We start from the raw sequence: 288,358 nt of genomic DNA, 5'->3' as shown, positions 1-288,358 counted from the left end.
CATTAGTAACATTAAGATATATTTATTGTTGAATAAAGTATGACTTTTTAAAAGAACAGTATAATAATGCATAAAGTATTAATTCTAGCTAGGGAAAACTCCCAGTTTATTTCTTAAATAGAGTGAGAAAAGCCAAGTCAGCATGAATCCTGAAAGTAGCTCAAACAGATCTCCAACATATTTATCAACATCTTCAGCGCAGAATTGCAGACCCCTTACAGAAAAGACATATTGTAGGCTTTAACACAACTTGCTTAGGAACAGTGCTTACAAATTATTATTTTGTCTCTTTAAAAAGGATAATCATTTTGTGGTTACATTCTATGCCTCATTATATGAGGTAATAAAAGATTTTTCATTTTCAGTGTCTCCCATCACAGCAATATTATTTAAAATAGTAAAACAAATTGAATATCCAGTAACAGGCCATTGATTAAAACTGTATAAAAAATGTGGAATATATGCACCAATTAAGAATTCTCCTCTGGGGGAGAAGTGTTATGGAAATCTGTTAAGTCAAAAAGATTATACAACAATGTATCACATGATTTACATTGTAAAAGAAATACAGAGAGGATGGATATTCATCATTTATATCAGTGATTCTCGGTGGTAGAAATAAAGTAGTTTTATGATAGTAATATTATATTCACATATATAAGTAAACATATTTGTATTTATCTTTTTAAGAGTGTGTGTGTGTGTGTGTGTGTGTGTAAGTAGACACACATAACAAAAAGCTTGGAAGGAAATACACCAAATTATTAAGCAAATTATCATTTGGGTGTTGGGATTATTGATGATTTTAATGTAGTCTCCAGAAACTAACAATAAAATTAATTGTTTAATCTCGTGTATACTTGATACTGTTTTCCATTTATTTTCCCATTCATCTTTGTCTTTTTACAGATGTTATTTATTTAATTTTAGAGAGAGGAGAAGGAAGGGAGAAGGAGGGAAAGAAACATCAATATGAGAGAGAAACATCAATTGGCTGCCTCTCATACATTGCCTCTTGTACATGCCCTGACCAGGGACCGAACCTACAATCCAGGCACCGAACCTACAACCCAGGCACATGCCCTGATCAAGAATCGAACTGGCAACCTTTCGCTTTGCTGGATGATATCCAACCAACTGGGCCACCTCAGTCAGAGCTCATCTTTGTCTTTAATATATGACATTATTCTCTTTAAAATGACTTCATTTTCATATATATATAAATATATATATATATATATATATTTATATATATATCGTACACATTTTCCATGTGATTGAGTCTAGTTTTGAGTATGTACTTTCTGTCTTGAAAATAGGTTTCCTGTGATTTTAATATATGAGTGTTATTTTATCGATAAAAATAAAAGCATCTCCATAGTTCTTTAGTCTGTAACCACCAATCCTGTGGCATAAGTTATCAGCTAACAAAATTTACAGATTATGAGAAGTAGTGAATGGTCAAAAGTAACACAAAGTAATGAGACAAAACTGACTTCTGACACAGAACAGAAAGCTCGTTTCACTGTGATATTTGTGAATGCCTATATCCCCTCTTTTCCTTGTCTTTTTGTCAGCAGATTTATCAGGCACACCTTAGGTAACCCCAGTGATTTATGCCCTATATCATCCTATATTTTTATTTTCTATTTTATTTTTTGGTTTTTCAATTACAGTTGTCCCATTTTTTCCACATTGTTCCCCCAACCTCTTCTCTCACAATCATATCCCTCCCTGTTGTCCATATCTATGAGTCATTTATACATGTTCTTTGACTAAAACCTTCCCTTACTTATCCTCCTCCTCTCCCTCCCTCCTCCCACATCTTCCCTCTTGACTGTTATTCTGCTCCTTGTTCTATTTGGTTCATTTGTTTATGTTGTTCTTTAGTTTCCTGTATTAGGTGATATCATATGGTATTTTACTTTCTTTGCCTGGCTTATTTCACTAAGTATAATTATCTCTAGTTCCATTGATGTTGTTGCAAATGTCAGGAGTTCCTTCTTTCTCTCTGCTGCATAGTATTCCATTGTGTAAATGTACCACAGTTTTTTAATCAACTCATCTTCCGATGGGCACTTAGGCTGTTTCCAGCACTTAGCTATTGTAAACAGGGCTGCTATGTACATAGGGGTGCATAAGTAATTTTGAATTAGGGTTTAGGATTTTTTGGGTATAATCCTAGTAGTGGAATCACTGGTTCAAAAGGCAGTTCCATTTTTAGTTTTTTGAGGTATTTCCATACTGTTTTCCATGGTGGCTGCACCAGTCTTCATTCCCACATCCTCACCAGCACTTGTTGTTTGTTGATTTGTTGATGATGGCCATTCTGACTGGTGTAAAGTGGTATCTCATTGTGGTTTTTATTTGCATCTCTCTGATGGCTAGTGATGTTGAGAATTTTTTCATGTGTCTATGGACCTTCTGTATGTCCTCTTCAGAGAAGTGTTTGTTCAGGTCCTTTGCCCATTTTTTAATTGGGTTGTCTGTTTTCTTGATGTTGAGTCATATAAGCTCTTTATATATTTTGGAGATCAGTCCCTTGTCTGAGGTATCATTAGCAAATATGTTTTCCCATATGGTTGGTTTCCTATTCATCTTGCTGATGTTTTCTTTTGATGAGCAGAAACTCTTCAGTTTGATGTAGTCCCATTTGTTTATTTTTTCCTTTATTTCTCTTGCCTTAGGAGATGTATCCGTGAAGATATTCTTAGGTGGGATATCTGAAAATTTCCTGCCTGTGTTATCCTCTAGGACTTTTATGGTTTCACGGCTTACATTTAAGTATTTGATCCAACTTGAGTTATTCTCGTGTGTGGTGTAAATTGGTGGTCTAGTTTTATTTTTTTGCACGTCCCTGTCCAGTTCTCCCAGCAACATTTGTTGAACAGGCTCTCTTCACTCCATTTTATGTTCCTTTCCCCTTTATCAAATATTAGTTGACCATATAGTTCTGGGTTTATTTCTGGACTCTCTATTCCGTTCCACTGATCTATATGTCTGTTCTTTTGCCAGTACCAGACTGTTTTGATCAGAGTGGCTTTGTAGTATAGTTTAATCTGGTATTGTGATTCCTCCTCCTGTGTTCTTCTGTCTCAAGATAGCTTTTGCTATTCAGGGTCTTTTTGGTTCCATATGAATTTTTGGAGTATTTGTTCTAGGTCTGTGAAATATGTCATTGGTATTTTAATAGGGATTGCATTGAATCTGTAAATTGCTTTGGGTAGTAGGGCCATTTTGATAATGTTGATTCTTCCCCTCCAAGAAAATGGTATTTGCTTCCATTTATTCGTATCTTCCTTAATTTCTTTCTTCAATGTTACGTATCTTTCAGAGTACAGGTCTTTTATCTCTTTGGTTAAGTTTACTCCTAGGTACTTTATTATTTTTGTTGTTGTTGTTGATAGAGTAAATGGTATTTTTTTTGTTTGTTTCTATCTCTGATATTTTATTGCTGATGTACAGAAATGCCTTATATTTCTGTATATTTATTTTGTACCCTGCTATTTTGTCAAATTCACCTATTATATTGAGTAGCTTTTTAGTGGAGTCTATATGATTTTCTACGTATACTATCATGTCATCTGCATATAACGATAGTTTTACTTCTTTCCCAATTTGGATGCCTTTTATTTCTTTTTCTTGTCTGATTGCTGTGGCTAGGACTTCCAACGCTATGTTGAATAGGAGTGGAGAGAGTGGATATCCTTGTCTTGTTCCTGATTTCAAGGGGAATGCTTTCAGTTTTTATCAGTTGAGTATGATGTTGGCTTCCGGTTTCTCGTATATAGCCTTAATTATGTTAAGGTATGCTCCCTCTATTCCCATTTTGCTGAGTGTTTTCATCATAAATGGGTGTTGTACTTTATCAAATGCTTTTTCTGCATCTATTGATATGATCATGTGATTTTTGTCTTTCATTTTGTTTAGGTGAGGTATTATATTTATTGATTTGCGAATATTAAACTATCTTTGCATCCCTGGGATGAATCCCACTTGATCATGGTGTATGATCTTTTTAATGTGTTGCTGGATCCTGTTTGCTTATATTTTGTTGAGTATTTTAGCATCTATGTTCATCAGTGATATTGGCCTGTAGTTTTCTTTCTTTTTTGTGTCTTGACCTGGTTTTGGGATTAGGGTAATACTGGCTTCATAGAAAGAGTTTCGGATTTTTCCCTCTTCTTGGATTTTTCTGAATAGTTTGAAGAGGGTAGGAGTTAGTTCTTCCCTAAATGTTTGTAAAATTCGCCTGTGAAGCCATCTGGTCCAGGGCTTTTGTGTGCAGGGAGATTTTTGATTACTGTTTTAATTTCCTTCTTTGTTATTGGTCTGTTGAGACTTTCTACTTCTTCCTGATCCAGTTTTGGAAGATTATATGTTTCTAGAAATTTGTCCATTTCATCTAGGGTTTCGAATTTCTTGCCATACAGTTGTTTGTAGTAATTTCTTACAATCCTTTGTACTTCTGTGGTATCAGTCGTGATTCCTCCTCTTTCATTTCTAATTTTGTTTATTTGGGTCTTTTCTTTCTTTTTTCTTGATGAGCCTGGCTGAAGGGTTGTCGATTTTGTTTATTTTTTTTTGAAGAACCAGATCCTAGTTTCTTTGATCTTTTGTTTATTTAGTCTGTATGTCATTTAATTCTGCTCTAATCTTGATGATGTCCTTCCTTGTACTTGCCCTAGGCTTTGTTTGTTTTTGTTGTTCCTGTTCTTGTTACTTTAGGGTTAGATTTTTTATTTGAGATTCTTCTGTCCTTTTCAGATATGCCTGTATTACTATGAACTTCCCTCTCAAGACTGCTTTTGCTGCATCCCATAGGTTTTTGGTTGTTGTGTGTTCATTATCATTAGTTTCCAGAAACTTCTTGATTTCTTCTTTGATGTCATTGTTAACCCATTCATTATTTAATAGCATGTTATTCATTCTCCATGGGTTTGGATGTCTTTAATTTTTTTCTTTGAGGTTGATTTCTAGTGTTAAGGCATTGTGGTCTGAAAAGATGCTTGATATGATTTCAATTTTCTTGAATTTGTTGAGGCTTGTTTTGTGTCCTATCATGTGGTCTGTCTTTGAAAATGTCCCATGTGCATTTGAAAAGAATGTATATTTTGCTTCTTTGGGGTGAAAAAGTTCTATATATATCAGTTAAGTCCATATGGTTTAGTATGTTGTTCAATGCCTGTATATCCTTGGTGTTTCTTTGCTTCGAAGATCTGTCTATTGTTGATAATGGAGTGTTATAGTCCCCTGCTATGAGTGTGCTGCTGTTAATATCCTTCTTGTGATCTTTTAGTATTTTCTTTATATATTTGGGTGTTCCTATGTTGGGTGCCTATACGTTTATCAGTGTTATATCTTCTTGATGGATTGTTCCCTTAAGTATTATGAAATGTCCTTCTTTGTCTCTTTTTATGGCCCTCGTTTTGAAATCCATTTTGTCTGATATGAGTATTGCTACCTCAGCTTTTTTTTTTCATATCTGTTAGCTTGAAATATTTTTTCCATCCCTTCACTCTCAGTCGGTATAAATCTTTCATTTTGAGGTGTGTTTCTTGTAAATAGCAAATATGTGGGTCCTGTTTTCATATACATTCTGCTACCCTATGTCTTTTAACTGAATCATTTAATCCATTTACATTTAACATTATTATGGACATGTATTTATTCATTTCCCTTTGTACCTGTGTTACTTTTCCTCTTTTTTTTTTTTAATGCTCCTTCTTAGATCATTCCTTTTAGCATCTCTTGCAATGCTTATTTGGTGGATTATATTCTTTTAATCTTCCTTTGACAAATTCCTTATTTCACCTTCCATTTTGAATGAGAGCCTTGCTGGGTAGAGTATTCTCAGTTGTAGGCCTTTGTTTTTCATTGCTTGAAATATTTTTGACCATTCCCTTCTGACTTGTAGTGTTTCTGTTGAGAAATCGGTCGATTGCCTTATTGGAGCTCCTTTGTATGTTATTTGCTGTTTTTCTCTTGCTGCTTTTAAGATTCTCTCTTTGTATTTGAATGTTGCCATTTTAATTATGATGTGCCTTGAAATGGGTCTTTTATGGTTCCTCTTCATTGGGACTCTCTGTGCTTCCTGGACCTGCATGACCTTTCCTCTCATCAGGGTAAGAAAATATTGTCACTATTATTCTTATCAGTCCCTCTATTCCTTGTTCTTCCTCTTCCCCCTCTTGTATTCCTATTATCCAGATATTATTTTGTCTCGTGTTGTCCTGTAATTTCCTTAGACCTTCTTCATACTTTTTCAATCTTTTTTCATTTTGTTGTATTGTCTGGGAATTTTTTTTCTACATTGTCCTCTGATTCACCGATCCGATCCTCTGCTTCGTTTAGCCTGCTTTTGGTAGATTCTACTGTGTTTTTCAGTTCAGAGATTGTATTTTTCATTTGTTCCTGGTTCTTCATAGTTTCTATGTCCTTTTTTATGCTGGTGTAGTTCTCTGCAGGTTCCCTGTAATTTTCTTGGAGCTGTTGGTAACTTCCTTGGAGGTTGTCATAGTTATTTTTGAGGTTGTCGATTCTATTGAGCTTCTAAACCACCATTATTTTGAATTCCATTTCTGACATTTGGGTTATGTCTATTCCATCTACCTCTCTTTCTGGGGATTCCTCTTTTCCTTTCATTGGGAGGTTGTTTCTGCATCTTACCATGTTGGATTCTTCTTGTTTGTTTTTGTTTTTTGGATTTGTCTGCTTTGACTTCCCCCCTTTGTGGTATGAGATTCTTTATAGGAGATCTGGGGGTTTCAGTGGTGCAGTCTCTTTCATCTCCTGAGTCTGATGTTCTTGGGATACCCTTTATGTTGTTTGTTTATGCTGTCTGGTTATATTTCCGTTACTCTTTGGTGAGACCTTTTGTCTGGCTAGTTGATTGAGAGTCACTCTGCCCACCTTGTCTTGAGTTCTTTTGTTGAGATGCTGTTAAAAACATAAACACAGAGTCCAGGCAAGAAACCCACACCCTCAGATATATCCCCCACCCTCTATCCCACTATCGGTAGCAAATAAGCCAGTATTAATATAAATGTAGAGAGGTTAGGACTATTATATTATAGGAGAAATAGGTAAGAGTTGTTTTAAATGAAGAAAAAGATGATTTTTGAGAGGGGGGATGATAGAGTAGTAATAGTAGCAGGTGGTGTCACGACTATGCAAGACAGTAAGTAATATTTACATTGTATGTAAAAAATGAAATAAAAATAAAAATATTTTTAAGAAAAGAAAGGGAAGAATGCAGGATAAAGTAAGAAAGTCGTAGTGTATAGTATTAGATTTATATAGTAGTTGTATGCTATATACTTAGTGTGAAAGGGAAGCTAAACAAAACTAACAACAATTAAAGATGAAGGATGGGAGGGAGAGATGGTATTAAACAGATTAAAAAGATAGTTTAAAGAGATAAAAAATTTTTCCTTCCTCTTCTTTCTTTCTTCTCCTTTAAAAAAGAAAACTTTTTTCCTTCCTTCTTTCAATTAAAATTAAAGTTAAAAAGAAAGATTTTACTCAGCTCAGCCTTTGTGTGCAGTCTTCTTTTTCTGTATCCACACCTGGTCAAAATTCCATGTGTTTCCATTTTTTTTCTTGGTTGGCTGGCTGTGAGGAGCTCTAGCTGGTTTCTGTGGCTGCTTTTCTCTCACTCAGGGGCCTGCTGTAACTGTCTTCTGTGAGCCTCAGCATTGGGTCTCTCCCCACTTGTCCTGCGGCACCCTCCAGCAGTCCTCAAGTTTCTCTAACAACGCTGTTCTGTTGGCAAGCCAGTGTGCATGTTCCTAGTCCCCACCCTGCCTTGGATCCTGCCTTCACTCCTCCTCCCAAGAAGTCTCTGTGTTCCAAGCTGCAGCACTGGACTCTGTCCCTGGCTGGCAGCGCCTCACCATTCGCCTGTGCGCTCTGCCCTCCCACTTTGGGCCCTGACCAAGACCGTGTTTCTAACACAGCCCTACCAGCCCAATTCCACTTTTTTCTGATCAGTGACGCCGCAATAAATGCGCGCGCCCGGTATGTGGGTATGTGGTGCTGCCAGCACCAGACTCAGTTCACACAGCTTCCCATATTCTGGGTTGCTTGAAGTCTCCCTGTTCACCTACACGCCCTGCCCGCTGGTCTGGAGCTCTGACCGAGACTGTGTTTCTAACGCAGCTCTTCCGGCCCAGTTCAGCTCCTCTCTTTTAAGTGGCGCCAGGATGTGCGCACCCAGGGCGTGGGGTCGCAGGCCCAGACCTGCCTGTCCGGGGGATCTCCACCCAGATTCAGAATCTAGAGCTTCCAACAGTTTGGGCTGCTTGCTGTCCTCCCACACCTCCGGCCACTTCACGGAAACCTTTCTATTGTTTCCCTATGGGACTCTGCTGATCCCCACACCCACAGTAGGCAGCAGTCTCCAAGCAGATTCTGGGCGGTGAGCCGGTCTGCAGCTGTCCCTCTGGGGTGCGGTCAAGTAGGAGTGTGGGGCTTGGTGGGTCCAGCGACTCCTCCCAAGAGCGCTGGACGGGCCTTCTGCCCTTTTCCACTCCGTTCTCACTCTCCCTTCCCCACTCGAGCTGTCCAAAATTTGTACTCACTCACTCGTCTCCCTGTCCGTATCCCAAGCTTTCCACAATAGGAGCAGGGAGACAACACTGCTACTTACTCCACCACCATCTTCTCTCCTCTCTCACCCTATACTCTTGAGTGTGGGCAGAGCCGATACTTACTCCTAGACAATAGATTATGGCAAAGGTGATGGGATACTACCCCAAAGACTATTACGTTCTGTGACTCCCATTATATCAGACTGGAGAGAAACTTTCTTTGCTGTCCTTGTGAAGAAAGTAACCATGTTGAGGAATTCCACATGGCAAGAAACTGCAGCTGACATCTAGGACCCAAGGGAACCTGGAGCTAAGACAGTGAGACTTGAGGGGCAAGGTTGTGGACACAAGAGAAGTGAATAGAAATAAGTCTAAGAGATTGAGCTACTTTTTCCCACAAGGAACTCACTCATATGTAGATGGTATGGGACAGATTTGGAGATGCACAGCAGCCAAGTGCCTCAGCTACTAAGCAGAGCTTTCAGCAGAGTTATGTGTCAAGGAGATCAAAGTTAAAGTTCAGATCCCACCAGTGACGATAGGCCCTTGTAAATACTACAGACTTTCAATTGGAACCTCTGAAGAAGTTTACTTAGGAATTAGGGGGAAGTAAATATTTAGAAGATTGATACCCCACTTTGAACTAGCTCATTAGCTAACTGAGTTAAGGTAATTTGCCTGTGCTATAATTGCCTGCCAGAAACTACAAGTCATCTAGAGCCTTTACAATTTCTCATGCACAATGGTATTCAATCAAAAATTACCAGGCACACCCAGAGTCAAAACTAAGGAAAAAGTGGATAGTAGAAGCAGACCCACAGGCAATTCAGATATATAAGTTAAAAGTCATGGTCTTTAAAATAACTGAATAATATGAACAACAAAATTTATAAAATGAGAAAGTTCATAATAAAGCAAATTATTCCCAAGAATTATTTACTTTTTTGCTTAGTTTTTTATTTTCCTGGAGTTTCAAATTGCCCCTTTTTTCTCATTTGTTTTTCCAGGGTCACAAATATACCATCTAGTCTATGGAATTCTCCTCTCTGGTATTAGAATTCAAGATAGTTATTAAATTTGAGGTAGAAGAGTCAGAAAAGGCAAAGGGAGGACCCTTAATTAGAGTCAACAGAAAGCTAGAAACTTTCTCCAAAGATTAGTTATCTGCAGAAGATGGTATAGCTATGCTCCAAAATCCTCATGGACTGTATACTATGATCCACAGACAGGGACCTTCCAAAGACTCCATGCATCATTTCTGTCTGCCACAAACACTCCAAGCATTATATGATATGCTAGGTCATATAGCCCCAGAGACTGTGTGTATGGTAGATCTATTTCAAAGTGTATTCTTCCTTTGGGCAAAAACCAACAATTGGCAGTTTTGTGAGCTATTCAGTAATAGATTGGAGCATCATGTCAAAATGAGGTTTATGGTGCCTAACAGAGTCCTGTAAGTCACTAGTAGTGGTTTTGTAAAAGTTGTATAATTTTCTGTTTCAGATTCCATGGTCTTATTCTCAAATCCCAGAGACCTGATTCTCACATTGCATCTTTTCCCACCACTGACACCTCGGATGCCACAGATGAGCCAGACCATATGGCCCAAGCAACAAGGCTGCTCACACAATAGTCTGGTATTGCTGCAGAGCCTTTCCTTCCCTAGGCCTCATTCAAAGCTTGTAGCCTTCTGTGTCACCCTGTATATTGGACAGAGAAGTATTTCCAGGTGTGGAATAAGTTACCCTAAGAGGCTCATGAGGTGCTGTGTTTTTCTCATGTGAACTTAAACTTTGTGTGATTGAGCTTGTGGTAATTTAAATTCATCCTCCAGGATTCAGCTGGTTTTCTGCAGGGGCCAGAATGAATTAAACAGAAATATGATGACTACCACCTCTTGTCCCTTGCATGCTTTAAGTCTTTAATGGTGGCACTTACTCCATCATCCCTAGGGTACTATTTGACTTTGATAATAGCCATCCTAGTGGGTATGAATTGGTATTCCATTTAATTTTATTTCCCTGAGGAATAATGATGTAGAGCATCTTTTCATGTGCTTATTGGACATTCCTCTATCTTCTTTGGATAAACATATATTCACATCCTTTATTCATTGCCTTTACTTTTGAAAGATAGTTTTGCTAAATATAGATTTGTTGTTGACATATTTTTTTTCTTCTGACACTGCATATATTCTTGGCTCTCCCTACTCCTATCACACTGTTTTCTGGCCTCCATTGTTTCTGACAAGAAGTCATTGTGATTCCCTTGTATATAATGTGGTTCCCTTCTACCTTGTGAGCCATTTTTCTTTCGTGTCTTTTAGTATTTTCTTTTTGGCTTTCAATAGTTTGAATATGATATGTTTAGGTATAGAGATCTTTGTGTTTATCCTAGAGGGAATCCATTGAAGTTATCATGTGTGTAGATTAATGCTCTTCATCAAGTTTGTGATTGTTTTAACCATTATTTTCAAAATACATTTTCTACCCCTTTATCTCTTTATTTCTGGTCAATAGCCAGAGTCCTAACGTGATTTTTTTTCAATATTGTCAGTTTTACCATTTCTTTTTGAGGAAGGTATTTGTGGAGCTTAAGCTCCACTAAGCCATTTTGGAAGTTCTACCTGTACAGTACCTACTTTTAATACCTAATACTTCCATATCAAGTGCTAACAGCAAACAGCTGAAAACAGGGGCAAGTGGTCCTCAGAAATACATGCTTGTTAAAACATTTTAAGAATAGTTTATCTGAATTTCCCATTGGAAAAAGCATACCTTCAAATAAAGCAGAATGGTAAATATATTTGCCTATGTGATTTGATAATTCTTTAAAAAATATTTTTAAGTATATTTTATTGATTATGTTGTTACAATAATACCAATTTTCCCCTTTGCTCCCCTCTTCCCAGTATCCACCTTCCCTCCAACAATCCCACCCCCCTTAGTTCATGTCCATGGGTCATGCATATAAGTTCTTTGGCTTCACCCTTTCCTATACTATTCTTAACATACCCCTGTCTATTTTGTACCAACTGATTATGCTTCTTAGTCCCTGAACCATATCCCCATTTCTTCCCCTTCCTCCTCCCAGCTGAAAACCCTCCAAATGATCCCCACACCTATGATTCTGTTCCTATTCTGGTTTGCTTAGATTTTATTTTTATTTTTTATTTTTTTATTTTTTTATAATGTTTTTTATTGATTATATTGTTACAACAGTTCCAATTTTCTCCCCCTTGTTCCCCTCCACCCAGCACCCCCCTCCCCCAGCAATCCCCCCCAAGTCCATACCCCTGGTTCATAAAAATTAACTATCCCCCCCCTCTCAAATATTAGGACACTTTGTAATCTTGTAAAGGACAATGGGCGAAGGTCTCAAGCTCCTCTAGCTGCTTCAAGCTGGACATGGTCATCGTCCTACCTACCCTTGGGTACAGAAAACCCTAATAAGAGTGGGGGTGTGGAGGGGAGGTTGGCCTTCCCACATAGGGAAGGATCGTGCAGACTCCAGGTCAGTTGGCTGTCTCCGGTCAACGGCGTGCTTGGTTTAACAGGCTGGTGTCCTTGTTGTGTTCTGGGGGCAACAGATTTGGCGAAAAAGGTTAAAAGACATCATTCAATCCATAACTACTAGATGACAGAAGGCAGGGATTAATTTTTCAATGTTCCATATTAGGGAAAGAAAAAAAAAAAAAAGAAAAAGGCTTCTTTGTAAGAAGGTGTGCTAGGCACATCTCGCCTGTCCAAAACCCTTTTGCCCATTATACTTAGTTTGGGCTGAGGTAAATAGTTTAGGTTTTTCCCCCTCTTAGAACTCTGGGCCTTTTCTGTCCAAGCCATTAGGATAGAAAAGAGAAACCCGTTTTAAAGTGAAGTCCACAGACCACCCCGTTCTTCCCCAACCCAGCCATTTAGTTCAGCCAAACCGTTGAATCTCAGGAGGCAGCGCTGCAGAGAGGATTAAGTGAGGCTTATGCGTACAGATAATCACTCAGGTAATGCGATCATAGGCTTATGTCCTTTGAAAACAAAAAACACGTGTTAATTTATGTAACATAACCCGCAAACAAGTCTCTAAATCTGGAGAAGAAACTTTTAAGACGGTTAGTTGCCCTGTTTTATACTCTACTACTGATCGTTGTGATTTTCCTTGAATAATAATTTTTCTCCCTAAGGTTACCCTCCTTGTCTTTAAAGGGACTACATTAAGTCCATTTTTAATTTATCCTGTTCATTTGCATAAACATAACAAGAGCAGCAAATGATCACTTATGATCTTTAGTTCTGCTTTGCTGGAACTTACCCAAGGAATATTTGGGGTGACCTTCAGTCTGTTCTTCAGGGCACAGAAGCTGTGCCACATATCTGGCATTCATCCTTGCCTGTACACACCTGTTTTTTCCAAGTCTTTCTGGTCTTTCCTTGTGCCTTAAGGTCCCTTCTAGCCATCTTTCAGGAAAACAACCTTCGTTCCTTCCCTGGAAAGATTGCTGTGGACCGTACAACCAACCATGGTACCAGGCCTTTTTATCTCACGGGCTTTTATTACCTTTGAAAGTCATTCCCAGTTCCTCAGGGCTTTCTGGTAACAATCTGAGCCCAAGTATGTTTCCTTTAGGCTTGACATTCCAGTCAAAGACTTGGTCAAAAAAAAAAAGAACCGCTGTTGACAACTGGTCTTATTAGTTCTATGCAAAGGAACTTATGTCATTACTTACTTGTTTAGAATGCCAAACTCTGGAGGGATCAAATAGGGAGAAAAATATACAACGTGAAGGAAAATCTTTGTCCTAATATTCACTGAACTGGCATTTCCATTCTTCATATTTTTATTTTTCCCCCACTAAGAAATTTTGGTTTGTTTTTCCATTACAGTTGTCTCACTTTTTTAGCCCTCTTGTTTCCCTGCACCCTGTCCCTCCCCTCCCCCACATTTAGTCCCCACTCAGTTGCACCTGTCTGTGGGTCATTCATATATATATATATTTTTTAACTTGATCCATCCCCTTACACCTTTCTTTTCCTCCCCCCCGCCCCCCTTGTTACTGTTAGTCTACTTTTTGTTTACATACCTCTGGTTCAATTTTGCTCATTTGTTTGTGTAGTTCATTAGTTTCCTGTAATAGGTGACAGCATAAGGTATTTTTCTTTTGTTGCCTGGCTTATTTCACTAAGCATAATTTTCTCTAGTTCCATCCATGTTGTTGCAAATGGTAGAAGTTCCTTCTTTCTTTCTGCTACATAGAATTCCATTGTGTAAATGTACCACAGTTTTTTGATCCACTCATCTACAGATGGGCATTTAGGTTGTTTCCAGCACTTGGCTATTGTAAATAGTGCTGCTATGAACATTGGAGTGCATAGGTTCTTTTGAATTGGTGTTTCGGGATTTTTTGGATATAATCCTAGCAATGGAATTGCTGGTTCAAAAGGCAGTTCCATTTTTAGATTTTTAAGGAAATTCCAAACTGTTTACCACAGTGGCTGCACCAATCTGCATTCCCACCAGCAATGAACCAGGGTTCCCGTTTCTCCGCATCCTCTCCAGCACAAGTTGTTTGTTGATTTGTTGATGATTGCCATTTTGACTGGTGTGAGGTGGTATCTCATTGTGGTTTTAATTTGCATCTCTCTGATGGCTAGTGATGTTGAGCATACTTTCATATGTCTATGGGCCCTCTGTATGTCTTCTTTGGAGAAGTGTTTGTTCAGGTCCTTTGCCCATTTTTTAATTGGGTTGTCTGCCTTCTTGGTGTTGAGTCGTATGAGTTCTTTATATATTTTGGAGATCAATCCCTTGTCTGAGATGTCATTGGCGAATATATTTTCCCATATGGTTGGTTTCCTTTGCATCTTGCTGATGTTTTCTTTAGCTGAGCAGAAACTTTTTAGTTTGATGTAGTCCCATTTGTTTATTCTTTCCTTTATTTCCCTTGCCTTAGGAGATATATCAGTGAAAATGTTGCTACGTGGGATATCTGAGATTTTCCTGCCTATTTTTTCCTCTAGGACTTTTATGGTGTCACGGCTTACATTTAAGTCTTTGATCCATTTTGAGTTTATTCTGGTGTATGGTGTGAGCTGGTGGTCTAGTTTCATTTTTTTGCATGTCCCTGTCCAGTTCTCCCAACACCATTTGTTGAAGAGGCTCTTTTCACTCCATTTGATGTTCTTTCCCCCTTTGTCAAATATTAGTTGACCATATGAACCTGGGCTTATTTCTGGGCTCTCTATTCTGTTCCATTGATCTATATGTCTGTTTTTATGCCAGTACCAGACTGTTTTGATTACCGTGGCCTTGTAGTATAGTTTGATATCGGGTATTGTGATTCCTCCTACTGTGTTCTGCCTCAAAATTGCTGTGGCTATTCGGGCTCTTTTTTGGTTCCATATAAATTTTTGAAGTATTTGTTCTAGGTCTGTGAGATATGTTGCTGGTATTTTAATAGGGATTGCATTGAATCTATAAATTGCTTTGGGTAGTATGGACATTTTAATGATGTTGATTCTTCCCATCCATGAGCATGGTATACGTTTCCATTTATTTGTATCTTCTTTAATTTCTTTCTTCAGTGTTATGTAGTTTTCTGTGTACAGGTCTTTTACCTCTTTGGTTAAGTTTATTCCTAGGTATTTTATTTTTCTTGTTGCTATGGTAAATGGGATTTTTCTTTCAGTTTCTATCTCTGATTTTTTATTGTTGGTGTATAAAAATGCCTTCTATTTCTTAATATTGACTTTGTATCCTGCTATTTTGCCGAATTCACTTATTAGATTGAGTAGTTTTTTTGTGGAGTCTAAAGGATTTTCTATGTACACTATCATGTCATCTGCAAATAATGACAGTTTTACTTCCTCTTTTCCAATTTGGATGCCTTTTATTTCTCTTTCTTGTCTGATTGCTGTGGCTAGAACTTCCAAGACTATGTTGAATAGGAGTGGAGAGAGCAGACATCCTTGTCTTGTTCCTGATCTCAGGGGGAATGCTCTCAGTTTTTGCCCATTGAGTATGATGTTGGCTTCAGGTTTCTCATATATGGCCTTTATTATGTTGAGGTATGCTCCCTCTATTACCATTTTGCTGAGAGTTTTTATCATAAATGGGTGTTGTACTTTATCAAATGCTTTTTCCACATCTATTGATATGATCATGTGGTTTTTGTCTTTCATTTTGTTTATGTGGTGTATCACGTTTATTGATTTGCGAATATTAAACCATCCTTGCATCCCTGGGATGAATCCTACTTGATCGTGGTGTATGATCTTTCTAATGTGTTGCTGGATCCGGTTTGCCAATATTTTGTTGAGGATTTTAGCATCTATGTTCATCAGCGATATTGGTCTGTAGTTTTCTTTCTTTGTTGTGTCTTGACCTGGTTTTGGAATTAGGGTTATACTGGCTTCATAGAACGAGTTTCGGAGTCTTCCCTCTTCTTGTATCTTTTGGAATAGTCTGAGGAGGGTAGGAGTTAGTTCTTTCCTAAATGTTTTGTAGAATTCACTTGTGAAGCCATCTGGTCCTGGGCTTTTGTGTGCTGGGAGTTTTTTGATTACTGCTTCAATTTCGCTAGCTGTTATTGGTCTATTCAGACTTTCTGCTTCTATTTGATTCAGTTTGGGCAGACTACAGTTTTCCAGGAATCTGTCCATTTCCTCTAGGTTGTCAAATTTCTTGCCATACAGTTGTTCGTAATAATTTCTTATAATTCTTTGTATTTCTGTGGTATCAGTTGTGATTTCTCCTCTTTCATTTCTGATTTTATTTATTTGGGTTCTCTCTCTTTTTTCTTGATGAGCCCGGCTAAAGGCTTGTCAATTTTGTTTATCTTTTCAAAGAACCAGCTCCTACTCTTGTTGGTCTTTTGAATTGTTACTTTAGACTCTATGTCATTTAATTCTGCTCTGATCCTGATGATTTCCTTCCTTCTACTTGATCTGGGTTTTGCTTGTTGTTCTTCCTCTAGTTCTTGTAGCTGTAGGGTTAAATTTTTTATTAGAGATTCTTCTAGCTTTTTTAGGTAGGCTTGTATTGCTATGAACTTTCCTCTTAAGACTGCTTTCGCTGTATCCCATAGGTTTTGGGTTGTTGTGTGTTCATTATCATTGGTTTCCAGGAACTTTTTGATTTCTTCCTTGATGTCATTGTTAACCCATTCATTATTTAATAGCATGTTATTCATTCTCCATGAGTTTGAATGTTTTTGAGTTTTTTCCTTGAGGTTGATTTCCAATTTTAAGGCATTGTGATCTGAGAAGATGCTTGATATAATTTCAATTTTCTTGAATTTATTGAGGCTTGTTTTGTGTCCTACCATGTGGTCTATCTTTGAAAATGTTCCATGTGCACTTGAGAAATATGTATATTTTGCTTCTTTGGGGTGTAAACTTCTATATATATCGACTAAGTCCATTTGATCTAAAGTGTTGTTCAGTGCCTCAATATCTTTGGTGTTTCTTTGCTTTGAAGATCTGTCCATTGTTGACAATGGGGTGTTAAAGTCCCCTACGATGAGTGTGTTGCTGCCTATATCTTTCTTGGAGTCTTTCAAAATTTTCCTTACATATTTGGGTGCTCCTAAGTTGGGTGCATATATATTTATAAGGGTTATATCTTCTTGATGGATTTTTCCCTTAAGTATTATGAAATGCCCTTCTTTGTCTCTTTTTATGGACTTTGCTGTGAAATCTATTTTGTCTGATATAAGTATTGCTACCCCGGCTTTTTTTTCATGTCCATTTGCTTGGAATACATTTTTCCATCCCTTTACTTTCAGTCTGTGTAGATCTTTTGTTCTAAGGTGGGTCTCTTGTAGACAGCATATATGTGGGTCATTCTTTCTAATCCATTCAGCTACCTTATGTCTTTTAATTGGAGCGTTTAATCCATTTACGTTTAAGGTTATTACTGATAAGTACTTATTCATTGTCATTTTTCCCCTTTGTACTCGTGTTCTTCTCTGTTTCTCTCTGTTTCTTTATCTTTTTAGAGCAGACCCTTTAGCATCTCTTGCATTGCTGGTTTAGTGGAGATGTATTCTTTTAGTCTTCCTTTGTCTGAGAAACTCCTTATTTCGCCTTCCATTTTGAAAGAGAGCCTTGCTGGGTAGAGTACTCTTGGTTGTAGGCCTTTGTTTTTCATTGCTTGGAATATTTTTTGCCATTCCCTTCTTGCTTGTAGTGTTTCTGCTGAGAAATCTGAGGATAGCCTTATTGGAGCTCCCTTGTATGTTATTAGTTGTTTCCCTCTTGCTGCTTTTAGGATTCTCTCTTTGTCTTTGGATGTTGCCATTTTAATTATGATGTGTCTTGAGGTGGGCCTGTTGGGGTTCATCTTCATTGGGACCCTCTGTGCCTCCTGGATTTGCGTGACTCTTTCTCTCCTCATGTGAGGGAAGTTTTCTGTCATTAGTTTTTCAAAGAGGTTTTCTATCCCTTGCTCTTCTTCTTCTCCTTCTGGAATTCCAATGATACGGATATTGTTACGTTTCATGTTGTCCTGCAGCTGTCTTAGAACCTCTTCAGTCTTGTTCAGTCTTTTTTCATTTTGTTGCATTGTCTGGGAGTTTTTGTGTACGTTGTCCTCCAGCTCGCTGATCCGATCTTCTGCTTCCTCTAGCCTGCTTTTAATTCCTTCTACTGTGTTCTTCAATTCAGAGATTGTATTCTTCATTTCCTCCTGGCTCTTATTGATAGCTTCCATGTCCTTTTTGATGCTGGTATAATTCTCAGTAAGTTCCTTATAGTTCTTCTGGAGTTCACTGTAGTTTTTCTGGAGTTCTTTGTAGTTTCCGCTGAGCTCATTTAGCTTCTCCATAATCCATGTTTTAAATTCTGTATCTGATATTTTGCTCCCCTCTATTTCATTTAGCACTCTTTCTGGGGATTCTACCTTTCCTTTTGATGGGGGGTTGTTTCTCTGTCTCCCCATTTTTGTGATTCCTTTTATTTGTTGGTGCTTCTTAGAATGATCAGTTCTTCCTGGATCTGCCTCTGGTAGCGTCAGATCATGTACCAGACTGGCCCTAGGCAGCCTGTTGGAGACTTCCAGGGATCTACTGCCTTTGTCTCTCTTCTTTAGTTGTTACTATACTCAATCTGTGATCAGCCGTCAGGCTTAATGACCGTGGGTGTGGCAACTTAATTCCTGTAGGCAGGGCTTTTATTTCCCCTTAGTATGACACCACTTGGAGGGGGATGGTCTGTCTGCTGTACTGGGGCTGAGTCAGCACTGGCTGGTCCTGGGAGGGGGTTAGTGTAGCTTCCACTTACTCCTCCGCCCTCCTGGATTTCCGTCTGTGTTGTCCTTGATGATATTTCTTTAATCTGTCTGGTTGTATTTCAGCTACTTTTTGGTGGATCTTTTTCTCTGGTTAGTTAATTGAGAGTCACTCTGCCCACCTTGTCTTGAGTTCTTTTGTGAAGGTGCTGCTAAAACATAATTATACAACCCAGGCAAGAAACCCACACCCTCCAATGTCTCCCCCAAATACAATCCCACTATAGGCTGCCAATGAGCCCGTGTTAATATACTTGTGGAGATACTGGGGCTCTTATTTCGTAGGAGAAACAGAAAGGAGTTGTTTTAAATGAAGGGAGGGTAATTTTTGAGCTGGAAGTTGATAGAGTATTAATATTAGCAATTGGGATCAAGGTTATGTAAGAGAGCAATTAACACTTACACTGTCTGTTTGAAAAGGAGGGGAGGGTTACAGTGTGGAGAGAGAAAGTGGAAGTGTATAGTATTAGGATTATATAATCGGTATATACTATATGATTAGCGTGGGAGGTAGGGTAGACACAACAGACATCCAGGTAGACAGACAGCCAGAAATTGAAAGAGAGGGCTGGGGAGGTTAGAAGGTAGGAAATAGATTGAGAGAGAATTTTTTAAGGATAAAAATACAGAGTAGAAAATAGCAAGACAGGAAGGGAGAGAGGAAAGAGAGAGAGAAAGTAGAGAAGAGAAGGGTAGGAGAGAGAACAAAAGAAGAAGGGGAGGTAGAAGAGAGGGGACTGGATTAAAATTCTTTTTAAAATTATATGTTATAAAAAAGATTAGGAGATTAAAACATGATATAAAGTTGCAAGATAGCGAGAAAAGGTGAGTATAGAGAGAGAGGGATAGGAGATAGGAAAGCAAGAGGATTTGGGAGGAAAAGAGCTCAGAGGAGGGAAGGAAATCAGGAGGAAGAGGAGATATTAGGGAGGGGAGGATTGAAATTGAAGAGTTGGCAAAAGATAGGATGAAGGAGAGAAATACAAGAGGTAGGGAAAGAAGTGGGGGGGTGGGGTAGAAAAAGAGAAGGGGTAAGAATGGGAGAGTAAAGGGAGAGGGGGATAGATTAGAATTATAATTTGAATATTAAGAGATTAGAATATAAAGTGTAATAGGGAGAGAGAGAGATTATGTATAGGGAGAGAAGGAAAATAAGGACAAGAGATGAAAGAAAAATGAATGTAGACTGAAGGGGGACAAAATAAAGAAAGAAATTTAATAAAGTTGAAGGTGTGTAGCGCAGAGAAAGGAGAGGGTGAGAAAGGGAGAGAACTTAAAATTATAAAATTAACTGAGAATAGGATGCAGGGAAGAATGCTAAGGGGAGAGAAGGGAGGGAAGGGGAGGGGAGAAAAGGAGCGAGAATAAGAAGGGACTGACGGTAGGGGTAGTTAGAGAGAGAGTGAGAGATAAAAGAATGAGGATTTTAACTCAATTCAACTTTTATGCACAGTCTCTGGGTATTTTTGGTTTGTTTGTTTTTTGGTTTTTCCTTGCTTCCTTCCTGAGTCTGCTCCTATTCAAAATTCTATGAGTTTCAAATCTTTTCTGGTTGGTTGGCTGGCTGTGGGAGGGTTCTGCTTGATTCTGGGGTTGCTAGTCTTTTTTTCGTGGGCCTACCACCGCTCTGCTGTGAGCTGCCTTTAGTAGTTCCCTCCTGAGGCACCCTCAGCCCTCCTCAGGCTTGTCCAGCTACTCCTTCCCTCTGTTGGTCCAGCCTGTGCCTGCCAGCAATCCCCGCCCTGCCTCCAGTCCTGGCTCTATTCCCAGGCTACAGCTTCTGCTGTCTTCCCTGTCTATATGCCTGCGCACCCCACCTCTCTCCCTGTCTCAAGATCGTCCTTTTGTTCTGCAGGACTCTGGCACAGTCGGTCAAAGTGCCGGGCCCAGTGGCCCTTTCCTGCCCAGGGCCTCTCCCCTAGTCTGGAGCTTTGCAGTAGCTTTCCTGCCTGTGCTCTTCTCCTTGCCCCAAAACTTTCTCTATTCCGAGCTACCGCTTCCTCTGGCTTCCCTGTCTATCGGCCTGCGCGCTCTATCTTTCTTCCCGCCACAGCACCGTCCCTTTGTTCTGTGGGACTCTAGTGTGGTCGGTCAGCGCAGCACTCTCCTTCCCCGGAGCTCTCTGCCGGTCTGGAGCTCCGCAGCAGCCCTTCCCTGCGGGCCCTTCTCCTTGCCCTAAAACCGTCTCCCCTCCAGAACCTCCGCCTCCGCTCTCTTCCCTACTTACACACCCTGCACGTCCTATTTCTCTCTTAGCCCCAAACCTGCCTTTTGTTCTGTGGGATTCTAGCGCGACTAAAGAGCAAACACTGATTTCAAGAACACAGTTCTCCCCCGGTCCGGAGTTCCGCAGCAGCTTTTCAGTGTGGCCCGTCTCCTAGCCCCAAAACTGCTCCTTTGTTCTGTAGGGCCCTAGCGCAAGTGCTGGGTGCGCCCGGGATGCCGAGCTTTCTGTCGGAGGTTGCAGCTGAGGATGTTTCTCTCTAGACTCAGATCACAGTTTCTCCCAGTCCTGGTTGTTCACTGTTCTCTCCCTCCTCTGTCTTTTTCGGCCAAATCCTCTCCCTAACTCCCTACAAGAATTCACTCCCGGCTAGTGAGCTCTCCGGCTTGATACTGCAAATGCACGGAGTCTCAGAATGACTCAGCCTGCAGTTTGTGATAAACCCCTCCACCCCCCTCCACGCTGCTCCCACGATCTCCTCCCCGTTCACGTTATCAGATATTCCCACTCACTCAGTCATTCCTCCCCGAGTTTGTTCCTCCTGGATTGTCTCCTTAACAGGAGCGAGCTGAGAACACTGCTCCTACTCCGCGGCCATCTTGGTCCCCCCACCTGGAGATTCTTATTTTTATTTTTTAGATTCAGTTGTTGATAGCTGTGAGTTTGTTGTCATTTTAGTGTTCATAGTTTTGATCTTCTTTTTCTTAAGTAAGTCCCTCTGGCACTTCATATAATAGTGGTTTGGTGATGATGAACTGCTTTAGCTTCTCCTTGTCTGGGAAGCACTTTATCTGCCCTTCCATTCTAAATGATAGCTTTGCTGGATAGAGTTATCCTGGTTGTAGGTACCTGCTTGTCATCACTTTGAATACTTCTTGCCTGCAAAGTTTCTTTTGAGAAGTCAGCTGATAGTCTTATAGTCACTTTTTTGTAGGTAACTCTCTGCTTTTCTCTGGCTACTTTTAAGATTCTCTCTTTACCTTGAACCTTTAGCATTTTAATTACGATGTGTCTTGGTGTGGTCCTCCTGTGGTCTAGCTTGTTTGGGACTCTCTGTGCTTCCTGGACTTTTATGTCTATTTTCTTCACCAAATTTTGGTGGTTTTCCTTCATTATTTCTCACATAAGCTTTCGGTTTCTTGCTCTTCCTCTTTTTCTGGTACCCCTGTCTGAATGAGTATTTCTTCTTCATATCTTTGTTTGTTGGACTTCCATGCAGCTTGATTTTCTGGAATTTCTGGTTGTCTCTAGTTTTGAGGTAGTTGTAGTTCTTCTTAGTTGTGGAGGGACATGCAGCGTGTCTGTCTAGGCCTCCAACTTGGCCGGAAGTGATCTGATAATTCTTCGCTGGATGAACTAATGTTATCATCTTGCTAAAAGAAAAGTTCTGTAGTTCTAAGTAGTTAATCATGTTGACTAGAAAAATATAACACTTCACACAACATAGTTGAATTGTATATATTTTCTTCCTCCAGCAGGTGGTGACATTTTATACAATATGGATAAATTATTCAGATGGATTGATGAGCTAAGTGACTAAAATAGAATTATCCCTAGTTATTTTATCTACAACTTTAAAAAATATTATTTATTTATTTATTTATTTATTTATTTAAGAAAGAGAAAGGAAGAAGGGGAGAGGAGAGAGAGAGAAAGAGAAAGATTGATTTGTTGCTCCACTTATTTATGCATTCCTTGGTTGATTCTTTTTTTTTTTTTTCAAGTTGTTCACCTGTTCTCTGTTACCTGTCTTCTGCCTTCACCCCGGGGGGCGTGTCTACCAGGCCGAGCAAGCTGCTCACCTGTTCTTTGTTACCTTTCTTCTCCCATTACACCGTCAGTTCTCCTGCCATCCTGAGCAAGCGGCTCTCCTGTTCTTTGTTACCTCTCTTCTGCCTTCACCCCGGGGGTCGTGTCTACCCGGCCAAGAAAGCTGCTAACCTATTCTTTTTTACCTATCTTCTGCCTTAAATCCGGGGGGGCGTGTCTATCAGGCCGAGCAAACTGCCCAACTCTATTTTGTTTCCTGTCGTCTGCCTTCACCCCGCGTGGCCTGTCTACCAGGCTGAGCAAGCTGCTCACCTGTTCTTTGTTACTTGTCTTCCGCCTTCATCCCGGGGCGCATGTCCACAATGCTGAGCAAGCTGCTCACCTGTTCTTTGTTACCTGTCTTCTGCCTTCACCCCGGGGGTCATGTTTACCTGGCCAAGAAAGCTGCTGACCTGTTCTTTGTTACCTATCTTTTGCCTTCAATCTGGGGGGCGTGTCTACCAGGCCGAGCAAGCTGCTCATCTCTTTTTTCTTACCTGTCTTCTGCCTTCAGCCCGGGGGGCGTGTCTACCTGGCCGAGCAAGCTGCTCACCTGTTCTTTGTTACCTGTCTTCTGCCTTCACCCCGGGGGGCATGTCTACCAGGCCAAGCAAGCTGCTCACCTGTCTGTAACCTGTCTTCTACCTTCACCCCGCATGGCGTGTCTACCAGGCTGAGCAAGCTGCTCACCTGTTCTTTGTTACCTGTCTTCTCCCTTCACCCCGGCGGCCCGTCTGTCAGGCCGACAAAGCGGCTCTCCTGTTCTTTGTTACCTGTCTTCTGCCTTCACCCCGGGGGTCGTTTCTACTAGGCCGAGCAAGCTGCTGACCTGTTCTTTGTTACCTGTCTTCTCTCTTCACCCCGGCGACCTGTCTGCCAGGCCGAGCAAGTGGCTCTCCTGTTCTTGGTTACCTGTCTTATGCCTTCACCCCGGGGGGTGTGTCCACCAGGCCGAGTAAGCTGCTCACCTGTTTTTTGTTACCTGTCTTCCGCCTTCACCCCGGGGGGGGGGGCGTATCTACCAGGCCGAGCAAGCTGCTCACCTGTTCTTTGTTACCTGTCTTCTCCCTTTACACCAGCGGCCCTCGTGCCAACCGGAGCCTTGGTTGATTCTTGTATATGCCCTGACCTGGGATCAAACCCGCAACGTTGCTGTATGGGGATGATGTTCTAACCAACTGAGCTACCCAGCCAGGCATCCTCTACATCTTTAGTTCATTTACAAAAGGGCATTCATTAAGAAGTTACATTTGTAAAATAAGACTAATAATAAAAATAATCATGACTAATATAGATAATTAAAAGTTTCAATTTCCTCAATGCCTAGATGCATAGTGTTTTTACCAGCTAGTCTCTCATTTGGCATTAGGTCACATCAGCCTGCCTATATACAAAAACAGAACAAGGACAAGATGCTAAAGTGGGCAAATTTGTCTTTAAAATAGTGTCCACCTCTGATATATCTTAATTTCTTTCTTCCATGCAGGCCTCTCATTCCTCTCTGTTTCCCAAATTAGTTGTTTAGAATTAATTCTCCCTTCCTTTAAGCTCAACACATTAAAGTTCGCCTCCCTCATTTCTAACCTAGAGTACAGCAGCTAATAAAATTCATTCTTAGGAGTATGTAATCAGTAGTTTGCTGTAGGGAAAAGCACTCATTCAGGGTCCCACACCTGGTTGCCCAGGCATGAGTGGCTAAGAGATAATAGTTAGAGACTCGCATGTGCAGAGAACTCGCCATTATGTAACCAATGATGTCATATTTTGGCAAGCACTGGCTTTGTCTATGCATAGTATATAAGGAAGATGGGACCCCTGCTGGCAGAAGTGAGCAAGCGTGAACACAGATTGTCCCAGTACCCGGAATAAAAGCATGTCTGATATCCCTTTGGTTCTGAATTTTTTCTTCCGTCAGCTGGGATCCAAATTGAACGTGCCTGGCCTCAAGTGTTTGCAGAACATTAGCTTAACATTCTTACTATACCAGGGGTATTAAATTCACTAGTTCAAACCAACCATCAAACATCTATTATATTTCAAGTTTTCTTGCAGAGCTCAGAGTCCATCTGGTAAGGGAAACAAATTCCAAACAGAATATAAAATTTATTTTAATGCAGGTGTGCACAAGATTTCATGGGAACCCAAGAAATAAATCATTACTTCTGTTGAAAGAACTTTATGTGTGAGTTTCAAATCCTAGTGGAATATTATAGACTGAGATGTTGGCAAAGGGCATTTCAGGCAGAAGGAACAACTTGAGCTCAGGTTTAGAAGCATGAAACTATTTGGCACTTTTGCCAGAACCAGAACAGTCTGACTAGAACACACAGCACAAAACATACAGTATGCCAACTGAGCTGGAGTGGAGGATAGATGATGAAGAGGAAGGAAGTGGTGTGAGGTGAAACTGTAGAGATAGGTTGGGGCAAGACTGTGAAACCCTTAGAAGGCATGTTAAGGACTAAGGAAAACACTATGAAAAACCTTATGAGGTGTACTAAGGAGTGTGGAGTTGACCTTGTGGGCCTCAGAGAGCTGTCTTATAAAAGTGTGAACGCAGTAAAAGATAGAAGCAGGGAGACCAATTAAAAGATGATGGATCACACAATGCTGGAGAAGAAAAATAGTATGGATTGATGAATGGTGATATTTTGCATGGAAAAGGGTTAATGATGGGGCATATTTAAGAGGCATATTTAAGGTAGACTTTATGAGCCAAGGCAAATGGCTGGATATGATTCATGAGAAAAGGGGAGGCATGCACAAGGATGATTGTGAGATTTCCAATTCTGGCATGTTGTTGTGCAAAACCAGAAATTCATGAGGAATACAAAATTCATAGAGGGTTGTAAAGAATCTGGTTTGGGATGAAATTAATTTGAGGTGCCTGGGAGGCATCCAGGTGGAGTTCCTGGGACAGAAGTGGAATTATAAAACTAATTGGAATTTAAGAGAGAAATCTGGAAATGATATTTGAGTGAATAATGTAAACTTGACGGGAAAGGCCATGGTAATTGAGTCTCAGATGGTTGAGTAAAATGAGAAGAGGGGCCCAAGGATGGAGCTTTGGGATTCCCAATATTTTAGGTTAGGTGGAGACTATGAAGGAGATTAAGAAGGAGCACCTTGAGAGGTAGTAAGGAAACCACAGGCAATGGAGTCATGTTTGAAGAAGAAAGATCGTAAGTAATCTTCCTCTCATAGTTCAGCCCTTATATTCATGGGAGATGGAGTGGTATATGGTGACATTCTAACAATCTTTCTAGAATAATCCTTGCCTCACTTTAGCCAGAGCTTGGAAGCATGTCCAGTCCTTAACATGTTGGAAAGTCAGCCTCTGGAGGTTGAGAAGTGAGAGTAGTATGAAAGATGCCCTGACCTATATCATGTAATTAATTAACTTACATGAGAAAAAAGTTAAAATGAACAAACAACTAATTTTCATTATAATTTATACTTTCCTTCTTGCAAAATAAATTATACATATTGTAACAAGGATGGAAAATATGTAAAATTCAAAAAATTCCTGTGAGAAGATACTCTGCCAAGAAAATTTGTTTGCTGATTTATGTTTCTATCAGAAAATACAAAGGGATCTGGTAATTGAGTTGTAATTGGATTTCAACAAGAAATCACCATTTCCACTCTTTGGGGAGGTAATAAAGAGGATTGAAATATCTCCTTCTTTGAAGATGTCAGAAAGTTTAGTGGATGCTGTCCAGATTCACCCTCAGGAATACAGAAAATGTCCCCCAGCTGCTGGAAGTAGTGCCCTCAGAAAGCCCTTTGCTGTCAGTCTCTTCAGGAATTGCCTTGGGTGAAGAGAAAGTCACATCTTTCTATGAGTCACCCTATATCTAATAACTGAATGACATGGAGCCTGTTCCCTCCACTTGGAACAACTTAGAATAGCCATTTCTTCTTCAAAGGTCACTATGTGCTAGACCAACAGGCAATCCATCTTCTCCCTCTGCTCAATCCTGCATCATATCCTGCATCATTTCCTTCCCTTCAACAGGTTTTGATCCCAAGAGTCCTCTCTAATAAATCTGCATTCTAATCTTCTCTTCGGAGTCTGCTTCAACAGAGAACTCAGTATAACAGGGGTGAACTCCAGAGCTTAGACATGGGTTGCAGGCAAAGCCTACAACGTTTTCATCCACCTTTTCATCCACTTGTGCTCAGGAGCTCAGGACGGCTTGGTCATTGGAAGAAAGCAAGGCCAGGAATATCTGGAATTTTTAATTTTTATTTTTTATTTAACCTACAGTAAAATTCACTCTTTTTGGTATACAGTTCTATGAGTTTTGACAAATGCACCAAGTCATGTAACTACCACCATAGTCAAGATACGGAATAGTTATAATTACTCCCCCCAACTTCCTCATTCTACCTTTATAGTGCATTCCTCTATCCTGTCCTCAATCCCTGGCAATGACTAATCTGTTCTCTGTCAATATACTTATGCACATTCCAAAGTGTCATAGAAATAGAATCAAAGATAATGTAGGCTTTGGACCCTGGTTTCTTTCACACAGAATACCTGCATTTGAGATTCCTCTGTGTTGTGTGTATCAGTAGTGTGTTCCTTTTTATTGCCGAGTAGTATTTCATTGTATAGATCACCAAAGTTTTTGTTCCATTCACCAGCTGAATGACATTTAGGTTTTCTCCAATTTTTAGCAATTATAATAAAGCTGCTACAAACATTCACATATAGGATCTTGTTTGAACATCAGTTTGCATTTCTTTTCGATAAATATGTAGGCATGGAATTGATGGATCATGCAGTAAGTGTACTTTTAACTTTATAAGAAACTGCCAAACAGTTTTTCCAAAGTGACTAAACTATTTTTACATTCTCGCCAGTAATGTATTAGTGTCCCAATTGAACTACAACCTTGCCAGCTACTGGTATTGTCAGATTTTTAAAAAGATTTTATTTATTTATATTTTTAGAGAGAGTGGAAGGGAGGGAGAAAGATAGGGGGAGAAACATCAATGTGTGGTTGCCTCTCACATGCCCCCAAATGGGGACCTGGCCCACAACCCAGGCACGTGCCCCAACTGGGAATTGAACCAGCAACCCTTTGGTTCGCAGACCAGCGCTCAATCCACTGAGCCACACCAAACAGGGCTGTCTGATTTTTTTTAAGCCATAGTTATAGGAGTTCAGTGGTATCTCATGGTTTAAATTTTCATTTCACTATTAATGTTGAGCATCTTTTCTATAGGCAATGCAGTGACATATCTTCTTTGGTGCAGTGTCTGTTCAAACCTTTTGCCCATTTTCATATTGGTTCATTTGTTTCCTTATTGTCGAATTTTGAGAGTTCTTTGTGTTCTTTGAGAGTTCTTTTATCCCAGTATATAGCTTGTATTTTTATTCTCTTAACAGCATCTTTTGCTGAACAAAACATTGACTTTCCATGAACTTCAATTTATCATTTTTTTTCTTTTATAGATAGTACCTTTGGTGTCATATGTACGAATCATTTTCTTAATCCTAGGGCACAAAGTTTTTCTTTTGTTTTCTTCCATAACTTTTACATCTTTCATTTAGGTGTATGATTGATTTTGAGGGCATTTTTTGTCAAAAGTGCCAAGTATGTGTCAAGGGTCATTTTTTATATGTGGCTGTCCAACTGTTTCAGTACCATTTGTTGAGGAAATGATATTTTCTTTATTAAATTACCTTTGTAACTTTATCAAAATTCTGTTGATAATATTTACATTGGTCAATTTCTGGACTCTATTCTACGTTTATCCTTTCACCAATACCACACTCTCTTAATTATTTTAGCATTGTAATAAGTTTCAAAATAAAGTTGTATAAATCTTCCAATTTTGTTCTTTTTGAAAAATTTTTAAAATATTATAATTATTTTTCCCCCAAATAAATTTTAGAATCACCTTGCTGATACCTACAAAGACTCCTGCTGCTACTTGGATTGGACTTGGAATGAATATATGCATAAATTTGCAGAAGATTTGCATTTTAACAATACTCAGTCATGGACGGACCTGGAGAGTATTATGCTAAGTGAAATAAGACAGTCAGAGAAAGACACGTACCATATAATTTCACGTATATGTGGAATCCAATGAACAAAATAAACAAATAAAGTGGAGATAGACTCATGGATACAGAGAACAGACTGACTGCTGACACTTGTCAGAGGGGGGGGTTGGGGGCTGGGTGAGAAGGGTGAAGGGATTAAGCAAAGGAAGAAAAAAGAAACACTTATGGCTCATAGACACAGACAAGAATATGGTGATTACCAGACAGAACAGGGATGGGGGGAGGTAGAAGAGGGTAAAGTGGGCATAAATGATGATGGAAGTAGACTTGATTGGGGGTGGTAAACATACAATACCTAAATAATTTTATTAACCTATATCATCCCAATAAATTCAATTTTAAAATTTAAAAAAATAAAAATAAATAAAATAACATGGTAATTTGGAAAATTCTGGGTTAAACAATAACACATAGATTTCTTCACTGCACAATTTCTCATTTCTCTGTCTTTTATATGTTCATATTTGTTTGAATTTTCAAGAAGGGAGTAAAATAGGCAATATTCCCCCATCCAAATAGAATATTCAGTCTTCCAGCCAATGAACACAGGCTATCTCTCCATTTACTCAGTTTTTAATTTCTTTCAGCTTTATTTTGTAGTTTACAGCATACAGATCCAGTGCATATTTGTTACATTTATACCTAAGTATTTTATATTTGGTGTTATTATAAATGGTGCTTATCGTAGCCCCTAAAAAAATTTATATCCTGATTCCTGCAACCTGTGAATGTTACTTTATATGGTAAAGTGTTTGCAGATGTAATTAAGTTTAGGATCTTGAGATGAGAAGATTATCCTGGATTATCTGGGTGGGCCCTAAATGATATCACATGAATCCTTTTAGGAACACACATGCACACACATGCACACGGGGGAGAGAGAGAGAGAGAGAGAGAGAGAGAGAGAGAGAGAGAGGGAGAGAGAGAGAGAGAGAGAGAGAGAGATGCAATCACAAACCAAGGAAGGTCAATAGCCACCCAAAGCTGGAAGAGACAAAGATTCCCCCTAGAGCCTACAGAGACAGTGTGTCTTGCCTTTGGTGGGTGGTAGCTCCACTCAGTTCAGTTTTCAAAACGTTTGCAATGCTTTTTTGGTCTGTTCCATGTGTGTGCATCTTGGGGGTGAACCTAGGACTTATGCAGTTTATAAACATCATTAGGAAATTCCTTTCTCCGGCTCTCTTCAATTTGTGAATTTCCCCACATTCTCTGGCCCTCATAGGCCCCCCAAAGGATGTGATTTTCCAGAATTTTTGCCTCCTTCATTGTCCAGAAGTTCCACATGATTGGGGTTGTGTTTTCTCTTTGGTGTAAGAAAAAAAGTAAGGGGAATTCCCTCACCATCTTCAGACAACAGGCTATGTAGGGGGGAAAAATATCTTCTGTAGACCCAAGCAAGACACAGTGCAGCCACTCTCTGCTATGGTCTTTGACAATAGTAACAGAATTTGCCTGGGACAACTGCTCCAAGGGTTAAACATTGGCTTGAGAATTTACTTTCTAAAAGTAGCGATATGGGGCCAATGCTATGATAATTCTATGCATTAGTAGTCCTTTGAGCTCTTTACTATAGACTGTCATCTGGCAGACTTGAAATGGGTATTACTCTGCAGGAGTTTTATGAAGCAGCCCTCTTCAGATCAACACCTGTGGAAGGAAAACGATGAGAAGGGAGCAGGATTGGACCATGAGACAGGTGGAGCTATGATGCAGTTTTGGTGGTGTCTCAGCTGATCCTTCAGGGAGCTACAGAGATGGTATGGTCATTTAGAGCTGTCTAAAGTTGAGATAAGAAGGCTTGGGGTGTTATAATCCTGCATTAATCTGTCACTTAATGTGGGCCACCCCTGGTGGAAACATGGCTTTAGGCAAGACCGGTCTCTTCAGTTTAGGCAATCCCAAAGGGTGCTGATAGCTATGGGCTGTTTGCCAAATATATTCTTAACAGCTGAAGTAAAAAGTGTCCTGAAGAGGATACGAACACATCCTTATTATATCCACCATACTCTTTTAAAAAGTGAGTAACCACAGCAATCCTCTTTATGAAGCAAAAATTGCAGGACATGCAAGAAAAAATTGATACAAACTCACTAATGATAGCAAGCTTTTAATATAACACTTTCAATACAGGGCAGATCAAATGGACAGAAAGTATATAAGAATATAAAACATCTGAGGTTGAAGATGGCAGCCGAGTAGGTGAAAGCTGAGTCCACTTGCTCTTGCTCCAAACTTGAATTTTCAACTGGTCTTCTGACAATTAACCCCAACAATCAATGGGATTTTAGCTACTACAAAGTTTTGAAGCCAAGGAGTACCAAAGACACTTTGTACCATCTGGTAAGGAGATGTTATAAGGTAAAGGGGAAATACCCTGTGTGTGGCACCTGCAGCAGAAGAGAAACCAGACAGAAATTGCAGCTTAGGAGCTCCCTCCCATCTCAGAGCAGGGGGCCCTAGTCCCACACAGGGATCCCCAACCCTAGCCAGGAGAGACTTAGGAGGATATACAGAGTCTGGGAGACCCTGGCCACACACACACACACACACCACCACCACCACCACCACCACCAACAACAACAACAACAACCAGCACCACCACCTGGAGAATTCTAAATAGGGACTCAATCTCCTAAACCTATCAGGTTGCCGCACCTGGGTCTATCAGAGGCACTGGAAGCCTGCAACCAGCCATGACCATGAAAACCACTTTGCTTTTTAGGAGGGGTATGCACAGAGAACTAGATAGTGACTCAGTAACTGCAGTATTGGTACCACATGGATTCTTTTTAAAAAGGAGCTGAAATGTGGCTGGGCAAAAACCTCGTATGCAGTTGCTCTTCTAGCAAAGAGACAAGATTGAGAGCACAATTCATTCCCACTGAATCCGAATGGGCAGGGAATTCAGAGTTGTGCAACAGGGGGTTTGTTGGACCTTCCCCAGCTCAGCTAGCAGGCTGGGGGCTTTGCATAACACAGAATTCTGGACTGCGTCTCCTGTAAAGGCAGTGGGCTAGGAGTTAGCGGGGAAAAAGTTGAACGCCAGAGATTTTTTTGCAGCCAGGCAGTCACCACCCCACCCCCTCAGAGCAAAAACATCTAGAAAGGGAAAGGTGTGCCCATCCTCCTTCTGTGGAACAGTCCAGCCAGGCTCAGGGACCCTGTGCTGGGTACGAATCAGCAGGGGAAAGGGGCCCTTCTGAATCTTTCTCAGCCATGACATGCTGGTTCCTCGGGCCCTATTTCACTGAAACCAGCTAGGTAGAGTGGAGAAATTGGCACAGCAAGGGGAATTCAAGGCGCCACCCAGCCTCAGCTCTTATACAGAGCTGACGTCAGCACCAGGCAGGAAAGAGCTGATCTTTTACACAGATTGGCCCCTCACACGAAACCAACAGCTAATTCATCTGGGACAGGCCAAGATGTGTGGCACAGGGGTTGGGGAACACACCCACCATTTTCCCTGAAGTCTAAACAGTGCCTCCAAGGGGAGACCCAGGGGCACCGTCCTCCCAATTACACCAGAAGCCCTCTCAAAAACAGACAGGTCTGCGGTGAGGCTAAGACTAATGGCAGGACCACAGATGGAGGTGAAGGTGGTAACTGTGGTGCTTTCAGATTTTGGATGACCGTGCCCCCCCCCCCCCAGGGACTTGTGCTAATGAAAAGCCAGCAGGGCAGAGCAGCAAGGTCCATCCCAGATGAAGCCAAGCCTGAAGGAGACAACCACAGACTGTGGATGGCTTGTAACCTTGAGCAGGCTGCCTAGAGCTAGAAACAGACAGCGTCTGACATTGCCAGAGTCATATCCAGAACGTGTGGCCTGCAAGCAACCACCGGACTCCGCTGAGACAAATTCCACCTCATTCTTTTTCATTGTTTACATATTTTTTTCTCTGGCATAGGTTTTTAACATTTTTTCTTTTTCTTCAATTTTGTTTGTATTAGTTTACTATCTTTTTTATTTCAAAATTCATATTTACTCTTCCCTTTTCTTACTCCATTTTGCCTTCTTCCTTTCTTTTCTTGTGTTATTTTAGTTTAAAATTTTATTTTTCCATTTCTTCGCTTCATTACTGTTCCTTACTCTTATTATTTCTGTTCCTCAATTTTTTCAAAATCACTTTTCTTTCCTTTAGACATCTCATTTTTTTCTCTTTCTTATAATAATCATATTATCTTTCCTTCCTTATTAATCTTTGCTCATTTGTCATTGATATTGCTGTTGTAGTTATTTTTTATATTTGTTCCTGTTTGTTCAATATATTTTTATATCAGATCTCATATTTTACTCTTCCCTTGTCTTATCCCATTTTGCCTTCTTGCTTCCCTTTCTTACTTTCATTTAAAATTTTATTTTTTCCCATTCTTCACCTTATTTCTGTTCCTTACTCTTGTTGTTTCTCTTCACTTTATCCTCTCAAAATCACTCTTCTTTCCTTTGGTCATCCATATTTTTTTCTGTCTTATAATATTCCCATTCTCTTTCCACCTTTGTTAATCTTTGCTCATTTGTCATTGATACTGCAGTGGCCATTGTATTTCCTCAATTTTGTTCCTATTTTCACAATATTCTTTCTTTTTTTTAATTATTATTTCAAACTTCATATTTTACTCTTCCCTCTTCTTGCTCCATTTTACATTCTTCCTCCCATTTCTTATTTATATTTTTATATTTTACTTTTCCCTTTCATCACCTTGTTTCTATTCCCTACTCTTATTATCTCTCCTCCTTATACTCTCTTAAAATCATTTTTCTTTCCTTTAGTCATCTCATATATTTTTTTACCTTTTTATAATATTTGTATTCACTTTCCACCTTTATTAATCTCTGCTCTGCTCATTTGTCATTGATATTGCTGTTGTTGCAGGAGGGGGAATTTTTGCTGGTGTAAGTTTTGTTTTATGTTGTTGTTTTTTCTGTCAGCACCTGTACAACAGCATAGAAGATCAAGGAGACTACACCACTGAGTCCCACAGAACTCTTACCACAGAAGGCCACTCCATGAAGACAGGAGGTCAAAGAAGATCAATCTAATAAGTAGGGGTAAAAAAAAGAGTCACCTAAAATGGGGAGACAAAGAAACAACTCCCAATCAAAAAGAAAGAAAAGACCCCTAAAAAACATCTAAATGAAACTGAGGCAAGCAATTTATCAGACATAAAGTTCAAAGTAATTGCTATAAGGATGCTCTATGAACTTAGTGAGAACTATAAGGAACTTGGAACTACAACAGCTTGAAAAAGGACATAGAAACTATGAGTAAGAACCAGGTGGAAATGAAGAAAACAATATCTGAAATAGAGAATACACTAGAAGGAATTAAAAGCAGGCTAGATGAAGCAGAGGATCGAATCAGTGAGTTGAGAGACAAGGTGGAAAAAAAGCACCCAGTCAGAGCAACAAAACAAACAAACAAAAAAAGACTCACAAAGAGCAAAGATAGTTTAAGGAAGACACAGGACAACATGAAACATAACAATACTTGCATCATAGGGATACCAGAAGGAGAAGAAAATGAGCAAGGGATAGAAAACCTGTTTGAAGAAATAATGACAGAAAACTTCCTTAACTTTGTGAGGGAAAAAGTCACACAAGTATAGGAAGCACAGAGGGTCTCAAACAAGATGAACCTAAAGAGGCCCACTACAAGACAGATCACAATAAAAATAAAAAAATTTAAAGACAAAGAGAGAATCTTAAAGACAGCAAGGGAGAAATAGCTAGTAATATACCAAGGGAACTCTGATAAGACTATCAGTTGATTTTTCAACAGAAACACTACAAGCCAGAAGGGACTGGCATGAAATAGTCTAAGTAATGAAAAGCAAGGACCTGCAACCAAGACTACTCTATCCAGCAAGGCTTTTATTCAAATAGAAAGGAGAAATAGAGCTTTCCAGATCAAAAAGAGAGAGAAAAAAAAAAAAAGGCTAAAAGAGTACATCTCCACCAAACCAGCATTGCAAGACATGCTAAAGGGATTGCTTTAACAAGATAAAGAAAGAGAGGGCAGACCACAGGCACAAAGGGGGAAAATGACAATGAACAAACATCTATCAATAATACCCTTAAGTGTAAATGGATTCAGTGATTCAATAAAAAGACATAGGGCAGTTGAATGGATAAGAAAACACAACCCGCATATATGCTGTCTACAAGAGACCCACCTCAAAGCAAAAGATCCACACAGGCTGAAAGTGAAGGGATGGAAAAGAAATTCCATGCAAATGGACATGAAAGAAGAGCTGGGGAAATATTTCTTATATTAGGCAAAACAAACTTCAAAACAAAGGCCATAACAAGAGACAAGAGGTCCCTACACAATACTTAAGGGATCAGTCCAACAGGAAGACATAGCCCTTGTAAACATGTATGCACCCAATATAGGAGCACCAAAATATATAAAGAAAATCCTGGAAGACTTTAAGAAAGAGATTGACAACAATACAGTCATTGTAGAGGATTCTAACACCCTACTGTCAACAATGGATAGCTCTTCCAAACAAAAAAATCAACAAAGATATTGTGGTATTGAATGACACTCTAGATCAAATGGGCCTAATTGATATTTACAGAACATTCATCCCAAAGAAGCAAAATATACATTCTTTTCAAATGGACATTGAACATTTTCAAAGATAGGTCACATGGTAGGACATAAAACAAACCTTCACAAATTCAAGAAAATTGAAATCATATCAAACATCTTCTTGGATCACAATGGCTTGACACTGGTAAACAACCTCAAGAAAAAAAATTCAAAAACATTAAATACATGGAGGCTGAAACATGTTATTAAATAATGAGTGGGTTACCAATGATATTAAGGAAGAAATCAAAAAGTATCTGGAAACAAATGAAAATGAACACACAACAATCCAAAGCCTATGAGACACAGAGAAGGCAGTTCTGAGAGGGAAGTTCATAGCAATACAGACCTGCCTAACTAAAGAAAGTAGAAAAATCTCAAATAAACAACCTAATCTATAAGAACTAGAGGAACAACAACAAAGCCCAGAGTGAGCAGAAAGAAGGAAAAAATCAAAACCAGAACTGAATAAAATGACATAGAGACTGAAATAGAATTATAAAGGATCAGTGAATCCAGGAGCTGATTATTTGAAAAGATAAACAAAGTAAACAAACTTGTAACCAGACTCATTAAGTAAAAAAGAGAGAGGATGCAAATAAATAAAATCAGAAATGAAAGAGAAGTAACAACTGATACCACAGAAATACAAAGGACTGTAAGAAATTACTATGAACAATTAATTATATCCCAAGAAATGGCACAACCTGGGAAAAATAGATAAATTTCTAGAAACATACAATCTTCCAAAACTGATTCAAGAAGAAACAGAAAGCCTGAATAGACCAATAACAACTAGTGAAATTAAAGCACCAATAAAAAAACTCCTGACACACAAAAACTCTGGGCCAGATGGCATCACAGGCAAATCTTACCAAACATTCCAAGAAGAACTAACACCAATCCTTCTCAAAATATTCCAAAAACTTCAAAAAGAGAGGAGACTCTCTAACACTTTTTATAAGGCCAATATTATTCTAATTCCAAAGTCGGGTAAAGACACATCAAAGAAAGAAAATTACAGGCCAATATCTCTGATGAACATAGAGGATAAAATCCTCAATAAAATATTGGCAAAACGGATCCAGCAATTGTAAAGATTATGCACCATAATCAAGTGGGTCATTCCAGGGATGTAAGGATGGTGCAAAATTCACAAATCAATAAATGTTAATACATCACTTAAACAAAACGAAGGACAAAAATTGCATGATCATATCAACAGAGACTGGAAAAGCATTTGACAAAGTACTGCATCCATTTATGATAAAAAAAAAAAACACAGCAAAGTGGGAATTGAGGGAGCATACCTCAACATAATAAAGGCCATATACAAGAAACCTCTTACTCAACCAGCAAAAACTAAAAACATACCCCCTAAGATCAGGAACAAGACAAGGATGTCTGCTTTCACCACTCTTATTCAACATAGTACAACATAGTACTGGAGTTTCTAGCCACAGTGATCAGACAAGAAAAAGAAAAAAGACATCCAAATAGGAAAGGAAACAGTAAAACTGTCATTATTTACAGACAACATGATAGTGTACATAGAAAACCTTATAGATTCCACAAAAAACCTACTTAACCTAATAAATGAATTTGGCAAATTAGCAGGATACAAAGTCAATATTCATAAATTGATCACATTTTTGTACCATAACAATGAATTATCAGAAAGAAAAACTGAAAAAAATCCCATTTACCATAGCAAAAAAATAATAATAAAGTACCTAGGAATAAATTTAACCAAGGAGGTAAAAGGCCTGTACTTGGAAAACTACAGAACACTGAAGAAACAAATTGAGTAAGATACAGACAAATGGAAGCATATACCACGTTCATGGGTTGGAAGAATAAACATCATTAAAATGTCCATACTACCCAAAGCTATTTACAGATTCAACACAATTCCTATTAAAATACCAATGGCATGTTTCACAGATCTAGAACAAATACTACAAAAATGTACATGGAACCAAAACAAACAAACAAACAAACAAACAAAAAAAACCACAAATAACCTCAGCAATCTTGAGAAAGAAGAACAAAGTTGGAGGGATCATATTACCTGATATCAAACTATATTACAAGGCCATTGTAATCAAAATAGTCGGATACTGACACATAGATGAATAGAACAGAATAGAGAGCACTGAAATAAACTCATGCCTTTATGCTCAGTTAATATTTGACAAAGGGGGCATGAGTATAAAATGGAATAAAAATAGTGTCTTCAATAAATGGTGCTGGGAGAACTGGACTGGTACATGCAAAAAAAATGAAGTAGACCACCAATTCACACCATATACCAGAATAAACTGAAAATGGATAAAAGACTTAAATATAAGTCATGATACCACAAAAAATCTAGCAGAAAATATAGGCAGTAAAATCTCAGATATCTCATGTAGCCATATTTTTGCCAACATATCTACTAGGGCAAGGGGAATAATGGAAAAAATAAACAAATGGGACTATATCGAATTAAAAAGCTCCTGCATGGCTATAGAAACCATCATCAAAATGAAAAAGGAATCGACTCTATGGGAGAACATACTAGTCAATGATACATTAAACAAGGGTTTAACCTCCAAAATACATACAGAACTCATACAACTCAATACCAGGAAGAAAAACAATCTAATTAAAATATGGGAAAAGGGCCTGAATAGACACTTCCAAGAAGGACATACAGATGGCCCATAGACATGAAAAGATGCGTAAAATCACTAGTCATCAGATATGCAAATTAAAATCACAATGAAATACTGCCTCACATGGGTCAGAATGGTCATTATTAATAAATCAACCAACAACAAGTGCTGGCGAGGATGTGGAGAAAAGAGAACCCTAGTGCACTGTTGGTAGGTGTGCAGACTGGTGCAGCCACTGTGGAAAACAGTATGGAATTTCCTCAAAAAATTAAAAATGGAACTAACCTTTGACCCAGCCATTCCACTGCTGGGAATCTACCCTAAGAATCCCAAAACACCAATTCAAAAGAACTTATGCACCCCTATATTCATAGCAGCACTATTTATAATAGCCAATAGTTGGAAACAGCCTAAGTGCCCATCAATAGATGAGTGGATTAAAAACTGTGGTACATTTACACAATGGAATACTACGCAGCAGAAAGAAAGACAAAATTACTACCTTTTGTGACAGCATGGATGAAACTGGAGACTATCATGCTAAATGAAATAAGCCAGTCAGTGAAAGACAAATGGCATATGATCTCACTTATAAGAGGAACTTAATGAATAAAATAAACTAATCGGCAAAATAGAACCAGAGGCATAGAATCACAGAATAGACTGACAGTGGTAAGGGTGTGTGTGTGGGGGGGGGCTGTTTGAAAAAAAGTGAAGGGATTAGTCAAGGAGCATATATGAAGGAACCATGGACATGGACAATAGGGTAGGGATTGACTATGGAAGTTGGGGGCAGGATGTCGGGGGGGAATAATTGGAACTGTAAAACAAAAATAAAAATTAAAAAAAAAAGAATATAGAAGACCTAAATGACAAATTAATAAGGTATATAATTATGGATATATCAAGCTTTACACCATGATAATTGTGCACATGACATATACTCATAGACATTGCTCATATATTAGGTCACAAAGGGAGTATCAGTAAGTTCCATAAGATGGAACTATTATAAACAACATTCTCTGATCACAATGCAATAAAACCAGAAATTCTACCTGGAAATTTTAAAATCTTCTATTAAATAATTCTTGGAAGAAAGAATGAAATTATGGAATTTTTGTAAACGTTGCTAATGAAAACACTACATGTCACAAATTATTGGATATAATTAAATAAGTGATCAAAGGAAATTCCATACTCTTAATGTCAACAAATGAACAACATTAATATCAGTAAAATGAAGAATAAAAATGTGTGAATTAAATTCCCAATTCAGAAAATTAGAAAAAGAACAACAAAGTAAACAAAATAAAAGCATAAGGAGGAAAGAATACAGATAAATGCAGAAAATGAGATAAAAAATAGAAAAACAGTATATTTTCACATTTAATAGTAAATTAAAATCCTATTATCTTGAAAAAATTAATAAAATACATGAACCACTATTTACTGACTAATACATCCAGTGTAATGTTAAACACTTATAGATTTAATGGGTATCCTTACTTTGTTCCTGATCTTAGTAGAAATTTCTCTAGTGTGTCAAGAAAAAAAGAGTGGTAGATTTATATAAAATTCAAAGTGACATGAGAGAAATAACCATTGAAGCAAGATATTTCTTTTAATTATAAGACCTTTTTTAGACCACTATGCAAATAAATTCAAAAACATAAATGTAATGGATAATTTCCTAAGAAAACAGATTTGTTAAAATTTACTCCATTAGAGAGACAAAGCTTAAACAAATCAATTTCTTTAAAGTTATAAAAGAAATAGCCCACAAAAATGCAGTTGGCCAAGATGGTTTCACAGGAAAATTTTGCCAAACATTCACAGACAAGATTGTCTAAATGCTACATAAATTATTCCATGGCATGGGATTTGAAGGAAAACATTTACTTACTATTTACAAAGTAAGTATAATCTTGATACCCAAACCTTATAAAGACAGCACAAAAAAGAAAATTACAAAATAAATCACTTATGAATATTGATGTAAAAATAGTAAATAAAAAGAAAACAGTATCTAACATGACCTTAAGTAAATCATACTCTATGTTTAATTGGGATTTACCCCTAAAATGGAAGGTTCATTCAATATTATGAAATTCATTAATATATAATATTAATACATCTGAGGAGAAAATCATATTATGATTTCAATTGATGCTATAAAAAGGCCTTTGGGGAGACAAGATTGGGCTCTGGTTGTTACCAAAAAGCCCTGAGGAACTAAGGGTGACCTTAGAAGGTAATAAAAGCCCAGAAGAAAAAAGGCCTGGTACTTAGGTTGAATGTGTGGTCCATAGCAATCATTCCAGGGAAGGAATGAAAGTTGCTTTCCTGAAAGATGGCTAGAAGGGACCTTAAGACACAATGGAAAACCTGAAGGACTTTGAAAAGACAGGTGTTTACAGGCAAGGCTGAATGGCAGGTGTGTGGCCCAGCTTCGGTGCCCTGGAGGGCAGACTGAAAGTCACCCTAAAAGTTCCTTGTGTAAGTTCCAGCAAAGCAGATGTAAAGATCATAAGTGATCATTTGCTGCTCTTGTTGAATTCATGCAAATGAACAGGATAAATTAAAAATGGACCTAATGCTGTCTCTTTAATGACAAGGAGGGTAACCTTAAGGAGAAAAATCGTGATCCAAGTAAAATCACAATGCTCAGTGGTGGACTATAAAGTAGTGCAGCTAACCGTCATTAAAGTTTCTTTATATTTAAAGTTTCCTTTCATTTGTAAGTTAAACTAGGTCTGTGGCATCATCAAAGATGCTTAATTTACAGGCAAGAAGAATGTCAAATGCCTTGCAACTGGATGTCTTTCCAATAAGACAGGCTTACAGGTTTAGAGACTGGAATGTGGGTTATGTTACATAAATTAACATGTTTTCTGTTTTCAAAGGGCATAAGCCTATGATCTCATCACCTGAGTGATTGTCTGTACTTATAGGCCTCACTTAATCCTGTCTGCATCACTGCCTCCTGACACTGAATGGTTTGGCTGAACTAAGTGGCTGGGTTGGTGATGAATAGCGTGGTCTGTGGGCTTCACCTTAAAACTGGTTTCTCTTTTCTATCCTAATGGCTTGGACCAAAAGGGCCGAGAGGTCTGAGAGGGGGAAAACCTAAAATATTCCCCTCAGCCCAAGCTAAGGATAGTGGACAAAAGGGTTTTGGACAGGTATGACGTGCCTGGCACATCTCCCTCCAAAGAAGCCCTTCTTTTTTCCCTAATAGAGAACATTGAAAAATTAATCCCTGCCTTTTGTCGTCTAGTGGTTATGAATTGAATGATGCCTTTTAACCCTGTTGCCAAATCTGTTGCCCCCAGAATACAACAAGGATGCCAGCTGGTTAAACCAAGCACGCCATTGTCTGAGGACAGCCAACTGACCTGGAGTCTGGAAAAACCTTCCCCATGTGGAAAGGCCACCCTCCCCTCCACACCCCCAGTATTATTAGGGAATTCTGGACCCAAGGGTAGGTAGGAAGATGACCAAACCCAGCTTCAAGCAGCTAAAAGAGCATGAGACGATCGCCCATTGTCCTTTATAAGATTATAAAGGGTCTCAAGTCTGAAAAAGGGGAATTGTCATTTTTTTATTTTTATAAAAATCAATAAATAAATTAATTAATTAAAAAAAATAATAATATAGGAAAGGGAGAAACTGGAGAGCTTGTATGTGTGACCCATGGGCATGGACTGGGGAGGGGTGGAATTGCTGGGGGAGAGGGGTGCTGGGCGGAGGGGAGCAAAGAGAAAAAAATGGAACTACTGTGACAATATAATCAATAAAATATACCTAAAAGAAAGGCCTTTGACAAAATTTAACTTTCTTTCCTAATTTTATTTATTTATTTTTATTTTTATTTTTAAATAATTTATTTATTTATTTGTTTGTTTTTAGAGAGAGGGGAAAGGACAAAGAGAGGGAGAGAAACATCACTGTGTGGTTGCCTCTCAGTCGTGCCCCCAACTGGGGACCTGATGTGCAACCTAGTCATGTGCCCTGACTGGGAATCAAACCAGCGTCACTTGGCTCGCAGGCCAATGCTCAATCCACTGAGCCACAGCAGCCAGAGCTTCTTTTCCTAATTTTAAAAACATTCGGGAAAATATAAATTGATGGATCCTTGCTTTACATGATAACATATATGTGGGTACATGTATGACTATTCCCATCTTAATCCTAAACCCAGCATCTTACTTAATGGGAAATACTGAATGAATTTCTGCTAATATCAGAAACAAGATAAGGATAATCATTATTTCCACGAGTGTTCAACATTACACTGGATGTATTAGCCAATAGAATTAGGCAAGAAAAATTAATTAGAGGCATAAGAGTTTGAAAAACAGAAGTAAAACTATTTTTCTTTGTAGATGACATGATAATAAATCTGGAGACTCCTACAGAATCAATAATAAAAACTCACATAAACAATCAAATAATTCAATAACTTAGCAGGATATAAACTTATCATATAGCAATCAACTGCTTCAAGTACACAGTAACCAGTTAGCAGATGTAATCTTAAAGAAAACATCCTTTTACAATAGCAACAAAGATGAAATACTTAAGAATAAATTGAATATGCTAATCTATGCAATGAAAAATTTAAAACACTCCTGAAAGACATAGAAGAAATCTTGGACAGATGGAAAGACATTTCTTTTTTTTTAAGTATATTTTATTAATTATATTGTTACAATAGTTACAATTTTTTCCCCTTTGCTCCCCTCTGCCCAGCACCCCCCTCCGCCAGCAATCCCACCACCCCCAGTCCATGCCCATGGGTCATACATACAAGTTCTCTGGCTTCACCCTTTCCTATATTATTCTTTATTTTTTAAAAATTAATTAATTAATTAATTTTTTATAACAATACCCACTCTTAGGCTTAAGACCCTTTATAATCTTATAAAGGACAATGGGTGAAGGTCTCAGCTTTTTTAGCTGCTTCAAGCTGGACATGGTCGTTGTCCTACCTACCCTTGGGTCCAGAAATTCCTAATAAGAGTGGGTGTGTGGAGGGGAGGGTGGCCTTCCCACATGGGGAAGGATTGTGCAGACTCCAGGTCAGTTGGCTGTACCCGGACAACGGCATGCTTGGTTTAACCGGCTGACATCCTTGTTGTATTCTGGGGGCAACAGATTTGGCAAAAGGGTTAAAAGACATCATTCAATCCATAACCACTAGATGACAAAAGGCAGGGATTAATTTTTCAATGTCCCCCATTAGGGAAAAAAAGGGCTTCTTTGGAGGAAGGTGTTCTAGGTATATCTCACCTGTCCAAAACCCTTTTGCCCATTATACTTAGTTTGGGCTGAGGGGAATATTTTAGGTTTCCCCCCCTCTCAGACCTCTGGGCCCTTTTGGTCCAAGCCATTAGGATAGAAAAGAGAAACCAGTTTTAAGGTGAAGCCCAATGACCACGCTATTCTTCACCAACCCAGCCACTTAGTTCAGCCAAACCATTCAGTGTCAGGAGGCAGTGATGCAGACAGGATTAAGTGAGGCCTATAAGTACAGACAATCACTCAGGTAATGAGATCATAGGCTTATGCCCTTTGAAAACAGAAAACACATGTTAATTTATGTAACGTAACCCACATTCCAGTCTCTAAATCGGTAAGCCTGGCTTATTGGAAAGACATCCAGTTGCAAGGCACTTGACACTCTTGCCTGTAAATTAAGCATCTTTGATGATGCCACAGACCTAGTTTAACTTACAAATGAAAGGGAACTTTAAATGTAAAGAAACTTTAATGACTGTTAGCTGCACTACTTTATAGTCTACTACTGAGCATTGTGATTTTCGCTGAATCTCGATTTTTCTCCTTAAAATTACCCTCCTTGTCATTAAAGGGACAGCATTAGGTCCATTTTTAATTTATCCTGTTCACTTGCATAAACACAACAAGAGCAGCAAATGATCACTTACGATCTTTAGTTCTGCTTTGCTGGAACTTACTACACAAGGAACCTTTAGGGTGACTTTCAGTCTGCCCTTCAGGACGCAGAAGCTGAGCCACATACCTGCCATTCAGCCTTGCCTGTAAACACCAGGGAAAGACATTTCTTTATCTTGGATAGGGCAAAACAATATCATAAGGAAAATTCTCCTGCCTAAGTTATTTTTAAAATGTACCATACTCTCAATAAAAATTCCAATGAGTTTTTATTCTGGGCTTAAACTAGTTAATACAGAAAAATTAATTTGCAAGAAAAGCTAAAGAGCCTCTCTAAATTTTTTGAGGTGGCCATGTTCTCTTATGTTATTCCATCCCCATCTCATTTAATTGGGTTCTTCTCCACCTTCAGATCTCAGCTCAAGTGTCCATTCTGGGAAGCTTTTGTCACACACACACACACACACACACACACACACACACACACACACACACACTAAGGTAGGCCTTTTGTTATACTCTCTCGGAGAACTGTGTTTCTTTCCACAGCATTTGACTCAGTTTGGAGGGGTTATTTGGTTAACGTTGGTCTTTTCTATTAGGCTGGAAAAGACATGAGAGCAGGGACCGGGACTGTTTTTCTCACCATGTACCTCCTCAGATTAGCACAATCCCAGGCCACAATGACATTTGAGAAATATTTTTTATTAAATATTTTATTGTTCTGTTACAGTTGTCCCAATTTTCCCTCCTTTGCTCTCCTCTGCCCCATCCACCACCCACTCCCACAGTTAATCCTCACCTTGTTGTCCATGTCCAGTAAATAAGTGAATCAAAAAAACTGTGGTGTATTTGACAAATATTTAAAAGTAAATATTAAGATAAAAAAATACAAAGGAAAAACTACCAGCTATTTTTCAGGAAGTTTGATCTCCAGATCCAAGGTTTTTAAAGCATTAAAGATGTGATTTTAGTACCCTTGTTTATCATGTTTGAAACCTCATGAAAAAGAGAGGATGTACCTGAATAAACGAATCAAAAGCAATATTTTTTTCTATTCCCCAGACCAAACCCTTGGTCTCATTTATTTCAGCAGCCAAGCCTTCAGATTCTGTTCTCCCAGTATCTATCCATCCCTTCAATTCCTATAGCCATTTACTTCAAATTCTCCTTTCCTTCTTTCACAGCAGGTCTTCCTGACTCAATCCCAGTCCACTGGATTATTTTTTGAAAAGTTATTACTCCCTCAATAAAATAGTCAGTAGTTTACTTTCAAAAACTAAATGTAAAAGTGCTTCCCCAACCCAGCAGTCAATCTGGCAACAGAGACTTACTGAGCCTCTATGTGCTTGACACCATGATAAGCTCTGGCATTCCAGACCCTGTTGAAAAATTCGACTGAGTAAATTTGAAGATCTAATTGGCTTTATTAGGCCATTTATTAATTGGGCAGCATCACATCTAGCAACTAGAAGCGCTCACAGAGGGGTTGTACAAAATGGAAGGTTTTCACAGGTAAAAGGGCAGAGCAAGAGAGCTATTAACAAAAGAAAAGATTATATCTAGACAAGAACATCTTTTAGTGGGAATTTATGGCAAGCAGTTTTATCATGCAGATTGCCTCTTTTTTCTATGGAGAATGGAGAGGGCCCACATGACAGATTACCTCATTGGTGTTGACTAGGAACCTACAGACTGGTTGATTAAGATTGTATTTCTGGGAAAGGTTGAAAGGGCAGTTAGATCAGGTATTAAATCTAGGTTTGGTATCATAGGCATTAGCCCAAGTGAGTCCATTTTGGATCTGCAGTTTTCTCTTTAACAACCCCTAATAACACAATTGACAAGCCTTAATGATTTGAGTCATTATCCAAAGACCAGTTAAGAGCAATGACTGATTCCAAGCAGAGGAGTAACATGACTGGAATAAACCACTGATTCAAAATCAGGGGAAGGCATAGTGGAAATAGGTTGGCTAAGCAGTTTTTACAGTGCTCTAGGAAACAGAAGGTAGTCACCTGAGCTAGGGTGGTAGTAGTGGAAATGAAGAGAATTGATGAATAAAAAGGATATGAGAAGGTAAAACCGATCTGACTTGTCGATGAATTGGATTGAGAAAGGGGGAGCTGAAGAAGAGAGAGGTGCCAAGACCAACTCCTAACTTTTTAATTGCATAATAGACTAGAGAGTTTTCCCAATCACATTAAAATTAAAATGACCTTGAGGCAACCAAGACGGAAGATCAAGTAGGCAACTGGGTTTCTAGGTCTGGAGCACCAAGGAGAAATCTGGGCTGGATATGTGGGAATGAGGTTATTGAAGAGACCGTAGAATGAGAAGAAAAAGAGCCTATGGCTGAGCATGAAGGAATTCTAACATTCCAACATTGAATGACCATGTAGAGGATGATGAGCTTCCCATAGCAACAATGACAGTAATTCATAATACTTGAAGCTTATTCCATGTCATACATTGTTGTTCTAGCTACCTATGTCTCTATATCTACCTATCTATTCATCTTATAAAGTGCAATTCTTACAATAACACTGCAAGGTAGATACTATTAGGATTACTGTTCTACAGAGCCCGGTCTCTCAAATACTGTGCTCTTGAAGGTGGAGCTCTGAAATGGAAGGAGAACCAGTGAGTGTGATGTGATAAACATTTAAAGAAGAGTTTGAAGGCAGGGGCTGTCAACAGTATTAAATGTTATTGAAAGGTCAAATAAGGAGAGACGTTATAATGTCCTCAGGAAGCTATTGATAAGCTTAGAAAGTACTGCTTATGTAGCAATATGGGTGCGGAATGCACACTGGAGTGTGCTTAGGAATAACTAGGAGATGAGATTAGAGAAAGCAAGTATAGACAACTCCACCAAGAGGCTGGACTGTGAGGAGTGGGCAGAGAAACCAGTGGCAACAGGACAAGGGAGTGGTGAGGGTGCCTGGCAGAGGGGTGCAAACACAGGCTGGAATCCAGCCAGGCTCTGCACTCAAGCTGTAAACTGTGACCTGGAGCTATGGCCTAAAGGAAGGAGTACTGTTTTTTTTTCTTTTCTTTCTTTTTTTTTAGGAGTACTGTTTTCAATGTGGTCAGTCCCCTGTCTGCATCTTATCTGTCTAGTTGTCTAGTGGGGGCACTTTCTGATTCCTATGAAAGTGTTGTATGTGTAAGCAGGAGCTGTGCCAGAGGAAGGTGTGAATCAATGGGGCTTTTTTAAAGAAAGAGAGACATACAACTATGTTTGATTCTCACACTGGTGAGGACAATCTGGTTAAAAGGGTATGGTTGGATTTACAGGAGGGAGAAGTGGTGAACAGTAGGAGCGACCGGGCCTACTCAATTGTACAAGTAAGAAAAAAGGGGGGGGGGTAGCAGGTCCACTAACTTAAAAAAAAGTGATAAAAATCACTCATAGAAAACCACATTATGTCTGATTATGCTCTCTTTCTGCTTGGGTGACAATTTACCTTGGAGATTCCTTGGGTGTCTCTACTCCCAGGGCTGTACTGTTGATCTGGAGTCTTTGGATCACTGGGTTTTGGTCCACATAGTTGACCCTGAAATGTCACCATCACTGTCTCTGTGATCCTTCTGCTGCCTCCAAGCTGTGCCTGGGGCCCAGGTTTGGGACAGTGTCTCTGCTCTGATCACCTCTGTCAAGATACATCATACAGCCACTCCCCCTTGAGTTCTGCTCTTCCCTGGTGCATTGCAAAAGAGAAGAGCTCAGGTGGTCTCTGCTGTGGAGCCCATAGAATTTTCTCTCTCCTTTCACCCACCCCCAGCCTAGGGGAGGGGCCGATGGAGAGCTGCTCCTTCCCCTGCTTCTCTAAGACATTTCATCTAAGCTCTCACACCTTGCCTACATCAGCTAGCTTTTGCTGCATAACCCTCTCCCAACTTAGTATTTTACAACCCATATCTCTTATTTCTTATAATTCTGTGGGTCAGCTAGGTGGTTCTTTTGGTTTGGATCAGCTCATTTGGGGATGGAGGGTGTAGCATCTTTCTATTCAAAGTGTGGTCCTCAGCCCAGCAGCACCCAGAAACATATTAGAAATGTAGACTCTCTGGCCCCACCCCACGCCTAATGAGCCAACTTTTGCATTTTGACAAGATCCCCAGGAGGTTTACGTATACATTAAAGTTTAATACACACTGGTCTAGGATATCCCTTCTTACTTGTCTGGTGGTTGGGAGGCTAGTTGGTCTGAGAAGCCTCAGCTGGGAATGCTTATTCTCTGATCCATGTAGCTAGCCCAGGTTTCCTCACACAGCAACTTCATGGTTCCCAAGAGCAGTAAGAGGGCAAACCCCACAGTGGAAGATTTTTTTCAAGCCTTTTCTACTGTCCCATTGGTCAGTGAAAGTCACATGGCCATCCCAGAATCAGTGTGGGTAGTTATTGCCAAAGTGGGTGAAGAGAGGAGGAAAAGACTCTGTGGTTATTTAACATTTTCAATTCTATTTTTTCCATTACCAGTTATCCCCTTTATATTCCGCCCCCCCCCGCAATCATCACACTATTGTCAATGCCCATGAGTCCTTTTTCCTTGATCTCTCCATCCCCTAATTATCCCCGCAGAGCTGTCATCTGCTCTCCATCTATGAATCTGTCTATTTTGCTTGATAGTTTAGTTTGTTCATTACATTCCACATATGAGTGAAATCACATGGTATTTGTCTTTCTCTGTCTTATTTCACTTAGCATAATGTTCTTCAGGTCCATGCATGTGGTTATTTTTTAAAACCTACCACACTCTACTGGAGCTTAGGCTTTTGGAATAAAACACTAATGATCTTCTGCATTCTGCCCAGTCATATCCCTCCACTTGGGTGAGCACAGAGGCCCCTACTTCATTAAAAAGCAGAGGGGGTGGAAGTAAAAGCATAGGGAAGCAAGTTATAGATTAATATTGGAAAACAATATTCTTGTCACAAAGGAGAAGATAGGTACAAACATAAGTGGATATATGGGTCTGGTGATGGAAAAGTGAGAGAGTGTCTAATACAGTTTCATTTTCTCTATGAAATAGAAGGTGAAGTCATCTGTGGAGATCGGGAGGGGTGGCGAAGAGCAAAGAGGGGTATCAAAAGTCTACTAAATACAGTAGAACTTTCCTCCTAGAAGGTTTGAAATGTCATAAACGAAGTTGAGACTGGAAGTTGACTTAGAAAGTATAGAACCTTAGGGACCATTTGAGGTTGATGATCATGACTTTATCTTGATGCCAATCTGTCCTGTGGGGAAACTTTTTTGCAACAGTGTTTGCAGGCACAGAGAAAGCCTAAAGCAGGATTTGGGAGATTTAGCTAAATATGTAGTGAAATGACAGAGGGCCGCGGAGTTTAGGTTATTGGCAGAAGTGTTACTAAAATAATGGTCTGGGGCCTCTTCACTGAATATGAAAACAAGAAGAAAGTGATTGTAGTGGTCAATGAGGTTGGAGAGTGAGAGAATTTGAACAATTGATTGAAAGAAGAGGGAACTGTGTACAGTAAGTGGATGTTTCAGTTGGATTTCATAAGTGGAGTAGTTTCTATGATGAAAAAGACCGGAGATGATTTTTGAAGATGTTCTGACTTTTCCAATTTGAATACCATCCCCTGATGATTATGTTTGTTTTATATCTTCCATTAACATTACAACACCTTCTCTAAAGGGGTGTTCAAATTTCCTGTTCATTATCCTGCTGAAACAGAGCAAAAATTATCCTTTTTAATTTTCTTTTGGATTTCAGTAACTGAGCTTAATCTGCCTCTTGAACTTTGTCACTTTTTTCACCCATCCTTGAGTACATGTCCCTCCTTATGGGTCCTTGTAAACACTGAGCTCCTGAGAAACTCCACCACCTTCCCACTCTGATTCTGTAAATGATTTTGCTCACGTGTGTACAAACAGACTAGGCTACACTGTGGTAACAAATGACCCCCAAATCTCACAATACCAAGAAGTAGAGGCACTAAAAATCATGGCACTTTAAAAATGAATAAACAGATCCTCAGGATGTCTGTAAAATGTGCATGATTCTCAGAGGGCAAAACCCTAAGGAACACACCACTTGAAATTTCACAAAGACTATACCTTAATAACTAAATGTGCCACGTAAATACAGTAGTGCCTCTTGATTCTTCTGAAACACCATGCAATGTACAATTGTGTTTCTTTATCTCAGTGAAGAAGTTCTCCATCTAGAACTCAGTAACACTCATCCTGGGGCTGATGGGGGCACTGAATGTAGAAAGTGACCAGGCCCCAATCTAAATAGTGTGGAAGCCAGTCTGCCCATGATAGAGATGGCCAGGCAGGGGACATGTAACAAGAGAGGCAGTGAAGATCTCCGGGTGGAGTCCACATCTTGTCGCTAAGTACATTCCGTACACATGATCCCCACCCTTGCCTCAAGTTAATTCATTTAGACTCGAATTCATTACGGAGTGGTTGGGGAAAGGTGGCGTCTGGCTTAGTGAGCCCTAGCCGGCGTCTCCACCCCGCTGCAACTCCGCCCATATCTGGCAGATTCTTCGGCGAACCCGGGTGGGTAGGGAGGCGGGGAGAAACTGAGAGGTTGAAGGCGGGGCAGGCGACTGCCAAGGCGGCCAATAAGCGACTCTCCAGCCGCTGAGCGGAGAGACTGCAGGGGCGCCACCACTATCACCACCGCCTCCCAAGTTTCCCCTGGTGGATGCACAGCCCTAGCAGCTCCGATCCTCCAGGCGCAGAGCGGCCGAAAGGGGACCGAGGAGTGGACTCCAGACGGGATATCTAAGGAAGGGGAGAAGACGGGTGCCGCATCCGCTCTAGTGGCGGTAGGTAAACGATGAAGGGCCGGCGGCGGCGGCGGCGGGAGTACTGCAAGTTCGCGCTACTCTTGGTGCTGTACACGCTGGTGCTTCTACTCGTCCCCTCCATACTGGACGGCGGCCACAACGGCGACAAGGGCGCCGGGCACTGCCCGGGCCTGCAGCGCAGCCTGGGAGTGTGGAGCCTAGAGGCGGCGGCGGCGGGAGAACGGGAGCAGGGCTCGGAGGCGCGGCCCGCAGCTGAGGGGCACGCAGGCCAGTCCCCCGGGTCCCCAGGCAACCTCAGCAGCACTGTCGGGGAGATGGTGTCTGATGAGAAGCAGCATATATATGTGCACGCCACCTGGCGCACTGGTTCATCGTTCCTGGGCGAGCTCTTTAATCAGCACCCGGACGTCTTCTACTTGTATGAGCCCATGTGGCATCTCTGGCAGGCGTTGTATCCAGGAGACGCTGAGAGCCTGCAGGGCGCGCTGCGTGACATGCTGCGCTCACTTTTCCGCTGTGACTTTTCCGTGCTGCGGCTGTACGCGCCGCCGGGAGACCCTGCTGAGCGCGCTCTGGACGCAGCCAATCTCACCACGGCCACTCTCTTTCGCTGGCGGACCAACAAGGTCATCTGCTCGCCGCCCTTGTGCCCTGGTGCGAACCGTGCCCGAGCAGAGGTTGGCCTCGTCGAGGACGCTGCCTGCGAGCGCAGCTGCCCACCGGTGGCTCTGCGCGCCCTGGAGGCCGAGTGCCGCAAGTATCCGGTGGTGGTGATCAAGGACGTGCGCCTCCTCGACCTGGGCGTGCTGGTGCCCCTGCTGCGTGACCCAGGCCTCAACCTGAAGGTCGTGCAGCTTTTCCGAGACCCGCGGGCCGTTCACAACTCGCGCCTTAAATCCAGGCAAGGGCTGCTGCGCGAAAGCATCCAGGTGCTGCGCACCCGCCAGAGGGGCGACCGTTTCCACCGTGTGCTGCTGGCGCACGGTGTAGGCGCTCGTCCTGGAGGCCAGTCCCGTGTGCTGCCGGCTGCGCCGCGCACCGACTTCTTCCTGACTGGTGCGTTGGAGGTGATTTGTGAAGCCTGGCTTCGAGACCTGCTCTTCGCGCGCGGGGCGCCCTCCTGGCTGCAGCGCCGCTACCTGAGGCTTCGCTATGAGGACCTGGTACGGCAGCCGCGCACCCAGCTGCGCCGCCTGCTGCGCTTCGCCGGGCTGCCCAGACTGGCCGCGCTCGAAACCTTCGCGCTCAACATGACGCGCGGCACGGCCTACGGTGCAGACCGGCCCTTCCACCTGTCGGCGCGCGACGCCCGCGAGGCCGTACACGCCTGGCGGGAGCGTCTGAACCAAGAGCAGGTGCACCAAGTGGAGACCGCCTGTGCTCCCGCCATGCGTCTGCTGGCCTACCCTCGCAGCGGAGAAGAGGGCGACGCAGAGCTAACCCTGGACAAGGAGACACCGCTGGAGATGGAGGCCGATGTCGCCACGTAGCCTCCCACCCGCGTGCCGGGGGCAGATCTGGGTAAGGTGGCCCGGGGCAGGGAGGGGCAGGGAAGGGTCTTCGGGGAGCTTGGACCACCCTGCAGTGGGATCGGTGGGAAAGCGCTGCTGGCAGAATTTGGGAGAGAAATCGGGATCACCAGCTTAGCCACCTGCCTCTTCAGGGGAGTACACTGAAATGAGAGGTTAAGTATGGCTGAGGCAGAACCCAGGTCTCCATATTCCCAGTCCCCTCTATGAAGTAGGAAGTAAGGTCATCTGTTGACAGTTGGGAGAGGGAAGGTAAGAGGAATATCAGAGATCTGGGGAGAGCAGAGACTGGGAATTGACATAAAAAGCATAGGATTTTAGAGACCATTTGAAGTTGATAATTATGACTTTATCTTGACGCCAATCTGTCTTATGTGGAAACTCTTTGCAACAGTGTATGCAGGCACAGAGAAAGCCAAAAGCAGGTTTTTGTGGAAAGTTGCTCTTATCATCTCCCCCAATCTGTTTCATTTCTTTCGTGCCTCTGTCCCTCTGATGTGCAGATTCCAGGGCTTTTCTAATGAGTTCCCAAGCCCACAGGCATCTCTTGCAACAGTTTCTGCACATGTGTGTGTGTCTCAGGCTCTGATACAGTGGCATAGAATGGACTTAGCCTTCCTCTGGACTCATGTGGAGTCCCCCACTCCCACCCCTATGGCTGGTGTTTGCAGGGTATTTGACCATGTCCCACTGACATCAGTTCCCAAAGCTGTCTGGTCAGCCTACAAGACCTCAGGGCTGGGCTTCCCCTGACTTTGCCCCATCTGTTTGAGAGATGGAACCTTAGATTGGCAGTAGCATCTTTGGCTGTAACAGCAGAAGGAGCTTTGTGAAAGGACAGGCCCCCGTTTTTGTTTTTTTGTTTGTTTGTTTTTGTTCTTTCTCCGTAAAGCATATATCTTGAGGTGCTAAAATGGGGTTTAAATGATCTCAAAACGTGTTCAGTGACTAGGTCGGTGTACAGCCTGTATGTTGGCCGAGGGGAAGCGTTTTGCATGATGCTAACCTTAGGAGTCTAATTAGTGGCATGGGGATGGGTTTCCCCATTGTGTCTGCCAGTTGGAAGGGTCCAAGCTTTCTGCACTATGCAGTCCACCAGAGGAGGAAAAGCAGTGCCGGGTGGGCGGAAGTGACTTGTTTCCATTCATTATTTTATAGTGTAACTCACTATTCCCCCGGGATGAAGCTCTAAGGACAAAGTTGAAGATGTTAATGAAGCTAGATTTTGTTGTTAATAGAGCCAGGGTTTCAGAGAGATTTCGGGAAGTTGGCTGATTTTTCTCCCAATGATCAAGTGGTTTTCTTGGTCAGTTTCTGTAATTGCTAGGAAGTCTGCATTCTTTCCTGATTTCCAGAGTAAAGGAAGGTAAGGCATAGGGTGATTTGTCACATTTTAACAAAAACATCCTTTCATCTCTTAATCTTGTATTTACAGATATAAGTTAAGGTGATGGTCCCTAACCCTCCTTCACAGGCCGGAGGGAACCCCTCTCTAGGGCAAATGTTGCAACATTTTACGACTTTAAGAACAGATAGTCTCCCAGAAACTTAGACATTTTTCTCATTTTTATTCATGTTTATTGAATGCTGACTGGGGTGGGGTAAGAAAGAGAACAGAGAGGAGGGTTAGAAGACAAGACTTCATCCTCTAGGAAGTTAGTCTGTGAGGGTGACTATGGGGGAGAACACTGGTTCTGCTGTTTGGAAAGCCAATAGGGCTTTCTCTGAGGGGCTGTAAGGACATCTGGTAGCCAGTGTTAGGCTCTTCCATAGTTTGTTGACTAATCTCTTCCTTCTCCATTTCTGCTGGAATTATTGGGCACTTACCAACCAGTAGATTTACTAAAATGCTGTATTCATGATTCCTAGAAAGAAAACATTATTGACCCACTGATGAGTTTCTAAAAGTCTGTCACATTCTACTCTAGGGAAGGGAAGGGAAGGGATCCTTATGTGCCATACGTTGAGTTAAGCATTGTCCACTTATCATTATTTTGACATCAGTTTTACAAATGAGGAATCTGAGACTTAGAAAAGTCATGTAATTTGCCTGAATGCACACCTGGTGACAGTGGAGCAGCTTTCGTGTTCGACCCCAGAGCTCAGAATCTCTCCAATGTGACACACTCTTACATGGCCCCTCTTGCCCCCTTATTTCCCCTGGCAGTACCTTTGGCACTCCAGCCAGGCTTAGAGACTACTCTGAGGTGGGAAAACACATTTAACTTTATTAATAATATATTCCAACCACTGAAGAAATCAATAAAATATCCCTGAGCTGCCAACAAAAACCTACACAGGAAAGCTGGTAACTCTACAGCCGCCCTCCCCATGGCTGCCCTTCTCACCGGGCATCTGAGCATGGCCTCAGCTCATCAGTGAAGAAGGGCTACACCTGAATTGACCTGAGTAACTTCTGGATGGTCCTTACCGGACAACCAGGATTTTCCAGGGAATCTGTGTGATTTTTTTTCAGGGCTGGGTGGGGACCTCAGCACCCTGAACCAGGTCACCAAGGACCCAAGTCCTTTCCACCTTTATGTCTTTTTGGATTTCATTTACCATCTTACCTTCCCACTGTCACGAAATGATAGCCTCAGCAACAAGCATCATTTCCTCATACAACTACTCAGGGTTGTTAAAATGCAGAAAGGAAGGAAACTGGTTAGCAAGTAAGGAATGGAGGAGTTTTCCCTTATGTGCCTCTTTTTCTTTCAATCTGGTTATAGAAACCTTTCCCAAAACCCCCTGCCACCAGCCTGCTTTTATGACTCACTGGGTCACATGGCCTGACCTAGCCAAAAAGGTGGTAGAAGGGACTAAGATCATCATGATTGGCTTAGACTACATTTCATTCACCTGAGGAGTTTTTGTTTTTAATGTCAATACATGAGCTCCACCCCTAAAGACACTGATGTAATTGCTCCGGGGTGGGGTCCAGGCACTGGAATGTTTTAAAAAGCTCCCCAGGTGACTACTGTACAGATAAATTGAGAACCACTGATTTGGATCAGCCATGATTCACCCCCTGACCTAAGTTGTCGCCACTTGAACAACATCAGGATGGGGGCTGTTAATGAGTAGGGAACTGACTGCTATGCTACAGTAATAGGACTGTGAAATTTCAAGGGGAAATGTCTTAAAATATTAATGGATCCATTTGTCACCCTCTCACATTCCATCATATAGTTTGTTGTCTGTATTCCTACAATCACGATTACTCTATCCGGTGAAGCTGTCATTCAGAATAGAAGGGCAGAGAAAGTGCTTCCAGGACAAAGTAAAACTGAAGGAGTTCATCAGATCCAAACCACTGTTATATAAAAATTTAAAGGCACTTGTTTAGGAGGATGATCAAAACTATGAACATTAAAATGAAAACTGTATCACAACAACCAACAACAGAAACTAGGGAATTAACACAGGCAGACTAAGTAGGCAAGAGTGAGAAAAGAATTATAGATATGGGGAAAATTTTGGGGGGAGGTCAGCAGGGAGGCGGAAGGGGGAAAGGGAGGGAGATGGTACAGGAATTAAGAAGCATAGTAGGAGGGAGTGGAGTAGTTAAGAAGATGTTGAAAAGAACTATATGCACAACCAAGGGACATGGACTAAGTGGGGCGGGGGCAACTGGAGGGAGGGAGGTCACTGGGTGGAGGGGAAGAAAGGGAAAAGAAATTGGAACAACTGTAATAGCATAAACAATAAAGGATATTTTTTTAAAAGATTGTCAACTGATTTCTTAAAAGAAACATTGCAGGTTAGAAGGGAGTAGCAAGAAATATTCCAGGTCATGAAAAGCAGGGACCTAGAGCCAAGATTGCTCTACCCAGCAAAGATAGTATTTAGAAGCAAAGGACAGATAAAGAGTTTCCCAGACAAAAAACTAAAGTTCACCATCACCAAACCATTATGATATGATATGTTAAAGAGACTTATTTAAGGAAAAGATAATCAAAACTATGAACAATAAAATGGCAATAAATACATATCTATCAATAGTTGAATATAAAAAAGTGAAGCAAACAAGAAGAACAGAGACAGAATCATGGATACAGAGAGCATTTTGATGGTTGCCAGATGGGAGGGGTATGTGTGGGAATGGATGAAGAGGTGAGGGAATTGAGATGTACCAATAGGTAGTTACAGAATGCTGTGGGGATGTAAAGTACAGTATTGGAAATGGAGTAGCCAAAGTACTTAATATGCATAACCCATGGACATGAACAATGATCAGGGGATGGCCTGAGGGAGTGGGGGATGCTGGGTGGAGGGGGACAAAGGTGGAGGATCAGGACAACTGTAATAGCATAATCAATAAAAGAGCATTTAAAAAAATGAAGGTTTTATTTGTTTTTAGAGGGAGGGGAAAGGAGAGAGAAAGGGAAAGAAACATTGATGTGAGAGAGAAACATCAATTGGTTGCCTCTCATACTTGCCCCAACTGGGCATGTGCCCTGACCAGGAATTGAACCCATGATCTTTTCGCTTTGCAGGATGATGCCCAACCAATTGAGCTACACAGGTCAGGGCCCTAAGCTTTTCTTTTTTAAATTTATTGTTTTTCTATTACAGTTGTCCCACTTTTTCCCCTACCTAGGCCTTTTTTGCTTTAGTGTTTTTACTAATAATTAGAGGAGGTTGAATTAAGAGGATTCCCAATGTTTCTTAGTGCTAAGGGGAGATGACATTTATTGAGTGCCTATCTTGTACACTGTGTTACTTCCTTAATGCATGTTGTCTGAGTTAGTCCCCATCGGCTTTAAGAAGTAGATAGTATCCCCATTTTATGGATGGTGAAACAACCTCAAAGAGGTTGGGTCCTTCTCAAGGTTAACACAGCCAGAGGATGAAAATCAGATAGGTGCTATTTTGAAATTAGTGTTTTCCAAATTTTTGAAAATAATATATGCATGTGGTGAAAAAAAGCTCAACAGTATGGAAAAATATAATATACCTACAACTCTCACTTCCTAGAAGCAACCACTACATTTCTTGCAATAAATGTCTAGAAGTGTTTTATGCAAATTCAAACAAACATATAGCCTTTTAGGTAGTTAAGATTTTTTTATTTTTATTTCCTTAAAATTTTATAAGTTGAGTTTTAAGTAAGGTGACCTTATGTAGAAAGGCTATATACTTTGTACATTTTGAAGAGTAAAGTTCTTCAAAGCTGCAGGAACTTTTGCTTCCACAAGGTGTTTTTTGGACTGTCTTGTTTCTACACTTTCAACAACATGGATTTTATCTAATTTTTTTTCATCTTGGCTAGTCTGATGGGTAGAAAATCCTTTTTCTAAACACCCCGGCTGTGACCCTACAGTTCATCTCACACAATGCATGATTGCTTCACATCTAAGGTTGTTTGTGGGAACCAGGATGCCGAGATGTCAAGTTCTTAGCCCTTCTGCAGTCCACATGTATTTTAAGTGTCATTTAAGTGATTATTTTGAAGGACTGGATACATTTTTAAATAAAAATGATCATCCCTTTTTAAATCCAAACTTTTATATATGCTATTAGCTTTTAGCAAGATTCTTGTTAAGACGGCCTTCTGATACTGTTGCACTAGATTGTACCTGTTCACTTAAACTTCAACAATCTCAGGACACTATCACTGGGGAAATTAGGCTGATTTTAAATAAGGTTTAACTCTTCATACATTTTCTATATGCGCCTGAGAGGTCTCCTTATAGTTTAGGGGAAGGCAGAAGTGCCCATTTGTAGTTGCTGAGGCAGGATTCACAGAGTTCTCAAAGATATTTTATTTTTTGTTTTTTTTAATTTTTGTTTTTAGTCTGGGCAGAGATTTTCTTCCCATGAATACAAATGTAATATAAATAGCTGGGAAAGATGCTCTTAAAAAACACTTATAAGCAGCTGGCTTAAAATTCCTCAGTACGCCTTTCTTAGTCTGCTCTCAGCATGACAAACACAGAAAAGAATGAAACTAAAAAAGCTATACTGGTCTTCCTTTTTTGTCATTCTAGTCGAACAAGGTGACTAATAAATGAACCTCTCTCTGTGTGAGGGCTCCCTGGCTCCTCATCCTCTTGCTTCGTAGTGGAACCGAAGGAACTTGCTCTATTGAAAGAAACGTTACTGCTTAGGTGCAGTATAAAGGAAAAACAATAAAGACTAAGAAACAACCCTGGCCCAAGTTCAAAAACATAGGAAAGTGAACTGTTTTGAAACTGAATAGGAAGCAGTTTCAACTGGAGAAAAGTTGCAAAGCTTGGTGATATCTTTGTGAGAATTGGGGTCTTTCAGTTTTGTTCCCTGTGCCCCTTAGCCCTCAGGCACCAAGCCAATGACCTGGTTTGACATTTTTGCAACTGACCTTGTTCACATTAAAAACTGTCATGCTGGACACTTTGAAGAAATTGGAACATCAGGTGAAAATGAATATTTTAAATTAGGGGATTAAGAGGCAGTAAACAATGACTGCCATATTTGATTTACATGCTGACCCTGTTTGGAATAAGCAGATTATCCTCCCCTGAAGAGTCATATGCCAAAAATACCCACTGAGGGAGACTTGATTTTACTCATGGAATGGAAGCCCTTTCTGTTATCACTCCTGTCATGGGAGTGTTAAAAGGAGCCTAGAAGGCACAGGGAGAGTTCTGAGGGTCCAGGGCAGTCTCTGGGCCCTGCCATCAGGAAGCTTCACATCAGGCCTGAAATCTAAATGACTAGAGGGATGGTTTGGAGAGATTAATAGTCAGTAGACTGGAAGCAGAGAAAGCAGCCTAACTGAAGGTCAGACACGATGTTACAGAAACTATTATAAGGAATGGGGAGCCGTTAGGGTTGCCAGACTGTGAGTTCTTTTGTAAAAATGAACTACAGAGAGTTATGAGAAGCCCCCAGCATGAACTGGGAAGCTAACTAAAGCAGTCCCTAAGTACATACAAATAAGGTAACCATTAGGAAAAAGTGTCTCAGAGCTTAAAAGTCACTTTCCTCATGACTGAGAGAAGACTTTACCAAAAAGGATGCATTACTGCCTTGGAGAAGTTATGGGAACAGTAAGCCAAAAATACTAAGATGAAGATAACATTTTAAAAATAGGACTTCCTTTCAAACAGCATGGAGTTTGGCATATGTTAAATAGACAGATTTTAGGAGCAATAAAAGCAGATGCTGTCTCTTGCTCTAATAAAAGATATCACCAATAGAGATGTACTAAAGAAAAACAATACATTTTTCGGGTTCTGCAAACAACAAAAAGTTACATGTTCTTGCCTCAGGACAGCTGAGGATAGCAGAGGCGGCTATTTTGCAAAAAACGAGATGGTTGGCTGAAAATAACACCCCCAAAGAACAACAAAACTCTTTACATGATTGAATGCCTTTTAAATTAAGTTTATTTTTATTTCTTAACCATCAAAGAAGAGAAATACTTTTAACTTCAGGAAAAATCCATGTCCTGCTCCTAAGTATAGCAATCTCTGGCAATCCTTCGGGCCCCAGGGAGGACTGTTTTACGTGCTCCACTGTCATGTGAGAACATAAACCTACTCTCAGCCATGGGATCATTGTATCCCCACCAGCCTGTAGGCAGGGCTAGGAAAAGGTCCAGTAGATACAATGCCTCAATCTTAAGGGAGAGCTACCTGAAGCAACTGAAGTGACTGGGCTAGACTTGGGCTGATGAACTCTGTATAGTCATCCTAAACTGTGAATCCTAAAGCTGATGAGGGCAGCAGCCTCAGTGCCCCCACCCCACCTTCAGCCACTCCTTTGGCTGGTAGCTCCAGTGGAGGCCAAAGGACTGCCTGAGTGGCAGGTGCAAGCTCTGGTCACTTCCCAGTCCCATGGTCTTGTTAGGCAGGATAGATAGTAAACTAAGGCAGGGGGGAGGAGGAAGATGTCTCACATGTTGACTCAGCAGTCCTGAGCCTGGTCCGATAAGATTGCCAGGTGTTCTGAACATCACAAGACAGGATAGTGCAGGAGGAGGGGAGTCCTTGAGACTCTGGGCTGGGAAAGGGAGCCTCTGTAGCAATTTCACTAAGACACAGAGCCTTTACCAGCTAAGAAAGAAAGCCTTTGTAGCTATACATTATTTCCAAGGTTTAGAAGGGGAAGGAGAGGGAACCTAGAAGCTGACTAAGGTATATAACCCCTGAACTCCAATAGTTAGCTAATCTGGGTGCCCACTTATAGCCTCAGCTCAAGTTTATAGAACAAACTCACAACTTTATTTCCTCTATACACTGGGCATTCAGACTAGCCCCGTGCCTGCTTGCAGCTTCATGCTTGTACACGTTGCATAAATAAACTTGCTATCTCATTTCCACAATACATGTTTCTCTCTCGCTAAAATTCATCTCTTGCAAGCGAGGCAAGAACCCAGGAACAAGCTGGGTGGAGGGCCCCGACTTTGGTCTCTCCCCAGTAACACCTTTAATAACCCCTGCCACCTCCAGTTGGTAATGACAAACAACTGCAAGTGGGTGGTCAAATATATATAAAATACTGACTCAGTTCCTTTATTTGACTTGGGAATGACCTTACAAAAGCAATTATGTATGCGAATTAAAATTACATCTCAGAGCAGTTCAATGAAAGGAAAAAACAAAAGTCAAGTAGGCAAACTCAGCTGTTTGAAAATTTTATTAATACTGGTTTGGAGCGCATTCATTTTGTTCTCAAGTAAACTCAAGAACTTGGGAAATTTTTAGTTGTGGATGGGTATGATAAAATGAAAACACTGTTTAATTCTGTTGGAGAAATACGATGGTCATTTAATTTGTACTGGCTGACCCTGGGGTTTGACTAATGACTCTCATGGATTGAGGTTTTATTCTGATTTCTGCAGCAGAAAAGTAGGTCTTTTCTTCCCACTGTGGGCAGGGAAGATGGTAGTGAGGCAGCTCAGCTCTTAACATGGGCTGCCCACATCCAAGCAAGTGATTTCTCCCCAAAGTCCTCAGGCAAGAGTTTTATTTGTGTCTATGTGTGTGTGTCTTACTTGATCCCTGTTTTTACCTGAAGCAAGAATTATTTCAGGTATTAAATACAACTGAAACTATTATTGAGTAGTGTAAGTATCCTAGCACCCTCTGCCACTTATTTTTTCAGGTTGAAAAACTGAAAATGATTTATCACATTTATGCTGTTTAAAGTGCATCTGTAAGCTACTTGGGGGGAATGCAGTTAGATGTGTTTCTTATTATGTTTTGCTTTATAGAGTCACGATGAAGGAATGCTTGCACTTCGATATTTCTGGTATTTCAAGTATTATTTTACCATCATCCCTAAGCAGCTCCTATTTTAAAAAGTCAATAACTAAATGGCCCTGTTGTAAAACATTGTCAGTCATTTCCATTTTCCTTGGCACTGCATTCCACTGACTGGAGGTGAAAACAGGAAGGTTAAGAAAGCTTAACCTGGGTTAAGAAATAAGCTTAAATGATAATATCATCCACAGAGGGTGGCTCCAGGGTCAGATGCTTGGAGAAGACACTGCAAGAACACTTTGCCATTGAAAAGGAGGCTAACAAGTCCTCAGCCCATTTGTTCTGGGGTGGGTCCAGGAGGAAGGCTGTTACAATGGGCTGGAAACTAATTCACCAGTGATAACAGGACCTGCTGAATACACGGAAATCTCAGATCCCTCAGCCCAAGTGCAAAGTCTCAGCACCAACTTTTAGCATCTGTCAAGTTGCTTTTGGTGGTAAACCCAGGACTCTGCACCTGGCACAAGCAAGTGGACAGGGACAGGTGAATACTTGGTTAGACAAAACCAAGAAAAACTTGAAGAAGGGTGGGTAAAAATCTACAGATGCAGTTTAAGGAGGGAAGTGAGGTGCCCATGTAAGTCCCCAGATCCAGTTGGGAGGCCTAGGGCTCAGTACCTGACTTGAAAGGGGACAGGAAGGTCACAAGAGAGGAAGAGCTGCAAGTTTATATACTTGAATCTTCTGTTCTCAAACTTTAAAGCAAGCAGGAAGTTGATTCTTCCTCCTCCCCCATCCCAGCTGAAAAAGTATGATTAAAATGCTAAGAGTGTGTCTTCCGGAGTTCTGCTGTAGCCCCCAGGAGGCTCAGTATAGCCAACTACTTGCAATCACAGTGCAGGCTCTTTAACCCAGAAAGGAGTTTCCCTTTGATGGCAGTGAGGCTATTAGTAGGTCAACCAGCTGTATTTAGGGCCCGGCTGGTCATTTAAATACTCAGAGGAACTGTAGCAAAGGCGACAAAATGCACCCAACTCATTGAAGTATGACCTTGAATCTTCAAGTAAATAATCCATTTTTTAAAAGTGCAAGCTAATTTGTGAATTTAGTATTAAGGAATAACTTCACATTTTAATGCCACATATTAAAAACCCTTTTATACATGCTTCACAAGACAATTTTATACAGAAATTGTTACAGAACTCAGGGTGTTCACAGCTTGGGGTAGGTACTCCATTAAAAAATAAGAGGTGATTGTTGGAAGGTGGTTTTATTCACTTGCAGCAAGTAAAGGAGACAGGAGATTCATATCCAGAGCTCTGCCTTGCTGAAGCAAGGTTTAGCCATTGCTTATATGCACTATTTGGTCAATTACATGTTGATTTCTTCTTTGCAGTTGGCTACATTCATCAGTTAAGTTCCTGTCAGCTCATCCTGTTTACAGCTGCATCTGCAAAATGCTATGCTACAATATGACACTTATTAAGAAATAACATTTAGAATTGCCTGAACCTTGAGATCGTTGTTCTAGGTAACAAAATTCCTATAAATCTGGAAATTAATTGCACTAAGACAAATTTTAAATTATCTATTTTTTTAATACAAGATACATTTTTTAATACTTTGATTTAGAAATGGCCAGAAGTGTCTACACTTCTTTCAGGTGGTTCAGGCAGTAACAAACATTTTCATTCTCCCCAAACTCTGGGTAAGTGAAAATAGTTTGCATCAAGAAGGTCAATAACTTAACAGTTAATTCTTCATTGTCAAACATTTAGTAGTTCGAAGAAAGGGCAAGGCTAGGTCCTTGGCCACTGCAGCTGGCTGAGAAACTGAGCGTTTGGTTTTTAAATATGCACCCAAAGTTGAATATTTCATAGCTAAAACTAAATAGGACCCCATAGGATTAAAGAAGAGTGGGGTCTGGAGGGAATTTCATTCTTAATCCTATGTCTAAAGCACCAGGGGCTTAAGAATTTAGGGGATCATCACACTCAAGAATTCGCAGACATGTTTTATTTTTTTTTAAATATTGAAAATCTCAGGAAATTTGCTGATAAGTTTTTAGAGTCAACCTAGGGACTACAGGCCCCATGGAGATAGAAATAACAACTGGAAGGTATGTGAACACCCCTGTCCTTGTTCAGTGACATTCATGAACTAGAGACCAAACCTGGAGGAGGAAGCCATTTCTATTGTGAAGAAAGGGCCTCGTGAGTTTGCCATCTGTACACTGGGCTGCCCAACTGGGCTTAGCAGGACTTTACAACAATACTTCAGAACAGTACTTCAAATATCCCATAGGCAGTAATAGATCTTTCAGAGCTCCTGTCCCTCCTCTCCTCTCACTTATACTGCCAATGATTTGATAAAAAATATTTAAACTTGAGTGAAAAGAAGCTTTCCAGGTAGATTTTAAAAATTTAAGGAGGACTTCCAGCCAAGATGGAGGCTTGGACAGACACGCTGTGTCTCCCTCCACAACGAAGAAGGAATACAACTACCTCAAAACTAGAGACAACCAGTTCCAGAAAATCGAGCAGCATGGAAGTCCAATAAAGATATAAAGAAGAAATATTCATCCAGACAGGAGGGGTGGAGAGGATGTGGTGTAGTGGCGGCAGTGGCAGGCTGGCGGAAAGCTCAGTTACATATTTTAAAAAGTAGGGAGGGACACCTGGGAAGCGGTCCCAGCACCAGACCAGACTGCACAGCTCACAGTTCCAGCACCGGAGAAAATAAAGTCTCATTGCTTCTAACTGTGAAAACCAGTGGGGGTTGGGGCGGAGGGATAAACTGCCGGTCTCTCAGCAGAATCCACTTGTTTAAATGGCCTCCATGGTCCTAGAACATCCTCCGACCCACATACCCAGGGAACGATGGCCAGGGAAACAGCTAGAGAGGTGCCAGCCCCATATGGAAGTTGGAGAAGTGCCTAGAAAAGGGGTGAGTGATGAGCAAGTGGCATTGTTCCCTCTCTGACCCCTCCCCCACATACAGTGCCACAACGTGATGAAATGGGTCACCTGTACCAATGAATCCCTAAGGCTCTGCCCCTTACAACGTAACAGGTGCGACAGCTCTACCAAGACACAGTGGCAAACAAACACAGGAGCCTGTCAAGATGAGGACACAGAGAAGTATGGCCCAAAAGAGGGAACGGATCAAGGTTCCAGTGGGAGAACTAAGTGACGAGGAGATAGTCAACCTAACACGCAGAATTCAAAACACTGGTGATAAAGATGCTCACAGGCTTGACAGATATGCTTGAGTACGGCAAACGCATAAGGGAAGAAGTGAAGGCTATGCTAAGTGAAACAAAGGAAAATCCACACAAACTAACAGTGAATGGAAGGGAACCGGGGTTCAAATCAATGATTTGGAACATAAGGAAGAAAAAAAGTCAATACAGAATGAGGAAACAAGAATTGAAAAAAAAAATGAGGTGAGGCTTAGGAACCTCTGGGACAACTTTAAACTTACCAACATCAGAATCATAGGGGAAGAAGAAGAAGAGGAAGAGCAAGAAATTGAAAGCTATGTGAAAAAATAATGAAGGAAAATGTCCCTAATTTGGTGAAGGAAATTAAATATACAAGTCCAGGAAGCACAGAGTCCCAAACAAGCTAGACCCAAAGAGGACCACACCAAGACACATCATCATTAAAATGCCAAAGGTTCAAGATAAAGAGAGAATCTTGAAAGCAGCAAGAGAAAAGCAGAGTTACCTACAAAGAGGTGTTTATAAGACTGTCAGCTGATTTCTCAAAAGACACGTTGCAGGCAAGAAGGGTCTGGCAAGAAGTATTCAACGTGATGAAAAACAAGGACCTACAACCAAGATTACTCTATCCAGCAAAACTATCATTTAGAATGAAAGGGCAGATGAAGTGATTCCCAGACAAGGTAAAACTAAAGGAGTTTATTGTCACCAAGCCATTATTACATTAAATGTTAAAGGGACTTATTTAAGAATAAGATCAAAACTATGCACATTAAAATGACAACAAACTCACAACTATCAACAACAGAAGCTAGGGAATGGAACAAAGGTAAATTAATCAAACCAGAATAGGAACAGAATCATAGGTACAGGGATCATTTGGAGGGTTATCGGCTGGGAGGGGGAAGGGGGATAAATAGGGAAATGGTGCAGGGAATAAGAAGCATAATTGGTACAAAATAGACAGGGGAAATTAAGAATATAGGAAAGAGTGAAACCAAAGAACTTTTATGCACGACCCTTGGACATGAATAAGGGGGGGTGGGATTGCTGGAGGTGAATGGGGTACTGGGTGGAGGGGAGCAAAGGGAAAAAAATTGAAACTACTGTAACAACATAATAAAATATACTTTAAAAATTAATATTCTTAATAAAAGGATTTAAAGAGTGGTAATAGGTCCAGAGTTTGTGCTGGTAGCACCTCTATAAATTTTTGTCGGCACTTGGTGAATCATTGACAGAAAACCATCTTGAGTTACTGCCAAGTTGTTTCCAAGTCTTGAAAACAAGCCATATGGGGAGCTGAGCACATTGCACAAAGAAACAGTGATGGAGGAAAATGTTTTATTTTAAAGTAATTATACACTCATAGGAAGTTGCAAAAACAGTAGAGGTCCAGTGTACCATTTACCCAGCTTCCATTCTCCCGATAGTAACATCTTACACGTAAATCAATAGCAACACCTGGAAATTAACATTGGTATGACCTATAGAACTTATTCAGGTTTCAGCAGTTTTTACATACATTCCTTTTGAGTATATTTGTGTGCATCAGAGAAGGAAAACTCTGACTCCAAAAAACCTCCGCTGCCTTGCGGCATACCTCTTCAGGGGAAAGGCTAAGGGAGTAAACCCCGACAGAAAATCCGGAGCCGGAGTCCCTAAGGCGGTTTGATGTTGTAGTCAACACCGGCAACTCCTGCGGCGCACCTGAAGCCAAGCTGTATTGACTCCGTCTTTCCCTTGGACCCTTCAGCTGCGAAGAGAGGGGGGGTCTGCTGCATGGGCAACAGCAGACCCTCCATATCACCCTGCCCAGGCTCTGTAGCTTCAGCTTCACTGGAGAGGACACTCCAGCGTCATCGTAAGATGTCGATTCAACATGGGAGGAGACAGATACCGTGTCACTCCCGAGTCGGACTGCACAGCCATTCTCGGCGGTGCAGATAGACTCTTAAGAAGCTACACCATCGTCTCTCGAGACGGACGGCTGCCGACGACGACGATATTTGTGTGCATAAATGTGTATAATTTTATCACACATAGATATGTGTAAACACCACCACAATCAAGATACGAAACTTTTACATCAACACAAACTCTCATGTGCTACCCCTTTATAGTCACATAATCCACCCCATCCCACCACTTTGTTTTTGTTTTTTTCTTTTTTTAACAGTTGTTTATTGTTTATGCTGTTACAGTTGTCCTAGTTTTTCTCCATTCACCCCCCCTCCACCCATCCTGCCCCCACTTCCACAGTCAATCCCCACATCTATCTATGCCTCTGGTTTTATTTTGCTCATTAGATTATTTATTTTTTAATTACAAAAATTTTTTTCGTTGCCATCTAGTCCCCTTATACCATCCTCCCCCCAGCAATCACCATACTGTTGTCCATATCCATGAGTTTTTTTCCTTTTCATTCAATCCCTCCACCCCCTATGGATCCCACTCACTAGCTGTCATCCTACTCTCTCCATATATGAGTCCGTCCCCATTTTCCTTAGTTCAGCTTGTCCATTAGATTCCATATATGAGTGAAATTGAAATCATATAGTATTTGTCTTTCTCAGACTGGCTTATTTCACTTAGCATAATGTTCTCCAGGTCCATCCATACTGTTGCAAAGGGTAAAATTTTCTTCTTCTTTTTTATGGCCAAGTAGTATTCCATTGTGTAAATGTCCAGTAGTTGTTTTATATACTCATCTGCTGATGGACACTTGGACTGCTTTCATATCTTGGCTATTGTAAATAATAATGCTGCAATGAACATAGGGGTGGTTATGATTTTTCAAATTAGTGTTTTGGGTTCCTTCAGATATATTCCCAAAGTGGGATTGCTCGGTCGAAAGGCAGATGCATTTTTAACTTTTTGAGGTATCTCCGTACTGCTTTCCACAGTGGCTGCACCAGTCTAAATTCCCATCAACAGTGCACTTAGGGTTCCCTATTCTCCACATCCTTGTTAGCACTTGTTTTTTGTTCATAGCCATTCTGACATGTGTGAGATAATATCTCATTGTAGTTTTAATTTGCATTTCTCTGATGATTAGTGACATTGAGCATCTTTTCATATGTCTGTTGGCCATGTGTAGGTCCTCTTTGGATAAGTGTCTATTCAGGTCCTTTGCCCATTTTTTAATTGGGTTGTTTGTTTGTTTGTTTCTTTTGGTGCTGAGTTTCATAAGTTCTTTATAAATTTTAGGTATTAACCCCTTATTAGATGTATCAGCAAATATGTTCTCCCATTCTGTGGGTTATCTTTATTTTGTTGATATTTTCCTTTGCTGTGCAAAAACGTTTTTAGCTTGATGTAGTCCCATTTGTTTATTTTTTCTTGTTTTCCCTGTCTGGGGAGATATATCTGATAAAATATTACTATGAGCAATGTCCAAGATTTTGCTGCCTATGTTTTGTTCTATGATTTTTGTTTTCAGTCTAACATTTAAGCCTGATCCATTTTGAATTTATTCTTCTGTGTGGCATAAGAAGGTGGTCTAGCTTCATTTTTCTTCATGTATCTAGTCTATTTCCCAATACCATTTACTGAATAAAATGTTTTTAGCCATTGTATACGCTTGCTTCCTCTGTCAAATATTAACTATAAAGGTGTAGGTTTAGTTCTGGGCTCTCTAGTCTGTTACATTGATCTGTGTATCTGTTTTTATGCCAGTGCCATGCTGTTTTGATAACCTGGTCTTATAGTGTAGATTGATATTGACACAGAGAGATCTGATTAAGATTTCTGGGAAGAAGTAGGAGGGCTGTAGGAGGAGTTTACAGAGCCAATGGAAAGGAGTCTAGGATGGAATTGGCTGAGAAGCTGAATGCCTGCAGAGCCAATGGACATAAAAAGAGGGCTGGTTCTTCGGCTCATGATATTTTCTGGCCCCTGAGCTGGCTCTTTCTCAGGCTCTGGCTTGGGCCGTCTGACTCTATGGCTCTTTTTCCTCAAGGATACCTGGATAATCATTGGGCAGCTGCCTGCATTTACCAACAGATGGTATTTTGTATGAGAGGGAACTCCAGGCACAGCCTAGGATTGGGGTGGCCTGGCAGAGGGTGGCAGGTTTGTTCTTTGAGTATTCTAGAGGAAACAGGCTCTGAGGCAGGAGCGTGCCATTCTTCCGAATTATGTAACTTTTGTGTATTATATTGTTTTGGTTTGTAAATTAACCCTATAGAAACTAACAAGGGAAAAAGAGAAGAACCCAGATGTTAGAGTTTAGCCTTTATTGATAGGCTTAAATAATTAAAGCTGTAACTTGATAGGTTTAAGTGATTGCTTTTGAATAAAGACTCCTTTCCTTTATCATCAAACCTTTGCCTCTGGAATTTTGCCTAGAGGGGGTGGCTGCTGGCAGCAGGACCCCAACTTCCTGTTCAGTAACATTAGGTAGTGATTTCTCCAACTTTGTTCTTCATTCTCAGGATCACTGTTGCTATATGGGGCCTTTTGTGGTTCCATGTATATTTTTGAAATATTTTTTCTAGTTCTATGAAATATATCATTGGAATCTTGATAGGAATTGTGTTGAATCTAGAGATTGCTTTGGGAGGTATGGACATTTTAATGACGTTAATTCTTCCTTTCCATGAACATGCTATTTCCTCTTATTTGTATTCTCTTCAATTTCTTTCTTCAGTGTCTTATAATTTTATTTTCTGAGTATAGGTCTTTTACATCCTTGGTTAGGTTTATTCTTAGGTACTTTATTTTTGACTTTTTACCAATTGTGAAGGGGATTCTTTCCTTACTTTCCCTTTCTGTAAGTTTGTTATTGGCATACAAAAATGCAACTGATTTCTGGATATTAATTTTGTTTCCTGCTACTTTGCTGAATTTGTTTATCAGTTCTAGCAGTTTCTTGGTGGAATCTTTGGGGTTCTCTACGTACAATATCATGTCATCTGCGAATAATGACAGTTTTACTTCTTCCTTTCCAATTTGGATGCTTTTTATTTCTTCTTCTTATCTGATTGCTGTGGCTCGGACTTCCAGTACTATATTTAATAAGAGAAGTGAAAGTGGACTTCCCTGTCTTGTTCCCAATCTTAAGGGGAACACTTGTAGATTTTGCCTGTTGAGTATGATGCTGGCGGTGGGTTGTCTTACATGGCCTTTATTATGTTTAGGTATGTTCCCTCTAATTCCAGTTTGCTGAGAGTTTTTATCATAAATGGGTGCTTGATTTTATCAAATGCTTTTTCTGCAGCTGATGATATATATTCATGCTGGTTTTATCCTTCATTTTTTTTATGTGGTGAATCACATTTTTTTGATTAGAGAATGTTGTACCAACCTTGCATTCCCAGAATAAATCCCACTTGATCATGGTGTATGTTTTCTTTTTAACTAATTAATTTATTTTTGGGAGGACCCACACTCTGTAACAATTCCCCCCTCTCAGACTTAAGACACTTTATATTCTTATAAAGGACAATGGGCGAAGGTCTCATGCTCCTCTAGCTGCTTCAACCTGGACATGGTCATCGTCCTACCTACCCTTGGGTTCAGAAATCCCTAATAAGAGTTGGGGTGTGGAGCGGAGGGTGGCCTTTCCACATGGGGAACGATCTTGCAGACTCTCCAGGTCACTTGGCTGTCCCCAGACAATGGCGTGCTTGGTTTAACAGGCTGGCATCCTTGTTGTATTCTGGAGGCAACAGATTTGGCAACAGGGTTAAAAGACATCATTCAATCCATAACCACTAGATGACAAAAGGCAGGGATTGATTTTTCAATATCCCACATTAGGAAAGAAAAAAAGGCTTCTTTGGAGGAAGGTGTGCCAGGCATGTAATACCTGTCCAAAACCCTTTTGCCCACTATACTTAGCTTGGGCTGAGGGAAATATTTTAGGTTTCCCCCTCTCAGACCTCTGGGTCCTTTCTGTCCAAGCCGTTATGAGAGAAAGGAGAAACCAGTTTTAAAGTGAAGCCCACAGACCACCCCATACTTCACCAACCCAGCCACTTAATTCAACCGAATCATTGAGTCCCAGGAGGACAGCAATGCAGACAGTATTAAGTGAGGCCTAAACATTCAGACAATCACTCAAGTAATGAGATCATAGGCTTATGCACTATGAAAACAGAGCACACATGTTAATTTCTGTAACATAACCCACAAACCAGTCTCTAGATCTGCAAGACTGTCTTATTGGAAAGACATCCAGATGCAAGGCATTTGACATTCTTCTTGCCTGTAAATTAAGCATCTTTGATGATGTCACAGACCTGCTTTAACTTTCAACTTTCAAATGAAAGCAAACTTTAAAGACAGTTAGCTACACTACTTTATAGTCTACCACTGAGCATTGTGACTTTCCTTGAATCACGATTTTTCTCCTTAAGATTACCCTCCTTGTCATTAAAGGGACTGCATTAAGTCCATTTTTAATTTATCCTGTTCGTTTGCATAAACACAACAAGGACAGCAAACGATCACTTATGATCTTTACATCTGCTTTGCTGGAACTTACACAAGGAACATTTAGGGTGACTTTCAGTCTGCCCTTCAGGGCACAGAAGCTGAGCCACATACCTGCCATTCAGCCTTGACTGTAAACACCTGTCTTTTCCAAATCCTTCTGGTTTTCCATTGTGCCTTAAGGTCCCTTCTAGCCATCTTTCAGGAAAGCAACCTTTGTTCCTTCCCTGGAAAGATTGCTGTGGACCGCACAACCAACCACGGTACCAGGCTTTTTATCTCGTGGGCTTTTATTACCTTTGAAAGTCAGTCCCAGTTCCTCAGGGCTTTTTGGTAACAACCAGAGCCCAAGCATGTCTCCTTTAGGCGTGACATTCCAGTCAAAGTCTTAGTCAAAAACAAAAAAAAACCCTGTATTAACAAGTGGTCTTATTAGTTTTATGCAAAGAACCTTATGTTATTACTTACTTCTTCAGTATGCCAAATTCTAGAGGGATCAGGTAGGGAGAAAAATATACAGTGAGAAGGGAAATCCTTGTCCTTCTAATATTCACTAAATAGCATTCCCATACTTTACATTTTCTTTTGTTCACTCTCCTACATGTGAGGTTTATTTGGGGGGCTGAGGGAGGATTTGCTTTCTCATTTATTAATTTATTTTGCTTTCATTTTTTTCCCCACTAAAAATTTTTGTGTTTGTTTTTCTATTACAGTTGTCCCACTTTTTTCCCTGTTGCTTCCCTGTACCCTGCCCACCTCTTCTCCCACAGTCAGTCCCCAGCCAGTTGTCTGTGTTCATGAGTCATTTATACATGTTCTTTGACTAGACCCTTCCCCTTCTTACCCCCTTCTCTCCCTCCCCCTCCCCCCTTGTCACTGTTAGTCTACTCCTTATTTACTTGCCTCTGGTTCAGTTTTGCTCGTTTGTTTGTGTTGTTCATTAGTCTCCTGTATTGGTGATAGCATATGGTATTTTCTTTTCATTGCCTGGCTTACTTCACTAAGCATAATTCTCTCTAGTTCCATCCATGTTGTTGCAAATGGTAGAAGTTCCTTCTTTCTTTCTGCTACATAGTACTCCATTGTGTAAATGTACCACAGGTTTTTTGTCCACTCATCTACAGATGGGCACTTAGGTTTTTCTAACACTTTGCTGTTGTAAATAGTGCTGCTATGAACATAGGGGTGCATAGGTTCTTTTGCATTGGTGTTTCAGAATTCTTCAGATATAATCCTAGCAATACAATTGCTGGTTCAAAAGGCAGTTGGGTTTTTAGTTTTTTGAGGAAATTCCATATTGTTTTCCATAGTGGCTGCACCAGTCTGCATTCCTACTAGCAGTGCACTAGGGTTCCCTTTCCTCTGCATCCTCGCCAGCACATGTTTGTTGACTTGTTGATGATGGCCATTGTGACTGGTGTGAGGTAGTATCTCATTGTGTTTTTTTATTTGCATCTCTCTGATGGCTAGTTGACCATATAGGCCTGTGTTTATTTCTTGGCTCTCTATTCTGTTCCATTGATCTATATGTCTGTTCTTATGCCGGTACCAGACTGTATTGATTACCATGGCCTTGTAGTATAGTTTGGTATCAGGTATTGTGATTCCTTCTACTGTGTTCTTCTTCCTCAAGATTGCTGTGGCTATTCAGGGTCTTTTTTGGTTCCATATAAATATTTGAAGTATTTGTTCTAGGTCTGTGAAATATGTCTTTGGTATTTTAATAGGGAATACATTGAATCTATAAATTGCTTTGGGTAGTATGGACATTTTAATGATGTTGATTCTTCCTATCCATGAACATGGTGTATGCTTCTATTTATTTGTATCTTCCTTAATTTCTTTCTTCAGTGTTATGTAGTTTTCTGAGTACAGGGCTTTTACCTCCTTGGTTAAGTTTATTACCAGGTACTTTATTTTTCTTCTTGCTATAGTAAGTGGAATTTTTTTCTAATTTCTATCTGTGATATTTTATTGTTGGTGTACAGAAATGCCTTCAATTTCTGAATATTGACTTTGTACCCTGCTATTTTGCCGAATTCACTTATTAGGTCGAGTAGTTTTTTTGTGGAGTCTATAGTGTTTTCTATGTACACTATCATGTCATCTGCAAATAATGACAGTTTTACTTCTTCTTTCCCAATTTGGATGCCTTTTGTTTCTCTTTCTTGTCTGATTGCTGTGGCTAGAACTTCCTGAACTATGTTGAATAGGAGTGGAGAGAGTGGACATTCTCATCTTGTTCCTGACCTCAGGGGGAATGCTCTCATTTTTTGTGCATTGAGTATGATGTTGGCTTCAGGTTTCTCGTATATGGCCTTCACTATGTTGAGGTATGTCCCTCTATTCCCATTTTGCTGAGAGTTTTCATCATAAATGGGTGTTGTACTTTATCAAATGCTTTTTCTGCATCTATTGATATGATCATGTGGTTTTTGTCTTTATTTTGTTTATGTGGTATATTACATTTATTGATTTGTGAATATTAAACCATCCTTGCATTACTGGGATGAATCCCACTTGATCGCGGTGTATGATCTTTTTCTTTTTTTTACAAAAAGGAAAAAATAGAACACTTTATTTTCCACAAGGAAGAGCAATAGGAAAAATGAAATCACTTCCCACATATTGTTTTCTTAAAACAGAGCCTACAAGGACATATTTAGCACCAAATAAAAAAGGGAAAAAGAAATTACAAACAGCCAAAGAATATAATCTATAAAGCAAACATTTAATATTGCACTTTGTTTTACTAACATTTTGGATTTTACTTTTCCTAATTTAAAAATCAGGACTCTATCTTGAATACTGGAATACAGCTGTGAACCTCTCATCTTATATCAGGAACTGACCAATATTTAGGAAAGAGTAAAGTAATGCTTGTAAATAAAAAAGTAAAGAAATACTTTCAATGGGGAAAATAAAACTTTATTTCATAAAGTTTTATATACTTAGAATTTTATATTTTATTTTGTGACTGAGTTCCAATTACCAGACTATCGGTCATTCTTGTTTTCCTGTGTTATTTATCAGTGTACAGTGGTTCATATTACAATTTATGCATATCAACAATTGTTCCCTAGAAGTTAGACGTAAGAGTAAAGAAAGGGGATTTTTCTGACATTCTCCCGTCCCAAACAAAAATAAAACCACCAAATGCCCTTTATGCCAAATATTCCATTACCTTTTTTTAGGGGGACATTCACAAAATGATTTAACAGTAAAAAAAATACTTTACCCCCATTTCCTTATTATCTAGTATTAGTTTGCTACGGGAGCCCAAACCCTTTAACTGAATCACTTAAAACGTGATTTATTTTTACACTGGGCTTTTTTCACCCTGTCAGCATTTTTCAAACATGAATTCTTCCATGTTTTCTTAAAGGCCACTTATGGAAAAGCCTATTTGTTTTGTATGAAGTTTTAAGACAGTATTTAACCAGGTCAAGCACCAAGCCAGAGTTACTATTATTTGCAGTCACTTTTATTAACTGTGGGGTGTTAAATGGCAGGACAGATGTAACACCCATTTCACATGCATGTTGTAACATCAGAGATGCCGATTTCTATTAAAAACATCAGAGCTCAATTCCTTCTAAAATAAGACAATCAGTACACTTAGTACCTTGGAAAATACCATTTTAAGTGTCATCGTGAATGCTGGTATATTTTTAAAGCCAACCATAAATTATCTTTAAACTATAATTTACTGATGTAATCATTTTTACTATCTTACCTACATATACTCAAAGTAAATGATTTCTCATGTTTAACAAAATGTTTTTTCTTTAGGTCATTGAAAAAATATTCTCATTTAAAGAAAAACCCACAAAAATATAAAACACTTATCATTCCAGCACACATTATACTAGTTATAAATTTGAAGTTATACACTTTTAGAATAAACTTGGGTTTTCAAGCTGTCAAACTTGAGGATAGGAAATGTATAAATTGAGCTCTCTAACCTGAACATGCACCAGCAAAAATGATTTCCAACATATGTGTTTGGAGGTAATTAAGTAACTCTGTATAAAAATAAATGCATTTTTTCCTCCTCTCTAATGACTGGAAAATTTCCATATTTTTAAAATAATAAAAATAATAATTTTAAAGAGCAATAGCTGGTGCCTGCCATACTGCCTTTCTTTACTCCATTCTTAGCTCTTTTAGTTTCTTCTGTAATGATAAAAAGGGAATGTGGGTGGGTTATCACTTTTGTGTATGTCCCCTTTCCAAATTTCCCTCTCCAAAAGCCAAAGAAACAAATGAAAAAAGAACTCAACAGTGCAACAAAACACAAAATAGCATTCCAACAGTTTGGCAAGTGATCCATTCACCTGAGATTAAGTGATTTTGGGCAGTCAGTAACAAAATGCTGCTTTGCTGTAATAGTAGAAAGGCAACAAATTCTTAAAAGAAACCAAGAAGGTATACAATCGTGACAAAGTCTCTTATTACCTTCCTCCTCTTACCTCTTTTCCCACATATCTGTTGCAAAACTACTACAGTAGACTGCAAAACATACAGCAAGAAGGATTGGCTTGAAGGCATTTGATGTTTGTAAATAAATCCACAATAGGATCCAAGCTGAAGAGGTGATACATGGTCAGCCTAGTAGGACAATTTTTGAGCATGTGCATACGCAGGTCAAGTCCAGGCTATATTAAATTAAAAAAAAAAAAGTCAGTGCGTTTTTTTTTTTTTTTATGTTAAAGTTTATTTCAAAGCTTTCTTTTGTTCCTTGTCATGCTGACCACAAACAAGTTTTAAAAGAGTATCAAAAGTCTGGCATAAATGGAAAAAAAAACAGCTGTAGTGACATTGAACCACACAATGTAAGCATTTAGCATGTGCAAATTTTCAAATCAAAAGAAGGAAATCATCCCTCTTTAGAATGTGGTGTCTTGACACAGATGACCATAGGCTAAGAAGACTGCTCCTGGTATGTGCCAGTTTTAAAGGAGAAAAGCTTAGATCTTCAAGCATGTTGGATCAGTCCCAGAATGTTGCTGTAGGCTTCTAAAGCATGATCACTGGTTGTTTCATGTATTTGCCATCTTTCTGGGCAAAAGCAATTCCACTTCCTCTGAAAACGTGTCTCCAAGATGCTTCTCTCTCCTCAGCTGGGAAGAAATACAGTTCGAAATCCACATCAACTTAATTTAACCCCAGTGTTCCTTCAACGAGAGGGGCAGGATGGTCTATCATCTGCTGATTGATCAGGATTTGGATCAATCTCTGAATAGAGAGGTGGAGGCAAGAACCGAAACTCCTGGATATGCTCCTGGATATATGCAAACAGTGGTCCTTGAAATGCTCTCTCAAAGTCATCACAAGCACTCAATGGAGGAAGATTGTTTCGCCTTTGTTCCTCTGTTACCACTTGTGCATAGCTGGGTGGTGCTTCAGGTCTTTCAGGTAGGGATAAACCAAGCCAGTTCATATTCATGCTACACTGACTGCTTACACTTGAGGTTCTGCTACCAAATGGCTGTAGAGGAATGGTACCGATGACAAGAGGCAAATTAAGAAATAAATCCATAGCTCCAGGAATATCCACATATACCATTAGTGAATATTCCACACGGATTATACTACAATCGAGGATAGATGGAGAAACGGGTGGAATTTTCAGCAACTTGCCATTCCATGTCTCTTTCTTCCTAGATGATAAGGATTCTCCTCGCAAGTTAGCCACAAGCTGTTTTACTTCCTTCATTCTCCCTTTGGGATAGAAGGCCTGTGTTTGGTAAATGGCTGCCTTTGGCACCACCATTCGGGAAGAGCAGTTCTCAATCTCAGCAAATATCTGAATTGATTCACCTGGGGAATAGCCCTTCCTTTCGATTTTGGCACTTAAGGATATTGGGCCTGAGGTACAGAACCAGCAACAGAGAGTCTTTTCTTTTGTGTCTGCTTGGGGTGACAGTAATGAAGGAATGTTGATATCTATATGCTCAAAGACTATAAATTCCTTCTTTAATTTTACTGGTAGAAGCCAAGGCCTGTGCAATTCGGCTTTCACCCAATAGCACATACTGCCATGTTGGCCTTCGAATGAGGTAGCAAGTGGTGTCTGTGGAAGCTCAAAGCTGAATGCATATTATGCCTTCCTGAACGAATAGTGCTGAAGCCTTCTTCGGAATTATCATCATCTCTTTCGTGTCCAATTAAGATGTCTTTATGGTTGAAATACTCTACTTGTTCAGTGTAATTCTGTATATAGGCAGTATTGGAGCCGGCGTTTCTCGATTCGGTCCAGCGTACTTTTGCATGTCCTCTGGCATGAATTTTAAGAGATTTTATTCTGATTTATCCAGTAACTTCTAAATTCACCCTTCCTGAGACTGTATCCCCACTAGAATACAGAGAGACATTGCTGTCATTAAGACAGTCAAAGCTTATTGTCAAACTCTTCACCTTTTCCAGCACCATGTTTATAACAAAAATCTATAAAAATATAATGTAAGACAAGCCAAGATCACATATAAGATGTGATCTTAACACTGATCGATGTCTTAGCCATGCAAAAAGCCTGTAGGCAAGATCAGTGATTCTTTACAAATAGTTCATTGAAATTTCTTTAAAAAGTCAGGGCAGCAAAGATGCTGCTGCTCCACGATCCTGCTAGTCTCAGTGGTCTCCTTACAAAGACCTGATCTTTTTAATGTGTTGCTGGATCTGGTTTGCCAATATTTTGTTAAGGATTTTAGCATCTATGTTCATCAGTGATATTGGCCTGTGGTTTTCTTTCCTTGTTATGTCTTGACCTGGTTTTGGAATTAGAGTAATACTAGCTCCATAGAAACAGTTTGAGAGTCTTCCCTCTTCTTGGATTTTTTGGAATAGTTTGATAGGAGTTAGTTCTTCCCTAAATGTTTTGTAAAATTCACCCGTGAAACCATCCAGTCCAGAGCTTTTGTGTGGTGGTAGTTTTTCGATTACTTCTTCAATTTTACTAGTTGTTATTGGTCTGTTCAGGCTTTCTGCTTCTTCTTGGTTCAGTTTTGGAAGATTATATGTTTCCAGAAATTTGTCCATTTCATCTGGGTTGTCGAATTTGTGATACAGTTGTTCATAATAATTTCTTACAATCCTTTGTATTTCTGTGGTATCAGTTGTGATTTCTCCTCTTTCATTTCTGATTTTATTTATTTGGGCCCTCTCTCTTTTTTTCTTGATGAACCTGGTTAAAGGCTTGTCAATTTTGTTTATCTTTTCAAAGAAGCATCTCCTGAATTTATCGATCTTTTGAATTGTTTTTTAGTCTCTATGTCATTTAATTCTGCTCTGATCTTGATGATTCCCTTCCTTCCACTCGCTCTGTGCTTTGTTTGTTGTTCCTCTAGTTCTTGGAGTTGTAGGATTAGATTTTTTGTTAGAGATTCATCTATCCTTTTTAGGTAGGCTTGTATTGCTATGAACTTTCCTGTCAGGACTGCTTTCACTGCATCCCATAGATTTTGGGCTGTTGTGTGCTCATTATCATTTGTTTCGAGATACCTTTTGATTTATTCTTTGATGTTATTGTTAACCCATTCATTGTTTAATAGCATGTTATTCATTCTCCATGAGTTTGAATGTTTTTGAGCTTTTTCCTTGAGGTTGATTTCCAGTTTCAAGCCATTGTGATCTGAGAAGATGCTTGATATAATTTCAGTTTTCTTGGATTTGTTGAGGCTTGTTTTGTGTCCTACCATGTGGTCTACTTTGAAAATGTTCCATGTGCACTTGAAAAGAATGTATATTTTGCTTTGGGGTGAAAAGTTCTATATATATCAACTAAGTCCATTTGATCCAGAGTATTGTTCAATGCCTCAATATCCTTGGTGTTTCTTTGCTTCAAAGATCTGTCCATTGTTGACAATGGAATGTTAAAGTGCCCTACTATGAGCGTGTTGCTGTCTGTATCCTTCCTGAAGTCTTTAAAAATTATCCTTATATGGACTTCCGGCCAAGATGGAGGCTTAGACGGAAACGCTAGGTCTCCCTCTACAACTAGAGAGGAATACAACTACTTCAAAACAAAGGATAACTAGAAATTCCAGAAAATAAAACTACACGGAAGCCCAACATATGAAGTTATAAACCAGCGGTGCCATTTGGGCAGGTAAGAGTTAAAGAGGGCAGTGCTGTTTGCGGTCGCACCTGAGACAGCGGCGGGGAGAACAATCCCGGCTACAGTCGAACCCCCGGCAGCTCGCGACCCCAACGCTGGGAAAAGCAGCCACCACATCGCCTTGAACAGTGAGGCCCAGGGGGGCGGGAGGACGGATCCCGGTCTCCTAGCTGAATAACTGTGTGAATCCATCTTGGACCCCCACCCCCAAAGAAAGCACCACAGGGCTGCGAAATAGGTCGCAGACAGGCGCCGGTCGCTGAATTGTGACGCGTACACAGACACTGCCCCCTACAGCCGGCCCAAGAAAACAAAACGCATCTGTCAAAATGAGGCAGACAACTATAGAAATCCTGGTAGCACAGCTCACCAGGCAACAGATAGAGAACCTGACAGATGAACAGATAAGAAACCTGTCAGAGGCTCAGTTCTGGGCCATTGTTATCAGGTGGCTTACAGAATTCACAAAAGAGCAGGAAAAAGATAAGAAAGAAGCGAAAAACATTCATAACGAAAGGAACAAAACCACATGCGAGACAGATGGTGAGGAAAAAAAATCCAGAGTTCATTTCAACAAACTGGAATATGGAGAAGGAACAAGCAGTCAACCAATGCAGAGAGAGGAAATGGGAAGCAACAATGAGAGGATTAGAAACCTCTGGAACAGCTATAAAAGGCCCAACATAAGAATCGTTGGTTTGCCAGAGAGTGAGGAAGATGAACTAGAACTTGAAAAACTGAGTGAAAATATAATAAAGGAGAACTTCCCAGACTTGGGGAAGGGAATAGACTTGCAGGTCCAAGAAGCAAGGAGAGTTCCCAAGAGACTGGACCCAGGGAGAACCACTCTAAGACACATTATAATCAAAATGTCAAAAATTAAAGATAAAGAGAGAATCTTAAAAGCAGCAAGAGAGAAGAAAAGAATTATGTACAAAGGGGTCCCAATTAGACTATCTATCAGCTGACTTCTCAAGGGAGACCCTACAGGCAAGAAGGGACTGGCAAGAAATATTCAAAGTAATGAAAATCCAAAACCTACAACCACGAATACTCTATCCAGCGAAATTGTCATTCAGAATAGAAGGACAGAGAAAGTGTTTCCAGGACAAAATAAAACTGAAAGAGTTCATTAGATCCAAACCACTGTTATATGAGAAGTTAAAGGGACTGGTTTAAAAAACAGAAGCTAGGGAGATGAAACAAAGTCAAACTAAACAGGCAACGAGAGTGGAAAAGGAACTGTGGGTACGGGAAGCATATTGGGGGGAGGTCAACAGGGAGGGGGAGTGGGGAGAGGGAGGGAGATGATATAGGAATTGGGGATCATGGTAGGAGGGAATGGAATAGACGGAGAGAGGTTGGGAGGAACTGTATGCACAACTAATGGACATAATCTAAAAGGGGGGGACAACTGGAGGGAGGGGGGCCACCGGGTGGAGGGGAGCAGAGGGAAGGGAAATTGGCACAAATGTAATATTTTAATCAATAAAACACACTAAATCTGAAAAAAAAATTATCCTTATATATTTGGGTGCTCCTCTGTTGGGTGCATATGTGCTTACAAGGGATATATCTTCTTGATGGATTTTTCCCTTAAGTATAGTGAAATGTCCTTCTTTGTCTCTTTTTATGGCCTTTTCTGTGAAATCTGTTTTGTCTGATATAAGTATTGCTACCCCAGCTTTTTTTAAATGTCCATTTGCTTGAAACTTTTTTTTCCACCCCTTCACTCAGTCTGTGTAGATCTTTTGTTCTAAGGTGGGTCTCTTATAGACAGCATATATGTGGATCATGCTTTCTAATCCATTCAGCTACCCTATGTCTTTTGATTGGTGCATTTAATCCATTTACATTTAAGGTTATTATTGATAGGTACTTATTCATTGTCATTTCCCCCCTTTGTACTTGTGTTCCTCTCTGTCTCTTTTTCTTCATCTTCCTAAAGCAGACCCTTTAGCATCTCTTCCAGTGCTTGTTTTGTGGAGATGTATTCTTCTAGCCTTCTTTTGTCTGGGAAACTCCTTATTTCACCTTCCTTTTGAATGAGAGCCTTGCTGGGTAGAGTAGTCTTGGTTGTAGGCCTTTGTTTTCCATTGCTTGGAATATTTTTTGCCATTCCCTTCTGGCTTGTAGTGTTTCCAATGAGAAATCTGATGATAGCCTTATTGAAGCTCCCTTGTATGTTATTAGCTGTTTCTCTTGCTGCTTTTATGATTCTCTCTTTGCCTTTCAATGTTGCCATTTTAATTATGATGTGTCTTGAAGTGGCCTGTTGGGGTTCATCTTCATTGGGACCCTCTGTGCTTCCTGGACTTGTGTGACTTTTTCTGTCATCAAGTTAGGGAAGTTTTCTGTCATTAATTTTTAAACAGGTTTTCTATCCCTTGTTCCTCTCCTTCTCCTTCTGGTATTCCTATGATACAGATATTACTACGTTCCATGTTGTCCTTCAGGTCTCTTAAAACCTGTTCATTCTTGTTCAGTCTTTTTTTATTTTGTTGCACTGTCTTGGAATTTTTTTCTATGTTGTCCTCCAGCTTGCTGATCCAATTTTCTGCTTCCTCTAGCCTGCTTTTAATTTCTCTACTGTGTTCTTCAATTCAGAAATTGTATTCTTTATTTCCTTCTGCTCTTACTGATAGCTTCTATGTCCTTTTTCATGCTGGTGTAATTCTCAGTAAGTTTCTTGTAGTTTCCCTGGAGTTCTTTGTAGTTTTCTTTGAGCTTGCTGAGCTCATTGAGTTTACCTGTAATCCATGTTTTGAATTCCATGTCTGATAGTTTGCAGTCCTCTGTTTCATTTAGCACTCTTTCTTGGGACTCCCCTTTTCCTTTCGATGGGGGTATGTTTCTCTCTCACTCCATTTTTGTGACTCTTCATTTTTGTTGCTTCTTCTTAGATTGATCTGGACTTCCTGGATCTGCCCCTGGTGGCATCAGATCATGTACCAGTGTGGGCCTAGGCAGCCTGTTGGAGACTACCAGAGATCTACTGCCTTTGTCTGTCTCCTTTAGTTGTTAGTCTATTCAATCTGTGATCAGCTGTCAGCCTTAAGCACCAAGGTGGGACAGATTGATTCCTGCAGGTGGGGCTTTTGCTTCCCCTCAGGCTGATGCCACTTGGAGGGGAATGGTCTGCCTGCATTAAGGGGAATGAGTCAGCACTGGGACCCATCGGGTGCTCCCTCAGTTCTCTCCTCAAAGCCACCCGCCCCAAATTCTCCCCAAGCATCTCTAGTCCTCTCTGCCCTCCTTCTGCTTGAGCCCAGGGCAAGTGGATGCCAAAATATTTTCATATGTGATCCATTTAAGAGTTCCTTGTCTCCAGCTGTTTCTTTCAGGCCAGCAAAAAAACCTGTGGCTTTTCGCTTTTCAGAGCTGGATGCTATTTCACTTTCTGCTCTGCTGCTGTAGGCTGGGAAGCCCAGCTGGAGCTTTAGACTCTTCTCTTCCCAGGGGGAATCCCCGGCTGCTGAGCTGTTTCTCAGTCCCTTCAGCTGCCACCTGTAGGAGCCCAGCCAGCCCTTTCACGTCTCTGCACTTCCTATGGGTCACATCGAGATGAAGCAGCCTTTTCTGTTTCTCCGTGGTTATAAGACTTCCTCCAGCTAGTGTTCAGTTGGTTATTCCAGATGATTTCTCCACAATTAAGTTGTAATTCCAAATTGGTCCTGGGAAGAGGTTAGTGTAGCTTCCACTTACTCCTCCGCCATCTTGGATCTCCTGATGTATGGTCTTTTTGATATATTGCTGTATTCAGTTTGCTAATATTTTGTTGGAGGTTTTAGCATCTATGTTCATCAGGGATGTTGGCCTATAATTTTTTTCTTTTTTGTAGTGTCTTCATTTGGTTTTGGAATTAGGATAATACTGGCCTCATAGAATGAGTTTGGGAGTCTTCCCTCCTATTGAATTCTCTGCAGTAATTTGAGGAGGAGAGGTGTTTGTTCTTCTCAGAATGTATGGTAAAATTCACCTGCTTCTATTTTACTAGGTGTAATCTGTCATTCAGATTTTCTGATTCTTCCTAATTCAGTTTTGGAAGATTGTATGTTTCTAGGAATTTATCCATTTCATTCAGATTGTCCAGTTTGTTGGCATATAGCTGTTCATAATATTTTCTTACAGTCCTTTGTATTTCTTTGGTATCAGTTGTTATTTCTCTTCTTTCATTTCTGATTTTATTTATCTGGGTCCTCTCTTTTCTTCTTTTTCTTTTCTTTTTTGGTTTTTCAATTATAGTTGTCCCATTTTTCCCCCATTGCTCCTCCCACCCAGCCCATCCCTTCTACCACAATCATATCCCTCCCCATTGTCCATGTCCATGAGTCATTTATACACGTTCCTTGAGTAGACCCTTCCCTTAGTTATCCACCTTCTCTCCCTCCCCCCTCCCTACTGACTACTATTCTACTCTTTGTCCTATTTAGTTCATTTGTTTGTGTTGCTCTTTAGTTTCCTGTATTAGGTGATATCATATGGTATTTTTCTTTCTTTGCCTGGCTTATTTCACTAAGCATAATTCTCTCTAGTTCCATCTATGTTGTCGCAAGTGGCAGGAGTTCCTTCTTTCTTTCTGCTACATAGTATTCCATTGTGTAAATGTACCACAGTTTTTGGATCCACTCATCTACAGATGGGCACTTAGGCTGTTTCCAGCACTTAGCTATTGTAAACAGGGCTGCTATGAACATAGGGGTGCATAAGTTTTTTGAATTAGGGTTTTAGGATTTTTCGGGTATAATCCTAGCAGTGGAATCGCTGGTTCAAAAGGCAGTTCCATTTTTAGTTTTTTGAGGTAATTCCATACTGTTTTCCATAGTGGCTGCACTAGTCTGCATTCCCACCAACAGTGCAGTAGGGTTCCCGTTTCTCCACATCCTCGCCAGCACTTGTTGTTTGTTGATTTGTTGATGATGGCCATTCTGACAGGTGTAAAGTGGTATCTCATTGAGGTTTTTATTTGCATCTCTCTGATGGCCAATGATGTTTAGCATTTTTTCATGTGCCTATGGACCTTCTGTATGTCTTCTTTGGAGAAGTGTTTGTTCAGGTCCTTTGCCCATTTTTTAATTGGGTTGTTTGTTTTCTTGATGTTGAGTCGTATAAGCTCTTTATATATTTTGGAGATCAGTCCCTTGTCTGTGATATCATTGGCAAATATGTTTTCTCATATGGTTGGTTTCCTTTTCATCTTGCTGATGTTTTCTTTTGCTGAGCAGAAACTCTTTAGTTTGATGTAGTCCCATTTGTTTATTTTTTCCTTTATTTCTCTTGCCTTAGGAGATGTATCCGTGAAGATATTGTTACATGGGATATCTGAAATTTTCCTGCCTATGTTTTCCTCTAGGACTTTTATGGTGTCACGGCTTACATTTAAGTCTTTAATCTATCTTAAGTTTATTCTCATGTATTGTGTAAGTTGGTGGTCTAGTTTCATTTTTTTGCACGTCCCTGTCCAGTTCTCCCAGCACCATTTGTTAAAGAGGCTCTTCTTATTCCATTTTATGTTCCTTCCTCCTTTATCAAATATTAGTTGACCATAGAGGCCTGGGTTTATTTCTGGGCTCTCTATTCTGTTCCACTGATCTATATGTCTGTTCTTATGCCAGTACCAGACTATTTTGATCAAGAATGGCTTTGTAGTATTGTTTGATGTCTGGTAATAGTGATTCCTCCTGCTGTGTTCTTCTGTCTCAAGATTGCTTTTGCTATTCGCGGTCTTTTTTGGTTCCATATGAATTTTTGGAGTATTTGTTCTAGGTCAGTGAAATATGTCATTGGTATTTTAATAGGGATTGCATTGAATCTGTAAATTGCTTTGGGTAGTATGGCCATTTTGATGATATTCATTCTTCCCATCCAAGAACATGTTATTTGCTTCCATTTATTTGTATCTTCCTTAATTTCTTTCTTCATTGTTGCGTAATGAGGAAGAACTAACTCTTACCCTCCTCAAACTATTCCAAAAAATCCAAGAAGAGGGAAAAATCCCAAACTCTTTCTATGAAGCCAGTATTACCCTAATCCCAAAACCAGGTCAAGACACAACAAAGAAAGAAAACTACAGGCCAATATCACTGATGAACATGGATGCTAAAATCCTCAATAAAATTTTGGGAAACAGGATCCAGCAATACATCATAAAGATCATACACCATGATCAAGTGGGATTCATCCCAGGGATGCAAGGATGGTTTAATATTCGCAAATCAATAAATATAATACATCACCTAAACAAAATGAAAGACAAAAATCACAAGATCATATCTATAGATGCAGAAAAAGCATTTGATAAAGTTCCACACCCATTTATGATGAAAACACTCCTCTCTTTTTTCCTTGCTGAGTTTGGTTAAAAGTTTGTCAATTCTTGTTTATCTTTTTTAAAAGAACCATCTCTTGAATTCATTGATCTTTTGAATCTTTTTTTAGACTATATTTCATTTATTTCTGCTCTGATCTTTATTATTTCCTTTCTTCTACTCTTTCTCTCCTTGAGTAGTGTCTGTTCTTTTTCAAGTTCCTTTAAGTGCAAAGTTAGATTGTTTATTTGAGGTTTTTTTTTCTTTCTTTTTTTTCTTTTAGATAGTCCTGTTATGCTATGAATTTCCCTCTTAGGATTGTTTTCGCTGTGTCCCACAGGTCTTGGGTTGTTGTGTCTTCATTTTCATTTGTTTCAAGGTATCTTTATTTTTTCTTTGATCTCATTGCTGACACATGCATTGTTTAATAACATATTATTTAGCTTTCATGTCTTTGTATGTTTTTCAGTGTTCTTCTTGTGATTGATTTCTACTTTCATAGCATTGTGGTCAGAGAAGATGCTTGATATAATTTCAATATTCTTAAATTTATTGAGGCTTGTTTTGTGTCCTAACATGTCATCTATTCTAGCAAGTGTTGTATGTGCGCTTGAAAAGAAATTATATTTGCTGCTTTGCAGTGAAATGGTCAAGCATCAATCAAATCCACCTGATCTAGTATGTTTTTTTTTTTTTATTGTTGTCCTATTACAGCTGTCCCAATTCCCCCCCATAGTTCTCCCCTGCCCCGCCTCCCCTCTGCTCCCACAGTCAATCCCTGCCCTGTTGTCCTTGTCCTTGCATCATTTACATTAGTTCCCTGACTAGACCCTTCCCCTTCTTTCCTCCTTTCTTCCCCTCTCCCCTCCCCTCTGGTCACTGTCAGTCTGTTCCTTGTTTCCATGACTCTGGTTCTATTTTTCTTATTTGTTTGTTTTCATTAGGTTCCACCTATAGGTGAGATCATATGGTATTTGTCTTTTGCTGCCTGGCTTATTTCACTAAGCATAATATTCTCCAGTTCTATCCATGCTGTCATGATAATCTAGTATGTTATTTAAGATCACTGTTTTCTTGTTGCTCTTCTGTCTAGAAGATCTATCCATGATGTCAATGGAATGTTACAATCCCCTATTATGACTGTATTACTGTTGACCTATCCCTTTATGTCCATCAGGATTTGCTTTATATACTTAGGTTCTCCTATATTGGGTGCATAAATGTTTACAAGGTTTATATCTCTTGTTGGATTGACCCCTTTATCATTATGTATTGTCCTTTGTCTCTTATTTGTACCCTTGGTTTTAAAGTCTATTTTGTAAGATGTAAGTATTGCTATCCCATCTTTTTTTTCAATTCCTCCTCCATGAAATATCTTTTTCTATCTATTTTAGTCTGTATCTTTTGATCTGAGGCAAGTCTCCTGTAGGTGCAATATATATGGGTTTTGTTTTCTTATCCATTTAGCTGCCCTATGTCTTTTGATTGGAGTATTAAAGCCAATTCTTCACTTGGTAAAATACTTAGTCTTTGCTTTTCATCACTTTGAATATTGTGTGCCAGTCCCTCTTGGCCTGAAATATTTCTTTTGAGAAATCGGCTGATGGTCTTATGGGAGCTCCCTATTACATAACTGTCTTCCTCTTGCCGCTTTAACAATGATCTCTTTGTATTTAACATTTCCTATTTTAATTATGATGTGTTTTGGTGTAGGTCTCTTTTAGTTCCTCTTGTTTGGGATTCTTCGTTTCCTGGACTTACATGTCTTTTACTTTCACCAAGTTAGGGAAGTTTTTGGTCACTATATCTTCAAATGGGTTCTCAATCTCTGGCTGTCCCTCTTTCTCCTTCTTGGAGTCCTATGATGTGGATGTTGTTACACTTCATATCGTCCCAAAGGTCCCTTAAACTATTCCCATTTTTTAAATTGTGTTTTCTTTTTGCTGCTCTGATTGGGTGCTTTCTGCAACCTTGTCTTCCAAATCACTGTTTTGATCCTCTGCTTCATCTAACCTACTGTTTATTCCTTCTAGTGTATTCTTCATTTCAGATATTGTATTATTCATTTCTGTTTCTTTTTGTTGTGATTTCTGTGTCATTTTTTATGCTTGTTCTTTTTTGATGATTTCTCTTTGGGCATCCTTATTACCATTTTTTTGAGCTCTATATCTGGTAGATTGCTTGCCTCGATTTCACTTATGAATACTTTGTATTTTTGAGATTTCTCTTGTTCTTTCCTTTGGGGCATGTTTCTTTGTCTCCCCATTTTGGTTACCTTCCATGTTTGTTTCTGTTTATTAGGTAAATTTGCTATGTCTCCCAGTCTTGTTAGGGTAGCCTTATGTAGTTCGTATACTGTGGAACCCAGGGGCGCAGTCTCCTTTATTACCTGAGCTGGGTGCTGCAGAAATGTCTCTTGTGTGGGTTATGTGAGCCCACCTATTGTAATTGAGTCTTGATTGCTCTTTGCCTGACAATGTGTAAGATCAACCCTCAAGCTGGCTGATTGTGAGGATCAACCCACACCCCAGTGTACAAGCTGATATATAGGTGTTGACCACCTGAAATGGAATTTGCCTCCTCAGGGTCTGGTGCCTGCCAAGATCTCCCTTTGGATGTGCCATTTGTGGAGCCAATAGGATCCTAATTTTATATTGTCTGAAGCTCTTCATTTGGTGTGTTTGTTCTGTGGCCTTGTGGGAGGGACTCAGGTACAGGCCAATATCAGACGTTGCCTGTGACTGACCCTGGGTAACCTTTTTGGAGCTACAAAGAAATCCATAGTTTGTGGCTGCCTCTGCTGGGCCTGAGTGTGTGTGACAAGGCCAAGCTTCACACCAAGGTCAGCTTTTACAAGCATCAAGCCCGGGGCAGGTCAGCAAAAGGCCCTGTCTGCCTTTGCCTGCTGGCTACCTGTTAGGCTCAGTCAGTGAAAGAGCCTCTGGTGGTATGTGAGTTGCATGAGGTAGGTTCTCAGTAAGTCTCCATGTAGGTGTGAGATATATCAATCTATATCACCAGATTTATATAGATTCAAACCCAGTGCCAGTGCTGTGTATGAGGCCACTCAGTACTCGCTGCCACCCACTAGGTGCCTGCTGACCTTTGTAGTGGGGCAGGGTCTCACGGAATCTTCAGATGGAGGCCAGCCAAGTTTTATGAGGTCCAAACAGATCACAGTTTGGCCATGTGAAGAGAGGGCTCGTACCAGTCAGGCATGCGGAGGGTGGGGTGGCAATGACCCCACACTAGAGCCACAGAACTTAGTCTGTCCCAGACTCTGCTTGGACCTCCTGGAGAGTCCAATCTTGGCAGGGTGGGGCTGCCAGGAGTCAGGAGGTTGGGTCTACTGGATATCCCATAAAGGGGAGGCACCAGTCAGCTTGGGGGCAAGTGAGAGGAATGGTCCCTGCCTCCAAGCCATACAACTCAGTCACTGATACCCTGAGTCTTCCTGGACCTCCATGCCTCAGGGCCAGGCAGCTGACTCCTCCACAGGGTATTAGCTCCACAGGGCAGGGAGACAGGGAGTTGGTGGGTTGTTCTATTGCATTCCCCAGGCTGATGTCACATGGAGGAAAGTGATTGGCACAAGAAAGGAGCAGCGGCGTGGGAGAGGGACTCAGCACAGGGACCCTGGAGGCTGTCCCTTGAACTTTCTCCCTGGACTCACAAACCCCAGTCTCTCCTCACAGGACTCTCGTCTGCTCTGCCCTCCCTCAGCTGGAGCCCAGGGTGAGTGACTGCAAAGACATTTTGTGTGCTGAACATTTAAGAGGGCTCCTGGGTCTCTAGCAGACTCTGTCTCTCCCTGGCTGTCAGAATCTCCACTGATTTTCACAGCCAGATGTTATGTGGGTGCCTCCTGCTGGATCTCGGAACCTTTGCATCTGAGATATCCCTCCGTATCCTCAGCTTCTGCATGTGTGTGCTGGGCCAGCCCTTTTCCCATCTCCACCTTTCTTACCAGTCTCGATGTGGCTTCTTCTGTTAATGCTTGATTATAAGACTTCTGTTCAGTTAGTCTTCAGTTGGTTATTCTGGTCCTACTCTACTGACATCTTAGATCTATTCCTGAGCATGTTTTAATTTCACCTTCATTCCTAAAGGATATCAAGGAATTTATGTCTGAAGTGACAGTTATTTTCTTTTAGCACTTGAAAATTTTTGTGCGTTTTCTCTGGCCTCCATGGTTTCAGATATGAAATCCACTGATATTCAGATTACTTTCGTAAGTAACATTATATCAAAATTTGTAAAACAGCTCCCATATAGTAACACAGCATTTGTCTTAATGAAAGCTGTAAGTTGGTATAGATTTCTTTGGGTTTTTGTTTGGAGTTTATTCAGCTTCTTGAACCTGTATGTTTTTGTCTTTTTCCAAATTTGGGAGATTTTCAGCCATATTTATTGAAGTACTTTTCATCCTCAGCTTGTTTTCCCTCCTTTTTCTGGGACTCTGATGAAACAAAGAGTAGATCACTTATTTTGGTTCCACAGGTCTAGGAGGCTCTTCATCTTTTTTTACTCTAATTCCTCTATGTTGCTCAGGTTAGGTAATTTCTATAGGTCTCTTTTCAGATTCACTAGTTCTTTACTCTGTCATCTCTATTTGCCATTGAGCTTATCCAGTGAGCTTTTAAAATTCTGGTTATTTTATAGTTGTAAACTTTTATAGTTCTAAAATTTCCATTTGATGCTTTTTATATTTGCCAATAAATTCCTTTTGTTTCAAGTATATTTGTAATTGCTAATTGAAACATTATTTAATTTTTATTTATCTTTAGAGAGAGGGAAAGGGAGGGAGAAAGAGATGGGGAGAGACACCAATCAGTTGCCTCTTGTATGCCTCTAACCAGAGACCTGGCCTGCAACCCAGGCATGTGCCTCCACTGGGAATCAAACTGGCCGCCTTTCAGTTCACAGGCTAGTGCTCAATCCACTGAGCCACACCAGCCAGGGCAAGCATTTTTTATAATAGTGGCTTAAAGTCATTTTTCGATATTTTCATTACGTATTTGGTGTTTGCATCTATCAGTTTGTTTCTTATTCAAGTTGAAATTTCCCTCTTGCTTAGTTTGACAAGTAATATTTTTCATTGTATTCTGAACATTTGAACATATGCATCTCTGAATTTTATTTAAATCTTCTATTTTAGCAGGCCTCCACTGATACTACATTGGTGGAGGAAGGGGTACATCACCTGGTTACTGCCAGGTGGGGATGGTAGTCCAGAAGTCCTGGCTTCCCACTAGGCCTCTGCTGACAGGAGTGGGGATAATTTCTGTGGTGCCTGATTTCTGTCTTCCTAGACTAGCCCTTTCCCTGCCTTTCAGCTGGAGAGAACAGGCTTTTTGTGAGGTTTTTTGATTTTTTACCATTGGCATTTCTGGCCTGCTGGCTTTGTGAGCACCCAGTCCAGGAGATAGAGGAGGCAAAAGGAAACTCAGGGTAACTCACAACTATGTTTTTCCTCATTACCCAAGATATCTAGTCAGTCTGCCTTCCTTTCCCCACCCTTCAGAGTTTTATCTTTGTTTTATATATTGTGTTTGGCTATTTCAGTTACATTTTGTGGGAGGAATGAGAAATGTATTTACTCCATCTTATCTGGAACCAGAGTTAGCCCATCTGGAAATATATTTTTATTAAACTGAATTACAGTATTCCCTCACTTATCACGAGTATTACATTCTAGATCCCCCCCCCCACTATAGGTGAAAATCTGCGAAGTAGGAACCTTACATTTATTTTAGTATTTATATATATATTAAGGCTTTATAAACCCTTCCCACACACTTATAAACCATTCCCAGTCACTTATTAACCTTTCCCACTCCCTTATTAACCTCTTCCACTTTTTTAAACACTACTTATGTTCTTAAACATATTCTACACTCTTAAACCTACGTAACTTTAACAACATATGTATACAGTACCGCAAAACCCGGAAATATAACAAAAAATCCATGATAAATAATTAAATATAATATTTTTTTAAAATCCCGTGATACAGTGAGGCCACGATAAGTGGACTGCAATATAGAGAAGCACTACTGTATACTGAAATTTGGCATGGTGGCTCTTTTATGCAAATAACTCATGCTAACAGTAGTAAAAGTTCATTGAAAGGCCTTTATGAAATTAGCTTTTCCTTAATGTTTGATGTGAATCTTTATTGCACCTTTTTAATCATGTTAAAAGTGCTTCCTTCCCAAACTCTACATCAGTAGTTATATTGAGGTGATGGATAGTTTCAACACATTAGAAAATAATGTCAAATTTGGCACACACCCAGGATCAGAGGAAGGATCATAAGAAACTGATAGCAGAACTAGTACAAATGTACCCAGAGTCAGCCCTCTCTCTGCTGTTCCCATACAGTCACACAAGCAATGTGTTTTAATGAAAGAAAAATGTTCAGAAGGAAGCTGGATTCATTGCTTATGTACAGCCTCGGTTGTATATAACAGCGAGTTGTTGTTAAGATTTATTTTGGACATGTGAACCAGTACACAAGTGAAGGATGGATAGTTACATGGTTGGTACCTAAAGATACAGCCTCAATCCCAGCTCTTTCCCCACTCTACCTAGCAGGTCTCAGAAAATTCCATTCTCAATAGGCATCCCACAGCAGCAGCTGCAGAAAGCAGTCATACAGGGGTGCCCCATCTTTTTCCTGCCTTCATTCTCACTAAACACCTCTTGGGTCAGTTACATTTATCTCTGATCTGTCTTCACAGAGCAGAAATGACAGATACCTGTTTGGTAATGGATTTCCAGCATTGGATAATGCAGCATAGATAAGGAAGATTATTAAAAGTTTCATATTGAAGAGGCCTTACATCACCAGGGTTCAGCAGACTTTTTCTTTGTGGATTTCTATGTTCTGAAGTTCAAACATACTTTGTTCCTTTCCTTCCAGGTCAGTCACCATGAACCGGGGCCCTCAGCATGTTGCCCCAGCACTGGAGAAGCCACACTGTGGAGACAGTCTATCATGCTGACAGAGACTGGGACTTGATTTGGTACCAACTGCTTTGCAGTTCTGCAGAGCAGGAATATCATGAGCTTATAAAATACTGACCAACACATTGGTTGAAACAGAGCTTCCAGTGCGGAAGTGACAGTGCAATGTGGATAATTAAAATAGGAAGAGCTTTAGTTCCCAGCCTGAACCTGCCTCAGCTGGAGCCATTTCAACAAGGCATTCTAACAACAAAGAAGAGACGTGACTTGGTACCATTTCCCATCAGTAGGTGTCTGGACAAAACATCAATGTAAATAAGGGCCAGGTGCAGTACTGTTTATCTTGATTAAATTACTTAATATTAAATTAAAGGTCTGGGTGATATTGTTTTAAACCTGACTCATCTAGCTCTTCTTCAAATAGCTCTCCTTGCCCCTGAAGTGATGTTTTTTTTTTAAGTAATTTCTCTCTGTAGGTTGGGAGAACGCTTAATGAATTGAAACAAATTTTTACTTTTAAATTGTTCTATCTGGTGTTTTTGTAACTGTACTATTAAAGGACTGGGGTCATGCTAATGACAGGATTTGTTTTGTTTTGCTAGGAAGCTTCAGATTTTACGATGTAGTTCAATACATGGTTCTGGGAAAAGCTAATCTACATACAAAAAAATATGAAGACTATAAAGGAAATGGGTTCAGGATTCTTAGTGCTATCCAACACTCAAAGCCTGTTAAAGACTGTTGCAGGCCACGAAAAGTACAGGCAGAGATCAAGTTTAAAGTGGTCCTTTTAACCCTAAGACACCTTTAAATTTTTTTAATCTGTTGCTATGATTTTTAGACCCTGTTTTAATAAAGCTTTTCCAGCATCTAAATCAGAAGTCAGCAAAAACATTTTCTGTAAAGAACCAGACAGATAGTTCAGGCTTTATAAGTAAATAGTTGCTCTCTTCTGTCACAACTCCTCAGTTCTCCATGAAAACAGTCACAGACAATATGCAAATGATGAGCACAGTGTATGCCAATAAAACTTTTGTAAACAGGCAGTAGGCCAGATTTGGATCATATTATACCCCTCTACTAACAGACAATACTTTTAAAATACAAAACAAGATTAGTTCAGGCAGTTAATCTTTTTATTTTGAGTTTTGTAAAAAAAAAAAAATACAGAAAAAGCTTTGAGAAAAATGTGTTAAATATCAGCAAAGGCAGGAAAACATGTGGCTAGCTTTACAATATCAATCTAAACATATACACAAAGGCAAACGTTAAGTAGGATGCAAGGGAAAGATAGAAGTTCGGGGCCTAACTTCAGTTTTCCTTATTGCACATAAAGGTTGCTGATAACTCCAAGCCTTCACTTTTTCACAGTTAAACATATTTAAACATTATTTTATATTACATGTTTATATAACATACTATAATGTTAATTTTATAAAACCACCAGTTTGACACTGTTGAATGGAAGTAGAAGACAAAATTCTCCTCAATTATAGTATGTAAGCATTCTATAAAAAGTCCCCCAGAAGGTCACATCATCCAAGTTAAATTTATCTTAGTCTATTAAAAAATTGCTTTTCAGCTATTAAATGAATATAGGTGGACTTTCCATTTAATAATTTTAATGAACATAAAATTTCTAAGTAAGAAGTACCAGATTTATTTTATGTAAAAAAGAAAGAGACAGCCTAGGAGGAAGTGACCCTACTATGAAGTCACACTTTGAATGATTTCAGTGATAAATTCCAAATCCATAGACTTAACACCCACACAACTGAAAACCACTCCTCTGTTTATGCAAAGCCCACAACTGGAATAATCACAACAAAAGTCAGCCCCAAAATGTCCATGTAGTTTAGACAGTTCCCCAGTAACACTGGGATGTTAACTTTTTTAAGTGCTTCAGACAGAGATGCGGTTCTTCATACTGTTCACATGTCCTTTTCTATCTGAGCTCCTCCAATATATACAGCCCAGATCATTTTCCACTGGCCAAGAGTTGAGCTGATCATGATATTTGGCAATTCTGTTAACCCTTTTTAAAAGGTGGCCATCAGAATGAAAAGGTGGCCTCTCCCAAGCTCTCTTTGTTTTAGACCATTTCAAAAGGCCGAACAGTCAGACCTTCCTTCTTATCTTCTCCAAGGCTCAAGTAGCAGAAAACTGACTGCTTATGTGTTCCATGTGGGCTATGGTTATAGTACACCTGCTTACAAAAATAAAACCTACATCAAAAACTTTGGTTTTTCTCTTTACAATTTCTGCTAGCACTGGGTAACAATACAAGATGTGTTTGTTAATTTTTTAAAAATTCTATTTATGAAAATTGAAACTGGAAAATGTTTATTTCTAAATCTTGTTTTGAAAGGACTGTCAAAGATCCTACTTGATTTTCCCAGTTAAACAGTTGCATTGGTTTCTGCAGTATTTCTGTGTATGTTGTTATTACTAGGTTTTAGAAAGAGGGAAGGTCTTTTCAGGTACCAAGGTATCAGTGGTGAAAGCAGCATTCAAATGGTTGCTTTTAAATTCTAACTCTTGGCCACTGGATTCCTTCAACTTACTGTGTCAGCACATAGCAAATGACACTGGCAAGCCAGATTCCCACTTTAAAAACAACAGAAGTGATCAGAACTCAATGATACCAGCCTAAAATTTCTGACAGACTAGCTACTACACTAACTCATCTACAGAATCAACACCAAAGGCAGGCATGAAACTTGTCAAGTTACCCATTTCTGAAGGGGAATAAGTCATATATTTATTGAATCAGCAAGCTAGCTTTACAGCAACACTCATTCCAGATTATGTTTGACAACAAATGATAAAATCAGCTTTCTGATTCACCTCTTAGAACTCACAATGGGTACCAAAGTAGAGTTACAAGCAGATGATTTCACCTCTGATGAATTGGTCAGCTGCCCTGCCACCAATCTCTTAAGTGTATCAGTGGTGTTTCTACATTTAGAAATAATTGTTCACATTAAATATCTGACATGATTACAGTAACTTCGACTATGGACAGAGAAAGAGAGAGATGATGGGGGTAGGGGAAGGACATGAAACAGACCTCTATTTTGGGAGGAACTATTACTTCTTTGTCCTAGACAGAAATGCTCATAGATAGCTAAGATAGCATTTTTGGTGTTTTCTAAAATTTCATTTGTCAACCAAACCACAGAGGATCACATGTGTAGAAATCACAACCTAAGGAGCTCCTTGTTGTTTATTTGGTGAAACATTTGATGTCACAGTGTGGTTTTTAGCTGCAAGGCATCAATGCTTATTTGTCTGGTCACTCCAGTAAGTATACTGGATGGTCAGTGTCCATTTAATCACATATGCTTTTCCTATACTTGCCTCCTTGGAAGAAATGCAGCCTTATTTAAATGCCAAATTTTCTTGTCTAGGAGGGAAAGTTCAGGTCTCCTGGTAGTTCCCAAACAGGATATTAAAAGAAGTGGCAGGAGTTTGTATCTTCCCTCTGTCGGTGCCACACAAAAGTTTGCATGTCCCTAATTACCAGCTACCACCAGCACTGCCACATGACAGCAAAGTGATCACAACCTTCCACTAAATATGGGGCCTATGCTCTGATAGTAAATAGACCCAGTCTTATTCTAAAGAGTCCAGCATAGATTCAGGCATGGGGACAAGGAAAGTATGAAGAGAAAGAAAGTTCACTTGAATGCTAAGGGAACTATTAATTTAATCCCAGGTTAAATTGAAAAAACAGCTTCTCAGAAATCTTCACATTAGTCAGCAGCTCAGTTAAGATAAAATCCCCCTTTTCCACAAATGGGGGCAAAGATGACAGGTTTTTAATCCTCTCCCCATACTTAGACTCGATTAACCCTTTTCTTCCTTTCACACTCTGAGGTTTTCAAATGTGACCTTTATTTCACTTGTACTTTATGGAGTACATTCTTGTGTTCTGCAAACATTAGCATGAAACTCCCTCACAGCTACTCAGTCTGTATTACTGATCAACACTCAATTTGTTGCACATGACTGACACTTTTTAAAAAACTTAATTTTCTGGGTCATTCTTTAAGGTTTGAAGTAGGGTCCACTGCAAGTTCTAGACTAAAGGCTCTCAACCCTAAATGCAGTTTAGAATCCCTGAGGATACAAAACACAGCACAGAAGCCAGGCCCCACTCTACACCTACTGAATCTGGATTTCTGAGGATAGGCCCTTATGTTGATTTTTTTTTTATGGGCCAGATAATCCTAATGTGCATCCAGGCTGAGAACCTCTGCTCTAGAACATCCAACTCTGCTGAACTGTAACCATTCCTCCCAACCCAAAACAAATACATTCATAAGATGACTGGGGATTGCCCTCTGAGAGGAACTTTGTTTAGTTGGATCTACCATTAGTCAGCAATTTCAAACTGGTTTATGCCAGAATGACAGAAGATAGTCAGTCTTGGGTTAGATAGTTTCTGGGCTTGGTGACACCCTACTTTTCACCACTTAGCATAGGCATAAAGCTTCTAGAAGTAGAAGTAGAGAGTTAGATATGTTTAGCTTTTTTCCCAAACTTACAAAGCCCATGGATGGCCATCAAATCAAAATGGACTTTAGTGTAGATAGAAAGGAAGGAAGGGAATAAAAATCATTCCATTCTATTATACTGAACCACATTAAGTCATTTGTTTCTTAAAAATGAATACCAGCAATTTCATATGACTAATAAAATTTTCTTGGTTTACACAAATTATCAACTGAAAAACAAAGTGTGAAACAATGTGTTATTTAAAATTAACCATTAGAAATACGAGTTAAACTGTGGTACATTTACACAATGGAATACTATGCAGCAGAGAGAAAGAAGGAACTCCTGCCATTTGCAACTACATGGATGGAACTAGAGAGAATTATGCTTAGTAAAATAAGCCAGGCAAAGAAAGAAAAATACCATATGATATCACCTAATACAGGAAAGTAAAGAACATAAACAAACGAACTAAATAGGACAAGGGGCAGAATAACAGTCAATAGAGGGGAGGGGGAGGGAGAGAAGGGGGATAAGTAAGGGAAGGGTTTAGTCAAGGAACGTATATGAATGACTCATGGACATGGACAACAGGGAGGAATATGATTGCAGGAGAAGGGGTGAGCTGGGGGGGGAGCAATGGGGGGAAAATGGGACAACTGTAATTGAAAAACCAAAAAATAAAATTAAAAAAAAATATGAGTTAAAAGGTTAAATGGCTGATTTCATGATCGGTGCACTAGACAGAGCCACTACTTTGTCTGCCATAGTAACAGAAATGCCCACATTTAATGAAAGCACTTTTTAGAAATTGGGTTTTCAAATATTATAGCACTGAAGCATAGAGACACAGGAAGAATCTCAAACTTGGTTTCCAAGAGTTCTCTCAGTATTTAACTTACTACAGGTGTAGGCAGGCAGAATATCTCACCCACAAAAGAACCCAAGCTAAAACCTAAATTTGAGACCATACTCACACATTAAGCTGGTGCAAGCCTCCCCAGATACCAAGCAAATGACCTTTCTCTACATGGCCCTCACTGTCAAGACATCTAGATTCTTAATGCTAGAGTAGACAGACACTTCTACTGGACTGAATAAAGCTTAACTTTCGACTGGGTCACCTCTGGTTCTTCAGGTGGCCACTGAAATCTCATGCATTTCTTAGCTTGAAGGTGGAATTCTACTCAGTCTTTAGAACACTACTCCGTATTTTCTTTGCACTTATTTTTTTTCACAGTGAGATTTCTTCCCTCTGAATACTAACCTATTGCCTTTAGGCTTCTTACTGCCCTCTCTCCCCCAGATCAAAGCACTCTAAAAATTTTGCTGTCATTTCTAAACTCACAGTAGATATTTCAGTCCTGTTCATCATTTTCCAGGCAGTCAGCTCATATAGCAGCCCTCAGGAATTGACTGATTTTTGCAGTGATATCATCATCAGTTTCTAAACAGTTTCTACTGCCTTCAGATTAATTAAAAAAACACAACTGTATAACACTATTTTGCCTTTGGCTTTAAACATTTCAGTAACTTCTTTATGGAGATTTCCAAATAAGGAATTACAATTCTTTCCCCCGTGTTGAAATGTTGGTGGATATATTTTCCAATCTTCAGTCTAGAGGAAACACAGGTAGCAAAAGAAGTCAAGAATCCTGAGATGAGGTTGGTATCACACAGCCCTTGTTGCCAGAGCTGCCACTCAAATTGCCTTCTCATATTTTGTCCCATTTAACACTAGCTTCCCCTAATCCTTGGAGGTCCAATCTCACTTGCCTTCCTTCACGATGTTTCTTCTAGCCTGTTCTCCCCTCATTTGATACTCCTACATCCAACTGGACTTGCAGTGCTGTGTGTGGGTATGAAGCCTCTCCTGGAAGGGATCCCCAGCACCTACCGCACCTGGTTCAGGTACTGCAAGTGAATGAATTAAGAGACCAGTAAAGCATGCGATTGTTTTTTGTTTAACTCTGAACAGCGCACTACTATGTGAAAAAGTGGAAATAGGTCTGCATTTGTGTTGATTTAAGAGACACTTGAGCCCCAGCATCTGTATCTTGGGTTAAATTTTAAATGTTAAGATATCTTCAGACCTTAATAAAATAGAAGCGTTAGTTCCAGTCAGTCATTGTCCCACCTCAAACAACACTGGAGCATGCAGCCAGCCCCACACCACTGGAGGGTCCACCCCATCACTTCAGAGTTTGGGGGGAAAGTCATGCATTATCCTCCAGGGGGAACACTAGGCGGGTGCCCCGGCTTGAGACATTCTGGTCTCCCATTCCCAGATCCCGTTCTAGCACCTCCTCAGAGCTGCTCTTTGTTCTTCGACTGCCTTCGAGGCTCATGGAGGCTGTGTGGGAGCCTGAGGAGCCATTGGCAGTTACTGTGCTGTCCCCGTAGGTCAAGGTGAGGTCACCTTCAGTCAGGATGAAATCAGAGTCTTCTTCTCTCAGTGGCTCTTGGTTCTAAAAAGTGCAACAGAGAACAATAACAGCACATTGAAGACTGGAATCTTCCAGAGCTCCAGCCAACCCCAACCTCAACTTCGCATCTGAAACTGGGGATCATGAAACTTGCCTGCCTTGAGCCTCTAACAACTGGATGTAAATAGTTGATTGCTATTCAGTGTATAGCATTGTTGCCTGAACTGGGACTTGGAAAATCAGAAAGCAGCTGTGATTTCTAATGCCTGACAGTTGGTGACAAAAACGGAAGAAGGAGAAACAAGCCTGGATTTTCAGCTTTCCGACCCACAAAGAAAGGAAGGACTAAGGTCACTGGGCAAACCTGCAAATAGGTTTCAGTTCCTCTCTTCCCTAGGAAGGTCTTCTGGGTGGGCCTCTTGCTCTACACAAACTATCTTAAACCCACCTGGTTTACATTTGAACTATTCTTTGCCCTACTCAGCAATGTAAGGAAGAGGGCATGTCTTTCCTGTCCCCACAGAGAAACCCTGATGGGAAGTCCTCAAGTAGATGAAGCAAGTGATACAGAGGGAGGGTACATTTTCTTGAGTGTCTATTATGTGCCTGCCAGGAATGTCACATAAGCTCTCGTTTGGTCCTTACGCCTCTCTTGTGAAGGGTGCAAATACTCGTGTCACAGAGCAGAAAATCCGAGCTAAGAGAACCTATGAAATTTGCTCAAGATTGTCCAGCTGGTAGGAAGCAGGGTTTGGATTTATGCTGCCTCCAGACTGGCTGTACCCACATAAAGGATATGAAAAGTCACCCCATCAGGAAGAGGACTGGCATGGCATCTCATACTAAGCAGCAACTGTGGCAAAACAGACCAGGCTGAGCAAGGCAGGCATCAGCCAAGTGGCAGCCACTTGAAACTAAAAGATGGCAGGGAGAGAGTGTGACAGGAAGCAGTGTGAGGTCAGGCACAACCTTTCACTGTCCAATGTGTTGAGCAAGCAAAAAAAGAAGGGGTGGTGCACTCATCCGCTCCTCCACTGCATGGCTGCCAAAGACTGTGGGCTTCTTTCTTAAATGGCAAACAGTTTTAAAACTGCTCTTTCTCTGCTATTTCCTATCCACCCTTCAAAGCACATCTGAAGTCCTGCATCCTGTCCTCTACACAACAGGGTCTCCTTGTTGCAGGACCTGAAACTGCCTCCCTGACAGCCTCTTGGCCCCTACTCATTCATGCTGCCCAAGGCCACAGGCAGATTCTCCCCTGTCCATGACTGGACTCCCCATCTAGATTAGGAATCAGCAAAGTACAGTGACCTCCCTCTCCTTCTCTGGGCACCCTTCCTTGGGGTGTTTAACTCATAGTAGTTGCTAGATGAATGCCTGTTAAATACTCCGACTTAGGGAGGAATCCTGGGTTCTGCCTACCTTGCTTCTGCTGTCTCAGCCCATCTCTGTGCCCTTACTGGTGACAAGCATATCCCTGTTTTTTGCATTGTAGCTCAGCGATGTCAATTTCTCCCAACTCCACAGTCTGACTCCACTTAACCAATGCTTTTTTTTAACAGACAAGCACGCAAACTCCTCTTGCTTGCTGCCTCACATCTTTACTGGATTGAGGCAGGATGCAAATGTGTAATTAAATAAGAGTCCTCTAGTCAAGCTGAGAGAAACTGTAAAACTCACTTCAAACTCCCCATTACTGTTTAGAACATCCTGAAACTCTGTCTGCCCTGTGATAGTTTTCTTAACAAATGACATCATGTTCCCTGTTTTAGTACATTCCATTTCTCCGATTCATGCATGTGCTAAGTATTGTTTTTGTTCATCTCTGTCAAAATACTTCTCCTGGGACTCTTAGCACCCAAATTTCAGGAGGAGACTCCTCAGCACATATTTCATTCCTTCAAAATATGGAGCCTCAGAGGGAAAGAGAGGAATCAGAGAAAACTGCATTTGAGGGTAATTCTGCAAGTATAGCCAAGCCCCCCTGCCCTATCACACACAGCAGCACAAAGGAAACATAGTTGGAGCCCTGTGTGGCCCCCTCTGACCCCTTGCAGTGGGAAGCAGGGCAAATATTCACCAACAGGAAAAAAGACAAGACTGATGGTTTCATTACAAGATTCATAAGCCCATACAAATGGTACCCAAGGAAAGGTCATTCAGAAACAAGAACATAGTAAAACCCAGTGGAGAGGGATTTTCAAGAACTTAATGAAAATTGTATGCAGATTATGAGATCAGTCCACTCCCTGGAATTCTGGATAACAGGATCAACAAAAGTTTGGTTAAGCTGATGGTTTGTATAATTATATAACTATCTGTCCACTGCAAGCTGCTATGAAAATGCAGCCTGCAAACAAGTGTATTGTGGGAACATGTGCATTTTAAATAACCAGAGGTTATTTTCGTAAGTGGATAACATTTTCTATGCAGATAACAAACCTAAGCAGTTCGCAGTTAGTGGGAATGGTGAATAATGAACAGCTTAGATATCTCCCAAGTTAACTTGATGCACAAACACCATATAGGTGATAAGTGAGAACCACACATCAGTATGTCAAACAGCCATGTCAGTGGCCCAGTCCGAGACCATCACCCAGCATTACACTCCATGGGGAGGCCCTCCACTCTCTTCCCTTTGGCTTCCTCAGTTAAGTTTTCAAAGACTTTCCTCCCATTCTCTCTCCCTCTCTCTCTGGAACTAAGACTCTTGTCAGGACTCCAGCCACAAAGCAGCAGCAGCAGTGTGGAGGGTAATTCTGGCTTGTAGCTCAAGTCACCTCATCTTAGGCTGGTTGTGGAGGGTCACAGCCCAAACAGTACCCCAGGAAGCAAACCTTGAGCAGACTCTCAAACTGGTGAGGGAGGTACTTTAAGTGTCTGGTAGTTTACTGAGTTTATGCTGAATTCAAACTAGTTCAGATGCCCCTAATCAATGAGCAAGGGAATAGCTTGTAACTTTCAGATTAGATAAGGTTTTTATAAAGTTCTAATAGTGGGTTAGTTCTCATACTATTACATAGACATGAAAAGTGACCATTATAAAACCTAATCAAGATGGAAGGCTTTAGAAACTGTTTAAAAGAGGCCAGAGCCAGGAGGCAAAGAAATATGCAAACCCAATAAAACATAAGATTGAAGGGTGTAATCATTTGGAGCTTCAATAGTGGGACAAGTGGTGATGCCAGGTAGTGCCCTTTGTTTCTGAAGATTAAAATAAAAAAACAAATGACCCACAAAGTCACCTTAGACACAGATCCAAACTGAGAAAATCATTAGCATTCAGAAAAAAACAGCTTTATTAAATAAGCTATCAGCAGGATTGGAAATAATAATACTAACTTTTCAATATACCAATCTAGTTGTTCTGATTCCAAATCCAGTGTTCTTTCTACCACATCACAGCTGCTGATGTTCAGAAGTCCCATAACCCTGGTAAAAGGTTTCTCTGTTGCTGTGCAAAATGTATTAAGCATACATAAGTTGGGCATTTGTAATAATCTTATTGGAGAAGCAACATCTGTGAATTTGGAGGCTGAACAGGAATGCGGCCCTGACATGTACTTACGTCATACACCTGAGGACTGGTCAGACATCGAGCCAGCAAGCCACACCATGCTGGGAGAGTTGTGGTTAATGGGGGGCCGCTGTGTGTAAGGATGGGCTTCAAGTAACTTTAAAAAGAGAATTAAGGAAAAATATCTGCAAAGAAAACACACCCCCAACAAAATGTTTCGAAATCCCAACAACTAAATCATCTGACATTGTACCCACAAAAAGCCTCTTTCCCCCACTTTATCAGTACAGTACTGAAAATATAAGCATACCTAGATTTATTGTTTCTCCTTATTGCACTTCACAGATGTTGCACGTTTTACAAACTGAAGGCAAGACCCTCCACCAGCAAAAATATTATGAACTGCTTTATTGCAGTGGTCTAGAACTGAACCTGCAATATCTTTGAGGTATGATAGTACTTGTAATTGGCAATAGTCTGAATCAAAGATTATTATTTTATTTTATTACTAGTTTTTTAGAGATAGGGAAACAGAGGGACAAAGAGAGGGACAGTAACATTAATGTGAGAGAGAAACATTGATCGGTTGCCTCTCATACGTTCCCCGACCGAGACAAAACCCACAATGCAGGCATGTGCCCTGACCAGGAATTGAACCTGCGACCTTTTGCTTTGTGGGCTGATGCCCAACCAACTGAGCCACATCAATTAGGGCCTGAATCACAGATTAAATTATGCTCCATCAGCCTTTAGTGTTAATTGTTAACTCTCAGGTTGGTGATTCCCAATTTTCAGTTAAAAAGAATATTTGATTAATCAGAATACCCTTCTCCCTTCTATGTCCAATGAGGATTTTGGTTTCTATTGGCATTCCAGCTTTTGACACACAACCAGCTCACACCTTAGAAACAGGAGATAGTTCACCTAGAGTGGAAGGAGATGTTACAACCCCTGTGTCCCCTCTGCCCCAGGTTCTTTGTAAGGACACTTGCTAAACCACTGCTCCGAGGTCACATGATGGAAATGGTAAAGGTAGACAGGACCTTAGATATAACCTGGAGCTACTACAAAGGAGGAAACTGGGACTTGGTAAACTGAAATGATTTCACGAAGGTCACTAGGACCTAAATGTCCCAACTTCGCATACAGGACTATTCTTCACTCTACCTGCTGCCTCTTTCCCAGACTCTCCAACACAGATTTTCCCAACCTCAACACCATTGACATGTTGGGCCAGATCATTCTTTGTTGTAAGGGGCTTTCCTGCATTGTAGGATGTCCGGCACCATCCCTGACCTCTACCCACAAGATACCAGTAGCACCATCACCTCCTCCCCAGGTGTGACAATAAAAATATCCCCTAAGAATCAAACTTGCCCTCAGTTGAGACTTCTGCTCTAACATGTAGAGAGCTCAGGGTTTGTCAGTGTGTAGATATTTGTGCTGCCAAATGCATGGCATTGCATTGGAAGTACCATGAAGCACATGTTATATTATGATAGAGCTGTGACCATTTCTGATACCCACTGCCTAAGCAATATATAGAAAAGGTGGAGACTCACATGGGCACCTCAAATACAGGAATAGCCAAGAGACTTTAAAGGAAGGCGAGAATTTGTCACAACCACCTGTACCCAAGGGACTGACTACTTCAAGCACCATCGCTTCCTGTCTTCATTTAGAATAGCACAAGAAAGAAAAAGCTTCTTTACAGGTGGAGGTAGAAAGAAACCCAGGGGCACGCTTCTAATTGGGAATTACTCAACAAAGGATGTGTGAGCTCTGGTGAAATTCTTTTTTTTTTTTTTTTAAATCCTCACCCAAGGATATATTTATTGATTTTTAGAGACAGAAGGGAGGAAGAGAAAGAGAGAAACAGTGATTAGGTGCCTTCCATACGTGACCTGACTGGAGATTGAACCCACAGACTTTTGGTGTATGGGAAGATGCTTCAACCAACTGAGCCACCCAGCCGGGGAACTGCTGAACTTCTTTACAAATAGAACAAACTCCCTTTGGCCCCTATCCTCTAACCACATTCCTGGAACAGCCTCTACAGGCCTATCAGTTCTCCTGTACCTTTAATTCAGAAGCTGACAGCATCTGGATTTCTAGAAGAACTAATACAAGAGTCACAGGGGAACTCAGAGGCTACCTTTCAGTTTCCTGCCTCAGGTGGTTCAAAGACAAGCTCTCCATTCCTCAAATACAGAAAGGCCTCTAATAACATCTTTAAAAGAGAATAAAATATTTACATATAAATTTTCAAATATTCAGATTGTTGGAAGAGCAAAAATGAAATATCAAGTCTCTCCCACTCAGTGGTTTTGGTAATTACCCTTACAACTGTATATAATACATTTTTCTCTTATTTTTGACTTATAAACTTTAGTCAGGTGCTTTTAATGGCCTCCTATGAAGAAAAGCAAATTTAATTTATTTACACTCCTGCTTCTTCTTTTCAACATTTTTCCTTTCTCATTTTTATTATAATTAATTTTATACTGCAGATATATAAAATTTGCATTCTATTTTATAACTAATAAGTAACTCTCCTATGCTTTGCCTATGGATTGAGCCTAAATGTTAAAAACCAATAAGCAGCATTTGTAATAATGTGGTTAGAACACCATTAAAGGAAGTGTAATGCATTGTCATTTGGACTTTGTTAGTCAGAAGAGAACATCTGAGTGTCTTCCTAAATAAAGGATCTTCTTTTAATTTCTATTTAATCTTGCTCACTTCTGGGTTATAACAAATCAGTGCTTCTTCAACATTGTCCCCTTAATTGGATTTTGTTTCATTTGACCCTTATGTTGTTCCCCCTCCCCTTCTTACACTGTCAGCATGGAACTAAACTTTCTGAATCCTTGCATGCCAAAAAATCACCTATTTTTTTTTTTTTTTGCTTATTTTTGATTAACAGTCCGAGTGTAATATACCAGACTCAAACTTTCTCTTTTCATCCTAGAACTCTTGATAATGCATGACAGTATTCTAACATTAAATTTTGTCATCCCAAATGGAAGAATTTCTTTTATTTCTAAGCCTGACTAATACTCCATTGTATTTATACACATTTTCTTTATCCATTCATGCATTGACTGACATTTAGGTTTTTTTTCCTATGTTGACTACTGTGAATAATGTTGCTATGAACATGCAAGTAGAGGTAACAAAAGCAATTTACCCATTTCTTCTAGGTTGTCCAATTTTAGGTGTATAATTATTTATAGCAGTCTCTTTTGACCCCTTGTATTTCTGTGGTATCAGTTGTAATGTCTCCTCTTCCATTTATTATTTATTTAATATATTTTATTGATTATGCTATTACAGTTGTCCCAATTTTCCCCCTTTGCCCCCTCCAACCAGTACCCCCATTCCCTCCAACAATCCCCCTCCCCACTTAGTTCATGTCCATGGGTTATGCATATAAGTTCTTTGGCTACTCCATTTCCTATACTGTTCTTAACATCCCCCTGTCTATTCTGTACCTACTGATTTGTACTTCTTAATCCCTGCACCTTTTCCCTTATTCTCCCCTTTCCACCTCCCAACTGATAACCCTCCAAATGATCTCCATATCTATGATTCTGTTTCTGTTCTGCTTGTCTGCTTAGTTTGTTTTTTAGATTCAATTGTTGATAGTTGTGAATTTATTGCCATTTTAATGTTCATAGTTTTGATCTTCGTTTTCTTAAACAAATCCCTTTAACATATCATATAATAATGGCTTGGTGATGATGAACTCTTTTAGCTTTACCTTGTCGGGGAAGCACTTTATCTGCCTTTTTTTAATGATAGCTTTGCTGGGTAGAGTAATCTAGGTTGTAGGTCCTTCCTTGCTTTTCATCACTCTGAATACTTCTTGTCAGTACCTTCTAGCCTGCAAAGTTTCTTTTGTGAAATCAGCTGACAGTCTTATGGGGATTCTTTGTAGGTAACTATCTGCTTTTCTCTTGCTGCTTTTAGATTCTCTCTTTATCTTTAACCTTTGGCATTTTAATCACGATGTGTCATGATGTTGTCCTCTTTGTGTTCATCTTGTTTGGGATTCTCCGTGCTTCTTGGACTTGTATGTCTTTTTTCCTCACCAAATTAGGGAAGGTTTTTTTTTTTTTTTTTTTTTTTCATTATTTTTTCAACTAAGTTTTCAAGTTTGTGCTCTTTCTCTTCTCCTTCCAGCACCCCTATGATTAGAATGTCGGTATGTTTGAAGTTGTTCCAGAAGCTCCTTAGCCTATCCTTGTCTTTTTGGATTCTTTTTCCATCTTGCTGGACCAATTGAATGTTTTTTTTCCTTCTTCCTTATGTTTCAATTCATTGGTTTGATTATTGGCTTCATCCACTCCACTGCTGGTTCACTGTAAAATTTTCTTTATTTCACTTAGTGTAAACTTCATTTCTGCCTGGGTCTTTTTTATGCTGTTGAAGTACCCAATGAGTTCCTTGAGCACCGTGGTAACCAGAATTCTGAACTCTGCATCTGATAGATTGCTTATCTCCATTTTGTTTAGTTCTTTTTCTGGAGTTTTTTCTGTTCTTTCATTTGGGCCATATTTCTTTGTCTCATTTTGGCAGCCTCCCTGTGTTTGTTTCTGTGTATTGGGTAGGGCTACTTTGACTCCCTGTCTTAGTAGTGTGGCCTATTGTAGAAAAGGTCACTGGTAGGTTGGATGGGGGCGTGGCTTAGGTAATCGCCAGGGCAGGGCAACCCGTGTGAACTAGGTTGATGGAGTCTTCAATATGGTGTCGCCACTTTGTATGAGGGACAGCTCAGAAATGGGACAATGCCACTACCTGGCCCATGGAGTTTGTTCTGGGAGGAAGCTGTCCGCCAGCACTTGCCCTGATGCCAGACATTTCTGTTTCCCCCAGTATGCCACTGGTGCTTTTCCAGCTGCTACCCTGGTACTCCTGGTGAGTCTGTGTAAGTCCTAGGTCTGTTGTGGGCCCTTTAAGAGAAGATACCTGAGAATCCCACAATTTCTTTCACCACCCCCACCTGCACTGGTTTTTACAGCCAGAAGTTATGGGGACTTATCTTCCTGGCACTGGACCCCTGGTCTGGGTGGTCTGGTGTAAGACTAGGATCCTTTGTTCCCAAGGTATCCCTCCTGATTTTTATTTACCTCATGTGGTTGTGGAACCACCTGTTCCAGGTCTTCATGTCTCCATACATCTCCACAGGTCTCTGCATCTCTGCCCCTCTTAACCATCTAGATGAATATGACTTCTTTAATTCCTTGGTTGTCAGACTTCCATACAGCTCGATTTTATGATGATCCTGGATAATAGTTGTTTTTGTGGTTTAGCTGTAATTTTTGCTGTGATTGTGCGAGGAGGCAAGCCGTGTTCACCAATGTCTCCATCTTAACTGGAACTCCTCATTTCTGATGACTGGAATCTTCCCTCTCTTTTTCTTAGTCCCACCAAAGTTTTTCAATTTCATTTATCTTTTCAAAGAAACCAACTCTTAGTATTGTTGGGTTTTTTCTATTTTTTTCTAGTATTTTTCATTTATTTCTGCTCTAATCTTTATTTCTTTCCTTCTACTAACTCGAGGCTTAGTTTGTTCTTTTTCTGGTTCCTTGAGGTATAAAGTTAGGTTCTTTATTTGAGATCCTTCTCTTTTAATGTAGTATTTGACAGCATAAACTTCCCTCTTAGAATTACTTTTTCTGGCTGGAGAAGATGGTGGAGGAGTAAGGGGAGGCTGCGCTTTTTGGCTCCGAGACTCGTTTGTAGTTTGGACTAATTGCAGACAGAACATCCCAGTGAGCAGCTAGACACTGGCAGGACTCGAGCCTTGGCACTGCTGGATTAGAGAAAACCATCTGGGATTGACCTGTTTGGTGAGGATAGCGGAGAAAAAAGGGACGAGACGGGATTTATGACTGGGTTGGCTCCCAAAGCTGCAGCTGGAAGTACACAAAGGCTTTTTGGTGACCACAGGCTTCCCTAGAGAGGAATCGGGAGGAGAACGGATCTCTGCCCGCTGGCAGAGCCAGGAGTGGGCCAGGTGGCATCTGGCCCTGAAAGACAAGAAACAGCGTACTGCTGTGCATGTGAGAACGTGATTTTCCTTTATATTTTTTTCCTGTGTACTGCAGAGAGGGGAGGAAAGGTCAGGGGTGATAGGACATTCTTGAGGAGCGCAGGAGCAGAAGTGTGCTCGCCCATTCCCCAACCCTCCCTTTGGGTCACATGGGCGCGCAAAGGAAGTGCCCTCGTTCACTGGTCCAGGTGCGCAGGGCTGGGCATCCAGTTGCCCCTTGGACACACCCCAACAGACATAAGATCAGTGCCCCAATGGGCGCAGGGAGGGCCTGCTGGGCATGCAGAAGACTGTGCGTAAACACCCCTGGCCAGCCCCAGTGGGCGCCAGGCTGGAGCACAGACCACTTGCGTGGGCTCTGCTTGTGCCCGCTCAGGCTGGTGTGGGAACGGCGGGCGGCTGCGGCGCTGGAACAGTGGGTGGCGGTGACTTACAGACACTCACTTCCACCATGCACAAGTGTCAGGGGCCCTGCCCCAAGGGGCCAGAGACCAACTCCCGGGTCACGGCTCAGCAGGCCTGAGGCTAGCACAAAGGCCACCTTGCGCGCCATGTGCACGTGTGCACAAGCACCCTGGCCAGCTCAAACAGGCACCAAATGAACGCTAGCCACTGGGGGTGTACACCGCTGCTGCAAGAAACAGGAACCCCTGGTTCGCCTCATTAGACCAGCTGTGGATCCAGAAAAAGAAGACGACATACAAAGGCTGAACTGAGCAAAAACTCTCCTTTTGTATTTTTTTAAAATTTTTTATTTCTATTTTAGTTTTTTTATTTGTATTTTATTTTAATTTTTTAAAATTTCCTATTTTTAATTTTAATTTTAATTTTTCCTTTTATTTTTCTATTTTTTAAACTCTCTTTAATTTGTTTCATACCATATCTCCTTCTCATCTTTCCTCTTTAATTTTTATTTGTTTCTCTGTCCAGTTTAGCCTCCCTTTCACACTAAATAAATAGAATATAACTACTATATAAATTGAATACTATACAATTCCACTTTCTTACTATATTCTGTGTTCTTCCCTCGTTTTCTTTTATTATTATTAACATACAATGTAAATATTACCTACTGTCTTGCATAGTCTCGACACTACTTGCTACTATTATTAATCTATAATCTCCTCTCTCAAAAATCATATTTTTGCTCCTTAAAAACAATTCTTATCTATTATTCCTATAGTATAAAAGCGCTAACATCTCTATATTTATATTAATAGTGGCTCATTGCTGACAATAGAGAAATAGAGGGTGGGGGATATTTTTGAGGGTGTGGGTTTCCTACCTGAGCTGTGTGTTTATGCTTTTAACAGCATCTCCACAAAAGAACTCAAGACAAAGTGGATACAGTGACTCTCAATCAACTTGCCAGAGGGAAGATCCCACCAAGAGCATCTGAAATATAACCAGACAGCATAAAAAAATGACATAAAGGGTACCCCAAGAACATCAGGCTCAGGAGATGAAAGAGACGGCACCACTGAACCCCCAGATTTCCTATAAAGAATCTCATACCACAAAGGCGGGAAGTCAAAGCAGAGAAACCCCAAAAACAAAAACAAAAAAGAAGAATCCAACATGGTAAGATGCAGAAACAACCTCTCAATGAAAAGAAAAGAGGAATCCTCAGAAAGAGAGGTAGATGGAACAGACATAGCCCAAATGTCAGACATGGAATTCAAACCAATGGTGGTGAAGAAGCTCAATATACTCAACAACCTCAAAAACAACTACGACAACCTCCAAGGAAGTTACCAACAGCTCCAAGAAAATTATAGGGAACTTACAGACAACTACACCAGCATAAAAAAGGACATAGAAACTATTATTAAGAACCAGGAAGAAATGAAGAATACAATCTCTGAACTGAAAAACACAGTAGAATCAATCAAAAGCAGGCTAAACGAAGCAGAGTATCGGATCAGTGAGTTACAGGACAATGAAGAAAAAAATTCCCAGGCAATATAACAAAATTAAAAAAGATTGAAAAAAAATGAACAAGATGTAAGGAAATTAGAGGATAGCATGAGAAAAAACAATATCAGGATCATCAGGATAAAAGAGGGAGAATAAGAGGAGTGAGGAATAGAAAAGCTGACAGGAGAAGTAATGACAGAAAAATTTCCCAACCTGATGAGAGAAAAAGTTATGCAAGTTCAAGAAGCACAGAGAGTCCCAATGAAGAGGAACCCCAAACAACCCACTACAAGGCACATCATGATTAAAATGGCGACATTCAAAGACAAAGAGATAATCCTAAAAGCAGCAAGAGAAAAACAGCAAATAACATACCAGGGAGCTCCAATAAAGCTATCAACTGATTTCTCAACAGAAACACTACAAGCCAGAAGGGAATGGTCAAAAATATTTCAAGCAATGAAAAACCAAGACCTGCAACCTAGAATACTCTACCCAGCAAGGCTCTCATTCAAAATGGAAGGTGAAATAAGGAGTTTCTCAGACAAAGGAAGACTAAAAGAATACATCTCCGCCAAACTAACATTTCAAGAGATGCTAAAGGGAATGTTTTAAGAAAAAGAAAAAAAAAAAAGAGGAGAGGAACACAGGTACAAAGGGAAATGGATAAATATATATCAATAATAACCTTAAATGTAAATGGATTAAATGCTCCAATTAAAAGACATAGGGTAACGAAATGAATAAGAAAACAGGACCCACATATTTGCTGTCTACAAGAAACACACCTCAAAACAAAGGATTTACACAGACTGAAAGTAAAGGGATATAAAAAACTATTCCAAGAAAATGGACATGAAAAACAAGCTGGGGTAGCAATACTTATATCAGACAAAACGGATTTCAAAGCAAGGGCAATAAAAAGAGACAAAGAAGGACATTTCATAATACTTAAGGGAACAATCCATCAAGAAGATATAACACTGATAAACATATATGCACCCAACATAGGAACACCCAAATACATAAAGAAAATACTAGAAGACCACAAGAAGGATATCAACAACAACACACTCATAGTAGGGGACTTCAACACTCCATTATCAACAATAGACAGATCATCAAAACAAAGAAACACCAAGGATATACAGGCATTGAACAACACACTAAACCACATGGACCTAACTGATATATATATATAGAATTTTCCACCCCAAAGAAGCAAGATATACATTCTTTTCAAATGCACATGGGACATTTTCAAAGATAGACCACATGATAGGACACAAAACAAGCCTCTACAAATTCAAGAAGATTGAAATCATATCAAGCACCTTTTCAGACCACACTGCCTTGAAACTAAAAATCAACCTCAGAAAAAAAAATCAAAGACATCCAAACTCATGGAGAATGAAGAACATGCTATTAAATAATGAATGTGTTAACAATGACATCAAAGAAGAAATCAAGAAATTTCTAGAAACTAATGATAATGAACACACAAAAGCCCAAAACCTATGGGACACAGTAAAAGCAGTCCTAAGAGGGAAGTTCATAGCAATACAGACATATCTGAAAAGGATAGAAAAATCTCAAATAAAAAATCTAACCCTAAAGCTACAAGAACTAGAACAACAACAAACAAAGCCTAGGGAAAGAAGAAGGAAGAAAATCATCAAGATCAGAATAGAATTAAAGGACATAGAGACCAAACAAACAATTCAAAAGATCAACAAAACTAGGAGCTGGTGCTTTTGAAAAAATAAACAAAATCAACAAGCCTTTAGCCAGGCTCATCAAGAAAAAAGAGAGAAGACCCAAATAAACAAAATCAGAAATGAAAAAGGAGAAATCACGACTGGTACCACAGAAACACAAAGGATTTTAAGAAATTACTACAAACAACTGTATGGCAAGTAATTTGACAACCTAAAAGAAATGGACAAATTTCTAGAAACATATAACCTTCCAAAACTGAATCAAGAAGAAGTGGAAAGTCTCAACAGACAAATAACAAAGAAGGAAATTGAAACAGTCATCAAAAATCTCCCTGCACACAAAAGCCCTGGACCGGATGGCTTCACAGGCGAATTTTACAAAACATTTAGGGAAGAACTAACTTCTACCCTCCTCAAACTATTCCAAAAAATCCAAGAAGAGGGAAAAATCCCAAACTCTTTCTATTAAGCCAGTATTACCCTAATCTCAAAACCAGGTCAAGACACAACAAAGAAAGAAAACTACAGGCCAATATCGCTGATGAACATAGATGCTAAAATCCTCAACAAAATACTGGCAAACCGGATCCAGCAACACATTAGAAAGATCATACACCACGATGAAGTGGGATTTATCCCAGGGATGCAAGGATGGTTTAATATTCTCAAATCAATAAACATAATACACCACATCAACAAAATGAAAGGCAAAAATCACATGATCATATCAATAGATGCAGAAAAAGCATTTGATAAAGTACAGAACCCATTTATGATGAAAACACTCAGCAAAATGAGAATAGAGGGAGCATACCTTAACATAATTAACGCTATATATGAGAAACCTGAAGCCAACAGTAGTCAATAGGGGGGAGGGGGGAGGGAGAGAAGGGGGATAAGTAAGGGAAGGGACTAGTCAAGGAACATGTATGGATGAATCATGGACATGGACAACGGGGATGGATATGATTGGGGAGAAGGGGTGGGCTGGGTAGGGGGGAGCAATGGGGGAAAAATGGGACAACTGTAATTGAAAAACCAAATAATAAAAGAAAAACAAATAAATAAATAAAATAAAAAATAATCATACTCAATCGACAAAAACTGAAAGCATTCCTCCTGAAACCAGGAACAAGACAAGGCTGTCCACTCTCTCCACTCCTATTCAACATAGTGTTGGAAGTCCTAGCCACAGCAATCAGACAAGAAAAAGAAATAAAAGGCATCCAAATTGGGAAAGAAGTAAAACTATCATTATATGCAGATGACATGATAGTATACACAGAAAACCCTATAAACTCAACTAAAAGACTGCTTGATATAATAAGTGAATTTGGCAAAATAGCAGGGTACAAAATAAATATACAGAAATCTAAGGCATTTCTGTACACCAACAATAAAATAGCAGAGACAGAGACAAAAAAGAAAATACCTTTTACTATAGCAACAAGAAAAATAAAGTACCTAGTAATAAACTTAACCAAAGAGATAAAAGACCTGTACTCTGAAAATTACATAACATTGAAGAAAGAAATTAAGGAAGATACAAATAAATAAAAGCAAATACCATGTTCTTGGATGGGAAGAATCAACATCATCAAAATGGCCCTACTAACCAAAGCAATTTACAGGTTCAATGCAATCCCTATTAAAATACCAATGACATATTTCACAGATCTAGAGCAAATACTTCAAAAATTCATATGGAACCAAAAAAGACCCTGAATAGCAAAAGCAATCTTGAGACAGAAGAACACAGCAGGAGGAATCACAATACCAGACACCAAACTATACTATAAAGGCACTGTGATCAAAACAGTCTGGTACTGGCATAAGAACAGACATATAGATCAATGGAAAAGAATAGAGAGTCCAGAAATAAACCGAGGCCTCTCGGAGGAAGGAACATAAAATGGAGTGAGAAGAGTCTCTTTAACAAATGGTGCTGGGAGAACTGGCCAGGGACGTGCAAAAAAATGAAACTAGACCACCAACTTACACCACACACCAGAATAAACTCAAGATGGATCAAAGACTTAAATGTAGGCCGTGACACCATAAAAGTCCTAGAGAGAAACATAGGAAGGAAATTTTCAGATATCCCACCGAACAATATTTTCACGGATATATCTCCTAAGGCAAGAGAAATAAAGGGAAAAATAAAGAAATGGGACTACATCAAACTAAGAAGTTTCTGCTCAGCAAAAGAAAACATCAGCAAGATGAAAAGGAAACCAACCATATGGGAAAACATATTTGCCAATGATATCTCAGACAGGGGACTGATCTCCAAATTATATAAAGAACTTATACAACTCAACATCAAGAAAACAGACAACCCAATTAAAAAATGGGCAAAGGACCTGAACAAACATTTCTCTGAAGAGGGCACACAGAAGGTCCATAGACACATGAAAAAATGCTCCACATCACTAGCGATCAGAGAGATGCAAATAAAAACCACAATGAGATGCCACTTTACACCAGTCAGAATGGCCATCATCAACAAATCAACAAACAACAAGTGTTGGCGAGGATGTGGAGAAACGGGAACCCTACTGCACTGTTGGTGGGAATGCAGACTACTGCAGCCACTATGGGAACCAGTATGGAATTACCTCAAAAAACTAAAAATGGAACTGCCTTTTGAACCAGCGATTCCACTGTTAGGATTATACCCGAAAAATCCTAAAACCCTAATTCAAAAGAACTTATGCACCCCTATGTTCATAGCAGCACTGTTTACAATAGCTAAGTGCTGCAAACAGCCTAAGTGCCCATCTGAAGATGAGTGGATTAAAAAACTGCGGTACATTTGCAGAATGGAATACTATGCAGCAGAGAGAAAGAAGGAACTCCTGCCATTTATGACAACATGGATGGAACTAGAGAGAATTATGCTTAGTGAAATAAGCCAGGCAAAGAAAGAAAAATACCATATGATATCACCTAATACAGGAAACTAAAGAACAACATAAACAAATGAACTAAATAGGACAGGGAGCAGAATACCAGTCAATAGGGGGAAGGGGAAGGGAGAGAAGGGGGATAAATAAGGGAAGGGTTGAGTCAAGGAACGTGTATAAGTGACTCATGGACAAAGACAACTTGGAGGGATATCATTGTGGTAGAAGGGGTGAGCTGGGTGGGGGGGAGCTATAGGGGAAAAATGGGACAACTGTAATTGAAAAACCAAAAAATAAAATTAAGAATAAAACCAAGAATTACTTTTTCTGTTTCACATGTTTTGATAGGTTGTGTTTCTATTTTCATTTGTCTCAAGATATTTTTTGATATCCATTCTGATTTCTTCATTGATCCATTAGTTATTGACGAGTGTATTGCTTAATGTCCACTCATTGATTGTTCTGTTCAGGAATGTGTTACTTAATGTACACATATTTGTAAAGTTTCCAGTTTTCCTGCTGTAATCAATTTCTAGTGTCATACCATTGTAGTCAGAAAAGATACTTGATATAGTTTCAATCTTCTTACATTTTCTAAGACTTTTTTTGTGATCTAACATACAGATCTATCTTGGAGAATATCCCATGAGCACTTAAGAAGAATGTACATTTTGCTGCTGTTAGATGGAATGTTCTGTGCATGCCTGTTAGGTTAATTTGATCTAAAATGTATTTCAAGTCCAATATTTCCTTATTGATATTCTGTCTGGATAATCTATCCGTTGTTGAAAGTGGAGTATTAAATGCTGACAAGAATCAATTTCTTATCACTTTAGCATTTTGTCATTCTCCTGTGAACACTCTCCAATTTTCTCTACATCCTTTCCAAGCCCAGTGAGTAACATGCATTCTGGATTCCAATGTAGATGAAGTTCATATGGCTTTAAGACATTCCCAGGGGTTCTATTTCTGTTAATAGCAAACAATAGCAAATATTAATTTAAACCACTCTTTCCACTGAGGACTAGAAAAGCTGGGAAGAATAAAACAAGAAAAAAACACAACAAAATATTAGGCTTGGAGAAACAAGATGGCGGAGGAGTAAGTGGAAGCTACACTAACTTCCTCCTAGAACTAGTCTGGATTTACAATGTAATTTTGGAGAAATCATCTGGAATAACGAACCGAACACCAGCTGGAGAGAAGTATTATAACCACGGAGAGACAGAAAAGGCCGCTACATCACAACGTGACCGGTAGGGAGTGCGGAGACGTGGAAGGGCTGGCTGGGCTCCCACGGGTGGCAGCTGAAGGGGCTGAGAAACAGCTCAGCAGCCGGGGATTCCCCCTGAGAAGGGCAGGGTCTAAACCCCCAGCTGGGCTTCCCAGCCTACAGCGACAGAGTGGAAAGTCAAATAGTATCAGCTGTGAAAAGCGAAAAGCCACAGGCTTTCTTGCTAGCCGGAGAGAAACAGCAGGAGAAAAAGAGCTCTTAAGTGGATCACATACGAAAATATTTTGGTCACCACTTACCCTGGGCTCAAGCAGAGGGAAGGCAATGAGGGCTGGAGACACTTGGGGAGAATTTGGCATGGTGGCTTTGAGGGGAGAACTGGAGGAGCAGCTGACTGGGTCCCAGTGCTGACTCATCCCCAGTACTGCGGGTAGACCATTCCCCTCCAAGTGGCGTCAGCCTGAGGGGAAGCAAAAGCCCTGCCTACAGGAATTAAGCTGCCACACCCACAGTCCTTAAGCCTGACAGCTAATCACAGATTGAATAGATTAACAATCAAAGAAGACAGACAACAGCAGTAGATCCCTGGAAGTCTCCAACAGGCTGCCTAGGGCCAGACTGGTACATGATCTGACGCCACCAGAGGCAGATCCAGGAAGTGCAGATCATTCCAAGAAGTACCAACAAACAATAGGAGTCAAAAAAATGGGGAGACAGAGAAACAACCTCCCATCAAAAGGAAAGGTAGAATCCCCAGAAAGAGTGCTAAATGAAATAGAGGGGAGCGAATTATCAGATATGGAATTCAAAACATGGATTATGGAGAAGCTGAATGAGCTCAGCGGAAACTTCAAAGAACTCCAGAAAAACTACAAGGAACTCACAGAAAATTACGTGAGCATGAAAAAGGACATAGAAGCTATCAATAAGAGCCAGGAGGAAATGAAAAATACGATCTCTGAATTGAAGAACACAGTAGAAGGAATTAAAAGCAGGCTAGAGGAAGCAGAAGATCGGATCAGCGAGCTGGAGGACAACCTACACAAAAACTCCCAGACAATGCAACAAAATGAAAAAAGACTGAACAAGACTGAAGAGGTTCTAAGACAGCTGCAGGACAACATGAAACGTAATAATATCCGTATCATAGGAATTCCAGAAGGAGAAGAAGAAGAGCAAGGGATAGAAAACCTCTTTGAAAAACTAATGACAGAAAACTTTCCTAACATGACGAGAGAAAGAGTCACGCAAGTCCAGGAAGCACAGAGGGTCCCAATGAAGATGAACCCCAACAGGCCCACTTCAAGACACATCATAATTAAAATGCCAACATTCAAAGACAAAGAGAGAATCCTAAAAGCAGCAAGAGAGAAACAACTAATAACATACAAGGGAGCTCCAATAAGGCTATCATCAGATTTCTCAGCAGAAACACTACAAGCCAGAAGGGAATGGCAAAAAATATTCCAAGCAATGAAAAACAAAGGCCTACAACCAAGAATACTCTACCCAGCAAGGCTTTCATTCAAAATGGAAGGTGAAATAAGGAGTTTCCAAGACAAAAGAAGGCTAAAAGAATACATCTCCACCAAACCAGCATTGCAAGAGATGCTAAAGGGTCTGCTTTAAGAAGATGAAGAAACAGAGAGACAGAGAGGAACACGAGTACAAAGGGGGAAAATGACAATGAATAAGTACTGAAAGAAAGAAGGAACTTCTACCATTTGCAACAACATGATTGGAACTAGAGAGAATTATGCTTAGCGAAATAAGCCAGGCAACAAAAGAAAATTACCTTATGCTGTCACCTGTTACAGGAAACTAATGAACAACACAAACAAATGAGCAAAATTGAACCAGAGGTATGTAAACAAGGAATAAACTAACAGTAACAAAGGGGGAGATGGGAGGGAGAGAAGTGGTAAGAAGGGGAAGGGTCTAGTCAAAGAACATGTATGAATGACCCATGGACATGGACAACTGGGTGGGGACTGACTGTGGGGGGGGGCAGGGTGCAGGGAAGCAAGAGGGGGAAAAAAAGTGAGACAACTGTAGTGGAAAAACAAACAAACAGAAAATTTTTTAGTGGGGGGGAATAAAAATATAAAGAATAGAAATGCAAGTTCAGTGAATATTAGAAGGACAAGGATTTTCCTTCCGATAAGACAGTCCTACAGATTTAGAGACTTGTATGTGGGTTATGTTACATAAATTAACATGTGTTTTCTGTTTTCAAAGGGCATAAGCCTACAATCTCATTACCTGAGTGATTATCTGTATGCATAGGCCTCACTTAATCCTGTCTGCATTGCTGCCTCCTGAGACTCAATGGTTTGGCTGAACTAAGTGGCTGGGTTGGTGAAGAACGGGGTGGTCTGTGGGCTTCACTTTAAAACTGGTTTCTCTTTTCTATCCTAATGGCTTGGACAGAAAAAGCCCAGAGGCCTGAGATGGGGGAAACCTAAAATATTTCCCTCAGTCCAAAATAAGTATAATGGGCAAAAGGGTTTTGGACAGGTGAGATGTACCTGGCACACCTTCCTCCAAAGAAGCCCTTCTTTTCCCTAATGTGGGACATTGAAAAATTAATACCTGTCTTTTGTCATCTAGTGGTTACGGATTAAATGATGTCCTTTAACCCTGTTGCCCCCAGAATACAACAAGGATGCCAGCCTGTCAAACCAAGCATGCCGTTGTCCAGAGACAGCCAACCAACCTGGAGTCTGCACGATCCTTCCCCTTGTGGGAAGGCCACCCTCCCCTCCACATCCCCACTCTTATTAGGGATTTCTTGACCCACGGGTAGGTAGGACGACGACCATGTCCAGCTTGAAGCAGCTAGAGGAGCTCGAGACCTTCATCCATTGTCCTTTATAAGATTGTAAAGGGTCTTAAGTCTGAGAGGGAGGAATTGTTATTTTTTATTGTTAAAATATTTAACTAATTAATTAATTAATTTTAAAAAAGAAGAAGAAGAATATATGAAAGGGTGAGGCGGGAGAGCTTGTATGTACGACCCATGGGCATGGACTTGGAGAGGGGATTGTTGGGGAAGGGGGGTGCTGGGCGGAGGGGAGCAAAGGGGAAAAAAAATTGGAACTATTGTAACAATATAATCAATAAAATATACTTAAAAAAAAAAAACAAAAAAAAAAACAAAATATTAGGCTTAATGGCTTCAGAAAGCTACCATTGCAGTGAAGAGAGCCAGAATCTGGAGGAAGAAACCCAAGAGGTAAGCCTGGTACTTGGTAAGCCACATTTTCCCCACAAGCACCACAGCAGCTGAGCAGAGCATCTGAATGACTCAAAAAAGATAGTGAATCTAACAAAGACTGGTGTCCATGGCCTTTTGAGGACAACTACGTGAACACCCTAGGCTTAGGTTAGAACCCTAGAAAAAAAGGCTAAACAGAAAACAGACTAACCCTTCCCAGGAACTGAAGCCCAGCTTCAAATCACCTTTATTCTTTTTTTTTTAATGTGTTTTATTGATTATAATATTACATTTGTGCCAATTTCCCTTCCCTCTGCTCCCCTCCACCTGGTGGCCCCCCTCCCTCCAGTTGTCCCCCCTTTTAGATCATGTCCATTAGTTGTGCATACAGTTCTTCTCAACCTCTCTGTCTATTCCATTCCCTCCTACCATGATCCTTAATTCCTACATCATCTCCCTCCCTCTCCCCATTCCCCCTCCCTGTTGACCTCCCCCCAATATGTTCCCCGTACCTATAGTTCTTTTTCCACTCTCGTTGCCTGTTTAGTTTTGCCTTTGTTTCAATTCCCTAGCTTCTGTTGTTTCTTGTGATGCAGTTTTCATTTTAGATTTCATTGTCTTGATCCTCCTTTTTCTAAACCAGTCCCTTTAACATCTCATGTAACAGTGGTTTGGATCTAATGAACTCTTTCAGTTTTATTTTGTCCTGGAAACACTTTCTCTGTCCTTCTATTCTGAATGACAATTTCGCTGGATAGAGTATTCATGGTTGTAGGTTTTGGATTTTCATTACTTTGAATATTTCTTGCCAGTCCCTTCTTGCCTGCAGGGTCTCCCTTGAGAAGTCAGCTGATAGTCTAATTGGGACCCCTTTGTACATAATTCTTTTCTTCTCTCTTGCTGCTTTTAAGATTCTCTCTTTATCTTTAATTTTTGACATTTTGATTATAATGTGTCTTGGAGTGGTTCTCCCTGGGTCCAGTTTTTTTGGAACTCTCTGTGCTTCCTGGACCTGTAAGTCTATTTCCTTCCCCAAGTCTGGGAAGTTCTCCTTTATTATATTTTCACTCAATTTTTCAAGTTCTAGTTCATCTTCCTCGCTCTCTGGGAAACCAATGATTCTTATGTTGGGCCTTTTATAGCTGTCCCAGAGGTTTCTGATCCTCTCATCATTGCTTCCCATTTCCTCTCTCTGCATTGGTTGACTGCTTGTTCCTTCTCCATATTCCAGTTTGTTGAAATGAACTCTGGATTTTTTTTCCTCACCATCTGTCTCGTATGTGGTTTTGTTCCTTTCGTTATGAGTGTTTTTCGCTTCTTTCTCATCTTTTTCCAGATCTTTTGTGAATTCTGTAAGCCACCTGATAACAATGGCCCAGAACTGAGCATCTGACAGGTTTCTTATCTGTTCATCTGTCAGGTTCTCCATCTGTTGCCTGGTGAGCTGTGCCACCGGGATTTCTATAGTTGTCTGCCTCATTTTGACAGATGCGTTTTGTTTTCTTGGGCCGGCTGTAGGGGGCAGTGCCTGTGTACTCATAATGACCCAGCGACCGGCGCCGTTCGGCAACCTTTCTTGCTGTGCCGTGGTGCTTTGTCGTCACAATCCAGCGACCGGTGCCTGTCCGCGGCCTATTTCGCAGCCCTGTGGTGCTTTCTTTGGGGGCGGGGGTCCAAGATGGATTCACACAGTTATTCCGCTAGGGGACCGGGATCCGTCCTCCCGCCCCCCTGGGCCTCACTGTTCAAGGCGATGTGGTGGCTGCTTTCCCCAGCGTTGGGGTCGCGAGCTGCCGGGGGTTCGACTGTAGCCGGGATTGTTCTCCCCGCCGCTGTCCCAGGTGCGACCGCAAACAGCGCCGCCCCCTTTCGCTCTTACCTGCCCAAAGGGCGCCGCTGGTTTATAACTTCATATGTTGGGCTTCCGTGTAGTTTTATTTTCTGGAATTTCTAGTTATCCTTTGTTTTGAAGTAGTTGTATTCCTCTCTAGTTGTAGAGGGAGACCTAGCACGTCCGTCTAAGCCTCCATCTTGGCCGGAAGTCCCAAATCACCTTTATTCTTGATTGGACTAAAGTGATCTGAATTGCTAATGCCTGTCACCTAGTCACTGACCCAATGTAAGTTAAATTATCTCTGAAGAATGATAACCTCATCTAGAGCATCTCAAACTATCTCTTTACTTTTTCATTGCCCATGTTTGTCACTCAAGAATAAAACATGCAAGGAAGAAAAAATAAGACTTCTAAAAAATAACATAGGAAATTGGCTTCACGACTTTGGTGTAGACAAAGATTTCTAAAACAGGACACAAAGAGTACTAACCAGACAGAAAGGATCAATAAATTGAATGAAGACCTTTTGTTCATTAAAAGATTCTATTTATCACTGGTTGCTGTAGCTCAGTGGATTGAGCGTCAGCCTGTGAACCAAGTGTCGCTGGTTTGATTCCCAGTCAGGTCACATGACTAGGTTGAACATCAGGTCCCCAGTTGGGGGTGCAAGTGAGAGGCAAGCACACAGTGATGTTTCTCTCCCTCTCTTTCTCCTTTCCCCTCTCTCTAAAAACAGTTAAATAAAATAAATAAATAAAAGACATTATTTTAAAAAATAAATAAAATAAATTGGTATCCCAGAAAAACTAAATATTAAAAAAAAGATTCTATTTAAAAGTGATAACGCAAGTCACAAGTAAATAATTTTTATCAAATGTAATTAGAAAAATACTAAGCCCAGAAAATATTTAAAAATATATATATACATATATACATATGTGTGTATGTATGTATATATATATATATATATATCCAGAATATATAAGGAACACTTACAAATTAGTAAGAAAAAGGCAGACAACCCAATAGAAAAATTGTTAAAGAGAGCTGAATATATGCTTCATAAAGGAACATACCAAGTGGTCAGTAAATATATGGAAAGGTGCTGAACCTCATTAGTCATCAGATAAATGCGGATTAAAACCATAATAAAACACCACTACAAATCCACTAGAATAAATAAAATGAACAAGACTTACAGTGCCAATTGTCAGTGAGGATGTGGAGCAACTAGAGCTCTCATACACTACAGGTGCTTGTGTAAAGAGGTACTATCATTTTGTAAAACTGTTTAGCACTTTTATCTAAAGTTGAACCTATTCATGTCCTATGACCCAACAATTTCACTCCTGGGTATATTTCCAACAAAAATGTATGTGAACATGCCAAAAGAAATATACAGGAATGTTCATAGCAGCATTTTTCAGCAGCTCCAAAGAAGAAGCAATCTACATCTTCACCAACAATAGATAAATTATGACATTCATACAATGAAATACCATATAGGAATGAAAATAGATGAACTAGAGGTACATGTGACAACATGGATGAACCACACAAATGATGTCAAGTAAAATAAACCAGATACAAATATATATTACACACACTATAATTCCATTCATGCAGAATTCAAAAACAGGTGAAACTAGTAAGTGTTGCTACACATCAGGAGAGTAGCTATATTTAGGGAAGAGAAAGGGGTAGTAATTGGGTTATGGCATGAAGGAGACCTGGTAATTTTGTGTTTCTTGACCTCTTTGGGGTCAAATAAGCGTGTTTATTTTGTTATAATTTACTAACTTATTATTTGTGTACTTTTCTATGTGTATATCATACTTCAATAAAAAATATTAAACATTTTCCAAGTCTCCAAAGACCATATGTAAGCTAGCTACAGGCCCATTTGATCACTATGTCAACTTAGTACAAAACAAACCAAAACAAAAAAACCCATCACAGCTCATTGGATTCATACAGAGATGACCAAGTGGAGGTGAGCAACGCGCCCGAACTGGTCTTCACCAAACCTGCTACATCTGAGTGGTCAGAGCTCTGGGGGAGCAGGAAGCCCGGACACGCCTCAAAGCTTTGGGCCACAACCAATACATCACTGTTCCATCAAAAACAGCAACCCAGCCCAGCCCAGCCCTGCCCCCGGGGGTGTTCCGGATGCCGACATCTCTACTTCCCCATTGCTCTTTCATCGAGGAATTAGGGGAGACCGGTTATGATCCTTGGTGATCAACTCAAGTACCACATTATAAACACAGCACGCTGCCAGGGTCAGACACAGGCTCTTCTCCGTAGCCCCAGGTCCCGTCAGCTCTTCACCCCTGGGGCCCACCAATGCCATCACCACATGAAAACCATGAAAGTTTAACTTTTTGGTTTTTAATTCTTACCTGGGACCAAGCAAATCTATTATAACAGAGTTTGCCCTTCATGTGGCTCAGTTAAGGCCTGTATTAGACTTGGCCAGAGTTGGTTCAGTTATTAGAAATTGGCCTCCCCATATTCCCCAAGCTCCACTTCCCTTTCTGACCACACCAATTCAACTACAAAGGCATATTCTCCTTGTACACAAAGCTCTGAGGAACAGCATGAATATACCAGGCTATAGGTCGACTAACCTACTGAGGTACAAATATTCCTCTTGGCCAGAGAGATGCTCACCAGGACTACCTGTGGCTGAATGGTCACTGCATGCATCCCAAGAGAAGACTGATTACATTGTAGCAAACACATGTCTTTCCTTATTTATCAGAAGTCATTCACTGGCAACTCAACAGAAGATTTCATCATCAATGTTTCAGGGAAACTATGTAAAAGGATACTTGTGATCAAAGCTGTACCACAGCCTGAATAGCCATGCACTCTCCTGCTTTGTTCGGTTTCCTCCGGCAGGATCAGGACCATCCTAGGAACAAACAAAAATACAGATGCTTAGTTGTACAAGAGGATTGAAATGAGGGGGGAAAGCTTTTTTTTAACCATAGTTTTTAATTATTTTCAGCTCAGACTCAAACATCCTGTATCACCCGAGTATCAAGTTAGGAGGGGGACCCAAAAACCTGGAATTTATTTATAAAAAGTTGTGTTGTTACATGTTTAAACTTCAGTCACCTTGATGCAACACACCCACTAAGATGTTTTTTCCACCGTTCAAAGCAGTTTTTGAACTCGTCAATTTTGATGCCTTGCAGTGCTTCTGCCATTTTTTAATTGTTGTTCTATTACAGGTGTCACAATTTTTCCCCATTGCTCTCCCTGCCCCACTCACCCCCACTCCCAGAGTCAATCCCCACTCTGTCCATGTTCATGGGTCATTTATACTTGTTCCTTGACTAGACTCTTTCCCTTCTTTACCCGTTATCCCCTCCCCACTCCCCTCTGGTCATTGTCAGTCTGTTCCTTGTTTCCATGCCTCTGGTTCTATTTTCCTCATTTGCATGTTTTGCTCACAAGGTTCTTCTTAAGGTAAGATAATATATATTTGTCTTTTGCCACCTGGCTTATTTCACTTAGCATAATACTCTCCAGTTCCATCCATGCTGTCAGAAAAGGTAGGAATTCCTTCTTTCTTTCTGCTGAGTAGTATTCCGTTGTGGAAATGTACCACAGTTGTTTGATCCATTCATCTACTGATAGGCACTTAGGGTGTTTCCAGCACTTGACTATTTTAAAAGAGAGCTCCTATGAACATAGGGGTGAATAGGTTCTTTTGAACTGGTGTTTCAGAATTCTTTGGACATAATCCTAGCAGTGGAACCACTGGATAAAAGGCAGTTCCATTTTTAGTTTTTTGAGGAAATTCCATACAGTTTTCCACAGTAGCTGCACCAGTCTGCATTTCCACCAACAGTGCACTAGGGTTTCCTTTTCTCCTCATACTCGCCAGCACTTGTTTGTTGATTTGTTGATGATGGCTATTCTGACTGGTGTGAGGTGGTATCTCATTGTGACTTTAATTTGCATCTCTCTGATACTAGTGATGTTGAACATTCTTTCATATGCCTATGGGCCCTCTGTATATCCTCCTTGGAGAAGTGTCTGTTCAGGTCCTTTGCCCATTTTTTAATTGGATTCTTAGTCTTCCTGGTATTGAGTCATATGAGTTCTTTATATATTTTGGATACCAAACCCTTGACCGATGTATCACTGGCAAATACAATTTCCTTTATGGTTGGTTCCCTTTTCATTTTGCTGATGTTTTATTTAGCCATAGAGAAGCTTTTTAATTTTATGTAGTCCCATTTTTTAAATTCTTTCTTTTATCCCCCTTGCCCTAGAGGATGTATTGGCAAAAATATTGCTGCATGAGATATCTGAAATTTTCCTTCCTATGTTTTCCTCTAGGATTTCTATGGTGTCACAGCTTATGTTTAAGTCTTTTATCCATTTTGAGTTTATTCTGGTGCATGGTGTAAGTTGCTGGTCTAGTTTTTCTTTCTTTCTTTCTTTTTTTTTTTTTTTTTTTTTTTGCATGTACCTCTCCAGATCTCCCAATATCATTTCTTGAAAAGGCTATTTTACTCCATTTTATGCTCCTGCCTCTTTGTCAAATATTAATTGACCATAGAGACCTGGATTTATTTCTGGGCTCTCTATTCTGTTCCATTGCTCTATGTGTCTGTTCTTATGCCAGTACCAGACTGTTTTGATTACAGTGGCCTTCTAATATAGTTTGATATCAAGTAATGTGATTCCTCCTACTTGGTTCTTTTTTCTCAAGATTTCGGAGGCTATTTGGGGTAATTTTTGGTTCCATATAAATTTTTGAAATATTTTTTCTAAGTCTGTGGAATATGTCATTGGTATTTTAATAGGGATTGCATTGACTCTATAGATTGCTTTGGGAAGTATGGACATTTTAATGATGTTTATTCTTCCAATCCACAAGCACAGTATGTGCTTCCATTTACTTGTGTATTCCTTAATTTCTTTCTTCAGTGTTCTATAGTTTTCCAAATACAGGTCTTTTACCTCCTTGGTTAATTTTATTCCTAAGTACTTTATTTTTCTTGTTGTTATACTAAATGGGACTTTTTCCTAGTTTCTGTTTATGATATTTCACTGTTGGTGTACAAAAATGCCTTCGATTTCTGATATTGACTTTGCATCCCACTGTTTCGTGAAATTCACTTATTAGGTCAAGTAGTTTTTTGGTGGAACCAATAGGGTTTTCTATGTACACTATCATGTCATCTACAAATAATGACAGGTTTACTTCCTCATTTCCAATTTGGATGCCTTTTCTTTCTTTTTATTGTCTAACCCTGTGGCTAGAACTTCCAATACTATGTTGAATAAAAGTGGTGAAAGCAGACACCTTTGTCTTGTACCTGATCTTAGGGGAAATGCTTTCAGCTTTTGTCCGTTCAGTATGATGTTGGCTGTAGGTTTCTTGTATATGGCCTTTATTATGTTGAGGTATGTTCCCTCTATTTCCACTTTGCTGAGTGTTTTTATCATTAATGGGTGCTATACTTTATCAAATGTGTTTTCAGCATCTATTGATATGACTGTGTGATTTTTCTTTCGTTTTGTTTATGTGGTGCATTTCGTTTATTGATTTGTAAATATTATACCATCCTTGCATCCTGAAATGAATCCCACTTGACCATGGTGTATGATCTTTTTAATGTATTGCTGGATCCTGTTTGCCAATGTTTTGTTGAGGATCTTAGCATCTACAGTCATCAGTAATATTGGCCTATAGTTTTATTTCTTCTTTGTGTCTTTACCTGGTTTTGGAATTAGGATAATTGTGGCCTCATAGAAAGAGTTTTGGAATCCTCCCCCTTATTAAAGTTTTTGGAATAGTTTGGGAAGGATAGGAATTAGCTCTTCTGTAAATGTTTGATAAGGTTCGCCTATGAAGCCATCCAAGCCCGGGCTTTTGTCTGCTGAGAGTCTTTTGATTACTGCTTTCACTAGTTGTTATTGGTCTATTCAGGCTTTCTGGTTCTTCTTGATTCAGTTTTGGAAGATCATGTGTTTCTAGAAATCTGTCTGTTTCTTCAAGGTTGTCCAATTTCTTGGCATATAGTTGTTCATAGTAATTTCTTATAGTCCTTTGTATTTCTGTGGTATCAGCTGTTATTTCTTTTCTTTCATTTCTGATTTTATTTGGCTCCTCTCTTTTTTTCTTGATGAGTCTTGTTAAACGCTTGTTGATTTTGTTTATCCTTTTGAAGTACCACCTCTTGGATTTATTGATCCTTTGAATTGTTCTTTTAGTCTCTATGTCATCTAATTCTGCCTGATCCTGATTATTTCCTGCCTTCTACTTGCTCTGGGCTTTGTTTGCTGTTGTTCCTGTAGTTCTTGTAGATGTAGGGTTAGGTTGTTTATTTGAGATTTTTCTGTTCTTTTTAGGTAGGCCTGTGTGCTATGGACTTCCCTGTCAGCACTGCTTTCACTGTGTCCCATAGGTTTTGGGCTGTTGTGTGTTCATTTTCATATTTTTCTAGAAACTTTTTGATTTCTTCCTTGATCTCCATGTTAACTCATCACTATTGAATAGCATGTTATTCAATCTCTATGAATTTTACTGTTTTTGAACTTTCATTTTTTCCATGAGGTTAGTTTCTAATTTCAAGCAATTGTGATTGAGAAGATGCTTGATATGATTTCAAATTTCCTGTATTTGTTGAGGCTTGTTTTATGTCCTACCATGAGGCTTATCTTTGAAAATGTTCCACGTGCATTTGAGAAGAATGTATATTTTGCTTCTTTGTGGTGAAATTTCTGTATATATCAATTAAGTCAATTTGATCTAGAATGTTGCTCAATGCCACAATATCTTTTTCAATTCTTTGCTTAAAAGATCAATCATTGTTAATAATGGGGTGTTAAAATCCCCTACAGTGAGTGTGTTTCTGTCGATATCTTTCTTGAAGTTCTCCAATGTTTTCCTTATATATTGTGGTGCTCCTATCTTGGGTGCATATATGTTTACAATGGTTTAATCTTCTTGATGAATTCCTACCTTAAGTATTATGAAGAGTCCTTCTCTGTCTCTTTTTATTGCCTTTGTTTGGAAATCTACTTTGTCTGATATAGGTATTGCTATCCTAGCTTTTTTCTTTCATGTCTGATGGTTTGGAATATTTTTTCCATCCCTCCACTTTCAGCCTATGTGGATCTTTTTGTTTTGAGATGAGTCTCTTGTAGACAGCATATATGTGGATCGTATTTTATTATCCATTCAGCTACTCTATGTCTTCTGATTGGAGCTTTTAATCCATTTACATTTAAGGTTATTATTGATAGGTACCTATTCATTGCCATTTTTCCCCTTTGTACCTGTGTCCCCACCCCCACCCCCCTTCTTAAAGCAGTCTTGTAGCATCTCTTGCAACGCTGGTTGGGTGGAGATATATTCTTTCAGGCTTTTTTTTTTTTTTTTTTGGTCTGGAAAATTCCTTATTTGCCTTCCATTTTAAATGAGAGCCTGCTGGGTAGAGTAGTCTTGGTTACAGGCCTTTGCTTTTCATTGCTTGGAATACTTCTTACCATTCCCTTCTGGGTTGTAGCGTTTCTGTTGACTATTCAGCTGATAGCCTTATCAGAGCTCTCTTGTATGTTACTATCTGTTTCTCCCTTGCTGCCTTTAAGATTCTCTCTTGTCTTAAGTTTTCCCATTTTAATTATGATGTGTCTTGGAATGGGCCTCTTTGAGTTCATCTTGATTGGGACTCTCTATGCTTCCTGGACTTGCGTGACTTTTTCTCTCATCAAGTTAGGGAAGTTTTCTGTCATTACTTTTCAAACAGGTTTTCTATCCCTTGTTCCTCTTCTTCTCCTTCTGGTGTCCCTATGATATGGGTATTTTTATGTTTCATGTTGTCCTGCAGCTCCCTTAAACACTCTTTGTTCTTTTTCAGTCCTTTTTCATTTTGTTGTACTGTCTGGGAATTTTTTCCAACTTGTCCTCCAGCTCACTGATTTGATCCTCTGCTTCATCTAGCCTGCTTTTAATTTCTTTACTATGTTTTTCATTTCATATATTGTATTCTTCATTTCCTCCTGGCTCTTATTGATAGTTTCTATGTCCTTTTTAATGCTGGTGTAGTTCTCAGTAAGTTCCTTGTAGATGCACTGGAGTTTACTGTAGTTATCACTGAGCAACTTGAGCATCCTTATAACCATTATTTTAAACTCAATATCTGATAGCTTGTTTGCCTCTATTTCATTTAGCACTCTTTCTGGGGATTCCCCCCTTCCTTTCAACTGGGGGTTGTTCCTTTGTCTCCCCATTTTAGGTGACTCTTATTTGTTTCTGCTTCTTAGATTGATCTGCTTTGACTCTCTTTGTGGTGTGATCTTATGCGGTCACAGATCTGTGGGACTCAGTGGTACAGTCTCCTTGATCTCCTAAACTTGATGAACTTGGGATGCCCTTTATGCTATTATGTGGGCTCTCTAGTTGTAACTGGGATTTGGTTGTGGTTGGGTCATTCTTTGGTGGGTCCTTCCCTCCAGCTGACTGACTGAGAGTCACTCTGCCTACCATGTCTTGTATGCTGTTGTAGAGGTGCACTGTCTTTTCTTTTTGGATTTGCCCCTGGTGATGTCAGATGGTGTTCCAGTCTGGCTCTAGGCAGCATGTTCAAGACTACAATAAATCCACCATCTGTGGGTATCTCCTTCAGTTGTTAATCTAGTCTCTTTGTAATCAGCAGTCAGGCTTAAGAACCACAAGGTGGCAGAGTAATTCCTGCTGGTGGGGCTATCGCTTCCCATCAAGCTGATGCCACTTGGAGGGGACTGCTCTGCTTGAGCAAGATGGCTCCTGCGATATGGGAAATGTTTCAGACAGGGATCCTGGCAACTGTTCCCTCAGTTCTAGCCCCAGAGCCACCAGTCCCAGACTCTCCTCAAGCATCCCTAGTCCACTCTGCCCTCCCTTTGCTGGAGCCCGGGGTAAGTGGCTACAAATGAAATTTTGTGCATTGGCCCATTAAGAAGCTCTCTGTGTCTTCAGTCATCTCTCCTTGGCAGATAGAAACCTTGCTGCTTTTCACAGCTGGATATTATCTGGGTTCCTTTCTGGCTCTGGTGCTATAGGCTGGTGATCCCAGCTTGGGGTTTAGAGACTCCACACTTCTCAGGGGGACCCCCTAGCTGCTGAAATATCCCTTCAGCTCTTCAGCTGCCAACTGTGGGAGCCCAGCCAGCCCTCTCATGTCTCCTCCAGGGTTTGTGCCCATCATGTTGTGATGAAGTGGTTTACTCTGTCTGTCCATGGTTATAAGGCTTCTTTCCAGCTACTGTTCAGTGGGTTATTCCAGATGATTACCCTACAATTTAGTTGTAATTCCAGATTGGTCCTGGGAAGAGGTTAGTGTAGCTTCCACTTACTCCTTCACCATCTTGGATCGTCCAGATGTTACTCATCTTTTAGTTACAAGTTTAAACCATTATAGATCTCCCCAATTCCCCCAGCCCCTGGTAACCACCATTCTACTCTCTGTTCTTATGAGTTACATGAGGGATTTTTAAAACTTTTTACTGTTATTATTAATGGAAAATCCCCTTCAAGAAAATAAATACCACCAACTCTGCTTATTACCATTTTTTTGAGCATATAATAATGAATATCTATTTCTTCTGCATTCATTAAGCTTTGTGTGCCTTCCCAGCACCATGCTGGGTACTAGAAACAAAGAGGAGTGAGACTCAGCACCTGCACCTTGAGCACATTTGCGGGGGGGGGGGGGGGACAGACAGATACATATATGGTGACAAATGTGATGAAGAAAAAAAAGCAGATTAAAGAACTGAGGGGTGGCAAAAAGTCCTATTTTCAAAATAATTTTTCTAGAACTAGTGAATTTCTAGGTAGAATTAAATCTTATTCTATTATTATTGTTAAAATATATATTTTTAAATTTAAGGTCATTACAATAGTGAGAATGGTTTATGTTTTTTTCAGAGATGGAGCAGAATACCCATTCCCCAAAGATTTCTATATTGTAATCACTGGAGCCTGTGAATATGTTATGTTACATGGCAAAAGGGGCTTTGTAGACGGACTGAAGGTTTTTCAGGTATGTCCAATGTAATCACATTGGCCCTTAAAAGTGAACAAGTCAGGAAAAAGAGTCAGAAAGATGTGATGGAAGAAGATTCAGGAGGGAGTCAAAGCATGACAGGGGCTTGCTTTACTATTGCTGGCTTTGAAGATGGAGGGGACCATGAGCCAGAAAATGTAGGTGCTTCTAGGAGCTGAGCTTGACCCCGCGGTCAACAGCCAGCAAAGAAATGGGGCCTCAGTCCTACAATGGCATGAAACTGAATTCTAACAACAACCTGAATGACCCTGGAAGTGGCAAAGCCCCACCCTGAAGATAACTTGATTTCAGCTTTGAGAGACCTGAAACAGAGCAATCAGTGGAGCCCACTAGACATGTGACCTACAGGACTGTAAGATTATGTTGTTTTAAGCTACTACGTTTATGGTAATTTGTTACAGCAGTAATACAGAACTAATGCAGAGCAAGAGTAAATAAATGATGCAACCAGATTTGGGTTTTTTTCATGTCCCTGGGATGATGGGCCCAAGATTTCACAAAAGGGAGTAATATAAGGGAATAAAAACAGGGAATCAAGAGCCCCCAGATGCTTACTACATAGCTTCTCAAACTGTAAAGTGTACACAATCCTCCTGGGAACCCTGTTAAAATGAAGGTTCTAATTCAGTGGGTTGAAGTGGGGCCTGAGAGTCTGCATTTCTAACAAGTGCTAGTCATGCCCAGGCTGCTGGTCTGTGGGGGAAATCGGAGCAGCAGAAGGATATATCTACAGTCCCTAGAGGAAAAGCAGATGAGGCCCTCCAGAAGCTCACCTCTGCCACTCTCTACCCTTACCCTTCCATCACACTGTCACCAAGTCCTTAAGGACAAGGATATCTGGCTTGTTTGCAGATGTATTCACAGAGCCTGAAAGAATGCCTGAAATATAACAGATGAGCAACAAATATTTGTCAAATGAATGAATAAATTAATGTTAATTTTGAACTTTAAGGAAAAAAAAGAATAGTAGATAGGGAAAACAGGGGGTGCAAGGGAGGCAATCAGAAGAACAGAAAGAAAAGTGTGGTGGGAAGAGGGTCAGAAAGTCAGCATTTGAGGAAAGGCACTTCAGCTAACTGTCTGATGTTAAAGTTATAAGGGACTGGGTATCAGATTTCAGCCTAGAGGAAAACTGGAGGAGAACCCCAAAACAAACAAATCCAACTTGCCCAGAAAGTTATATGTCAATGTAGCTATGAACAGCTGATTTTCTGCAGTCTTCACACACAGGCACTGTAAGCACAGTGGTTTCCTTTCCTCCACATTCCACTAATATCCTGCTTGTGACCTTGTCCTGCTGAGATGATAAAGCCAGGATAAATTCAGATTCAGGCTCCTAGCTAAGGCTCATCAATGAAAACTCTTCTGTAAACTTGTGGAAGGAAGTGAATGATGTGTCTGCATATCCAGCCAACACAAATCTCAGTTGGGTCTGGCATGAAAAGTCCCCACTTGAATACGGTGTGAGGCCACCTCCAGGCCTGGGCAGTTTGCCTCCAGCTGCGCTTGTTTTTGTTTTTGTTGCAAAGTCACCAAGACCTCTGAGAAACAAAGCAACTGAGTTTTTGTTTTGTTTTGTCCCAATGAGTCAAACCTGCCAGGAACATGAAGCTAATGTCTGTCCACAGTATTCTTATGCTTCCCTCTCATAAAGCCAAAAAATTTCTAGCCAACAGCTCCTTTCCTTTGCCCACACAAGCTAATATTCTGTAGCCCTGAAGCCATGACTCTGTTTATAACCTTGAACTTTTAGAAGCAGTGAAGAAAATTGTACTCTCTATAAAAAATGCTTTTCCATCAAATATCACTTTTTTGTTTGTTTTTAGAAAAATCATTTAGAAAATGAGGTAAAGAGAACTGCCCTTTCTTTTCTAATGAAGAACAAACATCTGGACTTTTTCCACCTCTGATTTCACTTTCATGACAACACTGAGTGTGTGATCTGGATCCATTTCAGGGGAAACTGCAAGAACCCAGGGTTTCACCCAAAAATGAGAAGCCCATTTATTTCTCTGTTTTACTGTTTCTCATGACCATGGAGTCACAGCACTGCTGTTAGTGGCTCACAGTACCAAAAAGGTCAGGCCAGGAAGATTTAGAGAAATAAGGCCCTTTCTGCACAAGGGCATGAGTCATTTTTAAGAAGGTGTCCTGGGGAACGAAACTTGAAGTTCATTTTTTTTTCCTTCCCAGTTTCACAGCAATCTTGAAATGCCAATGAAATTGACCTTGGGGGCCCTTCGCATGACTGTGTGAGACTTGGAAGAAGGGAAGTGAAGGGGAAGCTGTGACACAGTTCCTAACTAGGCCTGGCCAACTGGGCACCACTGGGAGAGCAGCAAAAGCGGCTGTGCCCTTTTACAATCGGCCCAAAGGGGTCCTCCAGGGAGCTGCCAGGAACACTGAGTCATTGAGTTTACCCATCCAGGAAGGTTTACCCAACTGGGGCAGGAGGCACTATCTTAGCTGTCACTGCATGGACTAAATGCACCACCAGAACCCTCAGCACTCAGGACTCACTGCTTTCTAAGACATTTCCATGGAAAAGTGACAGCAAGTGTGTTACTAAGTTTGGTTACAAGCCCACTGTCTCCATGTGCAGTTCCTATGAGATGTATAAGAAGTTCAGCTGCATGAAACCTACCAAACTATTTCCTTTTACAGATGTTTGGGTCCAAAGGCAAGAGCAATGGTAAACAGCAAAAGAGCTGGAGGTATGTGACTGGTATGAACTGTCAAGATGAAAGCTCTCTAAACCCTGACTATCCAGCTGGAATGGGCCTATTTTTCTTATAAAATTAATCTTGACTGGCAATAGGTCTGTGGAGTATACATTGGAATAGGGCTTTTATATCCTACCAGAGCCATTATTTCCTCTCAGTGAAATGAAGACTTCCATCATACTTTCACCCAGGTTTTCTTTTTTTTTTTTTAATGTATTTTATTGATTATATTGTTACAATAGTTCCAATTTTTCTCCCCTTTACTCCCCTTCACCCACCCAGGTTTTCTTTGGGGTGAGTCTCAAGACTGTTTTACTCTAAATTAGCTTCCAAGTGCACAATTCCTGAACCTTGTTTACTAAAGTCCTTAATAGAAGCTAAAGTTGAACAGCAACTTTTCAAAAACGAACTCATTGAAACCACATGTTCCCAACTGGCACAATGGCCAGTTCTAATATAATCACAAAAGTCTTCTGAAGCACCACTGAAGTGGATACTAAATCTCCAATGTATCTCATTGAAAGCTTTTCCCAAAATTCCCAGAACTTACAGGGGGCATGGCTTTGTGTCCCTTAAGAGACATCAACACCAATAATGCCTTATTAGGCTGTGAGCACCCTCAAAGAGAAAATAATCATAAAAGTACCACCTGGGCCCTATCTACCAAGTCACATGCAACCCTTGTTACATGTGACTTAGTAGATGGACTAATTTAGAAGATCCTATGTAATCTGAAATATGTAGGCTGGATTTAGAATGAAGTGTGATGATGAGTGTAATTCAAAGCTGGATAAAGAAAAATAAAGCTATCGACATGGTTTCTCAGACAACACATGCATGTGGTCAGTAAAGCTCCCTACTGCACTGGTGCTTCATGCCTATCAAATGCCTATGGAGCACCCCAGGTGCCAGGCACTATGCTCAGCACTGGGTATTCAATACTGATCAAAATTATTCTTGACTTCTGCGGGCAAATAATAACATCTTGGAAACGAATTTCTGCTCTTATCATAACTCCCCTCTCCACCACTTGTCCTGCCCAGAAAATGCCAGCCTTCGAAAGAAGCAAAACCTGGAGACAAAAATAATCCTGCCAGCCCCACAACAGGGGTGATATGGCAGCATAAAATCATGTCTACCACTTCACTGACACTCTTCCCATCCAGAGGTTATGGTCTTTATCCCCTCCTCTTGAATCTGGGCTAGCCCTAGCAACTCATACTAACCAATAAAAAGTCACAGAAGTGATACTGTGAGATTTGCAAGGTCAGGTCAGAAAAGGCTATGTAGCTTCTACCTTGCTTGTAGGGACACTGGATTTTGGAACTGTAAGGCATCACATAAGGAGTCCAGTTCCTTGAGGCCCCATGGAGCAGCCACAATTTGGTATTCTAGTCGGGTGCCTTTGTGTGAGTCCTCATAGTCCAGGAGCAAGACATAGGAGCAAATCAGCCTTGGGATGATTCTACCCCAGCTTCACGTTACCCCTGGCCTTCTTCATGGAGCAAAGGCAAGCCATCCATACTGGGCCATTTCCAAATTCCTGACGTAGAGAATCCATAAGTAGGAGAAATTGTTGTTCATGCGCCTACATTTGTGTCAGTTTATTATGCAGCAATAGTAACTGGTGCAGATGGCCATACCAAGGGCCATCAGTATTCTCTGCTGCAGCAGACACTCTTCCCTGTGGTCACATTAATGCTGCCATAGGGCTCTTCCACTCACTGTCTCTACAGCTTCCCTCCCCCACACTCTGTTCCAGGCTGTCACTGCTACTACTGCTCTGCCCAAGCCTGAACTGTTAGCATTGCTGTGACCTTCAGCCATTGCTGGGCTGGAGGGAAACTCAGACAGTTTAGAGGATTCCAGGCCTTAGAAGAACAGGAACGTCTGCAATCATATCCCTTTCCTTCCTCTGCCTGGGTACCACTGAGAGACTCAGAGCTGGGTACAGTGAACCAATCACCAATTTATCCAATATAACCATTTGTGGAAGGCAGAGAGTTGGGGATTTAGCTTAAACACTCTTTCTGGCCCACCCCCTAAATACATTGTTTAAGAACACTGTCTCTGGGATCAAATCCTGGCTCCATCACTTTCTAATTATCTGGCCTTATAGAATTCACTGGAACTATCAAACTTCAGTTTCTAATCCATAAAATGGACAATAGTACCTACCTCATAAAGTTCTTGTCAAGATCACAATGAGGGAATTTATGCAAAGTGCCTGGTGCTCAATAAATTTTAGCTGTTTTTAATAATGTCTTCCCTGGGAATAAGCATGTCTTGTGACTTACCCCTTGTAAGACTTGAAAGCTGTCATTGTTGGGTGGTGGGTCTTGATCTGGGTCAACACCAACTCTATAAATCACCAGGGAGAAAGACAATAAGAAAAATGGAGAGTATTAGCTTGGACCATGGCAGGCTTTCTGGCTGAAAGTTGGCAAGAGGCTGACCATCTTCCCAAAGCAGAAGGAATGGTTAGCTTTTTAACAAGAGGGAGGCTGTCATGCAAAAGTCGTGAGAAAGAGGTTATATACAACATCAGATCCCAGGGTGTAGGAGAGGCAAAAAATCCTGTGTGCTTACACCCTGAGCAAGGCCTCTGGGGAACTGCACCAATTGGCAACTGTCAATGTGCTTTCCTGCATCATACTGTCCATTATAAAAATGTGGGTCCCACTGCTCTAGGCCTTTTCCTCTCTACTGCTGCTCACTTCTGTCCTGACCTTCTTTTATTTCCCTAACCTTTTGTTATGAAACTTCTCATATATCCAACGAAGTGTTCAAAGAATTTATAGTGAACACCTATATATACCCACCACCTAGATTCTACCATTATTTTGCTGTATTTTCTTTATGAGATGCCTATCCATCTCTCTATCACCCACCTTACTTTTTTGGATGAATTGAAATAAAATGGCAGAAATCAGTACACTTCCTCTAAATACTTCCACATGCATGTATCTCTAATTTTTTATCCTAATGCCCACATGTCCCCCCATAACAGAGATGGCCTGAGAAGTCACACATCTGAGATGATCAACTGAACACAGAAAGCAAAAGCAAAGTGGCAAAATCTGCTTATAACAAATTCAATAAAAGCACTTTCTTGACTCAGTAACATACCAACTGTTGCCCTATGCAATTGTTAATTCTTTATTCTTGTGCCTTCCTGATTGTGACATAGATAACATGGATAACATGGAGCAATGAGGGGAAAAATAAAGATGCCAGAAAAATTTTCTGTCTTCCCTTTATTACTTCTAGTATCACAAAGAACATATGGTATTGCACAAAGTAAACCAGGAATACAGCTTTCAGCAGGTCTGGTTTGAGTTGGAGAGAGGTGCTGAAATGGCCTTGACCAGGGTGTTACCTGCAATCCAGTACCAGAGTTCTCACTCCAATGAGCAGACCAGCATATGCACAAAGCCCTGTGTGTGCATGCCTTACTTTTTCTCCTCTCCTTCCCTCTTCCCCACCTGTGATGCCCAGGATATGTCTTGAGAAAATATACTAATGGAAAAGGGGAATAGAAGACAACACAGATGCACCCCCACCTCCAAAACCAACCTCTCCTCTCTTACTCCAGGCTTCTTAAGTGCTAGCCAAAGGTGCATGCCCACGGACAGGGTGAGGATATAGAAGGAAAGGAAACAGTTACCCCATATTTTGCCAGGCACTGTTCTGAGCACTTAGTTAAAAACCATAGTGTACCTAGAGCCCAGTTTCCTCCCCATGGGCCTGAGATTTAATAGCACCTTTGTAGTAAATTAGATGGAGTTCGCTATGTGTCTATAAGCTGCTTCTAGGAAGTAGTTTCTGAGGGATGGAGGCTTGTGCTCACAACTGGATGTTACCCAGGGACTTTTAACCAACAAATCTCATAGAGATTTTTCTGATGTGAAATCCATCTAATTCAGGGGTCCCAAGACCACTCACAAAATTCACACCAGAGCATCAGTGCACCCAAAATGTCTAATGTACCAAAGTGGTAGAGGAGAGGTCACAAACTGAATTCCTAGCTCTTGATAATGAACCCTCACCTGTTTTTAGAGTCTCTTAATATATATTACATAGATAAAAGTCCCCTATAGGGTGGTTTTGTCAGCATTTGTAAAATCAACAACTAGGAACCCAATGTCAGGCCTTGTTCTGTGGATTCTGTAGCAGCTCAAAGCCACTTCATGAATGACTAATTGACTCAGATGAGCTCCTGGTGCACATTTAGAGGGGGCACAATACTAGTTACCCCAGCATATCCCAGTCAGCCTACCAGAATGCCACATGACCCAACAGCCCTCAGCCTAACCAGCGAGGCTATTGTGGGGCAGCAGCAACCAGATAATGAGATCTGAAGGGCATGACGTACTTATGGCCAAAAGTATGGCCATTCAGATCTGGCACTAATAATCTCTCCTTTCTGTACCATGAATTTTGAAACAGGGGTGGCTTCCATGTCAGTAGCAAAAAGGCTGAGGTGTGCCCTGTACTACAATAAAGAAAATAAAGTTGAATACAATAAAAGCTGCCAAATGAAATTTAACCCCTTTATTCTTTTAAACAATCTCTACTGGGAGGGAAAATTTGTTGAATAAACATTAAAATAAATTCTGTTTAACATGAATTGCTTATAAAAATTAGGTTTTGACTATTTTCACTCAAGTCCAGCCTGACAATATCAGTGGACCTCATCTGTTCACCCTGGGCCCACATGGCCAGGCTAGAATCAAAACACCAAAGCACAAAACAATGAAATAACTGGATAAACTCACAAAATTAGAGCTACCTGAACCTCATCCCAAACTCAGGATGTTTGACATTTTGTTTGGGGGAACTTACGAGTGATTTTAGATCCACACTATCCCGCTTTCTGCAATGATGGCAGTATTCTAGATCTGCGCTGTCCAACATGGTAGGCACCAGCCAGCCACATGTGGCCACTCAGCACTAGAAATGTGGCTAATGTGACTGAGGAACTGCAATTTAAATTTTATTTAGTTTTAATTAATTAAAAATTAAATTTAAATAGCTACATGTGGCTAGTGGCTACCAAATTGGACAGTGAAGATTCTAGAACATACTACTTCCAGCCATATCTCTCTAGCATCACTCTTTTCTCAACTAAAAAAGTGACAACTGTTTCCTACCTTTTGCTTTCTCAATGATAACACCCAAGTTGCCTGCTGAGATCCTGCAGAGACACAATCCCAAGTGCTACAAATATGAAGTAAAACTTTGCTTGAACTGATTACTTAGACAATGGAGAAATTCTTCATTTCATCGATATATAAAATGAATTTTAAAGCCCTCTGACAGCTCTTCTTTACAGACAAATGACATCTTATAAACATGAAAGGAATGACAGAATTAAAAAATCACTATTTCCCACTCCTAGTATAATAACTGTTTCAAACAAGGGTCATCAGTGGATGATTTACAGTAGGTAAAAGGTTGTTTGGAGTCTGGCTATTCATTTGATGTCAAAGGATCACTCTACAGATTACTTTTTAGTTACATAGGAAAAATGGCACCTTTCCAGAGGAGAGACCTGGGGTCTAAAGTGATCAAGTTTTGCATGACTAATAAAGATCAGTCTGGCAATATGCACCACATGATGAGATGCAACAAGAAATGTATAACATCACCTTTATAGGTTTTTTGTTTTTTGTTTGTTTTTTTTGCAAAATGATTATCTTTAGTCGTGAGGAAAACAAATCATAAAAATCCAGATTGTGGGAATTCTGTGAGACAATTGTCCTGGATACTTAAAAACCCCAATGTTGTAAGACACACAAAAGGGGGGAAGATGAGGATTTTTCTAGACTAAAAGAGATTAAAGAGACATGACAACCAAAGTAAACTTTGATTGGATCCTGGATCCAGTGTGTGTGTAAAATTCAGGTTACTTTTTCTCAGGTGTGGTAGAGGTACTGTGATCATGTAGTAGACTGGATTCCTTGGAGATACATGCTGAACTATTTAGGGATAAAAAGTCATGATATATGCAATGTACTATGAAGTACTCTGAAATGGTTGAGAGTGAAAATGAAAAAAAAAAGATAAAATGTTAATAATTAACATATCCAGGTTAGAACTTAGATATTCATTGTTCCATTCTTTCAAATTTTTTTAATTTAAATTTTTTCACAATTTAAAAAGAAGGCCATTTAATTATATCCTTGGTGAAAATGAAAGAAGAATATTTAACTATATCCTTGTTGAAAATGTTTCAAAAACATCAATATATGTTCTTGGCTCTGTAATCTACTAATATTGATGATTCACATCTTGTATTATTTCAGGGTCTGAAAACCACAAATTGTGAAGGTTCATGGACATGGGTGCTATAATAGGTAAATGTAGGTAATAGATAAATAGGTAGATATAGATTCTAGTAGTTACGTAGTTTTGTTTTCCAGATAAATTCTAGAATATTTTGTTGAGATTCTCCTAAAAGGAAAGAGCAAGGAGAAAAATGCTAGTTAATTGAAACATAGTTAATCAAATCCCAACCAATTCAGTCATCTTCTGATCTCGTTGTACCTGTCCCCAGGAAATCCTCAGTTCTAAGGACAGCGGTACCCAGCATCCCCTTTTCTTGCTTTTACCTACCTCTGCCATGGACGTTCTGACCCTTTCCTGTTCCCACTTGCCATCAACCACCTGTCTGAGATGCAATCCAAACTCCTGATAGCATGGAGCCTAAAAGAACTTCCTGGGCCCTCCCACAGACAGAGAAACATGGGAGGCCCCTGCTCCTGGTATAAGTGCTGATAGGAGATTTCTGAGGAAGGAAACAAAGACCTACTTCCCAGACTGCTACTGCTTTTTAAATAACAGAAGAAAACAAACCAGGGGCCGTGAGACTCAAATGGTGCTCTGTGATTTCTTTCCCCATTGAAGGCTTTTTACTTCAGGGCAATTTAATAATTACTTTCCTGGGAGGGTTGAAAGCTCCTCGGACCAATCTCCAAGGATGACACTGGACCACCACAAGGAGCCTTACCCTTGAGGCAGAGCTCAAAACCAACTTGGTGTCTGGAGACAGAAGGTTAAGCAATGGACCAGGGCGTTTGGTGGTGTTCTGGGCAGCAAAATAGACCAGGCACAGTATTTTGGCATAATGGCTCAGAAGACTGGGGGATTCCCTAACTTCCTGAAATTCCTAGTTTCAGGCAACTGTCCACAATATACATTTCTCTTCTGACCCACTGTAATGCTTTGAATCTATCTGGAACTTTGTGTGCTATTTTATTATATTATATTTTAGCATTCCTCTGATACAACAGGGTTGAGCTCATGAGAGCACATACAACAGTCTTTTCTTCCGGAATAAACTGATTTATCCTAATTTTCATTAAGAATGAGACAAATGTGAAAATCCCACACCAAATAAGAAAATAAAGCAATCAAACGGATGTGCTCAGCATGGAATGATTAAATACAAAAAATGAATTAATTTCCCTTCTGGTATAATATGTACATTCTAATTAACTGCCATATAAAATGCCATAAAATTGAAGAAATTTAAAACTTCTGAAATGTACAAATTTAGAGCTATCTACTTTAATTGATAGTTTTTAAAAATTTTGAATGGCTGAGCTCCTAAATAATTTGAGACTATTAGACACACACCTTCATACAAAACCTTGAACAACAGATCAGAATCTGAATTCTCTCCTGTCCCAAGTGTAATAATTTGCACTTTGCCTGAAGGAACTTCCTTCTTAAAGGTGGGATATTTCAAAGGAGAGAGTTTCCTCTGCAACTTAATCAGTATCTAAAGTTAGATATCCAAAAATGAAAGCGTATGTGTGTATTTTAAACAGTAGAAAAAAGTTAAAACCCAGGGAACTTAAATGCTTCAATTAATTGTATGTGTTTCAATACAATGTGCATCCGGGGCCTAGTGATATCCCAAGATTCATGGCATAGCTGCTTTCATCACTGTGCTCAAAGAGTGAAATACTTTCACAATGCCAAGAACAGAGTTCAAGCCTATTTTCCCTTGAACTATTGACCAGCACCCAAAACCAGATCAGGAAGAAAGCATGCAGGTTAAAGATACAGAAAGGAAAGAACATTAAAGTCTTTATTCTGATTGCCCAACATCACCACCCTTAAGTATAATCAAATAAAAAACTTGGATGCACACTGAGAAACAAATTACATTAGAAGAGCCTTTAATTATCTTCTGATTTAAAAATGCCTGTTTTTCATATCTTCTGATTCACTGTGATTATGTACAAATACACAAAAACATATTTTAAAAACTAAAACAGTATTTCATTAAGATGGGATGAGCCATACGCCAACCACGGCTGAAATATAAAATTCTAGTTTTCTTCATGAGTTAGAAGACTTATTAGAAAATTAGCAGAATTTTGTGGGGAAAGTAAGTATTTGTGGCTCTGCAAATGTGCTGCTCTTAACACTAAGCTCAGTTATACAAGGAGACACACACCAACACTCTCCAAAATGCAGGGTAATGGGACAGAATCTCAGGAACAGTGATATGTCAAGCAGCCCAGAGAAAGAGTGGGAAAATGATTAGACATGACCTGACCTCTTGCCCCTCTGCTAAAAGGGGTCAGGGGTTGGCATATGCAGGAAGAAAGAGACAAACGGAATGAGGAGAAATATCTCAGGTTAGAAAGAGGAGAAAAGCCAGGCCCAGTTAATTTGTTTCAGAGGATGCCCTTGTGTCACCTGAAGTACTGCCAGCAGTGTTCATTCGGGTCCTCTTCGAAGGGCTCCTCGACACCAACTCTGGGCAGCAGAAGAAGGGAATGTGAGTGCAACAGGGACAACAGGGGAGCCAGGAGCTCTGGGCATATGACTTGGACCATGTCCATCAAAGAACAGACTGTGTCACTTTAAACATATATCCATACCGTCTTTTAAACTATTTCTCCTCTCTAAAACTCAGAGAGGCAGAGAGGCTGCTAAGTTCACATTTAAAGCAACAATGTTAGGAGCCAGATCAAAATTAGGATCAATTAGGAATGAAGATAAGCCTCTCAAAATATAATGAAATGAAATCAGAGAAATAAATTCAACTCACAGGAAATGAATTTATACAATTTTTTCAGGAATACATCTGTTTAGTAAGCAAGACACATCCATACAACAATAGAAAAAAAAAGTTGTTACTGAACATATATTTGAAGTATTCACACATATTTTTACACACATTTGACAGAAAGCAAAAAGCACTATATTACTGAAAACAGCAACAATACTTAAGAAGAAAAGATGGCCTTATTTTTTCGAAACAAGTATATCACATTGTCCATGCATTCAACCTGAAGGTCAGGAACCCAATTTCTGCTATTCTCTTTACCTTGTGACCTTAAGAATTCACATAGTCCATTTTCACCTTCCTTAATAATTGCTGGGGTAACCAGAGTGCATTTGAACTTCACCATTACATGAAAAGCAGGGTTTCATAAACTTGACATTTTGAACACTGACCTCTATGCACATGATACCAGTAAGCACCCACCCACCCCAGTGCAATCACAAATGTCTCCAGATATTGCCAAGTGCCCTCTTGGAGGCAAAATTGCCCTCAGTTGAAAACAACTGCATCAAATCATGTATTCTCAATGAAGGGTGATATTGCCCCCATGGGTATGAAAATTGGTTCTTGTTGGACAAAAACAATGTTTAGATATTATATTGGTTTGTAGCCTCTAAAACACCACAGTACGTAAATAGATACATAGTAGATTGTGGTACTGAGATTTCTTAAAAAGAAATAACTGTGGTATTAAAATTGGGGAAAATATTTTGAAAGGCTCCTTGAGGGGTGGAAATAATGAACAAAAGGTTAAGGAACACTGTGTTAGACATACCTAAATTCTCATGCTACTAATATTCCCTGAAATATGCAAGTGAGAAGGTGATGCTTCTTAAAGTGGTACTTTTAATTAGCCACACATTCGGACTGTGACTTATCCAGAGTCTCTACATTACTATAGTATTAAAAAATTATAACAAATTCCAGAAAAGCAAGCTACATTCCATTAATTTAAGATTCACTAGTAATAATAATAGTAATCATAGCAGTAGTGATACTATGATTAGTAATGATAATACCTAAAATATATTAAACATTTATCATGTGCCAGATGGTAAATTTAATGAGAGAATTCTTTATCACATTTATTAATTGTCACATTTTGTCCTCATATTATTGTCATCCCCATTTAACCACTGAAGAAACTGTGAGTTGCAGAGGTTAAATAAATTGCCCAAGATCACAAAGGTAGAAAATGATGGAATCAAGATTGCAACTGAGTCTGTTAGACATCAGAGCAGCAGCTCTTCACCTTCCAGGATACTGCCTTTGATTACAAGGTATCATCTTGAACCTCTTTAAAAATATCAGTTACAAATGAAATTACATAAGGAGCTCAGGGCTTCTCCCAAACTTTATTCCTTAAGTTATCTTACAGAGAGCTTTATCATAAATTCTCAGTCTAATAGGATTATACAGTACAGAGTGTCCTAACTTGTCCTTGAGTGATTGTATTACTGCACTACAGGGTAAGAAGGTTACCTGTTCATTTGGCTGTCTGGGTGTGTGCCATTCTACCCTCCCACTTCATCCATGTGTCACTTAAACTGGGGACTCCAAGAAGACAGCCACCATGTTGCCAATTGCTCTCAGGGTATATACAAGGCTTATCTGCTGAAATAATCCTGTGATCATATTTTTCAATTGCCAAAATTTTGTCCTTTGTGAATAACAACACTTGCTCAAGAAACCAATAAAAATATTATGTAGTTTGTGTATTAACAAAAAACAATATGAGCATTTTGCCATCATGTTTTAAAATATCAATCACAAAACACCAAATTAAAAAAGATAAGCTGGACTTCTGGAAAATAGTGACTGGGCTTTGGATTTGTGGTTATATTTATTTTTATTTTATAGACAGACCAGAAATTAGCCATGGTTAAAAATCACAGATAACTGCTAATTATTTCTGGTGGAACTCTGAGTCCTACCCTGGGCTTCTGATTTCTGAGCAGGGTCTCTGTCAGCAACCTGGAGGAGTGAAAAACAAGCAGGCATTGCTCTTACTGAGGCCACGGAGGTCAAAACACGACGCTGAATTTTAGGGGGATTCTGAATCAATTTAGGATAAAAACCTGGTTTATATAAATGATACCTGGCCCTTAAGTAACACAACAAGCCACAAGCTTGAAAAACCAGTTTCATTACCTTATTCTGGAGGGAATTTCTTTTGATGCAATCTCTGTAAATATCAGTTTCTATACTTACTATACACACACACACACACACACACAGAACTGACACCATATGTATTTTTTCACCAATGGCACACTTTGCTTCATTATGTTGTCTGGGTAGACTTGGACAGAAAGACGGAAATAATAAAGATAGGAGCAGAAATCAATGAAATTGAAAACAAAAACAATACAGAAAATCAATGAAATGAAAAGCTAGTTCCTTGAAAAGATCAATAAAATTGACAAACCTCTAACAAAACAAAGAAAAAGAGAGAGAAGATACAAATTAACAATATCAGGAATTACCAAGTCACCTATATCAGTGATACCAGGGGATAGCAGTACAGCTCTCACAGACATCAAAAGGACAATAAGGTAATGCTATGAACAACATAAACATGACAACTTAGATGAAACGGACCAATCCCACAAAAACTACCATAACTCACCAAGTATGAAGTAGATCATCTTAATAGCCATATTGAAGACATTAGCTTCATAATTTTAAAATATGTGGAAAAGAAGTTTTCAGGACCAGATGATTTTACTGGAGAATTCCATACAACTTTCAGGAAGAATTAACAGCACTTCTACACAATCTCTTCCAGAAAACAGAAGAGTAGGGAACAAGTCCCAATTCATTTTGTGATGCCAGATACCCTGATACCAAAAACAGACACAGGCAGTATGAAAAAAGAAAACTACAGACAAATATCCCTCATGAACACAGATACAAAAATCCTTAACAAAATATTAGCTAATAGAGTTCAGCAATATGTATAAAATTTATATACGACAACAAAGTGGGGTTTATTTTAGGGAAGCGAGGCTGGTTTGGTATTTGAAAATTAATCAATGTAACCCACCATGTTAACAGGGTAAATGAGAAAAATAATATGATCATATCAATTTATACAGAAAAAGCATGTGACAAAATCAACATGTTTGTTATGTTAAAAATCACAGAAAGCTAGCAATAGAGACTTCCTCAACTTGATGATGAATATCTACAGAAACCCTACACATAACATCATACTGGTTAGTGAAAGACAGAATGCTTTCCCCTTAAGATCAGGAACAAGGCAAGGATGTCCACTCACATCACTCTTATTCAATATAGTACTGGAAGTCCTAGCCAGAGCAATAAATGAACCAAAGAAAATAAAAGGCACACTGGCTGGAAAAGATAAAAATAAAACCATTTCTATTCGCAAATGGCATGATGGTCTACATAGAAAATCCCAAAGAATCTACAAAAAATAAAAATAAAAACCCAAAACAAAACAAAAAAAACTCTCCTAGATCTAACAAGTGAGTTTGGCAAGGTCACAGGATATCAGATCAAAACACAAAAATCTATTGTATTTCTATTTCATAGCATTGAGGACATGGAAGCTGAAATTAAAAATAGAATAACCTTTACAGTTGCTCAGAAAAGGAGAAGAAATACTTCGATGTAAATTCAACAAAACATGTATAGGCATTGTATACTGAAAACTATAAAATATTGGTGAAAGAAATAAAAGAAGATCTAAATAAATGGAGAAAAATGCCATGTTCATAGATTTGAAGACTCAACAGAGTAATGATGTCAGTACTTCTCAAATTGATATATGGGTTTAACACAATTCCTATAAAAATCCAAGCAAGATTCTTAAAAAGATATAGACAAGCTCAGTATAAAACATATATGGAAAGGAACTAGAACTATAGCAGTTTTTTAAAAAGAATCTACCTGATGCTAAGGCTTATTACATAACGATAGTTATCAGGACAAGGTGGTACTCGTGGAGGGATAGACAGGAATCAATGGAGTAGAGTAGAAGTAGACCCAGATGCATATAATCAACTGATTTTTGGCAAAGGAGCAATAGTAATTCAATGGGGTAAGGCTAGTCTTTTTAACAAATTGTGCTAACAACTGGATAGCCATGATCACATAAATTAAAATAAACCTCAATTCTTATATAAAAGTTAAATAAAAATGGGTCATAGACTTAAATGTAAAGCTTAAAACTAAAACACATTTAGTAGATAACAAAAAGAAATCTTGGAGACCTAGAGCTTGATGCAAAGTCCTTAGACATGACATAAAAAGCACAACCTGGAGAAGATGGCGGAGGAGTGAGGGGAGGATGCACTTTCAGGTTCCCGAGACCCATCTGTAGTTTGGACTAACTGCAGACAGAACATCTCAGTGAGCAGCTAGACACTGGCAGGAGTCGAGCCTTGGCACTGCTGGATTAGAGAAAAACCATCTGGGAACAACCTGTTTAGTGAGGATAGTGGAGGAAAAAGGGACGAGATGGGATTCCTGACTGGGGCGGCTGCCCGAGCTGCGGCTGGAAGTACACAAAGGCTTTTTGGCGACCACAGGCTTCCCCAGAGAGGAGTCAGGAGGAGAGCGGATCTCTGCCCGCTGGCAGAGACAGGACTAGACCACGTGGCCTTGGCGCCGAAGGACAGGAGACAGCATACTGCTGTGCAAGTGAGAACATAATTTTCCTTTATATTTTTCTCTTGTGGACTGCGGAGAGGGGTGGAAAGTTTGGGGGTGGTAGGACATTCTTGAGGAGCACAAGCACAGAGGTGTGCTCGTCCACTCCCCAACCCTCCCCTTGGGTCACGCGGGCGCACATAAGAAAGTGCCCTCATTCACTGGCCCAGGTGCACAGCCGCAAGTCCAGGTGCCCCTCAGACACGCCCCAACAAACATAAGATCAGTGCCCCAATGGGCACAGGGAGGGCCCACTGAACACACAGAAGACCGTGCGCAGAGACCCCTAGTCAGCTCCAGTGGGCACCAGGCCCCAGGCCGGAATGCAGACCACTTGCTCAGGCTCCGCTTGTGCTCGCCCAGACGGGTGTGGGAACAGCGTGCAGCAGCGACTCACAGACGCTCACTTCCACTGTGCACAAGTGTCTGGGGCCCCGCCCTAAGAGGCGAGAAATCAACTCCCAGAGCTCAGCTTGGTGGGACTGTGGCTAGCTCTCGGGCCACCTTGCATGCGCACGGGCATGTAAGAGCGGAAGCACCTCAGCCAGGCTTCAGTAGGAGCCAGTCGCTCACTTCCACTGTGCCCAAGTGTCTGGGACCCCACCCTGGGAGGCAAGAGACCAGCTCCCAGAGTGCTGCTCGACAGGCCGGAGGCAAGCTCTTGGCCACCCTGCGTGTACAGGGGCGAGCGCGCAAAGGCATCTCAGCTGGCTCCAGCGGGTGCCAAGGGAGCGCGCTGTGCTGGACACCGCGGGCGCACACCACTGCTGTAAGAAACAAGAACCTCTGACCCGCCAAATTAGACCAGTTGGAAACGCAGAAAAAGAAGACAACACACAAAGGCTGAACAGAGTAAAAACATTCCTTTCTTTTCGTTTTTTTTCCCTTCCTTAAAAAAGAAAAAAAGAAGAGAAGGGGGAAAAAAAAACCCAAAAAACTATATGTCTAATTTATTTCATATAATCTCTCCTTTTCATCCTTCCTCTTTAATCGTTATTTGTTTGTGTGTCTAGTTTAGCCTCCCTTTCACTCTAAATAAATAGAATATAATTACTATATAAATCCAATACTATACAATCGGACTTTCTTACTATATTCTGCATTTTTTCATCCTTTTCTTCTATTTTTATTAACATACAATGTAAATATTACCTACTGGCTTGCATAGTCTCAACTATTATTAATCTATCATCCCCTCTCTCAAAAATCATATTTTTCCTCCCTAAAAACAACTCTTATCTATTCTTCCTATAGTATAAAAGCTCTAATCTCTCTACATTTATATTAATACTGGCTCGTTGGCTGACAATAGCGGGATAGAGGGTAGGGGATATTTTTGAGGGTGTGGGTCTCCTGCCTGGGCTGTGTGTTTGTGTTTTTAACAGCATCTCCACAAAAGAACTCAAGACAAAGTGGATAGAGTTACTCTCAATCAACTAGACAGAAGGAAGATCCTACCAAAGAGCATCTGAAACATAACTAGACAGCATAAACAAATGACATAAAGGGTACCCCAAGAACATCAGATTCAGAAGATCAAAGAGACTGCACCACTGAAACACCCAGATCTCCAATAAAGAATCTCATACCACAAAGGTAGGAAGTCAAAGCAGACAAACTCAAAAAACAAAAACAAACAAGAATAATCCAACATGGTAAGACGCAGAAACAAACTCTCAATTAAAAGAAAAGAGGAATCCCCAGAAAGAGAGGTAGATGAAATAGACATAAGCCCAAATGTCAGACACAGAATTCAAAACAATGGTGGTGAAGAAGCTCAATATACTTGACAACCTTAAAAACAACTATGACAACCTCCAAGGACGTTACCAACAGCTCCAAGAAAATTACAGAGAACTTGCAGAGAACTACACCAGCATAAAAAAAGACATAGAAACTATTAACAAGAACCAGGAAGAAATGAAGAATTCAATCTCTGACTGAAAAACACAGTAGAACCAGTCAAAAGCAGACTAAACGAAGCAGAGGATCAGATTAGTGAGTTAAAAGATAATGTAGAGAAAAACTCACAGACAATACAGCAAAATGAAAAAAGATTGAAAAAATATGAACAAGATGTAAGGGAATTACAGGATAGCATGAGAAGAAATAATATCAGGATCATCGGAAAAAGAGAGGGAGAAGAAAAGGAGCATGGAATTGAAAAACTGATAGGACAAAAAGTTATGCAAGTTCAGGAAGCACAGAGAGTTCCAATGAAGAGTAACCCCAAAACACCCGCTCCAAAGCATATCATAATTAAAATGGTGACATTCAAAGACAAAGAGAGAATCCTAAAAGCAGCAAGAGAAAAAACAGCAAATAACATACAAGGGAGCTCCAATAAGGCTATCGACCGATTTCTCAACAGAAACACTACAAGCCAGAAGGGAATGGTCAAAAATATTTCAAGTAATGAAAAACAAAGGCCTACAACCAAGAATACTCTACCCAGCAAGGCTCTCATTCAAAATGGAATGTGAAATAAGGAGTTTCTCAGACAAAGGAAGACTAAAAGAATACATCTCCACCAAACCAGCATTGCAAGAGATGCTAAAGGGAATGTTCTAAGAAAAAAGAAGGAAAGAAAAAAAAATAAAATAAAAAGAGGAACAGAGGTACAAAGGGAAATGAATAAATACACATCAATAATAACCTTAAATGTAAATGGATTAAATGCTCCAATTAAAAGACATAGGTTAACGAAGATGGATAAGAAAACAGGACCCACATATTTGCTGTCTACAAGAAACACACCTCAAAACAAAAGATTTACAGACTGAAAGTAAAGAGATACAAAAAAAGTATTCCAAGCAAACAGACCAGAATAAAAAGCCGGGGTAGCAGTCCTCATATCAGACAAAATGGATTTCAAAGCAAGGGCAATAAAAAGAGACAAAGAAGGACATTTCATAATACTTAAGGGAACAATCCATCAAGAAGATATAACACTGATAAACATATATGCACCCAACATAGGAACACCCAAATACATAAAGAAAATACTAGAAGACCACAAGAAGGATATCAACAACAATACACTCATAGTAGGGGACTTCAACACTCCATTATAAACAATAGACAGATCATCCAAACAAAGAAACATCAAGGATATACAGGCATTGAACAACACACTAAACCACATGGACCTAACTGATATATATATAGAACGTTCCACCCCAAAGAAGCAAAATATACATTCTTTTCAAATGCACATGGGACATTTTCAAAGATAGACTACATGATAGGACACAAAACAAGCCTCAACAAATTCAAGAAAATTGAAATCATATCAAGCATCTTTTCAGACCACAATGCCTTGAAACTAAAAATCAACCTCAGAGAAAAAAATCAAAGACACCCAAACTCAGGGAGAATGAAGAACATGCTATTTAATAATGAATGTGTTAACAATGACATCAAAGAAGAAATCAAGAAATTTCTGGAAACTAATGTTAATGAACACACAACAGCCCCAAACCTATGGGACACAGCAAAAGCAGTCCTAAGAGGGAAGTTCATAGCAATACAGGCATATCTGAAAAAAACAGAAGAATCTCAAATAAAAAATCTAACCCTAAAGCTACAAGAACTAGAACAACAAACAAAGCCTAGGGCAAGAAGAAGAAAGGAAATCATCAAGATCAGAGCAGAATTAAATGACATAGAGACTAAACAAACAATCCAAAAGACCAACAAAATTAGGAGCTGGTTCTTCGAAAAAATAAACAAAATCGACAAGCCTCTAGCCAGGTTCATCAAGAAAAAAAGAGAGAAGACCCAAATAAACAAAATCAGAAACGGAAGAGGAGAAATCACTACTGTTACCACAGAAATACAAACGACAGTAAGAAATTACTACAGACAACTGTATGGCAAGAAATTTGACAACCTAGAAGAAATGGACAAATTTCTAGAAACATATAATCTTCCAAAACTGAATCAAGAAGAAGTGGAAAGTCTCAACAGACCAATAACAAAGAAGGAATTTGAAACAGTAATCAAAACTCTCCCTGCACACAAAAGCCCTGGACCGGATGGCTTCACAGGCGAATTTTACAAAACATTTAGGGAAGAACTAACTTCTACCCTCCTCAAACTATTCCGAAAAATCCAAGAAGAGGGAAAAATCCCAAACTCTTTCTATGAAGCCAGTATTACCCTAATCCCAAAACCAGGTCAAGACACAACAAAGAAAGAAAACTATGGGCCAATATCACTGATGAACATAGATGCTAAAATCCTCAATAAAATATTGGCAAACAGGATCCAGCAATACATCAAAAAGATCATACACCATGATCAAGTGGGATTCATCCCAGGGATGCAAGGATGGTTTAATATTCACAAATCAATAAATATATCACCTAAAGAAAATGAAACACAAAAATCACATGATCATATCAATAGACACAGAAAAAGCATTTGATAAAGTACAACACCCATTTATGATGAAAACACTCAGCAAAATGGGAATAGAGGGAGCATACCTTAACATAATTAAGGCTATATATGAGAAGCCTGAAGCCAGCATCATACTCAATGGACAAAAACTGAAAGCATTCCCCCTGAAATCAGGAACGAGACAAGGCTGTCCACTCTCTCCACTCCTATTCAACATAGTGTTGAAAGTCCTAGCCACAGCAATCAGACAAGACAAAGAAATAAAAGGCATCCAAATTGGGAAAGAAGAAGTAAAACTGTCATTAAATGCAGATGACATGATAGTATACCTAGAAAACCCTATAAACCCCACTAAAAGACTACTCGATATATTAAGTGAATTTGGCAAAATAGCAGGTACAAAATAAATATACAGAAATCTAAGGCATTTCTGTACACCAACAATAAAATAGCAGAGACAGAGACAAAAAAGAAAATACCATTTACTATAGCAACAAGAAAAATAAAGTACCTAGGAGTAAACTTAAGCAGAGATAAAAGACCTGTACTCTGAAAATTACATAACATTGAAGAAAGAAATTAAGGAAGATACAAATAAATGGAAGCAAATACCATGTTCTTGGATGGGAAGAATCAACATCATCAAAATGGCCATACTACCCAAAGCAATTTACAGATTCAATGCAATCCCTATTAAAATATCAAAGACATATTTCACAGACCTAGAACAAATACTTCAAAAATTCATATGGAACCAAAAAAGACCCCGAATAGCAAAAGCAATCTTGAGACAGAAGAACACAGCAGGAGAAATCACACCTGATATCAAACAATACTACAAAGCCACTGTGATCAAAACAGTCTGGTACTGGCATAAGAACAGACATATAGATCAGTGAAACAGAATAGAGAGCCCAGAAATAAACCCAGGCCTCTATGTTAAACTAATATTTGATAAAGGAGGAAGGAACATAAAATGGAGTGAGAAGAGCCTCTTTAACAAATGGTGCTGGGAGAACTGGATAGGAACTTGCAAAAAAATGAAACTAGACCACCAACTTACACCACACACAAGAATAAACTCAAGATGGATCAAAGACTTAAATGTAAGCCATGACACCATAAAAGTCCTAGAGAAAAACATAGGAAGGAAAATTTCAGATATCCCACGGAACAATATTTTCACGGATACATCTCCTAAGGCAAGAGAAATAAAGGAAAAAATAAACAATTGGGACTACATCAAACTAAAGAGTTTCTGCTCAGCTAAAGAAAACATCAGCAAGATGAAAAGGAAACCAACCATATGGGAAAATATATTTGCCAATGACATTACAGACAGGGGACTGATCTCCAAAATATATAAAGGGCTTATACGACTCAACATCAAGAAAACAAACAACCCAATTAAAAAATGGGCAAAGGACCTGAACAAACATTTCTCTGAAGAGGACATACAGAAGGTCTATAGACACATGAAAAAATGCTCAACACCATTAGCCATCAGGGAGATGCAAATAAAAACCACGATGAGATACCATTTTACACCAGTCAGAATGGCCATCATCAACAAATCAACAAACAACAAGTGCTGGCGAGGATGTGGAGAAATGGGAACCCTACTGCACTGTTGGTGTGAATGCAGACTGGTGCAGCCACTATGGAAAACAGTATGGAATTACCTCAAAAAAACTAAAAATGCAATTGCCTTTTGAACCAGCGATTCCAGTACTAGGATTATACCTGAAAAACCCTAAAACACTAATTCAAAAGAACGTATGCACCCCTATGTTCATAGCAGCACTGTTTACAATAGCTAAGTGGTGGAAACAGCCTAGTGCCCACCTGTAGATGAGTGGATCAAAAAGCTGTGGTACATTTACACAATGGAATACTATGTAGCAGAGAGAAAGAAGGAACTCCTGCCATTTGCGACAACATGGATGGAACTAGAGAGAATTATGCTTAGTGAAATAAGCCAGGCAAAGAAAGCAAAATACCATATGATATCACCTAATACAGGAAACTAAAGAACAACACAAACAAAAGAACTAAATAGTACAAAGAGCAGAGTAGCAGTCAATAGGGGGGAGGGGGGAGGGAGAGAATGGGGATAAGTAAGGGAAGAGTTTAGTCAAGGAACATGTATAAATGACTCATGGACATGGACAAAAGGGAGAGATATGATTGTGGGAGAAGGGGTGGGCTGGGTGGGGGAGAGAAATGGGGGAAAAATGGGACAACTATAATTGAAAAAACAAAATAAAAAATAAATAAAATTTCAGGTATATTTAAAAATGAAAAAAGAAAAAAAGCACAACCCATGAAAGAAAAAAAGTGATAAATTGCACTTCATCAAAATTAACTTCTGCTCTATCCCAGATACTTTTAAAGGGATGAAAAGACAAACTATAGACTAGAAGAAAATATCTGCAAACCACACATCTGACAAAAGACTGTTACTTAGAATAAATAATTCTCAAAACCCCTGAATAAAAAACAATCCAATTAGAAAATGGATAAAAGACTGAAACAGATATTTTAGCATAAAAGACGTATCAGTGGCAAATAAGCACACAAAGAGAAGTGTGACATTATTGGCCATGAGAGAAATGCAAATTCAGACCACAACTGAGGTATCCCACATATCTATGAATTGAAGGAATTGTGGTAACACCAAATGCTGGGAAGGATGTAGAGAAACTGAATCTCTCATACACATAATTATGCACATAGACATTTCTGACCCCTCGCTATGTGCTAGCTGCTATGTCCTAAATGTTGTCTATATATCACATTAATATTTTCCCAGAAATCCAATTATTATATTCATACATAAACAGCTTGTGTGCCTCAGGGAAAGCTGCCCATGCTCTCAGCTCTAGATAGGAATGTTTTAACGGCCCACTTCTTGAAAAGGGTTATGAGAAGTGCAAAATGTCACAAGTCAACTCTGTATTCTCAGTGGAAAATTATTTGATCCTTCCTATGCTGAGGAGGTCAATAAAGAACTTATAAAATAGCATTAAACTCAAACATGATTCAATCACTCTCTGAGTATCCAGGGTACATACTGGGTGACCAAATAGAAGCAGGAAGTAATCTCAGAGGTCACTGAATGCAAAGATTCTCAACTGTGTACAGTTCTTATTCTGCTACACAAAACAAAAATGGTGCCATCTTATGTCTCAAGTTTCAAGCCAAAAAGATGTAAATTTTCTTCTTCAGGTTTATATTACCACAGATGAATGTTCTCCTCAATATAACTCTTAAGATTCATGCCAAGAAATTGAAATTTTAGTCATCCCAAATTTTACAACATAAGAAAAGACCCTAACACAGCAAGCCTTCTCCTAGGCAGTACAGCACAGTAGTAATTATGAGTGTGGACTCTGTGGCAAGACTGCCTGGGTTCATATCCCACCTTGTCCACTTAAAGCTTTGTGACCTTGGGCAAGTTATTGCTCTGTGCTTCAGTTTTCCCAACTCTAAAATGAAGATAGTAGTGATAGCTGCCTTATAGGAATGTTATGAGAATTAGCCTAATATACATGTGGCATCTTAAACACCTACAGCATAAGTGTTAGCTATTATATGACTGTCACTGATAAACTCCACATAGATGGGGCAGCCACATCCGCTCTGAGATTGAAACATGCCAGCCCAGAAATGGTAGAAATGGCAGTGGCCAAACCCAGGAATCCCTGCCTGCCATCAGTATAAGTTTTGAGACTATTCTCTCAAATTCCAGTTTTCTCCCTGACTCCAAGAATGACTGTGAGGTCCTTGTACATTCTTCTCTTCTCTAAACTAGGTATGCTTTGCAGTTGTTAGTTCCACATATTCTACATTCTAGAAAAGGAAATAAACTAAAAGCCAACAGAGAATGGGAAAAAAACAACAACAACACATTGCCACCTTGTGGCTTTTCAGAGAATTCATCACCCCTCTGCACTACTAAGTGTCTTGTTCTGAACACTTTCACCCTCTGCAGCCCCAAAACTGATGCAGGTGATGAGAGCACCTCCAAGATGCATAGTACTCCCATTAAACCAGAGCCAGAGTTGGGCTGCTGGTCTCTTGACCCCTGTTCCAAAGTCTGTTTTGCCATAGGGTGTTGGAGCTCACAAGCCCAGCTTGGAATTTAAATGCTCTTTAAAAAATGAAAATCAGGTCAGTGCCCCTTAGTTCTGACACAGCTGCAAAACCACAGGCAGAGGACGTCCATGAGGCTGCAACAAATGAGGGTTATGCAGGAAATGTCACCTCTTTGTGCATTTAAGCAAGAAGAGACACAGCAGTTTCCTCCTAAAACAAAACTGTAATTATGAAAAACAAAACTTGATTGTGAAATACCAGACACTGCCAACAGCTATGTCTATTCTCTCTCCTGCAGCTTTAAGACTTTTGGGATTCTTGCCCTAATGTCACTGCTCTAGCAAGGTGCAGGTGTTTCTAATTCCTTGTGATTTTATAGCAACAAACATTTTAATAATGACATTTTTTTCTCCTGTAAAATTCAACACTCTAAATTTTTATTGTTTTTTAGTTTTAATCTATGCTCTCACACACACACACACACACACACACACACACAAACAGTAAAAACCTTCCATGCACTAAGCTATAACACACCCTGAATGGACATAGTGGTATAGACACAAACTAGCCTCAGTTTCAAACCAACCTTATATTAAGCCACGACAACATGGGTGTTGTGCCTCCACCAACGATCCAGACAGTGAAGAAAACAATGAGGAGGGTGGTCGTGAACATCATCTGGCGAGCATAGGACGCTGTGTCTCGGATGGCGAGTGCAAATGCCATTGCTCCCCTGAGACCTGCAGGGACCAAAGAGGAAGATCTCCTGGTTATGACAAATCGCAATGTGTCCTTAAATCCACTGCTACCTCTGGGGGCTCATAAACTATATCCACTTATGCTTCTGCAGATGAGTTATTTTATTCAGAAAGAAGAACTTTAATTTTCTCCTATTTGAAGTTTTCTCTTGCAAAATGTCCAAACGCAATGATAAAAACATTGTACTACTTTGTATAGCACATTTTCCACTAATACCAGTAACTCTTTTGTTGCTGAAATAATTCTCCTACTATTAATATAAAAAGAAATATAAATAATAAATAATTTAAGTTCTCCAAGTCTGTGATCCAAGCACAACCCATGCACTACGTAGTCATTGTAAACTTAAGAAACAGGCTAGGTTTGAATATATCAAATGCATACTCGTGGACCATGAAGTAAAATCAAGGCTACCATGTAGGTACTTACATAAAAAAGAGAGAACAAATTTTCCATGAAACTTGATTAACAAAAGGCAAGAATACAATAATAATGAGTACAATTTGTTGAAATACAACTCTACTGTTGAAAAGAAAGGAATTCTTTGTGGGGGGAGTTAATCTGGGTTTCAAAGTTAGTGTTTCTGATTATCAAATGCATTATAAATATTCATCTGTAAAAGCCACTCTGAGCCCTTGGGGTACATAAACACAGGCAACACACAGATCTGTCCCAGGCACTATAGTTCTCTAACCCCGATGATTTACATTAATGGGTGTTAAGATTAAGTACCGACATTTTAATGTTTATCTTTCTAAGCCTTTTTGTTCCTTCCCCATACCATGTTCATAATTTGTTCTATAGTAAAAACGGAATCCATAATCTTTAATAGATATCTAGTTTAAATTCCTATTCACCGGGAGCAAGATTGTATGTATGAGAATGAAAGTTATACCCACTATAGCTGTTCATATATTTTCCCACCTTTCCCAATAATTTGAGCTCCTTGAGTGAGGTTGGCTTCTGTATCCTCTACAACCTAGAACCATGGCTTGTAAAAAGGGAATACTCAATAAATGTTTGTCAGAGTGAAAGGCGGTCATTATGGCAGGCTGTATGTTTAAGGGCAGATGGAAGTGAGTACTAGACAGAGACTACTTTGCTGAACAGTGCCAGTTGATGTGGTTTCAGTATGACTCTCTGAGGCCCCCAAGAATTACTGCATGGCAGTAAAGAGCAGCTACTCACTTTGCCTCTTGTACAGCCCCTCCCCACTCCCACACACAGGACAGAAGTAACTTTAAGGGTCACAGTAGCCTTTTGTGCCACCATTTCCTCCCTCTTCTCTGCAGAGGTACTCTAACTTGGGTCTCATTTATCAAATGTGACACTTACCGCCCTTTACTGCACTATCTACTCATGCAGATTGTTCTCTCCTTTCTTTATCTCCATATATTGCCTTATTTTCCTTTATTCCCTCAGTGGTTTTTCCACACTTCCTAGCTTTATAGTGGAGAGGGGGCACCTGGGAGACAGTGTAAATCAATTGTAAATCAGCAGAACTATCACAGCTGTTGTTTTCCAACTTGGGGGTCATCTTTCTTAGGAGTGTCTTTTATTTCTTCTCCTCCATAGACTCCTTGAGCTAGAAGGGACCTCAACTAATTAGCTCACATTCATTATTTTACAGGAGAGGATACTGCAGCTGGGAGGGGGTATGTTGAGTGGCATGGCCCATGTTCTTTCTCATTAAAGACCTATTTTACTTCTAATTTTAGATCTGGAGCCCCTTTGAAGATTAAGGGTTATGAACAATCTACTAGAGAACAATTAAGCACTTTCAATATATACCTCCAGGCCCCTTGGGTGGTAGAGATGAAATAAAGATGCAAATATTTTAGGGGAGAATGTTCACATTTGGTACTAGAGTTTGCAAAATCCTTATTAAGTCAGTTTACAATGTATATCTGTCTACTCAGCACTGCAGGGGGTGCAAAAGAACCAGAAACTCAAAATTTTCTGTTTTTATGAACCTTATTGATACTTTAATCATACTAACACTGCCTGATGAAAAACACTCATTTTCTTTACATTTATACTGTTTTACCTGAAAACATCATCATGTGTTGAAAATTCCAGCCAATCTTATGCCTTCTGCCCAAGTTGAGGAAGAAGGTGAGCGGGTAGATATGTGCAGCCCTGCCCAGGAAGATGGCAGCCTGAGTACCAGGTGAAGGTTAAGGGCCCAACAGGTATCCAGAATGTCATTGTCACACAATCTCTGGTTGAACAGAGACTTTTAGGAATGCCATGGCATCTCAGATGATCAGGAGAATTGCACCAAAAAAGCCAGGCTGTCTATAGTTCCCCTCTAAACAAATCTCAACAGCAGTTGACCAACTTTCCCAACCTGCTGGCCCACAGAGGTCACTTCTAGCCCATTTTGTGCACCATTGTAACTTCCTTATTTAATTAAACTAGTATGACTGATCCAGTCTATCTTAAAATGAGTCCAGAAATAAAGTAAGGTACCATAGCAGGGGTGGGGAGCTGAGATAAGTAAACAGTGTGTTGGGATCTTTTGGAAGAAAAAAACCACAAGAAGAAAATATTACTAACCCGTAAGTCAAACTATAAAGAGCAAGTTTGCTGGGTAAGAAGCCCATAAGCTTCTGTTGAAAGTAAACACCAGGGGCTTGAACGTACATCAAGACTCTACAAATAAGAAGTAGGGAAACTTAAAGTATTCATAATACTAAGACACATTCATGTTCCTCACAAGAATCAACCTGGACAGAATTCTCTACCTAAGTGGCTAAAATGTCTTTCAGAGATATAAGAAACGGAAAATGAAGAGTGTGGAAGAGGAACTCTACTATGGAAACCAAAGAATTCAGGGAAACCGGTCATTCGTCACTTGCTGAATTTAGAACAGAGCCCAACAGAGAGCCACACATGCCCTGCTCACACACGGAAAGCCCCGTGGGAGCCAAAGGAACAGGGAGCTTCCGTTCCCGCAAAGCAACAGCTGCCGGAGCTGCAGCTGTTTCAGACACAAGCAAGGGCAAAACTATCTTCTCCCTTTTCCAGGGGAAAGCACTGACTAAAATTTTCTTCTTTTATCTTTCTTTTTTATTTTTTTTTTTAACAAAAGGAAACAGGTAGTGTGTATAAAGTCCATTCTACCCCAGAAGCCATTCAGAGGTCCTCCGTGGTAAGCAGCCTTCAGAATTCTCAGAGGATCTGGCTGGCCCTCCTCCAGGGTACTCATTTGTAAACAAGAACTGCGCTCTCACTATCTCTCACAGGATGCTGTGCTAGGAATACAAATCAAAATGACATGCAAGGTCTTTCCTAATCAAGAATTAAAACACTGATTCTGCAGACTTTCAGTTGTTATTATGTCAGTCCAAGAAATGAGCCCCAGTTAAAGCAGATAATACTCGAAGTGGAAGGATTCTGACATGGCATTAGACCATTGTCACTATCTAGCTGCTTGATGATTATCACTTATTCCTACACAAGAAAAAAAAAAAAAAAAACCCAGAAGAGAAAAATGCTCCTTTTTTTGCCAGCATCCCAAGACCTAAGGATAACTATGAGGCCTCAGGAAAGGGCAAAAGTCAATGCCCAGCAATATAGAACTCCTGCTCAGGATTTTGAAATACAGGCTGAACTGGATTGCTGGACAATCCAGAAAAGTTCACTTGAATGAAAACAATGGAATCTGAGGCCAAGTGAGCAAAACCCTCAGCTGTCAATCCACTGCTAGGCATCGACATCCCTCCTCACTTGAGAGAAACCAACCCTTGAAACCGTGTCTCTTCCAAAAACTGTGCTCCCAGTGGGACTAAACCAAGGAACCAAGTGTTTTTCCATTTGATCTTTTCTATCTTTCCTGCTTTTTTTTTGGGGGGGGGGGGGGCGCTTTTCCACCACAATATGTTAAGCTTGGGTGAAAGCATGCTTATTGTCTGCAAGTTTCCCTGGGAGGTCAGGGAGAGCTACCCATACCAGTGTTCAGTCAAGAGCAGGAGTAACAGAACCTTCAGGTTTTCCAAATGGGAAACCTTCCAGATTGGAATTCATGCAACGATGAAATAAGAATAGATCTGGGGACTGACATGGTTGCCTACTCTTAGATCTGCTAAGAAGGGCTCTTTACAAAACAAACTGTCATCTGCCCGCACTAGCATAACAGAAAGGCCATCTTACAGAGAAAATTCAGAAAGGACAACCTCAGAATCAATGGCAGTCCTTTAAATCAAATACATTTAGCTTCATGAAACCATTTAAGCCTTCTTTTTCTCATCATAAAAACACCGTGAACTCATGCCAGCTCAGTCACACACCTGAAACAGAAATTATTATTACTATAGCTTCCTCGGCAATGGTCACTTCTCTGTGTAGAAAATAGTGGAACCAAAAAAGGATACAAAAGCTCCAATGATGAAAACGGGGCTGAAAACATGCTTCTGGAAGGTAAACAGCGCCAGGCCCATGTAGGAGAAGATGAAGTTCTCTGCCAGGAAGTGTAACACCTCAAAGAGCTGCACAGATAAGAAAAAGGAAGCATGAAACCCGGTGGATCCCCTTCCCTTGCAGTCAATGATGGGTAACTCGGGAGGACTCAGGGCTTTTGCTCACCTGCTTCGTTCGACTTCTTGATTCCACCGACAGATTGTTGTAGGTGTAATGAGCTTGTGTGATTCCACAGAAAAGGACAGCTACAACACCTGGCATGAGAGGTTTTTTTTGTTTTTTGTTTTTTTAAATCAATGGAATAAAAAGCAGCAGGAAAAATCCCTGGTGAAATGAAAAGTAAAGATAGGCAAGCCCAGCATATCCAAGTTTCTGAATATTTTTGAGTTTCCTATTACTGAAAGCTCTCTCTGCCCCCACCATTCATATTAACCTTTCTTTCTCCTAACGTCGCTTTCCTTCAAACCCAAGGTCCTGGACCTCCTCCCTTCCTCCAGTTTTAAGGGTATCCTCTCCCATCTTCTAAACTCCTACTGAATTACCATCTGTGTTTTGCATTTAGCATTCAAAGAGACTGTGAGGGCCTGTTATACACTTTTGTCATATTCCCTTCTGTTCTTAAAACAAATGAGTTTAATTTCAAACCAATGCTTTATATTTTGCATGGTCTAGGGATTCAGACAAAATGGATCCAGAGTACTAGTCCATTTATCCAAGCCCTGATGACCTAGATTTCTGATTAATGGTATCCAATTTGTTGTGTAAGACAATTGACTAACCTGGGACTTTGCCTATATATTTACAGATAATGGTCAAGTTTTAAGGAAGTGGGGCGTTTTATAATTCTGCATATAAAGATACATTACAATATTTGAAAAGTAATAAAAGAACTTTCTCACTACTTGGATTATGTATGGTAATTGTGTTTAAGTTTTCTAATGGAAAAATTCAGTGATTTGTTCGTTTGTTTGTTTTTGTAATGAGAGGATGTGAGGAACTAAAACCACATGATCACCCACACTAATAATATATGAAACTGGCACCATAAAAACATGATGTTGAAAAAGAATGATAAAGAGACCAGAGAAAAAACAAGGAGTACCTGTGTTCCCACTTATCTGAGTAGACACAAAATTACCTTTAAAAATATACATATTTTGCTTATTACTGGTGCTGTTTGTAAACTAACACAGCAATCTAAGGAAGGATACAAATGAGATATTAATATTTTCAGTAACGCTTGCAGCTAAACATAGTTAGAATGAATACGCAAAGGCATAACTGAGTCTGAAGCAATAAACTTTATCCTTTAAATTTATGTAGTTTTGGGAAACTAAATTATTCATAAGGTAGAACACCAGCCTTGCTTAGCAATACACCACATGAACACTCAGTGAGCAGTTAATCAACTCCATGCAGCTGCTACTTAAGAATTCTTCACTCCCCTCAAGCTCCCACAAGCCCCCAACACCTTGAGGGGAAGGGTGGCCCAAGAGTAGAAAAAACCCACCTGTAAACCCACAGGCTTCTGCCAAGAGGAACGTGCTCCAGGACATCAGGAAGAAGAGTGCCGTCTCCAGCAGTGGGAAACAGTGCAGCTTGGTAAACTTGGTCACGTCAATCCCTGTCAAGGAACTCATCTCCAAGAACAAGTACCAGAGTCACTAAAGAACCACATTCTATTAGCCCAGGATCCCCTCCCTAAGGGCCATCCTTTCCTCTCAGCTCTTCTTTTGGGGTCTCAAAGGTGCTGCTTGCTTTTTAAAGTAATAAAAACTAAGCTTTCCAGTAGAATAGAGATTGTCAAGGGCTGGGAAAGGGGGGATATTGTTTAATGAGTACACAGATCTGTTTGGAATGATGAAAAAGTTCTGGAAACAGTAGGGAGTGTTATACAACATTGTGGTTGTACTTAATGCTACTGAAATGTACACTTAAACTAGTTATAAGGGCAAATTTTATGTTATATATACATTTTACTACAATTTTTAAAAATGAATAATGTCAAATACCAAAAATCATCAAATTGTACACTTCAAAAGGGTGAATCATACAATGTGAATTTTATCCCAATAAAGGTGTTTTTTTTATTTTATTTTTATTTTTTAAGTAGGCTTTCTAAAGAGACTGGAAATGGGCTTTCTGTGCTCCTTGCAACATCCATGGTTCTCAAAGGCATAGTCTTGGTCTGGGGTGTGACTATCAGGTTAGTTCTAACAGTGCTGGCAGTACCTAGAGCTGGCCTGGGAAGATGAGGCTGTGAGACCTTGACCTCTGTAGGCCACTGCGGCTGGAGTCCACAGCAGGTATCTAATGAAGGCATGAGACAGAAAGAAATGCGCAACTCCAGGGGCAACCACAAGATGCCAGTATAACCTTTTGGAATTGGAGATTTTTCTCCTAACACTGCCATTCCATGGTAGGCCAGCATGGAACCAGCTCATGGGTGGTTTTGCTGAGCAATATAAATCTCTGGTGCATAAAAAGGAACTTTGTGAAGAAAGAAATATAAATCTATGCTGTCCAATATGGCAGCCGCTAGCCACGTGTGGCTGCTGAACACTTAAAATGTGCCTTGTCCGAATCAAGATGTGCTGTAAGAACACAATCTGCAACATATTTCAAAGATCGCATATGAAAATTGAATGTATAAAAAATCTCATTAATAATTTGTGTAAGTTTTGTTAACTTGTATATTGATTAGAGGCTGAAATGTGGCTCACATTTGTGGCTTCCATTACATTTGTATTGATTGGACAGCAGTGATCTAAATGCCACTGAAAGAAGATATGATGAAGGACTCAGCACACCTGTGGAGGGGTTGCCTGCTCATTCCACACTTTACTTTTATGTTTGTTGGTTGGTTGGTTGGTTGGCTGGTTAGTTGGTTTTAAACTAAATATTGTGCAGCCCACTTAAGGAGGACCACCTCGCGGTAATTCCCACCATTGGCTCCCAGCTAGTTATGGCCACGTTAGCCCTATTTGGCCTGGAACAGCTGACAGTAGCAACAAACTTGGGGCTAAAGCTCTTCCCATGCTGCTCCTTCCTGGCCTCCTGCGAGGTGATCCTTCATTCCCAGTCTCCTCCTGGTTTCTCAGCTCTTTTCATTCCCTAAAACTAATGCTTCCCCCCTTGGCTCCCATCTCCAACCAGTTCAGAGGAGGGAGAGAAAAATGGAAAGGTGAGGACAGAGCTAAACCTAGAGTTATACCCAAACATTTTCTCAGATTCTTAGCTAGGCTATCATGTTTTACCAAAGAGACATTTCAGAAGTCCCCAAACCTCAGTGGAACAATATAGTTAAGATTTATTTCTGAAAGGAAGAGGTGACAACTTTCTTTTTGCAAGTGTAATGTCATATAATCATACCCACACAGGGCCAGAAACTACAAAAAGGATATCAGAGCTGTCACAACACCAGTCACAGCACCCATGGTAAAAGAGCCACTAAATATACCTAGAAAAATGCCAACTGACTTAAAAAATGCAGCAGCATCAAATGCATGAGTATTCAGCCCTGCTGGCTGGTAGGCAACAATAGACCTGGAATTTAAAAAGAAGAGAAAGTTTAAAAGACTGTGCTAGTTTTACACCATGGTACCAAAAACTATCAACAAACATAGGTATCTATAGTCCACCAGGCACTTTGCATGGTGCGTTCATTTAACTCAATCTGCAGTCACCATTGTTACGCTGGTACAGCATTTTGATTGCTGCTGACTGGACAAAGCAACATATTATTATCAATAAAGTTGAAAAACCTCTTTTAGAAAAACATCTAATTTAATATTTAACATCTGTAAGACAGACCTCTGAATTTAGCCTAGAGCATTTACAAAGTCAGAGTCTCTCTTCCCTGGGCAGAAGTATTGTTACTTACGAGGACAGCACAATGGCTACAGCATCATTTAGGACGCTTTCTCCAAACAGAAGTGCATAAAGGTCCACATCTGCATGTAGCTCATTAAATATCGCCAGTACAGTCACTAAAAGGTGAGCCAAAAGCACATAAATTAGTTTCAGTTTCTGGCCTTAAGCTGTGAATGACAAATTTATAGAAGCAATTCTTATTTTCAGCAGGACTGGGTGGTTTGGGAAACAGGGAGTCAAAGGTGGATTGTCTGTCTATGGCGGAAATGAAAATGGCAATCTTCTTAATCAGAATGAGTTATGAGATGATACCTGATTCTAATAACACTGCACTGCCTTTCCACTGTAATCCCATCACAGTTTCGTAAAAACTATTAAAAAGATTTATTTTATTTATTTATTTTTAAAGAGAGGGGAAGGGAAGGAGAAAGAGAGGGAGAGAAGCATTGATGTGTGAGAAAATAACCGACTGGTTGTCTCTCGTATGCACCCTGACCGGGGACTGAACCCACCAGGAATCGAACCTGTGACCTCTTGGTGTGTGTGTGTGTGGGAGGACGCCCAACCCACTGAGCCACACTGGTCAGGACTATTATGGAACTTTAAAAAATAATCACAATTAATGTGATTCAGCTTTACTATTGGGCAGAAACCCTAGTCTATTGACCACTGTGCTCCTAGAACCCAGCAGAAGGGCAGGCCACAAAGGCGGCTTTAATAACAGTTTGTGAAGTAAGTCTTGGTTTATGACAGACTACACATAATTACACTTCTCATAGTCTCCATATTTTTTTAGGCATTTAAAAATCAGCTAGTCTCCAGAACAGTGGTTCTCAAACTTTTGGCATCAGGACTCCTTTTACACTCTAAAAAAGTATTGAGGCCCCCAAAGAACTTTAGTTTTATGGACTATATCAATAGTTACTGAATTGAGTAAAACAGAAAAAATTTAAATTTTCATTTATTTAAAATTACTAATAAACCCATTATATGATATTGTTAATAAAAAATAATAGTGAGAAGAGAGCCATTGTTTTATATTTTTTCAAATTTTTAAAAACAAATAGTCCATATCACACATTATGCAGGCACTGGAAAACCCCACTCCACTGTATACTTGTTAAAGAATGAAAGTAAAAATGACAAATAATGTATTACTATTATTATTAAATCAGTTTTGACCGTATGGACCCCCCTGAAACAGTTTTGGAGTTCTTCAACTTTGGTTCCAAATTTGGGGCCAGAAAATTCTTTGTTGTGGAGAACTAGACTGTGCATGGTAGGATATTTAGCAACATCCCTGTCCCATGAGACACCAGTAACACCTCACACTGAGCATCTGGATGCCTGATTGTAGCAGGAGTTGTGTGGCACCACCTCAGGACTGCTAGCCAGGATAAACAGCTATTTGTTTAAGCTGGTATTGCCAGGATTTTCTGTTAGTTGCAGCCAAAAGCATTACAAACTGATACAATTAGAAAAATAAACCAAGCAAATGTTTAGCTTAGTTATAAACCAACCATTCTTGTAGTCATCATCCAGTTCAAGAAATCTAACTTGGCTAGCCTCCACAGAACTCCCCCGATATGTTCCATCCAATCTCAAACCTCTTCCTTCACTCAAAAGTAAGCATTAATATGATTTTATAGTAATTGCTTCCTTGCATTTCCTTGTAGTTTGACCACCCAATGTATATTTCCTGACACTATCATTTGGTTTTACACATTTTAAATTTTATTTTTAAATACTTTTTTACAACTCTTACTTCATGGGTCCCCCTTCCATTCCCTTCTGTCAGCTCCATTTTCATAAGCCCTATTGTTTAGTCCTCTCGTTTCTCAATTTTCCAATGCTGATATATACAGTTCTTTCATAATTTCTATCATTTTTAAAAATTTCCTTTAGGTTTTGTTGGAATATTAATAAAATATTGTCTGCCTTGGGAGCCTATTTTTCTGGTATGACTTCATTGTCTGTAACTTTATTATTCAGAAGGATTAACTTTGTTTTTCTTACAATATATTTGCATGAAGTTCAACCTCAATCCATTTCTGCTCCTCATATTAAGTCGGGGTAGAAAGCCTAGAATAGACTTCCTAGTTTCGTGGCTCTGGGGCTCCCTCTTCTGGTTTTCCGGCAAGTATTAAAAATGTGGCCTCTGGGTGTAGCCACCTCCCCAGCACTGTGAAATCTATTTCCTCTGGTCTCCTCCTCCATAGTATCTGAGCTTTCTTTCTTCTTTAATGCTTTATCAATCAAGGTCCAGGGTCCTAGCAGTTCATGTACAGGGAGTGACTTCCAGATAGACCCTCCCTGGGTATTTTCTGAGAGTCCTAAGGGCCCAGGTCATTCTAGAAGTCTCACCCCTCCTCCAGTCTCCTTGCCCTCACTCACCAATTGAAGCCTGTAAAGCCCCTCCCAGTTTTAACTTGTTATCCAACAAGCCTATGAAGTTGTTTATTCCAAGTGGGGACCCCTCATTTTGAGTGTGAATACTTGTGGGAAATTTCTGGGTCCCCTGGCCATCAAAATGCTCTTCTCCCCTCTGCTTCCTCAACTCAGCCACTATTTGTAACACTAAGTCTCACTGCTGCTGTGGCTTTACCCCACCAGTTGATAGCTGGGGACCCATGAGGATACTCTGCCAGCTACTTGTGTCTCTGTTGTTTCTTTTGCTGTCCTGTTTTCTCTATTCTTGTTAGAGATTAAGGGAGAGTCCAAAACTACACTACCCCCATCATGCCTTCCTTTTCAAAATGTTCATTTCATTTATTCATAGTAAGCAAAGAAAAAATGGAATTTGAAAAATGCCCACTATATCATGAGGCTGCTCCAGATAATTATAAATCTTGGATATAAAATCACTACTCTAAGTATTCAGATGCTAACCAGACATCAGAAGCAGCTTTAGTTACTAAAGGACATGTCATCTTCATAACACAAAACACAGAGTCAATCTCTTTCATCTACCCTTAAATACAGTTTATCAGGTTCCACGAGAGGAAAAATACTTAAGGATTAGGCTAAAAAGGTCTCATTTTCTGGATTTTCTATTATATGAACAATATCTGTGGCTCCTTACATAAAACCTATAATGGTTAATTTTATGTATCAACTTGACTGGGCCATAAGGTGCCTAAATACTTGATTAAACATTATTCCAGATGTGTCTCTGAGGTTCTGGATGAGACTGACATTTGAATCAGTAGATGAAATAAAGCAGATGGCTCTCTCCAATGTGGGTGGGACTCATCCAGTCTGTTAAAGACTTGACTAGAACAAAGGCAGAGTCTTTGAGCTGGGATGTCAGTCTCCTCCTACCTTTGGACTTGGACTGAAACTACAGCATTGGCTTTCCTCATTCTTAGGATTTCAGACTGCCGATCTTGGGACTTTTCAGGTTGCATAACCGCATGAGTTAATTCCTTATTCTCTCTCCTTCTCTCTCCCTCCCTCTCTGTCTCTATCTCTACACACACACACACACACACTCCTATTTATTCTGTTTCTCTGAAGAACCCCAACTAACAAAACCTTTACTAGTTTATCATTACAATTGACCCTTAAACAACATGAAGGTGAGGGGTGCTGACTGCCTTGCACAGTTGAAAATCCACATAATTTTTGTTTCCCCATAAACTTAGTTGTCCCCCTTTGTCCACAGGGCATTGGTTCCAAAACCCCCTGAGGATACCAAAATCCACAGATGCTCAAGCCGCCTATGTGAAGTAGGGTAGATCAATGCATACATTTGGCCCTCCACATCTGCAGACTCCCAGCTGTGGATTGAAAAGAGGACAAGTATTTATTGAAAAAAAAAAAAAACATATAAGTGGACCCACACAGTTCAAACCTTTGTTCAAGGGTCAAGTGTATATGGCCTAACAATTGTATTATTTTTGACCCAATGTTGAAGAAAAATTAACAATGATAATAATAACAACAACTAGAAGGTAAGATGGCGGAGGAGTGAGGAGAGGTTGCAGTTTTAGGCTCCGGAGGCCCATCTGCAGTTTGGGCTAATTGCAGACAGAACATCTCAGTGAGCAGCTGGACATTGGTGGGAGCTGAGCCAAGGCACTGCTGGATTAGAGAAAATCCATCTGGGAACAACCTGTTTAGTGAGGATAGCGGAGAAAAAGGGGACGAAACGGGATTCCTGACTGGGGCGGCTGCCCGAGCTGTGGCGGGAAGCACACAAAGGATTTTTGGCGACCACAGGCTGCCCGGAGAGGAGGCAGGTGGAAAGCAGATCTCTGCCCGCTGGCAGAGACGGGACTCGACCAAGTGGCATTGGCGCTGAAGGACAGGAGACAGCGTGCTGCCGGGCAAGTGAGAACATAATTCTCCTTTATATTTTTCTCTAGTGGACGGTGGAGAGGGGAGGAAAGTTTGGGGGTGGTAGGCCGTTCTGGAGGAGGCCAGGCGCAGAGGCGCGCTCATCCACTCCCCAACCCTACCCTTGGGTCGCGGGGCGCACATAGGGAAGTGCTCTCACTCACTGGCCCAGGTGCGTGGGGCCGTGAGTCCAGGCGTCCCTCGGACACTCCCCAACGGACATAAGATCAGTGCCCCTACGGGCACAGGGAGGGCCCACTGAACAGGCAGAGAACCGTGCACAGACACCCCTAGACAGCTCCCGTGGGCGCAGGGCCCCAGGCCGGAAAGCAGACCACTAGCGCAGGCTCTGTTTGTGCCCGCCCAGACGGGTGAGGGAAGGCGGGCGGCTGCAGCACGGGAACAGCGGGAGGCGGCGACCCACGGACGCTCGCTTCCACTGAGCACAAGTGTCCCCGGCCCTGCCCTAAGAGGCCAGAGACCAACTCCCGGTGCTCGGCTCAGCAGGACTGAGGGCACGGGGCGGCGCTCGAGCGCGAAATCACCTCAGCCCGGGGTCAGGGGGCGCCAATCCCGGGGGAAAGCTCTCGGGCCGCCCGCGAGTGCAGGGACGCGCTCAGGGACTCCTCTGCGCGAACGCGGAACTGACGCAGCCCAGCAACAGCAGGAGCCAATCCCGGGGAAAGCGCTCGGGCCGCCCGCGCGGGCAGGGTCTCGCGCAGGGACACCTCGGCGCGAACGGGGAACCACCGCGGCCCGGCAGCAGTGGGCTCCAACCGCGGGGCAAACTCTTGGGCCGCCTGAGCGTGCAGGGGCTCGCACGCAAGGGCTCGAGCGCAAGGGCACCTCAACTGGCTCCAGCGGGCAGCAAGGGAGCGCGCCGTGCCGGCAACCGCGGGCGCGCACCATAGCGGCAACCGGGGGCGCACACCAGTCCTGCAAAAAACAAGAACCTCTGACCTGCCACACTAGACCAGCTGCGGACCCAGAAAAAGAAGGCAACACACCAAGGCTAAAACGGAGTAAAAACATCGCTTTTTTTTTTCCAAATTTTTTCTCCCAAATTTTTTCTCCCTTGTTCTTTCTTTCTTCTTAATCATTTCTTTTCTTTCCTTCTTTCTTTATTCTTTTCCTGGGGTTTTTTTGGGGGGGTTTTGGGGGGTATATATATATATTTTTTTTTTTAATATTTTTTTTCTCTCTCTTTTTTCTTTCTTTCTTTCTTCTTTATTCTTTCTTTTCTATCTTTCTTTGTTCCTTTCTTTCTTACCTTTTGGGGTTTTTTGGGGGGGTTTGTGGTAAATTTTTTATTTTCTTCTCTTTCTCTCTTTCTTCTTTTCTTCTATTTTCTTGGGGATTTTTTTGGGGGGGTGTTTTTCCTTCACCTCTTCCAAAAATAACAAACTTTATCTCTAACGTGTTGCATATAACCTCTCCTTCTCATCCTTTCTCTTTAATCGTTGTTTATTCGTTTGTGTGTCTAGCTTAGCCCCCCTATCACTCTAAATAATATAATATAATTACTATATAAACCCAAATACAATACAATCCCACTTTCTTACTATATTATGTATTTTTCTATCCTTTTCTTCTATTTTTATTAACATACAATGTAAATATTACTAACTGGCTTGCACAGTCTCAAATATTACTAATCTATCACTCCCTCTATCAAAAATTATATTTTTCCTCCCCAAAAACAACTCTTATCTATTCTTCTTATAGTATAAAAGCTCAAATCTCTTTACATTAATATTAATACAGGCTAGTTGGCTAACGATAGCAGGATAGAATGGGGGATACTTTTTGAGGGTGTGGGTCTCCGGCCTGGGCTGTGTGTTTATGTCTTTAACAGCATATCCACAAAAGAACTCAAGACAAAGCGGATAGAGTGATTCTCAACCAACTAGCCAGAAGGAAGATCCTATGAAAGAACATCTGAAATATAACCAAACAGCATAAACAAACGACATAAAGGGTAACTCAAGAACATCAGGCTCAGGATATCAAAGAGACTGCACCACTGAAACTCCCAGACCTTCGATAAAGAATATTACACCACAAAGGAGGGAAGTCAAAGCAGACTACCCCCCCAAATAAATAAATAAATAAAAACAAAAAGAATCCAACATGGTAAGACGCAAAAATAACCCCTCAATGAAAAGGAAAGAGGAATCCTCAGAAAGAGAGATAGATGAAATAGACATAGCCCAAATGTCAGACATGGAATTCAAAACAATGGTGGTAAAGAAGCTCAATATACTCGACATCCTTAAAATCAACTATGACAACCTCCAAGGACGTTACCAACAGCTCCAAGAAAATTACAGGGAACTTGCAGAGAACTACACCAGCATAAAAAAAGACATAGAAATTGTTAACAAGAACCAGGAAGAACTTAAGAATACAATCTCTGAACTGAAAAACACAGTAGAATCAGTCAAAAGCAGACTAAATGAAGCAGAGGATCGGATTAGTGAGTTAGAAGATAATGTAGAGAAAAACTCCCAGACAATACAGCAAAATGAAAAATGATTGAAAAAATATGAACAAGATGTAAGGGAATTACAGGATAGCATTAGGAAAAATAATTTAAGGATCATCGGAATACGAGAAGAAGAAGAAAAGGAACATGTAATTGAAAATCTGATAGGAGAAATAGTGACAGAAAATTTTCCGAACCTGATGAGAGAAAAAGCTATGCAAGTCCAAGAAGCAATGAGAGTTCCAATTAAGAGGAACCCCCCAAAACCCACTCCAAGGCACATCATAGTTAAAATGGCAACATTCCAAGACAAAGAGAGAATCCTAAAAGCAGCAAGAGAAAAGCAGCAAATAACATACAAGGGAGCTCCGATAAGGCTATCAACTGATTTCTCAACAGAAACATTACAAGCCAGAAGGGAATGGTCAAAAATATTTCAAGCAATGAAAAACAAAGGCCTACAACCAAGAATACTCTACCCAGCAAGGCTCTCATTCAAAATAGAAGGTGAAATAAGGAGTTTCTCAGACAAAGGAAGACTGAAAGAATACATCTCCACCAAACCAGCATTGCAAGAGATGCTAAAGGGAGTGTTCTAAGAAAAAAGAAGGAAAAAACAAGAGAGGAGAGGAACAGAGGTACAAAGGGAAATGAATAAATACACGTCAATAATAACCTTAAATGTAAATGGATTAAATGCTCCAATTAAAAGACATAGGGTAACGGAATGGATAAGAAAACAGGATCCACATATTTGCTGTCTACAAGAAACACACCTGAAAACAAAAGATTTACACAGACTGAAAGTAAAGGGATATAAAAAAATATTCCAAGCAAACGGACCGGAAAAAAAAGCCGGGGTAGCAGTTCTCATATCAGACAAAATGGATTTCAAAGCAAGGACAATAAAAAGAGACAAAGAAGGACATTTCATAATACTTAAAGGAACAATCCATCAAGAAGATATGACTTTGATAAACATATATGCACCCAACATAGGAACACCCAAATACATAAAGCAAATACTAGAAGACCACAAAAAGGATATCAACAACAACACACTCATAGTAGGGGACTTCAACACTCCATTATCAACAATAGACAGATCATCAAAGCAAAGAAACACCAAGGATATACAGGCATTGAACAACACACTAAACCACATGGATCTAACTGACATATATAGAACTTTTCACCCCAAAGAAGCAAAATATACATTCTTTTCAAGTGTACATGGGACATTTTCAAAGATAGACCACATGATAGGTCACAAAACAAGCCTCAACAAATTCAAGAAAAATGAAATCATATCAAGCATCTTTTCAGATCACAATGCCTTGAAACTAGAAATCAACCTCAGAAAAAAAAATCAAAGACACCCAAACTCATGGAGATTGAATAACATGCTATTAAATAATGAATGGGTTAACAATGACATCAAAGAAGAAATCAAGAAATTTCTAGAAACTAATGATAATGAGCACACAACAACCCAAAACCTGTGGGACACAGCAAAAGCAGTCCTGAGAGGGAAGTTTATAGCAATACAGGCATATCTGAAAAGGCTAGAAGAATCTCAAATAAAAAACCTAACCACAATGCTACAAGAACTAGAACAGCAACAACAAACAAAACCTAGGGCAAGAAGAAGGAATGAAATCATCAAGATCAGAGCAGAACTAAATGACATAGAGACTAAACAAACAATCCAAAAGATCAACGAAACTAGGAGCTGGTTCTTCGAAAAAATCAACAAAATCGACAAGCCTCTAGCCAGTCTAATCAAGAAAAAAAGAGAGAAGACACAAATAAACAAAATCAGAAATGAAAGAGGAGAAATCACGACTGATACCTCAGAAATACAAATGATAGTTAGAAATTACTTCAGACAACTGTATGACAAGAAATTTGACAATCTAGAAGAAATGGACAAATTTCTAGAAACATACAACCTTCCAAAACTGAATCAAGAAGAAGTGGAAAGTCTCAACAGACCAATAACAAAGAAGGAAATTGAAACAGTAATCCAAAATCTCCCGGCACACAAAAGCCCTGGACAGGATGGCTTCACAGGCGAATTCTACAAAACATTCAGGGAAGAACTAACTCCTATCCTTCTCAAACTGTTCCAAAAATCCAAGAAGAGGGGAAAATCCCAAACTCTTTCTATGAAGCCAGTATTATCCTAATCCCCAAACCAGGTCAAGACACAACAAAGAAAGAAAACTACAGGCCAATATCACTGATGAACATCGATGCTAAAATCCTCAATAAAATATTGGCAAACAGGATCCAGCAATACATCAAAAAGATCATACATCATGATCAAGTGGGCTTCATTCCAGGGATGCAAGGATGGTTTAATATTCGCAAATCAATAAATATAATACATCACCTAAACAGAATGAAAGACAAAAATCACATGATCATTTCAATAGATGCAGAAAAAGCATTTGATAAAGTACAACACCCATTTATGATGAAAACACTCAACAAAATGGGAATAAAGGGAGCATATCTTAACATAATTAAGGCTATATATGAGAAGCCTGAGGCCAACATCATACTCAATGGACAAAAACTGAAAGCATTCCCCCTGAAATCAGGAACTAGACGAGGTTGTCCACTCTCTCCACTCCTTTTCAACATAGTGTTGGAAGTCCTAGCCACAGCAATCAGACAAGACAAAGAAATAAAAGGGATCCAAATTGGGAAAGAGGAAGTAAAACTTTCATTATATGCAGATGACATGATAGTATACCTCGAAAATCCTATAAACTCCACTAAAAGACTACTCGATATAATAAGTGAATTTGGCAAAATCGCTGGGTACAAAATAAATATACAGAAATCTAAGGCATTTCTGTACACCAACAATAAAATAGCAGAGACAGAGACAAAAAAGAAAATACCATTTACTATAGCAACAAGAAAAATAAAGTACCTAGGAGTAAACTTAACCAAAGAGATAAAAGACCTGTATTCTGAAAATTACATAACATTGAAGAAAGAAATTAAGGAAGAAACAAATAAATGGAAGCAAATACCATGTTCTTGGATGGGAAGAATCAACATCATCAAAATGGCCATACTACCCAAAGCAATTTACGGATTCAATGCAATCCCTATTAAAATACCAATGACATATTTCACAGACCTAGAACAAATACTCCATAAATTCATATGGAACCAAAAAAGACCCCGAATAGCAAAAGCAATCTTGAGACAGAAGAACACAGCAGGAGGAATTACAACACCAGATATCAAACAATACTACAAAGCCACTGTAATCAAAACAGTATGGTACTGGCATAAGAACAGACATATAGATCAGTGGAACAGAATAGAGAGTCCAGAAATAAACCCAGGCCTCTATGGTCAACTAATCTTTGATAAAGGAGGAAGGAACATAAAATGGAGTGAGAAGAGCCTCTTTAACAAATGGTGCTGGGAGAACTGGATAGGGACCTGCAAAAAAATGAAACTAGACCACCAACTTACACCACACACAAGAATAAACTCAAGATGGATCAAAGACTTAAATGTAAGCCGTGACACCATAAAAGTCCTAGAGGAAAACATAGGCAAGAAAATATCAGATATCTCACGTAACAATCTCTTCACGGAAACATCTCCTAAAGCAAGAGAAATAAAGGAAAAAATAAATAAATGGGATTACATCAAACTGAAGAGTTTCTGCTCAGCAAAAGAAAACATCAGCAAGATGAAAAGGAAACCAACCATATGGGAAAACATATTTGCCAATGACATCACAGACAGTGGACTGATTTCCAAAATATATAAAGAGCTGATACGACTAAACATCAAGAAAACAAACAACCCAATTAAAAAATGGGCAAGGGACCTGAACAAACACTTCTCTGAAGAGGACATATAGAAGGTCCATAGACACATGAAAAAATGCTCAACATCATTAGCCATGAGGGAGATGCAAATAAAAACCACAATGAGATACCATTTTACACTAGTCAGAATGGCCATCATCAACAAATCAACAAGCAACAAGTGCTGGCGAGGATGTGGAGAGACGGGAACCCTACTGCACTGTTGGTGGGAATGCAGACTGGTGCAGCCACTATGGAGAACAGTATGGAATTACCTCAAAAGATTAAAAATGGAACTGCCTTTTGAACCAGCGACTCCACTACTAGGATTATACCCGAAGAATCTTGAAACACCAGTTCAAAAGAACTTATGCACTCCTATGTTCATTGCAGCACTGTTTACAATAGCTAAGTGCTGGAAACAACCTAAGTGCCCATCTGTAGATGAGTGGATCAAAAAACTGTGGTACATTTACACAATGGAATACTATGCAGCAGAAAGAAAGAAGGAACTCCTGCCATTTGCAACAACATGGATGGAACTAGAGAGAATTATGCTTAGTGAAATAAGCCAGGCAAAGAAAGCAAAATACCATATGATATCACCTAATACAGGAAACTAAAGAACAACACAAACAAAGGAACTAAAGAGAACAAAGAGCAGAATAGCAGTAAATAGGGGGGAGGGGAGAGGGAGAGAAGGGGGATAAGTAAGGGAAGGGATTAGTCAAAGAACCTATATAAAAGACTCATGGACATGGACAACGGGGAGGGATATGATTGCGGGAGAGGGGGTGGGTTGGGTGGGGGAGAGAAATTAGGGGAAAAGGGGACAACTGTAATTGAAAAACCAAAATAAAAAAAGAATAAAAAAATTAAAAAAAAGAGAAAAAAAAAATAACAACAACTATGCCAAACATTTTACAATCTCATCTATAGACCTCATAAACGCCTGTGGGTAGCACTAAAACTTCCCCCAACTTACAGAAAAGAAACTAGGCCCTGTGTCATGGGCTCCTTTCTACTTCAGTATCAAAATTCCTAAAATCTCAGCAGTTGAGTCCAAGAATAGTTTTATCCATTACTCATACAACATGTCCTCTGGGGGTTGGCACCAGAGACCTCTGTTCACATCGGTCACTCAGGGACCCAAGACTGATGGAGGCTAATCTTCACAAACAGAGCATGAGGCTGGTAGCCCAGGAGATCTGTGTCCCAGGACTTTATCAGTCAGGGTCCTGGCAAGAAACAGATGGCATCCTCAAATTGAGCAATTTGAGGAGTGTTTTATAAGGGATTAGTTATAGAAGTGTGGTGAGAGTACAGGAAAGCCACAAGGGAGGGGGCAGTACTAGAGGCTGAAACAGGGAGCTTTATACCATCCCTAGGCCCAAAGGGAGCAGGGAAGGAGTGATGGTAAGAACCAGAAACTATATGGAGAGGGTCACCTGACAGGAGCTGTGACCTTTGATCAAGGGACAGAGCCAGATCTCAGGGACCCTGCATTTCCATCTTCCTTCTTTTGCTCTCGCTCAAACAAATCCAATGGGAAACCAGAAAGCAAAGGAACCTCTGAAATCTCCCATACAAGTCACGGAGAGGAGAGCAGAGAAGGGTGGCAAGTAAATCTGGAGAGGCGCACAGAAGCATCTAACATAGCCACCAACTAGCTATGAGAACTTAGCACATAGCAAAGTCTAAAGATTTCAGTAAAGGTTTGAGCTACCTGATTTTCAAAAGTTCTCCAACTTTAAATACTATTTTCCTAAAATGCTATAGTTACCAGTAGTAAAAAAAAAAAAAAGTACAATTAACTCATTTATCCATGACAATGAAGGCCCACTTGCATAATTAATAATAATAACAATTAACATTTATACAGCAGTGGTCTAAATCTGACTGCTCTGAATTTCAATTTCTCACTCTTCCTGCCCATAACCTTATAAAACAAGGCAGGAACTCTGCCATTCCCCTCCCTGAGCCAGGTTGCACTGAACCAAGATGAGAAATACAGGTGCTGGCAGCAGGAAGATGATGGGGAGATGGCAGAGTGAGTGAGTGGTTTCTAAAAGTGCGGAGTAAACAGACTGTTCCACCCAGGGCCTTTGGAATCAGAACAGGGTCACAACAGTTGTTTCCAACTAGATTATGAACAAAGAAATTACAATGAACTGACGACTGCTGGTACATATATCTAAAAAGCAGTAGAAAAATAAAAGAATAGCAGATAGGGGAAGAAGGAAAGATCAAGAACCTTAATCTGTTCATTTCACTTGTGTATTAAAGAGCACCTAGCCTTTGCAAACACTCAATACAAAGCAGCAAGTACTTCTGTGCACAAAATAGATGGACTCAAGAACTGTGAGAGCAAGTAAGTGAAAGAGTGAGGGAAGAAGAACTAGGCAGATGGCAGATCTGAACTGAGTCTCAAAGGATAAATGATACCCTAACCAGCCTGAGTGATACCACTAGGGAATTACTCGTCAACAACACCAATCACAGATTTTGAAACCTGTGAGTAGGCTTGATTGACTCGAGGGGTTAAAAAGTGACAAAACTAAAAGGAGAGGAGTTGCTTCATAATGGTGCACAGGAAGGAATAGCACTCATTTCTCTGGTAGCTGCCTAGGAATGCACTACAGGATGGACATTTCATTTTATTTCCTGAATTTGTGGAACCATTAAAGTAGCAGTCCAAGAAGATGGCACATGGCACCCATGACATATCCACAGAATGGAGTGGGCTCCACCATTCCACACATATAGTATCCCCTTCAATAGGAAGACCAAAAGCTGGTGTCTCAGGCCAAAAGTTGGTATCTCAGCTGTAATCATAGACAAAGACTTTTGGTCTTTCATATCAGTCAACACCACTACATATCCTAATACCAGAATTTGTGTTTGATGTACTAAGCACAAGAAGTCAATCTGGTCATATGGTCACCTCTAACTCTATACTTAAGATTTTATTTCTTTGATGGCCCAAGTTTTCAAACAACAGATTTGTTTGGAAGTTGGTTAAACACCTTTAATTTTAAAAAACATTCTACATTTCAGAAAGATTTCCATTAAAAAGCAGTTCAAGTTAACGTCCTGATGTTTATTAAGATTAAACTCTCAATTTTCTAGAATTTTCAGTTTATATCAAACCCGTACAGTGCCAGTCTTCACAGGCCAAAATAAAATGATGTATCTTAGAAATGTCTTCTCTATTACTTTCCAACAAAGGATGAACACAGTAAAGTGAAGCAAACAACTACAAAGATAATCTGGAAAAAATAAGCCTTTTTATCCAATTAAATGAAGCAACACTAATAGTTAGAAAAACATAATGTCAGTAATCTTTATGTTACACCAACGTCCTTTTGCTTGTTGGTGATACTAATAAGAAGTTAGTAATGCACCTTCATCAATACATTTGATTTCTCATCAATTCAATTGATTTATCATATATACATATGCATACACATAGTCATATCCATAAATATATATGTGTTATTTGGCCACAACATGTAGTATAAAATAGTCTTTTCCACACAGTCACAATATTATTTTTGCTAGATAAATTTAATCATATCACATCTCTTAAACTTTACAATGGCTTTCTATAACATTTAAAATACAATCTAAATTCCTCACCAAAACCTAATATCATCTAAATCTAACTACTTTTCTGGACTCTGTAGGGAAAACTCTTACCCAGGTCTTTACATGACTGGATCTTTCTTACCTGGCTTTGACAATATGTCACTCAAATAGCACCCCATCCTATTCACTTGCTTTTCCTTCCTTGGTTGTTGTTACACTTATTGCTATCTAAAATCATATATTATTTGTATTTGTTTATTGGTTTATTGTCAACCCCAGAAGAATGTAAACTTCATAGCTGGGAAAACCTAGTCTTTATCACAAAATCCATAGTATCTAGGGATGTGCCTCACATAACATAGATACCAGGCCCATAGCAAGTGTTAAATACATGTATCTGTTGACTGAAAAATGTTTAAGAAATAAATATTATATATTATGTAGTCCAAAAAAAAAAGTTAGTAATACAGTTACAAATGAGTATAGTTCATAATATATTTTCAGAGAAATAAAACAGTTTTCCTAGACTTATGAAGAATCTGTTTCTCAATGGACACACATTTGGAGATAGTCACAGACCTTGTAGTATTGAAATAATAAAGCCTCTTTCAGAGTGCTCTTTAGAAATATGATGGTGTTAAGTGATGACCTGTTATTTATTTTTTTTAAAAAGAACACCTGGAAAAGAGAGAAATCTATGCTTGGGTCAGATGCTATGCTCAATGCTTGACATGTGTTATTTCATTTAATCTTCACAATAGCCTGAGGAAATAGGTACCATTATTCCTACTTCATAAATGAGGAAACTGATACCAGCTCAGTGAATAGCAGGGCTAGAATGAAAACCTCTACCTGCAACTAACTCCACATCCCACATTCTTTTCACGAAGCAAAGGTGCTTCAACCAACCAAGTCTTCAATATCAACTAACTTGCAGTGTTTGGAATAAAATATGGGGATAAGAGGGTGAATGGTTTTGAGCCATTGAGATTTTTTAGAACCATACAACTGTCTGGAGCAGTGCTATCCACATGTGGCCATTTAAATTTAAATTACTTAACATAAAATAAAATTTAAAATTCAGTTCTTCAGTTGCATTATCCCATATTTCAAAAAACCACATGTTGACTATTGGCTACCATAACGGACTAAGAAGGTTACAGAACATTTTTTCTACAATCATACAATGGTCTGTGGGATAGCTCTGATCTAGAGGATCCCCAAGAAGCATGGTGAAATGGGAGGGAATCTTGGTATCTTTAAGAGCATTACTGTCCAGAATGTTAGAGGACATTGTAGACCTTTCTATCTCCATTATTAGAGCAGGATCAGGTTTTTCTCCATAAATCCTTTCCCTAAGGTGTACCCTCAATAGTTGACATTAAAGGAAGGAAGAGGAAGGAACAGCTGTAACTACTTTATACAAACTTATTTAATTATAGTCCAACTTGGAGAAGAGAAGTTTTTGTTTTGTTTTGCTAATTTGCTTTTGAACTGCAGGGTAGGAAATACATATAATTAGAACTGGTTTCACTTTTAAGAATTGGTTCAACTAACACTTGAAAAACACAAGGTAAGAGATGTGTGTCTAAGAATCACCACAATGTGCAGTCATGTAGAAACACTGCACAAAAGGAGTTTATAAATTAAATTACACTCACTACAGGTACCAGTGTGCATTTATACTAAAACAAAGTATTATTTAAACCGGATGATACATTTCCTGAAAGAAGGCAAAAATACAACACTGAAAAAGAAGACAGTCTATGTCTAAAAGTTATGGACAAATTAGACATTCTCAAATGAAAGACAAAAAGAAAATACAGGGGGAAGCAACTGAAGTGTCCATTGGCAGATGGAATGATAAACAAAAATGCAGTATATACAGATATATATAATGGAATTTGAGTCAGGTTTAAAAAGGAATGAAATTCTGACACATGTTATAACATGGATGAACCTTGAGGATATTGTATGAAGTGAAATAAGACAGTCACAAAAAGACAAATACTGTATTCCTGATTCCAGTTATATGAGGTATCTATAGTAGTAAAACTCAGAAACAGAAAATAGAATGGTGGTTTCCAGGGACTGGGGGAAGGGGAAATGGGAAATTGTTTAATGGGTGTAGAATTTCAGTTTTACGAGATGAAACACTTATGGAAGTTAGTTGAACAACAATGAGAATACACTTAACACTGCTGAACTGTACACTTAAAAATGGTTAAAATGGTAAATTTTGTTATGTGTTTTACCACAGTTAATAATAATAACAATAGGGAAATGAATGCATGCCTTTCTTAGAAAAGGCATCTAAGTCTATTATACCACTTACTGGTCTCTTCCTCCACCATTCCATGACAATCCTGCAGTCTCCCTACTGCAACAAAAGTTCATGATTGTTCTGAATTTTTAAAGATTTAAATAATAAAATATAATGATAATGCCAAATATGCAAATACCTGGGTCAGTGGCAGAGATAATTGCTCCAAAAAAGAGACAATCCGTGTAGTAAAATTTATCCGAGAGCTGTCCCACCATCTTCATGAGCTTCACCACACCATACATGAGATTTCTGTACAGAGGGAATATAAACTATTTCAGAGAGAAAAATAAAAGAAAACTCTCCTAATTGAGTAATCTAGCAACTATGCAAGCAGAGTAGTACTAGAATGCTGTACTTCAAGAGAGAGTCATGAAAACACCAGGCAGCTGCTGTGGTTGAACACTTACCAGAGACATGTGCAATAAGACTTTGGCACCAAGTAATAGTTTGCAGTTAATGTCATCTTGCTGAAAGGTCTGAGTATTCCATTTTTAAAAGTTGTGCTTACTTACAACTATAAAGTATGGTCCTCAGTTAAGGAGAAAGGTATCTTAAGCAGCTGGGTAACAGAGAAGAAAGAACACTGCACAGTGTGTAATAAATTGCTATAAAACTCACAGGATTCTAGGATAGTATGTTTAGAGTCATGGAAATGAGTGGACTGGATGAAGCTGGAGAGGAAAAAAATGAGTTAGCCATAAAGTTCAAGTGATCAAACTTTCCTGCCAAGATTTACTTCCGAAAAGGGAAAAGAGGCAAAATTCTCTAAACCTCCAATTAAAATATTAGTATACCTATTGACATATCTGGCCTCCTGTTCTTTGCATGGATTTGGCAGGCCAGCAGCAGTCCTCCTTATGCTGTGCAAAATATAATTTGGCCCAAGAGAGACCATGAAGTTCAATATTTGAACCTGACCAGAGCACATTTCCTCAGCTAACAAATTAGGAGGTGTGAGGAGTGCTAAAAGGCCTAGTACATGTTAACATGTTACTAAGGTTGTGTGTGTATATGGGCATGTATGTGTCTTGAGTGTGTACTGGCAGTAGCGGCAGGGGTTAAGGGAATAAAAATAATCACAAAAGAGATTCTTTGCTCCCTAAAGGCAACCCTCTGATAATAAGATTCTTGATGATCGGAATCATGTCCTTGCTCACCTTGTATCTTGGGTGACTAGAACAAGTAGACTAACTAAGATAGGAGCTCAAGGACTATTTGCAGAATTTAATCCTTTTGAGAATAAACAACTATAGGTTAACACTTGTTTACTGTGTGCCAGGCACTCTTCCAGATACTTAAGCAGTTCTATTTCACTTTATAGTAACTCTATGATACAGATTTGATTTGCCCTTTGTTGCCTATCCAAGGTTTCTTTCATCTATCTTTTAAATATTTCCTAAAACTACACCTTCCTTTTCATCTCCTTCTACCACAAACTTAGACATGGTTATTAGACCTCTTTCTGGCAGCTGTTTCCCCATCTTGCCTCCCATCATCACCAAAATTTGTTTGTTTTCTGAGCACTTCCTTACTTTTTGGTATTGTAAGGTTCTCCATTTTCATGTTGTATATATGCAACACCAGCCCTAGAATTGGCCATTCCTGCAAAGGGCCATGATTTCTTTTATTAGAGAATAATATTAGAAACCAAGATCTGGAGACCGGGTATAATTTTATTTCATTTTAATTAATCAGAATTTAATTTAAATAGCCATATATGACTAACAGCTACCACACTGGACAGTGTAGCTGTAGATCTTAACTGCTGTCACCATAAGTGTCAAAATACTGGACTCTGGTGATTGCCAGGGGCTAGGGGGTCAGGAAATAGGGAGACATTGCTCAAAGGGTACAAAGTCCCAGTAACAATATTAACAAGTTTTTGAGAACTATAGCATGGTGTTTATAGCTAATAATGCTGTGTCATATACTTGAATTTTGATAAGAGAGTAGGTCTCAGATGTTTTCACCACAAAAAAAAGAAATGATAACTATGTGACAGGACGGAGATATTAGCTAACAGCTATAGTGGAAATCATTCTGTAATTTATAAATGTATCAAATCAACACACTGTACATCTTAAACTTACACAATGTTTTGTGTCCATTATATCTCAATAAAGTTGGGGAAAAATACCGGACTCTGTGGACCCATGTGGATCTCATTTCTTTGGAAAATGTGTTAATTAGGTTATATGATAAAGAGTCCCTTACCCGATAATGAAGCAGGAAACGGCAGTCCCCAAAAAGGCATAGGCCAAAATAGACCCAAGATTTCTGAAAAAGTGTCTCTGAATAAAAAAATAAAAAAAAAGCAGGAATCACATTGTGATATTTGATAGTGAGCATTAGAAACACATTAAAAGTCCCTAAAAAGAAAAACTTTACTTACTGCTTCCATTATATCAATTCATAACTGAAGTTACTCCTCATTAATGCTATTTAACCTTAAACATCATGGTTTTAAAATGTCCTTTGTCTTACCAATCACTGAGGAAGCAAGCAAGGGCTCAGTAAACTTCCGGCAAAACTACTGCAGCTAATTTTATTAAATTACATTAAGTATTTGTGTGAGTACATGTGCACATTGCACATGTGTAAGTAGACCAATCATTTTCATAGACTGACCTGAACCATTTTACTCTAGTGATTCAGCTAGCCCCTTCTAGTTCTGGTGGAACCTTAAAGGATCATTACAGATATAAGTTTGAAACTAATGAAGTATGAAAGTGCTATCTAAGAACATTTCTGCTCAATTCAGTTTCAGGAAACAGAATGTCCTTAGTAGATGCTCATGGAATCTGTGGTGTCTCCTGATATTCATCTGGATTAATCTTTAGAGTCTGGGAAAAATAGATGCAAAGAAATGAGAAACAACTAGTTCCACTTAAGATGGGCAATTTTTAAGTACATATATGTATATAAGTATATAAGTTCATATACTTACACTAATATAAGATGTAGCAATTATTCAGAAAGGGGTGGCAAAACTGTAATCCTCTAAATGTCTCTACATTTATTGGCTACCTTAAAATGCACGTGCGTGCGCACACACACACACACACACACGTACAGATTTACTTCTCATAAATTACTGTGCCTGATGGGGAAAATCCCTGTTCTTGGTATCCTCAGCCATGGTTCTTATTCCTCAAGGCATTAGCTGTTTTTATTGGACAATCAGAACCATTTGCCAAAAACAGACAAAATCAGCCGAACACCCTAATTAAACAGGGGCCAGGAACACTTTATCTTAAAATTTAAAAAGGCAGGAAAGCCCCAGCGTGCCAGCTGAGCAACATCAGGGATAGACAAGGCACAAGAAGAACTCAGCCCGGACTGAGCAGCCACCGTGAAGTACGACCAAACAAAGGGCTGCAGGCATCCTATGGCCTGCATTCCAGACAGAGGATCTGAGTACTTTGGCTTTGGCCTTCCCCAATGCTTGCTTCTCTCTGAGGCTGAAGAAGGTGTTAAGAAATGCCTGCTGTCCCTAAGCCACCTGCTAAGAAGAGAAGCCTTCAAGGGCTTGCCACAGTACAGTCACCAAATGAGGGTGCTGCCTGTACATAATATGGACACACTATTTTACCTCTTAAACCAGTCATTTTTTTAAATATATTTTAAATAATTTATTTGTTTGTTTATTTTATTTTTAGAGAGGGGGAAAGGAGAAAGAGAGGGAGAGAAACATCACTGTGTGGTTGCCTCTCACTCGCACCACCAGCTGGGGACCTGATGTGCAACCTAGTCATGTGCCCTGACTGAGAATCGAACCAGCGACACTTGGCTCACAGTAAACCAGTCATTTTTAAAGCTAATGCATTTATATACCAATGTTTTGAAAATATTAGATTTCAAAAAAAATCAACAACTGTGACCCTGATGGCTCCTAAAAGCTCCATCAGTGAGGACTTGGAGTGCATCAAGGATGAAATATGAGACCAATGAAACTCCTGGGAAGTTCTTAGGAACAAATTTTAATACCAGATAAGCTTTCCTTTGCCACTCAGCTTTCTCTTGGATAATCATTCCTATGGTTAGTTTGAATATATTTAGTAAATTCATATTTATGATATTAGTCAAAGTAAAAATAAGGTGTAAAACTACCATAAAAAATACATTCATAATGTATTCTAAAATCACACATATACACAATTAGGAATCCCCATTTATATTTGTTGATATAAACTGAAATTTTATTGTACCTTGAAAAGGTAAAACATGCCTCTTATGTATGATTACACCTAGTATTCAACTGTATACTTTATGGTTTACAAAAGTACAGTTGACCCTTAAACAATTTAGAGGTTAGGAGCACCCACCCCCCAGTCAAAAATCCACATATAACTTTTGACTACCCCAAAACTTAATTACTAATAGCCTACCATTGACCAACCTTACCAAAAACATAGTCAATTAACATATTTTGTATGTTGTATGTATTATATACTGTATTCTTATAATAAAGTAAGCTAGAAAAAATAAAGTTATTAATAAAATCATAAGAAAGGGAAATACATTTATTAAGTGGGCACATGCAGTTCAAATCTATGTTGTTCAACAGTCAACTATACTTTTACATATATTAGCCCATCCAATTCTCACAAGAACCCCATCAGGAAGGTGTTAAACCATTTTATATAAGAGACATCTAGGCTCAAAGATTCACATGATGAAAGCTGCCTGAAGTCACACAGCTACCAAACTGAAGCACCAGAACTGCATTCCCACCACATAAGCTACCCTTCTCAATTCCCACCACTTCCTTTTAGGAAAAAAGAAACAGGTGTCTAGTGGAATCCTATATCTTCCATCTTCTTCTGCAGCCATGACGCTACACACAGTCATGTGCAGTTTACACGGCCATGACTGGTTCAGAGTCTCCCCTGCTTTTCCCTCTCCATTACAGAATAGAACAACAAGACAAAAGGAGATGATATGCCCTGGTGAAGCCTTCAAGAATATAAGCCTAAAACAGATCAGTACAAGACAGTTTGCTAATCATAAAAACCCACCTGACATACCAATTCCTACCACCCTAAGCCTTACATTCCTACTCTGTGGGAAACCCCATCTTCTGCCACTGACAAATTTTAACAAGTGTGTGTCTGAGTATGTGTGTGTTTGGTAGGGGGACCTCACCGAAAATGAAGTCTTCTATAGATTAATTCTTTCCCTGCCAATGTCCTGAAAGTAAACCACAAGCAGCAGCACAAAATCAAAGCTAATTCCAATGATGTTTTTTTTCAAGTTAGGAATAAAAGGCCATGTCTGCATGGTAATTATATGTGCATAGGTCAAAGGATCTGAATGTATCTGTTTATTACCTGCAGTATATGGTGAAATATTTATTACATATTCAATTGACAGCAGATGGAAAACATGCATTTCAAAACAATTTAAATTGGTAACTGGCAAAGTCTGTTATTTGTTTTTCTTCTGAGAAAATGAAGCTGATAAAGAGAAGGCTGGGCAAAAACTAAAATGTTTTCATCCAATAGAGTGACCTTCACAACCATTGATTCGGTTTCATTTGAAAGCAACTTTGACCATGATTATACATTAAGATTAGTTATTTAAAATACCAAATTATTCATCACCCTATTTGATCTCTGTTTTGAAAAATTAAATTTTATTTTTAACTTAAAAATATATTTTATTGACTTCGCTATTACAGTTGTCCTAATTTTTACCCCTTTGCCCCCCTCCACTGGGTACCCCCATCCCCTCCAACAATCGCCCCCCTTCGTTCATGGGCATAGGTCATGCATATAAGTTCTTTGGCTACTCCATTTTCTATACTGTTCTTAACATCCCCCTGTCTATTCTGTACTTGCAAATTTGTACTTCTTAATCCCTGCACCTTTTCGCCCACACCCCAGCTAATAACCCTCCAAATGATTTCCATATCTATGATTCTGTTTCTGACCTGCTTGTTTGCTTAGTTTTTTAGATTCCATTGTTGATAGTTGTAACTTTATTGCCATTTTAATATTCATTGTTTTGATCGTCTTCATTTACTTAAACAATTCCCTTTAACATTTCATATAATAATGGCTTGGTGATGATGAACTCCTTTAGCTTTACCTTGTCTGGTAAGCACTTTATCTGTCCTTCCATTCTAAATGATAGCTTTACTGGATAAAATAACCTAGGTTGTAGTTCCTTGCTTTTCATCACTTTGAATATTTCTTACCAGTCCATTCTAGCCTGCAAAATTTCTTTTGAGAAATCAGCTGCCAGTTTTATGGGAACTCCTTTACAGGTAACTATCTGTTTTTTTCTTGATGCTTTTAATATTCTCTCTTTATCTTTAAGCTTTGGCATTTTAATGATGATGTGTCTTGGTGTGGTCCTGTTTGGGTCCATCTTGTTTGGGACACTGTGCTTTCTGGGCCTGTGTGTCTATTTCCTTTGCCAAATTAGGGAAGTTTTCTTTCATTATTTTTTCAAATAAGTTTTCAAGTTCTTGCTCTTTCTCTTTTCCTTCTGGTATCCCTATGATTTGAATATTGGTATGTTCAGAGATGATTCAGTGGCTCCTTAGCCTGTCCTCATTTTTAAAATTCTTTTCTCCTCTTGCTGCTCTGAATGAATGTTTTTTTCTTCCTTGTGTTCCAAATTGTTGATTTGATTCTCAGCTTCATCCACTCCACTGTTGATTTCCCTGTAAAGTTTTCTTTATTTCACTTAGTATAACCTTCATTTCTGCCTTTTTTTATGCTGTTGAAGTACCCAAGTGAGTTCCTTGAACAGCCTAATAACCAATGTTCTGAAATCTGCCTCTGAAAGATAGCTTATCTCTATTTTGTTTAGTTTTTTTTCTGGCGTTCTGTTCTATTCCTTCATTTGGGCCACATTTTTTGTCTCCTCATTTTGCCACCCTCCCTGTGTTTGTTTCTATGTATTATGTAGAGCTGCTTTGACTCCCTATCTTAGTCGCATGGCCTGTTGTAAAAAAGCACACTGGTGAGTTGGATGGGGCAGAGCCTTAGGTAATTGTCAGGGTGGGGCAACCCATGTGACCCAGGTTGATGGAGTCTTCCATATGGTGTTGCTGCTCTGTGGTTCTGTGTGTGGGACGGCTCAGAAAGGGGACAATGTTGCTGCCTGGCCTCTGGAGTTTTTTTCCTTGGGGAAAGCTGTCCCTCAGCTTTGCCTTGATGCCAGACACTTCAGTTTCTCCCTGTGTGCCACTGGTACCCCTCAAGTTGGTGCCCCATTGCAGAAGCCCAGAGGGAGTGAGTCTGCATAATTCCTAAGTCTGTTAAGGGCCTTTTAAGAGGAGACTCCTGAGAATCCCACAGTTTCTTCCACAGCCCCAATCCTCATTGGTTTTTACAGCCAGAAATTATGGGGACTTATCTTCCTGGCGCTGGAACCCTGGGCTCGGTGGTCTGGTGTGGGGCTGGGATCCCTCACTCCAGAGGTAGCTCTCTCAATTTTTATCCACCACATATGGATATGGGACTATCCATTCCATGTCTCTGCATCTCTGCCCCTCCTACCTACCTGGATGAACATGATTTCTTTAATTCTTTGGCTGTCAGTTTTCTCATGATTCTGGGTGATACTTGTTTTGTAGCCTCGTTATAATTTTTATTGTGGTTATGCATGGAAGCCACTGTGTCTACCTATGTCTACATCTTGACCAGAATTCCACACATTTGATCTTAAGAGGACTTCCTAAATTCTTGACTTAGATAAATAATAACATTATTTATATCCATAAAATCATCTTTTGTTATATGTCAATAGCTGACATATAGATTCAGATGACTTTGACAACCCAATAGATTAGTCAGAAAAAAAGGTACATTTCTGTACATAAAACATAAATCCAGAGGGAGTGTAGCACAAATGAACTCCCTGGGCCCTGGCATCAGACAAACAGGCTAAAACTTTGACTCAGTCCCACATCATCTATGTAACCTCATAGATGTCACTTAATAATTTTGAGTTTAGGCTGATTTTCAGTAAATTGCAAGACTCTCTCTACATGTCTGGAAGTGCACAAATGTATGTTGGGCTTGTGTGCAGAAACGCAGCCTCCTGCTCCTCAAGCATCCATCATGGAGAAGGGACTTATGTTTAACAACCCATCTCCCAAAGGTGATACAATAAGAGTCATTTAATCTCTGAGGGGGGAGACTGGCTTGACCCTGACTGGCAGTCTTGAACCTCTTCTGCAAAGTGAGGAATTGTTCTTGCTCTTCTAGCCTCCATTCTGTGAGCAAAAGAGGCAGCCTTTAGTGGGTCCAGCAATTTCTAGGATCTCTCCATTTCAGCCTTCCTACATATGACTGTGACTGACCTGGCAGTTAAAGAGCATGTCTTCAATTCATGATGTGTAGCAAGAAGCCCCAAAACTAAGGACTAAACTACATCATATAATGTGTTACCAGGGACTTTGGGTCATAAATGGATTATTTAATTACCAGTGAGCTTCTTGTGCCTGTTTATCAATGAGGGAGAAGGGATGTAAGCTAATCTACTACCCTCACATTCTTATAGAGTTTGTGTCAGATGCTCTGTAAAGTACAACTATATTTATGTTGGTTGGGAATAGTTTAAAAACGTCTGACAACTGGAGAGTTGCTCCGACAAAATAACCAGCATAATGGGCAGGCATCCTCTCATAAAAAGAGATGGAAATGTTCCCTTCTCTATCTTCTGAAAGAGTTTGTGTAAAAATAGTATTATTTCTTCCTTAATTCCTAGATAGAATTCACCAGTGAAGCCATCTGGGTGTGTGGAAGGGTTTTTAATTATGAACTCAATTTCTTTAATTAATATTGGGCTGTTCAAGTTCAAGTTTTCCATCTCTTCTCAGTCAGTTTTGGTAATTTATATCATTCAAGGAATTTGTTGATTTTGCCTGGGTTGTCAAATTTAATTCTACAAACTTGTCCATAGTATTCCCCTATTGCCCTTTTAATGTCTGAATGGCCTGCAGTGATGCCACCCATTTCATTCCTGATATAGGTGATTTGTTTCTTTTTTCCTGGATTGATGTGTCTAGAAGTTTATCAATTTGGAAGGCATACTCTAGTTCCTAAGAATGCCATTGAGTTTTACTGGCAGCCATGAACCTCTCTAGGTTCACTGAAAAAGTTTTCTTTAGTCCCTATTCAGAAAGACAGCTGAAACAAGCTCCTGACTTGAGGGAAGAAAGTCTTGTAGGAGGCTAAATTGTCAAAGAACAGCCCCACAATAGGGAAGGAAGGGAGCCACTAACACTATTTGTAAAGGTATCTGGTATTCTAAATAATTAGGGACTTAGGCCCCACCTTGCTGCTGAGCACAATGACCCTCAATAATCAGGATCAATTTTTTAAAACTTTTTATTTTGGAGTAATTAGAAATTCACAGAAGTTGTAAAGCCAGTACAGAGAGGTCCTGTGTACCTTCATCCAGTTTTCACCACTGGTTATATTAGTAGTACAACAGCAAAACCAGAAAAATGACATTGGTACAACAGGTGTGTGTAGTTCTATTTTCTTTCTTTCTTCCTTTCTTTCCTTTTTTTTTTTTTTTTTTTTTTTTTTTTTGCATGTGTAGCTTCATGTAAGCGCCACTGCAATCAAGATAAAGAATAGTTTGGAGGACTTCTGGCCAAGATGGAGACGTAGACAGACATGCTGCATCTCCCTCCACAACTAAGAAGGAATACAACTACCTCAAAACTAGAAGCAACCAGAAGTTTCAGAAAATCAAACTACATGGAAATCCAACAAACAAAGATATAAAGAAGAAATACTCATCCAGACAAGTAGGAGTGGAGCTGGGGTGGAGAGGACATGGCGTGGTGGTGGCAGCAGCGGCAGGCCGGCAGAAAGCACAGTTACATGTTTTAAAAAGTCAAGAGAGACACCTGGGGAGTGTTCCCAGCTCCTCACCAGACCTCGCAGCGCACAGTCCCAGCACCGGGGAAAATCAAGCCTCATTGCTTCTGACTGTGCAAAGCAGTGGGGCTTGGGGCGGAGGCAGAAACTGCCAGTTTCTCAGCAGAGTCCGCTTGTTTAAAGGGCCCCCACAGTCCTAGAACATCTACAGACCCATCCACTCTGGGAACAACAGCCAGGGCAACAGCTAGAGAGGCACCAGTCCCATACGGAAATGGGAGAAGTGCCTGGAAAAGGGGCAAGTGCTGGGTAAGAGGCGTTGTTCCTTCTCAGACCCCTCCCCCACATACAGTGCCACAACGTGGTGAAACAGGTCGCCCTGTACTAACGAATCCCAATGGCTCTACCCCTTACAATGTAACATGAGCAATAGCTCTACCTAAGACATAGGAGCAAACACACACAGGAGACTTCTGGCCAAGATGGAGGCCTAGACTGACACGCTCTGTCTCCCTCCACAACTAAGAAGGAATACAACTACCGCAAAACCAGATATAACCAGAAGCTCCAGAAAATAAATGGAAGTCCAACGTATGAAGTTATAAAGAAGTGGTACTCATCCAGACGGGTAGGAGGGGCGAACCTGTGGCAGAGAGGTCAAGCTGCGTTGGCAGTGGCAGCAGCAGCGATGGCGGTGGAACAGCAGTAAGCAGAGATACCCGTATTTAAGGGGAGGCGAAAAGCGCCTGGGGAGCATCCCCAGCTGCAGACCAGACCCATCAGCTTGTGATTCCAACGCCGGGGAAGGCAGACCTCCATTTCCTTGGACTGTGATGGCCGGAGGGGGTGGGGATGGAGGAGGAGGCTCCCAGTCTCTCAGCGGAGAGTGAATGGTAGGAATCCGTCTTGGACCCCCACTCCCACAGAAAACACCACAGTGTGGTGAGAAGGGTCACCCGGTAGTGAGGAGTGCATGGGGCTTCACCCCCTATAGCGTAGGAGGTGTGACAGTCCCGCCCAAGATGGAAAGGTAAACACAAAACTGTCAGGATGGTACAGATCATGATAGAGATCCCGGTGACGAAGCTGACCAGCCAGCAAATATCTAATCTAACGAAGCAGCAGATAGGAAATCTTTCTGAGCCACAGTTCAGAGCTTTGGTTATAAGAATGCTTACAGACCTGACAGGAGATCTTAAACAACAAAGGGAAGGACTGAAGGCTAGTCCCGCTGAAATAAATGAAAACACAAATGAAACTAGTGGTGAGGGAAAGAAAACCAGGGATCAAATCAACAGATTGGAACATAGGGAAGGAACAGTCAACCAGTGTAGAAAAAGGAAACAAAAAGTGAGAAAAAGGAGGAGAGGCTCAGAAACTTATGGGACAGCTATAAGCGGGTCAATATCTGAATCATAGGGTTGCCAGAAGGTGAAGAAGAAGAACAAGAAATTGAAAAATTATGTGAAAAAATAATGAAGCAGAAATTCCCTAACTTGGGGAAGGAAATAGACTTACAGGTCCAGGAAGCACAGAGAGTTCCAAAAAAACTGGACCCAAGACACATTATAATCAAAATGTCAAAAATTAAGGATAAAGAGAGAATCTTAAAAGCAGCAAGAAAGAAGAGAATTACATACAAAGGGGTCCCAATAAGACTATCAGCTGATTTCTCAAAAGAAACTCTGCAGGCAAGAAGGGACTGGCAAGAAATATTCAAAGTAATGAAAAGCAAAATCCTACAACCATGATTACTCTATCCAGTGAAGCTGTCATTCAGAATAGAAGGGCAGAGAAAGTGCTTCCAGGACAAAGTAAAACTGAAGGAGTTCATTAGATCCAAACCGCTGTTATATGAGATGTTAAAGGGTTTTGTTTAGGAGAAAGAGGATCAAAACTATGAACATTAAAATGAAAACTGTATCACAACAACCAACAACAGAAGCTAGGGAACTGAAACAAAGGCAAACTAAGTAAGTAATAAGAGTGGGAAAAGAATTATAGGTATGGGGAACATTGTGGGGGGAGGTCAGCAGGGAGGGGGAAGGGGGGAAAGGGAGGGAGATGGTACAGGAATTAAGAAGCATAGTAGGAGGGAGTAGAGTAGACAGGAAGATGTTGAGAAGAACTATATGCACAACCAATGGACATGGACTAAGGGGGAGACAACTGGAGGGAGGGGGGTCACTGGGTGGAGGGGAACAAAGTGAAAAGAAATTGGAATAACTGTAACAGCATAATCAATAAAGCATATTAAAAACAAAACAAAACAAAAAAGGTACAGAACAGTTTGCCCTGGCCAGTGTGCCTCAGACGGTTGGAGCATCATTCCATAAACAGAAAGGTCATAGGCTCAATTCCTGGTCAGGGCACATGCCTGGGTTGAGGGCTCAATCCCTGGTCAGGGCATGTGCAGGAGGCAACCAACTGATGTTTCTCTCCTTCTCTCTCTCCCTCCCTCCCCCTCTTTCTAGAATCAGTGAGTATGTCCTCAGGTGAGGATAAAAAAAAAAAAAAAAAAGATACAAACAGTTCTATCAACACAAAAATCTCCCTCATGCTACGTCTTTATAGTCACACTCATCCCCCTCTCACTCCCACTAACCCCTGGAAACCATTAATCTGTTCTCCATCCCTATAATTTTGTCATTTCTAGAATGCTATATAAATGATATAATGCAGTATGTGTCCTTTTGTGACTGGATGTTTTTCACTCAACATAATGCCTTTGAGATCCACCCAGATTGTCGTGTGTATCAACAGTTTGTTGCATTTTATTGGTGAGTAGTATTCCATGGTATGAATGTTCATTTAACCACTCACCTATTGTAGGACATTTTAGCCGTTTCCAATTTTGAGCTATTATAAATAAAGTTGCTATGAGCAATCATGTACAAGTTTTTGTGTGAACTTAAGTTTTCATTTCTCTGGGATAAGTCTTCAGTAATAAAATTGCTGGGTCATATGGGAATTTCAACTTGAGTTTTATAAGAAACTGCAAAACTTGTTCAGAGTCGCTGTGCCATTTTACATTCCCACTGGCAATGTATGAGAGTTCCAGATTCTAAAACAGAAATGAATCACTGCTGATGAGTAAACTATAGTCTCTGAGTGGGTACAGAAAACAGTAAGCAATCTAGGAGACGGAAAAAAGTAGAAAATTGTGCAGGTAAATTAACACAGAAATTCCCCTGCTTTAAGAAATATTGGTTAAAAAAAATCACACTGCTTACATAATTTAAAGCCTTTCTACCTCTCAAGAGAAACTAAAACTTTAAACTGAGCAATAACACTATTAAAAGGTCAAACAGAATGAAATCTGTTTGCCATGGGAATTCCTTCCATAGTTTCCATAAAGTTATTGGCAAAGGTAGAAAGAACCACTTATGGAATTATGTACCTGTATATACCACACACACACGTACTATCATGAGCACTATTTTGGAGTGTGTTTATATTTCTTTTTTAAACTATAACAAAATTTTATTTTATGATAATTTACCCCAAGAATGGCATTACATGGTTATTATCTGTGGATAATTTATAATTATTTTTAAGCTTGGGGAAAAAAAGGAAATACTGGCAAAAATTTCTCACCTTCTTTAAACTATATCCAGCATGGAAAATAATTGGAGGCAGCAGAATGTTGAAAAAGACCTCTGGATCGAACGTTACCTAAAAGTTTAAAAAGAAAAAAAAAGAGCCCATTTTTAGTTCAATACCAATTGGTGCTATAATGTTTGCTTAAGATGTTAAGCCACTGGCTAAAATTTAAATACTTAAAGCACATAACATAAATGTGAAAAATCATGAGCTCATCACAGAAGAGAAATCATAGCTCCTCTGTGGAATGGCAAGTTCTTTTCCACATAGCACTTCTGAGTTCTGCTATTGGTGTGCTGTTTAATACATATTAAGACACAACAGTACAATGCAATTTTTAGACCTCATAGGAAATTTCTGGTCAATGTTTTTAAACAAGAAATAAAAACATCTTGATTTTTTAATCAAACATTTATGAAGGCTCAACTGCAATAAAAGATGCAGTCATAACTCTTTAATTTCCTGGATCTTCCCACAGAATCAGTCATAGACATAAATCTACCAAATTTAAGTCTCTTTTGAGTGACGAGCCTTTTGTGATACATGATGTGACCTAGATCAAAGTCTCCAGTGATGATAATAGCTTCCTAAATATCATCATGAATTCAGCAGTTCTAAGAGGACTACAATCACCTGTAGTGTTAATACAGGAAAATCACTGGGAAAATATTAGACAGCAAAGTCTTGTCACATCCAGAAAACACAACCATTCTATAAACTTCCTAACATTTTATAAGAATTTGTTCATGTTAGATTAATTGGCTCTTATTTCAATTAATTATTTCAAATCTTCATCCTAATCATTAAGAACAAAATTAGCATTTCTTTTTAGAAACTGGAAATGTTAACTAGTCTAATTAAAACTAGAATGGTTTTCTCAAAATCATGCTTTATTCTATCTTCTTGCTGAAGATAAGAGTATCTGTAGATGAGTGGATCAAAAAACTGTGGTACATTTACACAATGGAATATTATGCAGCAGAGAGAAAGAAGAAACTCCTGCCATTTGCGACAACATGGATGGAACTAGAGAGAACTATGCTTAGTGAAATAAGCCAGGCAAAAAAAGCAAAATACCATATGATATCACCTATTACAGGAAACTAAAGAACAACATAAAGAAATGAACTAAATAGGACAAAGAGCAGAATAGCAGTCAATGGTGGGGGGGAGAGAAGGGGGATAGGTAAGGGAAGGGTTTAGTCAAAGAACCTGTATAAATGACCCATGGACATGGACAACAGGGAGGGATATGATTGTGGGAGAAGGGATGGGCTTGTTGGGGGGAGCACTGGGGGGAAAAATGGGACAACTGTAATTGAAAAAAACAAAAAATAAATAAAAAAATTTTAAAAAAAGAGTAGTCTGAAAAGCAGGGACTGTCAGAATGAGAAGGGAATTTGGATAATACCTATACAGATGAAAACACTGGGGCCAAAGAGAGTGAGACTTACTGGAAGTCACCAAACCCAGTAATGCATGAAGCAGCATAAGAGTTTCCTGACACCCACTCTATCCCATGCATGCTTATGAAGGGTTGAAAGCAAAGATATCACTAGAACTGCCATTCAAGACATGGAGAAGATGGGCATGTTGAATACTCCAGGTCGAGAATAATTTTCTTTAAGGATTAGGATAGATCTTGAGATCAATAATAATTTAATATTTGGAGCAAGGGCTACACTGTGTCTTTGAATACAAGCCTTTACACACATTAATCTTGTTCCATATTAAAAGGGGCTCCCACAACTTGGATCCTTCAGATTTTATCCAGAAGCCTTCCTGCTGATAACACCAGGTCTATAAGATAATACAATATATGAGGATAAATATGAAGTTCCTGCTTATGCTGGAAATCACCCAAGTAAGGAGACATATAATCCTCTTTTCTGTGGAGTATTTTAGCGATCTCCAACATCAAACGAAAACCAATGTTTGGACTCAAATTCTAAGACAAGAAGACATCCTTCCTCTGAAGAAGCCTTTGGTATCAATCAGCAATGAGAGGGGACTCTCGATAAGTATTTATAGAATGTGGCAAAAGAACCATGAAGAACTAAGAATTATACTTATTAACATTGAACAACAAGCTGAGTGAAACCTATCTTAAGAAAGAAACAACCTCAACCCTAAATCATAACAAAAGACACAGTAAAGAAAAGACGGGGATTAGAGAGACAAGCTGAGTGGGGATGTACAAACCCACTGCACGATCAGTGGCCCAAGTCAGCTTCTGATCCTAGCAAAGCTGAAAGACTGAAGTTCAATCTGGTTCCTTCTTCTCTGCATCATTGCCCAGAAGCTTCCTAGCAAACTGAGAAGCAGGAATGCTATCTGTGCTCCAGGAATTTAAAATAATTTCTCGCCATAAGGTCGAGACCAAATAGGAAATCAAATCAAAAACCACATCAGGACAACAACCACTATATGCCCCAGCTCACCTTCCTCAGCATGTCATTCTGCTCTACACTGTTGATCTTGCCAGGGCTGATTTCTCCTTTCAAGGTGTATTCAAAGAACTTCCCACTGACATTGACTAATAATGTGCTGAAGGCCCTGTTTTCCTGAGTGCAGCTGAGTGACTTGTCATGGCCACTGGTGGCAGGGGTGCCGTACCTCAGGATCACCCCGACGATGAGCCCTGAAACAGAGTGGAAAAAACAATCAGGCTGTGGAAAGACACAAGAGAGCATGGACATGATGGCATGGATAATTTGCAACAGCTAAGAAATTCAGAAGTTATCTTAGAGCCCAGGTACAGGGTGTATATTTTAGGAGCAACTGCACAGTCCTTCAAAAGGGTTAAGCATCCAGCTCCTTTTAAGTCCCTCAGCCATTAGGATGACAGGGAGGACAGTATCTTACTTACATGGTTATTATGGCATTGAGTACTTCAACAATTGAGCACTTCTTGTTTCTCAGGCTTTTGGTAAAGGAAGATGGGATGATAAGAAGCAATTTTGTTTCTGCCAAGGGCAGAACCTTTGAGCTCTGATTTACACCAGCAGCAGCCCTCAGACCAGTCCTGCTGCCATCTGCCAACAAGGACCCAGCCTGCGGGAACTTCTAGTTGCAACAGATGCAATTTACTTTGCCACACACCAGAGGAAGAAAATAAAAATAAATTCTTTTGTTAGGTCATTTCCAAGACTGGGTATCATGGAAAAAGTAATTACATCCCTTGGGAAGCTAAACACCACAGTGCACATTTTTGCAGTCACAATTCAGGGAGAGTGGAGCCGACTTCTTGCGCCTGTGGCTGTGATACAACTAAAATAATTATCTGCAAGTCTTTCAGTCTCATTTCTTCTTAGGGTTTTCTAATTAGGAATGCCCCACCAAAAAAGTTGTGTACAAGCTTTCAACTCCATGAGTGAGGAAGGCATCCTAGACGAGTCACACATGCCCAAGGAAAAGTGAGTGAAATGTGAAAAAAACATAAATTATGACCACTTTCTAAACTTCTCTCTTATAAGGACAAATTCAGATGTCTCTCTATATTCAGTTCTTTGCTAGCAATAGTGAAAGATAGAATGGTAAAACGTTCCCCCATCTCATTTTGCCATTGAAGGAAAAAGTACATAAGAAAAAAAAAACAATGTTTATGATATCTATGTGTATATTCTATAATGTCACTTATCACCAAGACATATGAGAACTCACAAGACAATGTTGAAGAACAAATAATATACAAAATCTAGGAAAAACTTAGTTATTTAAGCCAAACTCTGTCTCTGTATTGCTCTATTATTATTATTATTATTATTATTATTATTATTATTATTATTATTATTGACTTGTATTAATAGATTTTTGCAGTTTACTGCCTTTTCTAGAAAAAATCAAGTTATAAAATTATTACAAATTAAAATTCAGGTTCTTAATAAATATCAGATTGACTGGATATAAAACAATTTTTAAACCTTTCAAGGTATATGAAAAACACCAGACTTAAAAAAAAAAAAAAGTTGGTCATTACCAAAAAGAGGTGTCCTTAGAGAAAAACGATAAAAACCCCATATTGCAGATAGTTCTATTTATCTGGTCAATGTGCACAAAGCAAACACTTAAGGTCTTCAGCACCAATTGTTGTTTTTGGTCTTATTGCTGAAATTTCACATTTATTTCTTTTTGTTGGGCAACTAACACAGATGATGGTAGAGACTGCAAGTCCTCACTCATCCTCTTTCTGCTCAGCCTCAAAGCTGAGTTTTCAACTGTGCTCTCTTTGCCATCTGTGGTTTAGGGTTTCTTGGGTGTCTATGTTGGTAACTGAAGTTCTGGGGGCACCTATGTTGAGGTGCCTGCTGACCTTGGGTCTCTTCTTGATTTTCCTGCTCCTCTTCATTGCTGTCCTAAGTGAGGAGGGGCTCAGGGTTGTGGTCTATAATCCCAGTAGGTGCTCTGTCTCCCTGGTCTGCTTCATTCTCCTTCACCTTGATCATTATCATCCGCCATCACTTCTCCTTGCACAGGATTAGAACACTCTGAACAACCCCCATAGGGGGTCTCCATACGGGAAAGGTGTGCATGCTTTTGGGTCTGGCATTTAGGGGCACTCTACAATATTTGCTTTTCCCCACTCTTTATTCAAGGAATTTTGTTGGTAAGCATACAGAGGACCCCCCAGAATGCTGATAATGTTTATAATGGTTACATTCTTCTGTTTATTTACTGCCTGGCATTGGAAATCCAGCAGAGCCTACAACATGTGCTGCCTCTGCACCCTTTTCTCCATCAATAACATCAAACTCTATAGTTTCTCTTCCTCCTGTACTAGGGTGGTGCTTCCTGGGGTTACTCTTCTTTCTGGCAGGCTGCTGTACCAATGCATATGGTTTGGTGTCATTCCTGTGGATGAAACCATATGTTTCTGACACTGAACCATTTTACTATTCCCCAAACCCTCACTGTGATGACCAGTGGGCTGCCACTGCCTCCACCTCTGCCCATGGAGTTATGCTGACTGGTGACAGGGCTGCAGAGGTGTATCAAGCCAGCTTCTGGGTCTCAGCCCCACTGCTCATGGTTGCAGTAGAGAGGGTGGTGACTAGAGCAGACTGTGACAGCCGTGGTTCCTCCCCAGTTGTGGTGGTAATGGATGCTGGTGGCGGGAGGGCTGCTAAGGGCTCTCTGAGGTTCGCTCTCTATTCCAGACCAAACTTAATATTGTTTTTTTTTTTAAATTCTTATTTCACTCTCTAGTTAGGCATGTGGATGAAAAATGGGCTCTACGGAAAGCAATCTCATGGGGTGATCTAATCACAAATTCTGAACTGGGCAGATCATGATGGGCAGTCAGGCCCCCTGCATGTAACTTCTTCAGTAAAAGACTTATCTTTGCCTTAAGCAAGCCTCCAAACTTCCCATTTGGTGAACAAGTGGAGCTCCTGTGCTGGGAGAGTGGTGTGCTCAGAGAGCACAGAAACTCAGTGTCCCATGTGGTTGTTCCAAAGTTATACCTTTTTATACTAAATTAGTAAACTTTTCCTGAGTTCTTTGAGATACCCTAGCAAATGATCAAACCCAAGGAGGGGGTTGTGGGAAATCTCTGATTTACAGCCTACTGGTCAGAAGCACAGGTGACACCCTGGACTTGCGACTGGCCTCTTCAGTGGGAGGGACAGCAGTCTTGTAGGACTGAGCCCTTAACTATGGGATCTGATACTATTTCCAGGTAGACAGTATCAGAAATGAGAAAAATTGTGGGACACCCAGTTGGTATCCAGTCAGTATCCAGTTGGAGAATTGCTTGGTATGGAAAAACTCCCACACATCTGATCATCGAAGTGTCCAGTGTGAGTACTGAGAGCAAAGGGAAACAAGAGTTTTTTGGTTTTGGTTTTGGTTTTCCCTATAGGAGGCTTATATTTGCAGATAAATCTCTCAGTTACAGGAAATGCCTTCACACTCTCCCCCATAAACCATCACCATCAAATCTATAAGCATTATTAAGTGATGGATATTATTTTTATATAGTACTTTAAAAATATTTCCCTCCCTACCTGGGCCCAATGCATCCAGATTAAAGGTTAAATAGACACAGTGAAGGTGATGATGCTGCCCCTTGTGGTAAAACATGGCAACAGAAACACCTCAACAAAGATACAAAGTTAACATTGTCCTGATAGTTTTAACCAAAAACATATCCTGTTGCTCCTATTTCAAGCAACAAGATATATACTGCTAGTTCAAGGTAGAGTTTAAGTAACTCCTCAAACATTTTAGATTCATATTTATTACCACTGTAGTCTATGGAGCAAACGGACAGTCATTGCTATAATATTAAGTTCACGTTTAGCATCTTCCACTTCTAGAAAGAATAAGATACTAAGACAAAGGCATGGAGGAAACATGAATGGCATATTTTCATCTGTCAAATTATAAAGAGGTCATAACTACAAGGAATTAAAACATGACACTAGATTTTCTTTAAAGCTCAGAATGCTCGGTGTTCAGAGAAAACGAAAGAAAGAAAAGAAACAGAGGCATTAATGATTGTCCTGGATCAACATCATAGAGTTCAGATAACAAAGAGAAATAATTTACTATGTATGAAAGCCAGAAAAATAGCACATAGATGTCAGCTGATAAAGAGAGGATCACTGATTTCACTGGTATGTACTAATGTCAGGGAAGAATTTAGTTTTGACCATTTAGAAAAAGCAAAAATGAATGAAATTACTTTGACATTTGGTGTGGCTTAAAACAAGATGGTGACATTTGATGTAGCTTAAAATGAAGCTGCAAAAATTCAAGAATTTTTCAATTAAAAAATTCAAAACTGTTTCAGCTTGTGGGTATGAAAAAACTTGCTTTATTACTGTATTGGCATATTGTGCTGATGATATGCAACTAACAACTTTTCTAATTTTTAAAAGACATAACCAAGAAACCCTACATATAGTTTATGTATGTGCCCATCCAAAAATTGGTGGTATTAGGAAAGAATTTAATTATGGACAAACTGCAACTCAAAAATCCCATGAAGTCATTAGAGAAACCAGCTCCCATTAGTCCAGTGCCAGTTTCCACTTTTGTGACTGAAGTTGTTGGGAGAACAGTTGAATAAGTAGATACTCAGTTGTAATCCTAGATAGCCATCTACCAGCTGCAATACATAGATGACTTTATGAATAAGACTTTATAAGGAGTTGGAGAACAGGTGCATGGATGCACTGTTCTCCTCTACTAAGACCTCACCTTCCCTTAGAGGATCTACTGGGAGTAGATAATTACCAGTTTGGTTTGGCCGTCACTGGGGGTTTGTTTACAGGACTGTTGGGGTTGTTCCAAGTTCCAACACTTCATGTGAAAGCATCCCATTCCAGACCCAGTTACACAGTGTTTGAAGACAGTGATAATGATTTCTAACTCAGTGAATAAAGAGAATGCAATATATCCATCCCTGCAGTGACAATGATTTTTCAGGTTAGGTGGTCATTTAAGTGACTCTGTTTTTGAGAATGAGTATTACAGTCTTTTAAATATTTTTTACTTGTTGTGCTTATTATTCATATATATATTTCAAGGAGAATTCATTCAAATATTTTTGTTACTTGTTTAAATATGTAGTGAAATACCTTTTTAAAAATTCTGTTGGTACAATTTGCATACTATAAAATTCATCAATTTTTAAGTGTACAATTTAATGATTTTTACTATATTCACAGAGTTGTACAATTATCACTACCATCTAATTTTGGAACATTTCCATTTGCAGTAACTTCCTTTTTCCTACTCCCAGCCCCAGGCAACTACTGATCTACTTTCTGTCTCTATAGATTTATCTTTTCTGTACTTTTCATATAAAAATGGAATCATACAATATGTAGTATTTTGTGTCTGGCCTCTTTTACTAAGCATAATGTTTTCAAGTTTCATCCATGTGGAAGGAAGGTATCAGTACTTCATTACTCTGTTGCCAAATAGTATTCTATTGTATGACATACCATATTTTGTTTATATATTCACGAGTTGATGAGCATTTGGGTTGTTTCCACTTTTTTGCTATTATGAATAATGCTGCTATGAACATTGGTATACAAGTCTACTCTGACATATGTTTTCCTTTCTCTATGGTAGATACCCAGGAGTGGAACTGCTGTGTCATATTTAAATCTATGCTTACTATTTTTCCCTTTTTATTGAACTTATTGGGGTAACTGAACTGTTTTCCATTTGAAAAAGAGTACCATTTTATATCCCCACCAGCAATTTATGAGTTATAGTTTATTTACATGCTCAACAACACCTGTTACTGTCTTTTGATTATACCTATTTTAGAGAGTATTAAGTGGTATATGACTGTGGCTTTAATTCATACCTCCCTAATGCCTAATGATGTTGAGCATCTTTTTATGTGCTTAAGGGTCATTCATATATATTCTTTGGTGAAGATGTTCCTGTTTATTTGTTTTCCTTTCTCATACCACCATCTTCCAAAGGAGATTTTCACCATATTGACCTTGTAGCATGAACTCCTGCTTTCGAGAAAGTATTATCCAATGGCACTAACCAAAAAACTATCATAACTCTCTTCTCCCTGATCAAATATGATGAAGTCAGATGAAACAATAACTTTCATTAATGCATTTAAAACATCACATACTTGGGAAGATATTGAAAATGTGTTGTGTTTAGAAAATTAGTCATAGCCATACTTTTTTTTTTTACTTAGATTACCAATGCAACAATTGTAAAAAAGGGAGGTAAAGATTTAGATTCAAATTGATTATTACATACACTAGTAAGATAACTATAAGAAAGCTATAAAGCACCCCTTTTAAAAACTTCAGTATGAAATACATCAGATACCTGCAAGTATAGGTATAGTATATATAAGGGATAAAGAATAACATAATTGGGAAGGAATATACAGAGGATTTCAAAGGTACTGGTAATAACCTGTTTCTTAAGCTGAAACGGTGAATACAGAGGTGTTTATTCCATTTTTTATCTGTATATAAGTTATATATAACATTTTATATACAGACACACCTTGCTTTATTGTGCTCCACTTTATTGTGCTTCACAGATACTGCATTTTTTACAAATTGAAGACAAGACCCTCCACCAGCAAAAGATTATGACTGACTTCATTGCAATACTTATTTTATTATGGTGGTCTGGAACTGAACCTGCAATGTCTCCAAGGTATGCCTGTGGTATTTAATATATTTCATAAGAATTAATCAGGATAATAATGGTCTACCAGACATCTCTGTGGCTATCACTCAAGTTTATCAACAGCACATTCCCAAGAAAGCTAAGCACCCTTTGTACCCTTCCCACTCAAGTCTCCCACTGCTCCCCACTCTACCCCCTGGAATCCACTAGTCTTAATTTGGTGTTATTATGCCCTTAGAGTCTAATTGCAGATATACAGCAGGGTCTGTCCAGAAAGTATCCATCCATGCACTACAAAAAAACAGAGACATTTATTGAAGAAGATACAGGATACAAGAAACACTGTACATAGGACAATGACACATCAGTCTCCTTCAAAGTAGGCACCTTGGGACGTCACACTATTCTCCCAGAGTCATTCACAACTGCAGCATGATGTTCCTTCTGCTCCAGTGGTAGAAGCCATGGAACAAATGTAGCCATGACACATTTAATGCCAAGATTCTGCATCAAAATCTCAGACACAGTAGTTTTTGGAATCCCCAGATCAGCTCCTAGTTCTCACACTGTCAATTGCTGATCTTTGTTGACTGCAGCCCATATACATTCAACATTCCTAGGTGTTCTGCTTGTTGCAGGCCTTCCAGAACGCAGATCACTTTCAAAAGATCCTCAACCATCTTTGAAGCATTTGTGCCGCACTTTTACTTGTGCTGCACTCATTGTATCGCCCAAAAGCCTTCTGAATCATCCGAATAGCTTCCACGGAAGAATATTCAAGCTTAACACAAAAACTGATGCACATCCATTGTTCTACCTGCTACATCATTTTGAATGTGACAGTCACACAGTACATATGTTTATTGAACAGTGTCTACCGCCTCCACTGACTAGTACAGTGAAGTCATCATTGTGCACACATGCGCATTACAGTCCACTCTCCTTGGCTCAATGTCGTGCAAACCATTCCCATTATATTAACAATGGATGGACTTTTTCAGGACAGACCTTGTACATTAATTTTGTATGATTTTGAATTACGTATGGTGTGAATTATTCTGTAACTTGCTTTTTTTCACTCTATAATATGCGTGGGAGTGTCATACATATTGACATGTGGATCTGGTTCCTGTGGTCTCAATGCTGCATTGTACTTCATCATGTAGATATATTTTCCTTCTGCTTCTCTGTGCCACTTCCTGAATAATTGCTTCATATCTGTCACTTAGTTTGCCAATTCTCTCTTCAGTTCTTTACCCTATCTGTTGAATGTGTAATTTCAATGACTATTATTAATTTCTTGAAATTCTACTTGGTATTTTTCCAAATGTCTTTTTGTCTGTTAACAGAACCTGAAGTAAGAATTGAATATATTTAAAACCCTCAGCTCTGCTCTCTATGGCTGCAGCTCACTTATCCCCATGTACTTCATGGGATGGAGAACAACACATTATTATAAAAGGCCTAAATGTCTCTTCCAAAGGGTATTGGCTAAATAAATTGTGGTCTCCTCACACAACAGAATCTGTAACCATTATATTAAAAAGAACACAGCAACACTACATGCCCAATACATTTAGTTGAAAAAAAGCAAGGCACAGAACAAGTTGCATAGCATGCTACCTTTTGCATGGAGATAAAAAGAAAATCTATCTGAGGTTTATAAATTCAACAAAACTCTGTGGAAAGATTTACACAAGAATGCATAATAGTGGCTGTCTCTAGGGAAGGGACTCTCATGGCTGGGGGTCAGAGGAAAGATAGAACTTAATTTTCATTGTTAGGCCATTTAGATTTTATATCGTATGTAATATATATTTCTTATTAAAAGTTAAAACAATAGCTAAACAGGCCATTTCCTACCTCTCTGCTCTTGGCACTGTCCTTGCTATCAGGTTTTCTTCCAGTCCCTCACCACCTTCCCAACCCCCCACCTCTATCCCCCATGATCTACCTGGTCAGTTCCTATTCACCTGCAGTATGCCGCTGGAACAGCAGCACCTCTATCACAAAGGTAACCACTCCTTCCTCTCTTCAGTCACTGTCCACATAACTGTTATTGTACATCTGTCCTCCCCACAAGACTGCAATCTCCACTGAACCCAGCACAATGTCTGGAATATGGTCATCACTCAATTAATGGTTGCTGAAAGAATGAAAATTAAAAAAAAACAAAACTATAATTTGACTACAAATCATATTAACAGATTACACACATATGGAAGCATGAATTCCCTAAATTATGAACATAATGCCGTCCCCCTCCCAATTTATGTCTGGGCTTTGGCAGGCAACAAAACAGTATCTGGAAAGATTAGAGCTTTGTGTTTTTGTTGCAGTTTTTTTTTTTTGAGTCATGAAACTGGTGTCTGGGAAGTATCCCAAGTCAACAATCAGAGTCAACATTAATGACATAAAAATAAATCCTTTATACCATATACCTAGCAAAATCTTTTATGTGTTTATAAGGGCAGAATAAAACATAATTACTTTCTGGTTTTAACTCAGCTCAGCTCAAAACTATATTACATTTAACAGCCTACTTGATAAAACATATGGTAGAGAAGTTATAATAGCCAGTCAGTGAAAGACAAATACCATATGATCTCATTTATAAGAGGAATCCAGTGAACAAAATAAACTAATGAGCAAAATAGAACCAGAGGCTTGGAAACAAGATGCAGACTGACAGTGGCCAGAGGGGAGGGGAGAGGGGGGGGAGGGGGGAAAGAAGGGGAAGTGATTAGTCAAAGAACATGTATGAATGACCCATATGACCCATGGACATAGACAACAGTGTGAGAATTGACTGTGGCAGCAGGGGGTGGGCTGGGCAGAGGAGGGCAAAGGGGGAAAAATTGGGACAACTCTAATAGAATAAATATATATATATAAAAGAGAAGGGTACCTATGGCCCCCATCATGTGAACCCATGTATAACCTCACAAATGATCAAATAAATGAATATAAAATAAAAAAAGAAAATCTGTGTTCATCCTTCTCAGAGTTGGTACCAAACACATACACTCTGCATTTCAGGAGGGGAGGGCTCTGAGCTGGGTGCTAAGGAGAAGGTGATGGTCAGGTCAAAGCACTTGCCCTCCTGAGATTCCACACACATACCCCTGCCTGCCCAGGAAACATATAACTAACAAAAAAGTCAGTCAGCTTGTGACAAGCACCACAAAACAGAGGCATAAAAAGCTGCCACATTGAACAGACTGGGTAATTCTTTAAGGTGGAAAAGTAGCTGAGGAAAACTTCACAGGAAAGGTGACTCCTCAGTTGTGCCTTTCAAGATGAGTCAGATTTTTATGGATGAAAGAAAAGGGGGTGTGAACTATATACAGATAAAGCTGTCAGCATGAGGTGGGAAAGTGAACATTAACCACAGCAGTATATCTGGAGCATAGCCCATGTTGGGAGAAAAGAGAGAGGGTGTCAAGGAGTGAAACTGGTAGAAAGAAATTGATGAGCTGTCTTTTTAAGTTAAGCTCCTGAGAGCAGATATTCCCCATAGAGACTTCTGGGCTAAGAAGGCACATAATCAGGCCTAATGTCTAGAAGATATTGTAGTAGCAGTACAGAGAATTCACTGCAGGTGACAGAGGCTACAAATATGGGAACGTTATCAAGCTTTCCTAAAAGCATCATACCTTTCAGGAGAAAAAAATCAAAATTATTTCTCCAGTTAACAGGATCCCTACATTATCCTATTGTGGACGAAAAAGGGGTCCTAGCAAAACTAACTTCGCAGGGTGATTTGATTATAAATTCATATCTGGGCAAGTCATGGTGGCTAGTCACACCCAGGCACATAACTTCTTTAGTAAAAGGTTTATCTTTGCCTTAAGCAATCCTTGTCCATTGTTTCTGTGCATCTAAGTTAACACACCATTGAAATCCCACTTTTTAGAAGCTAGCCACCCTCAAAAGAGGTATAATTTTGTTAACTATCCTATAATCCAATCCCCACCTTGCTTTCTTCCACCTCCATGTAATCTTTCTTACTACCCTCTTAATTTCGAATGCTTAAAAGACATTGCAAAACTGTCATTCTTGGGAGTACTGGAGACCTTGCTTCCTGGCAATGTTGTAAGTTTGGTGCAAATAAATTCTAAAAATCCTCTGCAGATTTGAACATTTCTTACATCAACAGTATCTTCCACCACCTAGTTCTTTGGATTCAAGCATGAGTTATCATTCAGGTTCACACAAATAGGATCTGGAACGCTCTGAAAGTTACCTACCCAAACCTACAGATTAAGATAGACTTATGAGACAGATATATCAACCAAATGCAGTTGTAGGGACCTTATTTGTATCTTAAATCAAACCCAAAAAAGGTCAGTTGGAGAAATGTGAACTCACTGGATATCTGACAAATATTATGCAATTACTGTTATTTTCAAGAAGAGATCATGCATTGTGGCTATATTTTTAAAAGACTTCTGATCTTTTGCAGATAAATAATGAAATATTTACAAATAAAATTTGGGATTTTGTGTCATGGGAAGGGGTAGCTGTTGGGGATATAGATAAAACAAGATTGACTATAAGCTGGTAATTAACAAAGTTGGGTCATGGGTACACAGAGTTTGGTTTATTATACTTGTGTGTGTGTGTTTTCACACTGTAAAGCAATTCTCTACAACACCAGCTGGTTGTCCTACGATTCAACTCAATTTGACACTATCTACCTGGATATAGTGTGAGATTCCACAGGTTAAGGGCTCAGTCCTACAAGACTGTCCACTCCACTCAACCCCACTCACAACTTCAGATGCCAGTCACAAAGCCAGAATTGTTACCTGTGTTTCTGACCAACCAGCTATAGATGAAAGGCCCCCACAACCCCCTCCTTGGTTCAATTAATTTGTTAGAACAGCTCACAGGACACAGAAACATTTTACATACTAGATCACCAGTTTATTATAAAAGGATAAAACTCAGGAAGAACCAGATGGAAGAGATGCACAGGGCAAGGTACAGAGAAGGGATGAGAAGCTTCCATGTACTCTTTGAGCACGACACGCTCCCAGCACCTCCATGTGTTCATCAACCTGGAAATGTTACCACCTCATCATTTGGGGTTTTTGTGGAGGCTTTATTACATAGGCACAATTTATTAAATCATTGGCCATTAGTGACTTAACTAAATTTCCATCCCGTCTCTTCTCTCCCCATTCTTAGGTGCTTTCTAAAAGTCACCTCATTCACATAAACTCAGGTGTGGTTGAAAGGGGATTATTGTGAATATTAATATACCTTTATTGTTATCACTTAGGAAATTCCCAGCCTTTTAGGAGCGCTGTCACCAAATACATATTTCTTAGATAAATCACAATATCACAATACTATTGTCCTGACTTTTGCCTTTGAATTTTTCCACAATAAAAAATTTCTTGCCAGCAGTGAATAAGGGTTCCCTTTTCTCCATAACCTCTGGTAAGGGGATGGAGGGGTGTGTGGAGGGGGCCTAATATATGGTGATGGAACATGGTTTGACTTTAGGTGGTGGGCACACAGTGCAATATACAGATCATGTATCATAGAAATGTACACTTGAAACTGTGAGAAATGCTCGCAATAAGTCACCAGGACACAGGACTTCAGCAGCAAAGTGAGGCTTTTATTCATGAGTCTACAGAGCCGGGTGCACCGCCAGCCAGGGGTATGTGCGAACAAAGTTGACAAAGAGAATTGGTTTTATACTAATGCAATTATCTCCCTCTCCCCTCTTCTTCTCCCCCATTTCTTCTCTACTCGTTAATCTGGGTTCACAATCTAACTCGATTAACTATGTAACTCAGGGTGTGATTAACTAAGGGTCTATCTCCAACTTATTTGCAAAGTTGTCTAGTTACATCTTCCCATTTCTCTGTGTTTGGTGACAACAATCTTCCTCCTTTGATCCCAGAGATATGTGTGAGGAGCTGCAGAATGTCATTTCCTTGCCCCTTTTCCATGATTCATCTGTTAATTATCTCCTACTGGTTTGAGAGTCACTGGCTTCTTTATCCCTAACAAAACCTATATGATCCTATTAACCAATATCACCCCAATACATTTAATAAAATTATTTTTTCATTTCTTAAAAAGTCTTCCACCCAACATGAAGCTTTAAAGTAGTGGTTCCAGCACAGTCTTCTCCCCCACACTCCAGAACCCCACATCCAAATTTCTCCTTGACATCTATCTCCCTAACACCTCTAAGTCAGCAAGTCCAAGAGGTAGGTAACTATCAGTCCTCCCTGTGAACATTGTTTCCCTTCCCCGTTTTACATCTCTTTGAGAGCCAGATACCAGTGAATTATCCTTATCTCATTTACCCCCAAGGCAGTCATCTAGTTCTGCACAGGGGCAACAATTCTTCTCATATGAACTTCTTTTCTTAACAGCCTCTTAGCTTCCCTGCACCCATCTCACACTCCTCAGCAGTATATCTCAACACCACTGAAAATGACAGCAATTCTAAAATAAACATCTCTGCCTAGTTTAAAGTCTTCCAGTGACTCTTTGTAATCCATAGTACCAGAGCCTCCACTCCTCAGCAAAGCATAATCTGTTGATCTCTTTGTGTATAAGGTCCTGAGGTTTTCCTAACACCATCTTAGTGAATGAAGCTCTCACAAAGGACATGAAACCCATTTACAGCTGGTTATCTGACTACAGAGCAGCATGGCCAGTTCACATCCAATAAGCACAATTACAGTAGGGGACCACCTCCTGAGGCAGTGTGACCAGGCAGCCTTACTAGAAAGTCCAGGTCACCAGTCAGCCAGCACCCTCTCAGTTCCATATGAATTCTAAGGCCTACCTGACTGGGCCCACAAGAGAAGGGACCCAAGGCTCATATATTCACAGTGGCTAGTTGACTGGATGGGAAAAATGTGGCCACAAACAGAATTTGTGTCTATGAGACTAAATGATCTACTTAAGGCTCAAACTCAAATCCAATTAACTGACCACCTCCTTAAAAAGAATGACAGCACCTAAGCAAAGGAATCCAAAGAGATATTAACCATGAAACGAGGAGAAATTAAGCCATGAGAAAGGACATACTTCCTGTTCAGAATAACAAAAAGGGACATATTGTCTTTATTAAAAGTAATCAAAATAGGTTAACAAAGTACAAGAGGAGTGTTTTGAGAATATGCCAGCCACTGGAAAGCACAGTCCAAGATGTCTTTTTCCAGCATCATCAACTAGATTGTCTTTCTTCCTCCCACATGCCTCTCAGTCACTCAGTCTCAAACTTTTGTTTTCAGGGAGATGAAACATGTGTCCCTGACCTCAAAGCACTGATTAAGTAACACTGAACAAAACAAAGACAGTAGTATCCTAGGATTGGTAAGAGTGAGCAATTTAAAGACAACAACACACAATTTGTACCTCACCAGGTTATGATAGAGTCAATCAGATCACTTGGAAGGAGTCGGGAGGGGCCATAGGAGGAGGTTGCCCAAGGCAATGGTAAACAGCCTAGGATAGGACTGGCTGAGAAACTGAATGCCTCCCATGGAATTATGGGTGAGGAGATGTGAAATAAAAGAAGCACTCTTGGGCTCTGGGGGGCTCTGGGTGTCACTGGGTGGCCCTGGCTGGCTCTGGCTCTCTGGCTCTCAGGCTCTCTTCTTCCTCAGGGATGCCTGGATGATCATGCTGTAGCTGCCTGTGTTTCGCGACAGGTGGTATTTTGGTTGGGAAGGAACTCCAGAAACAGTCTAGGGTTGGGCTGGCCTGGCAGAGGGCGGCAGGGTTATTCTTCTTTGGGTGTTCTAGAGGGACCATCTCTGAGTCAGAAGCCTGCCACTCTCTCAAAATTGGGTAGCATTTGTATCTTACGTTGTTTTAGTTTGTAAATTAACCCTATAGAAATAAGATAATTAAAACTAACAGGCTGAATGATAGAATTCAGGTATTAAAGAGTTTAGCCTTAATGATAGGCTTAAGTGACTAATGCATGTGGAAAGCTGTTATTTTAAAATTGTGAACTTTTTGAATCAAGATTCCTTTCCTTTATCACCAAATCTTTGCCTCTGTAATTTTCCCTAGAGGGTGGTGGTGGGTAGCAGGACCCCAGTTGCTGTTCGGTAACAATTACACATTCAACAAATATTTATTGAGCACTTTACCACATGCCAGGCACTGGGAATACAGTGGTCAACAGAGTGACAAAAATCCTAATCTTATAGGGCTTATTTTCTAGTAGAGGAAATAATGTTTTAAAAGCAAGATAAATAAATTACATAGGACTTTATAAGTACTAAGGAAGAAAATAAAGAAGGGAAGGAGCACAGGTAGTATGTAGAAGGCCCTAGAGTAGGACAGTGGCACAATATTACAGAGCAAGAAAAGAGAAGGTTTCAATGAAAAGAAATTGATAAACTACCATCTTCTTGCCATTATATTCTCTGCCAGTTATTTCCCCAAATTTTTAAAAATAAAATGTACCCACTTTGATTACTTAAACCAGCAGTCCCCAACCTTTTTGGCACCATGGACTGGTTTTGTGGAAGACAATTTTTCCATGGACTAGGGGCTGGGGAGCAGGGGGATTGTTTCAGGATGATTCAAGTGCATTACACTCAAGTTTACCTCCTGCTGTGTGGCCCAGGACCAGTACCCATCTGCAGCCCAGAGGTTGGGGACCCTTGACTTAAACTAACAAAAAAACCGTGTTCATCTCATCATGTGAAAAATATATGTTGAGAACGCACTCTATGTATATGACTATGTAAAGCACTAACGGGGATATACCACATACAGCACACAGTGATTCCTGTCCCCTGAGAGTCCATAATCCAATTGAAGTTGAATTGTAGAAAAGAAAAAAAAAGTGTTGTGTACAGAACTCACTGATCATTCTCCTAGCTGTATTACATACAGCAGTGGGGGTGCACAGTTCTCAGCAAGTCATCAGGCAGTCGAATGCTGTGTGGGTAGGAAGGTCACGTCACCATCTAGCTGGGGGCTGACAGCAATTTAGTGTCACAGAAAGGAAAGGTCTGCTGCAAAATACACTGTGGATAAATTCATAGAATATGGTGACTAAGATATGAATGAGGAAAAGAACAAAGAGAAGTAAAAACACACCAAGGCTTTCAGCTTAAGTAACTGGTAACATGTGGATACCATTTACAGAAGTGAGAATGTCCAGTGGCAAAGTTGGCATTAAAAACGGAAGGTGCTATGTCATCACATACAAGCATTTCACAGCATAGTACATTCAGGGGAAATGGCCCAAATGATGACAGTATTTGCTTCCAAGGAAGAGAATGGGACACATTTCAGTCCAGGGACAAAGGGAGGCCAATTTTTCAGTTGTTTTCTGGAACTTTTAAATTCTGTACTATGGTGTATTAGCTTATAAAAATTTTTTGTTCAAAAGTAGTGAGTTTCAAGACTACTACAGAAATTACATACAGAACCTAAAATAAAGGCCTGTAAGCCAGCAGTGTAAAAATTATATGTGAAACCATAGATCAGCAAGTAAAAGAAAGTTATCAGAACAAGGACTGGCCCTTCAGTAACTCCATGTTTAAGCAAGCTCAGTGAAAGGGACAACTGGGCAGACAGAAAAATCCTCCTATGTGATGGAAAGAGCCTCGTTCAAAAACACTACTAAAAGTATCATGGAATGCATCTGGAATAGGGGAGCAGAAGTGAGGACCTCCATAGATTTAAAGGTAATAGAATGAAGGTTTTCTTCAGAGTTAGCCAGAAAAATCACCATTTGTTAGATGTGATGGTCAGATTGTGGGAGTAAACTAGGGGATTAGTTATTTGTGTGCCCTGAAGAGCCTGGGAATCTCCAAAGTGCAAGTGGCCCACCTGGAACATACCTGAGATTCATTTAGGGGAAATCCAGTCCATTCTATAGTATCAGCTTGGAAAAAATACTGTGAAAAAGAGGAAGAAAAGCAAACCTCCAAAAGTCAGATGGTGAGACCATCCATGCGACCACTGGCTGACGGAAAGGATAAAGTGCCTTACCTGGGCCAACAGTGGAGCAGGGACAAAGCTATCCCTACCAAGGCGATGAACCCATCAGCCTTTTCCAATCTATATATGAGCATATCATAACCAATTGCCTCTGTTCTTATTGTCCTCTCTAAGCAATCTTCTGATGACAATTCAGGGTTCCCTACTACTTGTCTACACAGAGAAAACGCTCTCCTCTACCTAAAGATACATTCTGTTATGCCTAACAGTCAACTCTCTTACCCTACATTAATAAACTTGCATGCTGGTTTAGGTTTGGGCTCTCTGAGCCTGATTAACATGAGCCTAGCCCTGAGAGAGTCACTCAGGCCGCTGACAATTTCAGCTTAGGGGCTGACAATGTCATTGCTAGAGTCTGGGCCAAGGTACGTGCTGTGTGGGTCTTGCAGCCTGTAAGCCTTCTCTAGCAACACCTGTGCCACAGGTCTTAACATCAAACTGTAGAAGCGTCTGTTTTCCCAGTTCTACTTCACAGCTCACTCCTGTAATGACAACTATAGCTGTGTCCTCCGTGTCTGTTTTAAGGGTGACCAGATAATACCAATATTTTATACTAATCCAGTCACTTCAAACAGGGGTAAAAGTCACTTGTTAAAAGCCATCAGAAAACAGCTTGGCATAAGTCAATCACAAAAATCTCAAACATACAGACGCTTCATCACTCATTACTGAATTAACTGTCCTACTTGGCTGTGGTTGACTGAGCACTATACACAGAAGAGAGAGAATCCCTTATGGCTTAGTGGATAGAGAAAGAACAGGCTGTATTCTTCCCCTCCCTTCTGCCTCTAAGACAACCATCATTCATTGTAGTCTATATCCAGTCCAAGGTTTACAAAATATATGTATATATCCAAAAATATATAATATTCTTTTGCTTCTTTTAGTATATAAATAGTATCATATAGAATTAGGAAAAAGATTTTAGCTGCTGGAACAAAGACCAAAATAATAGTGACTTAAATGAGACAGCAGTTTATTTTTCTCTCATGTGAGAGAGCATAAATATTCCTGAGACAAAATGATGGTCCCCCTGTCTTACTGCTCTACCATCCACAGGGCATTGCCCTCACCATCAGGCCTACATTTCAGGGAGAGAGAAAGGAGAACAGAATAAGGAAGGGCTCTTCCCTTCCCCTTATGTGGACGGCCTCTAAAGTGCACACACTACTTCCACTCACACCCCACTGGCGAGGGTCTGGTTACATGGTCATATCTGGCTGCAAGAGAGGCTAGAAAAAAAAGTCTTCTTTCTAGAAAACCATCTCTCCTTCTAAAATTTCATTACTGTAGAAAAAATACAAAGCAGATACTGGGTGACAAGTAGCACTGTCCACAATATTTACTGGATGGATTTTTCTGCATCTCTCTTTTTTCGATATTATGTTTTGGAGAGTTATCCATGTTCAAAACATAGCAGTTCATGCATGTTCACTGCTGTTCACTTGTGTGTTGTGCATCTTATAAGGGCTCATGTGACAGATCTGGTTTAGAATTTAGAATCTAAATTCTAAGGATCAGTCTCAGATACAGTCTGGTTGTTTTGTAAGGTCTTTACAGTACCATACAGCAAGCATGCCAGTTAAAATAGAAACCATTAATACTAAGCTATAAAGAGGAGGTGTTAAACGATCCTCCTCAACTTTCTGTTACTGTAGTCAAGCATGACAAGGTGTTCTGGGTTTTGTGACAACTGAAATAAAAAGAAAACATTGTGTGCCATTTGATTTGCAGCATTTTGATAAAAGAAAATAAACCAGTTAAGAGAAATAAATGTTTGCTTAATCCTAATTCTAAAACAGATCTGTCACATGATCCTTTACCACGGTTCAATTAGCAAGAAAGGATAACGTCTTTAATAACCAGTTATACAAAAAATGCACAAGGCTTCTCCAGGAAAATGTTTCCTTGGTTGACCTTTAACAAGTAGAGAATTTAACATTAAAAGTTTATGTGCAGCCCTGGCTGGTGTGACTCACTGGATTGAGTACCAGCCTGTGAACTGAGAGGTCGCTAGTTCGATTCCCAGTCAGGGCAAATGCCTGGGTTGCAGGCCAGGTTCCTCCATTGGGGGTGTGCAAGAGGCAATCAATTGATGTGTCTCTCACACACTGATGTTTCTCTCCCGCTTTCTCCCTCCCTTCTACCTCTAAAAGTACATTTTCAAAAATCTTTAAGAAAAAAAATTTATGTGCAGCCCCGGCTGGTGTGGCTCAGTGGATGGACCACTGGCCTGCGACCTGAAAGGTCGCTGGTTCAATTCCCGGTCAGGGCACATGTGTGGGTTGCAGGTTTGATCTCTGGTCAGGGCGCATACAAGAGGCAACTGGTCACTGTTTCTCTTCTTCTCTTTTTCCCTCTCTCCCCTCTAAAAATAAATAAATAAATCTTTTAAAAAATTATGTGCAGAGGGTCATGTTAGTGTTCCAGGTCCGTGTCAATGTGGGATTCCTCCCCAGAAGGGAACATCCATGAGAACCTGACCACTCAGGAAAGGCCCAATTCTCCCCCAGAGCCCAGTGGCTTCCCTTTGGTGTGGTACTTTTGGAAGCCATATTATTAGTGACTCTGGTATAATAAGGGAATTTTTCTCTTTCCTGTAATGAACTCAAGTTTTCAAACCATTTTGAAGAAGTGAAAAGTTACTGGTTATTTCTGTGGGTTTTTTTTGTTTTTTTTTATGACTGTGAAAATCCAAATATAGTATCTTCCTTTTCATATTTACTCGTTCAGTAGTTTCTTCTAAAACAGTTAAAATATACTACCCCAATGTTTTTGCTTCTTCCTGTTATTCTAAGTAATGTGTCCCAAACAGAAAAAGTACATTTTAACATGTTAAGAGGTAACAGTTTTAAATCAATCGGTGCAGGATAAAGAATACTTATTGAATACCCACTCTGTACTAAGGGTTTTCCTTTACAACATTATCTCTTAAACATTATAAAGTAGGGATTATTAACACTACCTTACAGTTAAGAAAACTAGATCTTCTAATAACTTGCCCAAGGTCACAAAACTGGACTGGCCACATAAACTGAGAACTAGGATTCAAATTCATATATTTCAATTCCAAAACCAGAGTTATTTATGCTATTTCCTGATGCCTCCCAGATGACAAGTGAATTATAGGTAAAATTTTGCTCTGGTGCCAATTGTATAGATCCCCTAAAACTCATGTCAAAATAGTCTACTCTCTATAATCTGGCCATAATAAATGCCCCCCCAATCTTACTTCATATTATGCTCTACAAGCTCCTCCCTCCACCATCTGATATGACAGGTTTAATCATTCTTATACTCTTATGGACCACAGACTTATTCAACAAATATTTTTGATCTCCTACTATATCCCAGGCATTGTTCTAGTCTTTGGGGATATAGATAAGTGAATAAAGCAAATGGAAATTCCTACTCTCATGGAACTCCTTTACATTCTAGTAAGGGAAGAAACAAAATAAGTAAATAACATACAAAAAGCATGTGGTAAGTGCTATGGCAAGAAATGAATCAGAGAAAGGGTTATGAAGAGTAATGCGGGGATCTAAGATTATAATTTTAGAAAGAATCAATAGAAACACTTGAACAGAAAAACGTGATCTTAAAATTTTATTTTATTTTTAAGTTCAACAACAGACTGTACATAGTTGAAGAGAGAATCGGCAAATTCAAAGATAAATGTGTTGAAAGAAATTCATTCATTAAGCAAATTATTAATTGAGCAACTACTATATAATCAGACATTGTGGTAGATGCAATCACTCCACCTTTCACCGTCACAAAATTTTTCACTTGGATTACATTTCCAGGTTTAATCTACTTTCTTCTCATCCTCTAAACAAACCTACCTATCATCAAAGAGTCAATAAAGATAAAATTCTTTAATATTATCTCAAAATTACTGTTATTAACAACAGTGTAATTTTTAAAGTTTAATTGTATATGGTTTCAGGTACATCATGGACTAAATTTATGTGAGGGATGGCTGGAGATTAACCACAGTATAAATTATTTCTAGGTTCTCTTTTTGTCAAAGTATGAATTTCAAAGAGTTTAAAAGAGTCTCATAAAATAAATAGTAAGCAAAAGTCAAAGATATTTGACTGCTTCACTGAGAACTAGTAGAATAGTAAAAAACTGGTTTCAAGAACAAAAGGAGAAACCAGTATATATAGTCAATGGAAGAAAAAATGCTGAAAAAATTTCTGTTATATTTTAAAATACTGATTTCTATGGTCTTAATGTGTCCCCCCTCCGAATTCATATGTTGAAATCCTAACCCTCAAAGTTGATGGTGTAGGAGATTGGGCCTTTGGAAGTTACTTAAAAGTCACAAAGATGCAGCCCTCATGAATTGGATTAGTGCTTTATAAAAAGTTCCAGAGAGATCCCTGGCCCCTTCTTCCATGTGAGGATACAATAAAAACAAAAATGTAATTTGACTAAACAATTTGTTCTCTGTAATGAGTCAAGTGTAGTTAGCTCCTGGAAATGGTCACAATATTTTAATAACTATGTTATTATCCATTGCTCCTAAAATTAAAATATGAGTCCAGTGATATAAGGTTAAGTTCTAGATCTAAACAAAATTTTGTGAAGGTGACATCATTTTTGGTTAGTTAAGCCTGACAAATGTGTCATGACCAGTGTGGGTCAGTTGGTTGGGCATCATCCCGCAAAGCAAAAGGTCATTGGTTCAATTCCCAGTCAGAGCACATGCTTGGGTTGTGGGTTTAGTCCCCGGACAGGGCACATAGGAGAGGCAACCAATCAATGTTTCTCACATTGATGTTTCCCTCCCTTTCTTTCTCCCTCCCTTTCCCTCTCTCTAAAAATAAACAAAATCTTTTAAAAATAAAACTTTAAAAAAGTGACAAATGTCACATAAAGTGTATTTTTCAGCCTTGAGAAATCTTTATACACACTTCTTAATTTTATTCTTGGTGAAAACCCTCCATGGTAGGCAATACACGTATTAGTCTTCTTTTGGAAATCAGGATGCTGGAATCCAGAGATAGTAAATGATCTGCTTAAGTACAAATAGGTACTGGAAGTGTGAAGCAGTGACTCAGACTTTAGACTTCAGACTCCTAAACCAGCACTCATATATATAGAACTGGATACACAATACATCTTTCAGTGGCTAACTGGCAAAGTGAATGTTTGCAGAAGCTTAGAGGGCTCTGCCTTCCAATAACATCTGGTAAAGATGTGCTTTGTTTCAGAGTCCCTAAGCTCATAACAAATGAAAATCAACCAACAAAGGGCTCCCTGTTGCCTGAATTACTTGATCACTAGATGCTGAGAGCCCTGAGATAATTAAGGCAGGATCCTGCTCTGTAAGATAAGTAGCTCTAGCACAGAATAGAAGTGCTGCAGTAGAAGCAAGTGCTAAGGAAGCACAGAGGAGACGTAATTACCTTGCCCAAATCTGCTTTCAAACTCCCCACTGACTCATTAAAAAAAAAAAAAAAAACCTTGAAATATACAACTGTGAGGATTCTAAGCCTATATATCATGAAGGCACTCACTCTTCTGGTTTCAAATATCCAGCAGCAAATTGGAGGTCTTACTGACTTACACACAAACAAGAAGAGATGATTCTGATAACCAACAGACAAATAATTCCCAAGTATCTTTAAAACCCTATTTGGGGCTACTTTGATAATAATTTCATTTTTCTTAATTTCTCTTTTTTTCTGTGTAATTCCAGTTCCTTGCTGTTTTGCAAAGGGGAAACTACCCCATCCTAAAGTCAGTTGGCTTCCAGATAAAGGCAGAAGTCTGATCAAAAGGATAAGGGCTGCCCAGGACAAATCAAAACAAAAATACTAGGCCTGGTCCTCCATCCTGGAGACCTGGTCACATGAGCTATGCCAACATGCAGTCACCAGAATAATCTAATTGCATTTCCCCAAAGAAATAATAAAATAATTGGGAACGGGGGTGGTGTCACATTCTTGAACATTGCAGACAGGAGCTATGTCATAAAAAGCAAATTTGCAACTGAAGTCTATATTCCTGGAAAATACTCAAATGGTGCTCCAAGTCTTATAAATGGACATATATGTTATAGACTTTAATGATACAAGGGGTTAAGTGAATAGAAGTCTCACTTAGTACCACAAAAATTACCCTAATATTTCTTTTGGTAATTTCTATTTTGTTTAGATAATAAAGGGTTACTTCATAGTCATTAAGAAAAAATACTGTTCAAGGAAGTCTAAGCAGTCCTTTTTATTTTTTTTTAAGTTTCTAAAAAGATTTTGTGTATTTATTTTTAGAGCGAGGAGAAGGGAGAAAGAAAGGGAGAGAAACACTGATGTGTGGTTGCCTCTTGTGCAGCCCTAACCAGGGACCTAGCCCACAACCCAGGTATGTGCCCTGACTGGGAATCGAACCGGCGATGCTTTGGTTCACAGGTTGGTGCTCAATCCACTGACCCGCACCAGCCAGGGCAGCCTGTTTCTTAAATATCCTAATAAATACTGAAGTAGGGTCATCCAAAATCTTCATTCTCCTTAGAAACATACTTTAAATATTTATCCAACTGATTAAAATGAGTTAAAAGTAAAAATATAAATCCAGTTAAAACATCAGTGAAGACAGTAATAAAAAGGACAGAAGAAAAGCCATATTCAAGCAAAAAAGAAAAGTTATCTGGAGAAAACCATACAAAATAAGCTTAAAATTTTGTGCTTTTGACTGACAAGAACAAAATGGGAAACATGAGAATAAACATGAGTTTCCTATTCTAGCCTAAGGCTTGATAAATAAAAAAAACTTACTTTGTTGTTCTTGTGCTCTAAGAAGAACCTGTGGCAGGGTTTTTGCAGAAATTAGGAGGGGAACCACTAAGAGCAACAATAACCTTAACACTTTTCTCCAAAATGCCAAGGCATTCCACATATAAGTAACCCTCAGAAAATACTAAATACATCATGTTAGTTTGGTTCTATAAGGGAGATTCTGGAGGTAGAATGTTGGATGGCAAAATAATATGGTCCAATCTGTCATTTCCTAATGTTTCTGACTGAGATTATTTTTGAAGAATTAATAATATACTCTTTAAGAACATTTCTTTCTCAAATACCAAAATTTTCAGCCAGGCTTCTGACAGGAGCCAGATAAATGACCAACAGGACTAAGGTCATTATTGAGGACCTCAATAGCTGGCAATTTAAAAGCTCTATAAGCTACAGTTCCTGATGTGTTGGTTATAAAGATATTTGTTATAAAAAATCAAAGACCCTGATATATATATTCTTGCCTGCTGAAGAGAAGTTCTAAAATCACAACCAAGAGCTTTCTCAAAAAGCACTTGAGCAATTGCTTGATCCAAGCACAAAAATCTGGTACCACTAAGTGGGCACCTCATCACCTCCATATCTTGCCCTTCCCAGTCCTGACAACTGTTTTGATTATTTTTGTGATTCAATTTGAAGATATAATTTGAGTTGATTGTACAAAATTCCAGGAAATAATTATTATCCTTAATAGAGTTTAATATAATAGTCTGCTTAGATCCAATAGCTCTAATAGATAAGGCTCTTTCTACTTCTAAAATTAAGTCATTATGAAAAGTTGCCAGAGACTTTATTAACAATTCTCCAGAATGGTAGAGAACACACACGATATGTCTCCCCTTTACCAATCTACTCATCCAGGAGAACAGTGGAATTTTCAGAGATGCAATTGTTCCTTTTAGTCATGTTACCCTGGATAGAAATCAAAACTGCAGGAGAATAAGAGACTGAAGCAAATGGCAAACCCCTCAGCCTCTTGTTTTTCTGGCTTCCAAAGCTAGGAGCAAATGCTTCTCTTTTTAAAAATTCATCCATTAAGTTTCCAAGAAATAAATAAGTTTGCTTTGAAATTCAGTTTCCTATAGAGACATCTTCAGATGTTACACAGTTTTAAATTAGTAATTATTACAACACAGCGTGGCTTCTGAAGTAAAGGCCCAGGACTGAGAAGAAAAACCCTTCCTCCACGCTTCCCCACCAACCCACCAAAGACTATGGAGACTCTCATGCAACCAACCTTTGAGCAATCATGACCCAAGCAATCAAGGACCATGCCTTTATTGACCTTATGGTCCAGTGCAGGTAGGGAAGAGTAGCTATAAATAAGTAAACAAAAAGAAAAGATTATTATACTCATATATTGTGGTAAATGCAGTTATTGAAGGCAGTTGGTAACATTCATCAGCAAGAGGCATTTTTTTATGCTTTGCTTCCCACATCATCGATCAACATATAACCTCATAGTCTGAACTATTAATCATACAAACACTAGGACAAACATGGGTTTCCCATTCCTGTCTAAGTGTTGATAAACCAAAATCTATTTTGATGATCCTGTGCTTTAAGAAAAACTTGTCTTTTTTTTTTGTTGTTGTTGTTGTTGGTGGTGGTGGTGGTGGTGGGAACTGGATATCAGGGACAATAGCTTTAATTTTACTGTGCCTCAAAATGCAAAGGTGTTCCACACATAAGTAGCCTATGAATATGGGTTTCAAAACTAACATAAAGCCTTAACTTAGAGTTTCATTATGTTTTAGAATTGTCACTGCCTAATGTCTAAACATTGTTTAAGTCCTCCTAATAAGGGGAAAATACCTATTTATTTATAGCTTTTGTAAATATAAATGCAGTGATCTATGGCTTTTTGAAAAACACTTTGTTTCTGTGACAATGTTTGTTAATCTAGCTAACAGAGCTATTTGCAGAGAAATTGAGCACAATAGTTTTTCCTGTACAAGAACTGTTTCCTCCCCAAACCACAGTTACTTGAATTATTTTAATATTCACGAAAACTAAACTTCAGGAAGCAAGAAAAGTTTTATCAACCCAACTTATGATGTTTAATTTCAGTAAAGAATTGCAATATTAAAGAAAGTAATCAAATAAGACATGAATAGTGGTGAGAGGGTTTGGGGGCCATGAATCCCAATGTGCCCATAGCTGAACCCACTCCAGAGAATCCTAAAGGCATCCAGGCCATGCTGCGGGGGCTGCCCAGGGCCAGCAAGGGTACCCAGGCACCCAAATTGGCCAAACATTTGCGCCTACCATTCGGCTACTGGGGAACTCCTGAGGGCCATGGTGGCTTCTGGCTCAAAGCTGTGAAAAAAGCTGAAGGCAACTATGGATGCCAGGAACTGGTGAGCAATGAAATGGTAGTGGAACTTCTTGAGAAGAATTTGGACACCTCTCCATGCAAAGATGTTTTACTTCTAGGTGGCTTCCCTTGGACTGTGAGGCAGGCAGAAATGCTTGACAACCTCATGGAGGAGAGGCTAGAGAAGCTTAATCCTGTGATTGAATTCCACATCCCAGACTCCCTGTTAATGCTGAGAATCACAGGAAGACTGATTCACCCTTTGAGTGGCCATTCCTACCAAGAGGAGTTCAAACCCCCAAAAGAGCCCATGAAAGATGACATCACTGGGGAACCCTTGGTCCACCTATCAGATGATAATGAGAAGGCCTTGAAAATCCACCTGGAGGCCTGCCACACTCAAGACTACCCTGCTGGTGGAGTACTACAGGAAATGGGGGATTCACTCAGCCACTGATGCACCCCAGACCCCTTACATGTTAGCAAGCATCCAACGAACCTTCTCCAAAGGCAAATCCTAGTAACAGAAGGCCAAGCTAGACTGCACCACTGCTCATCACCCTGTGGCATGATCCCTGCTCTTAGGTGCTGGGCAGAGGGGAGGAGCAGTCAGGGTAAGGATGGAGAGTGAAGAGTGGTGAGGGGCTCAAGAAAAATAGTGGAGGAACAGTAGTGTCGTCGTTAGGCAATTTCTTTTACATACAGGAGTCTTAAAGGGTATGAATAATTAATTTTTAAAAAAACTGATTGAAGGGTATAAGTAGAAACAGAAAGATGCAGTACGATGTCCAGGAAATCAAGTTTTCAGTTACTCTGAATTGGTGGCAATATTTTTTAAAGCCAATGCCCTGGTCCTCAGCTTTTATCTCAGAACATCATGGATCACCAGGCCAGAAATGCAGGAAATCAAACAGCATTCCTATCTGTCCTATAGTTTGGGACAGGAAGAGTTTGACCACTGAACTACATCATGAGATACAAAAATCAACTCCACATTTGAAAGAGATGTGGGGTGTGTTCATGGGGGCGGTGGCTCAGCAAATCAAGTTTACAGGAGTCATAGGGAGGGTGGGGCAGGCTGGTCTCACTCCCTTTTCAGCTTACCACTAATTTACCAGTCTACCTGTTCTCATGGGTAAGTGCTCAGCAGCCACCCAATGTGTGCCACAGTCCTATGCTCTTGCCTTCTTTCATCCATGATATGTGAAGGGACCCTATAAATAAATGAGCAAGTTGCCTAAGCAACATCATCCAAAGATTGTTCTTTCTGTCCTCTAATCCTGTGACTGGGATCACTTGACAGCACTGTGATATATTTTCAATGAGGTGCTTTTAACTGACCAAATGCTACTTTGGCCCCTAAATCAATAAAGTATGTAAAAGTTTGGGGAGAGAGGGGAGGGGAGAAGTGAAGAGAAGAGGGGAGAAGTAAAGAGGGGAGGGCAAGGGAGGGGAGGGGAGGGAAGGGAAGGGGAGGGGAGGGAAGAGATATGAATGCTGATCACAAAGTCTTTTCACAAGTATGTATATAATATGTATACCAATGAAACCATTAAAAATGATGTTAAATAGGTGGTTCGAGAGCTCCAAAATTTTGACAAAATTATTCCTTCTTTGTGCCTGTAGGTAATCATAACAATGGGGGTGCAATTTACTAGATGCCATACAAAAGTTCTGCTGTGGGCTCAAAACAGACGTGTAGGGGAAACCTCCAGAATATTCTTCCTTAGTAAGCAGGTATCCTTCTGTTTTGTTAGACTGCAACATGGAAACAACTGTCACTGACAGCTTTAGTCACAGCATGCTTCATTCAGTACAAAATATGGCAATGAAAATACCAACAAGTTGATTGATATATTTCAGCAGCCTCTGCTGAGCCAGCAGTGTGAGGAAGCTGGAGTGCTATGACAAAACATCAGGCTGCTTGCTGACAATGTCAGCCTAAAATCCAAGTCACTGTTTTATGACAAAGACTAAAAACCATAATGAAAAGCTACATTTGCTCTACCCACCTAGCAAAACAAAAGCCAAATAAATACATAAATCACCACCACACATAACTGGTGGACTTGATGATGTAAGAAGTAATGTAATAATTCATTTATAATAATACAATTTGCTTTCTTTGTTATGACTAAAAGACTCAGGTAGAAAGCCCATGTTTTAATAATCAGATTTCTTCCATGAAAAGGCAAAAAAAAAAAAAAAAACCTACAACAAAAGCAATGTGTGAACCCCTAAGTGAGCCTTGAGTGCACACCTATAGCTCAGACCTTGCTTGGGTTTTTTCCCAAAGCAAACTCACTCACTCCCTTTGAAGAGGGAAAAGAGGAGACTGCTAGAGCATCAAAGCTGCAAACCCCACAATGGATGCCAAGAGGAAGGGAAGATACACCTTCTGATCCTAAGAATTCTGATCCTGAGGAAGAGGCTATCTCAGTAGCAAAGTTGTCATAAAGATGTTCAGTGAGGCCCTACAACTGTAGCACAGACTTTCCCTGGTAGTAGTAGGACAGGGGTACAAGCCATTCTCACTTACATACCATGTAAGGAGTCCGTGCTCTCTAGAAACCACCCAATGACAACCCTGTGCAGCTGTAACCTGCATGAGTGTTCTGACTCAGTCGTCAACAGTGGCATTTAAAAAAAACTATTAATTCCACTCATTTCCTATGGGGAAGAATGTGAAAAAGAAGCTAGAGGAATTAGAAGGGTTCAGAGCAGGGATTTTGGAGCCAGATTGCCTGGGTTGAAGCAAGACGACCTCAGGCAAGTTATTTTACTTCTTTGTGTCACAATTTTCTTATCAATAAAAATATAAAAGAAAGTGTCCACAATAGTGCTTGGCATGTATCACACTCTGTTTATTAAATTGTTTTTAAATTAAAAAATAAAAATGTTTATACACTAGGAAGAGCCACTGATCCCATTCAGACCTCTCATAAGAGCCGTAGAGTTTTATACTCTCTCCTGCCCCAGACCATTTGCCTGAACTTTTAAATAGGAGTTTTGGTGCTTGTCATGGGCGCAGATGTTCATCATTCTCACCTTCTCACTGCCATAACCATAACTCAGGTCCCTACTGCTGCTGAGAATGCAAAATGTTCAGTCCTTTTGAAAAATGTTGCCAGGTTCGTATAAAGTTAAAATACACTTACCACGCAACCCGGAAAGCTCACTGTTGGTATTTATCCAACAGAGAAATGAAAACACATGCCCACACAAAGACATGTATGCAAATGTTCACAGCAGCTTTATTTGTAATACCAAAACTGAAAAACAACCCAAATGTTCAAGAATGGTGAATGTGTAAGTAAATTGTGATACATTCATACAATAGACTACTGCTCAGCAATAAAAAGGAAGAAAGGATTAATATAATCAACATGGATAAATCATAAAAGGAATACACTAAGTGAGAGATAATAGACACCAAAGTTACTTAATATGTGATTTAACTCGCATGAAGTTCTAGAAAAGGCAAAAGTGTAGGGACAGAAAACAGATCACTGAGTTGCCACGCAGGATGAGAGTATGATCTGCAAAGGTATGTGAGGACTTTTGAGGGGGACAGAAATGTAAATAACGTTGCAATGAACACAGGGGTGCATATATACTTTCAAATTAGTGTTTTGGTTTTCTTTGCATATATTACTAGAAGTGGGATCACTAGGTCAAAAGGCAGTTCCATTTTTAATTCTTTGAGGAAACCCCATACTGCTTTCCACAGTGGCTGCACCAATCTGCATTCCCACCAACAGTACAGAAGGATTCCCCTTTCTCCACATCCTCGGCAGCACTTGTTTGTTGATTTAATGACGACAGCCATTCTGAAAGGTGTGGGATGATATCTCATTGTGGTTTTAATTTGCATTTCTCTGATGATTAGTGACACCGAACATTTTTTCATTTGTCTATTGGCCATCTGTATGTCTTCTTTGGAGAAGTGTCTATTCAGGTCCTTTGCCCATTTTTAATTGGCTTGCCTTCTTGGTATTGAGTGGTATAAGTTCTTTATATATTTTAGAAATTAACTCCTTATCAGATATATCATTGGCAAATATCTTCTTCCATTCAGTGGATTCCCTTTTCATTTTGTTGATGGTTTCTTTTGCTGTGCAAAAGCTTTCTAGTTTGATGTAGTCCCATTTATCTTTTCTTTTGTTTCCCTTACCCAAGGAGATATGCCTGCAGAAATACTGCTACAAGAAAATGTTGGAATTTTTACTGCCTATGTTTTCTCCTAGGAGTTCTATGGTTTTACAACTTACATTTAAGACTTTAATCAATTTTGAGTTTATTCTTCTATATGGTGTAAGTTAGTGGTCTAGTTACATTTTTTTATGTATCTGTCCAGTTTTCCCAACACCATTTATTGAAGACTGTCTTTATCCCATATATGTTCTTGTCTCCTTTGTCAAATATTAATTGACCATAAAGGTATGGATTTACTTCTGTGCTCTCTATTCTGTTCCATTGATCTACATGCCATTTCTTGTGCCAATAGTGTGTTATTTTGATTACTATGGCCTCGTATTATAGTTTGAGTTCAGGTAGTGTAATTCCTCCAACATCATTCTTTCTCAAGATGGCTATTGTTTTTTGGGGTCTTTTGTGGTTCCATATAAAATTTTTCTCAATGTAGATTTTGTCTTTATTCAATGACCTCCTTAAAATTATTTTTTTGATTATGCTATTACAGTTGCCCCAATTTTTTTCCCATTTGACCCCCTCTGCCCAATACCTCACTCCCTCAGGTCATTCCCACACAATTGTTCCTGTCCATGGGTCATGTGTATAAGTTCTTCATCTACTCCATTTCCTATGCCGTACTTTATATCCTCATGTACTTCTTAAACCCCTCACCTCTTCACCCATTCCTGGACACCTCCCTCATATCTGGGAACCACCCATGATTCTGCCTCTGTTCTTCTTGTTTGGTTAGTTTATTTTTAGATTCAATTACTGATAGATATGTATTTATTGCTATTTTATTGTTCATAGTTTCTTAAACAACTTCCTTTAACATGTCATATAATACAGGTTTGGTGATAATGAACTCCTTTAGTTTTTTCTTGTCTGGGAAGCTCTTTCTGCCCTTAGATTCTAAATGATGGCTTGCTGGGTAGAGCAATCTTGGCTGTAGGTCCCTGTTTACCATGACTTTGAATATTTCTTGCCAATCCCTCCTGTGCTGCAAAGTTTCTTTTAAGAAATCAGCTGACAGTCTTATGTGGGTGCCCCTGTAGGTAACTAACTGCCTTTCTCTTGCTTCATTTAAGATTTCCTCTTTATCTTTAACCTTTGGCATTTTAATTATGATGTGTCTTGGAATGGGCTTCTTTGCATTCATCTTGTTTGGGGCTCTGTGCTTCCTGGACTTGTATGTCTATTTCCTTCACCAAATTAAGGAAGTTTTCTTTCATTATTTTTTCAAATAGGTTTCCAATTTCTGGCTCTTTCTCTTCTCCTTCTGGCACCTCTATGATGCAAATGTTGGAATGCATGAGGTTATCCCAGAGGCTGCTTACATGTTTTTTTTTTTTTTTTTAATTCCTTTTTCTTCTTGTTGTTCTGATTGGTTGTTTTTTGCTTCCTAAGCTCCAAATCATTAATTTGAATTCTTGGTTTTATCCACTCTATTGTTGTTTCCCTGTAAGTTGTTCTTTATTTCAATTAGTGTATCCTTCATTTCTGAAAGGATCTTTTTTATGCCATTAAAGTCCTCACTAAGTCCCTAGAGCATCCTTATAACCAGTGTTTTGAACTCTACATCTTATAGACTGCTTATCTCCATTTTGTTTAGTTCTTTTTCTAGAGTCTTGATCTGTTCTTTCATTAGGGCTACAGTAGTCCCTCTCTGTATCACGGTTCACTTATTGCGGCCTCACTGTATCGTGGGATTTTAAAAAACATTATACTTATTTATCATGGATATTTTGCTATATTACAGGATTTTGCAGTACTGTGTACATATGTTGTTAAAGTTATGTAGGTTTAAGAGTGTAGAATATGTTTAAGAACATAAGTAGTGTTTATAAAAGTGTGGAAAAGGTTAATAAGGGAGTGGGAAAGGTTTATAAGTGTGTGGGAAGGGTTTATAAAGCCTTAAAATATATATAAATACTAAAATAAATGTAAGGTTCCTATTTCGCAGATTTTCACCTATTGCGGGGGGAGGGTCTAGAATGTAATACCCATGATAAGTGAGGGAATACTGTATTTTCTTTGTCTCCTCATTTTGGCAGCCTCCCTCTATGTATTAGGTAGAGCTGCTATGACTCCCTGTCTTGGTAGTGTGGCCTAATGTAGTACGTGTCCTGTTGGATCCAGGATCCAATGGCACAGCTTCTCCTGTCACCCAAGCTGGGTACTCAAGGTGCACCATCCTCTTGTAGTAAAGCCCTGATTGCTGTTGGCAGGTCAATAGGAGGGATTTACTCAGACCAGCCAGTTGTAAGGACTGGCTGTGACCATTGACTACCAATCTCTGCCCTCCATGGAAGATCGTCTGTGCTGGGGCAGGGTGGTAGTGCTCTGACATAATCTGTTGTTGCCCACTGGGTGTGCAGGTTCTGGGATTTCCCAGGTGGTGCCAGCCAAGGTCAGCCCCAACCTCTGTTCTTCCCGGGGCTACCATGCATAAGCTATAAAACAATCTGAGAAGTCTGCTATTTGTGCTAGGCTTGGAGGTTCCCAGGCAAAGCCACGCTGTGAATCTAGGGTGGTTCCTGCTAATACCATGCCTGGGGTGACTTAGCAAGGGTTACAGAGGCTGGGGCTCACTGGGGCCACCTGTTGTTTGTTGGATAGGATTTAGGAATTTGTGAAGCATGAGCCAAGACCAGTCATATATGGAAAAGTCACAGTTAACAGTTTGGGTGAGCCTGTAAGTTGTGTGGGATGGAGTCTCAGAGGATTTCCAGGGCAGGACACACAGTGTTAGCCAGGTTGATGGAGTCTCAGATATGGCACCCACCTACTAGCTCTGTGGCTCTGTTGGGGAGAACACAGAAAAGGACAATGGCCTCTGCCTGCCTTTCTGAGAGAAAACTCTTCCCCAGCTCTTGCCTTGATGACGGATGCTTCAGTTCTTCCCTGTATGTCACTGGCACCTTTCTAGTTGCTATGGTGATGCTGGAGCTCAGAGAGAGTGAATCTGAGTAAGTCCCTGTGCAGGTTCTTTAAGAGGAACTGCTTGGGATTCCAGAAGTTTCTTCCACCACATCAATCCTCACTGGTTTTTGCACCAGAAGTAATGAGGACTTATCTTCCTGGCACTAGATCCCTGGGCTGGGAGATCTGGTGTGGGGCTGGGACTCTCTGGTCCTGAGATAGCCTTCCAGAATTCTTTAATTCCATAGTTGTCTGACTTCCATTCAACTCGATATCAGATGGTCTGAGCGATAGCTGTTCTATATTTTAGTCGTAATTTTGATGTGGTTGTGCAAAGAGGCAAGCCATGTCTGCCTATGCCACCATCCTGACCAGAAATTCATTTTTCTTTTCCCATATAAATTTTTGGATTGGTGATATCACTTCATAAATTATATAAATGTCTAACCACTATGCTTACACCTGAAACTAATATAAAATAATATTGAACATCAAGTATAATTGAAAACTTAAGTAAATATATAAATAAAGCATGTTTCTTCTTTTATTTGTTCAATTTAGTTTTCTCCCGTCACCATTTATCCCCTCATACCCTCTTCTTAGATAGCATACAGGTGAATGTCAGGATTTTCTTCTTAGTGTGATAATTTCTGCCTTTTGATCGCCATGTTTAGTCCAGTCACATTTAATGGCTGGATTTATGATCACCATATTCGCTATTTATTTACTATGTTTCATGTAATTTGGGGTCTTTGTTACTTTTTCACTGTTTCCTTGTGTGTACATGCATACCTATGTGCTCTCTCCCTCCTTCTCTCTCCTTCCCCCATCTGTGTGTGTATGTATTTTTGTGTATAGTTTTAATTATTTGATTTTTCTCGTTTTTTTTTTTTAGCTTTAAAAAACTTTTTCATATTGGTTACTATAGGAATTAGTCATCTTCATCACAATTTAATTCAGTGTGGTGCTAATTTAATTCCAGTAAAATATGGAGACATTCTTCGATTCTAGCTCCATTTCTTCATATCATCATCATGCTAGTACTTTAAAATATATGTCTTCTGTATATGCTACAAACCCAACAATACAATATTATTGTTTAATTCAATGTTATGCCTTTTAAAAAGTTTAGCAAGCAAAAGAGGAAGATGTATATATTTATATAATTTTTTCATAGTTGCTCATATTTACATTTTCATTAGTCTTTATTTCCTTATGTGAATTTGTGTTATTGTCCAGTGATATTTCCTTTTAGCCTAAAAGAATTCCTTTATTACTTTTTCATAAGATTGATCAGATAGAAACAAATTCTTTCAGTCTTTATTCATCTGAGAATATCATGATTTCACCTTCATTTTTAAGAATAAACAACTTCATTGGGTTATACATTCCACAAAATCCAGCCAATTTAAGGGGATGATTAAATATTTTTTAGTAATTTTACCAAATTCTTCAACCATCACCACCAGCTCCTTAATAAGATCCCCGATACCTGCTTACAGTTAATACCTGTTTCCACCCCCAGCCCTAGGCAACCACTAAACTTTTTCCTTACATTTGCCTTTTATATACATTTATATACATTTCACATAAATGGAATCCATAGTAGGTGGTTTTTTGTGCGTGACTTTTTTCAGTTAGCATGTTTTTGAGAATCATCCATGATTCAGCATGAATCAATATTTCATTCTTTTTAATCACTGAATAGTATAGACAGTCCTGCAAGGTAGTGGAAACCACAAAAATGATTGTGTAAGCTGAAAGCATGAAAAGCAATCCTAAAAATCAATGGAAAAATATAATGGCTTCATGATCTTTAAAAATTTTGTCAAAAATACTAAAGACTCATACTCTTGGCTGTAAGTGTAAAGGGAAATGAAAAGAGAGTAAAACTAGTATTTATTTAGTATAGTGTAATTTAAAACATCAGAAATATTGAGAATTTCTTTTTATTACTTTTTAAAAAGCTTAAGAGCAGTTGAACAGCACTAGCTTTCTTTTACTCATTGTGTAACTTACAATACAGAGTGAGCATTTTTTTCTATGCCTTGGTGAACTGTCACACTCCATTCTCAATTTAGGATCAGCTTCCATATTATAGCCTTAGCACTTCCAATGTCTTGAAATATCTCAAAGAGTTCCTTCAATTTGAAGGTTTTTTTTTTTTTTCTGGCATAACTTCCTCTTGGATATCTCATTGTTTTCATTTATTTCGCTTTGCTCATTTATGACAATATGTTTCCTTTCACTAAGTTCTTCTTGCTGTATATGCAGAGTTTCTCAAGGGTTGACAGTGTCAACATTCCTGCTTCAGCTATTTCTTATATAATTCCATTTATGTTTAATACAAATTTCTCTTCCAGTGTTATCACTTTTCATTCCCTTGGCGCACTTTCATCTTTGTTAGCCAATTCCCTCTTTTGGCTATCTTTTTTTTTTTTAATGCCACATAGGTTTATCACTGAGATACAAGGAGACAAAACAACTATATGCTTGCTGTCTGTACATGAATTAATAACAGATGAACAGTGACCAATCACAAACAGACTTTGAAGGAAATAACATGATTGGTCTCTGATCTAGATGTGCATTTGTTACATAGCAATTTCTGGAATGAAGAGTTAGTAGTAAAGTTGGTACTTTGTGCAATCACTCACAGTTAATATATATCATGATACCAGATACTTCAACCATATTGTTAGGGGACTTGTGTTATTTAACTAAACCATAGTTACAGAAATCTGTGCATATCAGACTGATGAAAAGTGCGGACTACCCATATTTTAGGTGTGTGGGACTTCTAACTTGCTTCTAAAAAATATATATAGCAAAGGTGATGGGAAATCAGTTCTGTAATTATGTTACATTATATGGCAAAAGTTAAATGATTTTGAAGATATAATTAAAGTCCTCCCTAATCTCCCTTTTTAAGCAATCTACCTCATTTTAAATTAATATGGCTATTCAGCCTTCTTTTGTTTAGTGTTTTGCATAGTATATCTTGACCCTTTTACTTTAAATTATATTGAGTTGGCCAAAATTTCATTTAATTTTACTATAAAACAGCTCTAGTAGGGCTTAGTTTCCTTTAATGTCATTCAAAACAATTTTGCGGGACTGCTGGCCAAGATGGAGGCCTAGACAGACAAGCTGGGTCTCCCTCCACAAATAAGAAGGAATACAACTACCTCAAAACTAGAGACAACCTGAAGTTCCAGAAAATCAAGCTGCATGAAAATCCAACAAAGATATAAAGAAGAAATACTCATACAAACAGGTAGAGGGGCGGAGCTCGGGAAGAGAGGACGTGGTGTGCTGGTGGCTGCAGCAGCTGCAGCAGCGGCAGTGGCAGTGGCAGGCTGACAGAAAGCACAGTTACATGTTTTAAAAAGTCATGAGGGACACCTGGGGAGCACTCCCAGCTGACCAGACGGAGCAGTTCATTGCTTCTGACTCTGCAAACCACTGGGGGTTGGGACGGAGGAAGAAACTGCCAGTCTCTCAGCAGAATTTGCTTGTTTAAAGGGCCCCCACAGTCCTAGAATGTTCGCAGACCCACCCACTCTGGAAACAATGGCCAGGGCAACAGCTAGAGAGGTGCCAGTCCCATACGAAAGTGAAAGAAGTGCCTAGAAGAGGGGCAAGTGCTGAGCAAGCAGCATTGTTCCCTCCCTGACCCCTCCCCCACATAAAGTGCCACAATGTAGTGAAATGGGTTGCCCTGTACTGACGAATACCCAAGGCTCTGTCCCTTAAATGTAACAGGTGCAACAGCTCTACCTAAGACGCAGAGGCAAACAAACATAGGAGACTGTCAAGATGAGAAGACAAAGAAGTATGGCCCAAAAAGGGGAACGGATCAAGGTTCCAGTGAGAGAACTAATTAGCGAGGAGGTAGCCAACCTAACAGAGAGGAGGTAGTTAACCTAACAGATACAGAATTCAAAACACTGGTGATAAAGATGCTCACAGGCTTGACAGATATGCTTGAGTATGGCAAACGCATAAAGGAAAAAGTGAAGGCTATGCTAAATGAAATGAAGGAAAATCCCCACAAAATCAATGGTGAAGGGAAGGAAACCAGGGTTCAAATCAATGATTTGGAACATAAGGAAGAAAAAAACGGTCAACCAGTACAGAATGAGGAAACAAGAATTGAAAAAAATGAGGAGAGGCTTAGGAACCTCTGGGACAACTTTAAACGTGCCAACATCTGAACCATAGGGGTGCCAGAAGAAGAGAAAGAGCAAGAAACTGAAAGATTAGGTGAAAAAAATAATGAAGGAAAACTTCCCAAATTTGACAATGGAGATAGACATACAAGTCCAGAATGCACAGAGTCCCAAACAAGCTAGACCCAAAAAGAACCACACCAAGACACATCATAATTAAAATGCCAAAGGTGAAAAATAAAGAGAGAATCTTAAAAGCAGCAAGAGAGAAGCAGAGAGTTACCTATAAAGGGTGCCTCTAAGACTCTCAGCTGACTTCTCAAAGGAAACTTGGCAGGTAAAAAGGGACTGGCAAGAAGTATTCAATGTGATGAAAAGCAAGGACTTGCAACCAAGATTACTGTATTCAGCGAAGCTATCATTTAGAATGGAAGGGCAGATGAAGTGCTTTCCAGACAAGGTAAATCCAAAAGAGTTCATTTTCACCAAGCCATTATTATATGAAATGTTAAAGGGACTTATTTAAGAAAAAGAAGATCAGAACTATGAACACTAAAATGACAATAAACTAACAACTATCAACAACTGAATCTAAAAAATAAAAACAAAATCCAACTAAGCAAAGCAGAATAGGAACAGAATTATAGGTATAGGGATCATTTGGAGGGTTATCAGCTGGGAGGGGGAAGGGGGAGAAATGGGGAAATGGTGCAGAGATTAAAAAGCATAATTGGTTGGTACAAATTAGACAGGGGGGAGTTAAGAATAATATAGGAAAGAGTGAAGCCAAAGAACTTATATGCACAACCCATGGACATGAACAAAGCAGGGTGGGGTTGCTGGGGGAAGGTGGGTACTGGGCAGAGGGGAGCAAAGGGCAAAAAATTGGGACTACTGTAACAACATAATCAATAAAATATACTTAAAAACAATTTTGTGAGATTGTATTTTAAAAGCTGTCATATCACCGTGCATTTAAATAAAGCTTATCAGGTCAAAAATGGCAGAGGAGTAAGTGGAAACTACACTAACTTCCTCCCAGGTCCATTCTGGAATTACAACTAAATTGTAGAAAAATCATCCTGAACACTAGCTGGAGAGAAGCCTCAGAACCAAGGACAGACAGAAGAACCACATCACTACAACAAGACAGGTAGGGAGTATGAAGGAGGAGGAGAGGGCTGGCTGGGCTCCAATGGGAAGCAGCTGAAGTTTCAGAGGATATTTCAGCAGCTGGGGGGTTCCCTCTGAGAAGTGTGGGGTCTAAACCCCAAGCTAGGCTCCCAAGCCTACAGCACCAGAGCTGGAAAGGAACCCAGGTAACATCCAGTTGTGAAAACCAGCAGCGTTTCTGTCTGCCAGAGAGAGATGACTAGAGATGCAGAGAGCCTCTTAAAGGGACAACACAACATTTCATTTGCAGCCACTTTCCCTGGGCTCCAGCAGAGGGAGGGCAGAGTGGACTAGAGAAGCATGAGGACAGTCTGGGGCTTGTGGATCCGGGGACGGAACTGAAGGAACAGCCACCAAGGATCCCTGTGCTGAGCCATTTCCCATACTGCAGAAGCCATCTTGCTCAGGCAGAACACTACTCTTCGAGTGGCATCAGCCTGGGGGGAAGCAATAGCCCTGCCTGCAGGAATTACTGTCCTGTGAAGCTTAAGCTGGGCTGCTGATTACAGTTTGAGGCTATATCACTGATTAGTTTAATAACTAAGGTAGATCTCTTGGGCCTGGAGCTGATAAAAGCTGGCTTTGTTCTTTCTGTACACAAACAGGCCCAGCAGAGGGAGCCACACACTATGGATCAGGTTGACCAGAGCCAGTCACAAGCAACGTCAGACAAAGAACTACACCAGTATTCTGCATATCTAATTAATACATAGAAACAAATACAAAGAAGTAGCCAAAATGGGAAAATAAAGAAACAGACCCCAAATGAAAGACCAAGAGAATTCTCCGGAAGAACAGCTAGATATAATGGAGACAAGCAATTTGTCAAAAACAGAATTGAGAGTAATGATTATAAAAATATTCAACAGCATTAAAAATGATATAGAAACCATAAAAAAGGACCAGTCAGAAATAAGGGATGAAATATGTGAAATAAATAATACACTGGAAGGAATAAATAGTACATTAGATGAAACAGAGGACTGAATGAATGATTGGAACACAAGGTAGAAAGAAACCCAAGCAGAGCAGGAAAAAAAAAAGAATTTTAAAAAATGAGGAGAGCTTAAGAAATATTTTGTACAACATGAAGCAAAAACAATATCCACATCATGGGAATACTAGAAGGAAAAGTGAGTGAGCAAGGGATCAAAACCTATTTGAAGAAGTAATGACTGAAAACTTAATCTGGTGAAAGAAAAATACATACAAGTTCAGGAAGCTCAGAGAGTCCCAAACAAGTTGGACCCAAAGAGGCTTACACCAAGACACATCATTAGTAAAATGACAAGACTTAAAGAAAAGGAGAAAATCCTAAAAGCTGCAAGAGAATAGCAGGTAGTAACATACAATGGAGCGCCAATTAGACTGTCATCTGATTTCTCAACAGAAATATTTCAGGCCAGAAGGGAGTGGCAAGAAATATTCAAGGTAATGAGAAATGACCTACAAGCAAGGCTACTTTACTCAGCAAGGCTATTGTTTAAAACTGAAGGAGAAATAAGGAGCTTCCCAGACAGGAAAAAGCTAAAGAAGTTTGTTAACACCAAACCAGTACGACAACAAATGTTAAAGGGATTGCTTTAAGAAGAAGGAGAAAGGGACTTCTGGCCAACATGGAGGCCTAGACAGATATGCTGTATCTCCCTCCACAGCTAAGAGGGAATACAACTACCTCAACACTAGAAGCAACCAGAAGTTCCAGAAAATCAAACTGCATGGAAATCCAACAAACAAAGATATAAAGAAGGAATACTCATCCAGACAGTTAGGAGGGGCAGAGCCAGAGCAGAGATGACCCAGTGTAGTGGTGGCAGCAGCGGCAGGCTGGCAGAAAGCGTCGTCGTCGTCGGCAGCCATCCGTCTCGAGAGACGATGGTGTAGCTTCTCAAGAGTCCATCTGCACCGCCGAGAATGGCCGTGCAGTCTGACTTGGGAGTGACACGGTATCTGTCTCCTCCCGTGTCGAATCGACATCTTGCGATGACGCTGGAGCGTCCTCTCCAGTGAAGCCGAAGCTACAGAGCCTGGGCAGGGTGATATGGAGGGTCTGCTGTTGCCCATGCAGCAGACCCCCCCTCTCTTCGCAGCTGAAGGGTCCAAGGGAAAGACGGAGTCAATACAGCTTGGTTTCAGGTGCGCCGCAGGAGTTGCCGGTGTTGACTGCAACGTCAAACCGCCTTAGGGACTCCGGCTCCGGATTTTCTGTCGGGGTTTACTCCCTTAGCCTTTCCCCTGAAGAGGTATGCCACAAGGCAGCGGAGGTTTTTTGGAGTCAGAGTTTTCCTTCTCTGATGTGCCCTGACTGGAAGATCGAACCAGCGACACTTAGCTCGCAGGCCGACGCTCAATCCACTGAGCCAAACCAGCCAGGGTTGGCAGAAAGCACAGTTACATATTTTAAACAGTCATGAGGGACACCTGACCAGACAGCGCAGCTCACAGTCCCAGCATCGGGGAAAATCAAGCCTCATTGCTTCTGAATGTGCAAACCAGTGGGGGTTGGAATGGAGGAAGAAACTGTCAGTCTCTCAGCAGAGTCCGCTTGTTTAAAGGGCCTCTACAGTCCTAGAACGTCGGCAGACCCACCCACTCTGGGAACAAGAGTCAGGGCAACAGCTAGAGGGGCCCCAGTCCCATACAGAAGTGGGAGAAATGCCTGGAAAAGGGGTGAGTGCTGGGCAAGCAGCATTGTTCCCTTTCAGACCCCTTCCCCACATACAGCACCACATCGTGGTGAAACGGGTTGCTCAGTACTAATGAATACCTAAGGCTCCATCCCTTACAATGTAACAGGGGCAACACCTCTACTTAAAACACAACAGGCAAACACAGGAGCCAGTCAAGTTGAGGAGACAGAGAAGTATGGCCAAAAAGAGGGAACAGATCAAGGCTCCAGTGGGAGAACTAAGCAACAAAGAGATAGCCAACCTGACAGATGCAAAGTTCAAAACACTGGTGATAAAGATGCTCACCAATTTGACAGATATGCTTGAATATGGCAAACACATAAGGGAAAAAGTGAAGGCTACGCTAAGTGAAACGAAGAAAAGTCCACATGAAACCAATGGTGAAGGGGAGAAAACCGGGCTTCAAATCAATGATTTGGAACATAAGGAAGAAGAAAACAGTCAACCAGTACAGAATGAGGAAACAAGAACTGAAAAAAATGAGGAGAGGCTTAGGAACCTCTGGGATAACTTTAAACATGCCAACATCTGAATCATAGGAGTACCAAAAGGAGAAGAGGAAGAGCAAGAAACTGAAAACTTAGGTGAAAAAATAATGAAGGAAAACTTCCCAAATTTGGCAAAGGAAATAGACATACAAGTCCAGAATGCACAGAGTCCCAAACAAGCTAGAACCAAAGAGGACCCCACCAAGACACATCATAATTAAAATGCCAAAGGTTAAAATAAGGCGAGAACCTTAAAAGCAGCAAGAAAAAAGAAGACAGTTACCTACAAAAGGATTCCTTAAGGCTATCAGCTGATTTCTCAAAAGAAACTTTGTGGACAAGAAGAGATTGGCAAGAAGTATTCAAAGTGATGAAAAGCAAGGACCTACAACCAAGATTACTCTATGCAGCAAAGCTATCATTTAGAATGGAAGGGCAGATAAGGTGCTTTCCAGACAAGGAAAAGCTAAAGGGGTTCATCATCACCAAGCCATTATTATATGAAATGTTAAAGGGACTTATTTAAGAAAAAGGAGATCAAACCTATGAACATTAAAATGACAACAAACTGACAACTATCAACAACAGAATCTAAAAAATAAAAACAAAAACAAACTAAGCGAATCACCAGAATGGAAACAGAATTATAGATATGGGGATCATTTGGAGGATTATCACCTGGGAGGGGTAGGATACGAAATGGTGCAGGGATTAAGAAGCATAATTGGTTGGTACAAAATAGACAGGGGAAGTTAAGAATAACATAGCAAAGGGTGAAGCCAAAGAACTTATATGAATGACCCATGGACATGAACTAAGGGGGGGGGGTTGCTGGAGGGAAGGTGGGTCTTGGGCAGAGGGGAGCAAAGGGAACAGGAATTGGGACGACTGTAACAGCATAATCAATAAAATATACTTTAAATAAATAAATAAAACGAAAAAAATAAAAATAAAAAATGGGCAAGGGACCTGAATAGAGACCTATCCAAAGAGGACACACAGATGGCCAACAGACATGAAAAGATGCTCAATGTCACTAATCATCAGAGAAATGCAAATTTAAACCACAATGAGAATACCATCTCACACCTGTCAGAATGGTTTCATCAATAAATCAACAGAAAACAAGTGCTGGCAAGGATGTGGAGAAAGGGGAATCCTTTTGCACTGTTGGTGGGAATATAGACTGGTGCAGCCACTGTGGAAAGCAGTATGAGATACCTCAAAAAATTAGAAATGGATCTGCCTTTCGACCCAGCTGCCCCACTTTGGGAATATCCAAAGGAACCCAAAACACTAATTTGAAAGAACATAAGCACCCCTATGTTCATTGCAGCATTATTTACAATTGCCAAGATATGGAAGCAGCCCAAGTGTCCATCAGCAGATGAGTGTATTAAACAACTAGGGGACATTTACACAATGGAATACTACTTGGGCATAACAAAAAGAAGAAAATTTTACCTTTTGTAACAGTATGGAATCACCTGGAGAACATCATGCTAAGTGAAATAAGCCAGTCTGAGAAAGACAAATACCATATGATTTCCTTCATATGTGGAATCTAATGAACAAACTGAACTAACCAGGAAAACAGGGACAGACTCACAGATGGAGAACAGGATGACGGCTGGACTGAACTAACCAGGAAAACAGGGACAGACTCACAGATGGAGAACAGGATGACAGCTGGGGGTGGGGGAAGTTAGGGGGTGGAGGGATCTAGGAAAAAGGAAAAAGGACTCATGGACATGGACAACAGTGTGGTGATTGCTGGGGGGAGGTGAATGTAGGGACTAAATGGTAATGGGAAAATACTACAAAGATTAAGTAAAAATAATATTAAACAAAAACATCAAAACTGGTGAATTTTTGTGTAGCCATTTTAATATTGAAGATGGAAGAAAATATGCAACATTTTTGGCATATTATGCTTTATTATTTCAAAGAAGGTAAAAACACAACTGAAACAAAAATATATATATATATTTGTGCAGTGTATGAGAAGGTGCTGTGACTGACCTAATGTGTCAAAAGTGATTTGCAAAGTTTCATGCTAGAGATTTCTCGCTGGACAATGCTCCACGGTAGGGTAGACCACTTGAAGTTGATAGTGATCAAATAGACATTAACTGAGAACAAACAACACCATACCACACAGGAGATAAGATAGCAGACACACTCAAAATATCCAAACCAGTGAAGTTATTGGTGAAAATAAAAAAAATGTGTTTTATTTTATGGAAAAAAATAAATGGAGTTCTTGGCTAACCCAATATATGCCTTTATATTTAAAATGGGTTTCTCATTAACAATATGCAGTTAGGTCGTTTTTTATCCAATCCAACTATCTTTCTTTTAGACCATTCATACTTTTGCATTTAAAGTGATTACTGATACGGTAGAATTAAAACCTACTATTTTTTTAGCTGTTTTCTAATTGTTCCTATCCTGGCTGGTTTGGCTCAGTGGATTGAGCGTCAGCCTGCGAGCTAAGTGTCGCTGGTTCGATCCTCCAGTCAGGGCACATCAGAGAAGGAAAACTCTGACTCCAAAAAACCTCTGCTGCCTTGCGGCATACCTCTTCAGGGGCAAGGCTAAGGGAGTAAACCCCGACAGAAAATCCGGAGCCGGAGTCCCTAAGGCGGTTTGACGTTGTAGTCAACACCGGCAACTCCTGCGGCGCACCTGAAGCCAAGCTGTATTGACTCCGTCTTTCCCTTGGACCCTTCAGCTGCGAAGAGAGGGGGGGTCTGCTGCATGGGCAACAGCAGACCCTCCATATCACCCTGCCCAGGCTCTGTAGCTTCAGCTTCACTGGAGAGGACGCTCCAGCGTCATCGCAAGATGTCGATTCAACACGGGAGGAGACAGATACCGTGTCACTCCCGAGTCGGACTGCACAGCCATTCTCGGCGGTGCAGATAGACTCTTAAGAAGCTACACCATCATCTCTCGAGACAGACGGCTGCCAAACCGAACCGAATTGTTCCATTTGTTCTTTGTTTCTTTTTTCTCCTCTTTTTATGCTTTATCTAGGTTTTATTGAGCATTTTTATTATTTCATGTATCACTTCTATTTCTATTTTTACTTGATGCTTGTTAGCTTGGTGGGAAATGAAGGCATTCTCTTGTGTTCCAATTAATACTCAATATTAGGTAAGCACTGTGACCCTTGGCCCTGTGATTTGGTCTTCATAAACATTCCTGTTCCTCCAAACATAATTCTGGGCCCAACAGTTATTCATTTCCTCTCTCCAAAGTACAGCTTCTTTGCATTTCTGTTCCCCTTCCCCAGCTGCAATGGGTTTCCACCAGTGTCCTCAGTTTTTGTTATCCTTCTTGAAAATTAAGACTTTTCTTCTTTAGGGAGATGGGGAGAAATTTCTGGGCACATTTTTGGCAGTGGCTATTGTTCACTCAGCCCAGCCTGCACATGGTAGAAACTTTCTTAGGACTCTTCCTGATCTTTCCTGTGAGCCTGGTGGGGTCCTGAAGGAAACATCTACAAGGGGGTGAGAACCTCCTATACCCTTGGTTCCCAACCTTTAGCAATTCATTAAAAATTTCTAGTTTAATCTTACTGGCTTATATGACATTCAGCAGTGTTTGTTCCAGGTAAGCATATGGTCAGGTCCATTTTTCCCTGCAATGGCAACTGTATCTCTCCTGATTTGGAGTTAGCTGTTTCTGTTTACCCTTATTCTCAATTTTCTGTTGGGCTGAAGAAATAATTGACTTACAATTTGTCCAGCTTTTTTCTTGTTGTATGGAGGAGAGCTCTACAGTGTATATCTCTGACCTAAAACCAGAAGGCTGTTTATTAGTTTGTCAAGTGTACTGAGAAATTAGTGAAGAAAACAAGATGAAGTCAGTATAGCTAAGCTGACTTAAAATGGAGCCCATATAGTCAAGCTGACAAAACTGGTTTGGACGAAATGCATGAGGAATAGACTTCATTTTACTCTAGCCTGGGGACTTAAACTTTTGAACTTTTCGGTTGTGCGTCAATGCCTGGAAACATAGATAAATCACACAGATAACTCTCTGAAGAACTTAAAAAATGTTCACATGTCCTGACCACCTTACATCCATTGTCCAGACCACCAGACATCTGGAAGATTACCACCTCAGACCAGTCCAGCGGCTGAGAATGCAGAACTGATTTTTCTCAAGAATGTGCTTTTTACTATAAGAACACTCAGCTTTTCTTCTTTTGAACACTCTTGGGTATTGCCTAGCTGTATTTTTGATTTGCAAATCCTAAGACTCCTGAATAAATCTTCATCATTTACTCCTAGACAAAGCCTCCTGATTCATTTACACTTGGTCAACAGTACTTATATATTATACACAGCCTTTTTCCATAAAGAAATGACACTTGAAATATTGAAAGACTGTTGCCCTGGCTGGGTTCTCCGTTGGTTAGAGCATTATCCCAATATGCCAAGGTTGCGGGTTTGATTCCCAGTCAGGACACATACAAGAAGCAACCAACTGCCCTGACTTGTATGGCTCAGTGGGTTGGGCATTACACTGCAAACCAAAAGGTCACCTCTTTTGAGTCCTGATCAGGGCACATGCCTGGGTTGCAAGCCAGGTCCCTGGTTGGGGTTGTGCAAGAGGCAGCCGATGTTTCTCTCCCTCTCTTTCTACTTCCCTTCCCCCTACTCTAAAAATAAATAAAATAAAATAAATAAATAAAATAAATAAAATAAATAAAATTTTTAAAAATAAGAAAAAAGAACTAATGAATGCATAATTAAGCGAAACAACAAATCAATGTTTCTCTTACCCCTTCTCTCTCTCTAAAATCAATTCAAAAAAATTTTTAAAAGACTGTGTCAATCAAATTACTATTTTCTAAGTAACACTTCATTGAACATTTTCTTTGAAAAAGAAAGACTGGAAATTCTTATAGTTTAGTATCTAATCAAGGTTTGTGATCAGTTTAAAATAACTGATATTCTTACCTGAGTTGCTATAATTCCAATTAAAGAAAGAACTTGTTTTCATTAACTTTTTGTTCTTGTAACACAGAAATACCTGATGTCCATTTGGCCTTTTGAGTAGAAGAAAATTATCCAAATCTGTGTCATATCTTTGACCCTACATCATTGGCTCAACCAGGTCCCCCATGCCTGTGAGGGAAACTGAGAACAAAGCAGATGCTTAGCTGACCTACTCCCCTGGAGATGTCCTCTTTTATGGATTCCCCAACTCTAATTAGGAATTTTTCAACCACTAGCTGAATTGTAAAAATTGAAGAAATATTGCTATAAAACTAAGTAACATGGATTTAGAGACATCATGTCCTCTACAGGGACACTTTCCCTGGCTGGACTCATAAAAAAAATGGCTTAGAGATCTTAGGGTGTCACTGCTAAGGTGGCACTGTAAAAAAGAAAAAGACATTGTTACAGAAATTTTTACCATTTTTCTGGTGAAATAATTGTTGTGCACATCAAATCATAATGTTAGTTATACTATAAAAAAGAGCCCTTCCCTTTCAGCTTGGAGGAGGCAAAGGGGCAACTTTCTTCAGTCATCCCAAATCCGGGTGCATCCGACACCAGCTGCCTCCACCATGCCGCCAAAGTTCAACCCCAACAAGATCAAAGTCATATACTTGTGGTGCACCAGTGGGGAAGTCGGTGCCACATCTGCCCTGGCCCCTAAGATTGGCCCCTGTCTCCAAAAAAGGTTGGCGATGACATTGCTAAAGCACCGAGGATGGGAAAGGTCGGAGGATGACGGTGAAACACCATTCTGAACAGACAGACCCAGACCAAGTAGTGCCTTCGGCCTCTGCCCTGATCATCACAGCCCTCAACAAGCCACCACGAGACAGAAAGAAGCAAAAAAACATCAAACACAGTGGAAATATCACTTGCTGAGATTGTCAACATTGCCCAACAGATGCGACACCGATCTTTAGTTACAGAACTCTCTGGAACCATTAAAGAACTCCTAGGGACTGCCCAGTCTGTGGGCTGCAATGTTGATGGCCACCACCCTCACGACATCAGAGATGACATCAGCAGTGGGGCAGTGGAATGCCCAGCTAGTTAAGAACTACAAAGGGAAATATTTCAGTTAAAGATCATTTGACAACCAAAAAAAAAAAAAAAAAGAGTCCTTCCTTCTCTCCTCATACCTACCACCATTTCCTCTCCCTAAATAATATATAATTCAATAAAACATCATTGATAGATAATCTTACAAAACAGTTGATGTGGGGCTTTTAATGTATATGCTTAACATTTCAAATGTGAACAACCTTTTATCATAGTTAGTCCATCCCATTTTCTAGGCATACAATACCACAGCAAATCCAGCTTGTGCCTCAACACCTAGCTTCCTTTCTCCCAGAGTCTGCTGATAGGGATACTAGTTCTTTTGATCCTGACCACGCAGCTTTTCTCCTGACTTCTGGGCTATATCTAGGTATTGGATACACTGCACACCAGAATATGTATTCAATTTGAGGAAGGATCCTCATGCCATTCCTAAGCTAATGTGCCCTCAGATCCATTTCCTGCCCTCTCTGGCTCTGCTACATGTTGTGGGAAGGCAGGGAAGGAAGAAGAGAGGGGTGACCCCTGTAAAGTACCTTTCTAGGCCCCCTTTCAAGTGACTTCCAGTTAGATATATCCAGTGGGTGGCACTGGTGAGAGACTAGAGTGTGAGAAGAAAGAAGAAGCCAGGGTATCTCTACTTCTCAGCTGTGTGTGCACAAACTCATACTCTTTTCCCTTTCCCCACTTTTCCTTCTCTCCCTCTTTTTCTCTTAGGCAATGGCTATGTGACCTACATGGCTGAAGCTCCCACCAGATAGCCCACCCTCCAGCTCCTATACCTGACTAGGCAGCCCCACAGTGGTTCCAGTTCCTGACAGGCAACCTCATTCCTGGGCTCTGGTATGAGGTCTCCCATGTCATCCCTAGGGGTGACAGTGGCTTCCTGCTGATGCTTATCACTAAGTCGCTTCAATGTACACTGTTTGGCTTCTCAGCTCTCCCAACGCCTTGGTTCACGGTTACCTCCTACTGAACTATTTGCTTCTTTTTTTTCCTGAGTGTATTGGGAGGACATCATCTGACATATCAGAGCTTTACCCTTTACCACATTTCCCCACGATAGATAAAAATCACTACAATATTACCATCTTGATTGCATCTCTCTTCGGTGCCATCGTATACACTCTGCACAACACTGCCATTGAAAATAGACAGTTCTCTCATTCACACAACTGAAGAGAATCCCTCTGGCTCATTCACAGCCTACTCCATTAATGAACGCAACTGTTTCTTTCCCAGTTCTCTCAGCAGCAAAAATGTACAGTAGCCAACAGATTCCTAGACTAAAATAAGATAGTCTATGGTAGGCTTGTTTTAAACCTGTGTCTGTGTGTATATAAACATGTGTAACTGCATAAACACACACACCTAAAGTCAACAGTTCAAGAAAAAATAAATACCAAAAGACAGAGTCTGTGTGTGTACGGGGGTTACAATGCCAAGAAAAGAAGACCAAAACTCCTTTATGGAATTAAAGCTTCTAATTCCAGATAAGACAGATAAACAGGGACTAGATTTATCTTTATGACTGAAACAGAAACAAAATAATACACGAGATAATGGTTCTCAAGACCTTGGGCATCAGGCAATGAAGAACAGTAATTCCTTAGAGACGGGGGGAAGGGAAATGAAGTGAGCCCTATGATTGCTCCAGCTTACTGCCTTAAGAGAGTTTCTAAGCCACAGAACATGGAGGGGAAACTCTAATGGACTCTCTAAATTGACAAAGCTTGGAGTCTGGGTATAAAAGCAGCTGTAGTCATAGGACAGAGTACCAGAGAGGAGACCTGAACAGAAAGAGAATCCTGGTGATCCACAGAGGGTCTCTCCCTCAGTATTCAACAGAGATCAGCATATGCATATGAGGGGAAAGAATAATCTGAATATATGAAGGAGAACAATACCTGGCTACTGGAATAATACCTGTCTCTATGAGCCAGAGTGGAAAAACTCACAATTTATAGGGCATTGAATAGACCAGTCAGGATAGTCTTACCTCAATAGTGGGAATAACTAGACATAGTATGAGTACTGCTCTAGACGTACCTAACAAATCATAGAAGTAGGACCCCTAAAGATCAGACTATTTCCAAGTAAATTAACAGCATCTAGGAACAAAGTTCAAGATGATTTATTGTAATATATACAAAAACATCTAGCATCTAACGAGGTAAAATTCACAATGTCTGACATACAACTAAAGATTAGCAGGCACACAAAGAGGTGGGAAGATGCAGCCAATAATAAGGAGGATAATAACTCAATCAAATGAAACAGACTCAAGTTTTAAAAGTACCAGAGAAAGGTTTTAAAACAATTATTATAACATATTGATGTTCAAAAAGTTAAGCAGAGACATGGAAAACATAAAAAAGACCCAAATTGAACTTCTGAGCATAAAAACTGCAATGTCTGAGATGGAAAATATACTGGGTAGAATTAATGGCAGATTAGACATTGTGGAAGAAAAGGTGGGTTAAGAAGAACACAGCCAAAACAAAAAATAAACAAAAAAACCCAACAAGATAAGACACAAAGAAAAAATAAGAAAATGCACCAGTGAGCTGTAGAACAACTTGAATGGTCTCATGTACAGGTAACTGGAGCCTGTAAGTATGGAAAGAAAAAGATAAAAAGAATATATGGAGAAATAATTGCCAAAATTTTCCAAACATAATGAAAATTATAAAACCACAGACCCAGGAAACAAAACTAATCCCAAGGAAAAGAAACATGAAGAAACCTACACCAAGGTAAACCATAATTAAATTGCTCAGAACCAATAATAAGCCAAAAAAATCTTAAAAGCAACTGGAAGAGAAAGACATGTCACATACAGAAGAACAAAGAAAAGGATGAGAAACAACATAAGCAAAAAGATGATGGAGCAAGAAATGGAGAAAGGGGAAAAAACAGCCTAGAATTCTTCTCCCAGCAAAAACATCTTTCAAAATGAAAGTGAAAATAAAGATACTGTATATTCATACATACAAAAGCTGAAAGAATCCATCAGCAGCAACCACACTACAAGAAATGTTAAAACATATCCTCCTGGCAGGAGGAAAATGACACCAGATGGGAATAAGAAACACTGGACCGAAGAACACTGGAAATAGTATATAGGTATCAATAATATATTACTCTTTAAAAGTTATTTCTTATTATTTAAATGTCTTTAAAAGATAACTGCTTAAACAAAAGTAACAACAATGGATTGTGGGGTGTATACCTGTAAAAGTAAAACGCATAGAAAAGAAAACTATCAAAGGTTTAGAGGGGGAAAAAACAGAAGTATCTTATTGTAACTTCTTATACTAAATCTGAAGTTGCATAATATCACTTCAAGTAGACTGTGACAAGTTAAAGATGTGTACTATAAATCTTAAAGTAAAAACTAAAATAACAAAACAACGAGTTATGGTTAATAAGCTACAAGGAAATAAACTGGAATTTTAAAATACTTGAGTAATAAAAAGAAGGCAGAAAAAGTAGGAAAAGGGAACAAAAACAAATAGGACAAATTGAAAACAAACAGCAAGATCACAAATTCAAAATAACCAAATCAATAATCAAAGTGGAAAAAACATCCCAATAAAAGGCAGAGATTATCACATCGCACTTTAAAACAAAAAACAAGACTCAACCACATGCTGCCTACAAGAAAGTCACTTTAAATATAAGTACATAAATGGGTCAAAAATAAAAATATGCCCCAAAATTCCACTTGTAGGTATATACCCAAGAGAAATGAAAACATGCCCAAAGAAAAATAAAGAAAACACATGGCTACACAAAAACTTGCACACAAATGCTTGTAGAAGCATTATTCATAATAACCAAAACGTGAAAATAACCCAAATTTTCATCAACTGAAGGGATAAATAAAATATTGTATATTCATGCAGTGGAAGAGTATTCAGTTATAAACCTTGAAAACAGTACGCTAAGTGAAAGAAGCCAATCAGAAAGGACCACATATTGTATACTTCCATGTACAAAAAATTTCCAAAATCACCAACTCCATGGAAACAGAAAGTACACTAATGGTTGTCTAGGGCTGGAGGTGTTGGGAGAAAACAAGATCTGCCTACTAACGGATGGATGGTTTCTTGTAGGGGTGATGAAAATGTTCTAAAATTGACTGTGGTGAAAAATTGATAGAACTACATAGAAAATCATTAAGAATATTTGGCTTGGCTGATATGGTTTGGTGGGTTGAGCACTGGCCTGGGAACTTGGGGGTCACTGGTTCAATTCCAGGTTGGGGAGCATGCCTGAATTGCAGGCTACATCCCCAGTTGAGGGCATGCAAGAGGCAGCCAATTGATGTTCCTCTCCCTCCCTTACCCTCTCTCCAAAAATAAATAAATAAAATCTTCTTAAAAATATAGAGGACTTCCGGCCAAGATGGAGGCTTAGACAGACACACTCCATCTCCCTCCACACCTAAGGAATATGACTACCTCAAAACTGGAGACAACCAGAATTTCCAGAAAATCAAGCTGTATGGAAGTCCAATAAACAAAGATATAAAGAAGAAATACTCATCCAGACAGACCCCTCCCCCACATACAGTGCCACAACGTGGTGACACGGGTCGCCCTGTACTGATGAATACCTAAGGCTCTGCCCCTTACAGCGTAACAGGTGTGACAGCTCTCCCTAAGACACAGAGGGAAACAAACATAGGAGCCTGTCAAGATGAGGCAACAGAGAAGTATAGCCCAAAATAGGGAACAGATTAAAGTTCCAGTGGGAGAACTAAGTGACAAGGAGATAGCCAACCTAACAGACATAGAGTTCAAACCACTGGTGATAAAGATGCTCACAGGCTTGACAGATATACTGAAGTATGGCAAACACATAAGGGAAGAAGTGAAGGCTATGCTCAATGAAACAGGAAAATCCACACAAAAGCAATGGTGACAGGAAGGAAACTGGGGTTCAAATAAAACATTTGGGACATAAGAAAGGAAAAAAAACAGTCAACCAGTACAGAATGAGGAAACAAGAAGTGAAAAAAAAATGAAGAGAGGCTTAGGAACCTCTGGGACAACGTTAAATATGCCAAGGTCCGAATCATAGGGGTGCCAGAAGGAGAAGAAGAAGAAGAAGAACAAGAAATTGAAATCTTATATGAAAAAATAATGCAGGAAAACTTCCCAAGTTTGGCAAAGGAAATAGACATACAAGTCCAGAATGCACAGAGTCCCAAACAAGCTAGAACCAACGAGGACCACACCAAGACACATCATGATTAAAATGCCAAAGGTGAAAGATAAGGAAAGAATCTTAAAAGCAGCAAGAGAAAAGCAGAGTTACCTACAAAGGGGTACCTACAAGGCTGTCAACTGATTTCTCAAAAGAAACTTTGCAGGCAAGAAGGGACCGGCAAGAAGTATTCAAGGTGATGACAAGCAAGAACTTACAACCAAGATAACTCTACCCAGCAAAGCTATCATTTAGAATGGAAGGGTAGATAAAGTGCCTCCCAGACAAGGTAAAGCTACAGGAGCTCATCATCACCAAGTTATTATTATATGAAATGTCAAAGTGACCTACTTAAGAAAAATAAGATCAAAATTATGAACATTAAAATGACAACAAACCGTCAACTATCAACAACTGAATCTAAAAAATAAAAACAAAATCCAACTAAGCAAACCAGAATAGGAACAGAATCATAGGTATGGAGATCATTTGGAGGGTTTTCAGCTGGGACGGAGAAGGGAAAGAAATGGAGAAAAGGTGCAGGGATTAAGAAGCATAATTTTTTGGTACAAAATAGAAAAGGGGAAGTTAAGAATAATACAGGAAAGGGTGAAGCCAAAGAACTTATATGCACAGCCCATGGACATGAACTAAGTGGGGTGGGATTGCTGGAGGGAATAGAGCTATTGGGCAGAGGGGAGCAAAGGGAAAAATTGGGACTACTGTAACAACAAAATCAGTAACATATATATTTTTAAATGCATTAAAAATAAAATTAAAATATAGAATATTCAACCTAGAACAGCTAGAATGATTTTTAAAATGAATTAGATTGGGAGGAGGTAAGATGGCGGAGGAGTGAGGAGAGGTTGCGGTTTTAGGCTCCGGAGACCCGTCTGCAGTTTGGGCTAATTGCAGACAGAACATCTCAGTGAGCAGCTGGACATTGGCGGGAGTTGAGCCAAGGCACTGCTGGATTAGAGAAAATCCATCTGGGAACAACCTGTTTAGTGAGGATAGCGGAGAAAAAGGGGACGAAACGGGATTCCTGACTGGGGCGGCTGCCCGAGCTGTGGCGGGAAGCACACAAAGGATTTTTGGCGACCACAGGCTACCCCAGAGAGGAGTCAGGCGGAGAGCGGATCTCTGCCCGCTGGCAGAGACGGGACTCGACCAAGTGGCATTGGCGCTGAAGGACAGGAGACAGCGTGCTGCCGGGCAAGTGAGAACATAATTCTCCTTTATATTTTTCTCTAGTGGATGGCGGAGACGGGAGGAAAGTTTGGGTGTGGTAGGCCGTTCTGGAGGAGCCCAGGCGCAGGGGCGCGCTAATCCACTCCTCAACCCTACCATTGGGTCGCGGGGGCGCACATAGGGAAGTGCTCTCATTCACTGGCCCAGGTGCGCGGGGCCGTGAGTCCAGGCGTCCCTCGGACACTCCCCAACGGACATAAGATCAGTGCCCCAACGGGCACAGGGAGGGCCCACTGAACACGCAGAGGACTGTGCACAGACACCCCTAGACAGCTCCCGTGGGCGCAGGGCCCCAGGCCGGAAAGCAGACCACTAGCGCAGGCTCTGTTTGTGCCCGCCCAGACGGGTGAGGGAAGGCGGGTGGCTGCAGCACGGGAACAGCGAGAGGCGGCGACCCACGGACGCTCGATTCCACTGAGCGCAAGTGTCCCTGGCCCTGCCCTAAGAGGGAGAGACCAACTCCCGGAGCTCGGCTCAGCGGGACTGAGGGCACGGGGCAGCGTGCGAGCGTGAAAGCACCTCAGCCCGGGGTCAGTGGGAGCTCTCGGGCCGCCTGTGCGGGCAGGGTCACCTTGGCGCAAACGGGGAACTGCCGCGGCCCAGCGAAAGAAGGAGCCAATCCCGGGGAAAGCGCTCGGGCCGTCCGCGCGGGCAGGGTCACCTCGGCGCGAACGGGGAACTGCTGCACCCCAGCGAAAGAAGGAGCCAATCCCGGGGAAAGCGCTCGGGCCGTCCGCGTGGGCAGGGTCACCTCGGCGCGAACGGGGAACTGCCGCGCCCCAGCGAAAGAAGGAGCCAATCCCGGGGAAAGCGCTCGGGCCGCCCGCGCGGACAGAGACACCTTGGCACGAACGGGGAACCACCGCGGCCCGGCAGCAGTGGGCTCCAACCGCGGGGCAAACTCTCGGGCCGTCAGAGCGCGCAGGGGCTTGCGCGCAAGGGCACCTCAACTGGCTACAGCGGGCAGCAAGGTAGCGCGCCGTGCCGGCAACCGCGGGCGCGCACCATAGCGGCAACCGGGTGCGCACACCAGTCCGGCAAAAGAACAAGAACCTCTGACCTGCCACACTAGACCAGCTGCGGACCCAGAAAAAGAAGGCAACACACCAAGGCTAAAACGGAGTAAAAACATCGTTTTTTTTTTTTTTTTTCTCCAAATTTTTTCTCCCAAATTTTTTCTCCCTTGTTCTTTCTTTCTTCTTAATAATTTCTTTTCTTTCCTTCTTTCTTTATTCTTTTCCTGGGGTTTTTTTTGGGGGGGGTTTTGGGGGGTATATATATATATATATATATATTTATTTTTTTGGTTCAATTTTTTTTTCTCTCTCTTTTTTCTTTCTTCTGTATTCTTTCTTTTCTATCTTTCTTTGTTCCTTTCTTGCTAACCTTTTGGGGTTTTTTTGGGGGGGGTTGTGGTAAATTTTTTATTTTCTTCTCTTTCTTTCTTCTTTTCTTTCTTCTATTTTCTTGGGGATTTTTTGGGGGAGTGTTTTTCCTCCACCTCTTCCAATAATAACAAACTTTATCTCTAACGTGTTGCATATAACCTCTCCTTCTCATCCTTTCTCTTTAATAGTGGTTTATTCGTTTGTGTGTCTAGCTTAGCCCCCCCTATTACTTTAAATAATACAATATAATTACTATATAAACCCAAATACAATACAATCCCACTTTCTTACTATACTAAGTATTTTTCTATCCTTTTCTTCTATTTTTCTTAACATACAATGTAAATATTACTAACTGGCTTGCACAGTCTCAACTATTATTAATCTATCAACCCCTCTATCAAAAATTATATTTTTCCTCCCCAAAAACAACTCGTATCTATTCTTCTTATAGTATAAAAGCTCAAATCTCTTTACATTTATATTAATACGGGCTAGTTGGCTAACGATAGCAGGATAGAGTGGGGGATACTTTCTGAGGGTGTGGGTCTCCTGCCTGGGCTGTGTGTATATGTCTTTAACAGCATATCCACAAAAGAACTCAAGACAAAGCAGATAGAGTGACTCTCAACCAAGTAGCCAGAAGGAAGATCCTATCAAAGAACATCTGAAATATAACCGAACAGCATAAACAAACGACATAAAGGGTAACTCAAGATCATCAGGCTCAGGATATCAAAGAAACTGCACCACTGAAACTCCCAGACCTTCGATAAAGAATATTACACCACAAAGGAGGGAAGTCAAAGCAGACTACCCCCCCAATAAATAAATAAATAAATAAATAAATAAATAAATAAATAAATAAAAACAAAAAGAATCCAACATGGTAAGACGCAAAAATAACCCCTCAATGAAAAGAAAAGAGGAATCCTCAGAAAGAGAGATAGACGAAATAGACATAGCCCAAATGTCAGACATGGAATTCAAAACAATGGTGGTAAAGAAGCTCAATATACTCGACATCCTTAAAATCAACTATGACAACCTTCAAGGAAGTTACCAGCAGCTCCAAGAAAATTACAGGGAACTGGCAGAGAACTACACCAGCATAAAAAAAGACATAGAAATCGTTAACAAGAACCAGGAAGAATTTAAGAATACAATCTCTGAACTGAAAAACACAGTAGAATCAGTCAAAAGCAGACTAAACGAAGCAGAAGATCAGATTAGTGAGTTAGAAGATAATGTAGAGAAAAACTCCCAGACAATACAGCAAAATGAAAAACGATTGAAAAAATATGAACAAGATGTAAGGGAATTACAGGATAGCATTAGGAAAAATAATTTAAGGATCATCGGAATACGAGAAGAAGAAGAAAAGGAACATGGAATTGAAAATCTGATAGGAGAAATAGTGACAGAAAATTTTCCGAACCTGATGAGAGGAAAAGCTATGCAAGTCCAAGAAGCACTGAGAGTTCCAATCAAGAGGAACCCCCAAAAACCCACTCCAAGGCACATCATAGTTAAAATGGCAACATTCCAAGACAAAGAGAGAATCCTAAAAGCAGCAAGAGAAAAGCAGCAAATAACATACAAGGGAGCTCCGATAAGGCTATCAACTGATTTCTCAACAGAAACATTACAAGCCAGAAGGGAATGGTCAAAAATATTTCAAGCAATGAAAAACAAAGGCCTACAACCAAGAATACTCTACCCAGCAAGGCTCTCATTCAAAATAGAAGGTGAAATAAGGAGTTTCTCAGACAAAGGAAGACTGAAAGAATACATCTCCACCAAACCAGCATTGCAAGAGATGCTAAAGGGAGTGTTCTAAGAAAAAAGAAGGAAAAAACAAGAGAGGAGAGGAACAGAGGTACAAAGGGAAATGAATAAATACACGTCAATAATAACCTTAAATGTAAATGGATTAAATGCTCCAATTAAAAGACATAGGGTAACGGAATGGATAAGAAAACAGGACCCACATATTTGCTGTCTACAAGAAACACACCTCAAAACAAAAGATTTACACAGACTGAAAGTAAAGGGATATAAAAAAATATTCCAAGCAAACGGACCGGAAAAAAAAGCCGGGGTAGCAGTTCTCATATCAGACAAAATGGATTTCAAAGCAAGGACAATAAAAAGAGACAAAGAAGGACATTTCATAATACTTAAAGGAACAATCCATCAAGAAGATATGACTTTGATAAACATATCTGCACCCAACATAGGAGCACCCAAATACATAAAGCAAATACTAGAAGACCACAAAAAGGATATCAACAACAACACACTCATAGTAGGGGACTTCAACACTCCATTATCAACAATAGACAGATCATCAAAGCAAAGAAACACCAAGGATATACAGGCATTGAACAACACACTAAACCACATGGATCTAACTGATATATATAGAACTTTTCACCCCAAAGAAGCAAAATATACATTCTTTTCAAGTGCACATGGGACATTTTCAAAGATAGACCACATGATAGGTCACAAAACAAGCCTCAACAAATTCAAGAAAATTGAAATCATATCAAGCATCTTTTCAGATCACAATGCCTTGAAACTAGAAATCAACCTCAGAGGAAAAAATCAAAGACACCCAAACTCATGGAGATTGAATAACATGCTATTAAATAATGAATGGGTTAACAATGACATCAAAGAAGCAATCAAGAAATTTCTAGAAACTAATGATAATGAGCACACAACAACCCAAAACCTGTGGGACACAGCAAAAGCAGTCCTGAGAGGGAAGTTTATAGCAATACAGGCATATCTGAAAAGGCTAGAAGAATCTCAAATAAAAAACCTAACCACAATGCTACAAGAACTAGAACAACAACAACAAACAAAGCCTAGGGCAAGAAGAAGGAATGAAATCATCAAGATCAGAGCAGAACTAAATGACATAGAGACTAAACAAACAATCCAAAAGATCAACGAAACTAGGAGCTGGTTATTCGAAAAAATCAACAAAATCGACAAGCCTCTAGCCAGTCTAATCAAGAAAAAAAGAGAGAAGACACAAATAAACAAAATCAGAAATGAAAGAGGAGAAATCATGACTGATACCTCAGAAATACAAATGATAGTTAGAAATTACTTCAGACAACTGTATGACAAGAAATTTGACAATCTAGAAGAAATGGACAAATTTCTAGAAACATACAACCTTCCAAAACTGAATCAAGAAGAAGTGGAAAGTCTCAACAGACCAATAACAAAGAAGGAAATTGAAACAGTAATCCAAAATCTCCCGGCACACAAAAGCCCTGGACCGGATGGCTTCACAGGCGAATTCTACAAAACATTCAGGGAAGAACTAACTCCTATCCTCCTCAAACTGTTCCAAAAAATCCAAGAAGAAGGGAAAATCCCAAACTCTTTCTATGAAGCCAGTATTATCCTAATCCCCAAACCAGGTCAAGACACAACAAAGAAAGAAAACTACAGGCCAATATCACTGATGAACATCGATGCTAAAATCCTCAATAAAATATTGGCAAACAGGATCCAGCAACACATCAAAAAGATCATACATCATGATCAAGTGGGCTTCATTCCAGGGATGCAAGGATGGTTTAATATTCGCAAATCAATAAATATAATACATCACCTAAACAGAATGAAAGACAAAAATCACATGATCATATCAATAGATGCAGAAAAAGCATTTGATAAAGTTCAACACCCATTTATGATGAAAACACTCAGCAAAATGGGAATAAAGGGAGCATATCTTAACATAATTAAGGCTATATATGAGAAGCCTGAGGCCAACATCATACTCAATGGACAAAAACTGAAAGCATTCCCCCTGAACTCAGGAACGAGACAAGGTTGTCCACTCTCTCCACTCCTTTTCAACATAGTGTTGGAAGTCCTAGCCACAGCAATCAGACAAGAAAAAGAAATAAAAGGAATCCAAATTGGGAAAGAGGAAGTGAAACTTTCATTATATGCAGATGATATGATAGTATACCTAGAAAATCCTATAAACTCCACTAAAAGACTACTCAATATAATAAGTGAATTTGGCAAAATCGCAGGGTACAAAATAAATATACAGAAATCCAAGGCATTTCTGTACACCAACAATAAAATAGCAGAGACAGAGACAAAAAAGAAAATACCATTTACTATAGCAACAAGAAAAATAAAGTACCTAGGAGTAAACTTAACCAAAGAGATAAAAGACCTGTACTCTGAAAATTACATAACATTGAAGAAAGAAATTAAGGAAGAAACAAATAAATGGAAGCAAATACCATGTTCTTGGATGGGAAGAATCAACATCATCAAAATGGCCATACTACCCAAAGCAATTTACAGATTCAATGCAATCCCTATTAAAATACCAATGACATATTTCACAGACCTAGAACAAATACTCCATAAATTCATATGGAACCAAAAAAGACCCCGAATAGCAAAAGCAATCTTGAGACAGAAGAACACAGCAGGAGGAATCACAACGCCAGATATCAAACAATACTACAAAGCCACTGTAATCAAAACAGTATGGTACTGGCATAAGAACAGACATATAGATCAGTGGAACAGAATAGAGAGTCCAGAAATAAACCCAGGCCTCTATGGTCAACTAATCTTTGATAAAGGAGGAAGGAACATAAAATGGAGCGAGAAGAGCCTCTTTAACAAATGGTGCTGGGAGAACTGGATAGGGACCTGCAAAAAAATGAAACTAGACCACCAACTTACACCACACACGAGAATAAACTCAAGATGGATCAAAGACTTAAATGTAAGCCGAGACACCATAAAAGTCCTAGAGGAAAACATAGGCAAGAAAATATCAGATATCTCACGTAACAATCTCTTCACGGATACATCTCCTAAAGCAAGAGAAATAAAGGAAAAAATAAATAAATGGGATTACATCAAACTGAAGAGTTTCTGCTCAGCAAAAGAAAACAACAGCAAATTGAAAAGGAAACCAACCATATGGGAAAACATATTTGCCAATGACATCACAGACAGGGGACTGATTTCCAAAATATATAAAGAGCTGATACGACTCAACATCAAGAAAACAAACAACCCAATTAAAAAATGGGCAAGGGACCTGAACAAACACTTCTCCGAAGAGGACATACAGAAGGTCCATAGACACATGAAAAAATGCTCAACATCATTAGCCATCAGGGAGATGCAAATAAAAACCACAATGAGATACCACCTTACACCAGTCAGAATGGCCATCATCAACAAATCAACAAGCAACAAGTGCTGGCGAGGATGTGGAGAAACGGGAACCCTACTGCACTGTTGGTGGGAATGCAGACTGGTGCAGCCACTATGGAGAACAGTATGGAATTACCTCAAAAGATTAAAAATGGAACTGCCTTTTGAACCAGCGACTCCACTACTAGGATTATACCCGAAGAATCTTGAAACACCAATTCAAAAGAACTTATGCACCCCTATGTTCATAGCAGCACTGTTTACAATAGCTAAGTGCTGGAAACAACCTAAGTGCCCATCTGTAGATGAGTGGATCAAAAAACTGTGGTACATTTACACAATGGAATACTATGTAGCAGAAAGAAAGAAGGAACTCCTACCATTTGCAACAACATGGATGGAACTAGAGAGAATTATGCTTAGTGAAATAAGCCAGGCAAAGAAAGAAAAATACCATATGATATCACCTAATACAGGAAACTAAAGAACAACACAAACAAAGGAACTAAATAGAACAAAGAGCAGAATAGCAGTCAATAGGGGGGAGGGGAGAGGGAGAGAAGGGGGATAAGTAAGGGAAGGGTTTAATTAAAGAGCCTGTATAAAAGACTCATGGACATAGACAACAGGGAGGGATATGATTGCGGGAGAGGGGGTGGGCTGGGTGGGGGAGAGAAATTGGGGGAAAAGGGGACAACTGTAATTGAAAAACCAAAATAAAAATAAAAATAAAATAAAATGAATTAGATTGGAGGGACTCAATTTTAAGACCCACTTGAAAGCTGCAGTAAGCAAGATTGTGTGGTATTGGCAAAGAGCTATATACAGAGATAAGTAGAACATAATAGGTAGTCCAGAAATATATCCACACAAATATCAGCAACTAAGTTTAGACAAAGTTGCAAAAGTAATCTAATGAAGGAAAGATCATCTTTTTAACAAAAAGTATTGGAAACATTAAACACCCATACATTAAGATATGAACCTCAACCTAAACCCCCTACCTTTTACAAAAACTAACTCAAAATAAATCACAGATCTAAATGTGAAATGAAAAACCATAAGACTTTTAGAAGAAAATCTTCTTGACCTGGGGTTAAGCAATAAGTTTTTAGACATGACAACCAAAAGCACCATCAATAAAAAGGAAAAGTTAATAAATTAGACTGCATTAAAATTTTAAATGTTTGCTCTGCAAAAGACACTATTAAGATAATGAAAACACAAGCTACAAAATGGGAGGGAATATTTGCAAATTACATATCTAACAAAGGAGTTGCAGCCAAAATATATTTAAAAATCTCAAAATTTAAAGAAAACAAACAATACAATTAGAAAATGGGCAAAATACTTGAACCATCACTTGAAAAGGATATGTGAATGGCAAATAAGCACATGAAAACATGTTCAACATTAGGGAAATGTAAATTAAACTGCAATGAGATACCACTACACATCTATTAGAATGACTAAACTAGTAAGTGCTGGAGAGAATATGGAGCAACTGGAACTCTTACACGTTGCTAGTTGGCAAGTACAGCCACTCCAGAAAAGCAGTTTGGCAGTTTCCTTATAAAGTTAAACTTACTCTTACCCTATAACCCAGCAATCCTACTCCTGGTTATTTACCACAGAAAAAATGAAAACGTACACTCACACAAAAACCTGTCAACTAATATTTATAGCAGCTCTATTCATAATCACAAAAACCTGGAAACAACCCAATTCTCTTTCAACTGGCAAACAAACAGTTATATGCATAAAATGGAATCTAACTTGGCAATAAAAATGAGCTAACCATTAATACATGCAACAACATGGGTGAATCTCAAAGGCGTTATGCTGAGTGAAAAAGCTAATCTCAAAGGGTTACAAACTGAAAGTTTCCATCTATACATCACATTTGCAGACACAAAACTATAGTGATGGAGAACAGACTGGTGGTTGTCAGAGTGGTGTGGTAGTGTGAGAGAGTTTTTTTAGAATGATGAAACTAGAGTACATCTGGATTGTGGAGATGGTTGCACATATCTATACAACTGTTAAAATTCATAAAACTGTGCATCAAAAGTCAATTTTATTTGTGATAATTTAAAAAATAAAATCAATAACTCTAATTAAAAAAATAAAAGTGTTGATGAAACACAAAAAGCTAACAGTCAATTGACACCACATGTTACTCTGCAAGAAAAAGTTAACATAATAGGCCTGATGTTGCTATGTCTAGGATGGTCTGCTTTCATGATTGATCCTAGCAATAACTCCTAGGAATCTGACCTATAAAATATTCCATATGCTACTAATTGATAAGCTTGTTTTGTGTACCTGGAACCAGAAGCGGATTTAACAGTGGGTGCACCAGGCGCGCGCCTGTCCCTTTCTGTTTTTATAAGGGACCCAATATTTTCTTCTGTGCCCAGGGCCTCAAATGACCTTAGCCCACCTCTGCCTGGAACACTGAATTCTGCCATACCAGCCTTGCCAGATTGGTTGTTTCTGCAAATGCGATTTATGGTGAACACCTGCTTCCCTTCTGGGAGTCTGAAATTTCAGTAATACAGTAGTGCTGATCAGTCCCCAATTAAAAAAAAAAAAAAGTCTGAGTCTTAAGCAAGCTTTCCTAGGCAGAAACATTGTGCATGTGTTGCTGCTAGAGGAAGAAGCCTGTTCTGTGAAACCCCACCCTAATCCCCAAAGAGAAAACTTCAGAAGCCCACATCTCGATGCTTCCAGACTCCACCCATTACATCTTTTTCCTGCTGCATGTCCTATCACTGCAATAAATCATAACTGTGACTACAAATGTCTCTGAATTCCATGAGTCTTTCTAACAAATCACCAAATGTGCCAGTGGTTGTCAGATGCCCAAAATAGTTACCAAATGTAAGTGGTACTTTAAATCTTAACCTAAACTATTTCCCTCAGCCCAAACTAAGTATAATGGGCAAAATGGTTTTGGATAGGTGAGATGTGCCTGGCACACCTTCCTCCAAAGAAGCCCTTCTTTTCCCTAATGTGGGACACTGAAAAATTAATACCTGCCTTTTGTCACCTAGTGGTTATGGATTGAATGATGTCTTTTAACCCTGTTGCCAAATCTGTTGCCTCCAGAATACAACAAGGATGCCAGTCTGTTAAATCAAGCATGCCGTTGTCCAGGGACAGCCAACCGACCTGGAGTCTGCACGATCCTTCCCCGTGTGGGAAGGACACCCTCCCCTCCACACCCCCACTCTTATTAGGGATTTCTGGACCCAAGGGTAGGTAGGACGACGACCATGTCCAGCTTGAAGCAGCTAGAGGAGCTCAAGACCTTCGCCCATTGTCCTTTATAAGATTATAAAGAGTCTTAAGTCTGAGAGGGAGGGATTGTTATTTTTTATTGTTAAAATAATTAATTATTGTTAAAATAATTAACTAATTATTTTTTAAAAAAAGAAGAATATATGAAAGGGTGAGGCAGGAGAGCTTGTATGTACAACCCATGGGCATGGACTTGGGGAGGGGTGTGATTGTTGGGGGAGGGGTGGTGCTGGGTGGAGGGGATCAAAGGGGAAAAAATTGGAACTATTGTAACAATATAATCAATAAAATATACTTACAAAAAAAAAAAAAATCTTAACCGTTTCCTCAAACCCTTTCTCTAGAACTGTGCTGCCTATTCTTCAGCCTCCTTTAGAATCCCAGGCAGTGCCATATCCACTGTAGTCATGAACACCTGCCTCAGGTCCTCAAAACAACCCCATATGTCACATCCAAGTTTCAAGTGGATGTCAGAGTCTGATGTAAGTAAAAGTTACAATTAGGTTCAGTAGCCAATAATAAAGACCCACTTCTCTCTCACATATATGGAGTCTAGAAGTATGCAGACCTGGCAAGGCAGCAATATGCTAACAGAGACCCCAGCTCCACCTATTGTATTGTATTGCTAGAAGTGCCCTTCATTCCCAAGGTTACCTCTTCATCCAATATGACTGCTAGAACTCTAGCCACAACATCCACATCCCAGAGGACAGATAGCATGGCAGAAAAGGGGCATGCTACCTTCTTTTTAAGGATACTTTGCACAAATTCCACACAATACTTCTTCTAATCTTTAGCCAGAACTTGGTTATATGACCACACTTAACTGCAAGAGAGGCCAGAAAATGGAGTTGTCTCATTGCACTGTCCTACTCTGAGACATTCTAAGTAAGTCTGGAGCCAGACCTGCTATCTCTAACAAGCTCCCAAGTGATACTGATACATCTATTGAAACAACTTCATAACTCAAGATGGAGGCTCTCTTCAAACTGTATTACTTAAAATAAAAAGTCTCCTAAGGCAAGTGAAATAAAGGAAAGAATAAACAAATGGGACTACACCAAACTAAAGAGCTTCTGCTCAGCAAAAGAAAACATCAGCAAGATGAAAAGGGAACCAACCATATGGAAACATATTTGCCAATGATACCTCAGACAAGGGTTTGATCTCCAAAATACATAAAGAACTTATACGACTCAACAAGAAGACAGACAATCCAATTAAAAATGGGCAAAGGACCTGAACAGACACTTCTCCAAGGAGGACATACAAGGGCCCATAGGCGTATGAAAGAATGCTCAACATCACTAGTCACCAGAGAGATGCAGATTAAAACCACAATGAGATACCAGCTCACACCAGTCAGAATCGCCATCATCAACAAATCAACAAACAACAAGTGCTGGCGAGGATGTGGAGAAAAGGGAACCCTCGTGCACTGTTTGTGGAAATGCAGACTGGTGCAGCCACTGTGAAAAACAGTATGGAATTTCCTCCGAAAACTAAAAATGGAACTGCCTTTTGATCCAGCAATTCCATTGCTAGGATTATACCAGAAGAATCTTGAAACACCAATTCAAAAGAACTTATGCACCTCTATGTTCATAGCAGCACTATTCACAATAGCTAAGTGCTGGAAACAGCCTAAGTGCCCATCTATAGATGAGTGGATCAAAAAACTATGGTACATTTACACAATAAAATACTTTGAAGCAGAAAGAAAGAAGGAATTCCTGCCATTTGCGACAACATGGATGGAACTAGAGAGAATTATGCTTAGCGAAATATGCCAGGCAACAAAAAACAAATATCAAATGATATCACCTAATACAGTAAACTAATGAACAATGCAAACAAATGAGCAAAACTGAATCAGAGGCATGTAACAAGGCACAGACTGACAGTGACAAGGGGGAAAGGGGAGGGGGGAGGGTAGAAGGTAAGAAAGAAGGGGAAGAGTCTAGTGAAGGAACTAGTATAAATGTTCCATGGACATGGACAACGGGGTGGGGATTGACTGTGGGAGAAGGCGTGGACGGGGTGAGGGGAGCAAAAGGGAAAACAGTGGGACAACTGTAATAGAAAAACAATAAATAAATTAAGAAAAATTATTTTATCAACAACGAACAACAGCAACAACAAAAAATGCAAATGCTACTATACTTCTCATTTCTGCATTATGTATGAAAAAGTAGTCATCAAATATTGCATCAGAAATTGCCAACTTCTTTCCAAACCTGTTCCTCTTCTTCCAGCTAGACTACATTTCCCTGCCTCCCTTCCAGTTAGATGTGACCTCGTGATCAAGTTCTGTCCAGCAGAAGTGAACAAAACAATGTCCAATGCTTTCAGGCTTAGCACATAAGTCTTCCCCATAGGATCCTCTCTTTTCTGTCCTCATTCATTGGCTGGAAGGGGAGGATTCCCAAACCTCTGTGGGGAAGCCACAGATGGAAGGCACCTGGTGCCTGAGTCACTACATGGAGTAGCCACCTGCCAGATCCTTGCACTGGCCCATTACATATTATACCACTGAAATGTATGAGTTTGCAGGCTGGTCTGTTACAACAGCTAGCACTACCAAAATACAAATATACACATTGATTAAAAGCCAGGTAGAAAAGTCTCCTAAAATATAGTCTCTTGCGGGTGGAACAGAGACAATTTTTCAAGACATGTGAACTTAAAAATCAAACAAAAATTGAAATTAAAAAGGAGTTACTGATTCTCAAGTCATGTAAGCCTAACATCATCACATGTAAACTAATGGCAAATAACATTACTCAGTGTCAGAAAGAGTTTAATGAGAGTAACAAACAGAATGTATACAGCCTCATCTGTATAACCTTTCAGGCAGGAAGGTTAACAGGTTACCAGCTAACAGGTTAATAGGAAGGTTAATGTCTTCCCCAATCTTCTATTTTAATGAAAATTTCAAAACATACCAGATAGTTGAAAGAAGAGTATAAAGCACACCTTTTCACCCACCACCTATATTTAACAATTGCTAGTGTTTTGCCATATTTTTCTCTATACTATACATGGCATATTTTTTGAATGAACTTTTTGAAAATAAGTTGCATATATTAGGACTCATGCACTTCACCCCTAAGTACTTCACCCTACATCTCCAAAGACTAAGTACATTCTCCTATATAACCTCAATGATCATACCTAAGAAAACTAAGAGTAATTCCCTAATATCCCTAATACCAAGTCCACATTCAAATATCCCTAATTGGTATAAACATTTTTATACCTTTTTCATGAGCCAAAAGCCGATAAAGTTTCATAAACCAGAAGTCAGTCAAGTTTTCTGTGCTACATTTGGTTATGTGTCTTTGTCTCTGTTAAGTTAGAACACTGTCTTAGTCTGCTCAGGCTGCTAGAAAAAAAAAAGTCAGGCTGGATGGCTTGAACAACAAACATTTATTTCTGCCCTGGCTGGAATGCTAAGTTGGTTGGAGCTTCATTCCATGCACCAAAAGGTTGCAGGCTGGGTCCCTGCTCACAGCACATGCCTAGGTTGTGCATTTGATCTCCGGTCAGGACGTGTATGGGAGGCAAATGATCAATGTTTCTCGCATTGATGTTTCTCTCTCTAAAATCAATGAACATATCCTTCAGTGAGGATTAAAAAAAATATTTATTTCTCACAGTACTGGATGCTGGTAAGTCCAAGATCAAGGTACCAGCAGATTTAGTGTCTGGTTAGAGCACTCTTTGGCTTGGAGATGACTGCCTTCTTGCTGTTACCCTCACATGGCAGAGAACGGGAGAGCTCTGGTTTCTTCCTCTTCTTATAATGGCACTAATCTAATCATGGAGACCCACCTTCATGACCTCATCTAACAGTAATCACGTCCCAAAGGCCCCACTTGCAAGTACCATCACATTAGGAATTAAGGCTTAAATGTATGAATTTGTAGGGGAGGCACAATTAACTCCGTAGCAAACACCTATCTGCCTTTTCGTTTCCCTTGACAAAGGCTTTTTGAAGAAACCAGAGTAACTATCTCGTAGATTGTCCCATATCTTGGATACGTTTGTTTTCACATGGTATTTTATAACTTGTTTCTATGTCTCCTATATTTTCTACAAACTGGAAGATATGCCTAAAACCTCAATTAGATTCAGAAGAACATTTGGAGGATGAATACTACATAGAAAAAGCTGTATACTTCCTATTACATCACATCAGGAGACACATAATACTAGAGAGTTCCACAGGAGAAAGGATAAATCCGATAACTCAGTTTTAAGATTGTGATTGCCATACCTTTCCACTGTAAAGGTACCTTTCCTTTGCAACAGTCAAGTAATCTGTGGGGTGATATTCAGCACCATGCAACTACCATGTTCTCCAACAACATCCCACCTACAACTCTTGAATTCACTGAAAATACTTGTCTAAATCAATTATAATTGGAAGTTGTAAAATGGTGACTTTTCTAATTACATCATTCTAAAAAGGTTAAGTTCTGCAAGTTCTAAGAATCACTTCCAAGAAATGTCATTTTTCCCAAATTTAACACACATTTTAGTTCCAATTGTAACTTTTAAATAATTAACGCTACCATACCACATAACGATAATCTATTTCTAATGTATTTTTTACTACATAAAAGTCATTTGCTTTATTTTAAAACAATGTTTCAATTGCAAAAGTAATCTCTTAGTGGTACAGGGATTTCAGGCCATTGAGAAGAGTATCAAGGGAAAAGTAACATCTTCCTCTCTCTCTCCCAACAACTGGTCCCACTGCCAAAACATAACCACTGATAAGTCTGTGTATCTTTCCAGAGAAGCACATGTGTCATATATAAATGTTTACACATCACGTTTATGTATATACATTATTTTTAAAGAATAAATGAGATAATACCACACATATGGATCTGTGCCTTGTTTTTACCATAACAGTATGTGTGGACAGCTGCTTTAAAAAGAGATCTCAAAATACCTCTTTTTATCCGCTGCATAGTATTCCTTAGCAGGAATGTGCTATAATTTAACCAGTCCCTTCTTGATGAGTATTACAACTTGTTTCTTCTGCAACAAATACTGCAGTGCAAGTAATGTGACATGCTAATGCAAGTATTTCTGAAGAATAAAGTCTAAGAATTGAGACCGCTGGATACAAGAGTAAGGTAGATACATTATACATTTTTCTAGGTATTAACAAATATCCCCCCCAAAATTGCAATTCTCCTCACCCTCCACTAGCTGTATCCTAATGCAATGTCAAATTATAGCAGGCCTCTACTGAACCAGCCTCAAGTATTAACACCGGCCAAAGAATCCCTAAGTCTAGAGTAAGGATAAAAACTAATATTTACCAGGTGTTTAAGTACCAGAAACTGCACTTGACCTTTAGAGTATCTCATTCATACAATAATCCTGTGAGTAAGTGATACTGTCTCCATTTTTGAAAAGAGGAAACTAAGGCTCAGAGAGCTTACCCAATATTATATACAGCTTTAACCGGGCCAGTGTTTGAACCCAGGCAACCTGATATCAAAGTGAGACCCTATGGAATAGCCCCAAACTAGGGCCAAAGTAATGAGTTCTTTAAAAAACGAGGGATTTTGATCAACCAGGAAGAGGGTGGTCCCGAAATGTTTACTCACTGGCTCAAATGTTAATTTCATGCCACTGCAAAAAGTCGTATTTTCCCCTTTCAGATTTTGCCTGTGAACCCACTCTCAGGCTGTGCTTATTAATCCAGCTCCAACAAAGCAACAATGAGCCCACAGGCCACAGAACCTGGAGGGGCTTGGAAAAGTTGATGTGCAGGAAGCAGGGGGAGGACGAAAAGCAGGTGGTAGACTAGCATGGCCAAGTTGGTATTTTGGACCCATATAGTTGTCACAAAAACATTAGGGGGGAAGTGGAACTACTGTATGCATGAGAGAGAACCACAATTAACTGACAGTCTGTTTATACCAGCTTCCCCTGCCTCAAACAATTGCTATTTGTGCTACACAGACATACTTGTGCCCAATAACTTTAGGATGGCACTTAATCACTACAGAGCCAGGCTGCTGGGAGCTCCCTGCCCTGACAAAACAGGTTAGACTGGTGGCCTTGCCTGTTGCCATGCAGCTCCCATCGCAGGGTCTGAGGTGCTGCTTTCAACTTCCCTGTATTCTGGTCTGTGGTCACCTTCGCTTGTAGCTGTCTGGAGCAGCTGTCCTGGAGGAGTGCTTATAACTCTTGGTCAAAGGGGGAGTTCCTTTCCATTTAAATGGTAAGCATTCATGGTGTATCTGTCTCTTATCGTCCTTAGGTCCTTTGCACCAAAGTAAGTGCTAGTTATTGGATCTATTTGTGCACCCCACTCCTAATGTAACATCAGCTATTCATTGGGAATAATGGGATAAAAAGAAGAAGAGGGAGGGGAAAGAAAATATCTTCCCCTTTCCCCATATTGTTTCAATTCCAGAAGCTCCATAGGTACAGACAACAATCAAAAGATCACAGAAAATGGACAACATAATGTGATTTAAATAAGAAGTGGACACCAAATTGGATGATCTGAGGAGCATCTTAAAACACCATCACAAATGCCACAGAATGAAGGCATGAACATACTTCCATAGTCCAAAAATCAAATAGCACAAAAGTGTATAGAGTGATGTCTCCTTCCCAGCCCTGTGTCACGGTGGCTTCCTCCCACCCCCAAGGAAACCAATGTGACAGTCTATTTCATGTTCTTCCAGAGATATTTTATGACTATACTGGCAAATATATATATTATCACAATTTACTTTAATATATTTATATATAAAAGCCTTCCCTCGCATCTTAAAGCACCACTTAAGTATTTTAAAAGTGGCAGAAATTAAATTTTTAAAAATTCCACAGTAAAGAGTTTTAAAATTCACAGTTGAATTCTTTCACTCAAAAATTTGCTCACATTTAAAAGTAAAATTATTTGCCTCCAGAAATGAAGTAGAGCACCCAGCATGCAGCAGATACTTACTTAAGTGTTTCCCTGTGTCGTTTGTCCTTTATTACTCAGAGGCAACAGGACAATTACTCACTTCCTCTACTGATTTCGACAAATGCAATCTGATTTCTTTTTTTTTTAAATAGTGTTAACTTTACCATTTCTTTTTTTAGTATATTTTATTGATTATGTTGTTACAGTTATCCCAATTTTCCTCCTTTGACCCCCCTCTACCCAGTATCCCCTTCCCTCCAGCAATCCCCCCACTCCCTTAGTTCATGTCCATGGGTCATGCATATAAGTTCTTTGCAATCTGATTTCTTATTATTAAAAAAGAGAAGTCCTCAAAAGCTGTACTTCATTCATTTAAGTGCTCAAAGATTTTCATACTGCATTTTTTTAATCAGAATTTCAATAGACTTCAGTATAAAGTGAATAATTAGCTAATCAAATGACATTAGAATTCAGATTGGGGAGGGGGTTCTTGAAACAGAAGAGAATACCCCTGAAAGAATTGTTTTCTCACAATTATAAGCAACCCATATCAAAATATTAATATCTGGCATAACCTAGGACATTAGATATTGACAAACAAAATATCTTAACACATTTCAAAGTAACACTAAAACCCAAAGACATGGTACAAAAACTACACGGAATGCTATGAGATGATGTTGCCATTTCTGAACAATAACCAATTAAACCAGATTTCAGTAACACAAAATGAAACACTGTATCACAGTCCAATGACTAAAAGCTTGAGATGAGTCTAAAAAGTACATATCAGCAAAGGAAAATTCCACTGCTGCTTTTAAGCCTTAAGATAAAGGTGACTGAGCTCCTAAGAACAAGGAGTACTCCTCAGAAAATGTATTTTTAAATCCCCCATTTAGTTTCCTTGCACTTGAGCATGTATTTATGAGCCTATCAAAACTACCTTCTAAAATATTTTACTTTGTACTTTAATGAATTGGATATAAGGGCTATAAAATAAAATTTTTTTCAAGATATTTATATAATATAAAGGCAATCTTCATTTGCATTTTGTCTCAGAGTCAATTGCCAGAAATGACACTGTGCTTTAACTCCCCACTCTGCTCAGGAAACCATCAAACATTTGTCACCAACTGACACAAACCACAGAGTTCAAGAATGACCAGGTATCAAGGCCAAAGTTTGTGTTCATACCTGTAATTTGCAATAACCATACTCAGTTTTGGACTTGGTCCTGTTTCAATTCAAGATCTGTCGAAGCCACTATCTCCCGAAAAACCAAGAGCTCCCGACAGCACTTCATACCCTTTGTGGTCATGAGCCTGGGCTGTCAACGACCAATCAAGAACCATGAGAAGCAAGACGTAGGGCCAAGGATAATTTTCACATTAAAGATTAAGGTGTCTTCTTTCCATTCTCTATCAGGGAACCGTGAATGGAAATTGAATGGAGAAATCCCTCCAGTATAAGTGATAAAGTAAAATGCTGCCTCTTGGGACGGGTCATGAAGTGGGCTCATCTACTTCACATGAGTGTGCCAATGTGGTCCCTAACTCTACTGAATTACATTCAAAAGATAATACTTGGATCCAGTTTGGAGTGATGGGGTGGGGCTCAGGGGGCATAGTTGGGGGAAAAGGATGATTCAGCTAAATGACACATGTAATGACAGAAGATTTGTACTGACCACTGTGCATGTCACACACCATGTGCCATTAAATCCAGAAAAGGATAGTGGCGACAGCCCACCCTTTACAACAAAAGAAGGCTGACTCCAGAATTAAAACCACTACATTTCCTCTTCATACCTTCACAAATATATCTTCAAAGTCGTGTCCATGTTACAGTCTGAGGAATATAAAAACTCCTCTCTGCACGGAGCAGGCAAGTGACTGGGTATAACTTCCCACCCGGACACAGGGTGAAAGGCGTGCCCATCTCTGGGACTAGATCCAAAATGGCTGGGTACCACTCTGGGTCCTGAACCACACTCGCCTTTCACAGTGCTTCATGCTCTGACTTTATTAACCAGAGACCAAGGAACACATCTCAGAAGTGGACACCCAGACAGGCTGACCATGGATATGGCATCTGCCAGGCCACCCCAGCCCATACCCAAGCTGAGAAGCCCTCAGCCCTCGCCCCCACCCTCACTGTGGCCTGCCTCCTGGGATGGCGCAGTCCCCTGCGAAGTCAACCACCTCCCGCCAGGGCACACACACTCTGTTGAGCTGAACTGGGGCAGGGATCCAGGGGCCCGGTGAGTCAGAACCCGGTGGACAGAGCCAGGCCACTTCTGTACCTTTCATTTTCCTGGTTCCCCATTAAGAAACGTGTGCATGGTGTGGAATTCTTTTTTAACAGTAATAGAAAATCAGAAAATGCAGACAGTTGACCTTGGAAACCAATACCATCGCAGCGGGAAAAGAAAAAGGAACGAAACACGTTGCGAGTGAAAGGGGAGCACGGTAAAGCGCGGGGGCGAACGCAGTGACCCGGCTGCCCGAAGGGTGTTGGGGTAGTGGGCGAGGGCGGGGTGCTCACCATAGATCATGGCCAGTCCAGTCTCGTGCAGGAAGCGCACCCGGCGGTGCTTGAAGAGCCAGATGGTGAGGATGGTGAGCGTGAGCAGCAGGATGAAAGTGAGCAGGCTCACGCTGTCTTGCCTGTGGCTCTCCTCCGCCTCCTTCTCAGTGGCGAGCTCCTCCATTGCGCTGCTGTCCTCAGCCGCCGCCCCAGAGGAGGAGGCCGCGGCCACGACATGCAGCCCCCGACCCAGCAACAGCGGCAGCAGCGACAGCACCAGTAGCCGCGGTGGCAGCGCTTGGTCTGCCCGCCCCAGGCCAAAGCGCGCCGCGTCACCACCGGGTTCCATGGCCCCAGAGCCGCTTGCGCCTCCTGAGTGCGGACCAGTAGCCCGCGCTGTCGGTGAGTTGACTTGCAGCAACAGACCTGCCGGAGTGGCGGTGGCAGCCGCAGCTCCTCCTCCAGCTGGCGGCCGGTCGGGGGAGGGGCGCGCGCAGTGCGCAGGATCCCCAAGCACCGCCCCCTGCCCGCGCACCTGTTCGGCCCCACGCCGTGCCCTGCCCACCGTCAGACAGGCCACCGAAACAGGTTTGACTGTCACCCTCCGACTCACAGACCCGGCCGCCAGCCCCTGACCTCTCTGAGCTCCTCCCCCGGTCCTGGCGTACCTGGCCAGGCCATCTGAGGTCGTGGGGTCGTGTTCCCGAGACCTCGCCGCCACGTTTCCTAAACCGGACGGCAGAGGTCGCCCGCCTGGCAGGAACATGAGCTTGGATTTGCACCCTGAGTGGCCTTCAGTCTTGTCTCTGGTGCCACTACGAAGTGTTTCATCTCAGACACAGTGTAGCCGCCCTCGGCTCCGTAAAGTGGGGGCCCTGGAGGAAGCGAGGAGCAGAGAAAACACATTACCCCCCACAGCTCTCTTTCCACATCTCTCACAGTGCCTGCCAGCTCTCGGGGCTTCCCAGAATCTGCCACGCTTCATTCAAACCTCTGCTCTATTCTCTCCCAAAGTGAGGACCCACAAGGGGTCGCAATGAGGGGAGAGCGTTAAAATATATTCTTCACCACTTGAGAAATAGACTCACTTCTTATTCTGGAAAGAGGACTGAAGGAACTGAACACTTGCCATTCCAGGGAGATGAGTGGTGGCGTGGGGTGGGAGTGCAGGATTACTTTTACGTTGGCATTGTCGTAGCCCCGGAAATCTTTGGATGATTCTTAGGACCAGGCCCAGCTCTGGAAAAAAAAACTGCAAACTGGACTCTGGAGCATAAAACCTCTTGGAACAAATTCTCAAGAACTAGAATTTTCGGTCTACCTTGTTCTTCTGGTCAAAAAAGAAAAGAGAGACCAAATTATAATCACTGAATTCCCAGTGCCTAGCATTGTACTCTTAAGGTGTTTACTGAACCACTCTGAAATCTGTACCAACTGCCTGGATTTCTCTCCCAGAGGCGTTTGCAATTTTAAAAGGATTCATTGAAGAAAGTAATGCTTAACTAAAGGAAGTAATAATAGGGTGGAGATGGCATTAAGTAGGAAAGATATTTGGAGCACTGCAGCTTTTCCTGGTTCCCCTCTAGGTGAACACTCCGCCAAGCCAGTTTGGGCCCTTCTTTAAGCAAAAGGATCTCATCTAGATTTTAGCTAGTGTTTCCTATTCATCCAGATAGTGACTCAGCCCCTGAAAAATCTATATACTAGTCATTCCTCGGTACTCCTTGAGCATGGTATTGGTTTATAGCCTTTTGGGGACCAAGGGAAGTGATGGGTCCCATGGGAGAACAGGGCCCTGAGCTGAAGTGCTCACAGCCTTCCCCAGGTTGGAATATTGTAAATAAAGACCTGTTTTCCTCAACACTAATTGTTAAATCTTACACCAAGGCACCACATGAGTGAACCTCCTTTTGGTCAGTAACAATAACTGAACTAAGAAATAGATCACCCAGATCCTAGACTAGTCTAGTCACTGGGTAAGATACCTGTGGTACAGATCTAAATAACACTGCAAAAGTTTTGAAAACTGAATTGACTTTGGAGCCACGATTCACAAAAAGCAGGTCAGAGCTTGTGATCTGGACCCAACCATGTTGACTACAAGCTAAAACAAATATATGAAGATTCTCCCTTAAGATTAAAACAAGATATAAGACCTGACAGTATAATAGTAAACATGTCCAGGATACAACTCAAAAATTTTCAGCACACGAAGAAACATAAAAATCTCAACTATTGATTGCCTATTGAAAAGACAACCAATAGACACCAATGCTGAGATGATACGGGACACAAAGATTTGAATTATCTAAAGAATAGTTTAAAACAGGTATTATAAAAATGTTTCAATAAGTAAGAACAAACAATATTGGAATGAATGGAAAGATAAAAAGTCTCAGCAAAGGAGTAAGAAAAAAGAACCAAATTGAAATGTTATAGCTGAAAAATATAATTGAAATTTTAAAGGTGACTAGATGGGCTCAAAATGAACATGAAAGAGTCAGAAAATTTGAAGATAGATGAATAGAAATTATCCAACCTAAACAACAAAGAGGAAAAATTGAAAAATAAATGAACATAGCCACAAGGACCTGTAGGATAATAACAAAAGGTCTAACATTCATGCCCTTAGAATCCCAGGACAAGATAAAGAGTGTGATGCAAAAAGAAAAAAAAAAGTAACTATATAAAAACTGAAAATATTCCAAATTTAACAAACAACATAAACCTGTAGATTCAAGAACCTCAGCAAACTCTGAACAGGATAAACTATGAATTAATGCCCAGACATATTTATTTAAACTATTGAAAAGAAAGGCAATGAAAATATATTTAAAGCAGAAAGAGAAAAATGACACATTAATTTTAAGGTAATAATCCAAATGACTATGAATTTCTCATTAAAAACCAAGGAGGTCATAAAGAAGTGCACAATATTTTTAAAGTGCTAAAAGAATTGTCAACCCAAAATAATATATCCAGCAAAAATAGCTTTCACAAATGACAGTGAAATAAAGATATTCTCCAAATAATTAAGAATGAGAGAATCCATTCCTAGCAGACCTGCTATAAAAGAATGGCTGAGAGAAGTTCCTCTTTTTGCCAGTTCTTTAAAATATGCTCTCTGAAAACAAAATTATAACATGGTCTAATGGGATTTTCAAAGTATGCAGATATAATACATAAACAACCACACATAAAAGGAGAAAAAGGGTTCTAGAAGTTACTATGCTTTCTATATTATACTTGAATTGGTATATTGATTCTAGATAAATAGTAAAAACTTGAGTATGTATATTATAGTCCATAGAATATACAAAGAGATAAATTGAATAGAATACTAAAAATGCTCACAGAAACTCAAAAAGAGGTGGAAAAAGACAAATAGAGGAACAAAAACAGAGGGAACAAAGAGAAAACACATAATAAAATGGTAGGCCTAAATCCAAACATATCAATAACTACATTAAATGTAAATGGTCTAAATAAATCAATTAAAAGAGAGGTTGTCATAATGCATGAAAAACAGGATTCCAAAATGAATGTCTATAAGAAACTCATTTCAAATATTCTGACATAGGTAGGTTTAAAGTAAAATTATGGAAACATATATACCATGTAAATATTAATAATAGAGAGCTGGAGTGGCTTTATTAACATCAAACAAGTTGGACTTCCCAGGAAAGAAAATCAGAAAGACTGAAGAGGGATGTTGCATCATAATAACTGATTTATCCACCAAGAAGACATTATAATCTGTATTAGTTTTCTACTGCTGCATAACAAATCACCACAAACTGAGTGACTTAAAACAATGTACAATACATTCATTATCTCACAGTTTCTGTAGTTCAGAAGTCAGGGCACAGCTTAACTGGGTTCTCTGCTTCAAGGTGTCTGCAATTCAAGTGTCTGCTAAGGCTGCAGTCTCATCATAAGCTTGACTGAGGGAAGATCCACTTCCAAACTCATTCATGTTTTTGGCATAATTTATTTCCTTGTAGCAGTATGACTGAGGGCCTTGAATTGTTCCTGGCTGTTCATTGGCAGCCACCCTCAGGCATGAGAGGTCACCTGCTGTTCCTAGGGGCTAGCAGAAGTTCCTTGCCACATGGATTTTCTCAACATGGCTGCTTACTTCATCAAGCCTACAAAAACAATCTCTCACTCCAATCTACTAAGATGGAGACTTATATAAAGTGAAATAATTATGGGAGTAACGTTTCATCTTTACCATATAACATAACTTAATCAAGAGAGAAACATCCCAACACCTTTGCCATATTCTACTGGTTAAAACAAGTCCCAAGTCCTGCTCCCACTCAATGGGAGGGGGTTACACAAAGGCATGAAAATCAAGAGGTCATTTCATTGGGACTCTCCTTCTTAGGGACAGCTCATCACATAATCCTAGATATGTATGCATTTAATACCAGAACTTTAAAATACCTGAAGCAAACGCTGACAGAACTAAAAGGAAAATTAAAAGATGTCCACAATTAAAGTTGAAAATTTCAATACTCCTCTCTCAGTAATAGAATTAGCAGACTGAAAACCAACAAGGGTATAGATCTGAGCAATACTATCAACCAACTAGACCTAATTGATATTTTAGAACACTCCACCCAACAACAGCAGAATATACATTTTCTTTAAGTGCACATGGAACAGAGTCTGAAATCACTTTCACTGGGCTGGAGTCAAGATGTCAGCAGGACTGGTTTCTTTTGGAGGCTCTAAAGAAAAGTCCACTTCCTTGCCTTTTCCAGCTTATGAAGCGGTATTATTTGCATCATGGCCCCTCTTTCCATCTTCAAAGCCAGCAGTGTAGCATCTTGTTTTCATTGTCACATCTCATACTTCCTTCTTTCACCTCTTGCCTCCAATTTTAAGGGCTCCGGTGATTAGACTTAGAGCCAATTTAGACAATCCAGGTAATCTCCCCATCTCAAGATCCTTAATCACCTCATGTGGATTCTTGATCATCTACTTTATTTAAAATTCATACGTTCTTAGTTATCATTTGCTTTTGTCTAATGTATTTTATGCCCCCTTCTTACTTGTTACTCTGTTTCTCTGGAATATCAACTGGCAAGATCCACTTACTTGTTCTGTGTTAGTAAACATGTATAGCTAAAATTCAGTGCAGTCCTAGAAAACTGAAAGGATTTAAATGTCATTTATATATTTACTGCTATCACACTCCTATAACATGTTCCAAATTACATAAAAGGTACTTATAAATTTACAAGAAAAGGTTTGGGTTTTTCTTCTTACCTATTTATCATCCCTAAATAATAGCTATTTATTTCTTGTTCTATTTCCAAAGACCAAAATTCCTCCCTACTCAATTTCAAAATATAATCTCAGTTCAGATTCTCTACAACAAAAGCAAAGTCATTTCTTTCTTTTTCTAGGCACTCATAATTTTGTTTTATGCTTCTCATTATACAAATTGAGATTTCTTTCATTTTGAGTCATTTAAGCAAAGCCTTGGGAAATCTCTTGATCCTTTTTAATTATCTTAAAGTCGTCGGCGGCGGCAGCCGTCCGTCTCGAGAGACGATGGTGTAGCTTCTTAAGAGTCTATCTGCACCGCCAAGAATGGCTGTGCAGTCCAACTCGGGAGTGACACGGTATCTGTCTCCTCCCGTGTTGAATCGACATCTTGCAATGACGCTGGAGTGTCCTCTCCAGTGAAGCTGAAGCTACAGAGCCTGGGCAGGGTGATATGGAGGGTCTGCTGTTGCCCATGCAGCAGACCCCCCCTCTCTTCGCAGCTGAAGGGTCCAAGGGAAAGACGGAGTCAATACAGCTTGGCTTCAGGTGCGCCGCAGGAGTTGCCGGTGTTGACTACAACGTCGAACCGCCTTAGGGACTCCGGCTCCGGATTTTCTGTCGGGGTTTACTCCTTTAGCCTTGCCCCTGAAGAGGTATGCCGCAAGGCAGCAGAGGTTTTTTGGAGTCAGAGTTTTCCTTCTCTGATGTGCCCTGACTGGAAGATCGAACCACCGACACTTAGCTCGCAGGCCGACGCTCAATCCACTGAGCCAAACCAGCCAGTATCTTAAAGTAACTTGAAAATATTTAAGCAAGTACTGGAGAGAATGTCCTTATTAGCAAGATGTTTTAAAATCAAAAAGAACTTATTATGAGCTCAAGATACTCCTTAAGGCTTTTATTAACAATTCAGATTTGGTCTTTCTATCTGCCTGCTCCTATCTCACTACATTAAGCAAAATGTAGGTATTACATGTTTTAGCTCCTTTTAGCATCCTCCAAATTTGGGCTTTCATCCAGGGTTTCCACTGCAATGCACCACTCTGTGAGTTGATGATAGCTAAAGTCGAAAGGCCCCTGGGAAACCTTCATGAATGTGTTGACTACCACAGGTATATATAGATGAATCTTTTCTTAATGCAAGAGGGGCAGAAGGACACGGGACAACCCAGGCACTGTTACCTTCAAATTTGTACATACCCACACAGACTATCTATTTATAATTCAGTAGCCATTTAGGAAAGTGCTGCCTTAGACTCTAGTCAGAGGTTAGCCGCAATATACCTTAGGAGTCCCTTTCACAGATATCTTTCTCTGCACAGCAGCTATAACACTTTGCCTCCGACATGTATGGGAAAACCAATCAGTTGTTTATTAGAAAAGTAGCAGAAAATCTGTCTCTCAATGGCTAAAACAAATAAGAGTTTATTTTGTTCACATAACAAGAGTTCTCTGCATAGGACGGTACTAGTACAAGTTCAATGCCTCAAAGATGTAAGGCCTGAATCTCCATGTAGCCAATTCTTCATAATTGAGAGACAAGTACTGCAGCTCCAACCATCAACTCTGAGTTTAGAGAAGAAAAATGAGAGAAGAGCTCCTTTGACTTTTATCCTCCCCCTGCCCCTGCTTTTTCACTTTGTTAACATTTTAATTTATAATTTTTTTCTTTTGCCCCCTCTCCACTTCTATCAAGAAAACAAAAGCTTTTCTAGACATATCTTCCCGAGGTCCAGCAGACTTCTGCTTGGGTCTCATTGCCCATAACCACCTCTGGCTGAAAAAGAGACTGGGAAAATAAGGGACAGGTCTGTCATGGTTTTGCTCAGTGCCATTGTGAGCCTGTTGCTTCAAAAAAAAATCAAGGATCCATTAGTCATGAAGAGGATACTTACACCAAAATCTTGGTACTTATTCCAACATCTGCCTCAGCAAGACTATTCAGGAGCATTACACCCAATTATAAGGCATCCAATTTTTGCTGGGGCTTTTGTTTACAATGCGGCATGGAGGGCTGGCACTACACATGCTAAAAAGATTTTCATCCTGTATTCAACCATTAAAAAATGAATGAAATTCAGTGAATACATTGTTAGGCAATTTCATCATTGTGAGAACATCATAGAATGCACTTACACAAACCTAGTTTGTATAGCCTACTGCACAGCTAGGCTATATGGTATAGCCTATTGCTCCCAGGCTACAAGCCTGTACAGCATGTTACTGTACAAAACAACATGAGATTAAATCAAGCACAAGAAAAAAAGAAAACAATACAACCATTCACACAAGATATATGAGACTGCTGCCAGCATAGCAGGACATAATGTTTTACAGCAGATTTTTTTTAAAAGAGTAAAACAATGATAAAAAGTATAGATTAATAAGTACATAAACCGTAACTGTCGTTTATCATCATGATCAAGTATTATGTACTGTATATTACTGTATGTACTATACTTTTATATGACTGGCAGTGCAGGTTTGTTTAGACCAGCACCACCACAACCAAGTTAGTAATGAGTTGCACTACATCACAACAGCTATGGCATCACTGAGTGATAGGAATTTTTCCCCTTCATTATAATCTTATGGGACCACCAGTGTATATGCAGTCAATCATCATTGACTGAAATGTTATTATACAGCTCATGACTGTACTGATACATGCTACAATGAGGATGAACTTTGAAAACTTTATGCCAAGTGAAAGAAGCCAAATACAAAAATTACTTATTATATTATTCCATTCATATAAATTAGGTAGAATAGGTTAAACTATAGAAACAAAACACAGATTAATGGTTACCAGGGTCTGGGGGAAAGGGAGAATTAGGAGCAACTGCTTAATGAATTTGGGGTTTTCTTTTTGGATATTGAAAATGTTTTGGAACTAGACAGATATGACATTTACACAACATTGTGAATGTATTAAATGCCACTGAATTGCTCACTTAAAATAGTTAATTTTATGTTATGTGAATTTCTCTTGCTTTCTTCTGAAGCAATTAAGACCAGCCTTATGCAAATAATCTGTATACAGCATTTATTCTTCAGGTCCTACAAACCCATCTCCTATCTTCAGATTTCCTTTAGTTGAGAGAAATAGAGAAAATTGTCTCTTGTTATTTGTTAGAGGGAGTAGGTTGTTTGCAGCCAACCTTAATTGTAACAGATACAGCAGCATAACATCCTTCAGATAATTCTTCATCCTTTAACTTATTTAAAATAATACAGCCTGGAACATCAGTAACATATTCCACTCCAAGAAAAAAATGGGAACTCCAAGATAAAAATGGAAACACCTACAGTGCAATGACCTGCTCCATAACAAGTGTTGCTACCACTTATCTGGCCTGTATGATGTGTGCACCACATGCACATTTCTGTCAATACACCTCAGAGGTCACAGATTGGCCAAATCCACTGAATAAGTATGTTTTGTTTGGCCAGCACATTTGTTTATTTTATTATTAATACTGTTGTCACTATTGTTTTATTATTTATTTATTATATTTGAATGCAGTTAGGGGGCATGTACTCTTCCTTTCCCCTGATCCCCCTACTCTGTATTTTTTCACACTGAGTGCTTCACATTGTACAGAAGCTATTGAGCTCCTGAATGAGAACTAACCCTATAAGTGATTCTTTCAACATGGGACTTCAAAAATAAAGTAAGTAGAAACAATTAGTCAAGGATGTCTCAGCTTGCACTATGAAATGATTCACTGAGAATGAATCGAAGTATGAATTGATTGATAACAATATATCCGGTAGCTCAAATGTTGGTTGTAATTCCAGTTTGGTCCTGGGAGGCGATTAGTGTAGCTTCCACTTACTCCTCCACCATCTGGGTCCTCCCTAGAAAATCTTTTTAAAAAAATTTTAAGTAAGTAAATAAATAAAAGCCATGTACCAGGGGAACTTACTGGGAATGATAATAATGTTCTACACACTAAACCACATGGACTTAACTGATATATATAGAACTTGGATTCGGAAGATGGCAGAGGATTGAGTGGAGGCTGCACTCTCAGGCTCCCGAGACCCATCTGTAGTTAGGACTAATTGCAGACAGAACACCTCAGTGAGCAGCTGGACACTGGCAGGAGTCGAGCCTTGGCACTGCTGGATTAGGGAAAAACCATCTGGGAACAACCTGTTTAGTGAAGATAGTGAAAGAAGAAAAAGGGACAAAATGGGATTCCTGACTGGGGTGGCTGCCCGAGCTGAGGCTGAAAGGACACAAAGGCTTTTTGGCGACCACAGGCTTCCCCAGAGGGAAATCAGGAGGAAAGCAGATCTCTGCTGGCTGGCAGAGACCGTACTCGACCAGGTGGCATAGGCGCTGAAAGATGGGAGAGAGCATGCTGCTGAGCAAGTGAAATCATAATTTTTTTCTTTATATTTTTCTCTTGCGAACTACGGAGAGGGGGGGAAAGTTTGGGGGTGAAAGTATATTCTTGAGGAACGCAGGCGCAGAGGTGCGCGCGCTCACTCCCCAACCCTCCCCTTGGGTCGCGGGCACGCATAGGGAAGTGCCCTCATTCACTGGCCCAGGTGCGCAGGGCCGAGAGTCCACGGGCCCCTCGGACACACCCCAACAGACATAAGATCAGTGCCCAAACGGGCGCAGGGAGGGACCTCTGGATACACAGAAGACTGTGCGCAGTTGCCCCTGGCCAGCTCCAGTGGGAGCCAGGCCCGAGTGCCAGGCCAGAACGCAGAGCATTCTCTGGGGCTCCGCGTACCCGCCCATGCGGGTGCAGGAACGGTGGGCGGCTGTGGCGCCAGAACAGCAGGCAGCAGCGACTCACAGACACTTACCGGGAGCGCTGCGCTGAGTCTAGATCCCCGGCTGCCTTGGACGAGCAGGGGTGCACAAGTGCCAAAATAATTCGTGGACATCAATAGGCACCAACCGCTCACTTCCACTATAAACGAGTGTCTGGGGCCCAGCACCGGCAGGCGAGAGACCATCTCCTGGTACACAGTGTGGCAGGCCTGAGGATAACTCCCTGGCCACCTTGGGAAACTCCCGGAGAGCTACGCGACAGGCCTGAGGCAGGCTCTTGGGCCACCTTACCCGCTCACAGGCATGCCTGCAAAAACACCTTGGCTAGCTCCAACAGACACCAAATGAACGCACAGTGCGGGGGCCCACTGCTGCAAGGAACAGGAACCTCTGACCCATCTCATTAGACCAGTTGTGGATACAGAAAAACAAGACAACACACAAAGGCTGAACTGAAATCTCCACAAAAGAACTCAAGATAAAGTGGATAGAGTGACTCTCAATCAACTAGCCAGAAGGAAGATCCTAACAAAAAGCATCTGAAATATAACCAGACAGCATAAACAAACCATATAAAAGAAACCCCAAGAACATCAGGCTCAGGAGATCAAAGAGACTGCATCACTGAAACCCCCAGATCTACCATAAAGAATCTCATACCACAAAGGTGGGAAGGCAAAGCAGACAAATCCACATAACAAAAACAAATAAGAAGAATCCGACATGGTAAGACGCAGAAACAACCTCTCAATGAAAAGAAAAGAGGAATCCCCAGAAAGAGAGGTAGATGGAATAGACATAGCCCAAATGTCAGACATGGAATTCAAAACTATGATGGTGAAGAAGCTCAATATGCTCGAAAACCTCAAAAACAACTATGACAACCTCCAAGGAAGTTACCAACAGCTCCAAGAAAATTACAGGGAACTTACAGAGAACTACACCAGCATAAAAAAAGACATAGAAACTATCAACAAGAACCAGGAATAAATGAAGAATGCAATCTCTGAACTGAAAAACACAGTAGAATCAGTCAAAAGCAGACTAAATGAAGCAGAGGATCATATTAGTGAGTTAGAGGATAACGTAGGAAATAACTCTCATACAATACAGCAAAATGTAAAAAGATTGAAAAAATATGAACAAGATGTAAGGGAATTACAGGATAGCATTAAAAGGAATAATATCAGGATCATCGGAATCAGAGAGGGAGAAGAAAAGGAGCATGGAATTGAAAAACTGATAGGAGAAATAGTGACAGAAAATTTTCCGAACCTGATGAGAGAAAAAGTTATGCAAGTCCAAGAAGCACTGAGAGTTCCAAATAAAGAGGAACCCCCCAAAACCCACCCAAGGCACATCATAGTTAAAATGGCAACATTCCAAGACAAAGAGAAAATCCTAAAAGCAGCAAGAGAAAAACAGCAAATAACTTACAAGGGAGCTCCAATAAGGCTATCGACCGATTTCTCAACAGAAACATTACAAGCCAGAAGGGAATGGTCAAAAATATTTCAAACAATGAAAAACAAAAGCCTACAACCAAGAATACTCTACCCAGCAAGGCTCTCATTCAAAATAGAAGGTGAAACAAGGAGTTTCTCAGACAAAGGAAGACTAAAAGAATACATCTCCACCAAACCAGCATTGCAAGAGATGCTAAAGGGAATATTCTAAGAAAAAGGAAGAGAAAAAACAAAAAAAAAGAGTAGAGGAACAGAGATACAAAAGGGAAATGAATAAATACATGTCAATAATAACCTTAAATGTAAATGGATTAAATGCTCCCATTAAAAGACATAGGGTAACGGATGGATATGACAAAAGGACCCACATATTTGCTGTCTACAAGAAACACACCTCAAAACAAAAGATTTACTTAGACTGAAAGTAAAGGGATATAAAAAAATATTCCAAGCAAATGGACATGGAAAAAAGCTGGGGTAGCAGTCCTCATATCAGACAAAACGGATTTCAAAGCAAGGGCAATAAAAAGAGACAAAGAAGGACATTTCATAATACTTAAAGGAACGATTCATCACGAAGATATAACACTGATAAACATATATGCACCCAACATAGGAGCACCCAAGTACATAAAGCAAATACTAGAAGACCACAAGAAGGATATTAACAACAACACACTCATAGTAGGGGACTTCAACACTCCATTATCAACAATAGATAGATCACCCAAGCAAAGAAACACCAAAGATATACAGACATTGAACAACACACTAAACCACATGGACTTAACTGATATATATAGAACTTTTCACCCCAAAGAAGCAAAATATACACTCTTTTTAAAGGCACATGGGACACTTTCAAAGATGGACCACATGATAGGACAAAAAACAAGCCTCAAGAAATTCAAGAAAATTGAAATCATATCAAGCATCTTTTCAGACCACAATGCCTTGAAACTAAAAATCAACCTCAGGGAAAAAAATCAAAGACACACAAACTCATGGAGAATGAATAACACGCTCTTAAATAACGAATGGGTTAACAATGACATCAAAGAAGAAATCAATAAATTTCTAGAAACTAATGATAATGAGAACACAACAGCCCAAAACCTGTGGCACCCAGCAAAAGCAGTCCTGAGAGGGAAGTTCATAGCAATACAGGCATATCTGAAAAGACTAGAAGAATCTCAAATAAAAAATCTAACCCTAAAGCTACAAGAACTAGAACAACAACAAACAAAGCCTAGGGCAAAAAGAAGAAAGGAAATCATCAAGATCAAAGCAGAATTAAACGACATAGAAACTAAACGAACAATCAAAAAAATCAACAAAACTAGGAGCTGGTTCTTTGAAAAAATAAACAAAATCGACAAGCCTCTAGCCAGGCTCATCAAGAAAAAAAAGAGAGAAAACCCAAATAAACAAAATCAGAAATGAAAGAGGAGAAATCATGACTGATACCTCAGAAATACAAACAATTGTAAGAAATTACTACAAACAACTATATGGCAAGAAATTTGACAACCTAGTAGAAATGGACAGATTTCTAGAAACATATAACCTTCCAAAACTGAATCAAGAAGAAGTAGAAAGTCTCAACAGACCAATAACAAAGAAGGAAATTGAAACAGTAATCAAAAATCTCCCTGCACACAAAAGCCCTGGACCGGATGGCTTCACAGGCGAATTTTACAAAACATTTAGGGAGGAACTAACTCCTACTCTCCTCAAACTATTCCAAAAAATCCAAGAAGAGGGAAAAATCCCAAACTCTTTCTATGAAGCCAGTATTACCCTAATCCCAAAACCAGGTCAAGACACAACAAAGAAAGAAAACTACAGGCCAATATCACTGATGAACATAGATGCTAAAATCCTCAATAAAATTTTGGCAAACAGGATCCAGCAATACATCAAAAAGATCATACACCACGATCAAGTGGGATTCATCCCGGGGATGCAAGGATGGTTTAATATTCGCAAATCAATAAATATAATACATCACCTAAACAAAATGAAAGACAAAAATCACATGATCATATCAATAGGTGCAGAAAAAGCATTTGATAAAGTACAACACCCATTTATGATGAAAACACTCAGCAAAATGGGAATAGAGGGAGCACACCTTAACAGAATTAAGGCTATATATGAGAAGCCTGAAGCCAACATCATACTCAATGGACAAAAACTGAAAGCATTCCCCCTGAAATCAGGAACTAAACAAGGTTGTCCACTCTCCCCACTTCTATTCAACGTAGTGTTGGAAGTCCTAGCCACAGCAATCAGACAAGACAAAGAAATAAAAGGCATCCAAATTGTGAAAGAAGAAGTAAAACTATCACTATTTGCAGAAGACATGATAGTATACCTAGAAAACTCTATAAACTCCACTAAAAGACTAATCAATATAATAAGTGAAAATGGCAAAATAGCAGGGTACAAAATAAATATACAGAAATCTAAGGCATTTCTGTACACCAAAAATAAAATATCAGAGACAGGGGCAAAAAAGAAAATACCATTTACTATAGCAACAAGAAAAATAAAGTACCTAGGAATAAACTTAACCAAAGAGATAAAAGACCTGTACACTGAAAATTATGCAACATTGAAGAAAGAAATTAAGGAAGATACAAATAAATGGAAGCAAATGCCATGTTCTTGGATGGGAAGAATCAACATCATCAAAATGGCCATACTACCCAAAGCAATTTACAGATTCAATGCAATCCCTATTAAAATTCCAATGACATAATTCACTGACCTAGAACAAATCCTCCAAAATTCATATAGAACCAAAAAAGACCCCGTATAGCAAAAGCAATCTTGAAACAGAAGAACACAGCAGGAGGAATCATGATACCAGACATCAAACAATACTACAAAGCCACTGTGATGAAAACAGTCTGGTACTGGCATAAGAACAGACATATAGATCAGTGGAACACAATTGAAAGCCCAGAAATAAACCCAGGTCTCTATGGTCAACTAATCTTTGATAAAGGAGGAAGGAACATAAAATGGAGCGAGAAGAGCCTCTTTAACAAATGGTGCTGGGAGAACTGGACAGGGACGTGCAAAAAAATGAAACTAGACCACCAACTTACCACACACGAGAATAAACTCAAGATGGATTAAAGACTTAAATGTAAGCCATGATACCATAAAAGTCTTAGAGGAAAACATAGGCAGGAAAATTTCAGATATCCCACATAACAATTTCTTCATGGATACATCTCCTAAGGCAAGAGAAATAAAGGAAAAAATAAACAAATGGGACTACATCAAACTAAAAAGTTTCTGCTCATCAAAAGAAAACATCAGCAAGATGAAAAGGAAACCAACCATATGGGAAAACATATTTGCCAATGATATCACAGACAGGGGACTGATCTCCAAAATATACAAAGCGCTTATACGACTCAACATCAAGAAAACAAACAACCCAGTTAAAAAATGAGCAAAGGACCTGAACAAACACTTCTCTGAAGAGGACATACAGGAGGTCCATAGGCACATGAAAAAACGCTCAACATCACTAGCCATCAGAGAGATGCAAGTAAAAACCACAATGAGATACCACTTTACACCTGTCAGAATGGCCATCATCAACAAATCAACAAACAACAAATGCTGGCAAGGATGTGGAGAAACGGGAACCCTACTGCACTGTTGGTGGGAATGCAGACTGGTGCAGCCACTATGGAAAACAGTATGGAATTACCTCAAAGAACTAAAAATGGAACTGCCTTTTGAACCAGCGATTCCACTGCTAGGATTATACTCGAAAAATCCTAAAACCCTAATTCAAAAAAACCTATGCACCCCTATGTTCATAGCAGCCCTGTTTACAATAGCTAAGTGCTGGAAACAGCCTAAGTGCCCATCTGTAGATGAGTGGATCAAAAAACTGTGGTACATCTACACAATGGAATACTATGTAGCAGAAAGAAAGAAGGAACTCCTGCCATTTGCGACAACATGGATGGAACTAGAGAGAATTATGCTTAGTGCGGCAGGTCCAGGAAGTGCAGATCATTCTAAGAAGCACCAACAAACAATAGGAGTCACAAAAATGGGGAGACAGAGAAACAACCCCCCATCGAAAGGAAAGGCAGAGTCCCCAGAAAGAGTGCTAAATGAAATAGAGGGGAGCAAACTATCAGATATGGAATTGAAAGCATGGATTATGGAGAAGCTCAATGAGCTCAGCGGAAACTACAAAGAACTCCAGAAAAACTACAGTGAACTCCAGAAGAACTATAAGGAACTTACTGAGAATTATACCAGCATCAAAAAGGACATGGAAGCTATCAATAAGAGCCATGAGGAAATGAAGAATACGATCTCTGAATTGAAGAACACAGTAGAAGGAATTAAAAACAGGCTAGAGGAAGCAGAAGATCGGATCAGCGAGCTGGAGGACAATGTAGACAAAAACTCACAGACAGTGCAACGAAACGAAATAAGACTGAACAAGACTGAAGAGGCTCTAAGACAGCTGCAGGACAACATGAAACGTAATAATATCCGTATCATAGGAATTCCAGAAGGAGAAGAAGAAGAGCAAGGAATAGAAAACCTCTTTGAAAAACTAATGACAGAGAACTTCCCTAACATGAAGAGAGAAAGAATCATGCAAGTCCAGGAAGCACAGAAGGTCCCAATGAAGATGAACCCCAACAGGCCCACCTCAAGACACATCATAATTAAAATGCCAACATTCAAAGACAAAGAGAGAATCCTAAAAGCAGCAAGAGAGAAACAACT

The 288,358-nt window shown here is 39.8% G+C and overlaps 2 protein-coding genes and 2 pseudogenes across 3 annotated transcripts; 2 read left to right on the top strand and 2 right to left on the bottom strand.

The window, feature by feature from the left end:
* Positions 1-50,775: 50,775 nt before the first annotated feature.
* On the top strand, positions 50,776-93,175 carry CHST7 (carbohydrate sulfotransferase 7). 2 transcript variants are annotated; one of them, XM_090264227.1, is made up of 2 exons: positions 50,776-52,469; positions 92,679-93,175. In XM_090264227.1, exon 1 carries the CDS (start codon positions 50,978-50,980, stop codon positions 52,436-52,438), a length of 1,461 nt encoding a protein of 486 aa, XP_090120353.1. In that variant the 5' UTR covers positions 50,776-50,977; the 3' UTR covers positions 52,439-52,469; positions 92,679-93,175. The 2 variants fall into 2 exon arrangements, with proteins under 2 accessions (XP_090120353.1, XP_090120354.1); XM_090264228.1 differs by lacking the exon at positions 92,679-93,175 and adding an exon at positions 61,677-62,754.
* LOC149991506 (arrestin domain-containing protein 3 pseudogene) lies at positions 76,086-77,630 on the bottom strand (annotated as a pseudogene).
* Positions 93,176-97,813: 4,638 nt separating the features above from the next.
* On the bottom strand, positions 97,814-272,424 carry SLC9A7 (solute carrier family 9 member A7). Its single transcript, XM_090264238.1, has 17 exons — positions 272,057-272,424; positions 198,650-198,849; positions 196,203-196,280; positions 184,972-185,048; positions 182,894-183,006; positions 166,186-166,291; positions 165,707-165,848; positions 163,813-163,918; positions 162,468-162,556; positions 162,257-162,370; positions 159,928-160,039; positions 157,708-157,861; positions 143,567-143,626; positions 137,149-137,212; positions 124,884-124,966; positions 103,217-103,322; positions 97,814-99,690 (listed from the first exon to the last, which is right to left on the bottom strand). Exons 1-17 carry the CDS (start codon positions 272,385-272,387, stop codon positions 99,439-99,441), a joined length of 2,187 nt encoding a protein of 728 aa, XP_090120364.1. The 5' UTR covers positions 272,388-272,424; the 3' UTR covers positions 97,814-99,438.
* LOC149991504 (adenylate kinase 2, mitochondrial-like) lies at positions 224,287-224,786 on the top strand (annotated as a pseudogene).
* Positions 272,425-288,358: the final 15,934 nt, after the last annotated feature.

Source organism: Furipterus horrens, unplaced genomic scaffold (assembly GCF_987537825.1).
Source record: "Furipterus horrens unplaced genomic scaffold, mFurHor1.1.pri manual_scaffold_17, whole genome shotgun sequence".
In the NCBI taxonomy this organism is placed as follows: domain Eukaryota; kingdom Metazoa; phylum Chordata; class Mammalia; order Chiroptera; family Furipteridae; genus Furipterus; species Furipterus horrens.
The sequence above is the reverse complement of the archived record's forward strand: the minus strand, read 5'-3'. Positions and strand labels throughout refer to the sequence as shown.

Coding starts and splice junctions, on each gene's coding strand:
- CHST7 (XM_090264227.1), top strand. CDS start 50,978: ATGAAGGGCCGGCGGCGGCGGCGGCGGGAGTACTGCAAGTTCGCGCTA.
- SLC9A7 (XM_090264238.1), bottom strand. CDS start 272,387: ATGGAACCCGGTGGTGACGCGGCGCGCTTTGGCCTGGGGCGGGCAGAC. Junction 163,919..165,706: donor CTGGTGTTGTGACAGCTCTG/ATATCCTTTTTG, acceptor ACAGGGATTGAC/GTGACCAAGTTTACCAAGCT. Junction 103,323..124,883: donor TGGTACAGCTTTGATCACAA/GTATCCTTTTAC, acceptor CTCTTTTTAAAG/TTACTTGAAGCCCATCCTTA.